This window comes from Prionailurus viverrinus, chromosome B2 (assembly GCF_022837055.1).
Source record: "Prionailurus viverrinus isolate Anna chromosome B2, UM_Priviv_1.0, whole genome shotgun sequence".
NCBI classification, from domain to species: domain Eukaryota; kingdom Metazoa; phylum Chordata; class Mammalia; order Carnivora; family Felidae; genus Prionailurus; species Prionailurus viverrinus.
In genome coordinates, this window is record NC_062565.1 from 107,920,003 (window position 1) to 108,208,360 (window position 288,358).

Sequence of the window (288,358 nt, forward strand, 5' to 3'; positions counted from 1 at the left end):
GGACAGAATGCCAAGGGCCCACTTCTGTTTTTAGAAATTTTATGGGTTGCAGTTCTCTGAGAGGTCGGCTGGTCCAGAAGAAAGAAAATCTTTAGGAAGTCAGGGTAATTGAAGTCATGTGTTGGGAAGCTGCATATCCCAGGTATGAGTTGAGCACAGAGCCAAAGACAGGGTAAGAATGTTGGCAGACAGAGGGTGTAGGTCACCATTAATATGCCCAAGTTCATAGCCAACCAGTAGTTCATTCTGCTACTCTGAGACTTTTTGTTTGAAAACAAACAACTCCCCTCCCACTTTTTCTGGAAGTCAATGACAGGCAGGATTAAAGTATACATGTATTAATTAATAGCATGAACTCTAAATAAATGATACACACACTTAACTGTAGCCCAAACACTGCGGTTTAAAAGAATATCACATGGCCAACAACCCTTGCCAATATATTTTTACAAGGCTGTTAAATACTGCCAACACTCTGCAATGTTGAGCCAAATTACCCTGGAATATTGTGGTACAGGCACAACACCATGTTTTTGTGAAAGACTGGAGATGCCAGGGGAACAATCCATATAGTTCATGAACGTGTCAGCAAGAGCCAGAATACATCGGTGGGAGCCAGCCTCTTAGTGCCGAGGGTTTCTCCTCTGTACCTCTGATGGCTCAGGGCATAGAGTTCGGTTGAGTGGGACATCGCATTTGGAGGCAGGAAAGCCCAGACCTGGGTTTGTCTTTCAAAACCCCAAGAATATATCTCCTAACTAGAGCTGGGAACTTCTCCCAGCCTAACTTTGCCTGAGTGCATGCTGCCCTGTAAAGTGCCAGTGATCTTTTCCAAGAGCCAATCTCAACACTGGCTGGAGCTCAGCTTTCAGGAGCCTGGAGCAGGTCTCCTTGAGATCATCAACCTTAAAACAGGCCCAGCATCCACCAGACGCTTCCTGCATCTGTGCCAGGCCAGGCTGCTACCTGCCTTAATTAATAGCTGTGCCCCCTGTCCCCTTCCGGAGCAGCACTGCTTCCCAGCCCTCCCGGTGTGGCTTCCTTCCTGCCTCACTGAGGCTCCTCTGAGTTCCCTGACATTTAGCCAAATTTCACGATTAGGCAGCTGTGGTTCAGGCTGCACTTCAGTACTAGGAGAGGCAGAGGCCCTGGAGTTTGGCTAAGGTTTGGCTGGTAACCAAACCAGATTAGAGCTGAGAGGCTGCCATGTGGGCAGGCGGGTTACTCACATCTGGCTTTTTCCTGAGGTTCTCCACACAGCTGGCTCTTGCCTCATGTAGCACACCATCTCCCACAGTGCAACCGGAGAGGTGTATGTGCTGCTGAGCGAAGGCATTGAGAGTTACTGGGGAGCAGCAGCTATGCAGACCATCAATGTAAGCATGTGCACTTGCCACGGAGCGTGGGCAAGTGTGCCATAACTGTTGACTGAATGAAGAGACCAAGGATTTCTGCCACAGGAAACACTGTGAGAGATGGAAAGAGGAACTGTTTTTTATACTAGAAGATGTAGATAACTAGTCCTTTTCCAGGCAGCCACCACGCTCCCCAGCCCAACCTCCACCCTCTGAAGGAAGGATGATCCAGAATATGTAATGAGGCTACATTTGCCTTTTCCTTTCCTCCCCTGCTGTTTTTCTGCTATTAAGACTAAGTTATGATGACTGAGTAGGGAAGGAAGAGGACTTGACCTATGGGAAGTCCTTGCCAGATGGAAAAAGGAGAGGCGACTGCTCCTTCCTTCATAGGTGGATATAAAAGTGGGAGGGGGCATGAAGTGGAAGGTCAGGGGTCAGCTGTGAATGTCCTGGTGACCATCTGCTGTGGCTAGGTGAGGTGTCGGCAACAGGCGGAAGGGTAGGTTCTGTTACACCGTCATGGACCCTGAAGCCTCTTCTCACTGTCCCCCTCTCCTCACCCACCCCAGCTCTCTGTCATGAAATGTTTCCCCGGCCACTGTGGTTGGAACCTGGAAATGCAAAATAAAAGAACAAAAATGGACGATGCCAAAACAGTGCAGTCTGCGCTTGCCATCTGCGAGTTTTCAGAGTGATTTTGCTTCCAACCGCCTCTCCAGAGGCGGCTGACATTATTTTCATATGCAGAGCTTTCCATATCCTGGCAGCCTTCTTTGGCTGCCAGAAATAGAGTATCAGGGTCGAGAAGCTTCCCCAGAGATCCGATCCATTCAAGAAGAACATCCTCTGTGGCTGCCCACTCCCTGGGACCTGAGCAGCACTTGCTCCTGGTGATGAATCGAGTGTGTGAATTGCGTCTGGAGGAGTCTCAGGCCTGGTGTGAAGCTGAGAGGGGCCGTGCAGCTGTGCTTCCGTCATCAACATCAGCCCAACACGGGAAACCTTCAGTGACCCTGTATTTCTTCCTGGAGAATTTGAAAGTTTTCCCCTTGCTTTCAACACCCTCCTTAGTCTGGCCCCACCCTGCTTATGCAACTTGTTTTTCACTTGCTTTTCAACATCCCCTCTTGAGTCTGGTTGCCTCGCTGGCCTTATTCTTAAATTTCTCATCTTCCAGGTCGCCTGGCTCTCTTCTCTAATCACTGGTGGTGCTTATCACACATTAATTCTCTCTCTCTCTCTCTCTCTCTCTCTCTCTCTCTCAAAGCTTCCCCTGGTCTCTCATGCCAATTTTGTCTCCCCCAACTCATCTAAAAATGCACTGAGGTCAGAGTCACTGCCTAATTCTTCCCGGAAGCCCTCTCGGTAAATACAGGCAAGGGTGGCACTTCCCTGGGGTTCAGGAATTGGGTCTCCTCCCTGGGACCCAACACTTTTAGCTGTGATGTGCTGTGGAACAGGGAGGGACCAGGCAGCTAGGTCCTGGAAGTGCAGGAGGAATGGGGAGCTGCTGGGTGACAGCCTGGATGAATAATTCCTGGAACTCATTTACATGCAAGTGGAATAGGTCCTGGGTTGGCCACTTGGGCTCCTGCCCCTTCTTGTCATTACTCATCTTCTCTTTTCCCTCTAGGCTGTAGGGGAGGGCTGGAGAGAAACCATTATGTATGGTCTGTGGGGAAGGAATCCATACCACCTCAGTGTGCTGGGCTCCTCCCTGCTTGGGGAGGTCTCTGTGAAGGAATGAGATCCTGCTTTTGGAAATCTGGTTGCAGCAGATGTCCATCTAAGCCTCTGCATCTCTGACGTAGGAAGGGGAGACTTCTCCCTTTTGATGTCAGCATTTGACTTCATCTCACTGGCCATAAAAGAGGTGAGAGAAGCCCCAGCCAGGGCAGTTGCAACTAGCTTCTCCTACCACCAAGGAATCCCAGAAAGGGGCAGCAACCCAGATTCCTTGGTGCTAAGCATTCCTCTCCAGGGAAGGCCGCTTCCTGCTCTCTGTCCCTTCTCCAGTGTGCCCCCTTCCTGTCCAAGAACCTGCTGGTCCACACGCACTTCACTCCTCACAGAAGTAAGTGTGGAGCTCTTAGTTATACCCAGTGGCATACAACCAGGGGGCTCACATGATACTGTACATCTGGATAAAACCCCACCACCCAGTTTAGAGCTTGGTCAAGCATGGGTGTGAGAACAGGGAGGGGATACAGGGAGGGAAAGGGAAACCCCTTGGGAGCAAGATTTCACCCTTGACCTTGGGTCTCTAGGGTGGTCCACTGTCCACCTGCTTCCAGGGGACTGTGGTGGCTGCAAGCTTGGACTGCTGGTTGAGGGTAGTGAGAAGGTTCAAATTTGTTAGAAAACCCCCCCTTCGAATATTTTAAAATACTTGCCCTCTGCTACTTTGATGTGGGGCATAGCTCCTGTTTTCCAGACCTAAGTTTGGGCTCATTTGTACAAGCTGTGCCATCGGAGGTGGAAGAGGTGGAAAGGAGAACTTCTGATGTTTGTGGAGGCTCACTTTGTACTACGTGGAACTTTATGCTTATTACCACATCCTCACCAGACCTCACAAAAAGCTTTGTGATATACATTGTGCCCACAAGGAAAGGAGGGCTGAGAAGAGGGGCTTGCCCCTGACAGTGGCATCAGTGCCACCCCTCCTTTTTTTTCTCACTCATGCCCTCAAGCACTTCACTCCTGTTCCTTCTCCTTGTCATTCCTTGACCTTCCATGCCCCATCCCCTTGTCCCATTAATGTCTTAAGTCCTTTGTTCTACCCAGCCCCTCTGTCTGGAGCACTCTTCCCCTGGATAACCCAAATAGCTCCTTGGCTAATTATTCATACCCATCATGCCTTTGTTCCAGTCTCTTGTTCTCAATGAAGTCCACCCTGACCACTTCATCTTCATTCTGCAACATGTGCAGCGGGTACTATCCCCACACTCCTGATTGTCTTACCCTGTTCTACTTTTAAATTTTCCTATAGTTCTCATCTCCTATTGTTTTTAAGGTTTCCTTATTTATGAAGTTTATTGTCTTCTGCTGAGATGTAAGCTGCTCAGGAACAGGAAGCTTTGTCTGTTTGTTCGATGTCTCCAAAGCACCTGGAATAATGACTGGCATATGGTAGGCTCTCAATCAACAGCTGAGCTCACTCAATCTAGCAAGAGGAGAGCTGGATTCGAGCTCCCAAGCTAACCTCAGAAACCATGGCCTGTTCTGGTGGAGAGCACGTTATTGGCCATTCAAGAGATGCCTGTTAATTAGATTTTTCCATCAGACTGCTCCCTAATGCAGGGATACCAAACATATCCATGAGCACAGTGCTTTGCTTTGTTTTTCCTGAGGAACAGGTTTGCTGGCATCCTGCATGTCCTGATGAGATGGCATGCTTCTGGTCACAGTGCACCAAGCTCTCTCCTCCTTGGCAGTGTCCTGAATGGGCTTTCTGGAGACAACACAAGCTGTTGGGCCCATGCTGAGTGCTCAAGAAACATGCCTGAGATCCCTCCAAGTCAGACACCTGTCAAATCCAGAATTGGCTCCTGGCCTTGCTTGAAGGATTTGCTCTCTAGGAAATGATGGAGGGAAACAGCTGGGGCTTATAAGGCATGAGCTGGAGGTGTCAGGGCAGGACAGAGCCTGAGAGGGCATGAGAAGGAGCCAGGGGAGCAGGGGTACCAGGCACTGTCTGGGTGGCTGTTCTCTGGGCAGAAATGCAGCTGAGCCCCTGAGGGTTGGGTTGCTGTGATGGTTTTCTCTTTTTTGCTTTTAATTGGCGTCTAGAATGGAGGTGTTTTACTGTGAAGAAACTGTAATGTGAAGGGAGAATTGGGCCAATGCTTCATCAGTTTCCTCAGAACAGATCTTCCCTGAACTCCCATTCACCTGATCCTTTGCTATTGTTATGCTGGTGGTTTTGGTTTCCGTTTTGTTTTTCTTGTTTTTGTTCCTGTTATTATTATGTTGGCATTAAGGACAATTTTCATCATAATCTCAATAGCTTGGTAATAGAAATTTAGGCATTGTATGGATTCTGAGTGAAAGGAAACGTTTATATTTATTGTCATATTTAGCGGCTCAGTGTTAGTGTTTCTAGGATAGCTCGGGAATTAATGTTTTAATGAACACCCCTACTGCTCAGGAATACCATTCTGGAACATATTAATCCAGTCAGAGAGCAGCCAGTTAGGCTGGTATTTGGTCAACAACAAGCATTTCTTTCCCACAAAAGAGAGTAATGGGATTAATTTAGCATTTCGTAGCTTGTAGCATCCATTTAAACATAAATCTCTATATAGAGATCGATTGCACATATAACCATAAAATGGAGTATTTGGGGAAATAATATGATGAGGAAAATTGGAACACAATCACAAATCAGGCCTTGGCTTATGACGTACAGGAAACCAATGCATGTTCTCAGGAACAGCACTTAGAAAATGGACTTAATGAAAATAAATCACTTCTATATAATTTCCCATTGCAAGAAGTTGACATCTGTAGATATCTCAGTATTTGGAATGGCCATGGCATTGTTGTAATTAATTCCAGATGATCCTGGCTGATTCAGTTTTGCTCCCACTGGATATACATTTTCTCCTTCTGAAAAATTTTGTAACAGACTCTTTTCAAAGTATGTCTCAGGATTCAGATGGTCTCTTTTTGATCACCTAACAAATGAATAAAACACATCTTTTAAACAGCACCTTGATGACTTGAGAGACTATACTTGCCTTCCCAAAGTGTATAGTTTATCAGGATGCACTTGCCCCTGGCCGAGCTTACCTGGTCTAGCAGAAAATACATAGGGTGTCACACACAGTAGCAACTTCCTTTTTCACCTGTGCATCTCTTCCTTGGTATTATCATAAAGGCTCCCAAATGGAAAAAAAGGGGCTCACATTCTTCATCATACATTAACTGGGATCATGGAATAAAAATGAGAAATTTTAGCAAAATTCTCTGGATACAAATAGTGCAAGGAACTTACATTTGGGGAGCTCCTGGGTTAACTCGACCACCTATATTTACTTGGTGACTGTAGCATCTGTTTATAAGAGTGCTTTCCAATATTTTTCATCTTCTTTCCCCTTTGAGAGTCTGATTAAAATTTTAGATCCTCATTCCTGAAAAATGCACACACACTCACAGGCCCCATCCATGGATCCCTACATCAACAACTGCTCACCTGACACCATACCAGGAATTTCTTGTGTTTATGTTACTTGTTGTGCACTTTCGAAATGTGCCAAAATGCATTGTTTACAGTGAAACATGTATACATACTACAGACATATATGAATGACATTTTCTCCATTAGAATGGTGAAATGAAATAATGTATGTGATGATATACCATAAAAAGCCAAATATGAGAATGTTGATAATATTATTTGCACTGGGCATTTAAAAATTCAGCACTAAAACTGTTGGTTGACATTACAATAAATAATTTATTTTGTTTGAACTGCTCTAAAATACGACCTTTTCATTCTCATAATCCAAATGTCTCTTTATTCTTATTTCCTTTTAGTGATTCATTAAAAAAAAAAAACCCACAGCATGCCTACCCTCCACCATTTATGGGATGGGTACATTTGAGTATATACCATATGGAAGGCCATTTGTGTTCTATAAAATGACCACTCCTCTGCAGTACTCTGATGGGCTGGTAACTTACTGTAAGTCCAAAAAAGGTCTTGCCAAAAGCAATTAAGTCCTGACATGAATTAATAATTTTATTAATTACATTTTAAGCAACCTAATTACTTGTTTGTTTAGCTGATTTCTTGTTATAAAATGATTATAGACCATTACTGTTTATTAATATACCACATTAGATTTTACATCTCCTGTACCATAAACTGGAAATAAAACCAGTCAACACTTTGCTAGGATTGATTATAAAGGATGTCTGTTGCAATCACCCTCTCATTCAGCCTTTGGAAGCAGATAACCACTCAGGAACAATTTATGAGATTGCTAATTCTTTTTTTCCCCCCTGTGCCTTTGGCGGTAATATACAACTCTGGTATGGAAAGCCCTCAAGAGTGTTGTCTAAATGAAATTCTTAGAGTTGGGCAGAACATAACTTATGAAAGGAATAACTTTGTTCCAGCATATGGTTTATGGATAGTGAGACTTTTGCTTAACATTTGGGGAGGAGGAGTAGGGAATGGAGAAGCTGGGAATTGGAGACACAGACTGTCTGAGGGAAGAGGAGGGAAAGAAGCATTGTTTATTCCCTATTTCTTAACTCAGTAGAATCACATTTGAACTAATGCATTCATGCAAAATCTTCGATAAAGAAAGACCTTCGAGCATACACACCTTTCAGTATACTGAAAGAATGAATGCCACTCATCCATATGGATTGAACTCAATAAAAAAGAACAAAAATTATATTCATACTGTTTCAGTACATTCAGGCTGCTATAACAAAATACCATAAACTGGGTGGCTTATAAACATTTATTTCTCACAGTTCTGGAGACTGGGAAGTCTGAGACCAGGGTGCCAGAACATTTGGTGTCGTGCGAGGGCCTAATTCCTGGTTCAGAGTATTTTTGCCATGTCCTCATGTAGTAGAAGGGGTGAGGGGACCCTGTGGGTTCTCTTCAATAAGGGCACCAGTCCCATTCACGAGGGATCCACTCTAATGACCTATCACCTCCCCAATGCTACATCTCCAAATACCATCACACCAAGAATTAGGTTTCAAAATGTGACTCTCAGAGGAATGCATTTAGGCTACAGCACACACTCATTTATTAGATACCTATTATATATTGTGAGCTAGCATCAAGGATGAATAGGCACCATTATAATATTCTTCTATAAAAAGGAAAACATTACTTACATATTGTCTTCCAGCCAATCAATTTTGGACTTTGAAGTTGTTCCAATTTGCCTCCGAATACTGCAAATTTGTTTCAACCAATCTCCTAAATTGGATAGTTTGGTTGTTTCAACTTTTACAAATAACACAGAGTAGCAACAACTAGCTGAAAATACAGAAGCAAAAATAAGAAAAGCTCCAGTCCCAATTCTGGAAAAAAAGAAAATGACAAAAAATTCTTAAATTCAGGACTCACAAAGCATTGCCAAACAACCCCATTCTGCAACCAAATGGTCAAACTTGGCAACGGGGACTGGGGGATTAATTTTTGACCAAATTGTAGTGCAAACTGGACTTATATTTGTCCAATTTGTAAAGTTAAATTGGTTTTGACAGGTTGTTTTGATCTAAATCACTACTAGAGAGAGTTAGACTGGCAACAAATACTTCCAATATAATATAATAAGTACACCCATTTAGGTTTGTACAAGGTGCTACCAGAACAAAACAGAGCAAGACAGAGAACGGTTCAGAGGTAACCATTTGAACTGGGCTTGGAAGAGAAAGCATTGCCATCTAAACCAAGTGAGGAATGAAGAGCAAAATGCTCCAAAATGTCTTTTCTCTAGGTAATTTTTTTTTTAAATCACAGGATTCTATGCTGGTGAGGACTATTAAACTAATAGAGTCAGTGTCTTAAAAAAAAATCTAAGTTCTCTCTCTTGCATGATCATTTAGCTTTCATCATTTTTATGCTCCACAAAGTAGGGTATAAAACTAGCCTGATGTATTTGGGTTGGCAGATAAAGGCTTAAAAAAGTGCTATCAGTCATATGAAAATTTGGACTTAAGATCAATTGCGATCTAAAGCAGGGTGGCCAAAGTTTAATCACTGACTTCTTAGACAATCATTTTGATGGTCATGCTTTCTGCAGGTTTTATTCTAAGCCAATCTGCCCTTCTATTCTCTGAGAACAAGTGCTTCATGGACTCACAGATTTCTTCCCCTGAGTCTATTCTTTGATTGAAAGCACTTGTTAATATTTTTTTGAACTTTCATGGATGGGCAGATGTGTCTTCTCAGTAGCAAGTTGACTACTGAGATATGAAGGATCAAAAGTATGTGCAATATTTTTGCTATGTAGCCCGGGAGTGTGCATTGATCATTGCAGTCAAAGCTCTCAAGCTATCAGTTTCTAGCAGCTTGCAGTCTTAGGGCTTGTTTTTTTGTTTTGTTTTGTTTTGTTTTGTTTTTGTTTTTTGTTTTTCTATGAAGAACCCTCAAGATAAGCAGAGATCCCAAATGGTGAGTCTACTTAGTCACTTTTGCCAGATATTTACCTGTTTTCTCTCATATCTATTTCCTGAACATCCTCAGCTTGGCTCTGCATTTTAGTGAACTACATTTCCCAGATTCCTTTGCCATGTTTTCCTGATAGTCTTGACCAATGGAAAGCATTGGTAAAGACTGGAAGGTAGGAGACAGAGAGAAGCAAAGGTGTTTCTTCCATTCATTGTGTTTTTAAGGGTGTCTCTGGCAGTGCTAAATCACCTTCATGATTCTAGCTCCTGTTGGGACGGTTGCTTCCCTCTGTAGTTTTGGTTCCCACCAGAAAGTCCTCTGTTGTAGATCTAGCTCATGCTTTGACCATTTCTCATCTTTGATGACGTTAATTCCACCTTGTTTCTTTCCATTTCCTGCCAAAGACAGTGGCACCCTGCCATTGCTAATTCCTGAATTGACATCAGAATTCACCATCCCATTTGGCTTCTCAGCGCTCTTATCACGTATGCAACAAATTCCTTGTGTTAAACTTCTTTTTGAGACAGAGTGGTTTCTGTTTCCTGGCTGATACACTACTTGTAATAATTACAAAGATAATGACCATGCAAGAACACTGGAAATCTCACTTTAAACTGATCTCTTGACAATGTCATGTCTACTCCTGAGGCCTCTGTCTAGGAATTTTGGTATTTTAACCATCAAAATCACAGGAAAAGGAGGGTCTCCCTGACTCCTTTTGAGGTGTGGGGTACATCAGTAGTTTAACCAAAGGTATTGGGGCAGTTCCTAATGCGTAGTAGGGAGTCACTCACCAAGTGACTTCTGCCCATTAGAGCAGTAACTGGCACTTGATCTTGGATTTTTCTTATTGTCAAATGGATTTTTCCTTCTGCTTCCAGCTTTTTATAGAAATATCATGGGAAAAAATGTAATGTAGCATATTTGCAGGGTGGGGGAGGGGTACATATGTCTCATTTTTTCCTTTACACCTTTTACTCCAAAATAGAATAAAACATTTATTTTAGAGAGTATCAAGATTCATTTTAAACAGAATATACTCTACAGTTAATCAATAGATAAAGACTCTGGAGAAGTCTTTGCTCCTGCCTGTATGTGCTGAAACTCCTATTTAAAGATTGAGCTGTGCACAGGAGCCAAGAATGCTTTTTGGTTTGGCAGTCTTTATCTGATCTTTGTGAGAGGTTAAAAGCCCAGATATACAATGTGGAAAATTTGAAACTTCTCCTTAATGCAATCATCATTGTATGAAGGAGACTAAAGGAAAAAAAACCAATCTATCCTATACTTTTTTTAAAGTGGCAAAATAAGTCCAAGTTCTTATTAAAATTCATTATATTTATTTACCTTTTAATCATGGTTTTGATGTATGGTTTTTATCCAGTGATTAAGAAAATCCTGTATATTGATTTATAATAGTGACAAAAGTCACTTTCAGATTTTCAGGGATCGATTAATCTCTGTAAGATTCTTTGTTTTTCTCCTTCTCTGTTATTTGTTCATTTATATGAACACTAGAAGTGAGACCCCTAGAAGCGAGAGACAAGATAAGGTTAATGAGGTGAAAATTCGAATCAGTTAGTCACCTGTTAGAATGGTTAAAGAAAGACAAGCTTGGGGAAAAGAAGCGGAACTTATTAGAAAAATATAATCATATAATTATTAACAGATTTACTTCAGACCTAGCTAGAATTCTTTGTCCTATTATTGGAGAGGACTACAAAAAGGCTGCAGACACTAGAGAAGGAGCTCTTTATCATTTATATCACAGATAGTGTCCCTTGAGTGTTTCACCGACCTGAGGAAGCCAGTCCCAGATGTGTGGGCATGCTGTTGAGAAGGCTTTATCTATGATGACTGAAATGACAACCCCATACTCCCAAAACAAAATAAACTAAACAAGCCAAACCCTAATGGCGTTGAAACTATGTGTTGGGTCTGTTCATCTTAATGACAGCGAGTATTCCAGAGCAATTAAAATGGAGGAACACAGCTTGGGCTCCTATGGGTTTTCCCTGAGACAATTGATATAATTTGAGCATACTGAAAGATGAGAAACCTGTCCTATTTTCGGTGAGTTTGCTTTTGCAAGTACAGTGATGCAAATTTTCTAATGACAGCTTATAATTAGGTATCTCACAGTTAAGATAAACACTAGATTATCCACTAAAAATAGAATCTACATTCAACTTTGAGTTAGTAGGGCCCAGCAGGAGCTGTGTTCTGTTGGAGGCAAACTTAAGATGAAAATTATGTTTATATATTTTGAACAGAAGTTTGAGACTTTTTATCCATTTCTTAACATTTTTTTTTCACTCTTTACCAAATGCTCTCTTAGTGTCTCCTATGTGCAGGATGGAAGGGCACAGTTGGGTTGGAAACAGATGTGACAGGTGCCATATTAAGTCCTGCATTTATATTAATGAACAAGCCCTGGAATCTTCCTTTTTAAGTTTTATTTATTTTATTTTTTTTGTGCATATTTGCCTTTTTCCTAGTCTTTAGCTCTATGAAAACAGGAAGCAATCTAACTTGCTGCTCCCTGGTGATTTCCTAGGACCTAGGACAGTGTCTGGAACATTCTTGGTGCTTATTATTTGTGGGAAGAAAGAAAGAAAGAAAGAAAGAAAGAAAGAAAGAAAGAAAATAATGACACCATAGTATGATGCATGTGAATAGAAATGTGGTGAGAGTGTGACAGGCCAGGAGAGGCAAGGGGAACTTTGAGCATTTTCTTAAGCAGAATCTGGAAGCAGAACCACGAGCCCCTTGTTAGAGGCTAACACTCTTATGTTCTTGTGGCGGAAAGTCTTTCCTTCTTCCTTCCTCCCTCTCTCTACTTTGTCTCCTTCCTTCCTTCCCTTCCTTTCTCCTTCCCCTCCCTCTTCTCCTCCTCTTCTTTTGCCACCTCCTCCTTCTCCCCCTCCTTCTTTTAGGTGGGCTGAGCAGACAAATCAATTCTCAATCAAAATAACTATGCACTTTTCTTTGGATGTGATTAGTTTTAAGTTACTATAAGTGATTTTCAAATATATAAGCTGATTTGGGGAGCAATACTGTTCTTTCAGAAGAGTTATCTCAGTAATCCTGCCTAATTCATAAAATTGAGTTCGTTGGTTTTCAAAGCTTCTCTGGGATGAAGACAAAACTAACAGTTCAGTTTAAAAGGAGTACTTAAGTTGTAGCCACTGTTTTATTTTCAAGGGATTAGTTGAATACATCAATGACACAACCGATATGGTGTTCTTACCAGTGCAACAATCATGCAGGGTGATCTCTATTTCTTTGTCTTCTCATGTCAGAAAATAAATGCTAAATTCTGACCTTGGAAGATAAGCAATAACATGTGTTTGACACAGCCTGATTGAAGAATGGCATCCAAAAAAAGCCTAGGGTAGCTGGAAACAGCAGGCAAAGTAATAGCAAATGTGTTGTCATAACAAAACAAGCAGGAGGCTTCTCGAGGTAGAGATGATTCTTTCATTGGATGTAAAAGCTGAAAATAGGGGCTGGAACTTATGGATTAAAGGTATCATCCAGCCAGGTATAGAGCCAAGAACTTGTACATATATTAGTTATTTTAATTCTCAGGAAGTAGGTACTGTTACTCCCATTTTATAGAAAACTAAGGTTTTGATGCTTGTTATCTGGGTGGAGAGGACTCTAGTCCATACACAGAAAGGTCCTGTTGTTTCCTGGTCCAGCATTCACAACAGACATCATTCAAGGCATAACTTAATTGCTACACATAGGCTAATTGCTCCTCTCACTTTACAGATGAGGGAACTGAGATGTGAAGACTTTGGTGCTTGTTCCAAATCAAACAGGAAGTTGGTAACAGAGCTAAGTTTAGAATTCAGTTGTCTTGATTCCTAGGGAAGTCAACTTCCCATTGGCCTAACTGCATTTACTTTCTACTATTCCTTCTATACTGTATCATATAAAGAAGAGAGACCAGAGGGACTTAATTTGTTATATGGCAGAACTTAAAATGTATATAATTTGGGGGTTCTGGTTAAGATTACGTAAGACACAAAGTTATCAGTTTGGCAATAGCAAGACAGAAGAGGAATATGAGTGGCAGTAAAATGTACTCAGGGTTATATACTCAGTAAGGTTAAAGTGTGTATTGTGATGAGATTTTGCACCCAGAAGGGAGAGTGTTTTTTGTCACTAAATAGAGGCTTGGGGTTACAATGAGCCAAAGTCATATCCATGAGATGGGACCAATAACACTGTGCCTACCTTAAGTTGATATGGTGGTCTCCCATCCCGCTTTTAAGCCACGTGCCTCTACTTTGTACAAAAAACTCCAAAGGAGTTGCAAAGTCAGGAACAAAGTTCCCAATGATTCTGTGAAGGAGGATCTTTCACTTGTTTCTCCTGGGAGAGTTAAAAAGCAAAAGAAAACAAAACTCTCAGGTGCCAGTAGTTTTGGAAAATGCTGTCTGAAAGCAGTACATTTATGGCCCTATTTGCAGAATTATGAATTAATGTGCGTTCATAGCCTAAGGCCAAAATACCCCAGTATGTGGAGAAGTTTTTTTCTTTTTTTGAAAAAAGCTATACACATTTATTACTGTTTTCCAAGGTTTCGTGGTAATTTGCATTCACTGGAGAATTAAATGGATCTGTGACACAAATTTACATTAATTTATTCAGTAAGTAATGGCATGTTTTAGGGGGTTCAAAGTGATCATCATAATGGTGAGCCAACAAATCTGACGATTAGCATTGCAATGAATGCAAAAACACAAGGCACAGGGGATAGAAATGAGAAATGAAGGTGCTCTTCAGAGGTTGTTTCCAAGAACATCTTATATATTTACATGGCACAGGGCAAAACTAGGAATTCTGTGTAGTTTGTGCAAGTGATAGTCGTGTTAAAACTCAGCAAGATCCAAAGATAAGATTTGAGAACTGCCTTTAGAAGCAGCTATTGGGAAAGAAAGCAAAGGAAACTGACTGAATAAAAAAAAAAGCAGTGATTGAAGTTAATACTTTTGAGAGTCCCTCAATAAGAAGAATTACATTTGAAAATCCAATGTGAATCTGTTTCCAAAACATTTAGGGGTATGGCTTTTTGCTCAGAAATGCTTTCTGTAAAAGGACAAATCTCTGTTTCCAAAACGATGCAAAATGCGTTTCAAGTTGTGCTTAAATCTCGGAGTAGAAACAAAATATGCTTGTCATGACTTGCTAACTTATTCATTATTTCTTCTGGGAGGGTTGGGACTTATAATTCCCAATTTATACAATTGTATAGCTTACAATTGTGGTTTCCAACTTTAGCATGCTCGGTAAGAATAAAAAGAGCTAGTGGCGGACTTCACCACAATTTTGACCTGCTAAGTTTAGGGAAAGTCTGTAAAATCTGCATTTCAATAGGACTTCCAAGAAACTCTGATATAGGTGAATAGTTCTATCTTGAAAAAGAGCCTTAGACCAGTTTTCAAGGGTGAGCTCTGAATTTACACCTTTATTTTGGAGTGGTTGGATGAATACAATATATTGTTTGTTTTTTTATTACCATAAATCTTACCGAATCCCTGTGTCTGGAAGCACAGGACAAAAACAGTTCCTGTCCTTGGGAAAATCCCCCAGTTTTCTCATATTTAAAATAAGAGTTAGACTAAAGGCTGTCTAGACTCTATGTAGTTCTGATCCTTTATATGCATACCTGATGCCTGGCAAATATTTCTTGAAGATTATGACTCATGTGTTGGCCAGTGTGGATAGAATGAGCCAGGAAAAAAACAGAAATCAGTCTTTGGGACATTAAATCAATTAAAAAGATTAAATAAGAACCCCACCCCCACCCCCCCATTTTAGTCCAACTGAGGGAGCTGGAATGGCAATTAGATATACAAACTCTATGCTCAAATGAGAAAAGATTTATCTATGTTTTCTTAAAATGTTTAGCAAGTGTCTATATATAATTATCAGAAATTAGATGTATTGAGTGCCAAGCTGCCATCTCTGTGGATGGTTGATGGTTAGTATAATAAGAATCATGTTTACAATATCCTTTAATAATTCTGTCAGCAATGAGCAGACAGAGCAGGCATTATGTGTGTTACAAATAACTCAGAAGGTTCCCATTTGAGTAGCTATATGTTAAGTGAAAAACCAATTCCTTTGCTTGATGCTGCAGAAATAGTTTTCTTATGAGACAGGGATTATGAGATTAAATCATAGAAATAGTAGGCTCTTCAAATAGTAACACTGAAAAAACTCTATATTAGAAAATCATGACTTACATTTTTCTGCTGTGTATTTTACAGAGGGCCACACATAAGTTTTTAAAAATTTGGTTGGTGGAGAGTTGATTCTAGCCACAAACACATATTTACTCCATATTTCCTTAAAACAACTACAGGTAGCAATAAAAAAATGGCCATCTTTATGATGATTTGTTTAAAACAACAGCATGTTATATAATACTGATACCTAATATTAAAAAAGAAGTTACTGCTTATTGGGGCACCTGGGTGGCCCAGGTGGTTGAGCGTCTGACTCTTGATTTTGGTTCAGGCCATGATCCTGGGGTCATGGGATTGAGCTGTGCTGAGCCTGGAGCCTGCTTGAGATTCTCTGTCCCCACCCCACCCCTCTCCCCTCTCAAAAATTGCTGCTTGTTAAAAACCATTTGAGGGGTGCCTGGGTGGCTCAGACGGTTAAGCGGCTGACTTCGGCTCAGGTCATGATCTCGCGGTCCGTGAGTTCGAGCCCCGCGTCGGGCTCTGTGCTGACAGCTCAGAGCCCGGAGCCTGTTTCGGATTCTGTGTCTCCCTCTGATCCTCCCCCGTTCATGCTCTGTCTCTCTCTGTCTCAAAAATAAATAAACGTTAAAAAAAATTAAAAAAAATACCATTTGAAAATAGCCATAGCAAAAGTTAGGAATATAAGGCTCATGCATTCATTCAGTCACGACATTCACTGTGTGCCACCAAGTGCTATGTGCTACTTAAGATGGGCCGCCTGGGGCGGAGGAAAGAAAGCCAAACAAAGTAACTTTCGGTTCTCATGGGGGTTAAATTTTAAGGGATTAGAGAGACAATAAGCAAATAAGTAAAGAAATATGTAACCCACACCTTGAGAAAAAGCCTTAGACTAATTTTCAAGTGTGAGCCCTTGAATGCTAAGGAGAAAATAAAATAGAGCAAGGAACAAAGAGTGATGGGGAATTTTATACGAATTTGTCAAGGAAGCTATTCTGATAAGGTGACAACTGAGCAGAGACCTGAGTGAAGTGAGGAATGTGCCAGAAAAACACTGGGGAAAGAGATGGACCTAGGGGTATTTGCTAAGTGAAATACATCAGAGAAAGGCAAACACCGTAAGATTTCACTTATGTGCAGAATCTAAAAAATAAAACAAATGAACAAACAAAGCAGGAACAGACCTATGAAAACAGAGAACTAACTTCTGGTTGCCAGAGGGGAGGGGGGTAAGAGGGATGATTGAAATGGGTGAAGGGGAGTGGGAGCTATAGGCTTCCAGTTTTGGAATAAGTCACGGGAATGACAGGTACAGCACAGGGAATACAGTCAGTCAGTGGTGTTGTAATAGCGTTGTACGGTGGCAGATGGTAGCTACAGTTGTGGAGAGCATAGCACAATGTGTAGACTTGTCCACTCACTATGTCACACACCTGAAACTAATGTAAGACTGTGTTAACTATACTTAAGTTAACAAAAATTAAAAACAAACAAACAAAAACATTGGGGAAAGATTTCTAGGCAGAGATAACAACAACCAGAATGTCTGATGAGACATTCTAAAAAGTCCAACATGAACTTGAAAAACCTAGGCTTTTTCATAAATATTGCAGGCTGTCCTGTAACTGAAGTTCTCCCTTTTCTACTAAGCTTCTTTGACGGCTCAAACCCTAGTGACCCCCTGCTCCTCTCCTCCCCCGACTTCTACAGAATTTAACTGGCGCCTAAATGCTGTTTTGTTTTGTTTTGGTGGTAGGGTGAATCTCATTTCCTCAACTGGATTGCAAACTTAAGAACAAGGATCGTACTTCATGCTATTTCTTCCACTAACTCCCCATCTCTACTCTATATGCCCGGTGTTGAACATATTTTGGAGTCTTAATATGATATTTGATTAATCAAAAATGTATATGCAAAATTTTTTGCAATTTTAAGTTTGTAATGAGAAATGTTTCCTTGTCCAGATTCTCTGGGTGTGGTATGGAATCACTATCAGGATTAATAATAATGACTATTATTTCAACTTGCAATTGTATGCACTCACCCCAACATATACAAAAGCTTACTTAAAAGGAGAAAAACAACAAATGAGGAGATATATTAAAAGGCTTTATTCACAATAGAGAAATTTTACAAATATAGTTTTTAAAAATTATGTGTCAATCTATTATGTTTCCCATAACATTAGAGATTTATATAAAGTTGGATATGGCAGAATAGACTTATGTACAAATTAAAAACAATCAATGAAAAGAATGGGTACTACATATGAAGGAGTCATGACAAACATCTTTGAGTTCTGTAAATTTCCATACAACTTATATGTGTAATATTAATTGTGCACAGTATACCAAAAACATATGCAGAAACACAAAATTAAGTGCTATTTTAATTATTCACCTTTCAGGATGTGAATACATATGTAAACTTAACTGCACAGTTTTGCTGAAAATGAGAGTGTCTACCTAAGGACTTAAATTGTTTAAAATAATTAACACAAAGTACAACTTTAAATTACATCACCATAATAATCATCTCTCATCTTGTTTACGTTTTTGGTGTTTTGGGGACTTACGTTAAAAAATCCAAGTTTTGGAATTGAAAAACTTTGTTCTTGCCACTGGCAGAGCAAAAGGTAGTACAATCATCTTGCCTATTTATATCAGGATACAAAAGGTACATTATAGTGCAGCGTGTACACATGACCTGATTTTAATATCCTCTCTGCTGCAGAAATGCAGATCACCTTTGTGCTCTTACAAATCAAACTGAAAATCAAAGAAAATAAATTAATTTAAGTTGCTAGTCCTAGGACATTCACGTGAGAATTATCATCTAAATACATATGGCCCAATTTTTGCAATAATCTTTCACACTTTGCTTTGAAGTCCTGGGAAGAAAGGACTCTCAGCTATCTATTCATTTCGTAAGGTGAGCTGAAGATATGAGTGGAAGGAATTATTCTGGGTCACAGGAACTCATTAACATGGCAATAATGATGTACTAAAGGATCTTTTTCATTTACTAACTTTATTAATTTATTCTTTGCCATAAACCAATGTACAGTACTGAAAAAAGAGCAGGTCACACAGGTGGTCCTTTCAGACAAAGGAAATCTTGAAACACTTTCAAAAGCTGAAACAGCTAAAACAATGGAGTCTACTGAGAGCCAATAAAATAATTAAAAAACAGTATGTTGAACCATGTGAAATTGCTGATATAGGATAGTTTTTAAACTACAAGTGCAGCAATTTCATATGGTTCAGCCTAATTCATGAGGTTGCACTGACCTATCTGACCCCTCCAGGTTGAAAATGCAGGTGCTCAGAGTCTCTGTTCCTCAGTAAATGCATCATCATTATTAGCCCTTTCATGGGAAATATGACATGGGGTGCCACCAAATTTATTCTTGGGAAAGCCACTCATATCTCCAAATAATGCTTGTTCTTAAAGAAGAATCATATCATTATTTTGAACTGCGATAGGACTGTGGGGAATTAGGAATGTCCATTCCTATATATTGCTTTTAAGCTGGGATCTCTATGTTGAATTTGACCACACAAAATGTACTATATTCTTATTTGGCCTAAAAGTTTATTAGATTTTCTTCAATTGACCAAGAATAGATAGATACATTAGCAGAGCTTCTTTCAGAGTTAAATTCTGCTTTCGTAAACTGAAATGAAATAACTTACTACATTTGAGAAAGGGTCTTTTTCAAATCTGAAAAATCTGAGCCAAATGTAATGCTTTTTTTTTTTGATAACAAGAAAAAAAAACCTTAAAGATGAAATACAAACTAAAAACCATGTGAAATACCCTTTTTTTAGAGAGACTCAATTTCTTCATATACTCAGTTAAAAGCAAAAACTAATGCACTAAAAGTTATATTGTTTCCTTTAAAAAAATATAATTCCGTAATAACAGAGCTCTGCAAAACCTGAACGATCAACCCATTGTGTGGTAGGGAATGGGAGAAATTAACCAGGGCATGATCCAGAAAAGACACCGGACATTTAAAGTAAAATTTGAGAACCAATTCACAAATTAGGAAACACTAATATAATTAACTAACAAAAATATACCATGGTTCCAATGAAATGAGGTCAACATGAGATGATCCTTTTGGGATGACATTCTAATTTGAATTACAATGTGAGTGAAGTATTTTAGAAGACATTCTATCAAATAATGATAGACCCGCATAAAGAAGCTGTCTGTCACAGTTATAAGATCTGTCTCTGGTGGATAGACAAACCAGATTAACATAAAATTGAAAAGGAAAAAGCTTTTTTAATATTTAATTTATTATTATGGCTTTTTGCAACATGGCAAAACATTACAGCTTAAAGCAGACATCATCTCCTCATAGAGGAGGAAAAAGTTTTGCAGTCAAATCAAAATTATAATTAAGAGGTCACTGGTATACCATTCTATTCAGTTTAATAAAAATGATACACCTTCATGAACTCCAGATTACTTAAAAAAATGTAAAAACCTATGATCCACTGACTGAATAATAAAGGATAGGATAAGGAATTTAGGTCCATCTATGCTTCTGATAATAAACCTAAAAGACTGCAAAACAATTTCAGAACTTAGAATAATCACAGACCTATTGATAAAAATTCATCATGTGCCTGAACACCAGAAAAGGAATCATTAAGGTATGCAGTGAAGGGAATGGAGCAGAGTAAAATATGAAATGTCTTTTTATTTTTCATTGACTTCAACTTCCTTTTTATTCGTAGAGAGTACAGGGAGAAGATGTGCCTCGGTATTGAAGATCCAGTGTTCCAGTGGAAGTAGATCGTCATCAGAAAATATTAAGTACAAATACCTGGAGGGAGAAACGTAAGCATATGAGACCCAAGAGACTGTGTCAGGCAGGGAAAGCAGAAACACACAGCAAAAACCACATCAATGTCTCCATTCATCTTACGGAGAATCACGGACAACAGTCAAGCACTGCAAAACCCTGAGGCAATGCCGTCACTAATGTGGAACAGAGAAGCTGCTTTGTGTTTGGGTAGTAGTGTGTGAAAACCCACAAAGCAATTCCAAGTCATCAAACTTAGGTGACGACTGGAGACACGCCTGCAATTATTGCCAGGCATGTAAGGATGGCATTCGGAAGCAGCCGTACTTGATATTATTTGAATGTGTCCATGATGAAGACATCGCCAAAGAAGATCTGACCAGGTACCTCTGCCACATACCTTTCGAACACATTTTACTTACTTTAGTGTCTCTGCCAGGAAGAAACTCTGTTGCACATCGTCATAACTCTCATGTCTGAGGTAAACATCTCTTAGGCCTGAATAGCCTCCATTCACTCTGCAGTGATTTTCCAGGGCCTACATTACAAGGAAGAGGGGAAAAAGATGGTCACATTTCAATAAATTGCCACCAATTTTTATTGTGAAATTGCCAAATTCAATAAAATAAGGATTCAAGTTGAATGATGCATTGGAAGAGTTTCAGGTGACAATTTAAAAGGCCACAAAATGTAAATGCATATAAAGTATGAAAAGTTAAAGGGCACATGGACAATACATCTCACCTAATTTGAAACACTTCTACATTTAACTTTGAGACAATTTTGAGTGATTTTTGTGAGTTTGGTTCCCGACCACTACAATAAGTGAATATTGCGATTAAGTGAATCAAGTGAATTTCTTGATTTCCCAGTGCATATATAAGTTATGTTTACCCAAAATCTATTAAGTGTGCAGTAGCATTATGTCTAAAAACAGCGTACGCACCTTAATTAAAAAAATACTCTGTTGCTAAAAAATGCTAAACCTCATCTGAGTGTTCAGTGGGTTGTACTGTTTTTGCTGGTGGAGGGTCTTGCCTTCATGTGGATGGCTGCTGACTGATCAGGCTGGTGGTTGGTGAAGGCTGGGGTGGCCGTGGCAAATGCTTAGAGTAAGACAACAATGAAGACTGCCGCATCACTTGACAGTTTCTTTCGCAAATGATTTCTCTGCAGCACGCAATGCTGTTTGACAGCATTTTACCCATAGCGGAACTTCTTTCAAAATTGGAGTCAGTCCCCTGCCACTGCTCTATCAAACATGTTTATGTCATATTCTAAATCCTTTGTGGTCATTTCAACAATCTTCACCAGGAGTAGATTCTATCTCAAGAAGCTACTTTCTTTGCACATCCATAAAGAGCAACTCCTCATCTGTTCAAGTTTTATCGTGAAATTTGGCAATTTGGTCACATCTTCAGGCTCCACTTTCAATTCCAGTTCTCTTGATATTTCTATCACAAGTGCAGTTAGTTCTTCCAATGAAGTCTTGAACTCCTCAAAGTCATCCATGAGGGCCGGAACCAACTTCTTTCAAATTCCTATTAATGTTGATATTTTGACCTCTTCCATAAATGACGAATGTTCTTAATGGCATCTAGAATGGTGAATCTGTTCCAGAAGGTTTTCAATTTAGTTTGCCCAGATCCAGAGTGATCACTGTCTATGGCAGCTATGAAATTATGAAATGTATTTCTTAAATGCTTAAAGTCAAAATGTTCCTTGATCCACGACCCGCAGAATGGATGCTGTGTTAGCAGGCATGAAAACATTAATCTCATTGTCTTCCTTTTAGCTCTTGGGCTACCAGGTACACTGTCAATAAGCAGTAATATTTTGATAGGAATCTTTTTTTTCTGAGCAGTAGGTCTCAACAATGGGCTTGAAATATTCAGTAGACCATTCTGTAAACAGATGAGCTATTATCCAGGCTTTGCTGTTCCATTTTAGAGCGGCAGAGTAGATTTAGCCTAATTCTTAAGGGCCCTAGGATTTTTGAAATGATAAGTGAGCACTGGCTTCAATTTCAAGTTACCAGTTGCATTAGCCCCTAACAAAAGAGTCAGCCTGTCCTTTGAAGTTTTGAAGCCAGGCTTCTTCTCCTCTCCAGCTATGAAAGTCTTAGTGGGCATCTTCTTTCAATAGAAGGCTGTTTCATCTACATTAAAAATCTGTTGTGTAGTGTAGTCACCTTCATTAATGATCTGGGCTGGATCTGCTGGAGAACTTGCTGCAGTTTCTACATCAGCACCCGCTGCCTCACCTTGTCCTTTGATGTTATGGAGATAGCTTCTTTCCTTAAATCTCATGAACCAACCTCTGCCAGCTCCCATCTCTTCTTCTGCAGATTCCTCACCTCTCTCAGCCTTCACATAATTGAGGAGAGTTAGGACCTTGCTCTGGATTAGGCTTTGGCTTAAGGGAATGTTGTGGCTGGTTTGATCTTCTATCCAGACCACTAAACTTTCTCCCTATTAGCATTGCACTGTCTTATCATCCATGTGTTCACTGAAGTAGCACTTTTAATTTCCTTCAAGAACTTTTCCTTTGCACTCACAATGTGGCTGTTTGGCATGAGAAGCCTTCCTCATTAAACCTAATCATTTCTAGCTTTTGATTTAAATCGAAAGATATGTGACTCTTCCTTTCATCTGAACACTTAGAGGCCTTTATAGGGCTATTAATTGGCCTAATTCCAGTATTGTCATATCTCAGGAAAGAGGGAGGCCCCAGGAGGGGGAGAGAGTTGGGGGACGGCTAGTTGGTGGAGCAATCAGAACACGTAACATTTATCGATAAAGTTCTGTCTTATAAAGGAGCAGTTTGTAGCATGCCAAAACAATTACAACAATAACATCAAAGATCACTGATTACACATTCACCATAATAAATGTAACAATGAAAAAGTTGTAAATATTGTGAGAATTACAAAAATGTGACACAGAGACATAAAGCAAGCAGCAAATATTGTTGGGAAAATGGCACCAATTAGACTTGGTTGACACAGGTAGCCACAAACCTTCAATTTGTAAAAAAACAAAAACAAAAACAAAAACACAATATCCACACAGCACAATAAAGCAATGCACAATAAAATGAGGTACGCTTTTAGTTGTACTTGGTCCCTATGCCTAATTTTCTCTGGCTCTTATAGAAAAAGTTTTCTGACCCCTGATCTAGAGAGACTGTTAATGTCAATTGGGATTATAAACCCAAAAACTTAGAACATATACTGGACCAAAAACAGCTGCTGCTACTACACTCAAAACATCTTATTTTATAAAAACTGATTGCGGAGTACTAATTAGTGACATTGGTAACAGATATAAAAGAAGAAAATGCAAAGCAGTGAAAAAATGTGGCTGATATTTACTTCTAAAAAAAGTGGGTTTTTGTTGTTGTTGTTGTTTTTGTTTTTGTTTTGCTCTGGGATGGAAGAAAATAGGATGAGTCCATTTCTTAACTGTCTAGAGAGAAATGATGCTACATTTCTGAAGTTCTCTGACTATAACGAGTATTTGGAAAAGAGATGGGTTGGGCAGTGTGGAAATGAAAATTTAGGTAACAACCTAACACAATTTGCAGGCTACATGAATAAAGAAAATACTTCATGATTTGGTACTTTTTAAAAGCCACTGGGAAAATAAGATCAACTTAAAAAAATGCTTTGATTATATTCTCTGTTGCAGACAAACAAACCAAGCAGGGAAAGCCTGTGGAAAGGAACTTTCAGGTCCTAATATTTTTTTCCTTCCTTCCTTTTTTGACAGAAGTTCTTTTTGATTAAAAAGTCAAATACCAGATACACTGGAGTAGACCAGAGATTATTTGTAAAAAAGAAAAAAAAAACAGGATTTGGAAGAAATGGAGAAGCTTGTTATGGAACATAATTAAACCCTACTTCCAGACATTTCCTAAAAAAGATTTTAACAATGAAACTTTTTTCCCCCCTTGAAGTTCTTTGGTGATAAGCTAATGAGAGGACCAGGCATGATCAACTGCCACTCCTCTCTCCCATGGAAATTTCTGTTAAGTTCCCTCTTTCATTATAGGAAAAGAGTCGTTCTGTGGGGTAGACAATGCCCAATCTTTTTTCTTCTTTTCAGTTCACCCCCATTCTTCTTCTCTCTCTGTCCTAATGTGGTGAGCCGTAGTGGTCCAGAACACATTCTAAAATCTTAGAAGAGGGGGCCAAATCCCAGCCCTAGACTCCCTGTGACCTCAGACGTTTCTGGACCTAGGCAGTGTCCCTTTGCTCAACATGGGGCTGTCATGAGAATAAAACAAGATGAAGACACGCTTACCATAGTGACAGGGACCTTTCAGAGGCTTTTGGCAAATTAAAGAGAAAAAAAAGGGAACTGCCACAGGCTTTTTTTTTTTTTTAACTTTCAAAAAATGAAAAACCTTTCTGTCAAGTCTAAACTTTGAAACTTTAGGAATATGGAGCCTCCTGGGCACCCATAACAGGCCCTGGTTTCACAGTAACTCAACAGTGGAAGTAGTCACGTATTTATGCTGCACAGTCTGATTAGAACATCATTTTACTACAATCTGTTCTTGGGACTCTCAGACTCTAGGCATAGGGGTCACCTCGATTTTATGTAAATGGTTACATTATTAGTGACCCTATGTGGCTGGGATGTGCTAATAGCAGAGAATAGAAAATAGGAAAATGTTTACAGTTACTGGAAGTCTAAACAAAGGATGAAGTACAACCCAGACACCAAGTAACTGTACCTTTTTAGGGGTAAGAAAGGTAAGAGAATAGGGAGCAGCATGAGTTAAAATCCTAAGTCAGAAAGATAAAGAAAAGCATTCTCTTATCTTTAGGTTAAACAGGTTAGATAAACAGCTGATCCATGGAGATTTCCTAGAGTGGATCCCAGGCAACAATGCTAATAATAAACCTGAATGGTTGAGTTTGGAACCTAGCAAAACAGACATATCAGAGAGTCTGGAAACAGGGTTCCAGCCTGAGAAGGGACAAGAAGGGACTGAGAAGACAATATGGAAAAGGTCTGACTTAGGAGACCAGAAAAAAATGTGCGTAAAAAGAAGAAATTTAAAATCCCCTATATAAGGCTTATCTGCTATGGGACCAGAGGAGACCTCAAATAATTTATACATACCTATAATTATAGATGTTGTCAAATCTATATTTACCAACACATATGTGAATGTATATGTATAATTTGTAGTAGACCTTTATCAGAATATTATACCAACTTAACTGGGAGGAATTTAATAAAGTTTTCATGACATTATTGAGAAAAAGCAAAAGAACTATCAGGTAAATGTTATTTCTGCTACGTAGATTCACAAATGCATGAATATCTGGTATTAATGGATTGTTGGTAATTTATGGAGAAGCTTCTAGTGCTGTATGCTGGATTATATAATCTCATATCTTGTTCGACATTATTATTGTGTTTGGCATTACCATTCAGGAATTTGGTTAAGACATGGAAAGCAGGTTTAATGAGTGTATCAGTGAAAGAAGGCTGGAAAGGGAGAATTTCATTAGAAGACAGCAGGGCTGACAAATACTTTACAAATAGCAAGTATGGGTGAAAACAGATATGGAACAAAAGAACCGTCACAACAGTGGCTATGTAGTAGCTAATACCATTTGACCACAATTTCAGTGTAAGCCAGGAATTTTACAATCTACTAAAAGAACAAGGTGGGCCATAGGCTGTGGGAGATGATACTCAGAAGAGAGGTTATTGATTCGCACAGCTCCAGCCCTGAAAGACCGCACATGTCATGAGGACGCAAATGGAGGGAAGTGTTGGGTGGGGAAGGAACAGGTGGCAGAACATGCTGTTTTCAGATAAATGAGGAGCTAAAATGTAGAAGAGAGAAGGGATTTTTCCTCAGGACCCCCAGAACACAAAACACTGTAAATTCTGCTTTCAAAAAGTAACTTTCTAACACTTTCAGACATTAAAAAATTGGAATGAATTACTTTATTAGTACCATATTCCTTTTGCTACAAAGTCCTTGGATTGATGAGGAATATCCATTTGGCAAAGACGAAGACACGTCCTTTCTTTGAGTGGAAGGCTAGATAGACTAGGTTATTTTGAAGGTATACTCCTATGTTTTAGTTTGGCTTCCCCTAAAAACAGAGCATGAGACAGGGTTGGATGCAAGAAGTTTTTAGGTGGTGAATGGGAAAAGTGAACGGAGCAAGGGAGAATAGCCAGTGAAATATGTTGACTAGGTTACAGCTGTGGGCTGCAAGGGCTCCGTCCCACTGGAAACCATCTGAGGAACCATGCAGAAGGAATCTCAGAGTTATTCTTCAAAGAGGGAAGACTGACATAGTTGTCCATCAACTCTGAAGCCTCACTGCTTCAGAGTTGTCCCTGGAGACTTTAACTCTCCCGCTTCCCAGACCACAGCCTGGGAGGAAGCCCAGAGTCAGAGCAGCTGAGAAACACCAGGGAGCCCACAGTGATACTGCCCACTGCAGCTGCAGCTGAAACAAAGGAGGGCTGGGGGGTGTGACACAAGGGAAAAAAGTACCGCCACACCATCTAAGTCTACGATTTGTGCTTTACAAAAGGCAAGTGTCCCAGCACTCCTCTGTCCCCACTACACCTCAAGTTCTAGCAGAAGCACTAGTGGCAAAAAACAAGGGTGGGGTTGGGGGTACATCTGTTTTGTGGCACAGGGAAGTGATCTTTATTTTTTTTATTAAAAACATTTTTTTAATGTTTACTTTTGAGAGAGAGAGAGAGAGAGAGAGAGAGAGAGAGCATGTGCGTGCGTGCAAGTTGGGGAGGGGCAGAGAGAGGAGACACAGAATCCCAAGCAGGCTCCAGGCTCTGAGCTGTCAGCACAGAGCCTGACGCGGGGCTTAAACCCACAAACCGTGAGATCATGACCTGAGCCGAAGCTGGACACTTAACCAACTGAACCACCCAGGAGTCCTGGCACAGGGAAACAATCTTACATCATACGCTATGCTAAAATTTGACAACAGACAAAAATCCTAACATCTGAAACCAATTTATTACCCCACAAACACACACACGCCCCTGAAGAACCAAGCAAACCAAAGCTCTTCGACCACATGACAATAGTGGTTTACTTATTTCTGTTTTTATATCAGTCCCTGGCCATATGCTTTTCACACTTTGCCATCTCTAAAATTGGCATGTCATAATTTAATTGGTAGTGTTATATTCTCTTAGTGGTACATAAAATCACACTGTTATCAAATACCCTTATCAATTAGGGTGTTTTACATTTAATGAGATATATCCATTTAAACTGATATTCACAAGGTGACTCTTAGCCTTAATTCTTTTGCTGGAGTGTTGAAAACCAAAATCATTTCCTATCACCAAAGTTTACACGAACCTCCATTTTTATACAGTTTTTCAGAGGGAAAACAACACACATTTAAAGAAACTGGAACTACTACTGGCTAAACATTAACGAGAAAACTTTGCAAGAAAAAAAAAGAAAAAAAGGGACCTAAAGAATCATTATTACTTAAAATGATTAATGACCAGTGATAAGACATATTCTACACGGAGTGGGTAAAAAGCAATATTCATCAATGGCTTCCTAAGATATTAGTTAACGATTTACACAAAGGCAATATATTCACTTTAGATTTCCTGAGAGAAGTTCTTTTATTTTTTTAAAGTCTGTTTGTTTGTTTGTTATATATAGAGAAAGAGAATGGGAGAGAGGCAGAGAGAGAGAGAGAGAATCCCAAGCAGGCACCCTGCTGTCAGCACAGAGCCCAACAGGGGGCTTGATCTCATAAACCGTGAGGTCATGACCTGAGTCAAAATCAAGAGTTAAGCACTTACCCGACTGAGCCACCCAGGTGCCCTGACAGAAGTTATTTCTGATGGTCAGTTTTTAAAGACAGCTAACTTTGTAACAGAGTGTTAAAGAGTAAGTGAGTGTAACTCAAGCTTTGGCTTGCTCTTATTGCCTGGGTGCCCCATCACAACTCCTTCCAGAATAACAGCTCTTAAAATTAGACACCATTTGATGCATGTTCTGGAGGCAACGTCCGTGGGCACCGGCACACAGTGTTCACCAGATTAGTTTAGGAAGATGATATGCCATATTCGGCAGGAGAGACCCAAGGGGTGACAAAGACAATTAAAATAGTGTATTGGACAGATGGAAAGTCTATATAAGCCTGAGATCAGTGAATGAATACTATTGCACAAAGTAGTTCTATAGGTTCTTTCTAAAAGTTAGATCTAAGTAGTTAATTTATTCTGTGAAAGAATTTCAATCTAAAATGGAACTGGAAGGTAGAAAATGGAAAATCTTATGCATGTGCCCTCGGGAAAACAAAACTTGAGGACAGAGAGACTGATTTCCTACATATGCTGGATTTATAGAAAACTGATAATATTGGAATGACAGGGAGTTGGTCAGGGGGTGCCTTATATCAACTTTGGGAAGTTTTACTTATGGTTTTCAGAGGAATGAACATGAAATGACACAGGCCTGGCTGGTCTCACAGAAGAGCTCCATTGAGCTGTATTTGTAGGACTGGACTGGTTTTGTCTGCTCAGGGAATTTTCAAAGCTGGTCTCCATTTGTTTTTTGCTTGAATAGACTCTAACTGAATTCTTTCTTCTTTACATTCCCTGTCCATAAATACAGCCTACTTCAAACCCTCAACTGACTCACCTGTAGCTTGCTACATTCTGTGTGTCCTGAATTGCAATTCCTCTGCTCTTCTGGAATCAACTTTTTTTTTTTTAATATAATTTTGAGTTTGCCTCAATTTACCTCTTTATTTAGGTTGGAACTCTAAGTACAAGCATATATTTTCATTTCAATGCCCAAAGACTAACAACAACAACAACAACAACAACAAACCACAGAGCGGCTTCTTTAAACAGACAACAGGCAGGGGTGATTTTCCCCAAGTTGTCAACAAGTCCTTGTGGAATTAAATGATCATCATTTCTATGGCTGTGGGAACTTAATTTCATAATATGCCTTTCTACATACTTCCTTCAATCTCACAATTCGTATATTAATATCATTGTCACATGAAGCAAAGCCAGGGATATAGGATGACAACTGACAACACTCATTCCTAAGTTGGGAAAAAGTCTGATTAAAGCTTTCAAAACCATAGGAAAGTTGATATGCTAGATTGACAGAAATCATTGAACATTTTTCCTGAGACATTTATGAACAAGAAATGTCAGCAGATTAAAATATCACCTCTACCGCTTCCCAGGCCCATTTCCTGTACTTTGGATCATGAGTCAGTCGCCACATGTACATGTAAGTCTCAACAACCTCTGGTCGCAGGATGTAGTATTTTTCATTTTGCCTTGTAGCAATGGCTTCAACACCACCATCGAATCTGAAAGCTTCTGGTCCCAGCTTCATAACTAAAGAGTATGCACGGTGACAAGGGTTATTGCCTTGGACACTGCTTAGTTCTATAACTTAAATGAAACTAGAAAGTACTTTACAACATTCAAGAGATATGCCAAAACAATCATTTTAAGAAATGGTTATACCATAAGAGACTCCTAAGGACTGAGAACAAATTAAGGGTAGGTGGGGGTAGGGGAGAGGGGAAAGTGGGTGATGGGCAGGAGGGAGGGCACTTATTGGGATGAGCACTAGGTGTTGTATGGAAACCAATTTGACAATAAATTATATTTAAAAAAAAGAAAAATAGAAATGGTTATAAACATCACATAATAAATAATGTTCAAAATAATAATGTCTCAACTTTGAGAATATAGTCATCTAAGAGTCCTTTTTAGAAAATGGCAATGATCTTTTATTTTCTTTCATTTAACCATCATTTACTGAGTGCCCCCCAGGTAAATACAAGGCACTATAACACCCTTATTAGTTAGCTGGAAAACTAATTCTAAGTCATTATGTCATAAATTATGTTAATCTTTGTGCTTCAAACTCCTATTTCATAAGAAGGGACCCAGACTCTATTTCATAGAGACACTGAGAAGATTAATAATGGTTTATAAAATACTAAATTTCTTTTGCACTTGGGATAGAGAGTCTTACCCAATGTAATTTGCTTAAAGCAGGGTCAATAAATGAGACTGGCTTAACCCTTTACGGCCTCCAATTTTGTTCCCTAGTAAACTAAGAGTAGATATTTTTATGTAGAAAGCAGTACTTCCTAAAGTAAAAAATATAAATTCCTTTAAAATATTAATCATGAGCTTCCTATTTCATGAGGCACAGTGGATATTCTTTTGATGGCAGCAATGTCAATGTTCCTTAGGAATGAAATAAAAGCATGTGGGAATAGATAGAAAATGAAGAGTAACATGTACTCACATGTGCGATTGTAAGATTCATAACAGGTCCGGGCAATTTCAGCCCCGAGTTGAAGGTAGTGTTGGGTCAGGCCTGTGGGAGCATCGTCCGCCCCGAGTGCAAACATGCCTCCAGCAAAGCAGGTCAGGTGGCCCATCTTGTGTTCCAGGAGGCCCCCTTTCCACTCCGCGATGTAAGTCAGTCCCCTACTAGACTTGCGGATCAAGTGAGTCTCAATTGCCTGAAAATAGTAATTATTTTCAACATTTTTAAATCTCCTCTCAAATTTATACTAAAAACACTCTCAAGACTAAGAGAGAAAAAGGATATAACCTCACTCACGGTTTGAGTTTGTTCTAAATCTGATTCAACCTGAAATTTTATGCTCTTGCTTTCTGTATCTTCTTCTAGTATATGCCTTATTAGTTTGGTTAGTTAGAATTATCACTGTTGGGCCAGTCCAGTTGGTTTTGCCTGAGTCCATGATCAAACACTTTTAGTCCTCATACAACAAAAATGGTCTGCTTCTCAATGATAGGCCACTGGTGTAGACGTAATGCTTAATGCATTTCCATTTTCACAATGAAGAAACAGCACAAAGCACAGGCCCTACTGTGGATGAAGAACAGAGCGTATCTGTATATAAAATCAGGCTGGTGGTATTACCCTTCCTTTTGCTTTCTTAGGCTCAGAGAGTGGCAAAACTGAGTGGGAAAGATGTGCTGTTCTTGAATCAGTTTGCTTGGCCTCAAAATTCCAGCTCTGACATTTACTATCTGTGAATTTTGTGGGTAATTTGCTTACTGTATCCCCAAATCTCAGTATCCTTATCCATAAAAGGAGAATAAGTAGTATTTACTGAGAAAATTCAGCAACATTTAGTTTATGAAGCAGTCAGTACTGTCTCTAGCACTTGATAAAGTTCATTTATCATCCTCATTCACATCTCCATTGTGGTAACATTTGAATTAAATTCCTCCCTAATAATTCTATTAAAAAAGCACATTCGTGTACAATGGAAAACAAAAAAGACACATGAAAAAATGCTCATCATCACTTACCATCAAGTAAATGCCAATGAAAACCATGATGAAATACCACCTCACACCTGTCAGAATGGCTAAGCTCAACAACACAAGAAACAACAGGTGTTGGTGAGGATGTGGAGAAAAAGGAACACTCACACACTGTTGGTGGGAATGCAAACTGGGGCAGCTGTGATGGAAAATAGTATGAGGTTTCTCAGGTAATAATGGAACTATCATACGATCCAGCAATCACACTACTAGGTATTTATCCAAAGAATACAAGAACATTGATTCAAAGGGATACATGCACCCCTATGTTTATAGAAGCATTATTTACAATAGCCAAGATATGGAAGCAGCCCAAGTGTCCATCGATTGGTGAATGGATAAAGAAGATGTGGCAATAATAAAATATTATTTAGCCACAAAAACAAATGAAATCTTGCCATTTGCAATGACATGGATGGAGCTAGAGAGTATAATGCTAAGCGAAATAAGTCAGTCAGGGAAAGACAAATACCAGAGGTGATATCACTCATATGTGGAATTTAAGAAACAAAATAAATACAGGGAAAAATAGACAAATCACGAAACAAAGTCTTAATTATAGAGAACAAACTGATGGTTACCAGAGGGGAGGGATGGTTACCAGAGGGGGGAGATGGGTGAAATAGGTGATGGGGATGGAGGGCACTTATTGTGAAGCGCACAAGGTGATATATGGAAGTGTTGAATTATTATAATGTACACCTGAAACAAATATAACACTGTGTGTTAACTAACTGGAATTAAAATAAAAACTTAAGAAAAGGAATAAAGATCTGTAAATTGGGGGGAAATGATGTTTACAAATATGATCTGTAAAATATCTCTTATTTCTGCTGCAGGATTGTTGATATTCTTTTCAAATAGATAAGCCTTTCAAATAAGCCTTATATTCTAAAAAGCAAAAATGAAATATAACTGTTTGAAATCACTAACTTCCAACTACTGTAACAGGAAATGTGTTTTTTTTTCCCCTTTCAATTACTTCATAGAAGAAAAAGAGCTAAGACTATGTCTATACCTGTTACACTATTATATAAAAAAAAAAAGAGAGTTTTTTTTTTTTAAATTTTTTCAACGTTTTTATTTATTTTTGGGACAGAGAGAGACAGAGCATGAACGGGGGAGGGGCAGAGAGAGAGGGAGACACAGAATCCGAAACAGGCTCCAGGCTCTGAGCCATCAGCCCAGAGCCTGACGCGGGGCTCGAACTCACGGACCGCGAGATCGTGACCTGGCTGAAGTCGGACGCTTAACCGACTGCGCCACCCAGGCGCCCCAAAGAGAGTTTTTTAGGAAGCACATTTGGGAACAGTACACACAGATGAAACTTGAGATTGATAAGAATGAATGAAAGTGAATATACAGACAGATAAAACCTTTCCTATTTTTATTGGAAATAAATACATGAAACCAAGATGGTAAGAAATAAATGAACATAGTACTGTGCTCATTAACTGTGGTTAGCTAGTTTTATTGATGGTCTAGTTATATTAACATTCATTCTTATTCATGCAACTGAACATCTTAACTATTTACACTTCTTATAGCACAAATTACAGTAAAGGTCTTAAAGCAGATATTTGTTCATCACCCAAGAAATTATTCTTTCTACATGGCAAAAGTTATAGCTTTGGATCATGGATTAGTGAAACATTATTACCCTGTTACAGATCCTGAATAAAGTACTATATTCTTTCTTTTGGCATGGTTCTGACCAAGCTGCTACCTCTTAAATAAACTACAATGAAGTTCCAAGACTTTTGAAGCAATGTTTGTGTGACAGTGGGTAAATGTAAATAAATATAAAAGAGGAAAAAACAGTCTTTAGTGGCTCTAAAAAAAAAGTGTCAAATCTACAGAGAATTGCTTAGGAAAAAAGAATATTACATATGTTGTGATTTCAGCCTTCCATATTTGAAAAGAATTAGTGTGATGAAACCTTTAGAAACTTAAATGTCTAACACATCATCAGCCCAGCTACCATTCATTCTAATGGACCTCTGGAAGAATGAACATCCACCACTGTGCATTCTTAGTGTGGTCTCTAGAGAAGAACTTAACAGCCAGCTGAAAGCACAAAGTATTTTGTTATTAAAACAACCAAAGAAAACAGACCATGCTGGGATTCAGTGCTTTCCAAAATCCACTTGAGGCTAAAATCGAAGAACTATATCTGCAGTAACTCAACTGTCCAGAACAATAACGTAAAGGACTCTCTCCTTAATAATAATGCTTTTTTAAACTACAGTTTAGCAGAAAGAAACTTTGCTATATGAGACATGGTTACTTCTCAAAATCAGAAATGTAATTGTTCTAGCTTTGCTTTCTATGTTGAAAATACAATGAATTGGAAATGTTTTTACTATTAAGAGAAACAGGAAACACTTTACTTCATTTGTTCTTAATGGATTTTCCTGTCCATGGTTTGTCTAAATACAATATATTAAAAACTGTGTGGGTATAGTCTAGAAACTCGGGGAAAATATTTCAAAGAACATTTTAAAGTTACCTTTCAAGATCTTAGGGGGCCTTTTTAAGATTAGAATAATTAAAATATCTGCCAGGATAACAAGAAAAAAAAATGACACACTGGAAACCATACGGTATGGAGAAGAATTCCCTAGCTTAAAACCTGAAACCTCATAGGAATGATGAGAAACAAACCTGGAAGAGGCCATGTGAACCATATCCTACTTTGCTTTTTATGTTCATCATGCCCCTTAATTAAAAGTGTGCTAAACAAAAGCCAATGTACTAAGGCATTCTGGTTCCTGTATGTTCAGGCAGTAAAGAGTCATATCTGCTGTACTTAGAGATGCTTCTTATTGATCTTGGGAGGGAACCACAGTAATATTGAATCTGGACAACCAGAGCAAAGTAAGTTACATTTATATTTCAATGAATAAATTGGACTATGTCTAAATTACCCAGACCTCCTTCTCAGGGAGACTAATTTTAGAACAGTGGCTACATTATTGGAATTATAAACTTCCACTTTTCTCCCCTATGAATTAATATTCTTGATTATAAAAAAGTTTCTGAGGAGTCAATAAAAAAGTCATTTTTCTGAGGATTTAGCCATAAGTTTATAACATTGAGATGACTTGATAATAATTAATATTAAGAAAATGGGTTACCACATAAAATACTTATCAATCACAAATGTACTGAGTTCTGCTAAAAAACTTTGTTCCTGAAAAGTTGGGTATGAGTTCAAGCATTTTATATAAAACAATATTCTTCTTTTAAAGCTTTTTATACTTTCAAATTTTATTTTCAGTTTTGACTGAAGCTTACATTTGCTTGAGGCTTCGTTCACTCTTACACTGGCTACCTCCTATAGACTTTGCAGAGCAGTTTCGAACTTAACTAACTTACTGCACATACTTAAATGTACTATGGAAATTCTTTTTCACAAATAAATCCATAGTGGTGAGGTAAAAAGAGACATGTGTTGACACAAATTTTAGTTTGACTTTTGGTTCCACAATCAACCTTTTCCAAGGTTCAGTTCTCTTATCTGTAAAACCAGGTAAATAATATCTAAACTACTGTGAGGAAACAAACAAATCCTTCATTTAAAGTATCTGCCTAGGGGCGCCTGGGTGGCTTGGTCGGTTAAGCGTCCGACTTCAGCTCAGGTCATGATCTCATGGTCCGTGAGTTCGAGCCCTGCGTCGGGCTCTGTGCTGACCGCTCAGAGCCTGGAGCCTGTTTCAGATTCTGTGTCTCCCTCTCTCTCTGCCCCTCCCCTGTTCATGCTCTGTCTCTCTCTGTCTCAAAAATAAATAAACGATAAAAAAAAATTTAAAGTATCTGCCTAACATACTACTTAGCACACAGTAGGCATTTCAACAAATATTTTTTCCCTCTCATTGCTCCTCCATTACAAGGATCATAGGAAACTATTAATTAGTTCGGATTTTTATATGAGAGTGCTCTGGAGATAAGTTTATTTGAAATGGAAGTAGCCATTAGGGATGTTGTAATCATGGGAAATTTTATTTTTTATTTCTTTTTTAATGTGTATTTATTTATTTTGATAAAGAGAGAGACAGAGACAGAGACAGAGACAGAGAGAATCCCAAACAGACTGCACTGCCAGCGTGGAGCCTGATGCAGGACTTGATCTCACGAGATCTGTACCCAAGCCCAAATCAAGAATTGGACACTTAACCGACTTAGCCACCCAGACACTCCTTGGGCAATTTTAACTTTGTCAATTTTCAGAATACAATTTAGGATTTATTCCTCCTCATGATTTTGTGACTCATGCAAAATAAAACACTTTCAACTGCCCCGTTAGAATGAAACCCAAGTGTGATTACTATTGTTATATTAGCAGACACTGAACTCAGCCTAACTGGAAATACTTTGTAATTCACTCATGTGGTATTCCATTTCCCATTAAATGCTGATTAATATGCAAGTTGTAAGTTATTTTAGTGGCAAAGATGATTTAAATATTGGGCTTACCTGAACAGCATCAAAATACATCTTCTTAGCTTCTAGATCTGTCTTGTCAGACATTAACCACGCCTTTAGCAAATATTCATAAAAGCTGTCTCCGAGTCCTCCAACTGATACATGATCTGCAAAGAGAGGAAAATGAATTTTAGAGTGATTCAGGCTTTAACTCAGATAATGCAGCAAAATCACATTAGTAACTAGGATGCAAAAGCCTACGTCAACTGCAACTTGATGTTACATTTAAATTCCAACAAATCTCTTGTTTTCAGAAAGATATTCTGAACCGAGCAGATGTGCTGTTAACTAATGTGATATACTCTAAATAATTACCAGGGTAGTTTTGTAAACATGAAGATAAAAAATACATAATCAACCTCAATTCCTAAAATCTGTTTTTCTAGTTAAAACTACCAAATTAAAATGTTTCACAGTATATATTCAAATAAATTTTTAATTGCTTTAGCTTTCACTAACATAACTAAAGTATGTCAAATACTATGAGTATTAACAAATCTTAAAAAGGACTGGCATGTGATAAAATGAAGCTCCTCAGACTCTTTGATGATGATGATGGTGATGATGATGATGATGATGAAAGTTTCTAGTGTTTTCAACCTATAAGGTCAAAATCCTTTGAGGGAGGCCAGTAACAAGACAGGGCAGGAGACGTTCTTCCTAACACTCCATTCCTACAATCCTTCCCTACTGCCACTTATTATGCCACATCTACTACATGTAGTACCACAATTTTGCAACTTATAGGGTAAGTATCCTCATTAAAAGTGAAAAAAATTAAGGCTTAGTGAGGCTAAATGAGATTGCATCACTGGTAAGTGCCATCTGACTCCACAGCCCATGCACGGTCTCGCACTTGGAACGTCTTGCTCTCTACCTTGTGACACTGAATGTATTCTTTTGCCTACTGCTTGAATTAATACTTTAATTTTTCAAGCATATCTACCAACAAAAACAGAGACATAATCTATTTGAAATATCATTTCTAGAATTCATAGAGAATTTGAGCACTAATAAAACAGCCTTATTTTGGAAATACGCATTTTAAGTTTCATAACTCACACCTAGTTTTACATAACTATTTAAAAAAATGTTTTTAAATGTTTATTTCTGAGTGAGAGAGAGAGAGAGAGAGAGAGAGACAGAGACAGACGAGAGTGGGGGAGGGGCAGAGAGAGAGGGAGACACAGAATCCGAAGCAGGCTCCAGGCTCCGAGCTATCAGTACAGAGCTCAGTGCAGGGCTTAAACTCACAAACCATAAGATCATGACCCGAGCCAAAGTTGGATGCTTAATCGACTGAGCCACTCAGGCACCCCAACATAACTATTTTTTAAAATAAGACTTTTGTGTTGACTTTGTCATATAAAAGTGAACCCGTTTTTACACAGCTAACAAGACAATTTTCTCCTAACACCTACCTGACAACTCCACTTGGAGGCTTATGTGGGGACAGGATTAAACAGGTTAAAACTGAATTTATTCTCTTGTCCTTCTCAACCTTACCTTCTGCTGTTGGTGCCTGTCTCACTAACATGGCACCATCATCCTCCCAACTGTGCAAGTTAGACATCAGAGAGTCATTCTTCACTTCTCTCTCTCTTCCCTATATCCAGTGAGCTACTGAACTCTACTAATTTCACCTCTTATATATTTCCTGAATCCATCCACTCCTCTGTCCTCACCAATATGATCCTGGATGAAGCTACCAATAGCCCCTGCTTCCAAGGCTTCAGTGCCCAATTATTTGGCCTTTTTTACTCCGATAGCATGCAGCTGTTTACATTTAAATTAATTAAAAGAAAATAAAATAATTCAGTTCCTCAGCCATACTCGTGCCCAACAGCTACATGTGGTCCTTGGTTACTGTACTGCACAGGAAAGATACAGAACATTTCCATCATCACACCGAGTTCTAATGGTAGTGCCACTCCAAACTATTCCCCCATCAATACCAGAATAACCCTTTTGACATGTGAACTGGATCATCCCTAATTGGAAGCTTTCAATGGCAAAGACTCAAATCCTGGGTCTTCGGAGACTGAGAGGCCCTGCGTGGTCTCCATCTTCCCCATATTACCATCAATTCTGCTCTGATTTCTTTCTATCCTCTTGCCATATGGCTCTTCTTTTGTTCCCTTGAAACCAGCAGGCTCTACTGCAGGAATTCTAAAGGCGTTGTTCTCTGGGCCTGATGTGCATTCCCTGACTCCTTTCCCTTTCAGTAGTAACTCTTACTCATATTTCATGTCTAGGATCAAATGTTGCTTCCTCAAAGATGCTTACTTTCCCTGACCCTCACTCATTGGGTTCCCTCACTATACACTTTTTGATAACACGTGTTTACTACACTTGGCAATTTCAAAAGATGGTGGAATTTCTTCTCTGTCTTCTCTACAAGATCATGATCCAGGAGGACAGGGACTAGATCTACCATGTTGCCTGGTCCATAATCAGCCCCTGAAAGTAGCTTGCATATAGCAGGTACTCAGTAAACAATTGAGGAACAAAGCAAAATTCTTGTAAGGACTATACCCAATCAGGGCTATATTTGTAAGTAGTGAAATATGTGATTTTTATTATTGTAAGAATGTCCAGATTTACAGTTTTAATTCTGATGTAAAATTAGTGTTTTTACAATTGTAAGGCAGATTCTTGAAACAGCAGTGTTTGAAGTGACCTTTGCAATTTCCTAAATAAATTACCACAGAAACCTCTGACATTTACAAACTAAATACACTAAGTACTATCTCATCAATAACAAGCCCTGTTGTTATAAACATGATTGCAGGAGACAAATGCAAGTGATGCATGGTAAAGAAAATCACTGTCTGGTTACTGTCAAAATAACAAGGTCTAGATGAAGTAATAGGAAATGATGGCCATGATCCAGACATGCCCTTCAGAGTTCAAGCACTGAGAGTTGAAAGCTAACAGCCAGAAGCAGCTTCATTTTCTTCCCCCTCGGGTTATGATTCTATAATGGACGGAAGAAGAAGTTTGGGCATTTGATGATTTTTAAAAAAGGAAAAAGGGTTACATAACAATATATTTGCTTTAATTAATTTTGGTAAACACCAGATAATTTTCTATATTTTTATTTCTTGCCTATAGGTTTTTCATATTTGGAAAGAATCAAAATAAAGGAACATAGAGGAGAAACAAGAGCAAGCTTTTTTGATAACTTAGAATATCACTCACTAAGTTTCCCCCAGTCTGGAGGACTGTTTGTGTTGGCAACAGAATTCTGTGTAAATATTTAGTGGGTGTGGGACAGAACATGCTCGATTTTATCAGCAGGAAGGGACCGCCCACTTCTAGAAAGAACATATATGGTATTTTTATTCCCAAATGTTCTAAACGTAATGTGTACTACGGTCACTCAAATATTATGCTCTTCTCTATGGAAGGCAATTTACTCTTTCCTTCCTGAGAGGAATAGGTCCCATAAAAGGATTCATAATACTTAAAGAGATAAAACGAGTAGCAAAAGAATCAAGACAAAAAGGATTAAATACTCAGTATCTTTAATGTTTAATAATTTGTACACATCATCTGAATCTGAACTTCTCAAAGCATTCCCCCAATGATGGAAGTGACACTATATGTATATTAATCAAGAGAGAACGATAATTTTCCGTCTATAGACACAGAGTCCCAACAGTTGCAAGATCTCTTTGTATTATCAGTGACCAGGACCTGATGCTGTCTCTCAGCCACAAGTGAGGAGCAGGGGCAACTGTTAAAGGAGAATAAATAGAACCATTATTAAAAGCAGAGACAGAAAGACAGACTGGATACACAGTTCATGAGGATTCACAAAATTCAAGTAAGCAAACACCTACTAGGTGCAAGATACAGTGTGGTGGGCTAACAAACATCACTAAGGCAAAGTCACTGGCCTCAAAAGTTCTGGGTCCCTAGGAACAGAGATGTATACAAATCATTTTGAAAAAGACAATGATAGGAAAGCACTCAAAGTGTTGGGGCAGGGGAAGAAGATGGCGAGTAGAAGGCAAGTGGGTGCTAACAAATAACAACCAGGGTCTTGAAGAAGAAGGTCCCCCAGAAGAAAGAGCAATTGAGCTGGATGTTGGCAAAGTCAGAAGAGAGGTAAAAGGGCCGAGGAAACAGCACAAACCAGGACCTGGATATGCCCAAGCAGGCCTTGATTAAAGAATGAAAAAAACAAATGGGTCTCCCTTGTGGCTGGAACACAGGATGGAAGTGCAGGAGGCGAAATGGACATGAGACTCATCAACCCTATTTGTCTGCCATCAGGAAATTGGCCCATAAGCAATCCAAATATAAAGGGCCCTTTGTACCAGGAAACATGGCCAAATACACAATATACTGGTAACGCAGAAAGTGAAGCTGGAATATTCCAGTACAACTGATACTTTTTGTCCCTCTTCACAGTGGCTTCTAAATCACAGGAAGAAAAGAGTCAATCAAAGATAATTTTTTTTTTCAATTTTTAAAATCATTCATGAGAAGGAAAATGCTAAAACTACCTGTCCTTTTAGAGAATCTTCTCGGTCCTTGTACTCAGAAAGCAACTCAAATTCTATTTTATTTCAAATACTCTACTGGTCCTCAAACTTTTAGTCTCAGCACCCTTTTACACTCTTAAAAATTAAGAAATACTCCAAATAACTTGTTTATGTAATATCTATAAATATCTACCATATTGGAAACTAGATTTAAAATATTTAAATTAAAAATATTTTATTCATTTAAAATAATACAACCATTATATTAACAAAGTTTTTTTCATAAACATGTTATATTTTACAAAAGAAAAAAATCAGTGAAAAGACTGACACTGATTTACATTTTTGAAAATCTTTTAAATTTTTGCTATACCAGAAGACAGTTGGATTTTCATATCTGCTGTATATTCAGTCCACTACTGTATGTCATTCTGGTGGAAATACACAAAGAAAGTTTAGCCTCACACAGTTACATAGTTGGAAAAGGGAAAGGTATTTAAAGAATCTTTCTAGATAAGTATGGATCTTTTTCTCTGATACTAAAATAAAACTTGACAAATCATTTTTTAAAGGTTAAAAATGTCAAAAAATTTTTTTAAAATCTTTATTTATTTTTGAGAGAGAGAGTGTGTAAGCAGGGAGGAGCAGAGAGAGTGGGAGATACAGAATCCGGAGCAGGCTCCAGGCCTCCAGCTGTCAGCACAGATCCTGATGTGGGGCTTGAACTCACAAACTGTGAGATCACGACCTGAGCCGAAGTTGGACGCTTAACTGAGCCACCCAGGTGCCCCAAAGGTTAAAAATGTTTTAAAGGTTGGTTGTAAGGTGGAATTAGAAATCACATCAATGAATTTTTGTACTGTTACATTAAAATCCATTGGTCTATCTTGCACTTTGAATGGATCTTCTTTCTGACATGATTTTGTAATTGCATGCATTAGTCATTTGGAAAATACTGGTTCACTGAATTATGTGGATCTTCTGAATGCTGACACAGTTCACTATACAGTATCCAAAAACTGTATTTATTAATATGAACACCAATCTCATCATAAATGTCTCTAAGTATTGGTTAAAGGCATCAAGGTCATGGCGGCATATACACATTTCCTGAAATTCTAATTTTCATTTAGAAACTCAAATTCTGTCATGGCACCGACACCATCAGTTTTCTTTGAAGTGACAGGCTCGTTTTTGAGAACATGTCTACGAGTTACCCAATTCTGAACAACCAAAGTGTGTCTTCAGTTGTTCTTTCAAGTAAAAATGGTACTGCACGGAGCAATCGATGGCTGGTTCAGCCTGCAACTCGAACAATCACACAAGTGCTTTTCTATGCGGCAAACACTATTTTCTATTATGCAGCAAAGAAGTGTACTCAATGGCTGAGATTTACCAGACTCAATAATTTTTTTTTGACTTGTGATTTTGGCTCAGGTCATGATCTCACGGTTCATGAGTTCAAGTCCCCCATGGGTTCTGTGCTGACAGTGAGGGGGCCTGCTTGGGATTCTCTGTCTCCCACTCTCTCTGCCCCTCCCCCACTTGCACTGTCTCCATCTCTTTCAAAATAAATAAATAAACTTAACAGGTAATTTTTTTCATTAAAACTATTCATAAGTGCCTCTGGCATATTTTTATTTCTTATTGTCGATGAGGAATACCATGATTAGTACTCTCTGGCTCCTCTACCATGGTTCTCTCTGTGGCTTCAGTGGTTTTACCCACCGTTGCTTTTGCAACAGAAGTGCAAATATCAGCACAGTGAAGGTGGCAGAAAGCCTTAGTATTAACATAAAAATAGCTCTGACCTTGTGGACCTCCTGAAAGGTCCAGTATATGTAGACCACACTTAGGTTAAGTGGCAACCATGATTATGGTCTTGTGGTCTCAACAGCATTGAGATGCCTATCTTCCATAGGCATTACAAACACAGACTTTAGCACATTTTTTCCCCTACTAAATTATTCTTTGAGAAAAGTACTTCTAAAGTAACAGTGAGGCATAATCATCTAAGAATATAATTTTCAATATAAAGAAAATACTCAAATTAGAATTAAATTGTAAGGCATTGCTAATATCCCCAGCACAGTTAGGCACCTCACTTAGTATTCTGCACTTGCTCTTAGTTGCCGCGTTAATCTACCAGGTTTTTTTCTCCAAATCAACTTAAGAACATTTCTTTCAACTACTCTGAGTCTTCGTAACACTGATCAAAGTCCTTAAGGGATCTGAAGTGAAGGCTTCTTGCATAATACTTTCTCCTAATCTGAAGATAATTCTACTGGGAAGAAACCTTTATCTGCTGGCTTAAAATTAAGTAGAGAAAACACCCTGTTTGCTCTTTCAATTTCCTAACCCTTAAAGATTCAGGTTCCTCTCTCATCTTGTAGCCAAAAAAGAAAAAAAGAAAACGCTACAAAGTAGAATGATCCAGCTACTCTTGTACAAAACGTTAATAGTTAATAGCGCAAAGGAACAATTTTTTCTTCTATCCACATGACCAGCTTGTTATAGGCTAACATCCCCACACAACCTGATCAGATCTTCCCTTCCTGATTAATAATTTAAATGTGCTTCAATGTCATCATGCTCACAGTTACCCAGGAAAAATAAGCCACCTAGTTCCCTGGTAACACAGTCTGTCTTACAACAGACTCATGAAAGGAACCATGCCCACTTTCCCCTTTTCGAAACATTCCTCAAAAAGATTTGTGCTTTTTTGTGCTCCTTCTCTCTGTTACTAGAACAGTGCTGGATACCATAAAGAGCTAAAACAAGTCTAATCTTTTGACTTACATTGACCCCACTGTCCACTACTGGGATTCAGATAGTTAGGATAAAGGCCTTGTGGTTTTTCCAGGTTGTTCAGCACTGTTCGAATATTCATTACCTACAACAGAAAATGAAATGTTACTATGAAAATCTAAAAAACAATTCTGGTGCCATTCTTCTCTTTCTTCATTACATTTTTCCATGTTAGGAAAGAATTTAGAATTAGCACAAAGTCGCCACTGGCTTACAAAAATAATCTCAGTAAGTGAATACAGTCACACTGATCTGCCAGACACTATAGAAGGAACTAGGGATATATCAGTGGATAAACAAAGTCATTACCCTCTTGGAATTTGCATTCTTGTGGGAGGAGACAGATAATAAACACATAAATATGTCAAGGTGGTGATAAAGGCTGTGAAAAAATTATAGAGAGTAGTGAGACAGACTGATGTGAGGTGGTGAGGCTGCACGCTGAGTCAGGGATGGCCGGGGAGGCTGACGTGAGGGGATTTGAGCAGGAACTTAAAGAATCAAATGAACAACCATGCGGGAAGTTGGAGGAAGAGCAACCTAGGCAGAGGGAGGTGCAAGTACAAATGCCCTGAGGAGAAAGTGGGTTTGGCAAGACCACTGAGGCTGGAGGTGAAGAAGCAAAGGGGAGAATGTCAGAAAGCAGAGGAGAAAGGTAACCAGGGCCACATGCAAGCCTTGTGGGCCAAAATGAGGGCTTATTTCGAGCGTGACGGGAAGCCATTTAAGTCTGGTGCTCTTGCAGGATGGGCGTGACTGAGGGTATGGCGGAGTTCAGGTGAGAGAAGACAGATCCCTGGAACAGGGTAGCAGCAGAGTCACAGAACAGGGCCAAAGCATTTCCTGATGGATTCGACCTAAGGTCTATCAAAAAGAGAGGAGCCTGAGCCTGGATGACCTCCGATTAGTGGTCTGAACCACTGGGTAAACGGAGGTGTTCATTTATTCAGATAGTGAAGACTGAGGTAGAAACAGGTCTGGGGGTTGAGTCTGAGGCATTTTTTAAGTAGTAGCTCTTTTTTAGATCTTTCAGTGGAAATGCTGGAGAGTCTGGGACATGTTGGGACTGGAATTACAAATTTGGAGTCAACAGCACATAGATAGCATGTAGACCCATGAGACTGGATGAAATAATGTAGAGAGTGAACATAAAAAGGCCCAGGCTTGAGTCCTGGGGCTTTCGGATATTTAGAGATTGGGGTGCTGAGGAAGATCCAACAAAGGAGGCTGAGAAGGAGCACTCCACTGAGGAAGGAGGCAAACCAGGATAACACCATAAGCTTGCAGCCCCATCAGTGTCTCATGGAGAAGTGAGCAAGTGCATCAGATGCTGAGAGGGTGATGAAATTGGGAGGTGAGAATAATTACCAGACCTGGTAATGTGGAGCTCACTGGTCACTGAGATGGGTGTGGCAGGGAGAAAAGCTGACTGGAAAGTGTTCAAGATAGTGGGACACAAGAAGAGGGGATAACAGAGACAACCCTCCCAAGGAATCTTGCTGTAAAGGGGAGTTGAGAGATGGGGTGAAAGCTTAGGGCAGAAGTGTTGGGCTGAATATAAATTTACCCAAATATCTATGGGTTTGTTTCTTGCAAATTAGAAATAGATTCAATTGCTACCTCAAATTTAATTTATATTTTGAGTTTAAAAAGTCACATACGTGGTTCATATAGTCCCACACAACACCTATATATTTTTAGATAAGGAAAAAATTCAGAGAGGTGAAGAGACTTGCTTGAGGTATAGAGAAGCAGACATGTATCACAGGCTGCCTCACACAGAGTTAGAAGATGCCATAAAAAGGCTGCAGGATTACTGTTTGGTAAAATGAAATGCCGCATGTAACAAAACATCATAAAGAACTATATTAAACTTGGTTGTTCTTTTCCACATCCAAAATTACTAAATCATCCAGGAGAGGATATTGTTTCTCACAAGTGCAGCTTTGCAATGCAAGGTGTATTGGAGGATCTCACCTTTTCGGCAAAGATGGGGTTTCCTGATAAGTGGCTCAAGTGTAGAAACTCCAAATGCAGAGTTCCGAATTCTGCCAAAATACTGCTGCCTCCTGAGGCCCAGGGCCAGTTCCTTCCAATCCCACTAAAGAAGAGAGGAGATTGAAGAGTTATGGGTCAGACTAATGCCAATTTTTGCAGCTCTAAATAACAGAAGTGAAAGAGACAGCTTTTGAATAATGGCATCTCAGCTGATAGTCCACTCTGGATATTTAAAAATATCCAGCATTGTTGGCTTTGGCTATTGGTTTCAGGCTTTGACTCTTACCTACAAATTGAAAATCAATGTAGACTTCAGTCAGAAAAAAGTTGCTATGTCCTTGCTGTTGATGAACAGACAAATATTTTGGAAGGAACAGGTGCCATATAGAGATACATACCCATTCCAAGTGGAATATAAACATATCCCAAATCCCACATAAAGCCTTCCAACATTTTAATTAATTTCAGCCTAAGATTCCATGGACTATTATAGACATTCACATTATATTTAAAGTTTTTCTTTGATATACATTTCATTGATTCATTGGTTATAAACTCACTGAATCTTTCCCCAAACCCTCCCTCCACTTACTACTTTCTTTTGTTTTCCCTTACACTATTTTACTTATTTTCTAAGTATATTTTCCAGAGCACTCACTTATTCTCTGACCCATTTAATCTGTGTTCAACACAATTATGAAATTCAAGTCTGAAAGAGGTCAAAAGGCATGAGCTCCCCAAATTATTGCCTCATGGCTCATCTGGGAGAAATGGTTTCTAAAAAGAGTTAATCCTAAATAAACATACATACAAATACACATAAAATAACTTTGGAGACATGGTCAGACTCTTGGGCACAGTGTATTTTTGCGGCACCATTTAAAACATCAAGACTTACATGATATTTGAAATAAAGAGTCAAGTCAAGGATTTTACCAATAAATCCCCTTGGATAAAGCTGAAAACCCACGTTTTGGTTGTTGTTCAAATGTGGATTTATTACATGCCTACCATTTGCCAGGGACTATGTATGGCATTGGGTTAAAGGATGATTATGATCAATCTTTCCTTAAAGACCTTATAGTATAATATGAAAGAATGACCTAGGCATAGATAATTCCAATTAAATATGGTAAGTGCCAGGATAGTTGTGTGAAAAGGTCTCTGAGACCTGAGAGCCAGGACATATAATCCTACATGGCAGAGGGGCATAGAAGACTTCTTAAGCAGGAGACTCCCCAGTCATTCTTGAAGAATGAATGAGATTTAGTGAGGAAGAATGGTGAGAGGGAGCATCCGCATATTGAGAGTACACAGAAGGGCTAGCCAGGAACTGGAAGAAGCTCCTGATACTGGTGAGTAGAGGGAAAGGAAGAGAAGGCTACGAAGTTCAATCTGGGCCAGGTCTTGGAGGCTTATGGATTTCTCACTTTCCTCCCTTTCCAAGTTGACTCCATCTGAATACTGCTCTTGGTGTCCCCTAGATTTCCTCCCTGCTCTGTTTCTTTTTAGAGCAAAACCTAGATTTTATCTTCTAACACAGGTTTATAGTAAACATAATAAAAAAGTAAACAGAAATAAAAGAGGTCTGAAAATCACACATTTATTTATTTTTTAAAATGCCTTACATTTATTAAGTTCTAGGAATGTAAATCAGTTTCTATTTTCATGGCTGGCTTAGACGAAAGCAATAGCCAATCATCCAAATAGGATGAACAACTACTTTCAAATTTTATTAACATATGGCAAGTGCACATAGTAATTGGTCATTAGTTTGTTGTCATATGTTTTTAAATTCCAACCATTCCATCACTGACCAGAGTCAATAAGCCTAATGAAGCAAAAGCAAAAGTTTCTATGTTCTATAGAAACTATTAAAATCAAAGCCACAATATCAAGGTAAGAGTGAATGAGGACTTTGTCCTAGAGGGGGAAAAAGACAATGTGCTAGGAATGCAGCCCAGTTTCCAGATCTTCAAAGACTGGTTCTTTTCAGTTCAGGGTATGAGGGTGTGGCAGCACTCTCACCTGGGAAACTCAAGTAGTATATATGTACTAATCTAAAATTCAAATTACTTTTGTTTCCATGTGTTTGTTCCCTGCTATTAATGTGGTTAAGAGAAAATCAGAGACACACTGAAAAAATTTCAATATGTTAAAAAAAGTTAAGATTTAAAAAGGATTATATATCTTCCCTCTTTCTCCTTTGCACATTCATATCAGAAGGAAATCAGCACACTTCTCTATCACTGTTTAATTATATAGGAAGCAAGAACAGTAAAAGCATTAGCAAAGGATATGTCACGCTAACAGGAAGAAAGCTGGGCTTAGAATACATGGTATGTTTATATGAAAGAATGGCTTTGATTACCATTCTTTCAACCTACAGAATTAATGTATTTCAGTAAAACTGTAAGATCAATAGTTGTGCTGGCTGTTGAATATAAGTGAGAGAGGGATTTCAGGAAGCCAGAGAGAGTATCGTTTTATCTAGGTATTTAATAAGGTCACTTACCTTTTCTTAGGCAAACCCGCAATGACTAGAGATTGGTCTGGGGAAGAGTGTGGGGCACACAACATAAGCCATAATGGCTAAAAAATGTGTGTACGGGGTACAGCTAAAAAACACAACAGCTAAAAAATGTGTGTACTGGCTGCCTGTTTGTACTGCAAATGTGTACTGAATCAGAACCAGTTTTGGACACTCATAGAACACTCCTGGACCGTGAGATTGTGACCTGGCTGAAGTCGGACACTTAACCGACTGCGCCACCCAGGCGCCCCTTTTTTCTTTTTTTTTTTTTAAATTTTTTTTTTTCAACGTTTATTTATTTTGGGACAGAGAGAGACAGAGCATGAACGGGGGAGGGTCAGAGAGAGAGGGAGACACAGAATCGGAAACAGGCTCCAGGCTCTGAGAGTTCTGCTCCTTTGATCTGGGGGTCAGGATACCCTGGGCATCCCATGATTCCAAACACTAAAGCTTTCTAGACCTCTGGGTCAAGATCAGTCTCATCTGAGAGAGTAGGGGATTTAAAATGTCTTTAATTTCAGTTCTGTTATCACAGTATTTTAAAGGCAGTCATGGTGTTCTTTATTTTATCTTTATCTATTTTCTAAACACTAATAATACTTTAGAAAAATATTTAAAAACAAAATAACAGTTTGTGTTCAGAAACTATTAGTTCCATCAGGTAAGCATAAAAGGGAAGAATATTTAAATATTCCCAATCTTGTTATAATGATTGCATTATAACCATTATAAGTCAAATGATGAGTCAGCATATGGAAATGTATACACAAAAAGGCAATTAACGTGATTTGGGAAGCTGCCAAGTATGTGGTTCAAAGAATCCTGGAACAGAACTTCAAACTTTTGTACTACTCTAATTTTACTTACTTCTGTTTCTTCCAAGCCCCAGTTCTTCTATTTTAAATTGGAGTATTATTTAATACATATCTTTCAATGTATTGAAAAAAATTCTTTTTAATTAAAATTTTCAGTATTCTACAAAGGTAATAATTCCTTAAAGATAAAACATCACAACAAAAAATAACTGATTTTGGCAATCACAACTAGAAACATGTCTTTAAAAGCTGAGTCACTATGATTCTTTTGAAAATGTGAAATACTATTCTGTTGTTTTAGAGAGTACAACTTGAGTGTAGTTTATTAAACAGTGTTAATATACTCCCACATCCTATTGCAATAAAAAACAAGAAGGTATAATTATTTACTGACCTCATAGCTCTCATAAGCAGTGGACATTATGCTTTTTTTCCCTCTCTCCTGGGAATGGCTAATATCCAGAGAAAGGAACTATCATTCTAATATTGCTAATCTATTCACACTTGAATCCCAGGGAGTGCTGCTGACTCCTCCTAGAGCTTGTAATGAATCAAGTAGCTGGAGGGTTGTTCTGGATTGATGGCATATCTCTTCAAAGTAATCTTAAATTGAGGTACCCAAAGTGATATGTTTGCCCGGATATAGTTTAGATCATTAAAAAAATACATTTGGCTATTTACTATAATCAAATGAAACAAATAAAGCATTTACAGAACTGAGATGATTCTAAAAAATTGCCAGATGAATATATAAACAAAGCATTACATAGTTATACAGTCTTGATTAGCTATGACTTTCAATCTACTCTTCCTTACTGCTTGCTGTTCTATGCACAATGGGAAATGGGCCAATAAACTATTGTCTTGAGGACTCTTGCCTGAATAATTTCTGATTAGCTGATCAGTAAACAAATGCCCTTCAAGTTCAAAGTCCAGAATATGTTTTATTCCTTTGGGCTATGGAGTTAGCAAGTTTTGGAAGAAAAAAAATTCCCCACATTCTGTATATTATGGTAAAGCGTTACTTATGCATGCAAATAGAGAGACACACAGGGATATTTAATTCAAAAGGGCAGATAATCCAATATTATTCCTTTTGGATTTTAGCACAAATTAGGAAAGAATAATTAGAAAAGTTCATGAACGATTGTTTCATTTAACTGTATTCCCAAAGCTAATTGATTTTGAGATTAAGCAATTTCAGCTTCACTTATTACAAATGCCTCCTTCCTGAACAGATTCACACAATGCTGATCTTTCAAGTTTGTCATCTAAGACCTCACTGAGAGTTGCACTAATAATCCCAGGGGACTGGCATTCTAGGACTAGGCAAGGTTCTACTATAGCTCATCCATACAAAATTCAGCTGGGGAGGACTACTTCCCTCAAGGCTACCCACAGGGAAATGATGGCTAATAAAGGGCAGCCATTTGATTGAATTAATTCACTATTCATGCTTTACTGCCTCTGAACAGCAGCATGTGGGTTAAATCTCCAAAGAATATGCACATTAAATTTCTTAACCAAAGACCAAAACAATGTTTTAAAATTAGTCACCTTGCTCCCTCTTATGGGTAGTTACTTTTGACAGAATTGAAACTAAATACTTATTATTTTAGTTTATTCTGACTGTCAATACTGCTGTCCTTGTATTTGACTATGTAGGATTGGAGCAGAGGTTGGGGTTTGCAAAAAATATAAATGGTGAGGGGCGCCTGGGTGGCTCAGTCGGTAGGGCATCTGACTTGGCTCAGGTCATGATCTCATGGTTCATGGGTTCGAGCCCTGTGGTGGGCTCTGTGCTGACAGCTCAGAGTCTGGAGCCTGCTTCGGATTCTGTGTCTCCCTCCCTCTCTGTGCCTCCCTTGCTAATTATCTCTCTCTCTCTCTCTCTCTCTCAAAAATAAATAAAACATTTAAAAAAATAAAAAAAATGTAAATGATGAGAAGGCCTCTCTAGTTCCATAAATAATCTGCTCCACATGTCCAAAGATGCTAAAATTCTGTTTTCCAGCTGTCCTTTCAGTAAGATCTCCTTGCTAAACATTATCAAGAGATTGCAAATAAGTTGAATGCAGTTTCTATCCACTTATTGGGTAAACTGGGGCAACCTATCATTAGGTTTGGGGAACACTCCTAAAAGGCTAGTAATACTGATTAGAAAGCATTGTAGTGCATTTAGGATGTGTGAGCATGCACATACATTTACTTTACTGTACTTAAAAAAATCATATTCTACATGTTCTTTTAAACATACATCACATTCTTCATGGACTTTTCCCATACCCATCAATGTACATTGTTTTTGAGTGAATAGTACCTGACTGAATGGACATATAGGTGAACCTCTAACAACACAGGGGTTAGGTTGACCTCCTGTTCAGTTGAAAATCCATGTATAACTTTTGACTCCTCTAAAATGTAACTACTAATAGCCTACTATTGACTGGAAGTCTTATTGATAATATAAGCAGTTAATTAACATATTTTGTATGTTATGTGTATTATACACTGTTTACTTGTGATAAAGTTAGCTAGAGACAAGAAAATGTTAAGAAAATCATAAGGAGAAAATACATTTACAATACTGTATTTATTGGAAAAAGATCCACATATACATAGACCCACGCAGGTCAAACCCATGTTGTTTGAGGGTCAGTTATACTCTAGTCTATTTAAACATACATTTATTGATAGACATTGAAACCACTTTATTTTCATTTTACTTTTGTCACTATAAATAATTTGGTGGTAGGTCTAGTTCTTTTTAAAGCTAACTAATTTTCACGCAAAAATGTCTACACAGATTCCAGCTGGAAGATGTTAATTTAATTGTTGAAACCGATAATGAAGATGGATTTGGGAATACGTATTGGAGGTATAAATGTCTACTGTTTACAGAGTTATTTCTTAAAAGTGTGGACCTATTATATCTTGCCACATTTGGTAGTCTCTAGAGCTCTTGGGATATCTTAAATTCATCTGCTGTAAATCATTATATCAAGTCCTTTAAAGCTGGGGATGGAAGAACCACAAATAAACATTTATAGCCAGATACCTTTCTAATAAACCTCAGGATGGAATAGGGGATACTATATTCCATCTTCAGAAATGGCAACGAATATTAGTTTGCCAGAGATTTAGAAACAACTGTTTCATTACTGTAGGAGTTTAACAGATATCATCATTCTAAGACATAATTTAAGATCCATTAAGATCTAATCCATAATACAGTGGATACAGTTTCATAATACAGTGAAATTTGGCTATGTTTATTTATTTGCCTTTCATTCTATGGGTCTATGGATCATCTCTGGATCAAGATAAATGAAATCAGTGCAGATTCCGGCTTTTAATTCTTCAAATTCTGTTCTTCAGTCTCTTTCTGTAACCAGGACGGCCAGGATTGTTCCCTTCTATATTCTAAGATGCTTTATTCATAAAGCACCCAAAGTCTAATTCCAAAGTCTAGGTCAGTGCCAAGAAACAAAGGTATTTAATATATGCTTCATTTAATGAAATTTAAAAAATAATGAAGGGTCTATGTCTTTGGCTCCTACCCCTAACTTGTAGCTAAATAATAAAATCCTATATTTAGAGTTACCACATACAAGCCCTTTTACAGACAATTTAAGAAAAAAAATATCCTTTCTAGTCTGGATACAAGTTTTCTACCACAAACTTGAAGTAATCTGAAGTTGTGATTTCTAAGAGCTGAGATATGGTGAAATGAGAAAAATAAGGACAGGGCAGTAAATTATTATGAAAGCTAAATTTTACTCAATTTAAATGATTGTCTTTTATTCCACTTTAATGTCCTTCTCACTTTTGTGATGCTAAGCTTTTCCTTTATCAATGAAATAATGATGATAATAGGCAGGGTTATGTTTTGGTATTTTTTTTTATGAAATAAAAACACTGGCAACCTAAAGCCAGCCTCTCAATTATTAGGGAAATTTCATGTGGCCCATGAAAGCTACAAGTCTGCCACCACTGATCTTAAGGTACAGCAGAAGCTATGGAGCAATTACTATTGGGAAAGAACAGTTCACTATCAATTATGCCAAAACTAACGTTAGTTTTTGGCAGAAATTCTGAAGTATAAGAGGATAATATTAAATGATTTTGCTCAACAGGTTAAAACATAAGTACTCTGGGGGTACATCTTGCCAAAGTCAAGTAAGAATGAGCCAGTAAGTCGACCATAATTTATTGAGAGCGTGGCACATGTACAACGTAAACATGAAACACTATAGGAAACATGCTAAGGTTTTCTGTTTTTTCAGATGACAAATATTTTATTGGTTCAATAAAGGAACCAGTAAGATAACAAAACAATCAAGGAGCATTTGAGAAACTGGTTGTTTTTAGGCAATGCTAGGAGAGCCCCTCTAGTCTACCCACAATGCTAGGTCATGTACAACAGCATCATAAACGGTAACTCTTGGATTATCTTTTCCACCAGACAAAATATTTGCATCTCTACAAAATCTATATTTCATCAAAATTCTACAATTGAACATGTAACTTCACTAACCCTAGGACCTTTAATCAATAGTATATAGTGCTTTGAATTCAATACCATCTTCTAGATAATCTTTTACCCTAACATGACATGATAGCATACCCACCTTTTTGCCTTATTTTCAAATTTCAGATAACTTTTCTCTGTAAGCACAGTATATATAAGCAAGAGTTTTGGGAATGATAATGATTTCATCTGGAATACAGGCTTAGAAAAGGATCATTGAAATAAAAATCCTCAATTTACTAAAGAACAACCTGACTTTGGAGTTGAAATACTTTTTTTCTTTTTCTTTCTTTTTTTGTTTTTAGATGGAGCAAGAGACTGTGAGAGGGGGAGAGAGAAAGAGGGAGAGAGAATCTCAAGCATCAAGCGCATGGAGTCTGACTCAGGGCTCGGCCCACAACCCTGGGATCATGACCTGAGCTGAAATCAAGAGTCAGACGCTCAACTGACTGAACCACCCAGGCTCCCCTGGAGTTGAACAAAATTAATGGGGTTTCTCAGTAAGCATGTATGGGAGGGTCTGGCTTTACTTGGAGATTGATTAGATTTACTTATCCTTCCAGCATCTTACTGGTCAAGATGGTTTGTTCTGAAATTTTGGAGGGCTGGGTTATCAGCTGCAACTCAATTAACTTTTTGTCCAGTTACCTGAGTAGAAGCAAAACAGTTTTTGGAGAACCATTCCGGTTTTCCTTTGGGCATTCTTCAGAGGTCTTTGGCAAAGAAATCAAGTGGGTCTAATTAAATTTTTATGAAAGAAAGTGAGCTTCCTCTGACTAGTATGGTATATAAAGCACATTGATATTTCATTACCAAGTTCAACAGATCCTCGCTGTATGTTTTTTCCAGATATTAAACTACTTGAGAGTAATTGGGAAAGATTCATTCTCTGATGCTTAATAAATTACTTATCACCATACTTCAGGGTGGGCAATAGATTCTTTTTAAAGGAAAATAAATAAAATAAATGCTAAGTTAAGGAGCCTGTATTGGCAAAATGTAGCTAAATACTACAAGTACTATTCAAATACCCAAATGATGAGTTAACAGTGAGAAAGTTCAAGAAAATAGGTGAGTCTAGGTGATCAGGGCCAAAAATTAATGTGTTCTTTTAAGAGGCATTATGTAAATTCAAATTACTTCTTTTAACATCGAATAGAACTCTAACCAACCAAAAGAAACTAGGTAGGCAATTAAACCACTTTATAATTTAAAATAGTAGTTTTTCTGGGTTTTGAACTTTTACATAAAGAATTATCACAAACAAGTATGCATAACTTGTGGTAAGAACAAACAGATTCAGAGATTACTCTGAACAGATGCTGGAGAATAAAACTATCAAACGACTTCATTCTCATTTCCCTGCCTTCTGCCTACAACTTATGGTTTAGAGGCTGTAGAATACTGTGTTACGAAACAGTTTGGCAACTCAGGTTTTAAGAACATAAAGATTAGGAAAAATTCTCTTGTCTTATGACAAGAGAACTAAGAGGTGAGTAAGAATAAGGAGGAAGAGTACAAGGTTGAGGAAGACTCAGCGATAAAGGCAGGTATCCTTCTCAACGGAACAGGAGCCACTGTGGTTGAAATCCGCGTCTGTTCTGTGTGGCCCTCAATGATATCCTTATATAAATGCAGTCAGTGCTAAAGGATCATCTGTGTATAATTAGCTATCTGCTGCCTTGTGACATCTTCTCTGTTATTTAACTTTTTACATGCTTTAGTTTATCTTCCTAACCGGAGAATAAGACCTAAAGACAATAAATCCAATTCTGTTTCTTTACTGCCTTCCTCCCACCACCCCTACAGATATTCACACAGGTACAATAATTTGATGATTGTTTTATTTATATATTTCAGCAGCAAGTCCATTTCTAACATTACTGTAATCAATATGTTCCTTACAAAATTCAGGAATTACTTTAAGCAAGGTTTATTATTCATAATTAAAATATTTTATATATATTGATAGATACTCTTATGTGTCACTTTAACTCACGTGTTCATATATATTCAAGCAATTAAGATTCTTTATGTTATAGGAAAAAGATACTGAAACATATAACAACACTAACTTTTACAAAGTGAGAATAATCAAAGTGGGTAGTTTACATAGTCTGAACTTTTGGTAGCCTCCTGATGCTAATATTGAAATTTAAGAATGTTTCAAAATATTGAGTAAATAGTTGGAGGAGCTTTGGTAGTAAAACTACCTATTATCTAGAAGAACTATTGAAGATATATGAGTGTTGGCAGATATATCTGTAGCTTTTAAAAATCTTTGTTTAATGTGCACTACCTATGTAAAATGCAAAAATGAAAACATCAGTCTAGCATCTTGAGGCCATACAATCATTCTTATTTTACCTTTAAGGAAATAAAGGAGTGCTGACACAAAAAACTGTAGCTTTTGGTAAATTCTTAGAGAACATTATAAAATGCTAAAATGAAAACATCAAAATAGTGCTTTGAAATTGAAAATGATAATCATCCATTTCACCTATAAGAAAAAGTTAGAGGGGCGCCTGGATTGCTCAGTTGGTTGAGTGTCCGACTTAGGCTCAGGTCATAATTTCATGGTTTGTGAATTCAAGCCCCACGTTGGCTCTGTGCTGACAGCTCAGAACCTGGAGCCTGCTTCAGGTTCTGTGTCTCCCTCTCTCTCTACCCCTCCCCCACTCATGCTCTGTCTCCCTCTGTCTCAAAAATAAATATAAATATTAAATTTTTTTAATTAAAAATTAAAGAAATAAAAATAAAAAAGAAAGGAAGAACGAAAAAGAGAGGAAAAAATACCTTCCTTTTTTACCTTATGGCTAATGGACTCTGAGCTTTACATTGCAGTAAGGGTACAGGGCTGGCCCAGAAAGTTCTGTGTAGTAATTAGGCCCCAAACACTAGTGTTCTTAAGTCACTGAGGATGGGGTTTGGTGATGTCATTAAAAGAATCTCTGAGAAATAGAGGAATCCTGAATGGAAGGAAAGAGGTGTCAATTAGGACAAATTCATCTAAGACTAAGTCAGACTAAGACCAGACTTTCCAGATAGATCTGGTCTGAAATGAACTGCTGTGAGATAAAGCAATGAACTAGAAGAAGCATTCCAAGGATTTATGGATTGAGGCTACTCTTGCTACAAAATAAATCTTACAGCTTTGATGAGTGCCTTCTTGTTTCTTGAATGCCAATTTAAGAACAATAACAATGTTTATGGGCTATCCCCATCTCTCCATTCAAAATGAAAATGTTCTCTTGTATCCCATGGGGAAAATGCACATTCTTGGAATTTAAGATTACCTACTTCAGTTAATAGCAGTCAGTGTGAAATGTCAGTGTGAAAAATGGCATGATTCTCCTGTAATGTTAAGCACTAAGAAGAAAATAAAACAGTACGATGTGACAGAGTCTGACACGGAAGCTTCTTTTGATGGGTTTATTGGAAAGACTATGTTGGAGAGAAGATTTTCAAGCTGAGACCAGTGAGATAAAAATGAACGTATCAGCAAAGACTGGGAAGTGGCTCCTGAAAGTACCCTAAGGTAGGCAGGATGCTGTAAAGTGTGCGAGAAAGAGGCTGGGTGTGTAGCTGAAGGATAATCAGTTAGGGGACTCTAGTGACAGGGACACTAGCAAGCTGATAAAGGCAACTGTAAGGCCAGAGCAAGCGTTTGGATTTATTCTAAGTGCAATGGAAAGTCACTAGGGTTTTACAAAGAAGGTGATGATCTCTCACTTGCATTTTTAGAGTTCATTCTTGATACTGTGGGAAGAATAGACTATACGAGAGCAAGACTGGAAGTAAGCAAGCAAACAGGTATTCAGGCAAAAAACAGATGGTGGTCTGGACTAGGTGCCAATAGATGGACAGATGTGGAGGGATTTGGGCTCTGTCTGGAGGGAAGAGTTGTCAGAAGTATTGGATTTGGAGAAGAGGGAAGACAGGAATCAAGGATGATTTCTAGTTGTTGCTGTTGTTGTTTGGCTTTAGCAGCTGGGTGGGTACGGATGCTATTTTTAAGAAGATGGCAAAGACTGAGGCAGAAGAGGGCAAGACAAAGAAAAACATGAGCTCTGTTTTTCTGATTTGTCTATAATAACCACACTGTTCACAATTACAAGGAAAAAGCCAGGTCTGATCATTTTAATTTTCCTTTTATTTTTTTAGTTTTTTATAAAGATCAATTTATTCAATGTGAGAAACTTTTCTTTTGCAATGGTAATCCTGAAATTATTTAAAATCATGAAAGTAACATGCATATAGCAAAAAAGTAAAAAAAAAAAAACAACAACAAAAGATTATGCAGTGGAAATGAATTTGTCTCTTCCTTCAGATCCTACTATTATCTCTGAATAAACATCAATCACCAATTTACTGGAATCTCTCCTAAAACTTCCTAGTAACATGGTCACTAGACAAACTTGTTAAAAATATAAATGGAAGTATACTATACATGTTACTATGTCCTGTGTTTCATGAAAAAGTGAAGTATTTAGTTGTTCTGCCTCATTCCAGTTGCACAGTACTCCAGTGTGTGGGTGTAGAGTAACTTATTTAATCATTTTTTTGGTCTCAAGTTTCGCTATTTCTAAACAATGGTGCACATTCATGAGTAGGTCTCCAGAATAAAATCCTACAAGTGGAATTTCCAGGTGATAAAGTATATATTTAAATTTAATAAACACCTCCCAATTATATTCTAAAAGGTTTGTCCCTATACATAGTCCCTCTGAGTACGCATGAGAATATCCTAGCTGCTAACTCTGGGCACTCATCAATTTTTTTAAATATTAGGGGTAGGAGGATGAGTGAAATAGATAAAGGGGATTAAAGAGATACATACTTCCCCTTACAATATAAGTAAGTCATGGAGGTGAAAAGTACAGCATAGGGAAAATAGTTAATAAGACTGTAAACATGTTTGGTGACAGATGAGGATCGGCACAGAAATGGTGAAACATTATATTATACACTTGAAACGAATACAAAATTGTATGTTAATTAGACTTCAATAAAAACATGAAACATATAAAGAAAAAATTAAGAACTTGATCAATCTTCTAGGTAAAAAAATAACATTTTAATGCTATTTTAATTTGCATTTCTCTTTTTGAGCTTCTGATGGTCAATGGCCAATGCGCAATCTTTTTCTAAGAAGTATATGTTTACAAACTTGTCTCATTTATGTATTGGTGTCACTGTCTCTGCCACTTCTATTATTTTTTATAAATTAAAAAAATACACAGTTAAAAATTATACAAATCTCAAAATGAAATTTTAAGAAATGTGTACTATTATGAGTGAAACAATGCAATGATGAATGGAGAAGAAGCTCATACTGTATTCCTACCCTCCTAGAATGTCTCCTGCCTGCCTAGTTAGCCAATGTTCTCATCTACATGCATACAAGCATATGGGTATGTGCAGGTATCGAGGATTTGTTCTTCTCAATAAAACGGGATTACATTATACACTTTACTTTGCAAGGTACTTGCCTCAATTAGTAGCTCATCACAGACACCTTTCTAGGATAATAATTTTTAACAGCTGCATAATAATATTTCATAAAAAGATAATCACATTTAATTAAACCAATCCTCTATTGACAAACAGGTAGACCTCTCTAATGTTTAAATACTATAATCATGCCACATTAGCCATCCTTAGTTATAGTAAAGCTCTTAGAATGAGGTTTTTATATATTAAGAAAACTTGCCTTTTATTCATCATGTGTTTTGCAATTTTTTCCCAAGGTGCTATTTGTCTTTTGACTTCAGTCATTTTTTTTTCTCCCTCTGCTAATATTTATTTGGTAAACATTTTGCATTCCCCCCCACCCCCATATATGTTCTGGTTTCTGTGCTCTGTTTAAAAAGTCTCCTCCCCTTATCCAAGATTATGTTTTAAAAATCATGAAAATCTTAGCAATATCTTCCTTAAATTGATTTAACAGTGAAAATCATAGTATTATTATATTTAAGTATATTATATTTTTTAACTATATTTTTGTTTCTCACATCATTTAACACTTTTTAAAAAGTTGTATTAGGCTCTTCTATTCAGTAGCTTAGCTCATTACAGCTAATGAATATTTAAGTAGCTTAAAGTTAAGTTCTCTTAGTATTTTTCTCTCTTTTTTTGAACTTACAGCAAAAGTTTACTGATTTATTTCTTTCCTATAGAGATTTAGTAGTTTCATCAGTATTTCCTAATTAAGAGATGGGGGAAAAAAGGTTGTATTTAATTAAAAATGGAGAACATTTTATCCAGAAGAACTTAGACAACAGAGAGGCTGTAGGTAAATGAGAGAATGGGCCAGATCATCTTTAAGCATTATTTATGCACTTAGAGAATTTTCAGGTGTGACCTTGGGCAAGTCCCTTAAACTCTGTAAGGCAGCAATTTCTTGATATTTAAAACAAAGTAATACCTGTGCAACCCACCTTGTAGGATTTGCACAGGATCAAATGGAATAATACACATGAATGTGCTTTGAAACTATAGAGAGTTTAGCCCAGAAAAGTATTTTTATCTCTTGCATTAAGCAACTGACATTTAGCTAACCAAAAGAAATCTGGTTTTGGGTTTTTCTCTTCAATTTTAGAGATGTCTACTCAATAAAAATAAATTCACCAAATGTTCACTTGGAGATAGAAATTATAACACAAGTAATAATGAAATAGCGTAAGGCATTCCCAGGAATTAAAAATGTAACAAATTGCTACTGTTAACAGCCAACTTTCTTACAGCAATTTAATTGCTGTTCAACTACCAAATATGTAGCACTTCAAGAAACCTCTTACATGTCTTACAAGTCTTCTAGAAAAAAGGTAATTTGAAAAATATTTCTAGTAGTAAGAGACAGCTGCACAGACCAATGTCATTTTATATGCATTAATTAGGAAGAGCACAAAATTCCTGTCCAGTGATTTTTTTCCTGTCCAAAGGCACAAAATCTTAATCTGTTTTGGACAGGTGCAGCATATCCCTTCTGTAAGGTAGCTAAACAATTAATTATGAGTCCCTAATGAATCATCATTTAAAAAAATCCATCTATGTATGAATATTCATATGCATAGGAAGTTAGCAAAGATTATTCTCTCAAATTATCTCCTGCCAAAAGGGGACTTTTGCCACAATATTAATTTTAGAATGATTTTTAAAAGCCTACCACAGAAATCTTTCTTGGCCCAGACTTGCTCATTATATCAACTACTTTACTATAGATAATATGTAATGCTCACAAAGGACATTGTGATTTCCATAGCTGCTGATCCAATCAACTGTGCAACAGTGGGTTAAACCCAATAGGAAGTTTAAAGAAACGGTAAAGATTTGATAACTCAAAAATTTATTTTACTTGGCAAGTTTGAAGAGACGTGCAAAATAATTTTCTTAAAAACTGATCTAAACTTTAAATTTAATTAAAATTATTTTCATATAATGTCTTGTTTGCAGGTAAAATTGTTTACATTTCATTCTTGTTAGAATTACCTGTACACAAATGAAGCAATGAAACCAATGTCAAAAATAACAGTTCTTGATAGACTTAACTAGTAAACCATACTTTAAACATAGATAGCCATTGGGTACCTCTTTTAAATGAGGGCATGACAGGTAGGAGATTGTTTATATAATTCAATTAACCTTTTTTCAATAACCATTTAGGTAGTATTATTATCTTACTGTTTACCAAAAAGAAACTGACACTTAGCAAGGTTAAGTGACTCATCCAGTTTTTAGTTAACTGACAGGGACAGGATGGGATTCCATATTAGGTTGACTATTTTTGCTATGTGTGGGCTACACTTTTCACATACTACATCATGTTATTTTTCATGTTCCTATATATGTTAGGGGTTAATCAGCTAATTTGCAGAGTCTAGGAGACTAGTAGAGCAAAGGGAATTTATTAGCAGTAAAACTGAGATTACGATTCAGTGTTTATTTGAAGCAATATGATAGTTTAAAGAAGAATAATATACACAGAATAGACTCCTAATAAACTTTTTTCTTGATAATAAAACTCCCTGGTGCAAATGTGCTATAAAGAGGTAAAAAGAAAAATAATTCTGATAAGTTGTGACTAAGTAAAACAGTTTTGGTTTTTAATGCCAGTGATGAACTCTAAATGTCTAGGTCAATAACAGTTACTACGTCCACAAGCCCAATATTTTATCAAAAGCTGAAAGCCTTTGGAACAAGAAAAAATTATTTTTCTATTTTTTAAGGGTCCAATTCTTAAAAATCATGCTCTCTCTTAATATATATTTTTATTAGATATAAAATATTTCAAATTAAAAGCACAAAAAGGTAAAATTTTACTTCTGATTCCTATCCCATCCACTGTTTGCATATTTTCTTTCTTTTTCACAGATGGTCACTATTATTTGTTTCTTGATTTTCATTCCAAAGAAAATTTTTTGTGTATACTAACCAATATGAATAAATATCATATATAGTCTTTTAACATAAACAATAGCAGACTAAACACTGTTAAAACCAATTCTTGTTTCATATGTAGAATGCTCACAGACTCATCTTTTAAAACTTTACTTTTAATCAAAACATTCAAACATGTAAAATAAGCAAAAGTTCAATAAGCATTTAGATTTACTCACATAGCTGCCACCTAGATTTAACCACTATTAATATTTACATTGCCATATTTGCTTCACCTATCGGGGGGAATTATTTTAAAGAAATCATAGACAACAAGCTATTAAATATTTCAGCATTCATCTCCAAAAAGCAGAAAATTTTTCCTATACAACCATGATATTATATTGTACCGAAGAACATTAATTTCTTCAAATGGTCTAATGCCTAGTCTTTACTCAAGTTTCAGCAACTAACCTCAGAACGTGAAGAATTATTACTTTTTTTTTTTTAAAGAGAAGAGATTTATTTTTTTTTTTAATTTTTTTTTCAACGTTTATTTATTTTGGGGACAGAGAGAGACAGAGCACGAACGGGGGAGGGGCAGAGAGAGAGGGAGACACAGAATCGGAAACAGGCTCCAGGCTCTGAGCCATCAGCCCAGAGCCCGACGCGGGGCTCAAACTCACGGAGCGCGAGATCGTGACCTGGCTGAAGTCGGACGCTTAACCGACTGCGCCACCCAGGCGCCCCAAGAATTATTACTTTTTACAGAGCTCCTTTGGCTGTAGTATTGCTAGCATAAGAGAAATATTATAGCCTTTAATATGAAAAGTTTACAATGTTTATTTTTAAATTTTGGTTGTTGTTGTCCTTTTATTTTTATTAGTGCCTTTCACCTCTATTCAAAAATAAAAACAATGACAACAAACACCAACCATCTGGACTCCATTTTGACATTTGCCTAGGAAACTTTCTTCATCATGACTAGTCTTCCACACTTTTACATGTATAAAATTGCCAGGATTCTATCCTCATCTTATTATTCAAAAGGAAAGGAAATCATGGTTGTGCATCTCTGTGAATATACTAAAACCACTGAGTTGTACACTTTAAGTGGGTGAACTGTATGGGATGTAAATTATATCTCAATAAAGCAGCTTTAAAAAAAAGGGGGGAGGTAATAAATAAAAACTCATTCTTAAGTAGTATCTGAATAAAGTTAGCTCCCTAAAGTAGAATTTAAAATGTTTCCAAGTATTCTTATTACTAAAATAAAAGCCTAATAATTAAACTAAATAAAGCTCCTACTATTCTACTATTTTGATTATGTGACCGTATTACAACTCTGACTTTTGTTAACATAAGCATAGCATGTGGAGACAGTTATTTTTAAAAAAAGGATAAATCAGAACTAACTCTCTTAGCAAAAAGAAAATCTCATAATATATTTAAAGTTATGTGACTTGAAAGGAAATAAATAATCTTGTTCCCTAGGTGGTACTGACAACTGGTACAAGCATTCTGTAGGGAAGTTTGGCAAAATGCATCAGAAGTATTAATAATATTGACACACACTAATTTAAAAATTTCAGCTCCAGAAATTTACCCTAAAGACATATTAATAATTTTGTCCCCAAGTATAAATATTTATATCCTCAAGTAAATCCATGGCCTGTTCATTCAAATACTATTTATACTAGTATAAGACTGAAAAGAACTTGGCTATCTAACAAGAGAAAGGTTGAAAACTTACAGACCATTTAAAAGATCCAATAGTATGTAGCCATTAAAGATCATGTTGTAAGACAGTGCTTAAAAACATGGAGAATTCTTTATAACATTATTGTAAAAGTGGAGGGACTTCCGGCTTCCAGTAATGATGAAGGGTATTGGCTGGCAAATACTCCAGTAAGTTACAATGTATAATCTGGCTGCTCCCTTCTCTTTGTGTGTGTGTGTGTGTGTGTGTGTGTGTGTGTGTGTGTGTATTTAATATATTATTTATATGTCATCTATCTATCTATCTATCTATCTATCTATCTATCTATCTATTTAATACAACTGTTTTAAAGGCACTAGAGAGTGACCCAAATCAAGCATAAACTAAAGGAGTATTAACCACTGAAAGACAGCAACTGCAATGAGTTAGAACTTGAGTGAGTGCTTTTTTTCCTGATCTCACAAAATTGCAGTCTTACTTTAGGCAGAGTTAAAGGTTGGCAGAGCAGCTGACAATTTACTGAGGGGAGGAAGGCAGGGTGGGGGTAGTCCTAGAAATCTGTGAGCATGGAAGGGGTAGGACCAAAAATCCGAGTATAATCTCTGCCCAAATCCCTGGAGGGCCATTTATTTAGTCGATCAACAGGAAAACAGCTGGCAGAAACCAGAAGGACCTTGTGAGTTCTACTGTGTTTTCTGACTCAGGTACTCCTGTATACATGTCTAACTAGGAGGCAGAAGGCGAAAGGCTTAATGATTTGACGTATCAGAGGACAGAGCTTGGTGATGGCTTACCACAAACTTTGCCCAAATCCTTGATCAAATGGTGAATTGCACAGATACAGAGAAGATCCCCAGGAGACCAAATTAAAAAAAACAAAAACAAAAAAAAAAACAGCTTGAAACTGAAAAACTGAACAGAAATTTCAGCTGTTGCACACTGCAGGGGAGACAGAGTTTATGGTTTGATTCTAAGAGAGTTAGCAGCTTGCTAAGCAACGACAACAAAATAATTTTCAGAAGAATGTAACACATCTGGTTTTGGTAAACATATCCACAATATCTAGTATTTAGCCAAAAATTACTGGACATGTAAAGAAACAGGAAAACGTGACCTATACTCCAGAAGACGGACAGTTAACAGAAACAGACTCTGAGTGGGTCTAGATGCTGGATTTATCATGACTTCAAAACAACTATTTAAATACATTCAAAGAATTAAAAGGCAATCCCTATCAAAACAACACTAGCATTCTTCACAGAACTAGAACAAACAATCCTAAAGTTTGTATGGAACCAGAAGAGACCCCAAATAGTCAAAGTAATGTTGAAAAAGAAAACCAAAGCTGGAGGCATCACAATTCTAGACTTCAAGCTATATTCCAAAGCTGTAATCATCAAGACAGTATGGTACTGGCACAAAAACAGCCACATAATCAATGGAATAGAATAGAGAACCCAGAAATGGACCCACAAACATGGGCCAACTAATCTTTGACAAAGCAGGAAAGAACATCCAATGGAAAAAAGACTATCTTCAGCAAATGGTGCTGGGAAATCTGGAAGAATGAACCTGGACCATTTTCTTATACCACACGCAAAAATAAACTCAAAATGGATGAAAGACCTAAACATAAGACATAAAACCATCAAGATCCTAGAGGAGAGAACAGGTAACCACCTTTTTGACCTTGGCCATAGCAACTTCTTACTTGACATGTCTCCAGAGGCAAGGGAAACAAAAGCAAAAATGAACCACTGGGACCTTATCAAGATAAAAAGCTTCTGCATAGTGAAGAAAAACTAAAAGGCAACGATGGAATGGGAGAAGATATTTGCAAATGACATTATCAGATAAAGGTTTCATATCCAAAATCTATAAAGAACTTATCAAACTCCACATCCAAAAACAAATAATCCAGTGAAGAAACGGGAAAAAGACATGAATAAATACTTTTCCAAAGAAGACATCCAGATGGCTAACAGACACATGAAAAGATGCTCAACATCACTCATAATCAGGGAAACACAAATCAAAACCACACAATGAGATACCACCTCACACCAGTCATAATGGCTAACATTAACAACCCAGGCAACAACAGATGTTGGGGAGGATGCAGAGAAAGGGGAACACTTTTTGTACTGCTGGTGAGAATGCAAACTAGTGCAGCCACTCTGGAAAACATGAGCTTGGAGATTCCTCAAAAAATTAAAAATAGAACTACCCTACAACCCAGAAACTGCACTACTAGGTATTTATCCAAAGGATACAAAAAGGCTGATTTGAAGGGGGCACAGGTACCCCAATGTTTATAGTAGCACTATCAACAATAGCCAAAGTTATGGAAAGGGCCCAAATGTCCATTGATTGATGAATGGATAAAGAAGATGTACATACAATGAAATATTACTCAGTGATCAAAAAGAATGAAATCTCGGGGTGCCTGGGTGGCTCGGTTAAGTGTCTGACCGACTTTGGCTTGGATCATGATCTAGCAGCTGGTGGGTTCGAGCCCTGCATTGGGCTCTGTGCTGACAGCTCAGAGCCTGGAACCTGCTTCAGAATATGTGCCTCCCTCTTTCTCTGCCCCTCTCTGCTCACTCTCTGTCTCTCTGTCTCTGTCTCTCTCTCTCTCAAAAAAAAAAAAAAAAAAACACGTTAAAAAAAAAAAGGATGAAATCTTGCCATTTGCAACAACATAGATGGAACTAGAGTGTATTATGCTAAGTGAAATGTCAGTCACAGAAAGACAAATATCATATGATTTCACTCATGTGGAATTTAAGAAACAAAACAGATGAACATAGGGGAAAGGAAGCAAAAATAAGATCAAAACAGAGAGGGAAGCAAACCACAAGAGACTCTTAAATATAGAGAACAAACTCGGGGTTGATAGACGGGAGGTGAGTGGGGGGATGGGCTAAATGGGTGATGGACATTAAGGAGGGCACTTGTTGGGATGAGCACAGGGTGTTATATATAAGTGATTAATCACTTAATTCTATTCCTGAAATCATTTTTATACTATATATTAACTAACCTGGATTAAAAAAAAAACAAACACACACAAAAAAACAAAACAGAATCGAAACTTAACTTGAAAAAAAAATTAAAGGGAAACTTGCCAACAGGATGGGCAGAAGGAACAGCAAACTTGAAGATATCAATAAAATTATCATATCTGAAGAACAGAGCAAAAATAGGATAAATATAAATGAACAGAGCTTTGGAGTCCTGTAGACTAACATTTAGAAGTCCAACAGAATGTAACTATAGTCCTAGAAAGAGAGAAAGAAGAAAAGAAAAAAATATCTGAAGAAACAACAGCTGAAAACTTCCCAAATTTTGTGAAAAGCATGGAGGTATTAATCTTAAAAACTCAGTAAACTCCAGGATAAATACGAAGAAAACTGTTCCTTGTTAGGTACATCAGAGTCAAATTTCTGCTGGCTAAAGATAATGAAAACATTTTGAAAGCAGGCAGAAAATGAACAAATCATTTACACAGAAACAGCAATAACACAACGACTGCCTTCTTACAGAAACAATCTAGGCCATAACATAGAAGAATTACATAGTCAAAACGTTAGTAAAAAAAGCTGAAAACTAAAAATTCCATATCTGATGAAACCTTACTCCAAAGAGGAAAGGGAAATAGGTATTTTCAGATAAGCAAAAGACTGAGTTCATTTGTTGCCAGCTGAACTGCAGTAAAAGAAATACTAGAAGAATCTACTCAGGCTGAAGGGAATGATTGTGAATGGAAACTGAGATCTAGAAGAAGGAATTAAGGGCATTGGAAATGGCAAATTATGGAGGTAAATGTAAGGTCAGTCAGTCTATCTATATATCTATCTATCTATGTCTGTCTATATCTATCTGCATTTTTTCAAAAAGAATGATACTGTTTAAAAATTTCTGTATTTTACCTGAAATGCAATATAAATTCTAAGTAGATTACAATCCTTAGAGCAAATCTATATATCTATATACATACCTAAATCTATTACATATATATGCATATATACCTATATATATGCACATATATGTAACACTACATTGTACATCTGAAACTAATACTGTATGCTACCTAGACCAAAATAAAAAGAAAATTTAAAAATATATATAGTAATACAGACAAGGAGAAAAAAAGGAAGAGCAGGCAGCATGAGCTCCATATTTGCATCAGTTCCTCTTGTCCCCTTTCACACAGGGACGAGGAATGGTGGCCTGGGTAGACACTGCACATGCAGTTGGTTTGCATTACAGTCTAGGAAACCTTAACCTTTTAAAGGAACTGCTGACAAACGTGCCCAACTTTTGATCCAGAAGGGGATATTATCTTTATTAACTTGGATGGCAACAAAACAAAATAATACAAACCCACACTGTCCACTTCCCTAGAAGAAAACATGTTAGACACTTTATCTTCTGAGGCTGTATAAAACACCCTTGGAAAGACTGGAAAAAAGTTGATGAGACTCAACAATTCTACTTGTAAGTACTTACCTCAGAGAAATTAATACATAAAATGCTCACATAAAGACTTGCTCATGAACTTTCAAATTAATACATAAAATGTTCACATAAAGACTTGCTCGTGAACTTTCAAAAGCAGCTTTGTTCATGATCACCAAAAATTGGAAATAACACAAATGTCCATAAACAGGAGAATGGAAAAACTATGGTATATCCATACAATGAAATACTACTCAGTGGTATGAAAGAAACCAGGCAGAAAAAAGCAAATACGATATGATTCCCTTTGTATAAAATTCTAGCAAGGGCCAAACCTATTTATAGTGACAGCAACATGTCAGTGATTGCCTGGGAGTCAGGTCAGGGGTGAGTGAATGACTGCAAGTGTCACATGGAAAGTCTTGTGGGTGATGATGTGTTATACATCTTGATTGTAGTGCTGGATACATGGGTGTATGTTTGTCAAAATTCATTGAAATTTACCTTCAAAATTTATGCATTTTTGCATGTAAATTATGCCTCAATAAATTTGATGAAAGAAAAAGATAGCACAAAAATTTATTTCATTGTTGTCTCTTTAAAAATGAGAATTGTTTATACTGGATTAAAATTCTACAATCAGAAAAAACTAACATTTACTGAAAGTATTTAAGAAAGATTAATTTATTTATTGGAATTATAAGAAAACTTGTCATTATTGAGATATACACCCACAGGATTCATTGCTCTACACTTTTAAATCCTTAGCAAACCAAAGCTTTTCTAGATATGTGAAAATAACTATTGGAGTGAAAAAGGAGACTAGAAAAACATGCTCGATTTTCTAGCTTTTAGTTTAACATATTCAGTGGAAAGTTGAACAACGTTGGAATATTAAATTTATCAGACTTGTGAAAGTGACCTAGTTTGGAGAGACTCCTGTCATGCAGCTTTGTGGTAATTATTTATTGATTCTTCTCCAGCATACTTATTCCTTGATAACTTAATCGAAGACAGTTTTACCTTTAGTGCAAGAGCAAAGAATCTGATTAACTTCATTCTAACCCTACAGGTGTTTCATGTGTTTACAATGAATCCAAAGCTTTGGTAAAAAAAAGTCACACTAATAATATCATGATATTGTGATATTGACTTAGGGTTTTCTTTAATATACAGCTGACCCTTGAACAACATGGGGGTTAGGAGCACTGACCTCCACAACACAGTTGAAAATCCTCATATAACTTTTGACTCCTCAAAAACTTAACCTGCTGTTGACTAGAAGCTTCACCGATAACATAAGCAATTGGTTAACACATATTTTGCATGTTACATGTACTATATACTGTACTCTCACAATAAACCAAGCTAGAGAAAATGTTTCTAAGAAAATCATGAGGAAGAGAATCTGTATATGTTTGTCTGCTGTCTGCTGAATAAATGAACAGGTTCCTTTAATAAATGGGCAGGTTTCCTTTAGCCGTTGCAATCAGAACACTGGTCTAATTCACCCAACTACTTTCCCTGAGCAGTTTCTCTGTCCAGTGCTCACCCCAGTTTTATATAACTGTAACTACAGTTATATATAAAATATAAAACTGGATCTCAGGTAATAATGGCAAGAATGTATCTTGGACCACAGGGTCTTTCTGCTGATTATACCATTCTATGTTGTTCTATACGTGAGCATGCTGCTTTCTTGTCTTGCCAAAGCATTACTGAAACTTATTTTACCCTGTCATTAACCCTTGAAACCGCTTATCAAAATGTTGGAGAAGTAGACTATGACTGGGTAAAGTTCCCTGAGTGTTAGAACTATCTTCCTGAGTCTAGAAAGATTTTCACACGAAGGGATCTACCTAGAGTTTAAAAGGCAAAGACAAGAGAACTGAATTTCTGGATCACTGTCTGGGCAGCAGGTCAGTGATTAATGGGGAATATTTGCCGCAGTGCACTGTGATATTCCACATTTATCATTCCAGACTCACTGGACTAAAGATCTCATGCATACATTCTTAATAGGACTTATTTTCCACTTCATCCTCTAATTACAATGCTTTCATACTACAAAATTGTGAAGCATGTTGTTACAAAGTGGTATCTCCACTTTGAAAATAAGCCTACCTGAACAAAACATCCTCTTTCATTCCATTCTTCTTCCACTCCTTAAAGTATCCAGATATAATTTAAATCTTTTTTTAAAATTTCTTTAGTTTAAGAGAGAGCAAGCATGGAGGTGGCAGTGAGAGAAGGAGGGAGAGAGAATCCCAAGCAGACTTTGCACCATCAGCGTGGAGCCTGATGTGGGGCTCGAACTCACAAACTGTGAGACATGATGACTTGAGCCAAAGACTGATGCTTAACCACTGAGCAACCTAGGTGCCTCTAATTTAAATCTTTCTTATGATTCATATATTTGGAAGTCTTGGTTTTTTTTTATCATGCCAGAAGAAAAGAATCTAAACAGTATTTAGATAAATAATGGGACTTGGTATACCAGTTTTTAAGGTTGAGATAATGGGAAAGCCTTAATCTCTTATCTAGCTATGTAAAACAGAAAAACAGCAAATGGTGAAATACCAATTTGTAAAAGCATGCCTCATTATTTTCACTAAATAATTAATGCCTTATTTACAGAATAGAGATTTACCAAAAAGATACTATTTCCACTTGTACCTGAATGCATTGTTTTTTGTTGTAGTGGAAAAATAATTGATACTATTTTTTTAATTCACCCAGAAGCTTTCATCTCCATGCATTCAACACAGTTATGCAGAATTTTTTGAAGTCCCACAACTCAATGAAATAGCTTTTATCTGCAATAGGAAACAGTGTTAAGAGAACAAGAAAAGGAAAGTCATTAAACTTGCCCAGGGTGGGGAAGGGACAAGGCAGAGAGAAAGAAATTGAAGAAATCTTTGAGAACAGGTGACACAAGTGGACCTTTGAAGATAGCAGAATTTTTTGGTGGTTAAAGGGTCTGCTTAGGACAAGGGCTATATATGCATGAATGTGGGGGTTTGAGAGCACAGTGCCTGTTTGAAGAAAAGCACTACAGCTTTGGGGAAGCTATTAAAGATTCTAGATTAAGGGAGAATGTGTGAAGAGCAGAAGGATAATATATTTTGAGGAGATGACTCTAGTTGTAATAGATATATATCTATCTCACCTATTTGTGATATATATCATATATGTATCACATATATATCACATATATATCTCACATATATATCACATATTCATACATCTATGAATACAGTCAAGTTGGAAGAGAAATTGTCTGCAGGGAGGCTTTTTCCAAAGCTACTGTTCTATCTCAGAATGGAACCATTGGGGGCCTAGAACTGGGTGATGAAGAGAATGGGAAAGAAACTTGGTTGTAAGAGGTGTCAATAATACTATGGAAATGAAGTAAACATGATCTGATGACAGACTAGCCATCAGGGATAAGTATTTAAAGACTTCAGGATGTTTGGAATGAGTTTATTGGTAGAACAAGAGGTCTGGAAGGGGAACTCCTTTGGGGATTAAAATACTGCAGACAACTTTTGACAGATTAGCTGAGGAACTATCTGGCACTCAGTAGGATATAGGGATTAAATTCTGTAGTGAAGGCTGGGCTACAGATCTGGATTAAGGGGTGGCTACTGCCTTTTAAAATCTAGGGGGACTCTGGACGTATCTGCATGCAAAGGGTTTGAAAAAGGCAACAGAGTTAGCCTCAATTGTTGATCCACTCATATATACCTACACCTACCTCCGTGCAGACAGTGAAGACTAGAAGGCAGAGACGAAAACAGCTACTCTGTGAACTGTCTGTGTCATGTAGTCAGGCTCACACCAAACTGTGTGTCTCTAGCACCCTTGTTTTGCTTATAGCTGCACTCTTTACTGCTTGCCTAAAGGTAATTATGTTTCCCAGCATCTTTTGGAACTCTTCATCTGTGCCCTGAAGAAGAACCTGGACACTTGCCACTCACCTGTCACCACAAGAGCATTTCCAGCCTGGGATGACAGAGACAAGTAAGGCTATTCCATCAGGGCAGCGTGGGGTGCTGGGCAACACTAGGACAGTCCCACAGATGCAGGGAGAAATGAGGAAAGCTTCCTGCAAGTGGTGCTGTCCCTGCCATGTCTTAAAGGGGAAGGGACAAAGGGAAACTTGTTCCAGACAGAGATAATGTAAATACACAGAGGAAAGAATAGTCATGACACAGTTGAGAAATTCTACAGCTTGTACAACAGAAATATAGATCATAGAGCATCTTTTTGGCTAATTTTGATTTTATACTTAAGGTAATAACCACTAAAGAAGAAGACACAAGGAAGTGACATGATAACATTTCCATTTTATTTATTTATTTATTTATTTATTTATTTATTTATTTATTTAACGTTTATTTATTTTTGAGACAGAGAGAGACAGAGCATGAATGGGGGAGGGTCAGAAAGAGGGAGACACAGAATCTGAAACAGGCTCCAGGCTCTGAGCGGTCAGCACAGAGCCCAACGCAGGGCTCGAACTCATGGACTGCGAAATCATGACCTGAGCTGAAGTCAGCCGCTTAACCAACTGAGTCACCCAGGCGTCCCTAAAATTTCCATTTTAAAAACATTCCAACAGTGTGGAACTTTGGAAGATGTCTTGGGAAACTGGTGGCAAGACAATGTTAAAAGTTATTGCAATGGTTGAAATAAGTGATGGTTTGGGCCCGAGTGGAAGAAGGAAGAGAAGGACCAGAAATAAATAAAGAAGGGAAACATTATGGATGAAGTATCAGCAAAAAAGTAAAAGGATGGAAGGGCCGGAGAGGGGAAGGGGCCCAGGAAAGAAGGTCCTGGGAGAAGGACAAGGGGGTACATTCAAGAATACAAGTGCTACCACTGAAGACTCTTTTAAAAAAAATTTTTTTTTAATGTTCATTTATTTTTCAGAGACAGAGACGGAGCATGAGTGAGGGAGAGGCAGAGAGAGAGGGAAACACAGAATGCAAAGCAGGCTCCAGGCTCTGAGCTGTCAGCACAGAGCCCGATGTGGGGCTGGAACTCAGAAGTCATGAGATCATGACCTGAGCCGAAGTGGGATATTTAACCAACCGAGCCACCCAGGCGCCCCTGAAGACTCTTTTTTTGAGGAAAGGGGAAAGAATGGGATTCCAATGATTCAGGTACAAATTTAGGACTTAATAACAGAATACCGAGATGTTTTTATGTCAGAGCATAAAAGTTTTCTTTAGTTCAAATAGCTCCAAATGATTTCAAAAGGAAATTTAAATTACAGAATTGGATATTTATATCTGTGCCAGACTAGATTAAATCAAATTAACAAAACTTAAAAAAAATTTTTTTTCAACGTTTATTTATTTTTGGGACAGAGAGAGACAGAGCATGAACGGGGGAGGGGCAGAGAGAGAGGGAGACACAGAATCGGAAACAGGCTCCAGGCTCTGAGCCATCAGCCCAGAGCCTGACGCGGGGTTCGAACTCACGGACCGCGAGATCGTGACCTGGCTGAAGTTGGACGCTTAACCGACTGCGCCACCCAGGCGCCCCAACAAAACTTTAAAACATACCTATATTTGGAATTCCTCTGTAGACTATAGAGAATGGCAGAAGCATAAGGCATTGATATTTGCTTGTCTGTTTACCTACAGCTTGTACACGCATAATTCTTCTTGCTTCCCATTTCCTCCCCTTTACACTCTTTTCCTCAGGATGAACACAATAATAAATATATTTTGTAGCACCTTTTATTTAAGAGACCTAGGTTTTACTGTTTTCAGAAAAACTCAAAACACAAATTTATTATTTTTATAGATTATTCTATATAGAGCTTATACTTACCCTACAAATCCCAGTTTTTGAAACTTCTTTTTCAACTATAAATATGAAATCATTACTCTCTTGGTCATGGGCCTCAGAAACTCAAATTAGCAAATTCTGTAATCTGAAACCTTTTGAATCTAACAAAAGTTTTGGATATTAGCACCAAATATGCCATCCATTTAAAAATATGACTCTTCCAGTGCAGACTGGTACCGTCAGCCATTTTATTGCTTACTCAATCAATATTAAATATTAATGTCTTCAAGCACTTTCTGACCTATTTCATATTAAGACCAATAACTCACCTTAGAAAAGTTCTTGATATAATTAACAATCTTTTCAGGCACACTTCCACAGCTGACCCACTTTAAAGTGGAGAAAATTAATACAAATAAAGGAGAATGTGCCACAGGATTATTTACCCTTATAATATTTAGAGCTGGTTAAAAGTAATTTAGAACTTCCCTTGAAACCAATTTAAAAAATATTCTCAAGAGTAACCTACACAGGATCAAAGTCCACTTAATATAATGAGACAATATGCCCATTATAAACTGCCAAACGATAAGACACTGGTCTGGGCTTGACAAAGGTAAATGACATTCAGATATTTATTGTTTATGGCAGCAGCCTTTGAAGCAGAATGCAAGACTCTTAATTAGAGTGCAGGAAGAAACTATCAAAGCTGCTATTTCTAAATTTTTTATCTGAAAGGAAAAAAAAAAGCTTTATCAAATTAAATATTCAGATATTCACTGCTCCCCTCCCTTGGTGCTTCTTGTAAAAAGCTCCATACAAGATAGCCCCGTGATGATTCTGCAGAGACTACACAGTGAGAAGAGGTCAGCAGGGTACCTCACTTGTTTTACAGCAGTCAGTGACTTCTGATGTATTATGGTTTATGAGCTATAGAATGTCACTGATGCAGTTAATTTTAACATCCAAGACCTTACACAGCAGAGTAATTCTATTACAATACTTCGTAAAGAGATGGGGAGTGACCACGAAAATATTTTGCAACAAACAGAGATTTTATGATTATCTTGAAGCAAAGAATTTAATCAAGAGTTGACCTTTCAGAAAAAGAAAATGGTCTTTATTTGCTGATGTTTACTGGGACATACTACCTGTCAGTAGTATGCTACCTATGAGATGATTTAAAGAAGCCAAGGAGGAGAAGGAGGAGGAGCAGGAGAAAGAAGAACTACAAGAAAAAGAAGAAGAAACAGGAAGAAAACAACACACTTATTCTACAACTTGAAAATAAAAGTAACAAGTTAACATGGATCAACTCTGAATTTGAAAAGAACTCTAAGGAAAGATTATTTTGAAATTGGACATTCCTGAAAATATTTCTGAAAGTGGCTCACCTCACAACTCATATTTGTATCGAACTTAAGAATGGAAGTTTCTATTCTGCTTTAAAATCTTCTAAAGGAAGAGTTCCAGAGGTTTTCGTTTCTTTTACTTTGCAAGAACAAAGGATGATATCAGGAAAGACTGATATTTCCTGGCACAATTACAAGAATATTCTTTGCATAACCAAAGGATGGGATTTAATGCAAACATCATGTTTTAGGAAAGTCAGCCAGTGCCACACTTCTCTCACCAATACAACTTTGCTACCTTTTCCTTCTGGACAGAGTTAAAACCAAATTTTGAAATAAGGAAAACAGAATGGGACCTTTGAAACACTCACTGTATCATAAGCCTTAAACTGAAATGAAAAATAAAATCACATGACACTGTCTAAAATGATCATTCATGTACTCCTTTTTAAAAAAATGTTTATTTATATTTGAGGCAGGGTACGCATGTGTGAGTGCACCAATGAGTGTGAGCAGGCGAGGGATAGACAGAGGGAGACAGGGAATCCCCAGCAGGCTTCAAGCTGTCAGTGTATAGCCTAATGGAGGTAGTGTGGTGAGGCTTGAACTCATGAATCCGTGAGATCACGACCTGAGCCAAAATCAAGAGTCGAATGCTTAACTGACTGAGCCACCCAGGTGCCCCAACACTCATTTCTTACTAAAATACTTTATTTCTTCATCTATTTCTTATCCTTTACAATTCTACTTTTTGAGTGTTTGCAAATGTATAGGACATATTAATACAGCGGTCCATATATACATAATTTACAAATAAGAGTACATGTTCTGGGTGAGTGCTCAAAAATATCTCATTGATAAGAGGGCAAAAAAGCTTAAAAACCATGGGCTTATGGTGCTGATATAATAGTGGGCTGCAAATTCCATCATGTGATTAGCTACAGTAATTGCATGTAAACAAATGGTTAAAAGTGCTGCATTTATACGATGTTAACATGAATTTTTTCCTATTAAGTTCCGGAACCACTATTTTAATGCCTCACAATTAATGAAATCATCGCAATTTTAGTCTTTACTGCAATCCTTATTTTAGGTTATTACAATAATTTAAAAACAATCCTTCTTCAGCCATGTAGTTAAATTGGGTACTTGACTTCCCTTTGTTGTTCCAGATAATGACAATTACTATGAGGTCTCTCCTTGTTTGAGGAAGACCATGAGTTACAAACTGAACACGAGAGTCATGTTAGAATTACAAATGTGTGTATACCTATTATACACACACGCACGTATGCACACCCTTCTTTACATGAAAGTCCATTCTTCTGTGCTAAGGTCTAACTTAAACACAGGTAGTATGGATGGGTGGTATGGATGTCTACCATGATGATTTCAGGATCCTGAAATTCCATAGTGATCCACACTTATGGATCTAAAAGATGCCTGATTTCTTGAATTTCTGCATTCTGTCATAAACATCATCTCAGGAAAACTGATACAATTTATTAATTCTACTTTAACAAATGAGAAAATCAAAGCTTGGAGAAAGAAGATATGTGATCATGTTATTTTTTAATAGAGTCATATTCAGTAAAATGCAGCATTTTAAACACATAGTTTGGTGCTCTTGGAGAAATATTTATATTTGTCATACTATTCTTAAATTAGTGGAAGCAGGACTTCTATTCCCGTTCTTTCTGATGCCATTTTCTTAAATGCAATCAGCAAAGTCATAGAAATTGGCACTGTCAGATATTAAAAAATTATGGCAAATCTGTAATTCATAATTCATTTATTTCCCAAAGTCCATTTGCAGAGTGCCAAGTAGGTATAAAAAGGCACTATGCTGACAGCTCTTAGGGACTGAGATTAGGACAGGACATTCTATGGCTCTCCAAGGAGAGAGGGCACCAACCCCAAGGGCACAGGCATAGAAAACTAAAGATGGGAGAACCCAAGAGCATGTAATCATTTTGTTCAAGGCATACAGAAGATCTCTTATAAAATCATATGCTTTAAGGGTTTAGCAAGCAGATTCACTGGCCTCTGCAATAAATGCAGTCATATTTAAAAAGGAAGTGACACAACACTACACTGTACTCACACACAGCTATTAGAAATGATATCCACCTTAAAATGGTTTATGTAACTTGTATTGTACTTCCAGGGGGTAGGATAGATTTACGCTTAAGTTTTGGAAAACTGCTCACTGACAGAACCATTATAGTAATTGCACTGGGTCTGTTTATTAATTTGTCACAATTAAGTCAATAAGAGCTTTACTAATGTCCTATTACTTGATTAGTTTTGAAAGTGATTATCTTAAGAACTTAACTTAATTGGAAGCCTCTCAATTTACAAGGTACATTAAACCCTCAGTAGCATCTTAAGATTATTCAACATATGCAGGTCAATTACCAGTAATCACTGTTTTGTACAAATGTTCCATAAAAACTATAGCATGACATGACAAAGAGGGAAAGTGAGACCTAATTAATAATGCTAAACTCCAACCGACATTTCCAGGATAAAAGGGCAATATGAGCCCTCATATAAGGTCTTCCTAAAACTAGGTCTGTTACTAAAAATCAAATAAAGAAATGCTAGCAACTCTCCACCTTACAGATGAAGATAATTTGTCATGATTGCTAAATCACCAAATTGCATTGCTTGTACTCATGCCCAGCTGCACATTAATTTCCAGATTAGTAAATTACAATTAATTCTTATTATTGCTCCATCACTTTTCTTTTTCTAGTTAATAAAAGAGACAGCAATCAATTCCTGTTCATCCCACTTTTTAGAACAGATCAACTACAACCACTACTGCATGAGCAGAAAACATGGAGTGGTTAATATACCCACTGAGAGTGTAAGACTTTTAAAAATTATTGGCTGTAGTATAAATATTTTATATTGACCTTCCAATTCCCAAAGATTCAATATAGTTAGTTGAATATTTACAATGATTAACAATAATAAGGGCTGAGAAATTGCTTTGATACCTAGGCTGATTTCCAAACATATAATCAAATGATTTCATAAACTTTTAAATTAAACTTTATTAATTAGATATTTGAAAGGTTTGCCCCACACTAAAAACATGAGCCTGGTCTTGAGATTAATCACAGGAAAATTGATTGCTGCTTCATTAAAAATCTGGGATAGCAGGCTCCTTGAAAAGATTATTCCACTGCTGACCTGTAAAGGCACTGTATGAATTATGTGTTCTGACTTGTTCCTAATTTAAGTCCTGTACACAGAATACATTTCCAATTGCCAAGTCTGATTTGCCACCAATTGTGTGAATACAGTGAACAAAGCTGAATCCCTAAAATACTAGTTCTGAGCATTTGAAAAACTTGAGATGAAAGCCACTTTGAGTTTGTTGCATTCAAATAACTATAATTGTCCTTAAAATTGTCCTGGGGAGTTAACTGCTTCAACAGTGGGATGCGGTGGGGGAAAGTAGTGGTCATATTTAACAACTCAGTTCCATGCATTTTGTACCAAGGATCTATCTGCCAAGAACTGAATAGTGAGGAAGGCCTCTTACCAGCCTTCCCACATACCACAAGCCATTTTTTAAGGGATTTAAGCAGCCCTCTTGGGGTAGATTGTCTCTCAATTGCCTACACATCACCTTTGATAAACTTTTGCACTTTAATTACTCATATGCTGTAATTTAGCTTTAAGTGTGGGCACTTTAGGAAATACAGAAAAAAAAAAACCCACACATTTTTTCAGCATCTAATCCATGGTTGAATAAAACATCAGCCAGTTTACTCCATTCACATGTCAACTTTCTGCCACTGCCCCACCGAAGCGCAGCAGAAGTGGTCTGTGGCAGACGGGAATTCATGAAGCAAGAGGGTGGGGTGGTGTAGAGAAGTAATGAGGACTGTTAGAGGCTGTGTGCAAAGACAGATATGGTCTGCTCCTTCCTCCAGGGAATAAAAGACACTGAAAACCTCATTTACCTGGGTATTAACTTCCATTATGGCCAGAGGAGTGGGAAGAAATGGAACAGTTCAGACACCATTAGGTTCTTGAAATTCTTACTGCCTCACAACGCATGACTAAGGAATAGCAAAGCATCCTTTATTCAGAATTTCTTGTCCCTTATGTCCCAATAAAGGAGGATATACACAAAGTACCTTTAAATTAAGTGTTGCTATCCTTATTTTCCACTTGCAATAAATAAATGCCTTTAGTTTGGTCAAGCTATGGAGTGCTTGGCACAGATATAGTGATCTGACGCTTGGCGAGAGAATTAAATGATCCAGAAGAAGCCTGGGTTCCCTCCTCCTCTTCTGATGGGAGGATGATCATAGCTTCTTGGGCTCTGGAATGCCCTCAGGTATAGGACCAGTCACCAGCTGCTTAAAATAAAGTTGCTTTGCCTAAGCCATAGGAATGGCTTTTACACAAATGACTCTCCTTTCTATGTTACCCCAAAGTCCTTCATTGAAAATGTTTTTTTGTTCCCCTCTATGCTAAAATGGACCAACATTTACTTTCTAGTCTTACTGAATTAAAAAAAAATAATAGTGCAAGGGAAAAAACATGTAAACTTTTTTTGGGGGGTAATTAATGTCTAGAATCAATGCTTTCCAGAAGAGGCAATAAACTGCTTAGAATTAATTGAAAGAGTTGGGTAATTATTAACAAAATAAACTAGTCATAGAAACAGAATCCTCCCTCCCCTCTCCTCCGCCACTCCTCACCCCTCAAGGATGTTTGGAGTTGGGGGCTTCACTGAGCAGCTCTGAGATTTAAGAAACTAACTAGCTCTTATGGCTCATTTCTTATATTACGATGGTTCTCAAAGTATGGTCCTTGAGCATCAGCAGCATTGGTAGCATCAGCCTCTGCGTCAGCTGGATCTGGGTAGAAATGCAAATTATTGAGACTTACCAAAAACCTGTCCAGTCAGAAACTCTTAGGGGGCAGCCAACAATATTTGTTTTTCACAAACTCTCCATGCAATTCTTATACACTCTAAAATTTGAGAACTACTATTCTATTAAAGCTGGGTATTTTCATACCAATTTTCTAATATTTCTATATTTCAAAAGTTAAACTGACCATCAGTTGGGCAGGGAAATGTTTTCAAAGGTAATTGAGAAGAGAAATGAAGCTATTCTCAGCATATAAACACTAGACTTAATGCAGTGATTTTCAACCCCAGGTGAACATTGGAATAGCTGAGGAGATTTGAAAAATGCCAAGACCATACTCCAAGCCAAATGAAACAGACCTGGGGACAGGGAGGCAGCAAAAAATATGTATTTTTAAATGCCCTAGTTATTCTAAAGCACTGGAAAGGTTGAGAATCACTGACAGAAAGTAACCATAGCAGTCAGACCCTCAGTAGAAGCGAGACAGCCTAAGAACTAGGAAGGAGGGCTCTACAGATATTTACAGCAAGAGTGCACATACCTTCTTATGGCCCAGGTTTATGCCATATTAATTAAACACTATCTAATATGTGGGACATGGGAAAAGACCATTGCCTTTTATTGCCTCACACACTTCTTAAATCTTATGGATGGAGCAGTTCTTATTTCTAGAGGAGACAATTCACCAATAAATATAATTTTAAAGAGGAAACTGAGATTGGAACCTATAGGCTAATTCCAAAATATTCTAAAAAATAACAAATATTTGAGTATGGAACCAGCACAATCCTACATGTACTACATGGAGACATTCTCTCTATATTTCCAGCTGGTTCTACAAATACCATCTCTCTTCCTGACCTCAAAAATGAAACTTGAGAATGGGTTATAAGCACTGAGTAGCTTAAAAACTTAAAAACTGCTATAAAAGAAGTATCAAGACCAAATTAGTTTTAGTTATGTGCTATTTTCTATAATATAAAATACTATACACGCCACATAATTTTATAATGAAAATTGAGAAGAACAAAAATTAATAATAATTTCAATTTACATTTATTTCACACCACTTCAAAATGATATTTTATAATTAAACCATTAGATTTCCACAAAAAACTTTATGAGGTCATCAGGATAAGTAAAATTACTATTATTATTTTACTTTATGAGAAGGTAACTCAGTTTAGTGACTTATTCAAGGCCAAGAGCTATACTGACAATGTTCATAAACAGCAGCTTTAACTATGGTACTGATATTCTAATGTCTGACATTGATAACTTTGTGCATGTCAGTATGAAAACCTTAAAATATAGTTATTATTAAAACATTCAATCAGGAAAAATAAAAACAGAGTAGGTTAGCTTAAGATGCTTGGAAAAAGTGGAACTTCCTTCTTTTCTAGGGTTGCTTGAACTTTGAATTTTTAGCAGATCCACAAAATATATAAATAAAAGATAAAGATAAGACACAACACTGATTTTACACTCAGGTTTTATCACTGCTACAGAACCTTTTTCAGCATTTTGCATCAGAATATTAGAGAATCATTAAATAAGTCTGATCTGTTCATGTTCAAAAAATTTGTTTCTTGATTTTTAAAATATTATTCTTGTGACTTAAAGTCTAAGATTGTATTTGCTTCATCTTAAAATTTAATAAGTTTAATAATATGAACATTTATATTTCAACTCTCAAATAAAACACAGGGAGATATATGGAAAATATTTTTAAAAATATTTAGCTTAATTAGATGGTCTTTCATAGTTTGTGTCTACTGAAACCAGCTACAATAATACTTAAGCATTTACACCCCAAAGTAAAACCCAATAAGGGGGCTACTGCCTTTTGTTACTATAGTACATGCTTCACACAGGATAATCTTTCACTATTAGAAAACCTTAAGCTATGTAGTATTCTTAATTAAGGTCCCATTTCAGTTAAAGTAAAGCAATTTGCAATTTAATTATAATAATAATACAAATTGCAACGTAACTAATGATACAATATGCTGTTGTGTTGCATAATTAGAGCAGTCAGTAAATAAGGTTTTACAAAGCAGGAAATAAGAATAGGTGAAGGAGTTGTGCTCATTCATCACCTTGCTGACTAACGAGAGCTGGAAGGGAGATCAGTCACTTCCCAGCACATCCCTTGATATGCGCCACAAAAGCACACGCTATAGACAGTTCCACTAACCTAATATAACCACCAGGCAAGTGTCAGTTTGGAAAAATCCACAAAGAGAAACAAGTGATAAAATAGTATATAGCTAAAACTAACTCATTTATCAAGAAAGACAGAATAATTATTAGGAATGCCCAGATTGTAGGCCCTGTGATAGAAATGAGTAAGGGGAACATTAACTATATTATTTTAAATTAAGAACACACTGGAGAAAACTCCAAATCTAGTAAGTTTACTCTATCTAGGCTTGAATGACACCTAGAAATATGGAAATAGTCAAATGCTTGATTTTACAAACCACAGAGGTGATTTTTCTTCTGTAGGGTGGAGAAAAAGAATGCATAGGGCCTCCTGTTCACAGTAATAAGATCAGACATCAAATTTTGACATTTGCACATTAGAGAAATTGAGTTCTACCAAAAATCTAATCTACTAAAAAGGCCATGCTTTCCTTTTAGCAGAGGTGTTATATAATACACACATCTTCATTCTGCTATTGTATTGGTGAAGCTGGTATGTTAGTCGAATCAGGTCCTGTGTATGACACCCAGGTATCTGTTCAAATTACTGCTTGCTATTAAATCACAATTCCGATTAACTTACAAGATAATATAGCAGCTCTTGAATTAAGAATTATTACAGATGTAGCAAAAGAGATAATTATATATCTATTTTTTCTGAACAGATTTTTGGGACAGAATTCCTAATGTGGAACATGAGTAAATTATTTAGATTCTCTGCTATTCTCAGTTTGCACAAATGCTGAAAACCAATTTGGCTTATTGGTGTTTTGGCTCCAAATGCATAAACCTCCTCAATTCAAACTACTGCTTGCTTTAAATTCAACTCGGTGAGTACTTATTATCTCTCCTTGGCACAGACCAGTTTACATTCATCAGTTACTTGAGTGAGTGTATAATATAGTAACATATAAAAAATATATTATGCTTTACCAACCAGGCCGTGAATACCCTGAGGGAAAGATCATGTCGGTTGTCTTTTTAACTAAAGTGAAGAGAAACAGAAAATCTTCCCAGGACCCAGTACAGAAACTTTATCATAGCAGGTACTAAAATAAATGCTTATTTCTTACAACAGAAAGGTAAAGAAACCAATTATCTTCAGGCAATAATCTGAATACTAGAGGGATGTGAATAGATAACACCAATAAGTTCACATTTTTTGTTAGCATATAGGTGTTGGCAAAGAGCAGCATCCCTATTTTTAAAATTGAGAAGCAAGAGAACTATGATATTACAGACAGAATATTCTATACCTCTCCCATCGTAATTATTGCCAAAATTTTCAAAGCCAGTCAACAGTGAGTATGTAGCTACTGTATTCTAAAAAGCACCCTCAAGCACTTTTTTTCTTGTGGGAATCATTCCACAGACACTCCCTTATTCTGAGAAGATAATTAAGAAAATATGTTTTTGCCAGACATATTTTTCCCCTCTCCTTTGAAAATTTTACTGGTGACAGCCGTCAAAAAACTAGAAAAGAAGCTCCATGCCAGCTGTCCCTTATCCTCTGGCACATACTGTAAAAATACAGATACTCAGAGGAAACAGCACATATACACAGGTTGACATGAACCGCACATCCTGAAAGGCACTTATTACAGATAAATATGAAACTCTGGCTTCTTTTCCTAGAGGATATTCTTTAAGGTAATAAACAAGCCTCACAGCTGGACGGAGAATGAATTCTATGAGTATACTTGATTACGCAAAGGGATATGAGGAATTTCAGTGGATTGATATCACTATTAATTCTGCCATGGCTTATTTTGTGAATTTGGGCAAGTCAGTGCTATTTAGTAAATGGGATTGAGAATGGAAAAAATGTATAATAAAAAATTTCATACAAATTGCCCAGGAAGAAATTAAAAGTGTTCCCATCAGCTCTTGAGTGGTCACCTAATTTCCTCTAGTTTTACAGGAAAACATTAGAGAATACAATAAAATGACACATTAGTTTTTAACATATATAATTTTCCTGTAATCTTTGAAATTAAAAAATTCTAATGTAAAATACTATACATTCAAAATAAGCTTTTATAAAAAACTCCATGCCCCAGTTGATGAATTTTCAAGAGGTATAGACAACAGAGGATAATAGAGGATTCCTCAGTGTTTAAGTTTTTAGAAGTATTCCTTTGTGTACTGAAAACTACCTCCACTATACACGAAGGATAGTTTTAACTAAGGAAAAAGCCTCTTGGCTGTTGGAAGCAAACACTAAGTAAAATTAAATATGCTTGAAAAGAATCTAATTTCTTATGCTTATTTTGAGAGAGGCTAGAACTAACTGAATGATACGTGCACCTTACAATAATTGACTGAACTTGGGCAATGATGGAGGTGCACACCTCTCTCTGCTAGTTTCAGCAGGGCCTTATTTAATTACCTTCCAGGAAACAATGCAAATTAGTTCCGCAGAATCTTAGAGTAGAAGTTGGAGAGATCATTCACATCAGTATTTTAAACTTAGGGTTCTTAGGTTCTAGGTGGGCTCCGATGGTGCTGTTAGCTTTTGGAAATTGTGTAAAAATATGTGTAGTCAGGAATGTGCATTTTATGAGGAGAGGGCCATGTTCCATCAGAATTTCCAAATGGCCTATAAACCTGAAAAGGTGCACGAAGCAACTACTGAAGTGGCCTAACTTCCAGTTTACAAATAATCCTGGGGAGCTGAAATGATTGCTCGAAAGACGCTCAGAGTGGCTGTAAAATACCTGGAACCAGGTCTCCTGATAACCACTTAACTCAGTGTATTATTATGCTTATACCATTTTTTTCTCAGAGGGTAAGTAGGAAAAAAAAAGTGTTAAATGTGCAAAGTGTTTTCATAACCAGGTCTTATTTCAGGTGGCAGAGTCGTTTCTAGGTCAGAGTATTTTCTATAAATACAAAGTCCAAAGATATAGAAGCCTATTATAGGTGATCTACATGAGCCAAATAAAAAACTCACAGACCTCCAAACAAACACCATACTGCCTCCAGGCCAAGCACACACCCACTCTTGCTTTGAGTCCCTGCAGTGTATGCTATGACCTTCAAGGTGGCAGAGAGAGCTGTCGGACCTCTAAAGGGAAAAGCGGATCCTGAGATATCACATCATACAATAGAGAACTCAAGTTAACATGGCCTACTTTGGTGGACTCTCCCTTTCCCTGCCTTACTGACTTAACATCCCCGCCTCAAACACACACACACACACACACACACACACACACACACACACACACACACACAATTATAAACAGGTACAGTGTGATGTCAGGTATCGATATATAACATACAAATGAAAACAAAGCATCACATTTAACTGATTTATTAACCAAATAATTAATTTCACTGACTATTTAAGATTAATTTCAGGAAAGAAAGTCACTAAAATAAGTAATTTAGAATAAATGTGCATTAATCCTGCCAAATCACCCTGCACATCCTCTTGGCATTTCTAAAAACAAGAAAACTTTTTAATGTATTGATGTGTGTATAAATGTCTAAGTACATATTCTATCTCTACCATTTATATACAAATGATGTTAGGCAAATTACTTAATTTCTCTGCGGTGCAAGTCCCACTAGTAAAATGGAGATAACAACGGTATTGACCTTTTTGGGTCACTGTGGGATTGAATATGGTGATACACTCAAAGACCCTAGAACAAAGCTTGACATTTTATGATAATAAAATAGCTATCATCATCACCACCACCACCACCACCACAAGGAGGTACGTATGTAACTAATTACTTATGGGGGAGAAGGGGTTAAGAAGGCAGCTTAAGATAAGACTGTTTATTGGCAAACTATTCAACTATCATAAAAATTCAAACTACTCCCTGGGAAAATACCAGAAAGTCTGTTTAGCCCAGGTTTTCTTGGAGCCAAATTCCCATGGACTTGGCATAACAAGATTCTCCACCCAAATGGGATGAGAAGGTTGGGCTGATCTGGGTCAGTGGAGCAGTTCCATTCCCTCCTTACAACTGTGGGCAGGCCAGCCCCAAGTGCTCCCCACCTGTCACACCAGTTCCTTACATGGGAGATCTGATTGGTCCAAGGTTCTGGCTCTGCAGTATCTCTGCCAGCAGCCTAATTGAAGTAAGTGCTCTTAGGACTTGGATTCTTTGGAAGTGAAATGCTTTGACAATGATTTTAAAGATAATGGGATGTTCTTGGTATCTACAGGGAGACAATATTCAACATCACCATGAATAGTTAAAACCTCAAATCACGTTTGGCTTGGATGATTCTGTTGGGGTCACACCATCCCATGATAGGGACCCATCTAAGGCTTGGAAAACTGCTAGCTTCCAACACTAGGACAGATGCCAAGACTCCCAGTGGTATCAGTCACTGACATCATACAAGAAATTATCCACCCAGTTAAACCACAATTGAATATTCCAACTTAAAATATGTTGTGAAAATGAAGAATTTTACCTTTTTATATTCAGCAATGCCCAAGGTATTCCAGAGGGAGTATGAAACGCAGGTAGCAATTTTACCCCAAGTTCCACTGCTTTCTTTCGAAATATCTGAAAAGTTAAACAGTTACGTAAGCTACTATTGTAAGCAAAACAAAAAAGTGTTATATTATCGTCTCACATTTAGTACTTTCTACTTTAAATTTTTCTTTATATGAAAAAATAAGTTTCTCAAATTAATAGAATTACCTAGTCAAGCAAGAATGGTCCAGGGGCCACCGTGCTGTGGGGAATCTATTACTAATCTTGGTTGCACATTAGCATCATGTTGGGAGATCTGAATAATATGGATGTCTGGGTCGCACTCTCAAGATTCTAAATTCTATGGTTTGAGGCTCCTGGAACACAATTTTTTTTAAGCACCACAGGTGACATCAGATGATTCCAACATGCAAACCAGAGGCAGAACCAGGGCTGCTGGAGGGTAAGTCCTGGACTGAAAATCAAGAGATCTGGTCCTGTCCCATCTTTACTGATTCAGTAGAGCACAGAGAAAGGAGAAGTTTTAAAAACGTATTATTACAAGTAACCTATATGTCCTCTCAGTTCTTTGCAGTTTTAACTTCCTCTGATGTTAAGTGTAGGTGAAATGGAAGACACAAAGTTAAATTAGGTACAAGTTATGCCCAGAATTTATAAGGAATATGATATATGCACATAAATATCTAGAACACAGATAGAACGACAACTGGAGATAAAATCATCTGGGAGTTCAGATGCACTCTGTAATGCTCTATGGTGAAGACAGCATTTAGATGAGGGCTGTACTCAGCATGTAGTGGGACTAGGAATACTAGAAATTAAGGCAGGAAGTGGAAGCGGTATCCCTGGGGGCCGTCAGTGTAATAAACACAGACACAGGCAAGTGGGGACCTGCAGCAGAAATGGAATAGGTCAGCTTGCCTAACTAAAAAAGAGGGAATACTGGTAAACAAGGTCAGATGTATACAACATGGGCCCAAACTGTGGAGTGTCATAAACGTAAGTCTAAGAATTCTATTCTGTTAAAATGGGAAAATATCAAAAGTTTTTAAGCAGCCAGTTCACTTGAGCACATTGTGCCTTAGGAAGGGTAATGAGATGACATCCATTCAGTCTCACTGAAGGAAGGCATGCTACAGCTTTCCCTGTGACAGTTGAAGCAGCAAGCAGGTGCCTCGCCCCTTCTCCTTCCTATACTGTATAGGACTGAGCATGGTGGGATGGGAACTTAACTATTTCCCTTTGCCTCTTGTTCAAACAACGGAGATGTGAGAAAGGCTGGGGAAACCCTGAAAAGCATGGAAAAAATGGAAACAAAGTCCTCTCCCAGACAGTGGAAAAGCATTCTTTAAACCCCCTGTCAAAGAGGTCTTGTGTAGCATCTCCAGAGGGAACGGTTCCAGTCCATAATTCCTGCTGTAAGTCCTGAGCCCCCCCACAGAGAAATCCTGGCATACACTTGGGCTCCCAGAATGAATGTACTCCAGTAATACCAATGTTGATGCTATTTTGAAAACCCTACTCTTTTGCAGACTCTCATTAAGTAACGAAAATTAAGGAAGTAATGAGTTTTACTGTAAAGTTTTGGTTGACAATCAGTTTAGATAAACTAACATTCCTGGTATAGAAATGAGGACACAGACATTTGTAATACATAGAAAGCACTAGAAAACAGAGGGTTTTTTTCCCCCACAAATTACTATAACTCTCTTTAAAGTGGACAATTTCCCATTTCAATCACTAACAGTATATCGAAGGAGAGGAGAAAAAAAAAACAAACAAAAACAACAGACCCAAAGATATATTCTTCTCTTTCTCTGCCTTACTCTACAGAATTCTACATTCTTTTCTGCTGAAAGGGATTATCCAATCACCGCCCAGCCATCTGTTGACTTCCTAGTTTCACTTTTTAAACTGTTAGTTAATTAACTCCTTTTTCAAGAAACTTACATAAGATGGAAGTCAAACGATGCAATTAAAATACCATCATGGATATTATAACCATATGGCGTGGGAGGTTAAGGATGCAGGCTTTGAAAACACAATGCCTATACTTGAATATTAGTTTCAACTTCTTCAAATTGGGTATTCTTGGACAAATTGCTTAATCCCTCTATGCTAAGCTTCCACATCTATAAAGTGGGGATAACAATAGTATTTACTGGTGTGCCTGGGTGATTCAGTCAAACATCCAACTCTTGATTTAATCTCTGGTCATGATCTCACAGTCTTGAGATCAAGCCCTGCATCAAGCCCTGCTTTGGGCTACACGCTGAGCATGGAGCCTCCTTAGGATTCTTTGTCTCCCTCTTCTTCTGCCTCACCCCCCCTCTCAAAAAAAAAAAAAGCCCACAGTTGCATTTACTATTTTAAAGATTGTGGAAAGAAATGACTGTTTCTATATTGAAGGATCTTAGGACACACAGCAATCACATTAAAAGGTTAGCTGTATCATTATGGTGATAGTGATAATGGTATTTCCCTAAGAACTTTCCCTAGAAGGAAATGCTTAAAATTCTTTCTTGTCTTGGCTTTTATCCCACTGCTGTTTTGGTACCTTCTCCTCAGGTTGTGTGTGTGTGTGCTATGACCCCATTACACATACTCTTATTATCAGCATTCATTCTCAAGAGCTAAGCCCTCAGTTCTCATCACCTGTTTGCATTTTCTAATTCAACCTTCCATGTCAGCTCTAGTGCTATACTTCTACTTGTGTACTCACATCACAATTTGGGTATCTTGTTGTCTTCTGAAACAACATGTCCAAGATGAAATAATCACTTAATATTCCAGGCAAACTTCCCCAGTTCCATCACTGACACTGTTCAACCAGTCCGTGGGTCCCAAGAGAGGAAGCATTTTGACTATTGATTTATCACTCTTTAGTCAAATGTCAATGTAATGTTCATTTCCCCGAAATGTCTCATATCCAATTCATTCCCTTTCTGTGATATGAGCATAGTCCTCATTTTCATCACCAGGTACAATGAAATGGCATGATAAAAAAAAAGAAGGCCCTCTTGGGGCGCCTAGGTGACTCAGTCAGTTAGGCGTCTAAATTTGGCTCAGGTCATGATCTTGTGGTTTGTAAGTTTGAGTCCTGTATCAGGTTCTGTGCTAACAGTTCAGAGCCTAGAGCCTGCTTCAGATTCTGTGTCTCCCTCTCTCTATGTCCCTCAGTGAGCGCGCTCTCTCCTTCTCTCTCTCTCTCAAAAATAAACATTAAAAAAAAAAAAAAAGGAAGTCTCCCATTCTCCAGGATTTTCCTTCCTGTTTCCATTAGTCTGTATCTGTATTACCGAATCTTTTTACTATACGACTTTCTTCTTCAAGAAACAATAATGATTCCCTCTTGTCTAAAACATCAGGTTAAAACTGATCTGCTGACTTTTCAATGACCTCTATGAATGAGACCAATTTATTGTCTTCCTTCTCTCTAAGACCACTCTGGCTCCAGCTTGAGTCTTCACGGTCTTAGTCACTCATTCAAGGTCCATCCACTTTAGTATCTTTTTTTTTTTCTTAAGTGATTTTCCTCCCAACTTTACTGAGATACAATTGGCATGTAAAATTGTATATACCATGATGATCTGATGCATGCATACACTGTGAAATGATTACTACAATAAGCTTAGTTAACATCTCTATATTTTTGCATAATTCCTTTTTTTTTGGGGGGGGGTGGTGCAACCTTTGTATACTTATTTGTAGAGTCTCTCACCTTGAAACACCCTTTTCTGCCTCCTGGTGACCAATCCAAATTCATCCATTGCTCAAGGCCCAGTCTAAATCTCAACTCCAGACCAAGATCTTTGCCTTATGTGAACTCCTACACTGACAACTGGCATCACATAATGTAGCATTTGATTACAGAAATCAAGATATAGATCTCTAATGCTTTCTTGTGTGACTCTCTTGTACCCCCAAGTAACTTTCTTTTCTTTCTACAAGTAGAGAAAAACACCTCCATTTCTCCTCACTGCCTATTATACATATCCAACTCAGATTAAGTCATTTTGTGTTTATTTAAGATTTTTAAATGTTTATTTTTGAGAGAGAGAGAGAGAGCGAGCATGAGTAGGAGAGGGGCAGAGAAACAGAGAGGGAGATGAATCCAAACCAGGCTCCAGGCTCTGAGCTGCCAGCACAGAGCCCAACATGGAGCTCACACCCATGAACCCTGAGATCATGACCTGAGCCGAAGTCCGATGCTTAATCAACTGAGCCACCCAGGTGCCCCAGGTCATTTTGTGTTTAAATTTATTGATATCACCACAATATTCCTATGAGTAGTGGGTGGGAGAATATTTGTATTCTCAGTTAACAGAGAGAAAATCACAACCCTGTGTCTTGAGATTCCCTAGTCCACCTTTGCTGGCTCCCTAGCTCTCTGCATGCCTAGTTCATGCTTAGCTTTAGGAATCCACTTTCATGACCCTTTTGGAGGTCTTTCTTAACAACACCATGTAAAGTTAGCCATTCCATTTACTGTTCATCATATCATCTTGTTTATTTCTGTCCCACCATTTATCACGTCCTTAATTAATGTATTGTTTATTGTTTGACAATCCCAGCAGGCATAAGCTTCACAAGGGCATGGACTGTTTTCTTTGTTGAGGTATACATACATCTAGTATCCTATAATGTAGCTGGTACTCAGTAAATGTTCATTTAATAAATGAATTAATCCAATATTAATAAATATACCTTGGGCTCTGTAATCAGAAACCATTGATATTCTAGTGTTTGTGAAGTGCTCTATCCTATTCTACTAGTTTCTGCTGTTGGAAAATAATGAATTATGTCAAATATTGTGGAGTCTCAACCCTTGGGCACAATTACAAAATAGTTTTGGGTAAAAACATTAATTAACATATTCATGCTTTAAATGAAATCATATATGAGCCTGAGTCAATTCTAATTCTTAATGTTTGATTTGTTATCTCCTCCTGAGATATTAAGATAAGTTACTTGGAGGAGGAATCCAGATTCTCAAAGATAATGTCTTTCTCCTTAAAATAGTGACTATGCAATAAAATTTGAAACTAGTTTGTTAAGTTAATGCTGTTATAAGAATGAAGGAAAAATGTCACAAATCATTCTAAAGAACAGTTAAGTTTTAACTAGCACATGCTGGACAATGTGCTGAAAGGCAAATGATCACAAAGAGCACACTTAAATGGTGCTTCTGTGCTCTTTCAAATGGGGCAAGCAGGATGAAGGTTGCACTGGACTAGCCAGCACTTGCATCCTAGGACTGGCTCTACCATGACTTCAAGAGGCACCTGGGTGCATCACTTAACTTTTCTGGTTCTTGGTTTCCCCAGTTAAATGGGCTTATAGAAAAGCAAGTACTCTAAAGTCATAAAGCTAGTACTAAAATGGGACTCGCAAAAAAGCAAACCTATTATCATTTTTATAAAGATAGGAAGTGTTAATTTGCCATCAAATTCTTAGTCAACCTTGGTTTCCAGGATTTACTGGTACTTATGTTTGGTAGGGAGGATTTTATAAAGATAGCAAAAAGAAAAATGACAGTTAATAAAATGCAATCCATGCTGATAATAGAAGATATTTTCTTTTTTTTTTTAAATGACCATTAAAATCAAATAGTTTTTGTACAACATGTACCAATCAATTTGAGATGGGCAGACACTTACGACCCACAAGGAAACTTCAAAAAGATCCTGCATCATAGAGATTCTGGTGATATCCATAGCAAAAAATTAAAACTAATGTAATCTGCTGAAAGAAGGGTAGTAAAATATGATGAAATAGCTTCTAAAATAATCTTTCAAGCATGTATCTAACAAATAGGTTTAAATAAAAACTTTTATGGTCTCAAGTTAAGAATTTCAAAATAACTGCACCAAACCTGTATCTTTTCATTACTTTTAAGGAACATCATCATAGTCTTACTGCTGTTTTTGATCAGTGTTTTAAAAACTTCAGATTGTAGAATGTATCAAATAAAAACATTTATCTTTTTACTTTTCCCTTACAGATAGGATTAGACAAGGCTGTAAACAAGATGTATGGCTTTTTTTGCCTTTCTAGTTTGCAGATCCCCGAAGAACTGTACAGGAATATTTACACGCCAGAGCAAAGAGTAAGGAAAGAGGAAATGAATAAGAACAGAAGGCTCTGGCACTGGAAAGAACCAGTTTCAGTTCAGACATGCTTCAGTTTGAAGTGCGCAATCAATATCAAAGCCTTTCTTCAAATGCTTAATGCTGAGCTGAAAACTTCACTGTTAAAAGATCAAACACTAATTCCCCATTAGTATAAGCAGTGTTTACCTATTACTCATTTTTGCTACATAAAGCTTTCAGCACAAGATGCCATAGATATGATAAATATCTTTGGCTGAAAACAACTAAAATAACCTATATATCGTTAGCTGAGTTGATTAACACACATGACACGGCCAAATTTAATCATTCAACCAATAAGTAGTTATTGAGCTACTGTGGCTTTATAATTTAGAGTAGAATTGCTAAAGGTTTAAGTATTTAAATAAAGATATATAAAAATAGTTAATCCAGAAGAAATTTAGAGCTGGAAGGGATGTCAGAGGTCATCTAGTTCTATAATCTTAGTGTACAGATGAAACTGATGCTCAGAGAGGCCCTATTCCCCCAATTAAATGCTCTGATGTGGGACAGTTCAATAGTAGCTGTGGTCAAGTGAATGCCAGCTTCATTCTACCCCAGATACAAGTAATTCTTCTGACTCACAGAAACTCCCCTGTGAGTTCTATGTATGTATGTGTGCACACATCTTACACTGCCTTTTTCAAATTTTGCATTCTCTCTGTAATTCATTAAACCCCAAAACTGACATTTTTCTAAATAAGAACTATTTGTTGTATTTGTCAAGTTGCATTATGAACTTCATTTTTTATGAATTTATAAATTTGATTAGATGAATTCTTTTGTCAATTGTTTTGTTTTTCTTCTCTATGATTCAGTATAATTCGATTTTTAGTCTTTAGGCAATTAGATGAAGCAAGTGTCCTTCCTTTCCCTGCAAAAGTAAAGCACTAAGATCCCCCTGAACTTGATTATTCAGAATAAAAAGAATATGCATGTTAATCTGCCAGTAACCATGAGTCATAACCAAGAAGAGTCAATGTAACTGTGCCTTAGACTATTTTTTTCCAATGTATGAAAACCACAAAGTTTAAGTGAAAGGAAAAAACTTCTGATAGGTATAATTTTAAAATCTGGATATAGAATACCCTAGAGAATAGGCATTTTTGACTTAGCTAGCTTTTTAAAAATATTTCTCATGAAAAAATTAACAGTGAAAAGTTTTTTTTAAAGTTTGCTTTTATAGTATCTCCTAGTCAAAACGAATAAATGTTGATAAATGAATTAATAAAATTGCATCTTGGTACTGATTCTTCCTTGAGGGTTCCAATTCTATTCCCTAGCTTCTTAGTTTTTTTCCTGGGGGCTCTAATTTCATTCCCTAGCTCCTGAACAGGGAAGATCTTATAAAATTAAGCGAGCAGGATGAAAAATGGGGAGAAATACTAGATAGAATTTCAGGCTGTTTAGGGTCAACATCACCAGTATCCATGTGGGCAGAAACCATGGCCATCTCCTCCTGGAACTGGTCCTACGATTTCCCTGAGCATAGATAAGCCAGAGTCAAGGTGGCCTAGTAATAGGTACACTGAACAGGCAGTCAAGAGACCTGGGTTCTAGTTCAGGGTCTGCTACTTTTCAGTTCTGTCACAATGAAGATGGCCTTCATTTTCATCTAGTGCCTTCATGAAGGGCACTAGACAAGACACTTTCTGAGTACTTTTCTGCTCTATACGATCTGGTTTTAAGACTTAGGAAGCACTTACTGCATGTTTCTCAATGTGATAAGGACTATAAGAGAGATCCGTGAGAAAACAAAGATCCCTGATCTCAAGGAGCTTACAACCAGGAAGGCAAGTCAGGCATATAGAACTATATAAACATAAAATATACACCATAAAACAATAGTAGCACATAAATAGAGACTAAATTGTGCAATATAGGCTGTAACTATGGGAATAAAACGAAGAAAGAGATTGAGTTAGGTCCTGGGGGTGAGGTAAGATTGGAGAGGTGGCACTTATGTGGGTGTAGGTGGGTGTTTATTTGGGGGTAGGTATGTACCTGTTTGTGCACACTCTGCATTAATGTGGTGGAGGACAGGAGATCAAACAGAAGGGGAGAGGAAGGAGCCGGACAGAGAGCAGAGTAGAGAGGTAGATTTATAGGGCCCAAATGAAATAAGACAAGTTCATTAACCTTCAATATCAGGGAGAGAAGTTAAAGGGTTGGTTAAAAGAGCATATCATGGGTCAAGCAAGTCCCAACACTTACCACCTTAGTGCCTCCCATTCACAACAAATGTAGGAATTTCTGAATCAGGACTCTGAGGAATGGGGCAGAAGAAAGGCAGGAGTTCTCATTGGTTATGCAACTTTTCTTAGTTGTAAGGGGCAAAGGTACATAAATGACAATGCCAAGAAATATTACAATGGTTTTGTGATAGAGAAAAGATCCTGAGAAATAATTAGGGTCCTTTAAAAAACTTTCTCAAGGGGAAAGTATGTGTTTATTGTAGAGCTAAATGGGGCAGTGCGGGGTTTAGAGAAGGTAAATAGTATGATGACAGAAAGCTATGTGTCCCTCTTCTAATATACATTTAATATGGAAGTTCTAACATATATCCAAAATGCACAAAAAAGTGAACAGAATCAATGGTTATGTAGCTCTTGCACTGAGAATTATCCTTAGGTGTACCATACACTGTGTTACCTTAGATGTTCTAAAAAACACTGGCCAAAAGAACAATAAATAACAGCATAATAGTCCAAGCCATTATACAGTGCTCAGAGATGGGCTGTTGAGCTGCTCATTCTGTCTCAATTTTGGTCTTAAAACATGGGCAATTCACCAACATGAGGTTTGAAAAATATGCAGTATATTGCTAACGATACTTAATATTACTTAAGTATGCCAGATAGTGCCTGAACACACATTTCACATAAAAAAGAAAACACCTTTTTAAAGAAAACATAGTCCCTGCTAAAGAGACAGGAAATTATGAAACTCTGTACCCTATCTATGATTTTTAATAGAATTTGTGGAATCCACCACATAAAGCTTGCTAATATGTGCTATCGCAGTGTTAAAACAGGGACTGTTCTGTTTATTATTACATTTACAGGTAAATATCACAAATCATTTGAAATACACAGAATCCAGGCTTGGAAACCTTTGTCCAATAGAAAGATAAGAATAAAATGACAGCATCATCTATCCAAGTATATTATGATTCCTTGGCATTTTTGAGTTTTAAGACATTCTATGCTAGGGATTTTTCCAGATGCCGAACCTCATCTCTAAAGCACATCAAAATATCTGTAGTTTAACCTTGTTATTCGTATTGGTTTTAGAAACATGTTTATCTGTTCTTTCGATCTAGTGAAATGTACAGCTATCCCGTCTTGCTGACTCAGCATCTGTATCACATGCAGACACTGGCTTGGGACTAAGAGATCTAGCTCCTTGCCATCTGCTAATGGAGCTGTAAGATCTTGAGCACTCACTTAACCCCCTCTGTGCCTCAGTTTTTAAATATGTGAACAGGGAATCATTTTCCCCACAAGATGATTAAATGTTATTAAATGTCCATGTGCTTTGTAAAGAGCCATAATAGTTACCATCCTCATTGTTCTTTGCTATAAGATCACGGTTCCCTCAGGAATAATTGGAGGATATTAGGCTTTTTGTCCATACACCAAATGGTCCAAAAACTGCTGAGCTTTTATGTCTGTTTTCTGTAGTTGTAATGTTTCTTTTGGTTATTAGCTATCAGTTCATTATAGTGAAGATTTCTTACTGTTGTAGTATATTTGCTCTCCTTCTAAATTGCTGACTAATTTTGTAAACAGTCGTCTGTACCAGAGCCTGAGGATGTCAAATGTCTCTTGCATGTTTGTCTTCTGTTGAAGGTCATGAGCTTCAGGAAATGTGCCCTAATTTTGTGTCAGGTGACTGAATATGAAGTATTAACTCTACATGAATGAAACAGCAGTGAATTAGTATGGTATTTAGCAATAGTAGCTTGCAAATTTGCAAAGTCAACTAAATACCTACATCTACACAGGTTCTGTTTGCTTTTTCTAAAAAAATGCAAAATGTAAGCGACTCCTTTTTCAGTCTAAGCAAATGTAAACCCATCTGATTCTACATCTAATCCCATTAATTTGGTGGTTTTGATTTCTGCATAACCCTCTTTTATCAGATAAAGGACACCTCTAAATTGCCCCTGGGCACAGAGTTCATAATTAACCAAGTCAACTGATGGATGAACATTTTAAGTTATCAAATGGTGATGTTGCTGGACAAAAAAAATTGGCACAGTGCTATTTTTCTTTTATGTTTATGCCTCCCTCAGCAAGTTGATTAACCTCCCTTAGCCTCTGCCTCATTTACAAAACGGACAACTATACCTTTGCACCTGAGAACTCACAAGTTCCTTCTCATCCCCCATTCTTTTTACCTAACACCAAAAGTAAATTTTTAATTTTTCCTATCTTACAATGAATATATTCTCATTATTGAAAAATCACAAAATTATACAGACAAAAAAATAGGGTCCCGTTAATCCTATCCATCTAGATACAAACTATTGTTAACATCTTAAGTGCCTATTCTTCTAAATGGTATTGATTGCATTTTTTTTTTTTTTTGAAAAATGGCAGTCTTCCATATGTAATGTTTTAAATCCATCCCCAGCAACTCAATCTACATCAAAAACAACACTGCATACCAGAGGTCAGCAAACATTTTCTGTAAAGGGTCAGATGGTAAGTGCCAGTTACATACTCTCTATCTCTCATGGGTTTTTTTTTTTTTTTTTTCTTTTATAATCCTTTAAAATGTAAAAGCCATTCTTAGCTCTGGTAGTAAAAAACAGGTCTCAGGATGAATCTGGCCAGAGTGCTGTAGTTTGCTGACCTGTTTTACATTAATGCATACATTTATGTAGTATCTCTCTTAAAAAAGTTATATAATATACCAATGTATGCCAGATGTGCCAGAACTTAGCCAGATTCCTATTACTTGACACTGAGGTTTCCACTGTCTTGATATTACAAAGAGCAGTGGGATGGACATTGCTGTACACACTTATTTATATATATGACTATTTCCTCAGGGTAAATGGTTGGAAGTAGAATTTTTGGTCATAGGGCATTTCTTCATCCATTCACTCACTAACCGGAGATGTAGAATCAGAGCATAGACAAAATGTAAATGAATGGGTGTGTCTGTAGCCTGCCACCCCGTATTATGTTAACTTTCCTGAGAGCACCTTAAATATTTTTTATTTACAGTAAGAGGTTTAAAAATTTTTTCATATATCCTATTCATGACAACACTACATGTTTTTAATAGACCAGTGTTCTATTCTTGCACTAAATAATTCAATGCCTTGTATTAATAATTGTCATCAGAATATCAAAATGTTATATAACTCAATGCTTTTCTATTAGTAGAGCTTCAAAAATACCAAACTGAAATATTCTGGGGGTACCTGGGTGGCTCAGTTGGTAAAGTTTCTAAGTTTGGTTTCGGCTAAGGTCATGATCTCATGATTCATGAGTTCGAGTCTTCTGTTGGGCTCTATTCTGACAGTGTGGAGCCTGCTTGAGATTCTCTCTCTCTCCCTTTTCCTCTGCCCCTCCCCTGATGATGCTCTTTTTCTCAAAATAAATAAAGTTAAAAAAAATAAATTTAGAGTTATCACTTGGAAAAAAAAAGAATGAATATGGGAGGCATTTCCTCTAAAATATAAATATATAATAACAGAAAATATGATTTACCTTGTACATTGTGGCTACTCTTGCACTATCTGAATGCTTTGTAAAGCTATTACATAAACACACACATGCACACACACACTTCAACATAGCTGAAACTTTCTAAATTACAAACTTTCAGAAAGAGACCTCTTCTATAATTCTGACCTTTAAAAATGTCAATTCATTTATTCAACAAATATTTATTGAGTGCCTATGTACTACATGCCAAGTTGCAAAAGGCACTTGGAATACATAAGTAAATAAGACAGCTGTGGTCAATGACTCATAGTAACACTTGTTTTTGAAGTGTCACTCTAGAAAAATGTCCACAGAGTAAGTAGTATTTGATGATGCACAGGAAAGGATCAAGTAATAACTTCTATTTCTTCTCCAAAAAGAAAGTGAAGAAGAAAATTATATTTTTGTGACTACTGCACAAAGTATTAGACAAATCCTTGCCATCAGACAGACCATCTAAAATCAGCAAAAGTATCAGAGATATATAGAAAGACAACTGTATAAAACTATAGAGAAAGTTATCATTTAGATTTTTAAAGATCTTAAACTCAGTTTTACACAAAGTAGACTTCCCCCAGCATGATCTATGTACACTATATATACGTCTTTTATTCAGTGACTGGTCAACGTCTTGAAGGTTATTCCGATGGGAATCACCCTAAATAGCTAAAAAACTGATTAGATCTGTTCAGAAGGGCTAACTCTAATAGAAAGAATGGGATAGTAGCACTGTGTGTTTAAAAAAGTAAAAGTCACAAAGAAAGACAAATACTATATGCTATCATTATATATAGAATCTATAAAGGCCGAACTCATAGAAACAGACAGCAGAATGGTGGTTGCCCAGGGGCTAAGGGGGAAAAGGGGTTGGGAAAATGGGGAGATGCTGGTCAAAGGGGACATACATACTTCCAGTTATAAGATGAAGAAGTTCTGGCTATCTAATATACTACATGGTGACTGCAGTTGACAATGGTGTATTATATACTTAAAAGCTGCTAAAAGAATAGACCTCAAATTTTCTCCACAATTATGTGAGGTGATGGAGGTATTAACTAATGCTACTGTGGTAATCATATCACAATATATAAGGGCACCAAATCATCATGTTGTAAATTTTACTTACACAATGCTGTAAGTCAGTTATGTCTCAATGAAGCTGGCAAGGGGGGAAGTATGACTCAAAGTTCTGAGATAATGCATGGTGGAGAAAACATGGCATTCAAGGATAAAAGAGGAGTAAAAGAGAGGTGATAGAAGACGCCTGGTAGTCCTAAGGCCAGTCTAAGCCCAGGCAGCAGACCTATAGGTCAAGATGACATAGAAACAGAGTCAAGTTCTTCTAACATAAAACAAGGAGCAATGCACAGGATAAAAACTTGATATGAATGCTGAAAATCTCACCTTTTAAAAAATAGAGTAAGAGTGGAGTACTGTAACTTTGGCCCTAATTTTAGTCACTACAGGGCAGTATTGTTGAAGATAACTGACTGAGAACCATGGGAAATAGCAAGTATCTTTTTTTTTAGGGGTTGTGATAGAAAAATAAACACAAAAATTCTGGCAAATTCCAGCATGGATCTTGGACTTTGAAGGAAATAAGATTTTAAAACACTTAAAAAATCTCCATTAAATATTAGAACAATGACAAAAATTTGTGCCACATATTCTTCTGGGATAATGAGATGGCTCTTCTATTTACTTTATTTACTAGAGCTTCCCTTCATATAAATGAAACCCCAAATAATGTATGCTCCATTTGATACAATGTTTATTAGGTTTTAGGAAAGGAATCATCATGGTTCCCAATAGAGGAAATGTTTCCCTCAATTTTTCTGATGTAGTAAATTAGGACAGGGTTTCCTAAACAATGGTAACAGCCAAGTCTAGATGTCTATTTTTTTAGTTCATTTTTTTTTTAAAGGAATCCTATTGGTTGCAAGAGGAGAGTTTATGGCATTAAGTCAGTGGTTCTCAAAGTGTGGACGGCTTTCAGGCTAGTGGCATCAGCGTCACATGGGGACTTGTAAGAAGTGCGAATTATCAGACTCCCATCCACATCTACAGAATCAGAAACTCTGAGGGGGGCCCATAAATCGGTGTTTAATAAGCCTTTGCTGGGTTTTGGATATACACTAGTTTGAGAAGCACTGAATGTGAGTGGACTCAGATAATTCGATAAGAATGAGAAATAAATTGATTGGAAACAATACTTTCATCCAAATATTTATATAACACCATGAGTATTACATGGTTTCTGCGGTGAACCAAGCAAAAATCTTTAATAATCTTTAAGTTTAGCAAATTGCACAAGAGGTATTAAGCCACATGACCCTGAATTCACCGTTTAATAGCCAACTCTCCATTTGCTGTTCGCCTGATATATAAGAGCAAATGGGACAGCCAATTCCTAAATGAATGGCAGTCATCACTGCATAATTTCAGTCTTATGTGCTTGCCACTGTGGTTTAGGGGCTTATTTTACTGTTAGTCATGTCTCTAAGTCACTTAATAGCATTAGAATGGAAAGATACGGTCAAATTTATGAGGCTGAGAACAAACCTCCTGTGAGTACTTTATACCACATTGAGAATCTAATTACTGGTTGGCAACACAGCATTTATTAGTTTTTTCTCCCTTCACACAGACTCTGTAGCAAATCAGCACACAATAGTATTCAGTTTTGAAGGGACATTTGTATGTAAAGTAGCTCTTGTATCTAATTGTGGTAGTTGACAGGTAAAATAACCCTGTTTCAGCATAGGACTGATAATACAAAGTTAAAAACAATAACAACAACAATTATTTTCAACAGTGAGAGCTATGCCAATATTATAGACCAGGAATAATGTAATTGAGAAACATTTGTAAAATTAGGCATGTCTCATATTAATAGTAGGAAGAAGATTTATGTACAACTTTCTTAAGAGATATTTTGGGCTTCTTTTCATTAAAGTTCTTAACAAGGAAATCAGCAGGAAAGAAATGGAAACTAGCGAATATATGTAAATATTTCTTGAGGTCTAGATCCCTCAGGAAATTTGGAAAATCTAAATACATAAACATTTAAAAAAGTTTCCTGAGGCCTTTCCAAACTCTTATCGGCTAAACTTCATTTATCAATGACTGATTAGAATCCAAAACTGTGGGGGAGGGGGGGCAGGGATCAACATACTGATTTTGTGCTGGTTGAATAAATTTCTACATTTAAAAAATTCATAATAAAGATTTTACAGTAAGGAATGCAAATGTATTTAAATAAAGTAATCACACAACTAATTATAATGACAGACCACATGCATTTCAGTAACGTGGACCACAAATCAAATATTTTGAGGCAAATCCTTTTCTCCCCATGAGTTTCTTTCTTTCATTTCTTTCTTTCTTTCTTTCTTTCTTTCATTTCTTTCCTTCTTTCATTTCTTGCCTTCCTTCTTTTATTACTGTCCACACTAGGATGACAAACTCTGTGAAAACACAATCATTTAGTGGGAATGCCCAAGTTCAGGGATGCCAGGAATGAGGATATTTAAGTAGGTTTTCAGCCATATAACTTCCCAAAGACTGAACTGCATAAATGATTTTGGCCAAGTAATAATAATAATAGCTGATGCTTATATAGCATTCAGTACACTCCCGTGACTTTTCTGCGTGTCTACATCTAAGTCGCTTAAGCCTTTAAAGAAGCTTCAGAGGGTGGGAAAGGTTAACATCCCTCATTATGTTCACACAAAGCTATGAAAAGGTAGATCTGTGATTTGAATGCCCAAGTCTGATGCTCGAGTCTAGGATTGACCATTACTCCATGCTACTGAAACCAAGTTTCAGAGTTAACTCTGAACAAAATTCAACATGTGTTGTAAGACAAGACTGAATTAATGAAAGGATTGCTTATTGTTCTCCATATAATAAATGTTAATCACCATATATGCTATTAAGTATACAGCTGTTTATAACTTGAGAATTTACTACCACACCTAGGTGGTAAATAAACTGTTTCAAGTTATTTGGATGATCTATTTTATAAAGTAAAAAGATGAATGCCATTTACCAAAATACCTCTTCAGCCAGCACTTTAAGACATGTAGAATATTTATATATATACTGTATATTTGAATTATGCTTGCTTTATATCTGATATATAATCTATAATTTGTATGTATCAAGTTAACTCAAATACATTAAACATTCCTTTAGAGAGAAGATCCCAAGATCCAAAATAGATCCCAAGATCCAAAATTGATTCCACCCAAGCTTGAATCCCCTTCTGGGAAATTTTTTTGCTGTTAATTTATTTTAAAACTTAAATTCTTTTTTTTTTTTTGTTTTAATTTTTTTTTTCAACGTTTATTTATTTTTGGGACAGAGAGAGACAGAGCATGAACGGGGGAGGGGCAGAGAGAGAGGGAGACACAGAATCGGAAACAGGCTCCAGGCTCTGAGCCATCAGCCCAGAGCCTGACGCTGGGCTCGAACTCACGGACCGCGAGATCGTGACCTGGCTGAAGTCGAACGCTTAACCGACTGCGCCACCCAGGCGCCCCTTAAAACTTAAATTCTAAAGATGCACAGAGATACAGACACCCCCTCCCCCAACACACACATATACAACATGTACTGCCTAGTGTAGTATCATAAGGCACATATCCTAGTAATTACCATCCAGGTCAAGAAACCAGTTTTTGCCAGCCCCATCAGAGGCCCCTGTGTGTCCCAGCTGAGACAGCTCCTTCCTTCTCTCCAACTAACCATATCCTGGCACTTATTCCCTTCTATTAATCAACCAACTGTTCACCCTTACACTTAAAAAACAAACTACAACTTTTGGGGCACCTGGGTGGTTCAGTCGGTTAAACCTCTGGCTCTGGCTCAGGTCATGATCTCATGGTTCATTGGTTCAAGCCCCATGTCTGGCTCTGTGCTGACAGCTCAGAGCCTGGAGCCTGCTTCAGATCCTGTGTCTCCCTCTCTCTCTCTCTCTCTCTACACTCCTCCCCCACTTATGCTTTCTCTCTCTCAAAAATAAAATAAACATTAAAAAACAAAAAACAAAATGCTACCACTTTTATGCCTGTTTTAAACCACAATTCTCCCTTTTCCCCTTTCTTTTCCTTATAATTTACCAGGACAAATTTGAATTATTTGAACAACAGCAGCCACATTATGCACATGCATGTGTAGTGTAGTTCAACACATTTTTTCCTATGTATTTTTGACAGATTGGAAGCTGGATTCAGAGACTTGATCCCTTTGGCAAGAATCAAGGTGATATGTTCTTTTATCAGGAGGCACATACGTAGTTTGCTCTCCTTTTGAGAAATTAGCAGCTGTTGATGATCATGGCCTAGATTCATTAATTCCTCAGGGTTTGTAAAAATGGGTGATTTTCTACTTTGATCATTTTAGATTCATTTATTAACAGAAATAATTTTATTAAGAGACACTTGGCTTATCTACTACTTGGTTACCAGTGATACAGTTCATATAGAGAGGGCAAGATAAATGCTTTCTTTTTCTCTATTGATTTTCAAGGTCTAAATTGCCTCATCACTGCTTTGCAGGTGATCAATTCTTTTTGTTTTTTAATATCATTATGAACTCATCTATTTAAACATACCTAATGGGTTTTAATGTTACATTTCTTAGTTTTACTAAAACAAAATTCTCATATTTGTCAATCAGGGGAAGCCTTTTTAAGTTGGCTCTTAAGTTCTTCTGACATTACATTACATTAGTAGTCTTTGTTATCCGGTTTAATGAGATGTTTCAGACTAGTCTTGTACATTTTGTATTTCAGCCATTTCTGCAGGAAGCCCTGATTAGTAAGAAACAGGAATTCAAAACTGAATCTGGGTGTTGGAGATGCTCGTGACCACTGAAGTCATCATTGTTTTTAGACTTCTTCAGGCCTAAAAATGTGTGTGTGTGTGTATGTGTTATCCAAATACACATATACCCACATTAATGAATATTAATATTTTAAGATAAAATATCTCATAAATTAATACTAGTATTTCCAATTAAAACTCAGAACTACAATGTTTTTCCTTTTAACACTTTTATCATATAATTCACCCACATAAGTGTACGTTTCAGTGGTTTTAGTATAGTCACACTAAATTGATTCACCACAATAAATTTTAGAACATTTTTATCACATCTAATAAAGAAACACCAAATCCATTAGCAGTCACTGCCCATTTCCCCCCAACCTCTAATCTACTTTCTTTCTGTCTCTACAGATTTGCTTCTTTAGGACATTTCATAAAAATGGAATCATACTATGCAGGATTTTGGTTGATTCAAGCTTGTTCTATGCTAGATTCACCAGGAAGGGCTCCTGGAAAAGATATTCTCTAATTTCCTACATGGTGATAATAATTTGCCGGCATCCTCTGCAGCTGCCAGAATTTCCCCTGAGTTTATCATTAAAATGGGAGATCTATTTATAATGGAAAATTTGCATTCAAGTTTTGGATAAGGAAGGAGTTAAGACTGTAACTTATTCCATAAGAAAAGAATCAGCGCATGGTCCTAATCCTCTCTGTGTCCATAGCAGTTTGTTTTCTTTGCAGTTCTTCTCTCTGCTTCTTAACATTTCTCTTCCATGGAGCACAAGATTTTTCCAGGGTGTAAAGATGACCAACTTTCCTACCTCTTTTTCAATGCCAGGGATTTACATATCTGTACTGCCTAAGCATTGTACAGCAAGAAGCATAAATCCACATTACACCAGAAGCAGTCAGTGTGTTTACACCCGAAAATGAGTTAGGAAGATCTGAGTTATAGGAAGAAAATTTCTCCCACCACACCCCTCCTCCAGTTTACAACATTCTGTAAACTTGAAAATCAGTGTATCGTTGTTCTAGAACACTGGATTTAGATGATACTTTGAAGACATTTATTCCACATTTATTTTAAATCAATGAAAAAATCTGAAAGTGATGAAAGGGCTTGCTCAAGGTAAAGTCAACATCGAAACAGGATCCCAGATTCTAAAAACAATCTTCTTTCCACTCCCTAAGAGCTACTTAAGTTTATTAGGTGGACAACTCCAATACAATGAATATGTCAAGTAGCCCATTTACAAATTGTTTATCTATAGGCTCAAAATCTGGCGATTTCCCTCAGAAATACAATTTTAAGTCATGAGAGGCTCAGGATCACTACACAAAAATCTATTTCCATTACAGGATCTCAGACAAGTAAATATCTCATAGCTGGAAGGCAAGGCAGAGTTTTCAGGCGAGGAGAAAATGAAGTGAAAAAAGACATTGTTGGCTTTTTATTGCATCTGTAGATATGCCCTCAAACATTTTTAAAAATTATATTTCATAAATATAGAAATTTCCAGTACCTGAACACCCATAACTAAGCTCTATCAATTTGTATCACAGTCATATAGTCATAATTGTTTTGGATTAAAAAAAAGATAAAGCAAAATAGTACAAGTTTTAAAAATACAGTTTCTAGTTACCTTGGGTTTGCATCATAAAGTGAATCTAGATTTTGATTTGAGAAGCCTCAGAGTGTCTGGAAGATTATATGCTTCCCTCTTTATAGTCACGTCCTTTTTCTCTCAGACAAGGTTTTCTTTTTTCCCTGGCTCATTACTGAACAGCCTTTTGCTTTCTTCTTCCTCAAATAAGCATGCATTGCTTTTGAAGTTTCTTAAGGGATATTTACTGCTGTAACAACCGGAGAAAGGCTCTCTGCTATGTCCTCCCTAATACCTTCTTTCAATTAGATCTTGTAGAGAAAAACAAAGACACAGATTGTACCCAGTGCTTCAGTGTTCCTAGATTTCTATGTTAGCAATGAACATAAACTTTATTAATGAATCTATACATTTAACAAAAATAATTCTACTCTTTTGCCTTTCAAGTGGTTGACGATGGAAAATGCAGAGAGATTTCCCATTCACATGTTTTTAGATATGGAATACTCAATAATTTTGTATCCTACATCAAGTTGTTTTGTATATGTGCGTAACAAAAAAATCTCATTACTATAATTAGCCCTTGTCTTTTTAAACTGATTTTGGTAATACAAAGACTAAGGAGTTGATCTGAGACGATGCAAGAGTTTATGACCAATCTGTTTACTTAAGCTTTGTGTCACCTCTATTTCCATGTGAACTGAGGATAATATTAACATCGAAAAGATGGTGTTTTAAATAAACCACCATCTGAAATGGAAATCTATAAATTGACTATAAAGAGGGAAATTCAATTATCACTGAGTAAAGTCATTCTCTTTATGAAACAGATGTCAGAAAGGGAAAAAGGTGACTTTCAAGACTCTACAGGCTGGATTCTTGTAAGAAAAGTCAAAAAAAATTTTAAATCTGAAGAGAGGCTAGAACAACTGAATCCTGAGTAAGTCTAGGGACAAAAGTTTGGTAATCATTTTTCCCCAAGTCTATTGTAATTTTCCTTTAATATTTTTCTGATCATAAGATTATTACTAACTAGCTCATCACTGAAACTTTGATAAGTACCAAAAAAAAAAAACCCAAAAAGGTAGAGGCAAATATTATTTATATTTAAGAAGTTTCTTATGTAATTATTCTATTTTCCATAGCTGAAATCGTTATACAGGAAATTTTGTATCTTGTTTTATTATATCAATAATTATCCATGCCATTAAATACATGAATAAGAATAAATTTTAATGGTCGCACAGTAAACCACTGTATGGGAATTTCATGATCTGTTCCATCATTCTCTTATTGTTGGATATTTGAGATGTGTCCTCCTAATAATGAGTACATAAAATATATTCATTAGCTGCTTTAGGCATAATATGATTACATTTTGGATTATTTTCTTTGGATAGATTCCCCAACGTAGAATAACAGAAGCTAAGTAAATATCTTTATTAAGGATCTTCTTATATGCATATACTTAATAGCTTTTCAGAGCAATCACATCAAATTACATTCCCTTCAGCAATGCCTGAGTGAACTTTTGCCCTACTCTCACCCAACTGGGTATTAACATAGTTTTTAGTCTTTGCTAGTTTGATGGCAAAAAGGGGAGGGGGCAGAGGAGTTGAAGTGTTGGTATTTTACTTTGAGTATGTGTAAATTATTATTCTGCATCTGTCTGAACACAGAGGAAAAGCACTGAAGTAAAACTCATGGAAAATGCAACAACAGGCACTGGTGAGATGAGACTGGCACTACTTGGAAGTGTGAGAACTGCTCATTTATCTACAGACTAATCAAACTCTATTATTTGGGGTGGTACCTTGGAATTCCACAATGTATGGACCCCTAGGAAAAAACTCCTGGCAGAATTCCAGGTCACTGGATGTAATCTTAGTTAAACATTAGGCGTCCCAGTTTTGAGTCTTGTCTTTTGACAACAGCATAATTAAGGGAAAACATTCTATTAAATGCTGCCTCACTGCAAATCTTTAATAAGTATATTTTTAATCATTTTTTGCAGTGACTTTTATGACGTATGACGATAAATCTGAGTTTTCCAACCTCTCTTTGTTGAGTGAATATGATAGAAAAAGCAAATAGGCAACAGGATTTCAAATTTTTATTCATAGTCAGGAGGAATTTATTAAAGTGCTGTTGACATATGGTAGATTTATGAGCTATTTCTAAATCCTTTTTGGAATTCTCTAATTATATAAAAGCATTCCAATTGTATTGGTAAACCTTCACAATTTATGTCTGTTAATAAAGCCAAAATATTTTAGTGTCATTTGAAATGATAAGGTACTACTTTTTTCCTTCATATTTCTTTATCAGAAAATATGATTCAAAATTGAAAATACTATTCTTTTCTAAATTATGTACACTTACATCATTCTGTGCTCTCAATTGCTGCCATCTTCAATATGTGCCTTACTTATAAAAAAGTTGAATATATACCTTAATCATTACAGTGTCACACTTAAATGTACAGAGATTTTATTAACATTTTGAACTGTATCTGATACAGATAAAAAGAAAGATTGATGCTAAAATCACATAGATGTGTTAGACACATTGCAAGGTTTTTGCTACATGTATTCACTGGACAATGAGAATCATTTTATTCTACTGATGAAGAAGGTGAGGGAATGAAGAATAAAAAAATGGAGAAGGAAAATAAGAATGCAACTAAAAAATTATCTGAAAAGAAATTCAAGAACTTTGTCTCTGTTTTGGAAAATGACATGAATGCAGTGAATAAATAATTTCAAATACAACTTGAGTACAAATCTGTTATAATGTCACAAGTGTTATGCATGTATCACACAATTTAGTTTTCATACCTCAATTATTTTTTGCTGTTCAGGAAGTGTAAGATTTCACAGGTTATGGAAGATTGCTGCTAGCTCATTATATGAAGTTGAGAAATTGGAAAGATGAGCAAGCAAAGAAGAAAAAAGATTGTGGTACTAACCCTGGTATCTCTGGCTTTGGGAATACTGTGTGGGCAGCCCTAACACCTCCTGTGTGAATCAGGAATCAGGTGCACAGGTTTCAGTGTATCTGCAACATGGAGATTATGCAATTTCTCCAGTGTGGACTATGACACCCAAGAAACCCTCAAAAAATCATCTTAATACCACCATTATCATCACCACCACCATCCTCCTCCTCTTCATCTTCATTCCAAAGTTAAGAGAAAAATCTGTCATAAACTCAACTCCCAAGTTCCTCTGGAATGTTCTTTTCTCCAAATCCTCAGTGGTGTCATTTTGGTCCTGGCTCCAATTCGACCTAAAGTAGACCTCATCTTCCTACTCCTCTATCACATTTTATCACACGATTGTCTTGTATTTTCTTCACAGCACTTATTGCTGTCTGAAATTATCCTGTGAACTTATTTATCATACTATTTCATTGCATGTACATTTCCTGAAACTGGGAGTTTGTCAAATTTGCTCCTTGCTGAATCTTCCAGAGATAAGAACATAGACTGGCACATAATAGATGCTCAAAGTAATCACAGATGGCCCATAATATTTTCTGAATAAAGGTGTGAATCATAAGTGGTTAAACGTGTTGACAGTTGCATGCCTGACAAGATGATAGAGCTTTAAGGTCCTCTACAACTAAATCTTCAGAGTTAAATGAGTTAGTATTATTCTAACCCCAGTCATAAAGCATTAGATAGTCATAAAGATTGGACAGTGGAAGCTCAACATAAATGCTATAGTCGTTTTCCAAAATTAGTGGTTAAGTCTAAATTGAGTAGTAAGTGTACCTTCTACCTGACCAGAGGAAGTCTGTGAGAGAAGACTAAAGTAAGAAGCCCCTTTTTAATAATTATATACTATGTTAGCCATAAGAATTGAAACACAAAAATTAACAGTGATTTATAAATTAGAAAAACAGTGTCTATTATTATATCAAGAACTTAAAATAATCTATTAAAACAAGATTAAACAAGTAAATGCATCAACCACATGGAACTTAAATGTGACAATCTATTCTGCTTATCTGGTCTAACTCTAAACTTCTACCTAATGGCAAGAATAAAATAGAACAAAAGTGCTTAGAATAATGTGCTATGAAAAAAATTCTTGTATTCTATGCCTATACCATTAAAGCTCTTCGACTTCCTCATTTTGCAGGACCCTGGAATCAATCGCTATTTGTACTGCTTTAGAGGAATTGGAAAACTCAAATTAAAATAAAGATCAATTATTAAGTTAAAAATAAACATTACCCTCAAGACTTACATTTATTTTATCATCATTGTAAAAGAATTTTCAGTTAAGTTATAAGATGAACTGTTTGCTTACGAGCATACAATTAATGGTAGCATATTCAGATATAGCAGATCTCTCTTAGAAACAATTTGTAATGTAGTAGAAATGGATTCAGTTACTACAATGGCTAACCCTAAGACTTGCCAATGAACTATTTTCAAAAATGTCTTAAAGAAAAAACTGAAAAAAATACATAATCTATAAACCTATATCATAAAAAGGTAACACAAGAAAGCTTTACAAATGAAGTCTTCAGAGGAGTTATTGAAAAGGCACCTACTACAAACTGAATGTTTGTGTCCTCCCAAAATTCATTTGTGAAGTCCTAATACCCAATGTGATGGTGTTTAGAAGTAGGGACTTGGGAGGTGGTTAGGTCTTGAGGATAGAGTCCCCATGAATGGAATTAGTGACCTTCTAAAAGAGACCCCCAAAAGCTTTTTCATCCCTTTTGCCATGTGAGGACACATGGAAAAGAACCTGAAAATTGGTTCTCACCAGACAGTAAATCTTCCAGGACCTTGACCTTGGACTTCTGAGTCTCCAGAACTTGGAGAAATAAATGTTTGTTGTTTGTAAGCTATGTGTCTATGGTATTCTGTTGCAGCAGCCCAAATGGACTAGGATAATACCTAAATCCCAAACCACAAAATTTTTGCCAAAGCAAATTTTTGTAAATAAAATAGTTTCATATACTAGGTAAGATGTAATTTTAAAATTTTTTTTTTCCAACGTTTATTTTTTATTTTTGGGACAGAGAGAGACAGAGCATGAACGAGGGAGGGGCAGAGAGAGAGGGAGACACAGAATCGGAAACAGGCTCCAGGCTCTGAGCCATCAGCCCAGAGCCTGACACGGGGCTCGAACTCCCGGACCGCGAGATCGTGACCTGGCTGAAGTCTGACGCTTAGCCGACTGCGCCACCCAGGCGCCCCGGTAAGATGTAATTTTTAAAGAAAACCCAAAACAAATTCACATCACACAATCAAATTTACTGTGTTTATCACAGGTAAAATTTCATCTAGTTGTAGCTTAAAAGAAACAGCTCTGCATAGGTATACAGATGCATTAAACCCAAGTAATTAGCTAATATGTGTTGTTTACATATCTACTGCCAAATCTAATCATCTGTACTAACTTCTTAAGGCTCTAGAGTCATGAATATTTGTCCAACAATCTTATATTTAAATTTCAGACTGTGTGAATACTTCCCTCATTTTTTGTTTAAACAGTGACCTTTGCTCAGTGCATATTTTCATACACATTTATGAATATCATGTAAACAGTGTTTACACTTTATCAAATTTAAAAATAAATTCACTGATGCTTGGCAGTTTTTTTTAAAGACCGATTTTTACATTATACTTTTTCAGTCAAAATGTATTGCATAGTCAGGCATGCAGATAGACTCTGGCAAATCCCACCTTAACCACTTAGTCTCGTGATATTATCCTAGATCATGACATCACTCAAAACCCCTTCATTTTTAAAATCCCTTATTCACCCATCCCACTATATAGCCTTTACTTTCAGACCGTTCAGTCACCTGTAAATTACTGCTACTCCTGTTCTACTGTAACTAAACTTTGGGCAATTCATCCAGTCCATTTTCTAACCATCACTCACCTGCTTTTTTTCATACTGTCTTATACTCGTTTTGGACAGTGTAGTCTGTAATTTCAATAATATTTTTGCCAATAGCACAGAACCCATGCATTTCTTTTTCTCTGTCACTTCTGCCTGGTAAAACCCAACTAAAACCAACCACCTACCTTCTCCTCCTTGTATATGAGCTACTGAGCAATATATACCTGGGAACCTAGGAAGACTGATGCCATCGTGAATTCATGGTCACCAACCTAGACACTCTACCATGTTTCTAGTCAACTGTCTCTAGAATGACAATTCTATATTATATACACTCAACATACGTTCTCTCTTCAAGTCTAGGCAGATGTCCTTGTCTTCTACTTCTTCGTATAGTTAACAGGGGCCATCAGATGGCCCATCAAATCTACATAGTCACTGATATGTTTTCTCCACTACTCTCAGACTGCAATGGAGGAAGGACCCCTTCCTAAGGTCATCTGTCCTCTGAATCCTATCTTCCTCCACCTTCTTAAAGACTGTCTCCTCTTAAATGAAAGATAATTTCGATTCTATGCTATTACTCTATCAAAATACTCTCAGTAAAGTCACCTATGACCTCTGTATTGCTATGTAACAAAGATACTTTTCAGTCCTTGTAACAATTTGCCCTAGCAGCAGCCTTTGACACAGCTGAAGACTTATTTTTTCAAAATACTATTTTGTCTTGGCTAATCACATTGTACTGGTTTTCCTCCTACTTCTGGGCCCACCGCATCTCAGTCTCCTTCTCTAGTCCTTCTCACTAATGCTTAAATGTTAAGGCCTCCTTTTCTCAACCTATTATATGCTATGGGCAACCCCTTCCCCTTCTATTCCTTCTATGGTCATTTAGCTGTTGATGACTCATCTGTTCAGGCTATAGCCTACTACATCTATCTTGTATGTTTGAGATCCCTAATGTCTTGCTGTTACTTGGTATCTTGTAGCCAGAATGTCTGAGTTTGAAGCCCAGCTCTGCCACTTGGCATGCTTTTGAGCAAGTTACTTAACAGCCTATGCTCTGTTTCTTCCTTCATAAAATGAGAATAAAAACAATACCTATTCTTATTTTATAGGGTTGTGAAATCTAAATGATTAATATTTGTCAACAGAGACTGTCTTTCCCTTGTTTGTTGTTTCTGCAGCACCAAGTGCAGTGCCTCAAAGCAGGTATTCCATATGCATCTGCTGATTCAGTAAATAAGTGAACTTACCAGATGGCAAATTACTACAATTCTGAGGAATTTTCTACTAGCCCTATTAAATTTTAAATTCCTTGCTACAGCTACCTCTTGGTACCCTTCTAAAGGACACCACAATTTCAAAGAGAAAGAATACAAAGGATATCCTGGAAAAATACAACTTCTGTTCAAACACACACACACACACACACACACACACACACACACACACACCCTGGTACTAGAAATCCGGGTTGATGTGATTCATACAGTAAAAATGACTTGGAATACTGGTTTTAACAGACATTGTGAATTATGAAATGATTCAACATAAATATCAATATATTACCTCATCTCTTTTATTAGACTTTTGTAAAACCAGAAACGACTGGCCTGGGAACACTTAAGTCAAAGAGAAAGCAGTTGAAGGAAGAGCACCAGGTCCTCGACGTCTGGTCAACACAATAGGGTGCTGCCAAAAAGCAACGATTCACTCTCACATCAGACAACGACAATAGTGGTGACAGACATTCCTTTTTGATAGAGTACTTTATGTCTGTTTGTCAACTTTATTTTTAAAATCTGGAAAGTTAGGCGAGAGGTCTACAATAGAAGATACTTCTTGGAGAAGCAGATCTTTGTAGACTAATGCTAACAGGTAGCCTTTTACTTGAAAAGTTCCTGAAGATGAGAATTCCTATCCCAAGGCACAACCCTCCACTTACTACCTTGATGCCACAGGGGGGAAGTTTCTTCCTAGCAGTACAGATGGATTATGGTTTGGGGATCCTTGGAAAAGTTCCTCTCTTCTCACAAATCCCTGTCTTCTGCTACTCCTGGTGGTCAGGAAGGCTATACATTTTAACTCAAGTCAGTGGCCACTGTGGCAGTCATTAACACTGTTCACTAAATTTTCCTCCTGGGGATACAGTGATACTATGCATCCCCTCCCCCAACCTTTTAAGTTACAGTGGCCATGTGACTTGCTCTGGCCAATGAGATGTGGGCTGAAATAACAGGTGTCTTTCCAATAGATGCATTACAAGCCAGTGTGCATTTTCTAGATTCTCTTTTGCCAACTCCACCCTCCAACTTCCTGACTCCTATCTTGGCAAATGGAAATGATTAGATGGCAGTTGCTCCATCAGTCTGGGCTCTGGAGGGTGGATGATGAGACACAACTTCCTGACTCCCATCTTGGCAAATGGAAATGATTAGATGGCAGTTGCTCCATCAGTCTGGGCTCTGGGGGGGGTGGGGGGGTGGATGATGAGACACAGAGTCATGGGCACAGCATATAGCATGGGAAGAACAGTGGAACATACAGAGCATACTGTCTTAAATCACTGAGATTTTGAGGCTGTCACTACATCAGAGCCTGGGTCTACACTCACTGATGTGAATTTGCAGTTTTCTTACTGTGTGCAAAGTACTGACCTAAACTAAAAGGGATACAGATATTTCATTAAGAAATAAGTTAGGGGTGCCTGACTGGCTCAGATGGTAGGGAGTGCACCTCGATCTTGAGGTCATGAGTTTGAGCCCCTCCTTCGGGGTAGAGTTTACTTAAAACACAAAAAAGAAACAAGTTACTTTTCTGACTTTCCCTTTTCTTTGGGTGCCAACCTTTCTTGTTTGGTTTACAATCAGAGAAATCAGACCAGCTTCTGCCACTTATACATTAGTATGAATAAGTTTTAGAGCTGGAATTATTAGCAAACTTAGAACTACTTTCAGGAATTGTAGAGAGAAAGTGCTTACTGATAAAATTTCTGTGCTTTTGCAAACCACTATAAACATAGGATAGATTTTTATACAGAGATAAACACATATAGCAAACCTGAGTTAAGGAGTATATATGATTTCAGCAATTCATTCTAGGACAAAAAAATGTAGTCACTTCATTTAACTAAAATGTATATTGTTTATAATCAATTCCATATACTCCTAGCTGTTTTATAATTTTTTTAACGTTTATTCATTTTTTGCAAGACAGAGAGAGACAGAGCATGAATGGGGGAGGGGCAGAGAGAGAGGGAGATAAGAATCCCAAGCAGGCTCCAGAGCTCCAGGCTCTCTCTGACAGCATAGACCCTGACGCGGGGCTCTAACTCACAGACTGTGAGATCATGACCTGAGCCAAAGTCGGATGTTTAACTGAGCCACCCAGGCGCCCCACTCCTAGCTCTTTTAAAGTACATATTAAAGTTCCAATCATAATAAAATACTCAATGAGAGATGATTATAACTCATTAACCATGGAAATCTAATTAACAAATAAGTGAAATTACTATACTCTAATGTCACATTGAAACTTTTTAAGTGAAAACTGATGTTCACTATATCATATTCCTTTCTTTTGTAAAAAATTCAATAATAAATGCTAAACAGTAAATTTAATACCTAAAGTATATGTAAATATCAACCTAAGCTAAGAAGCATAAGGTTAAATACATCAGTACAAAATAACATAAGGAAACAATCAATAGCCTTTAGTAAACATGATTAAAATTGTTCTTTTTCAGAAAAGTAGCATAAGTGTACCATTAAATGGCTAAGAAAGTTTTAGCTGGATCGTTTCCTCAAACTAAAGCAAGTATACATTGCACAATTCCTTTCCCATTTACCTTTTATAATTTCTTCTTTATGTTTACAATTTCACAAAATGTTCTAATGTCTATTCTGTTTTAAAGGTCCACCACAAATGACCAACGATACTTAGTAATTAATTAAATTTCGATGTAGTCTCTAGCTCACTGGTTTTCAAAACTTTCTCCTTCACAGAACCAGGAATTACAAAACAGACTTAAAAAAAAAAAAAAGCAAGCTGTTCTGCCAGGATCAGTGGGAGAGGTTGAGGTGGGGAGTGGGGTACAGCTGTGGGGGCTTACACAGGGGATCAGAGATTGTGCATATTTTCAGCCACCTTGTTATATATTCTTTCTGTCTCAACACACTGTCTCAATCTTCCAGGCCATTTGCTTATTTACATTATCAATGCACAGATTTTGCTTTAAAATTAGAAGAATTTTCTGTTGGGTTTAAAAAAAATAAAAGTCACAGAAGGCCTGATAAAGGTTTAGTCAGAAACATTTACTAAATATTTTCTAGTGCTAGACACACAGTGTTCAGCAAAGGGATATAAAAACAGCAGAAACTTAATCCTTATTTTTGAGTTACACAGATTCTACTGGGGAAAGGGACGGTGGAGGAGTAAGAGGACCAGGAACAACAAGTGGTAACAGCATGTGCAGTGGATGCAGGAAGGGAGTCTTGGACTCCTCCTTGTAGGAGTAGAAGTGGTACCAGCAGTCGGGTCAGGGAGGGCCTCACTGAAGGGCCATATCTAGGTTGGGGGAGGTGGGAGAGCCATTCTGGGGATAGCAAGTGTGGATATAAAAAGTGCACAGATGTGCTTGGAGTATTTTAGGAAGGAAAAAAAAAAAGCACATTGTAGTTACAGAGGAAGGTGTGTGAGGGGCACAATGAACAGAACTAGAAAAGATAAGCTGAGGCCAGATTATTAAAGGCTCTGTAGGCGGAATCAAAAAGACTCAACTTACAAAGTCACAAGGACCAGTGGAGGTTTGCCGGAAGGGCTGTGTGGCATGGTTACATCCTTATATGGTGTGAAAGTGCAAGACTGACGGAAAGGCTAAGAAGCTGGAGCTATGGTCGGGTCATGTGGATATCCTTAAGTCTGTTTTCTGCCTTGTTATCCTATCATTGCAAAAACAAAACTAACAAACCAAAAACACAAACCTTTCTTCTTACAGGTCTGTTCAAGTGTCACTGTTTTGGTTTAGAAGAGCTACATTTCCTCGCCAGAAGATAAAATCCACAGGGCAGGGATTTGAGGTGCTTTTATTCTCAGGTATGTCTCAAGGCAAGGAACAGTGTGCAGTGCCTGGCAGGAATGCAACCAGCATCACTGAAGAGATAACACGACTTCTCTCATGTTGTGACTCCCCGCTTTATCTGCATCGCCGTCCAATCCCACACCACTTCAGGGTGCAGCTCTACTCAAACACACACCCACGAGAGCTCTCCTGCTGGCACCCTAACTCATCTAACAATCCAACACTTCCCTGTTAGCCTCCCTGACTCCTCCTCCTCCAACATGGGTCTTTCTGTTACCAAGTTCTTCCCCCAAACCTTTTTCTCAGAATATTGATGAAAAGGAGTTTTGGAAATCCAACCCTTTTCTCATCTTACAATGTATTTAGTATTCTTACTTTTGCTATTTCCCTTTCTTTTCTGCTAACTAATATAGACTTAGTTAACCATGCAGTATTTTTTTTCATACTATAGACATTTAAAATGAGGTGTTTTTCTAAGAACAACCTTGGTTACTTTCCACCGAATTTAAAGGGATGCTTATACTTTAGTTGTTTGTTGAGTAGTCTATTTTAATATTATAGATTCATTCCCTGATCCAGTTAAGAGATTTAAAAATTTTCAAGCGGTTTCACCATTTTAAATATGTGTATCATTTATGCTCAATCTTATATATTTTTTAAAAGTTTTATTGATTTTGAGACAGAAAGAGAACCAGCAGGGGAAGGATAGAGAGGAAGGTAGAGGATCCAAAGCAGGCTCTGTGCTGTCAGCAGGGAGACCCACGTGGGACTTGAACTCTCAAATCATGAGAGCATGACCTGAGCTGAAGTTGGACACTTAACCGACTGAGTCACCCAGGTGCCCCCCAGTGTTACAGTTTGACTGTGGCATTACACATATATCTTACTAAAAAAATTTTATGGTCTGTAACATAATAAATATTCTTCAAGAATTCAATTACTTAATTTTTCTATTTCATTATGCCATTATTTCAGGTCTCCTTTTAAACTGTACTGCTCACATCTGTTATTTATTAATTGCATAGGCTTAATATATTTTGATCTTATAGTTTTATGACTTTTTTTCAATCCTTTTTGTGTGTGTGTTTTTGCAATTATGCCTTCTATTGATATTTCTGCTTTCTGGATTCAAATCAACTTTATTAGAGACCATAATTAAATTACTATCCAGAGAGGAGGATATAAATCTAAACCCAATTTTTACAATTTAGGCAGGACTTGGGGAGATGGGTATTAATGTGTTTCTGCTGGATTTTTTTTCCTGTTTATACCAGATAGTTCTACATTTTATGGAAAATTTAGTATGTATAAGGTGACATGTGGGTTATTTTATATTATCCAATTTGTAGTGTTTATAAAAAAGCGGTAAGAGAGAGAGAGATACAAAAAAGAACTCTTAATTATAGAGAACAATGTGATAGTTAGCAGAGGGGAGGGGTGGGGGATGGGTGAAATAGATGATAGGAATTAAGAACAGCACTTATCATGATGAGCACTGGGTGATGTATGGAAGTGTTGAATTACTACATTGTACACCTGAAACTAATATAACATTGTATGTTAACTAACTGGAATGGAAATAAAAACATTAATTAAAAAAATATTCTGACTTCATTCTCTGTTTTCAACAGCTCTGTGTGTATTATGCACATTTACTGTAAGTCACTTTAATTTCTTTGCAGAATAAGGCAGGAAACGGGTGAATGGTCTGGAAGACGATTTTATTCTCATAGATGGTGGCAGATATTGAGTTTGAAAGGGAACCCCATCAATGCATCCTGAGTTTCCAAGGGATTTCTAAACATTTTTATAATTATTAGTCACTAATCAAACTCTATAAAATTAATGGCTAGAACCCTAGTACCCCAAATGTCTGAATCCTATTATGAGAAAAGAGTGAATCTTTCTACCACTAAACTCATATTCTCAATCTTATTTCTCTCTTCTCCACTCCATAATCCTATCAGTTTCCTAGTTTTTCCCCTTGACATTCCTAAACTTAGTGGCATTAGCTACTTCTCTTCTCAGGAAGTCCTTCAGCAATCTTCTGTAGTGGTGTATGGAGCAGTTGATTTCTTTTGGTGAATTTGGGTAACAATACTTTTGCCACCTTTGAAATGAAGGGTATCTTGGCGGAGTAAACTGATTTAATATAAGGATCCATTATGTGTGTTTCCCCTGTGTTAGATCAGATGTCTTTGTGACCTTTATTCATTGACAGCTAGTTCTTCAATGGTTTTAGCACCCAGGAGTTGTTTTTTTGTTTTTCTAGTTCACATACATAAAACATACTAGTCAAATGTTTCCTCTGATCTTGGTAGTTCTAAATGTTCTCTCTTAATTTAAGGAATAAAGTAGTTTTGCAAATCAGGAAAAGTTTTTTCAAGCGTATCATTAAATTTATCAGTTTCTATGTGGTTTGTCTATTTCCTGTGACACCTTTACTCATCATAGTGACGTTGTGTCTTTTTTTTTTTTTTTTTTTTGCGGGGGGGGGCTTCAAAATATCTACTCTTTCCACTCTTTGAATAGGGCCTCAGTTTCCTCTTCAGGAATGATCTTTACTCAGTCTTCAAGGGATACTGAATTCAAACCCTATGGAAGATTTTTTTCTGTCATATCCTCTCTTTCATTCCCCAAGATCCCTAAGGGGCCACATACCAACTGATGTCATTCTCCTGGGCCTTTGTGTCTTAACAAAGGTAGAAAAAATAGGGCATGTTTATTAATTCTAAGATGTCCCAGAGTGATTATCCAGCCACAGAGATTCTCTGTGGCAACTTGAGACTTACTTCCAACTTGTTTTCAGCCCTCACTATGAGTCTGTGGCATTACTATATCCTGTTAAATTCTCTTTCTGCTCAAGAAAGCCATTGGTTGCTCCTGTAAAACAAATAATATGTGATATATTTATGCATGCTACTTCCCACATGTATCTTCTTCTCTTGTACTATCTTTTTTTTTGCATTTTCCAACTTTCAATATCATTTTTGCTTAGGTTACTCTTACTCTACAGTGAGATTTCCTAAAATTTGTTCTGGGAAACATTATTTGTAACTCAGCAAATGTTACACTAGGAAAAAAGGAGAGAGGTTATAGTTAAGTATGGAAAACACAGGGATAAATAAAAATCAATTAGTTTCTTTTTCTGTACATTGTGAATTTCTAAGACAGAATATAAGATGTAGCTTTTTCTGAACTTATTTTTAGTATGTATACAGATACAAACTTATCCTGACATGTCTAAAAAAGAAACTAGTGCTCTGTAGAACACATTTTGGGTAATGATATTCTAGATACTGCTATTTACTATATCCAATGAGGATTTTAGTTTCCCTTGAGCTTATAATGGAGCAATACTATCTATGTTATTTATATTTAATACTACTCATTCCTATTTACTATTCATCTTATCTCTAGCCTGTTTGTAATTCTTGTGATTATTTGCATTTCGTATATAGACTGAAAATCTTGTGGCTTGACTTTTTTTTTTTAAGTTTTTCAATATTTATTTATTTTTGAGAAAGAGAGAGACAGAGACAGAGAGAGAGAGCAAGTGGGTGAGGGGCAGAGAGAGAGGGAGACACAGAATCTGAAGCAGGCTCCAGGCCTGAGCTGTCAGCACAGAGCCCAACATGGCCTGGAACCCACAAACCATGAGATCACAAGCTGAGCTGAAGTCAGCCACTTAACCGACTGAGCCACCCAGGCGCCCCATGGTTTGACTTTTTTTTTTTTTTTTTTGAATTTTTTTTTTCAACGTTTATTTATTTTTGGGACAGAGAGAGACAGAGCATGAATGGCGGAGGGGAAGAGAGAGAGGGAGACACAGAATCGGAAACAGGCTCCAGGCTCTGAACCATCAGCCCAGAGCCTGACGCGGGGCTCGAACTCACGGACTGCGAGATCATGACCTGGCTGAAGTCGGACGGTTAACCGACTGTGCCACCCAGGCGCCCCTGGCTTGACTGTTTTTAATGGCACTACAAAATATTTTAAATGAGCTGGGGTGTTTTAAAAGTTTTGAATATGTCCCTACAATCCAACTATTTATCAACAGGTATGTCATATTCCCGTTGTAATTTTGGTAGGGTTTAGAATTCCATTGGCATTCTTGATTACTATTTAGTGTTTCTAATTGTAATTTTCCTGAAGCATGTAACACAAACAATTGGTTCTTCCTCTTCTGTTTTTGCAATATAAGTTTAAGAATCTTGTGTTTATACCAATGTGGAGCTATATACTTCTGATGGTGATTTATAAGATGTTCTCAAAATACTGCTGAGCCTCAGCAATGAAATGGGAATGTTAAATTATTATGACTTAGAACCCCTCTATGAGATGATTTAGGAAGATGAATTTTCCTAGACAAGATAAGTAAATACCTTAGTTTACATAAAAAATACAGTATAGAACATTATCAACAATCTGAAACTAATTCATAATTTGGCCATATTGATGTTCTTTCTATTAATGAATGCTCAATTTTTTTTTTTGTTTTGTTTTGATATGGAGACAAATAGCTTAAGCACAGATTTGAAGTAAAGTAATTTTTCTTGACCACATTCCTGATAGCCTATTCCCTGAGTGTTTGGGGTAAAATAATTTTTCTTGACCACATTCCTGATGGACAACTCCCCTGAGTGCATTGGTCAAATGAAATTGTCAGTGATGAGGTAACTGAGAGGAAAAAAGAGGAGATGGTGTTACAAAAGTCTAGTATTTATCACTTCTCACCAATAAATCCCACTTTAGAGAATAAATATTTATTAGCTACATTATCCAAAATACAGGAATACTAGAAAAAAACCAATTATCCAACATTTAGAGACTGGTTATGCAAAAACTATGCTGAGAAGATGAATCCTTATGTACTAAAAGTATATTCTATAGAAACAGAAATGTATGTAGGAAAGAAAATACCTTAAGTAATTTTTATAAAATTAAAATGTAGACAATCTAGATGTAATGAAAACAATGTTTTGCATGGGGATAAGCATAAAACAAATACACTAAAAGAATTATTTTCAATGGAGGTGTTCTTTGTAGTCTTTAGTTTACTAAAGTTATCTAAGTATGGAATAAAAAAGTACCTTTACAAGATCTGTGGCAAATGATTTTATCTATAGGAAAAATATCTGTGGGTATTATAGTTATATAAAGTACATAAATATACGTCTATAATAAGCACACACGCATATGAAATATATATGTATATAAACTTGTCACTGTTACAGGTGAAAAAAAATCCCAATTAAATATGATGCAAATTTAAAAGAAATGTTACTTGTTTCTCTTTATATGCTCAATTATCCTATTTGAGCCCAGATATATGCTAGCATGCCATTCTTACTTCCTCCAAATTGTCTCACCTCCACATAAATGATGAACAAAGTTAAAACCAAGTTCAGTGTAAGTATGTCATGTCAAAAACAATGAGAATACCAGGCACTGGACACTCAAAGACAAATATTCTAAAAGCAGATACTTGCTAACTAAAATAACATTAATTTTCAGTATGTCTTTTTAAAAATATGGATTCTCTGGCTTAATGCTTAGAACATCTTAAACTAAACTGAACACATGAAGTTATGTGGGACTGGAAAAAAGGAAGAAGAGGCATGATGTGCCAGAAAGTCTCTTTACCCTGGCTGAGAAGGCGACAGAATCTATAACGAAGAAAAGAATTTAACACTTCAACAGGACAGATATAGGGGAATATAGAAGCCATTTATATACTTTAAAAATATCTACGGTAGAATAAAATCTAAAGACGGAGAGAACGTTAAGATTGCGCAGGCTGCTTTGTTATGGCTAGGAAAGTACCCGAGAGACAGGAACAAAGTCAAGCAGCTTTTCTCATTAAACATTTATTGCTCTGCTTAAATCTGTTTGAAGGAGCATAGAAATACATGAAATACTACACTAGGTAAGATCCACTCTAGCCAGAATGCTGAGGCTCACACAAATCTGACTGACATGAAATTGAAATATCTGACTGTTTTGCCTTGACGTCAGCTTTTAATACTGTCAACATTAAAGACGAAGTCCACTCCAACAACTTAGTGGAAACTTAAGATATTCATAAAGTTGTCCAAAACCTTTCAAGAAAATAGCATTCATCCTCTATACAAGCATGATACAAAAATCCTTTCTTAATCTGTCAATAAAAGGCAGCTAAATGAAAAATTCCTGCTTTCCTCGGAACGGATAATTAATTGAGCTTTGCTCTAGGAAGAGCTCCAAAGCACTTTACACAGGGACACACTGGCCTACAGGGCTTCTCACTGCAAGGCTGAGTATCTCACTCACCCCCTCAATTTCTTAAACACTGTAATTTTTATATCTTACCTGTCAAAATGTCTCTACCTTAAAAAAGGTTTTTATTAAGCTAACATTATGCTAACATTAAAATAATTTTTAAGGAAAATACAATCATTCACAGGCCTGCCATTGCACTAAGCCTCTTTAATTGGTCAACAGGCATATGCGATTTATGGTTGTAACCACACCACACCTAACGGAATGGAGGCAGGCTTTTTTAAAGGCATTGTTTAACATTTCCTTACAACTTGTGCCCAAATCTCCCAGTGTGCTGGTCTAATTAGTATATATTATATGACAATTCATTGTATGCTTGAGGCCCATCAAAATATGAAAATAGGTACCATAGAAAGCACATTTTACTCCAAAAAATGTAATTTTATTGTTTCATCTTACCTCTTCTCCAGACAGATAGTAGGCTGAGAGTAGTCCACCAACGAAGCGTATATTTACTTCAAAAACAGAAACTTCAGCATTCTGTGGAAATAGAATAAAGAAGGTTCATACATAAATGATAGCACACAATTGAGAAAAATGCCATCATGATAAAATGTGCCACATATTTAAATTTTACTCCATCTTATGTTTGCCCAGAGCAATTTATATACAAGAGAAAATGTTCCTCTCTTTTAACAATGTCAAAACATATGTAAACAAAAATAATTTTGACTCTTAACAATTATAAAATATTTCTAAAATTAAGTTATGCGCCCTCTGCTCAACAACAGATACGGTACTTAGATGGTATTCTCTATTTGTTCAGATGCCACAGGGCCAGGACATTTTATTTTTCTGTTCTGTTGTGTTCCCCTTTATCTTATTCATCTGCCTGCTTTTTCTTCCTGAAAGGCCATTCAGACTCTGTACTTTGGCTGGTGGTTGAACATTATTCTAGCGTTCTTCTCCCACCATGTTAAAGTAGCAGAGCTAGAATGCAAATAGAATTTGAAGTTGGGGGGACCTGGGTTCCCAGTGCTTGTTCCCAAATTCCTGCCTGGGGCCTAGGATGGACATCTTCCTGGGAAGAAATTTTATCTGCATAAAGGAGCCTGCTTTTATTATCCACAGTGTGCCAGATCCTGTGCTAGTCTCTTTACCTGAACTACATCCTTTAATACTCACACCAGCCCTGTGAAATAATTACTAGTCTTATGTCTATTTTACAAATGGAGACACTGAGATGTAGAGTGGTTATTGTGACATTTTTAAGGTCGGACAACAAATAAGTGGTTGAATCAGAATTTGACTGGAGTACTCCGATTCCTGGCCCATGGCTCTGCGCTGTCCTGACTCCTATTATCACCTCCATGATAATGCACCAAGTCCCTTTATTAATGGTCATACCGTTGTGGCATATAATTAGTAATTATCACCAATACTTGTATTATTTTACAAGACTTGACTACTAAATAGACCTGTCCTACATGCTGTTACTAGAAAATTTCACACAGCTAACCTACAATAGGGGTAAGATCCTCTTTAATCTTTGGTTGCTTCCCTTCATGTTCATTGGCCTACTCAGTAGTTGTTCCCTTTTACATAAGGTCCAACCATTCACTGATAATCACAGGGGCTAACAGCAAACTATATTATATGGAGTCAATGTCTTGCAGATGAGCTTAGTTAAAATCATCCAAGACATTATTTCTTTTAACAAATATTTATCGAGCAACTACTATGTGCCAGGCACTGTCATAAGCCCTAGGGTCAAGGTAATGAAGACTGACAAGGTCCTCAGACTCATGGAATCTACACTTTAGTGGGAGGAAACAATTCCAGAAAAGACAAATACACATAGATTTTCATTTAATTGCCCCATGCTCTTGCTAAAAAGTTATAAGGATCTAACAATGAAAGCTAGCCAACTACTTATGGTTAAAAATTTTTCAAAAAATTTCCTGTAAAGGATGAAAACAACTTATGAGAATTAGTGGGCCAGAGGTAGGCAAAAGCATCATAAGACTCTTTAGTGGGCTCGTTTAACAGTATTTCATAATCTGCAACATGCACCTGATATGATTTGACTCTATAGGGGTGCAATTTATCATTGAGGTGCATCATTCAGAATGAGCATTGTTGGCATATTGGTAAAAGCTTCTTTATTCCACAAAATCACTGATAAGGAAAAAGGAAGGGAGTTCACTAATTTACTTTGGTTCACATGCTATATTTCTTATGTCTAAAGGTAACAGTGTCTTATAGTAAAATCAAAGGAATTTAAACTCTTGTATTTTACTTGTGTTTTTCAGTTTTTAAGTCTGAGAGCAGTCCTCTGCATTTCTACCTACTAAAATCTGTGAAAGTGATTTTTATATTCTTATTCTGGCTATGGGTTTATTAGATATGCATTCTCTTCCTCCTATGAAAATTTTGGTTATGAGGACTTTGATATAGACAACTGATAAAAATTACTGCAAGGTAGAAGACTGAGCCATGTCAAATATCATCAGAATATATCTTCAGCTAGACATCAATCACTTATTGGGTACAGCTGTTCAACCAGATATTGATCCAGCAATGTATTCTAGAACCTAAATTCTGTTGATCTTGCTCTATAAAATATTGAGAAATGACCTTGCAAAATACCATGCTCAAAGTCAGTTGCTTTGCCTTTTGAATTTCATGGATCTAACAGTCTAGTGAGCCTGTCCAAGAAGCAAATCTGGCTTGTTAGTGAACCCATGCAGCTTTCCAGTGACTGCTGTGTCCTTGTCTTTAAAAGCCTTGTTCAGGAATGTCACATCACCATTAGGACTACTCAAGAATCATCATATTTTCCCCCTTTTGAAAACTGGAATGACATTAGAACTCCAAACATTATTTTTTCTACTTCTTTTTATCATAGTTAAATCTAAATTATTTATAAAGCTTAATTTGAGAGATCTTTCAACATTCTGGGCTGTATTATGTGATTAGGTCAAAAGACTGAGATTTAGATACTTTTGTTCACTTTACAGATCCTTAGATGAAAAGGACGAAGAAAATAAAAATTCTCCCACCATAGCAAACTGGTTTTCTATATTGGAAACAACAGACCATAAAAAGACTACCTTAGAGTCAGAAAGACCTGGGCTTGAAGGCTGAGGGTGAGATCCCGGGCAAGTCAGTTACTCTCTTTGAGTCTCTGTTTTCTTGTTTGTAAAAAGGGACAACGCATTCCTTACAAGGCACTAGGAGTCTGTGAATGTAAAGCACTGTGTATGGTGCCTGGCATAATGCACTCAGCAGAGAACGGCTGCCATTACCCACAGCACAGTAACTCAGGCGACATAAACCAAGGCCTATCTTAGTTTATTTCTTCAGGGGTTACTGGAATATCAGAAACTCCAGAATCCTAATATCCTAAATTCTAGAATGCAAACTGACACATCTTCTCTGACCCTCATGGGAGTCCTCTTTCTCAATGTCTAAAAAATCCTCTTTTGAAATACTGTATTTTGACCAAACTTCCTTTTGGGTTTGATATACTTCATATAAGGTATCGGGATTTTTCAAAAGGGAATTTCTACAATCAGGGTTGTAGGCTATCTTTATTAATTTCTGATGATGATTTCCATTAAAAAATATTATTAAATTAAAGTGAATATATTCATCCCACCAATATTCATGCAGTATCTTTTAAGATGTTCTAAAACTTTTCCAGTGACTTACTCTAATGACAGAGAGGGATTAGAACAGGGAGAAGATAGTATGTGGAGGAGGGGAGTCGCAAAGAGCCCGTAACACTAAAATCTGGTGTGATTTATTTATTTTGCAATCTCCTTGATCTGTGTTTGTTTTAAAATAAAGTTACCTTCCTTAAATCTTTAAGTAAGATTACATCGCAGGGATATGCTCCAATATTCTACGGCTTCTAGTGCACTGTCATATGTGGTTGCCAGGTTGAGAAGTTGATCCAGTCTTCTGGCTAAATTGCATGCACCTATTAGTTAATATCACAATTGATAAACAAGTGGAAGTGGACATTTTTGACTGAAAGCCTAACCATCAAAAAATGTGGCTTGGAGAAATGCCTCCTTCATTTTGACTTTCCTCTACCAACGGTCTTTGAATTGAAGGGCACACTTAACCACATTCATATATAGATTAAGTAAAATATATTGTATAACTAAGGCCACACCTAGAATCAAGAGGTGAGTATGACAAATTATGGAAAAATTAGGCCACAGTACTAATCTTTTATACTGGTTGTCTTAGACTTATAATTTCTGTAAGTTTATCCCTTAACATTTCTGTCATCTAGTTCACTATACATTTATGTGAATTACGAAATAAACTGATAAAGAATGCTAAAATGGATAAAAGAGTTTAATTCAACATACCATTTTGCATGTCTCCCTCTCCTAATTCTTAATACTATGCTCCATATTTCTACTGACTCCCTCCCTTCAAGTCAACAGATTTGATTTATGAGCACAAAGAACCTAACTCCATCTGGGCAAGAGGAAAAGTGAACACTTCAAAATCCTTGTTTCAGAATTAATGTCTGAAGGATTAACTTTCTCCCACTAGGCAAGATAGAATTTTAAACAAGTAAGAAAACTTTATTAGGGATTTATTTGATATTTTTATAAGCAATTTATTCACCAAAATTTTCTGTAAAATGATAGATTTTAATTAATCTCAGTGAATGAAATGGGCTTCACCATTAGAATAACAAATTTAGTTTATAGCACAGATTTAGCCACAGTTTTCTTTTGATTGAGGAACTATAGAGGCACAGCCTTTCCCTAAAGAACAGACATAGACTCAAACTTATACTAAAGGAATTCTTAATTCTTATGATTCTACATGGCATGACAGATCTGATTAATTGTATTTAATTGAAAAAGGCCTCTTGGGAAGAGGAATTTTATTTTCAAAATTTTAAAAAATATTTTAATAATATTCTGAGTATTTGGTCCAAATTCTTAGGCTTCTTTTTTTTTAATTTAATTTTTTATTTTTAAAAATTTACTTCCAAATTAGTTAGCATATAGTGAAACCATGATTTCAAGAGTAGATTCCATAATGCCCCTTGCCCATTTAGCCCATCCCCCCTCCCACAACCCCTCCAGCAACTCTCAGTTTGTTCTCCATATTTATGAGTCTCTTATGTTTTGTCCCCCTCCCTATTTTTACATAACTTGTTTCCTTTCCCTTATGTTCATCTGTTTTGTCTCTTAAAGTCTTCATATGAGTGAAGTCATATGATTTTTGTCTTTCTCTGACTAATTTCACGTAGCATAATACCCTCCAGTTCCATCCACGTAGTTGTAAATGGGAAGATTTCATTCTTTTTGATTGCTGAGTAATACTCCATTGTATATATACCACATCTTCTTTATCCATTCATCCATCGATGGACATTTGGGCTCTTTCCATACTTTGGCTATTGTTGATAGTGCTGCTATAAACATGGGGGTGCATGTGTCTCTTCGAAACAGCACACCTGTATCCCGTGGATAAATGTTTAGGCTTCTTTTTTTAAGGGTAATTCTCTGAGCCCTCAAATCAGAGACTACTTCTTTGCTAGCTATTCCTCCAAACTCCCCACCAGCTTTCTACTCAATGAACTGTAAGTGAAGAGCAAGCATTAATAACTGCCCTACCACAATCCAATGCAGTAACTATGTTTAATAATAACTGCTCCACTCCTAACATATATGATAACTATGCTTTGCCTTACTGAAAAGTACGTTGGAAACAAGATGAGACTTTTCAAAGACATTGATTAAAGAGTGGTAACTGCCCATACACCTTGCCTATGTTTAAGCTTAGCAGACACCTTGGATTATAAGTAGTATTTCAAAGTGTGTTTTGTATTATTATTTCGAGGATTAAAAGTATAAAACTCCTTTTAACAGATTAAATTGAAATATTAAACAATGTAACTTAGTGTAACATATGTCCTAGCAGCTTTTAGTTTCATGTTTAAGTAACATGATAAGCCTCTTAAGAGGAACAAAGCGTTAGGCCACAAAGGTAGACCATCTTCTCTATGTGAATAGATTTTACTATGCAGACCCAGAAGGACCCTCAACTAGTAGTCCAATCTATCACTAATTATTGACAGAACATCTCAGTATCCTTTTAAAGCCAAAACTTAAATCATCACACTTGGCAGGCACTGATTTGCATTCAGATAAAAATACTGAATAACTCCATTCAACAGATAATTAACTTATTTGCCTCCATAGAGACATAATGCTATTCTAAAATAGACTAAGGCAAATACTAAAGCAGAAGTCACTTCTTTCATGGTCTATGGCATAGAACTCTGGACCTATGTCAAGTACGCATTCAGGTATTTGAGATGATCCAAAAATTGCTTTGTGAGGTTAACTTATTTACGTCCTTCCAACAGGGAACCTTATAGCTTATTTTCTTGAAAAGTAGGGTAAAATAACAGTCTGGATTATTAAACTGTTGGTGGGAATAAAATTGGTGCAGCCACTGTGGAAAACAGTATGGAGGTTCCTCAAAAAATTAAAAATAAAATACCATATTGAAGCGCCTGAGTGGCTCAGTTGGTTGAACATCTGACTTCGGCTCAGGCCACGATCTCGGGGTTTGTGGGTTCGGGCCTCACGTCAGGCTCTGTGCTGACAACTCAGAGCCCAGAGCCCGCTTCAGATTCTGCCTCCCTCTCTCTGCCCCTCACCCACTCACACTGTGTCTCTTTCTGTCTCTCAAGAATGAATAAACGTTAAAAAAGTAAAAAAAAAATACCATATGATCCAGTAATTCCACTTTTGAGTATTTAATGAAAGAAAATGAAAACACTAATTCAAAAAGATATATGCATGCCCGTGCGCACACACATAAATATTACTCAGCCATGAAAAAGGATAAGTCATTTGAGATAATATGGATAGACCAAAGGGGTATTAGCCTAAGTGAAAGAAGTCAGATGAATACCATAAAACTTTACAAATATCATATATGATGTCATTTATATGTGGAATCTAAAAGACAAAACAAAGGAACAAACAAAACAGAAATAGCTTCATAAATACAGAGAACAAACTTTTGGTTGCCAGAGCCGAAGGGGTGGGGGAAACCGGCAGAGGGGATTGAGAAGTGCAAACTTCCAGTTATGAAATAAATAAATCACAGGAATTAAAGTACAGCATAGGGAATACAGTCAATAATATTGTAGTAACACTGTATGGTGACAGAGGGCAACCACACTTAATGTCGTAAGCATTGCATAATGTAGAGAATTGTGAAATCAGTATATTGTACACTTGAAACTTAAATAACATTGCATGTCAACATTGTACTTTAACTTAAAAAAAAAAGGGAAGAGATTAAGTTCGCCTGTTATCTTAAACATACAGTACTCGTTAGGATAAAAAGTACAATTCATGCAAATCAAGACTACAGTGAGATACCACTTCACATCTGCTACTGATGGCTACTGTAAAAAACAAAATCAGAAAATAACAGTGTTGGTGAGAATGTGGAGAAACTGGAACACTTGCACACTATTGGTGGGAAGGTAAAACAATGCAGCAACTGTGGAAAGCAGCAAGGTGGTTCCTCCAAAAATTGTAAATAGAATTGCCATACAATCCAGCAATCCCACATCTGGGTGTATACAAAAAACAATTGTATCTCAATTGTAGGATCTCAAAGAGACATTTGGATACCTGTGTTCCTAGAAACATTCACAATAGCTAAGACATGGAAGTAATCCAACTGCCACTGACAGCTGAGTAAAAAAGCAAAACGTGGAATATACATCTGATGAAAATATTACTCAACCTTAAAAAGGCAGGAAATTCTGACATATGCTCTGATATGAATGAACCTTGAAGACATTATGCTAAGTGAAATAAGGCAGTCACAAAATGACAAATACCTTATGAATCCCCTTTATAGGAGGTGCTAGAGTAGTCATAATCATACAGACAGAAAGTAGAATGGTGGTTGTCAGGGGCTGGACGGATAAAGGTTGGGAACTTAGTGTTTAATGGGAACTGAGTTTCAGTTTTGCAAGATTAAAAGAATTGGATATGGATGGTGGTGATGGTTGCACAGAAATATGATACTATTAATATTATAGTACTTAATACTACTGAATTGTACCCTTAAAAATGGTTATGATGGTACCAGTTTATGGTACCAGTGTATTTTACTGCAATAAGAAAAATTAAAGAAAAAAAGTACAACCCATGTGCTTGCCAAAGACCACCATCTTAGTGTGTTGCTAGGTAAGTGTCTGGAATAGGCTAATCATCTATCCTTTGTCATTCTCAAAGCTCCCCCTGTCATAGAGATACCACTTTACCTCAATGAAGAAAAATGCTTTTTAATAGTTAATATAACTTTGGCATTTACTGAGGTTTTATATAAAATTATTATCTGGAGAAAAGTTCTACATATTCTATAATATTAATACTGAACACAGTTTTCAATATTTCTCCTGCAAGGATCTAGGTAATCAATACTTCTTTGAGGTGACAGTAAAGAATAGGCAGCACTCAGAACTGAACTTAGAAATGCCTAAATATGAAACTCTTGATCATTTGTTCTTATGTTAAAGACTTTCCAGTAGCAGGAGTCACTGCAAATCTCTTCTGGAAGTAGGCTAGATAAAAAACAAGTAGATCAACTGCACTTGAAGTCCAGATCATCTCTAACTATTTCAAAATATGACACAGTACAGTTATCCTTGAGCCCTGTCATCTTGTTCTCTGAGTCTAGCATAGTCTGTTGAGAAGTAGGACAAGATAACTTCTTGTTCATTTAATTAGAATTTATTGAATACCTGTGGAACAATACCCTTTAATGTGTGCTGTGATATGAAGATTACATGCCTAACCTGGGAGGATTCAAATTCTCTGGCTGCCTATATGTATTTCACAACTCTCTGCACTTCCTCTCTAATAAAAACAGGGTCGCTGCGTTAGGCAGATCTTGTTCACCCACAGCTTTTACTTGCTGTGTGATTTGGAAATTAGTTAATCACCTCTTCATCTATAAAAACAGGGACAATACCACTTACCCTGTAAGGTTGTCACAAACACTAAATGAGATAACCTATGGAAAAAAATCACCTAGCATAATACTTGGCATGTCTCTGTACTCTTTAAATGGTGGTTTCCTCTTTCCTTTCTTCCTCCCTCAAGAGAACTTGGCCCCAGCTAAGTACTCTATTTTTCCTGCTAGACTATAAGCTCCAGGAGGGTAACTGACCTTAAAACGTGTTTAGTAAATAACATATGAATGAAATAAATAATGAGTAACCAAGGATGTGTTTCAGATTCTTGGTTTTAGGATTACTTTGAATTAAAACCAGAAAACTCATGCATTGGAATCTACCTTTAGAGGTCTGCCCAGATCTGTGTTCCTCTACAGATGCTTGAATGGAATACAAAGCTCCACCTGGGAAGCCCTTGCTCCTATATATTATCTCAGTGATTTATTTTAAGCCCGTTATTAGAGCCACTTGAACTCTGTGCTACCAAGTATGCAAATGGAATCAACTTGCTATGCCTTAATTAAAAGAAAATGAGTTTTAGTTAATGATAGTATAAACCAATAAAAAAACATTTACTTTACACCTGTAAGTGATGCAAATTGAATATTTCACATACAAACACATTTATTCTTGATGCTCAAGAGGACCACAGGATAAACCAACCCTCAACAGTAGTGTTTGTTTCAGTTTCATTCTGATTTTTCCCTTGCAATAAATTTGGATGCATTAACTTTTCTGCAATACCCTGACACCGTCAATTATAATTAATACTTTATCAGGAAAAAAAGTTAAGTTAAAAGCAAGCAATAATTTATCCAAGCTGGAATCATATTACATGTTACCCATAAAAACAAAACAAATTTTCTCTCTTTGTTTAATAAGCTTCTCCAATGTCTCCATCCTTCAGATAAACGGAAAAAGTTTGCATTTTCAAAAAGAAAGCTGTGTAATTATTGATATAATCACCCGAGCCTCTGGGTAAATTGAACAAATATAAAATGAATTCTCATATAAGACATATTAAAACCAACCAGAAAATTGGAAGCTGAAGAATTTTATAAAACAATGATTAGTAGAGTAAAACAATACAGCTTTCCTGAATTTTATTTACTAATTTTAAGATGAGAAGTACTATCACTTGGATGTTACTGATAAATCCTTTTTTAAGGGAAAATATGGCAACACCCAGAGAGAACTATAACAAATATGTTTCAAGATCTCTCACATTAGGAATAGTATTATAAGAAACAGAAATTTGAGACCTGTGGCTGTGACTTTAAAGTATATTTTGAAAGACATAGGCCAAGATTATCAATAACAGTTCTAAAATGGTATTTAACACAAGTCTGTCAATTATTTGGATAAAATCTTGTTAAAAAACAAAAATATAGCTTTAAATAAACAACGTTAAAGGTCAGCATTTAAGCAACCACTCAAGAACAGTCCGACTGCTTTATCCTGCAAGTAAGGAAGCACAAAAATTGGCTCTTCTCCACAGCCTAATATCCCCTATTAGATTCCCTCTGCTTCCTCACAGGTCCCCACCACCCACGGAACACATTCATGTCACCTGGTAGTGGTCTGAGGTCAGCCAACCACCTTCTGTTACCTTGTCTGTTAGCTTGAGAGGCCTTTACGCTTCGTTCTTTTAAATAAATGATTCCACAGTTTCTCAGACTACTGCTGGGTCATGAAAGCAAAGAATTGTTGCAGGATTTGGGGAGTTTTGGGGAGCAATTTTGTAATTAAAAGACAAGGGACCTGGGCGCCTGGGTGGCGCAGTCAGTTAAGCATCAGACTTCAGCCAGGTCACGATCTCGCGGTCCGTGAGTTCGAGCCCCGCGTCAGGCTCTGGGCTGATGGCTCAGAGCCTGGAGCTTGTTTCCGATTCTGTGTCTCCCTCTCTCTCTGCCCCTCCCCCGTTCATGCTCTGTCTCTCTCTGTCCCCAAAATAAATAAATGTTGGAAAAAAAAAAAAAAAAGACAAGGGACCTGGATACTATTCAGGTCTAGCATCATTGACATCTACTTTCCTGTCTTCAATCATTCGATCTTCGATAAATGAATATGGTAAAACTGCAAAATTAATTACAGAAATATGTTGCATTTAATTTCTTTTCTTTACATTTATTTATTTTTGAGAGACAGAGAGAGACACAGCACAAGTGGGGAGGGGCAGAGAGAGAATGAGACACAGAATGAAAAGCAGGCTCCAGGCTCTGAGCTGTTAGCACAGAGCCTGACTTGGGGCTCAAACTCAAAAACCGTGAGATCATGACCTGAGCCGAAGCTGGACATCCAACCGACTGAGCCACCCAAGTGCCCCATATCTCTATACACTAACAATGAAGCAGCAGAAAGAGAAATTAAGAAAACAATCCCATTTACAACTATACCAAAAATAATAAAATATCTGGGAATAAACACCACCAAAGAGGAGTACTCTAAGAACTAAAACCCTGATGAAAGAAATTGAAGAAGTCACAAATAAATGGAAGGATATTCCATGCTCATGGATTAGAAAAGCTAATATTGCTAAAATGTCCATACCATCAAAGTAATATACAGATTGAATGAAATCCCTATAAGAATATTAACATTTTTCACAGAACTAGCACAATAATCCTAAAATATGTATGGAACCACAAAAGCCCCCAAACAGCCAAAGCAATCTTGAAAAAGAACAAAGTTGGTGGTATCAACAACCCCAGATTTCAAGATACACTACAAAGCTGTAGTAATCAAAACAGTATGTTACTTGCACAAAAACAGACACAGAGATCAAGAAAACATAATAGAGTCCAGAAATACACATTTATTTGGTCAATTAATGTATGACTAGTCAAGAACATACAATGGAGAAAAGATAGTCTCTTCATCAAATGGTGCCGGGCAAACTGGACAGCTACATGCAAAAGAATGAAACTGGACCACTTATACCATACACAAAAATAAATTCAAAATGGATTAAAGACCTAAATGTGAGATCTGAAATCATAAAATTCCTAGAAGAAAGGATAGGCAGTAATGTCTTTGACATTGGCTGTAGAAACATTTTTCTCGATATATCTCCTCAGACGGGGAAACAAAAGCAAAGTTAAACTATTAGGACCACACCAAAATAAAAAGCTTTTACACAGCAAAGCAAACCATCAACAAAACAAAAAGGCAACCTACTGAATGGGAGAAGATGTTTGCAAATGATATATCTGATAAGGGGTTAATATCTAAAATATATAAAGACCTTATACAATTTTAGACCAAAAAACCCCAATCTAATTAAAATATGGGCAGAAGACCTGAATAGACATTTTTCCAAAGACATACAACTGGCCAACAAATATATGAAAAGATGCTTAACATCACTAATCATCAAGGAAATGCAAATTAAAATCACACAAGATATCACTTTACACCTGTCAGAATGGCACAATACATAAGAAATAACAGGTGTTGGTGAGGATATGGAGAAAAAAAACCTTTGAGCACTGTCAGTGGGAATGCAAATTGGTGCAGCCACTGTGGAAAACAGTACAAAGGTTCCTCTAAAATTGAAAAATATAAATATCCTCTTAACAAAGGGGAAGGGGAGGTGAAATAGATAAAGGGAATTAGGAATATATTTATCTTGTTGAACACTGAGAAATATATAGAATTGCTGAATCACTATATTATATGTCCAAAACGAATATAACATTATGTTAATTATACTTGAATTAAAGAAACAAGAAAGAAAAAACACTGGATAACAGGAGGAAAAAAAAATCATTTGATTTTGACGGAATCCAGTTCCTATTCTCCCAACCTTTCTTGAGAGGGGTTGGGGGAGGGAATACATTAACCATTTTCTCTCCCATAGATAGCTGATGACAAGCCCTATTTAAAGGTAGGTATTTTAATTTAACTTATAAATAACAAGATGGGACAGAGATATTAGTAAGAGACGACAAACCCTCAAGAAGAAACAATTTTTTTTCACTGCTTTGATTTTTCATTCTCAGTTCTATTGATAATATTAGAGCTATCACAAGTCATTCCAATCAAATGGCTGTAGAACCTTGAGCAAATCACCAGCTCCCTGGGTCTGTTTTCTCATTTAAAAAAAAATTTTTTTTTACATTTATTTATTTTTTGAGAGACATAAAAAGACAGAGCACAAGTTGGGGAGGGGCAGAGAGAGGAGGAGACACAGAATGCGAAGCAGGCTCCGGGCTCCGAGCTGTCAGCACAGAGCCCGACGCAGGGCTGGAACTCACAAACCGTGACATCATGACCTGAGTCAAAGTCAGACGCTTAACTGACTGAGCCACCCGGGCGCCCCCTGTTTTCTCATTTTTAAAATGAAAGAGCCGAACACATTGATCTCCAAGGTCCTTTTATGTTGGAATATGTCTCCTTTATATTCCAAATTCAATTATAAGGCAGATTAAACACAGACTTATCTAAATGTCCTTTAAGGCAGTGATCTCCAAAATGGGGCATACAAGGCAATTAATAAGAAGGCTGGAACAAAATATTCATTCTTTAAAAAAAAAAAAAAAAAAAAAATATATATATATATATATATATATATATATATATATATATTTTAGAGAAAGGGAGAGAGTACAGATGGAGGGAGAGAATCTTAAGCTCAGCATGCAGCCTTGAAACAAAATATTCAAACTTTTAATTTATATAGGTTTTTAATGCAAAGAGTTAGGAAAAAGATTTAGTTTTATTGATCTTTAATATTCTGACACTGTTGTCCTCACTGGGTCTGTGAGAGAACAAGAGCTCCACAAAGTGGAGGTGTTGAGAGGGAACATACAGCATGTTGCTTGTGCCTGGTTATGGAGATTTACAGATACTATCGAATGCTTACCAGATAGACAAGAAGCTTATAAGGCTTTCTGTGAAACAATCTCTGATTAAAAATACTAATAATGCAAACATAAATGAATGACTAGAACACAGCTGGGCCAACAGTCTTCTGCTTTTTTTTTTTTTTATGTTTTTAATTAAAAAAAATTTTTTTTAATGTTTACTTATTTTTGAGACAGAGAGAGACAGAGCATGAATGGGGGAGGGTCAGAGAGAGAGGGAGACACAGAATCAGAAACAGGCTCCAGGATCTGAGTGGTCAGCACAGAGCCCGACGCGGGGCTCGAACTCACGGACCGCGAGATCATGACCTGAGCTGAAGTCAGACACTTAACCGACTGAGCCACCCAGGCGCCCCTCTTCTGCTTTTTTAAAACAAGTTTTTTGCCAATCTCATCATGAGGCAAAATACTGATTATGGAATTAGAGGAGCTCTGACAAGATGCTGTCCTCCCAAATCAAAATTATCAAGAAGTTCTGAAGTGTCCGCTCTCCTTAATTCTGAACCTTTTCCTTGGTATACAATAGATTTTGATGTATTTGTTAAGAATGATAGTACATGCGCAAAGATTTTTAAAGGCTTCAAATACATATTGACAACATTTTATGCAGACAAGGGTATAGAACAAATTTTGAAGCCTTATTTATGTGACAGTGGATGCATATTGAGAGTTTAGTGGAGGTCTCCTTGGTATTGCAGCCTTGGCAGCCACATAGCCTGTGGGGGGCCTTAAGCCCACGCAGTCACAAGCAAATCCAAGTTCCTGGCATGACTCCCCCAATCGCCCTTGTGATCAATCGTCTCCCTAGCCCCTCAGGGCCTTCCCCTTGTGCACACCTTAGAAAAGACTCCTGTGGACCTTACCAAAACGTAGCTCTTTCCAGTACAAATTGACCAATTTGACTCCAAAGCACTATACCCACCCTACTAAAGGCATGTGCCCCAGGTTCTGTCTATACTCTGTCTGACCTCCCTGTGTGGCCCCTGGAGGCCTGCTGCGTACCTCCTCAGGACCCGTGAGTAATAAGCTTCTCTACTGGAGTTTCTCTTGTGGTCTTTGTTGGACTGCAGCTCACCACCTGGTACCCTGTACTCCAATTAACAAAAGTTAATTTAATAAAATGAAAACAATGTGCCATGGCCCACGGTGCAAAAGCATGAGCATGGAGCCACACAGATTTCTGCTAGACTCACAGCTCTGACACACAACTAGCTGTGTGATCTGGATAAGCCTCTGAGGCTCCAATTTATAGGCTGTACAAGTGTGAAAATAATGGCCATCTCATAGGGTGGTTATGGGACTTGAACACCAACACTTGGCACATGTTGGCCTTGACAGATTTTAATTTCTTTTTCCTTACTCCTAATTTGCTAAAAAACAAAAACATGTACTTCCACAGTAACGGGGGCAAGAATATAGTATGGTACTATTTAAACATGCATTCTTTGTTTCTGCTATGGTATATAGCACAATAATTGGCCCCACAACAGAATTTGTCCATGTTAAACTGAGATTTAAAAACTGAATTGGCAATTTTTGTTTAACTCACCACATTAAAATCTAGATTTTCTTCAACCCATGATTTTGCCTCTTCAAATTCATCTTTCATTTCCATTATAAAAAGTGTATCCAGGGCATCTACTATTGTTGCTCCTTTAATACTACCTGAAAATATCAGAAAAACATTTATTGATTAAAATATCTGACACACATACAAGCAAATTGACCATCCTTGGAAAAGGAGAATACAGAATTTATTAATAATAGTAATAATGAACACAGTCTAAACTTCTTTCAGTAAAAGAGAGTGTAAAAGCTGCATCAAAACCAAGCTAACAATAATCACAGGCTATGAATTGATACACTAATCTTTAAAGTTTCTTCTGAACTTGTAGAAAATAATCTCTTAGACATTTCATTTGTGACTGAATTCTCCAGCAACAAAAAGTAGATCTGAAACAAAGGAGCAACACACATATTAATTTGAATGTAATCACATCAAAGTGCACCTGTGCAAAATTTTTAAATATAGTTAGATCTAAAATTATGATAGCTCTAAGAAGCCATTATTCTAAAATGGAATTCACTCTCTTTGAAGGCCTGACTGATCCTAACCTCCCCTTCCACCCACCCACCCCATCTTGACTTTATGATTCATTTCCTTCGAACTCCCTTGACATGAAGACTTTACACTGGTCTTGCGTTCATCACTTTCTGCCTTCCATTATAATTACTTATGTGAGTATCTCTTTTAGCCTATATGCATCTCTTTTAGCCTATAAACTTCCTCAGAATGGAAAAGACCTGTCTTCTTCATATGCACATTCCATACTAAGAGACTTAGTATGTTTCGATGCTTAAGAATAATTTAAAAAATCATCAACATGTTAACAAAGAACAAAATAATCTCTCTGACAAAGATTTTGACAAATTTACACAAAACTGGGTTATTAATTATACAAGCAACTTTTATAGGGATAAAAGCAAAAACAGAATTAGATTTTAAAAAGTTATAGGAAACAATGAAAAAACAAAGGCCTCTGAGTCTGACTGAAGCTTCTAAATTTGTCTTCAATTCCTAACTCTCAACACCCATGTTAACTGGTCACTGTGTCCTGAAAACACTACTTTATAAAAACATCTGAAAGCACTTCTGTCACTACTCCAGGTTTGGGCTCTCTTCCAGGTCTGCATCACTGTGATGGACCAACCAGTCTTTCTTCTACTCTGCCAGCTCTCCCTAACTGTTCTTACAATTCTCTTCTCCCCACCTGGAATCAACTTCATATGAATATCTGAACTTCAGATGAATATCTACTGACCCTTCTAATGCTCTGACAACTCACTGTTTACACACAGCTCTTCTGCCCAAGGCCATGAACTCTGCAAAGATTTGTATTGTGTTAACACCAGTACTGGAAGGAGAGCCAAATACATGGAAGATCCTGAATAAATGGAAAAGAGGATCACAGACTCTGACCTTAGACACACCTGGGTTCTGCCCTAGCTCAGCCTGTTAGTAGGTGGCTCACATGGGCAAGGTATGCTCTGAGCTGCATCTTTCTCATCTATAAAATGTGTATAATAATGAGGTTAAGGGAGATGACACACAAATGGTGCTTAATGCATAATAAATATCAGTTGATTCTGTTGTTTGCTATATGATTTGATACTATTTAACACCTTCAGTTAAAGTATAAAAAGTCACATTTTCTATGCGGAATTAAGAAGTGTTGGAATAAGACTCTATCCCCTTCATCCTATTACTTATAGGCAAAATTGTGCAGGATAAAAAAGAATCAAGTGTGAGGAGAATGGCAATGGTAGCTCTGTGACCCAAGGAATCCACCTAACACTTCTGTTCCCTAGCTTCCTCACGTCACAATGGGATTGCTATTAATACCCACAGTACCAAACATGAAGGGATGCCGTGAGGACAAAATGCAATGAAGCATGCCAACGCAGATAAATGGACATTCAAATAACTGACCATCCATTCTCACTTTCTCTTCCACAGCACAAACAGGAGAAACCCAGAGCTAAAGTTGAGAGTCACCAAGATACAGTGAAGATCACCATGGCAGGCTGGTGATCAATAAAGCTTATCGATAAAGACACAACTTTTACCTGACAAGAAGCAGTTAATGCAGCCGACCAAACGCTCCTCTGCTGGGTATCACCCCAGGAGCTAAAAAATCTTGATGCTGCACCCATAGCCATTAAATGATAATCTTTGGGACTGTTCCCCAGGCATCAGTATTTTTTTTAAAGGTACTCAAGTGATTCCAATGTAGAGTGCTCTGTCTGAAGGACACACTATGCCCAGTCCTTGCAGATAATTGCAGCAGGTATGCAAGTTTCCTAGCAACATGGCCTGGAGGGGCACACAAACTTTACCACCCACAAGTTCCATCAATCGGAGAAAAGTTACTGTCACTAAGAAACCAAAGCACATTCTACTCACCAAACAAACTGCTCGAATGGCCTTCTTTTGATATAGGTTTCAGTTCATTTAATCCCCAGGCATAACGTTTATAATTATTCCAAGCATGTTTCATCATCTGAGAAAAAGAAATGAAAATAGGATTATAATTTGAATTTAAGATGTTTTTGCTATGAAATAGATCATTCACTGAGGACCTAAAGGTTAAAGCCTTAAAACTTATCGTTTAGTTAAAAAGATGATGATTAATTAAAAGGGTGACAATGGTATGAATAAACTAGAATACACACACACACACACACACACACACACACACACACACACACACATTGTCCCTTTATATTTACAAACGGATATTTCTTTTTTGAATCCACAGATATCATTTTCAAAAGTCATTTCCCAGTAACAAAATTTAACTTACCCTTAAAGGATGAACCATTCTTACATTTATCTATTTTATTCTCATGAAAGATTAAATCTGCAAAGACTATATTTAAGATTCTGATTCTTGCACAAGGTTCTTTGTACTTTGTCAACCTCATAGTATATAGACAAATATCCAAGGTTATCACTTTAAACACTTTGATGTATGTTGACCAAGTTAATGTGGAGAAGTCTACAGGAAATAAATGAAACTCTATGGTTATATTTAAATCTGGGGAAACTTCAGCTTGTTTTAATATAATCAATCTTGAATTGTATAGATGTCTGTGTACCTATATAATAAAGACGGATTCTGTATATTCCCAATCTAGATTCCTTGTACCAGGAGTATTTTTAAAGCCAAACTTCTCTGTCATACGTTATATAAATTATTTTTTATTAATTGTAACAAAATTAATTTATCTACATATAATGAAAACCAAATTAATTTCTCCTGGCTTACAGATAAAGTTCTGACCTATTGTGCTAGACATTAATTTTAGTAGAAAGTGAATGATTTTTAAGGAGAGAAATTGTTCTAAGAGCCTGTCAAAATAGTTGTATAACCACTGTATAACAGCTGTAGAATTTTTTTTAATGACTCAAAGAATATATATAATTAGTTTTGTATGCATTTCTTAAAGAGGGCTGGGAACTCTTCACCTGTCAGAATTTATTCATGCCATTATTCCCAATCCATTAGCAAAATAATTAAAATACGGACATAACCTAAAAATGTTCTATTCTGGTTCCATATTTTAAAATATCTTAAAAAAGCATCACCTAAAGTTGACAAATACTTTATGCGGGCTGTTTATCACCAACATCTTCAGTGAGATCAATACAATTTTATTAATAAAAAAAATTCTTCATAAGTCCCTGAACACAATAAATATCTTTTGTTAGCCAATTCGTATACTATCTTCTTATCCCACCACTATCTCTATGAATAATAACTACTAAGAATCTGTACAATTTGCTGGGTGCTCTGATAAATACTCTATGTTCAGTGTTGTACTCGATTCTCATTACAACCTTATGAAATGTTGCATTACTATTGTTTGGTAAAGAAATTGAGGCTTGCAAGTTAAAATCCAAACAACTTTATTCAAAGTCATGACATTTCTCCACAGCTGAAGAGCCAGGGTTCATCCCCATGTTGGCCTGACTCCAAAGTCATGGCATTAACCAATATCATCTTCCTTTAATGAGTCAGCAACAGAATCTTCCTTTGATGAATCAGATTGTTGATCCTGCAACAATCAATAGAATGTGGACAAGGAAGTATTTTCAAGACTTTTCTCCTTATAATTTTATTGGAAGGTATAATCGATTTAAGGATAAAATAACATGATTTATGATTCCTATAATACCACTGATTAGTCACATAATCATGGATGAGTCATAGTTTTTACAAGACTTTCTTTGAAGTAATAGGATCATATTCCTCACGGGGTATATGTAAGGATTACATGAGCACAGCCCATGATTGCACCTAGTGTATGGCTTTGCACATGGTGGGTAATCACCTGTTTATTGAATTTAAACTTATACTGGAACCAATTAAATTCACATCACAGAAAAAGAAACCAATGCCCCTCTGAAAAGACTAGGAATATGAAGTCCACAAAAACACTTTGAGATTACATCTGAGTTTGATTTGGTTTTCCCATTAAATGTACATTTGGTCAACTTCATTCCTGTAAATTTCCAGACATTTTATAAATTCAAAAGCTTTTGAAATATACCTGATACAAGAACAACAAAAAACTCTACGATGATTTGTTTCAGCTCTGAGTGGAAACCAGTGTCATATATTATTAATGACTCAAAGATGGCATAAATCTCTCCCAGAGAAGATAGATTGTTGCTTTATCAAAAGTTATCATTTATACAATGTACCACTAGTATAGAACTTCCTTGAGTTACCTCTGTAGTGTGTGTGTGTGTGTATGTATATATATAAAATATATATATATGTGTGTGTGTATGTGTGTATGTGTGTATGTATGTGTATATGTGTGTGTGTGTGTGTGTGTATATGTGTATATATATATGTATATATATGTGTGTGTGTGTGTGTGTGTGTATGTATATATATACATACACACACACACACATATATATGTGTGTGTGTATATATATATACATACACACACATATATATATATATATATATATATATATATATATATATATATAAAAAATCTTTTATCCCCAAGGGAAAATCTGACACTAATTGCTTGGCTTTCTATTTTTCAAAAGTTGCTGTGACATATTTCTCAGAATGGGTTCCTCATCCCATGGGATTTTGAGGAGTTAAAGAGAGAGGGAAAAAAAGAAAACTCTATGGTCAAAATGCCTTGAATGGAGCATAAAGAGTAGCTTCTCCAGGAACTTATGAAATGAAGAGGAAACACCATATTGTTAAATGATCCCAGTGTTTGATCGCCTCTGGAAATGATTTACCAAGTTAAAGCCAAACAGAAGACAACGCGCGTGTGTGCGTGTGTGTGTGTGTGTGTGTATAATAGTGAGACTGAATTCACAAGTCATATATAAAGTCAACTTTGTAACTAAGGCTATGACTTATACAAATATCTGGAAACATCAAAATGCCATAGCTTCTAATTTTATAGTATTAAGCCATTAGTCAGCTGAGGGATCTTGGGGATGAAGGCATTTAATCTCTCTAGACTCAGTGAGCTTGTGAGCTGACAGGACAGAAGGTCACTTCCAAAATTCAACTATTAACAAAGAAGTCCATGGACAGGATTAATCTCCATCTTCACATGTTCCTTAATTTTGTTTTGTAGTCTTTCATCAATTTAATTAGAGTTCTACAGCTTGACATCCCAAGTAGAAGGATTAAAATAGGCCTAAACTAGAAGTTGATTAGGACTTCAAACACAGTACTGAAGCCCTCATGAAAAAAAAATGAAAGCATACCAAAGATTTATATTTTCCCGAATGTTTATATTTGCATTAGTGAGAGGCACAGCTAACACATGGTGTGAATGGGAACAAACAGAAGAGAACGATACAAAATTCCATTACAGCAATTTATTATCTTGACCCAGAGAAACTGGAATTAAGACATAAAATATCCATAAAAGTAGCTTTATTTCTCCTCAACTCTACTCTTATGGAAGATTCTTCCACTAGCACTTTCTTTTCAATTGGCAACAGAGTTAAGTAATTAGGCAATGTCATTTATTGAGTGTCTGCTCAATAAATGAGTAATAAGATGCTAAAGCACTAGAAGGGGAAGTGTCCATGACTCTATCATGCTTATAATCTAATAGATAATGTATGGAACCTTAACATTATCCATTTGTACATACTCATAGATGTTTATAAATGTATCAGAAGAAGAGAACTAACATTGTATGTAACTCTGCTATCACAACCAATGATCTGTTTTCCATTTTATGTCCTGACCTAATCAGTGACATGAGAAGCCACAAATAAACAAAAATATGCTTGAATTTCCCCAGGTAAATATAGATTTCACAGCTTACATTTTTGTTGCTAGGAACTACCCTCGAAAATGTTTTTATTTGCTGATGCTTTCACCATATAATCTTAGGTTGTTCAAAATAGATATATTAAAAATCTTTTTCAATATCTCACTGTTTTTGCCAGACAGATCTTATGAAGACTTGGGCTTTTGCTGCCTCCTTTCAAAAGTCTGCAAGCTCAAGTCTCACTTGTAGCTTTGTCCTGTGTGGTCTTACACAAAATTTCCATCATTTGTACAGTGTGATTGAAGTAAGTCTCTGGTCTCAGCTGACTGATCCAGGGCCTGGTGCCTGACCCAAAGGCAGACAACTAAGGGCTGGCCATGAGCCCTGGAGGTGAGGTGTCCAGATATGAAGCTCTCTGTAATGGCTGGACCAACCCAATCATCTACTCTACCTATGAAAGTGTAACAGAAATATTCACAGAGAATCCAGAGGCCAGAGTGAGGGAGAAACAGAGAAGTACAAAAATACAAAGAAGAAAAGCCATGAAAAAAGGAGCTCTGAGGCAGATGAAACCATGAGGGAGATGGAAGGTGAGGAGAGAAAAGCAAGAAGAGGCTGGGAGGCAGACAGGATGCCCCAGGGGAATTAGGTTAGGTCCTGGAACCACTGCAGAACTACAAACAGTGCTGTTGAATCCTGAATGTTGATGAATTGTTTTCCTCCACTCCATGAGGTGTGGCTCTGCCCACCGAGGCTGTTTACTTACTTTCCCATGTGTCCTTATAGAAAACCCTCTCACTTACTGAAGACATATGTAAGAGAGCGGGCCACAGGTGTAGGCATCTGACAAACTGGGTTCATATCCAATGGCAGCATCATTAATGTGACTCTAAATGAGGCAACTAATCTCTCTGAACCCACTTTCCACACCCATAAAATGTAAAGAAATACAAGTACTAGCCTCACTGGTTACTCTCATGATTAAGTAAAATAATGCATGGAAAGAGCTTAATATATTGCCTGACACACAGTAAGTACATGATAAATTGTAGGCACTATACTTATTTTTATTAAAAACCTAAGTATGTCTCTGATCATTGTAATCTGAAAAAGCATCATACTTTTTCCTAGCAACATACAAATAGGAGGGGGCAAATATACATAAAGCCAGGCAAATTTATTTAGTACACAAACTATAAATATACACACTTAAAAATATATACAACTATTTGATATCCAAAAGGTAGAAGAGATAATGAGAACCTTTTCTACAAAGGGTCTTTTCCAGATGTAGGCAGTATGGGTCAATTTTAGTTCTGAAGGTTCTTGTGCCTGGTTTCTTGAAATGTTAGTTGTGCCAGGTCTGCTTGTGTAGGGGGTTTTCTTGAGGGATGTGGGGGCTAATCTAGGGCATTGATATGCCCACAATAAACAGTAATGCACAATAAGCTTTCCTGCGTGCTGCCTGGACTGGGCTCATGGAAGATGGAAGTCCCTGACAGCAAGAGACTGTCCAGAGGCTTAAGGAAAAGAGGCCAGCCTCCTGAAAGGAAGGACGGCAAGGGAACTCCCAGGAGAAAGGGAGCTTACGTGCTAAGTGACTTCACTCAGAAGCATGGGAGGAAGTCTGTGGGTGAAAGAACTCCAGAAGGCAGTAGCAGCCTGGGGTATTAAAACCACAAGGCCCTCTCTTATCAATGGTCAACAGATGCTGGGTAAGGTTTCATAGAGTATATAAAGCAGGCAGGCTCTAAATGGCTAAAACTCTGCTTGTTTGTTTTAAATAATAGCATGTGTAAAAACCTGAATTTAGTGTCAGTGGGCTATTGAGCTAACAATATTTCAGACTACAGTGGACACATGAACAACTCAGAGGCCATCTCTGGCTCATTTATGTGACAGCTTGCCATGTGGTACTTAAGGGAAGAAACTGTAATCCAGTGACACTCACATTCCCCCTGTTCTAGAGGACACGGAGGGCTATGTTTGGTTGAGGTGAGGTCTAGGGTGTGAGGTCAATCAACCTCACTGATTGTTAGCTCTTAAGATTATACTTACAGTTGATGTTTTGAAAAACATGGATTTTAAAGCTGGACAGTAGATTCCACCAAACTTTGCCTGAAATAACTTGATTGTCCCATGAAAGTAACTTCTGGAACTTTCAGATAAAATCTCAACACAGAAAATTTTGGGGATCACTTTATCCACCTTCCTTCTTTTAATCTTTGTGGACTGGAAAGTGGAAGGAGGAAAAGATAAAAAGTAACTTCAGGGAATTAAGTCATAGCTTCTCGAAAACCCATTCTTATCCACTGGAGAAGAATCTCTAGATGTGGGAACACGAGACAACAATCTACCCACACCTTCCTCTTATCTAAAGCTACACCTGCCTACATTTCCCTGTGAGAATGAAGGCTGAAAGGACCAGAAGGAGCACCAGACCAGGGAGAGACTTGGTGCTGAGGCAGCTGTGGAAGCAAAGCAGGCAGGCTTCCACCGGCAAAGACAGAGCCCTGCTACCTGACTCTGACCTCACAAACCCTGTTTTCTCATCTTTAAATAACAATAGTCAGTTGTAACAAAGGTACCACTGTGGTACAGGACGTTAATAGTAGGGTATGTTGGGGCACGGATAAATGGGAACTCTCTATATTTTCCACTCTATTTTGCTCTGAAAAAAAAACTGCTCTAAAAAATAAAGCATATATTTAAGAAAAGAATAACGTTACCTTCCTTACAGCATGGTCAAGAGATCAAATTGGATAATGCACCTGTCTGATAGGAGACGTCCAATGAATATTGCTGGCCTCTAGCCACACTACCTCCTCATTGCCCTCCCAGGCCACAAGAATTAGAGATAAGGGAGATCAGCCTGAAAAAAGAGGAAACTCAGCTACACTCGGAGTAGGCAAGGCAACTGAGGGAGAAGTGAATTAACAGGATAGAAAAGGAAAGAGGCCAATGTCACCTAGAGGTGACAGAATGCAGAGCTTGGTATGTATGACAGGATTCACAGAGACTGAAGGCCAATTACAGTGTTTAGCATCCTCTCACTAACAGGCATCAAGATGCACTGAAGACAGTCCTAGGAATGATGCTCCTCCTGACACAGTTCTTCACTGAGCAAGGCCCGAGTCCAGTAACCTTCTATCTGTCATTGCCCAGCATGAAGAAAAGCCCTCCTAGCTATGACAGTTTCCAATTTTACCCCATATCAAATTAAAACATTCACTCATGAGCCTTGCTCAATTTATCTCTTTCAAATGCTGAAATATATTAGTTCTCTCTCCCTTTCTCCAAGGCTGCTAAGGTGTTCTGTTTCTAAGATTCCTCTTCCAAATGTTACAATGACAATTACTACTTACAGAGTACTTTTGGTGCCATGATGTGAATTATAAGTGAGGATAGAGTAGGACGCCAGATTTAGGAAATAAGAAGATTCCATGCGACATACTTACATAAAATATATATACTTAGGTTTACCTGACATGCAAATTTAACAGAGTCCTGTATTTCATCCAGAAACCCTGAGATAGAGGGAGAGAACCATTCAATGGCTGCTTCTGTGTCCAGGGCCAGGTCCCTGGCTTGTGTCCTGCCTTGCCTTGGCCCTGAAAGAGGGACTAAAAACTCATGGGCCAGATAGAAACAGAATGGCCATGTCTAGAGCAACTGGAAATGACAGGGAATGTGGTAAAACAAGAGTGAAGGCCCTGACTAAAGCCATTTATAAAAATTACTCTAAAAAAAAAAAAAAAACTAAGCTTGCTTTTAAGGTTTTGAGCCAGGTTTTCCAGAGCTCTAGAAAAAAAAAAATAGTATGCTAGCTAAGGGAAAAAAAATCTGTGAGGCACAGATAGCCCACAGACAGCAGTTTGCAACGAAGTCCCTGGTTTGTAGGCACATGTCTAAACACCGCTCTGTGTTTAGGTCTGTGGGCATGTTGTTTACCCACATGCCCTCAATGGGCAGCTCCATGGCACAGGCTGCCCTCACTGCCTGCTCTTGGACTGTCCTGACCTCACCTTCCCTGCCGACTCTTTGCCAAGAATTAGTGGAATTAGCGAGGTCTTGAGACCTGAGATGTGTAAACCATAATGCATACACTTCTCAGCAATTCTCTTCTGCCGGATTTCACATTTTAGAAAGCATTTAGAATTCTAAATGCTCAGTTTTACAAATGAAACTGCAGGAGCTGCAAAGGAGAAAGTGGCTTAACTTTGTCAATCATCTACCACAAGGCACCTTGAGGGGAACTTGATAACAATTTACCTCACAATGTCCCTCTGGGGTACGAGTACCCCATTTTACAGATGAGAAAGCTGAGGCCAAGCACAGCGCAGAGGAGCAGCAAGGCTACAAACTCTCAAGTTCTCATTCTTGCCACTACAACATTTAAGAGAGCCTCAACTTTTTTTTTTTTTTTTTTTCCTGCTTGTCAACCTTAAGACAACTCTCCCACTGCTCCAGGCACACAGGGCAGCCCTATCTGGGGTCTAAGGAGACAAGGCCAGGCCTGGCACCAAATGGCATTCACCAAATCAAACCGGGTTTGTGAGTCAGCTCAAGGAAAGAAGCTTAAAGCACTGCCTCTCCCCACCTGCCTTGCATCCTTCATGACCTTCCTTCCCCTCCATATCAGGGCTCCCTCCACCTTATCCCTGCTCTTGTCCTCCTAGTGCTGGGGGCTACCCGCGCTGAGAAGATGGCCGCCATGCTTGTCACTGAATTTAGGGAGAACTGTGGATCCCTCTCCTTCACACCAAGCTGCAGGCTGTACCTTCACCTGCTCCCTTCAGCTCCACTAGTTCCTGAGCTTTATCACCACCACTTGGGCTACTGTGGCCAGTTTTTCTTCGCTCCTTTTCTTTCTTGTCTCTGTGTGAACAATTTGCTTGTTACAGATACTTGAAGCTGCCTCTTAACCACCGAGTGGATATATATGTGTGCATATTTTCTTCACAGTTAGATGTCCTGAGTTCTCCCACAGCCAATTTTAGTATACTTATTTTTTTAAGACAGCAGGAGATACATAAAGGAGGAGTAATTATTTAATGCTATTGTATGAACCCCAGTGGGCCACTGAGCATTAATTCCCCAGTGAACTGAAAGAGTGGTTAGCAGTAGCAATCTCTTTAGAAAGAGTCAGAATGCCTGATAAAGCCAGTTTTAAAAAATGAGAATTCAAGTTAATCGCTACTTGTGAGGACGGATTGTCCTTTTTCTAAGAAGTATCCCATTCCCTAAGAAAGAGCCAGTTTTTCTAGATCCAGCTCAGGGAACTCGATCATATGCTTTTTAATGGTTCTCTTTCTTTGTGACCAAAATTCTACATTATTTTATAAAACTTCTGTGCAGTTATCGAGTGGAAGAGGGTACAGGGCAAACAAAGAAACAAAAACCCTCAAGCCAAAAAAAAGAACCCCCAAACTTGACTAAAAGTTCAATACATGTCTCTAAAATATTCTAAGGGATAGTATGTTAGCATCTCAAAAGTTAGAGGTTAGGGGGTGCCTGGGTGGGTCATTTGGTTGAGCATCTGACTTTGGCTCAGGTCAGGTTCTTGGGTTCAAGCCACACCTCAGGCTCTGTGCAGACAGCTCAGAGCCTGGAGCCTGCTTTGGATTCTGTGTCTCCCTCTCTCTGCCCTTCCCCTGATCTTGCTCCATCTCTGTCTCTCAAAAATAAATAAATGGAAAAAAAAACTTATAAAAAAAAGTTGGAGGCTAAGAAAAGGTTTGTTGATATGTGAATATCTAGCACCTTCCTTTTCTGGAAAGAAGCACTATTACTGAGATTACTGAGAAGGTTTTCTACATCAATGAGCTCTGCATCAGCCCAGGGCCTATCACTTGCAGTTATTTCCTCATCAAAAATATCTGTCTTGTGGTTAATGTCTATGGTCTCTTAACACGGAAGTTGTCACTCAAGTTCAAAGGTTCAACCTCAGGGTTTTGGGTCTGTCTGATTGGTTTTTAATTGACCTAAAATTGCATTCATTAGATTACCCCTGCTAAGACCTCTGTGGTCAATGGGACACCAGCCGATCTTCCCTGCATGGTCCCCAGGCAAAGAGTTGGTAAGGGTTTTCCAAACTGGGAAGCATCAGCAGCTACAGAACTTTGCTAGCCATCAAGACAAACTGGTATCCCCTGCTGGGATATCACGAAGCTCTCTTTATTCTAAGATGGAGATCTGAAATATTATTCCATAGAAAACAAATACTATTCTCATGGAGTGTCTCATCTCAAAAGATTTTTTAAGGTTTCAATATTTGTTTTTTTTTTTTTAATTTTTTTAACGTTTATTTATTTTTGAGACAGAGACAGACAAAGCATGAACAGGGGAGGGTCAGAGAGAGAGGGAGACACAGAATCTGAAACAGGCTCCAGGCTCTGAGCTGTCAGCACAGAGCCCGACGCGGGGCTTGAACTCATGGACCGCGAGATCATGACCTGAGCCGAAGTCGGACGCTCAACCGACTGAGCCACCCAGGCGCCCCAAAATTTCAATATTTGTAATAAAAAAGCAAGTCCAAACATCTTTTTAACTCATGCATGTCATTCTACAGTTTCAAATTTTCACTGCATTTACCTTTTTGCATTAGTGACACAATGATTTTTTCAAACTGACATACACTCTCTTCAAGGGATTTGTTTATGGGTTTGTCAAGTTCATAAAGACAGATAACCTTTTATTTGTTATTTAATATTCCTTTTTTAAACTTTACAAATACCATGAGTTAGAACATAATTAATGATAAATGAAAAAAATTAGCTTTAATTTTATATAAAAATGGGCAAAAATCAGATATTTATTTTTTTAGTATATTATTTTCTTATTATTTTTTAAGTAAACAAACTAGCCCTAGATGGCAAACCCTGTTCTGCTTCAGCTAGCAAGAGGGTTACAGGGCACAGGTGTTTCCTTTTTTTTCTTTTGTGTGTATATTCTTTAAAGAGACTTTATCTCTAAAAATTTTTTTAATGTTTATTTATTTTTGAGTGACAGAGAGAGAGAGAGAGAGAGAGACAAACAGACAGACAGACACAGAGCACGAGCAGGGGAAGGGCAGAGAGAGAGGGAGATACAGAATCTGGAGCAGGCTCCAGGCTCTGAGCAAGTGGTCAGCACAGAGCCAGACGCAGGGCTCGAACCCACAGACTGCGATATCCTGACCCGAGATGAAGTTGGACACCTAGCCAACTGAGCCAGCCAGGAGCCTTGAGAGTTTATTTTTTAGAGCAGTTTTAGATTCACGGTGAGATTGAGCAGAAAGTACAGAGATTTTCCATATACCTCCCTTGCCTGAACACCATACAACCACACCCACTATCAACATCACGTGCCAGCATGGGACATCTGCTGTATCAATGAACCTACAAGACATATCATAATTACCCAAAGTCCACAGTTTACATTAGGGTTCATTGTTGTTGTACATTCCATGGGTTTTGACAAATGCATAATGACTTGTATCCCCTGCTCTAGTGTCATACAGAAGAGTTTCACTGCCGTTAAATCCTCTGTGCTGCCGCCATTCATCCCTACCCTCCACCCAACTCCTGAAAACCACTTATCGTTTTACTGTCTCCCCAGTTTTTCCTTGTCCAAAATTTCACATAGTTGGAATTATATAGTATAAGCCTTTTCAGATTGGCCTCTTTCACTTGGTAAATATATATTTAAGGTTCTTCCATATCTGAATTTTCATGGCTTCATAGCTTATTTCATTTTAGACTGAATAATATTCCATTGTCTAGATGTACCATAGTTTATTTATCCATTCACCTTCTGAAGGATATCTTGATTGCTTCCAAGTTTTGGCAATTACAAATAAAGTTGCCATCAAAAAGAAAGTGGCAGGGCACAGTTGTTTTCAAATTAAAACCAGCTAAAGCATTACAAACTGTAATTTTGTAAGTTACTATTATTTGAAGGTAGAATTCATAAAAAATGTATTAGTTATAAGTGTCACATGGTATAAGAAAATAATTTTTAAAACTTCTGAAATGATTATCCTTAAAATTTGACCATTGTTAATACTTGGGATGCCCATTACCATTCCAGAATCCATGATTTCATATGATTCTGAAAGTAATCCTTCTATATTCTGGAGGTAACAGTTTTAGACACTACTATCTGGGCACAGCAATAATAAAAATGTTGTATTAAAAGGTATTATAAGTTACTTGTGAAAAGTAATATTTATATATACTAAATATCAGAAGTGCTGGTTCCTAATATACTCTTGGGGTAGCAACTAGTGATTCTATAAGACATTATCCATAATTGGTGTGTCACGTAAGGCACTTTGTTATCATCCTTAATAATAGAACCAGCATTTACTGAACACTTCTATGTCAGGAAATATGTGAAGCACCTACATACTCTCTCAGTGCCTCATAACAACCCTGCAAGAAGATAGTCAGTCTCCTGACTGAGATTCTCATTGCACAGATGAAGAAATCAATAGGTTATGTAATTTTTGCAGGGTCAGGCCTCTGATGAGTGGTAGAGGTTGGCTCTCAATTTGGGCTGACTCTGAAGCCTATGACATACTGACTTGTACACTGTCCTGAGGTAAACATATGACCCATGCAATCTGGGGACTTTGCCTTCCAAATAAACTTCCAAAAAACTATTAACTCATGCGTCACTGATAGACATCTTTGTATGTTTTCTATTACCTATTTAATTACTCTAGAGAAATTAAACTTTTTAATAAAGATTTTCAGAAACATGACATGCAAAACCACCTTTTAATTTTTCTATTTTTGAAAACCTTGCTGGTATAGAGGAGAAACATTAAATATATTGGTAGATTAAGGAATTGAAATGAAAATGAGACTACCTCTTGCTTCTAGTGCCCTGTAGGATAAAGATGTCTTACGTACAATGAAAAAGAATTTTGCTTTACATTAATTTTAACATCTAAAATTTCCTTCCTTTGAAAAATGTTAGTTTGTGTTTATTTGGACACCCTATAGTGTTAGCTCATTTTGTTCTTGGTTTCACAGTAGATGACATTTTATCACCAACCGAACACCCTAATAATTTTGTTTTGTGGCTACTGAAAAAAGACATCTTGCTCAAAATGTATTTAAATGTCAGTTGCACTCTATAAATTGCTCCTAAATTGGCAGCATCAGAGTTCTCACTAAACACCTTCATTAAAAAAAAAAAGTAAAGAGATACTGATTATTTTTCAATGCTCTTTCTACTAGCTTCTTTTAGAGTTTTACTATTACTGAAGATGGAAAACAATTATCTTGGACTGTAAGTGATATGATTTTTAAAGTAAGCATTAACATCTCATACGCTTGTATTATCACCAGTCTATAAACTATGATTCTCTATGGGCAGAAGATCATCTGAAATGTTTTGTAAGTGATGGCAAGTATTTCCTGGGCTTGAAAATGCATACTCTAACCATTCTGTGAAAGCTTGAAAATCTGACAAAGCCTGGGTTTGGTTTTTTTTTTTTTTCCCCCCGAATGGTAGAAAAAGATAATAATCATTCTTTCTGTTGCAGGATGGCAAGTGCCCAGAATTAAATATATGCCAAATTCAGTGACCTGTTAAAGTAGACTGCATTGCTTAGTATTAGCTTTGGGTACAAATGACTTCCAATTTTCTTCAGCTGTTTTACAGCTTAAAAAGCAGGCAAAGACCTTTATAAATCTAAGAAGAAGGGAAAAAAAGATGCCAAGTTTATTAGCAGAAGTCAAATTATTTTACTGTTTAAAAAGATGACACAAAGATGAAAAACAATAATAAAAATGGGGAAAAATGAATATATATTCTACATATTGCAGATAACATAGGTTGGTTTAACCACACCCAAGTCTCCTTCTCTCTTGCTTGTCTCTAGAACATAAGATATGAAAGCCAAATGTGTGCTTTCCTAGCCTCTCCACAGCTAGAGGTGGCTATGCGACAAAGTTCTGACAAGTGAGATATTCGCCGACGTCTGTTGGTAGTTCTGCTTTACCTCTTCTTTCTGCCCTAAATTAAGGCAAGATGTGGGTAGATGAGCTGTCAGAGTGGCCATTCTGCTACCATAAATGAGTGTGAACTCAGAAGCACCGCAGAGGCATCATTCTGATGGAATGGACAACCATGGCCTGCCCCTCAGCTATAAGTTGAAACTAAGGTTATTGCTACTTAACTCATAGACCAAACACCACTAATGAATTTGACATTTGAGTAGCTCTCCTTTGGTTGTTTTTTGAGTAATCAGATCAGAACTGGACTTACGCCATACCTCCAATTAGGGGAAACAGGAAGTTTTTCTTTGCATTATTTACTTTCACAATATTGTTTGCTAGCTGAAACTACTCCAAAGGTTTGATCCAAATAGTTGCAAAATAATAAATAATACAATTTATCAAAGAAATTATGGTACCGGAGTCCTCTGTCCAAGCTTTAAATGGATGGTGTGTTGCAGGGTTTATGGGGAGAGCCATAAGTGGTTAAAAAAATAATAGGTATGTAATCAGGGTTTCTGGATTCACCTAGAAAACAGTAACTTTATTGAAGAATGTGAGTTTTTTTCCTCCACCTTGCTCGAAAAAAGGAAAATATTTCTTCTAAGTGGAATAAATTATTCAAGTAAGTAGTGCCATTAAAGATAACTATGTTATATTTTTGAATGAAAATCTCAAATATTAGTTAAGGTATCTTCTATAATAGAATTTATCCACAGTGCTGGTAAAAACTGAATTACTCTAATATTTGCATCCCGTTATCGTTAACTATATTACATAGCTTAAGCTATCTGAAAAGGCCTCTGGTTAAAAAAAAAAAAAAAAACATGTAAAAGGTATTTTTACTTAATACTATGCTTCCTGTTAGTAAAACCAGTCACACTAGTTGAAATATTTGTTGTCTACTTTTATAGAGTTACACAGCTGAGTTACAATTTCTTTTTCTCAATGTAAAATTGCTCTTCCTCAAATATGTATATATATTTATATGTACAAGAATACAATTTTTCCTATGTTTTATTATAACGACACCAAATCTGGTTTAAAAAGGTCCGTATACTTGTGATCTTCAACTATCAATTTCCATATAAACTGACTCTCTTCTACCATGTATTTTCTTCTCATTGTTTGTACAATATTAGAATTCCATATCCTTCGTTTCTGGAAACGAGACTGTTGTTCCAAATAGAGAAGTATGACCTTCTACAGTTGACAGAAAATACCTTCCAAGCACTGAATATAAAATACTGTCCTTGGCTTAGGACTCTTTAACTTGATTTAAAATATCCTTGTTTAAAATGTTCCTCAGAACTAGCAGAATATTTTGCCTTCTCCCAGGATGCTCTGTCAGTATTTAAGAGGAATCTGTCCACCCTACCTGCTTCCTTAGCCCTGTCTTAGAAGATGGATGCCCTTCCAGCAACTAATTACTCACCTTTGAATTCACCGACAAAGATCCAAGGTCCTGATCTAATGGATCAAATGCATGGCCTGTAAATGTTTACCTTTGTTTGCCCAGGAAAGAAGCTGGGCAAAGGTGAGGGTGTCAGAGTGGCCTCGGGTGCGACTGCCTGCCTGTTCCAGTACTGGACTTTACAGACTCCAATTCCAACTCCATTCCCACCTGTTGCTCTGTGCCCAGCTGAACTGTTCATTCCTTCCACAAACATCTGAGCACCTACAGCTACGTGGTCAACACTACATTCCATTCCTATCCACCAGTGGCTAAACTTTACACAGCTGTATGTCCATGACTCTTATCGGTGTTACTAAGCGCTTCAATTCTGATTCCATTTCTGCTTTTTCTCCTTTCTCTGACTTGGATCTTTGGGTACTGGGCTCTGTTCCACTCAGATCCATGACTAACACAACATACTTTGCTGATATTCTTTGCAACCCAGACTCATGCCTCAACTCCATTCTCAGGATTATTGGTAACCATCCTTTGTAAAGGAACTGCCTTCCTAGCATGCATGGTCTCTAGTCTGTGGGCCCCATTAGCCATTGGCCTGGTCCACCAAATAAAATGCCACGATACATGTACAGTTCCACAAGACTAGAAGCACAATGCTGTGATGGTTGCCACTGAGATAATCCAATTTACAAGTTTTTTCTATAGAGTAACATATTTAAATGCTGATTCATTATAATTCAAGGTATCCTCCCCTAATTCAAGTCATTCCTGATAGAGAAACTTAGGCATCCCTCCACATTTCACTAGTAAAGCTAATAGTTTTGCTATAATGAAGTAGCAAAGTAAAGCTAAGAGTTTTTCCAAAATGTCTTCAGCACAAGACTTTAAATAATGAAGTGGCAAAATAAGATTTGGGTGACAGTCATTTCAAAATTGAAGGGGGGCTTTAACTAGTTTTCAACTATTATGTAGCTTGATTTTTAACACGGTGCTCAAGGGTGTAACCAAGTCTACAGTGAGGTAGCTGCTGACAGATAAGGGTCTCTATTCTAACAGCCTGAGATCATAGGAAACAAGCTGGACTTTGTCCAAACCCTTGAAAGATGCCAATTATACTTAAATCGAATTCCTCTTAATCATGAAGTCTGTGAAGAAGTAGTTATCACTGTTCCACCACTTCTAGAAAGTGCCACAAAAATGAACCTGTGAAGTTTAACAAAAGACCACATTAAAAAACGTAATTCTGTTGTTATCTGTTTTTCCCAGTTTCTAGCCCTGACGACAAAGTACGGCCGATATGGTTTGTACGGAAAATGTTTTGTTTGCTCCTTTTAAATGAAGTGCCTGGGTGTTTCTCTTTGTACCTGTAGATTCAAAGTTGTAATATAATGACCCAAAAAGGATGGAGTAGATGTCATCCTCACTTCAGCAAACACTTCCTTTTTGCTGACATTTGTAAAAACCAAGAATTTGTTAGCTACAAGAAAAATATATTTCCATTATAACATGATCGCAATCATGTATTTTACCAATACTTAGGAACTGTCTCATGTAACATGAAATCCATTATTAAGTATTTTTGAGTACCTAATTGGTGCTCAGCATGTCAGTTTCCTTCTGCTTTAGCCACAACAATTCAGATCTGCAAGCTATTGCTGTGTTTGTGTCTTCTGGTTATGTTTCTCCACGTACAAAACACAGTGGAAGATATGGGAATGTACCCAGATTCTTTTCTTTCCCTCCCAGGATGTCAGGCTAATCAGCTCTCTGTACCCAGTGGTAATTCAGGTATTGATGACTAACTGACCCAAACATCAGAAGGACAAATTCTGAGACAAATGGATAATGAGAAAGACAACTCAATTAGCTAAACTTGAGACCGAGGTGACAGGGGAGAGGGATGATAGCGAGAAAAAAGTAATTGGAGAATATTCTAAATCATTACTTATGTATAAGAAGGGAATGGGAGGGAATGAAAACAGCAAATACACAAGCCTTATATAATAGAAATAAAAATGACACTGGTAAAATCATTTCAGGGTTTCCAAACAATACACTACAATAAAGGTAAATTCAAAATAGGTAACTACAATGGGTACTTATCTTGCCTATTACTGAGTTTCAATGTAAATTGCAACAGCAAATCCCCAAACTCAAATAATTTCCTTCCTAAGATCTCCAGAAGAAAGCTTACTGGAAAATTAGGAAATGAAGAAAATTAAAAATTTCACCCAATTTTTCACAGGAACCGAGTATTTCTAACCCCTAATTGTGTATTGTAGGGGTTAAGCACACCCTTGTAGAATCTGTTACATATAAAAATAGATACACAAAGGTTTGTCTTTTTAACACCAGAAAATGTTTTCTCTATTTTACTGTAAACCCAGAGCCCCATGTCTGTCAGGCATGAGTATCTTCAGTGTTAAAAGTCACTAATTAAACGAGATTATCTTATTTGCAAATGAAGTTGCTACTAAAACCATAAAAGGGCACTGGTTTAAAACATGGTTTCTTGACCTCAGCACTGTTGACATTTTGGGTAGATAATTCTTTGCTGTAGGAGTTGTCCTGTGCTCTGCTGGAAGTTTATCAGTATCCCTAGTCTCTACGCATCAGATGCTCTGTAGCACATACCCCCAGATGCGATAGCCAATATCTCCAGACATTGCCAACTGTCTCCTAGCAAAGGCTGCGGGAGGGCAAAATAGCCCCAGTTGAGAAACAATGGTTGAAACAAATGGTTAAATTAAAATAATCATCCTAATACTTTTTTAGCACTATGAACTAGGCACAATTCAACTTAATCCTCAATAACAATTCTTCTGAGGTAGAGCCTATTTTAACCCCTATTTTGCAGATGAGGAAACTGAAGTACAGAAAGGTGAAGTCACTGCCCCAGGTCACTGGACACATAAGTGGCAGAGAGGGAAGTCAAATCTAAGGAATCTGGCTCCTAATTTCCACATGATAGCTGCGATGACATAGGGAGAACAAACACAACTTACAATTATTTCTCATTCAAGATTTTTAGTAGTCTTATAATATCAGATACCTTACATACCCCTAGTGAGTTCAGAATAGTGATTGGTAAAACAGGAACAATAATGAGATAAAATAAGATAATTTATCAAAAGCAGTTAGGAAAGCCTCAAAAAAAAAGTTCTAAGAATAATGAATAGAATATTCTTATTTATTCATACTCTTTACATGTGGATGTGTCTTTGGTGTCTCTTCCCTGTTTATATGCATATAGCAATTAGAATCGGTTACACAGAGAAACTACTATAAAATGCTGCTTCTGCTTTGGGTTATCCCTACCAGTAATCTGAAGCACGAAGTACCTCCTGGGTAACAGCCTGATTGGTTGATCATAAACCATAGCAACAGGCCACATGATTCGCCAGTGGCTGTTGAGTAGCTCTTGTATATGGGCTGCACCAGGCTTCCCAGACCGCACACACATAGTATCCACAAGTAGTAGGTAGAAATCCCCCCAAAGATGTCCGCTCCCTAATCTAGGTACCTGTGAAATGTAATTTTACAAGGCAAAAGGAGTTTGCAGATGTAACGAAAGTTACACCTAATTATCCAAGGACAGGTAAGGTAACCTTAAGACACAGAGAGAAGCCTGGATTATCAAGGTGGAGCCAATCTACTCACCTGAGGCCTTGAAAACAGACAAAGTTCTTTAACTGGAGGCAGAAGAGAGGCAGCAGAAGGGAGACTGAGAGATTTAGCTGAGCAGCACTCAGTGAGGTGTTGTTGGTTTGAAAATGGGAGAGGCACTGTGAACATGAATACAGGCAGCCTTGAAGAGCTGAGAGGCTCCCAGCTAACAGCCAGTAAGGGCACTGGGACCTCAGCCCTGCTGTTGCAAGGAACTGAATTTTGCCAACAAGCTGAATGAACCTCTAAGTGGATTCTCAACCAGAGCCTCCAGGTAAGAGACCAGGCCACCCAGTGCAGAGACATCAAAGAAGCCCACTCACTCTGACCTAAGGAACTGTGAGACATTAATGTTATATAGTTTTCAGCTTCTAAGTTTGTGTAATTTGTTACAGCAACTACAGAAAACTAACAGAGCATGCAACATGCCTGAACAAGGAAGAACAGTAACTTACCCACTGCCACAGCATAAATTATCAAGTGGCAGACAAAGATTTAGAAACCCAGTCTTTCAACCCCCAAACTATTTCTTTAAATAATAAATATCTGCACCATCCTGGAAGCAAATGGTTTTGCATCCATTTACTCGCAGGCTCCTCACAACAGCCATGAAAGCATTTTACAGATGAGAAAGGCTCAAAGACATTGTGTACTTACACAGGGTTAGACTGTTAATAAGTGACAAAGCCATGAGATCTTTTATCTCTTTGCCTTTGCATGTGCTGCCTTTAACAGTGAATGTGTAGTAAATACAAAGGATTAAACAAAGCAAGCCATAAAAGCGCTGAAAGACAAACGATTTTCTGCTGAAGGGAAACAGGTAAGAATTTGTGGAACTAATAAGATTTAAGTTGGGTCTGGATGGACAGGTAGAATTTCCAAAGAATGCTAAGACCTGATATTTTTTTTAGAAACATGGAATCAAATTCGTGTGTGTGTGTGTGTGTGTGTGTGTGTGTGTGTGTGTGTGTGTGAATTGGCCACCATTAAGGTTAAAATATTTGAACTTTATCCCATTATGAAGCAGCACTATGAGAGGCTGTTAAATAGAGAACATCTCTGGGCAGGTATGTTTGATTCATGAACTAGTGTTTTGCAGGCATGTTTGTATCATAGTTAGTGGAACAACAACATGAAAATGCTGGTAAACTGTCATTTCAAGGAGGCAGAATTTTCTGTAGTGAATATATATAGCAGAACCCCAGACAATCCGCCTCTAACAAGTAGTCCCATGACAAAGGAACCTCCAATAAAAGAAAAGCAGCTGGATGCAGCAGAGATGGAGGGAGACCTCTGTGTATCCAGGCAACCCTGTCTTCTCCAACACTCAAGGGGCTCCGTGTCACGGCTATATTGGTATTAAAAATCAATACTCTACCACTTGGCCATAGTGGATTAGACACCTAACTACAGCTGGGTCAGATTCTCCATTCTGGTAATTTAGAATTTAGTCTCTGAGACACTTTTTGGAATATTAGTACTTTAACTCATTGGCCGTGGAAACTAAAGAAACCATTTGTTTGCAGAGGAAAGAATAAAACAGATATGTCTACAGACAAAAGATCAAGTAACCCAGGATAAGAAACTAGAGGCATAGCAGTCTTGGTTCCAGATCCCTTGATAGTTCTAGGCCCTGTAGCATCTTGCTGCACTTCTTGACTTGAATCCATGACATAATCTCTCTTATCTTGCAATAAATATCCCTACCCACTTTCTTTAACCTAAACTGAGTGGATTTATATTCTTACAAAAAAAATGATCCTTGCATCAAATTCTCAAACAAAACAAAACAAAACAAAACAAAATAAAACAAAACAAACAAAACTTGGGAAAACCCCAAGACTACGTCAATCTACTTGTCTGCCTTCTTCAACTATGTCAGAGTGGCTGAATCCTGCTAAAGAAGAACCAAACAAGTGAGCAGATGGAGCCATCACAAATCCACGGCCGCCAGCCCCAAATGTGTGCTTGGCAGTGCCCAGCAAGCTGTTTCTGTACTTAATGTTTGCACTGCCCCTACTCATCTTGCAGCTACCATCCCACCCCTCCAGTTCCAACCACTTTGGCCTTCTTGGAAGAAAGGTCTCTGTACTTCCTTCCCTCCCCTGCACTACGGATTCCACTCCAAATACACCACTGAATATGTTCTAGTAGGGATCTATTTCTGCCTGCCTGTTACCATATCTGCAGGCCAATTCTTAGTCCTTATCTTGTTTCTCAGCATCATTTGACACTGCTGACACTCACTACTTAAAATGTTAAATATCCAAAAATGACCCAGGGTGCCATATTCTGCTAGTTTTCTTTCTGTGCTTCTGATGGCTCCTTCCCTGGTGTCTCTTACCCTGTGCATCCCTTAAATGTTGATGTTCCTCGGGCCTTAGGTCTTGAACTCTCGTAGTAGGATACTGTGTCCCTGAGAGAGCTTATCTACTTCTGCAGCTTGATGGTCTTAAGATTGGTATCTCTAGTTCAGTCCTGTCTTTGCAGTGCTTGCTCTTTATTTCCACTTGCCTGTGAGAGACCTTCCACACTTGGACATCTTTCTCATTTAATGCAAAGCACGCCAAACCAAATCCATCATGCCTCTCCATTCCTCTGCTTTGCCTAGGTCCCCACCATTACCCCATGCACAAAAACCAGGAACCCAAGCACTGTCTTTGATTCTACTTCCTTCATCTGTCTCCGTGTAAGTGTTCACAAAGTTCTGTAAATGTTATCTTTTAAATATCTCAACAATCTGTCCACTTTGGCTATCCCCACTGCCCCCATGTTAAACAAGCCATCATCACCTCTCACCTGGATTACTGCAAAGCCCAACACGTGCCTGACTCCAACCTTATCCCAAAATACAAATTTGAGATTACTTCCTCAATTTAAAACCCTTTCATTGCTCCCAGAGATCTCAAGATAAAGTCCACACACCTTGTGAGATCCCTTCTCTGCTTTACTTCTCTGGCTTATTTATTAGCACTGGCTTCTCAATTGCTGGTTCATTGCTCAGTTAGCTGGTTCAGTTTTTGGCTTACCCTCAGGGCCTTTACACAGGCCTCTCCCTATTCTGTGCCCCCCTTCCTCCTGTTCTTCAAGTGGCTAATCTCTACTCACCTCTAATGCTCTACTACTTTTAGAAAGTATTCCTGAAACTCCTAAACCTGAGCTACTGGTCCCTATCACACTCCCCCACTGCACCCCAAACTTCCCCTACTGGAACACTTATCACACTTCTCCTCCCTAGCCTTGTGGATTCCAGATTGGCACTGGTCTCATATACCTTGCTTACTGTTGTCTTTCCAGTGCTCTGTACAAGGAAGTACTCCTAAATATTTCTGGAAAGAGCACTGTTGGAAATGTTTCTTCATTTGGCTTATTTTAGAAAATTAATATCAAAGTTGTTTTTTAAAAACATTTGGATATGAATGATTACTGTACTGCTCCACCTGAATATACTTTAGAAGGAGTTATACTGTCCAATGTATCATCATCGAGGACCAATTAAACATGCTTTGTTGTTACTTCTATGTAAAATCTGAGCGTCAAGTCAGTAACGATGCTTACTTTGACTCAAATCTTTTTTGGCAATATACCTCGTCATGAATTTTAAAATTAATATTTCACTTGTGTTACTATGGTCATACTTTATGAAATGTCTCCCTTAAAAATTAAATAATTGCAAGATTATTCATTCTAAAATTTAGGAGTCATAGTTGCCCCAAGACTAAGGGGAGAAAAGGAAGCAACTTTTTTTTTAAATTTACTTTGAGAAAGAGAGAGAGAGCGAGAGAGCGAGAGTGTGTGTGTGTGTGTGTGTGTGTGTGTGTGCAGGGGAGGGACAGAGAGATAGGGAGAGAGACAATCCCAAGCAGTCTGCACACTGACGATGTGGAGCCTAATGTGGGGCTCAAATTCATGAACTGTGACATCACGACCCGAGCTGAAATCTACAGTCCAATGAACCCAGGTGCCCCAGAAAGGAAACAAATTTAGACTTTTTTCAGAGACTGTCCTCTTTTTCTCCATTTTGACTTAAACAACTTTCCAGGACTTCCAATTATTTTCATTAATGCTTAACGTATAATTTGAGATAATTATATACATACACATAATCATGTATACATTATGTATAAACATATCATTAAGGTGTATATGCTTACATTAATATACACTAATAAACATGTGCTTAATGTGGACCACAATATCATTAAGAGAAGCCTTTGCAAACAAACTGATCGTGGGTTTTACTTTCAGAATTAAGTGTAAAAACAAGACACAACAGCACAAACTGAAAACTAAAATGAAAACAAACAAAAACAAAAACCCAGCAGGTTGTTTGCCACAAGCTGAGATGGAATATCAACCCTCATGCTCCTGTTTCCCCCTTACTTCTCAGGCAAAGGAGTGACTCCAGTGACTCCCAGTTCCTTAGTCAAAACAGGTAAGATCCTCAAGGACGCCAAGGCAAGGGGAGGGAGGTGCATTCACCAGGAGTGAATGCAGTCTTGGGAAGATTTGTGCCAGGGCCAGATAGAGCCAATGTCAAATCCCAGGTGAACCACCCAGAAGCTCTGTAACCCCAGGCAGTTTTCACCACCCTTCTTGACCCCAATTTCTCATGTGTAAAATGGGGAAAATAAGACTGAAGCCACAGGGCTGTTCTGAGAATTAAGCAAGTTTATGTATGTAAAGTGGTTAGCACAGTGCCTAATAAGAAGTAAACACTCAACAATGGTATGCTATAATTACTTTCATATTTTTCATCCCTCTAGAATTAAAATTACAGATAAAAGAGACAAAATCCATACAAAGATGAGACTGCAAAAATCTAGTTATTCGTTGTTTTAATTATCTATAGATCAAGCTACAGAGAAAATCACTTAAAGGGGCTATTCTCAGAACAAGAAGAATAACATGCATTCTATTGGGAGAAAGAAGGAAGCATGTTATAGAGTGTAACTGAGAAAGTATATTTTTTTATTAAATGTGTGGTCCTAACTGCTACCACCGTTTTAAACCTAGAGAAAAAGAGAAAATTAATGGCTATCGTTGTTGTTGTTCATAAATTAAATATATCTGCAAATTAATAGCTGAAGTTTAAGAGTCATTTAAGGAATAAATGCATTATCTCAAATATGCAGGCAAAATTCTGTTTAAGAAAGAAACAGCTAATGGGGGGCTTCTTATATAATGATGGAAAACTCTAGAATGCATTATATACAGACATTCTCTTTTATGATCACTAATGTGTTCTGTGCCTCTGGGGTTTGTGAAGAGCAGGTACTCCAGAGTGAAGTACAAGAGCAGTGGTCTCACCTAGAGATGGAAGAGGGATTTCCCTCCTTACCAGTTTAGTTTACCACCTTCAGATCAGCTCTTGAAAGTGCTGACTGCAAAAATCCCCCAGTGCTTTGGAAAGCCCTAACAACCCTATGGTGATGATGCCTGAGATTTTGACTCAGTCAAAGGCATTCCTTCCTGAGACAGCCTTCCAGCAATTCCACTGAGAGCCAAAGGCCCACAGATACACCAACCAATCATGTAACTAGACAGCTTTCTCCATAAGGAATTCTAAAACCTTGCAGCAAGTGCCCCACAGGTCAGGAAAAAGGTGATCTACCAGTGCTAACGTCTGGAATTCACCTCTTAAACTTCCAGGAAAGCAAGAGTCCCCGCTGATAACATAGTCCCTTCTTGATGATTAAGGTGACTAGTTAACATCCCACTTCTGCTACTGTTATCTACCTTTGTGTCATTAGCACCACCTCTCTGTGAGAGAAAACACAAAAGGATCAAAGATGACTAATAGCATGGGTTAAAAAGTATGAAAAAAAAAGGGGTGCCTGGGTGGCTCAGTTGGTTAAGCGTATGACTTCGCCTCAGGTCATGATCTCATGGTTCATGGGTTCGAGCCCTACATGGGGCTCTGTGCTGACAGCCCCAAGCTTGGAGCCTGTTTAGGATTCTGTGTCTCCCTCTCTCTCTGCCCCTCCCTCACTCGTGCTATCTCTCTTTCTCTCTCTCTCAAAACTAAATGAACACTAAAAAAGTATGAAAGAAAAAATATGGCTAAATTAAGCTAAACTAATTCAGCTAAAATTAATAGTTAATTATCTACGGCATATTCAGCTCTAAAATTCTAAACCTCTATTACAACATCAAAGACAAGTTAGAGGAATTAGGTCAGAGCTTTTACTTATCAAGAATACATATGTTTTCCTAATGAGAAATCCATAGTCAGTTAACTCAAACCTGGTAATATAGTTTGTTAAAACTTCTAGTCCCCAAAGAAGTCCCTTCAAAATGCCTAAATTCTAGTGCCTTTACTTTATGAAAACCTAGAGTGTAATTCTACAGATCACAGGTGGGTGGAGAACTACAACCACAGAAGCAACTATACTGAATCCCAGATTTACAGGCATATTCTAATGGAACTACATTAAAGAAGCATCAAGAAAGAAATATATGCACAGCATCTCCCCCAAGGGCAACTTTTTGTGTTTTAGTTCATCACACTATGCTATATCTTGGAATAGGACTCTCTCCTATTTATAAAATTATTGTCTATTCAATTTCAATCAACTTTAGAAACACTGTCAAGGCATAGGAAATGCAAGATTCTTTTGAATTTAGCTTTTCCTATTTCCTTACCACCAATGTCAGTCAAGTAGATTTAAAATTCTAAGACTGAAACAAATAGATTGGGAGCGGGGCGTTAAACAAACAAACAAACAAACAAACAAAAAACAGCTAGAAAAAAAGGAGACTAAAACATACGGTCAGCAAAGAATACCTTTAGCTCTCTACACTAATCAGTTTTAATCAAATGAATCCTACTTTGAAATCTAACGTGACATGACTTAAAAATTAAAATAATACCATAAGTCAAAAGCCTTCTATTATTTTAGGTTGAATCATAAGAACTTATGTCTTGTTTCTTAGGTTAAGATTAAATTCAGTTAAAATGTTCTTCAGAAAGCCTTGAAGAATATAATGTTCCAATAAAAGGAAGTAAACTTTTAGAACATTAGTGATGTTCTGTTTCCAAATCTAATCCTCCAGGCATAAGCTACAAAGTTAATAAAGAGCAGATTAAAACCAACCAAGAACAAATTATTAGTTCCGTTTTCCATTTCACTCTTCAATTCTTGTTTTAAATGCACTAGGAATCTCAGCCGCAGACGTGGTTAAAGCTGCAGCGGCTCTAATAATCAGCGGATCTTATCACAAAGGGTGTAGATACTTCCTAAATGAAAGCGCCATATGCCTAATTATTGAGCTAAATTTATACATGTAGCTATCTCTGAATGAAACATTTTCAGCCTTGCAGCTCACAAAATATTTCTTTTCATGCCTTTAAGGTATTTCTCCAGATTTCATTCTCCCCTGCTTTTTTTCTCCTCCCTCAGTTTGAGCATTATGTGACATACCAGGCCAGGAAGCTAGAGGTAACTGGACACTGATAAATAGTCACCCCCTCTATGGTCTTCCCAAGGATGAACATCACTTCTGTGAGATAACAATTGAAACAAGGCAAAACAATGCTTACTTTCCTGCCACAGGAAGCAGGAATTTTGGCAACAACAACAAAGTACAGAGGTAACAGCAGAAAATACAAGCGACTAGCATTGGTTAGTTCAACAATACTGCGGCCAAAGCTTCCCCTTCTTTCCTGGAAATGACTTCTCGAATCCACTTACTTACCAACAATCCCTTTCTTAACAAAAGTCCAAGCTTACTACTCCAACCAATCCCTAGTTACTGACAAATAAATACTATAAATACTAATAATGAATGCTATGTGTCAGGTATTACACAGAGAGATTCACATACATTTTCTACTTTAATTCTCACAAGGACTCTGCACAAGAGAAATGTTAGCCCCATTTCACGGGTGTAGAAAGGGAGGCTCAGAAGGGATTCTGCTCTGCCACAGTGCTTCACTGTCTGACTAGAATTTTGGTGATAGACTTGAATTGTTTCTCAATTTGGTTACATTTAAGACAAATTTCTTTCCATTGTTAATTCTGGACCACGAACCGATGGAATAGAAAAAGGTCTCTTCATACTCAGGGGTCTAACATCTAGTTAGATAACATGTATGCTCATGAATTAGCAACCCACAGGGCAACGACAGAGATAACAAATGCCATGGGAATTTGGAGAAGGGAAGAGCAGCGAAGGCTGGGAATGTGAGAAAGGGCTTCATGGGGAACATGGGGCAAGTAAGAGGACATGCCAACTGAGAGGAATAAACTAAACAAGGCAAAACAAGTGTTTTGGAGACAGTAACTATGCAAGTTTAGCTAAGGCAGTTTAGTTTAGTTTAACTAAAGCTAAAGTCTCTCCCAATTTCAGAGCTATGTATGATTCAAGAAGCAGAGCCCGATTTATAGAAGACTATGAATGCCAGCCCAAGGAATGGAGACTGCCTCCTAGAGCAATATTTTTCACACTCTAGTCACTTGGCCAGTGGTATCAGCATCAACCAGGAGCATGCTAAAAATGCAAATTCTAGGGCCTACTCAGATCTACTGAATCAGAAATTCTGGGGGCAGAGCCCAGCAATCTGTGTTAATTTGCCCTCCAAAGGATTCTGAGGCTGGCTAAAGTTTGAATTGCTACTCCACAGGAAATGGAGACCCACTAAAACCTCTGAGATAGGTGACTTAAGTGATGTTTTAGGAAAATTCATCTAATAGTGAGCTGCAGAATGAATTAGAAAAGGGACCATTTGCAAATTCATAAAGTTCACAGAGCTTCTACCGTGCAATTATTTATATGAGACGGCCCTTTTCAGGAGCTACAAAATATTAAATTGGAAAACAGGAGACCAAGGTTCTTTTGCAAAATATCACACCTTCTTACAGAGAAATTTTTATTAAATTCTAATTTCTCTAGTGGAAAATAACCCCTAACCTATTACTTTTCATTTCAGGGTGGTACTGTAAACATTACTTATAAAAACATCATTGTCTCAAAAATATTTGCTGGCAGGAGCAGCAGGAAGGGGGACACCCAAACCAACTTTAATTAGGTGTCTCATGTATAAAATTGAAATCTAAGAAAAATGACAACTCTTCATAAATGTAGTCCACAACTCTAGATAATAATGAATAGAAATGAATGAGGACCCTACCTAATTTAAAAGTCACATACCTGAAAAATAAAATACTGAATGTGAACATAAAGCAGACTAACTTTTAAACAAACACAAACTTTTAATTAAGTGTTGACTTCCAAAAATATCTCACAAGTATCTACATTGATTTCAGCACTGTTACATCCGGTCAAAAGATTTTTTATGAAAAATCTTCACAGCCAGTTTATGAATCATATAAGAAAATGAATACAGGTTTTCGTTTTATAAATGATTGTGAAAAAAACTTTAAAATGGTTAAAGGTATTTCCTACATTGATTAATTTCTATTCACTAGATCTGATTATGAATGACTTTTGACTGTTAAAAAGTATCAAGCTTTCCCTCAAAAGACAATGGCTTGTAGCCTATGATGATTCATAGAAGGGGCTTCAAAGATGAGTGGACACCATTTTTGGATTATGTGATTATATAAAGTGGGGGTAGGGGCGCCTGGGTGGCTCAGTCAGTAAAGCATCCGACTTCGGCTCAGGTCGTGATCTCACAGTTTCTGAGTTCAAGCCCAGAGCCTGGAGCCTGCTTCGGATCCTGTGTCTCCTTCTCCCTCTGCCCCTCCCCCACTTGTGCTCTGTCTCTCAAAAATAAATAAATGTAAAAAAAAAAAAAATTAAAGTGGGGGTAGGTGTGTCACACTTGAGTAACTCCTCTTGGTATGTTTGCTTAAATAAGCACATTCATTCAACAAATATTTATGGAGTCCTATTATGGGCAAGGCCCAGAGTTAGCTGACCCATTAGGTACATAAGGGGGAAGCTCTGTCCCGCTCTCAACATGTTAGTCCTGGAACCAATTCACAACAATGAAGAGCCAACATCACAGTTCTCTTGGAGTAAGAGAAAGTACTTCTAACCTATGCTATGGCTTTATCTTATTATTGATAGACCACTTACTAAATCATAATTTTTATTCACCCTAACTGCTAAAACAGCTTAAAGCAGTAGTTAATAAATCATCTTCATTTTTTATGCTCCTCAAATTGCCCACCCCACCCAGCTTCCTTTTTGTTGTTTTTTTAAGCTAATAAGTTCTTCATCACATATCCAAAGTTAAGTAATCCCTAGGAGGATTAAATAATGAAGACTAACCAAAATGCTTAATATGAGTAAATATACACAATGTATTAAATACACGCCAATTACTAAGTAGAGGTCCTTTTATACTTAATAAGAATGCCTTATAAAATTGCTGACTCGGGCTAATAACTCCTGAGGACACAGTATGGACTGTTGAAACATTTCTAATTATGAGATGAAAACCTGTAGTTGACTAGATACATCATAACATTCAACACTGCTAGTTGACTACAAAAATAACATGTCTCAGAGAACAGCATCCTAAACATTCTAAAATTACTATCATCTTAAACCACAATTTATAAAAATAATATAGTACATTTATGTCAATCGTTATTCACCATGTTAACGCAGTCTCAGAGCCAAATTGAAACAGTTCTGGCGTTTGGCAGACTTTTATGAATTAACCAAGGTCAGAGTAAAAATACATCTTGAAATGTGCAGCTCCTCACTATCTTAAAAACGCATGACTAAAAGCACGTTATTTGAAGGAGTAGCAAAAAACAAAAAGCCCAAATTTCATAAGCATATCATGCTTTTCTTGCACTCTCAAAATACCTTACGCAAAATGCATATTTATCATATTTAAAACATTAAATACCTGTAAAATAAATAGCATAATTTTTCTTCTGTAAGAAATCAGCTTTGTTAAGACTTGCCATTTTCTGGCATCACTAAAATCACTTCTGAAATTCTATTTGGACTATTTTTGATCTTCAACTATAATCTTAAAATATTAAGAAACCATCCTGATGATTCTAGAAGAAGGATGTCTCCCTCCTTCCCCAGATCTTTAAAGAGGCCAATACTTTCCTCAAATATCTGATGCAAAAGCCCAACTAGAACTTAACAATGAAGATGAGCTGATGGAAGCTGGCTGGGTCTTAGCTGCGGAAAAGCAGACTGTTCCAAGGTTCTTGGTAAGTACCCCTATCGATAAAGAATACTTTTTTATTCTAAGGGTCCAACTCAGGGAGGGAGCAAATATTATTGTAAGTTTTTTGTATGTTTTGTTTTTTGTTTTTTTTAAATAAAATGCTGTCTATCACCTTATAGGACCTTGCCTCCTTTGGGAGCCCATGTCTAACCAGCCAGCTTGTTAGATCCACCTTCTCTGATGGATACCCCACTCCTTGGGCTTCCAGGCTTTGCCTTTTCCCTAAATCCTGCCCTTTAATAACTTCCTTGTTCTATCCAACTCACAATGAGGAAATGCAACTAGTCAACCAATACAGAAGAAATTGTTGTTCAAAGGAACGCAAATTAAATATAAAAGATACTGTTTCATCACCTATGAAATTTACAAAGATTCAGTAGACTACAGTCACTATATTACAAGTGGAAGCATAAATTCTTTTCGGAAAATAGCCCTCAAAATGTACTATGATCCCTTGATCCATTCATTTCCTCTTCTAGGAATTCAAGGGGAAATCCTACTTATGGGGGGTTAGAGCAATAAAAAATGATATGGAAACTTAGTGGACAAAGGTGTTTATCTCGGCATTTTTTGTATGAAAATAAAAACTGGAAATAATCTAAATGTTCAGATCCAAGGGAATGGTTAAACAAACTATGATACTTCAATTACATATATTATATTATCATAAAATGACACAGTTATAACTGTGGGGGAAAAAAACCCCTATATATTGGGGTGAAGTAGTGTTGATATTACCTGTGACTAAATGATAGGATTGTGAAGGATATTTTTTTTTCCTTTTTCTATTCCTGTGTACTTCTAAATGTTCTCCCCACTACCACCCACCCCTGGCCAGCATTAGTTTGTAATGAAATAAGACAATGAAAGATATTTCCTTCTTCTACAAACCTGTTCTCGCCCTTGCTAAGACAAATCTCAAAGTATAATAATTTCTGCTGGGCAACTTGAGTGATATACTTTTAACAGCGGCCTCTAAGAAGCAATACATCTATGAAAGGGAGGCACTGATGGCAAAATTTCAGGCAGCTGGGAATGAGATTTCGAGACTGGGAACACACCCCTGCGCTTCCTTAATCATTCCACAGGGCTGTCCTTTAGCCTTATGCCCTGACAGAGAGTCAGTGAGGAAACACACACTTTACACAGTTCCAGCACATACTGTTGTGAAAGGGGAACTAGGGTCAGACAGTCATGCCCAAACATCAGCTCAGGGAATTTGGACATGGCTACCCCCAGCAGGGATCATGAGCCCTGGCCCCCTGTCTCTGGACCTTCTGGACCCTTAGAAAAATCAAGTGCTCCTCATAGGACTTTGAAAAGACCATTCAGTGAGAAAGGACTTAGTAGATAGATTCCAGCAATAGCTCATGGACTTTGCATGGCTTAAGTTCCCTCTGCATCAGTTCACAGCCTGTTTACATGCCTCTTGGCCACACCCTTCCTCATAAACCCACACCCTCGGCAAACAGGTATCCCTGCTAGTCTGTAGCAAAGAGGGTGTCAGCATATGGCATGCTGTTATTAGACCCCCCCGGAGGAAGCTGGTGTGCTTCTTCATGTCTTCATCCCTCTCTTCCATGCCTCCTCTCACACCAAGTGCCCTCACCGAACTAAGGACTGGGGACAGGACAACCCAGTGGGGGACCCACATACCAAAGTGTGAAGAAGTGCAAAGGAAAGTTAGTATAGTATGGCCTGTCACTAAATGAACAGATGCAGAGCAAGAGTGATGGGAAAGCAGTGAGGCAAATCAGGAACCGGGCCTTTGATAAGCTTAGGAACCGGGACACAAATGGACTGGAAAAAAAAGGACTTGATGGAGGCAGGCATTCTAGTTACAAAAGACAAGTGACTACAAAGGATAGCGGGCCTTTTAATTTTATTATCTCTGTTCTGGATTATCTGCTCCACTCCTGGGCATTAATGTACCTAAAGCAACTGCCAGAGTATTCAAGATGGAAAGGAGGGCTGCGCCTTTTAAATGCTCTTAAGCCTTAATCTCATCTGGTTTTCTTTCAAGTACCTAATGATCACAGAAGTCTGTGTCAGGACCCAGTGGGAGTAGGGCAGTGCTGCCCCCTTCTTTGGAGCAAAGGAATTAGTCAGCATTGCTTTCTCAGGCAATACCTTACCAAGCAAAGATGTTCCTGTCCTTCTCAGATGGTCTCAGTGGGGCTTCTCACTGCTGGTCTGCCATTCAGGGATGAGGAGGAGGGAGGGCCAGGCCAGCCAGCCTCCAAAACATATGATCTCATTAGAGTCAAGAAATCACAGGCGGAGTGGGGCCTTCAGGCTAAGACGCAGTTCCCAGCTCTGACTTTAGTGCATTGGGGGGAATTTCAGGAAGTCACAGCTCGCTGGGCCCTGTGTCTCATGGAAAATGAGTACTGGGCTTCAGGATCTCAGAGGTCTTTCTGGGCCAGAAACCCTAATAAATCTCAATTCATGGCTTTCAAAGAAGGGCAAAACCTTTGAGTTATAAAGTATAAATGCTTTATGTGAATTTTGATTGTTAGGGGATAGACTGAGCTATGATTATAGCATTGATCATGATGAAGTAAATTTCTGTCAAGTCTAAAATAATTTTCTTCTCATTTCTTAAAAACATTCCTCCAAAGGTAAAACTGGTTAAAACACACTTAACTCAATCTATTTCAGGGAACAGTTTCAATGCCTAAGAGGTAACTCAAGGACTGTGATGGCTCTGAGAAGATGGTAGTTCAGCAATAAGCACATTTGACTATGAGAAAGAAACTAATTCTTTAACAAATACTTGAAGTACAGAAGCTGAATAAGTCTATCATTTTAAAGATACCTGAAGTTTTTTTGGAATTCGGAAGGAATCTGAGAAAATCAGAGTTGACAGTAACACAGTAAAATCATAGCTGTCTGGAAAGATCATCTTGATGAGCTGGAAATGTATCCTTTTAAGCACTAAACTTAATTTGAACTGTTTTTGGTAACTTTTTGAAACTTCATTATCCACTTCCTGATTTACTAAACAGTATGAAACAATGTAATCTTAGATTGATAGCTTTAGGTAGCGACTAATAATAATAATAGCAAGTGGCATTTATCATACACACACCTGGCACGCTGAATATCATTCGAAGTGTTCAGTGTGGATGATCTCATTTGAGACCTCTGATCCAACAAAATGGGTGCCATTATTATCTTCATTTTACAAATGAGAAAAGTGAAGCTCAGAAAGATTAAACTGTAACTCCTTTAAGGTCAAAGAGCTGGAAATGGAAGAGATTCAGGTTCAGGTCATCTGCCTCCAGACCAGCCCTTCTCACCACCACAGCACTGCAAGTGGTTAGAGCAGGAACAGGCAAGGGCATCTGGAGACTCTTCAGGACCTACTTGGGTAAAGAGAACTGTGCTCCCACAATATAGAACCCATAGTGGTGTAATGTTTACATGTATGTCTACTTTTTGAAAAATACAGTCCTGCAGGCCAGCTATCAATTCTTCTGTTACACATGATGCAATGTCAAAAGAATATGCACATTTATAGTTTGAAAGCACTCCCCCACACAGTCACACTTCTTTTCTCTAAGCTGTCTCTCTTCTCTTTTGCTTCCCCACCTCTCTTTGTAAAGAATGTCCAACTGAATGATTACAAATGCCTCGGCTTCCCACAGATCTTTACAAAGAGAAAAAAATGTCGCATCAAACTTTTCCCGAGTGGCTTTAAAAAGAAGAGGTCTTCTAAATCATGCCGCTAATAAGATAAAAAAAACAATGACTACAGTTCATGTAACTTAACTAATATAAACTCAGATTTATAATACTGCAGAATTGTGTTTTGTACTCATCCTACATTAAGGCCCTCAAATAATGAATATGGCCAGTCCATTTATACACTTCAGTGGCATTTGATTTAGGAGGCAAACCATGGTAAGACAGTGAGCATGTTGAGATAGGGCTTCTTCCATCCTCAACTCTAATGTGATTTCCAGAAGAATCTTTGCGTCTCAGTTTCATCTACTGTAAAATGAATAAGCTGAGCTATCTTTAAGGATTCATACAGATGAATGAACACTTTATGGCTCAGAGAATATATTTACTTTTAAAAATCAGAGAGTTATCATTTTTACGGCATATTGTTAGTAACAGAAAAAAAAATTTGCATAGTTTGCGTAAACGATCTTTAAACAGGTTTGGGAGTGGGGGTAAAGGGGTGGGGGCGTGGTTAGCTAGAGGTAGTTCAATTACTTAACACTAAACAAGACAGTAGGCTAAGAACTGAGGGAAAAGTCATGACTTAGTTTCCCCAAAGAAAGAATCTCTTCCTTAAACTACCAAATGCTGGTTTCTCCTTTACCATGTAGATCTGCTTAGGGTCAAGCATTTCATACTATCTCTGGAGTCCACCAGGTAGATGCTCCTATTTGACCATTCAAAACTCATCTTTGACAAACACATACATTTTTATGGTTTTGTAGAACCATAAAGAACTTAAAAGGCCACAGGATCTCTATTGGGCCAGAGGGTATAATCAGGTTCCAATGTAGTGTTGATCTACCCATGTATATTTATCCCTCATCACTCATACTGGTCTGTGGGTATTCCTCTTCTCTGACATTGAGACACATGCTTTAAACTCTCCTTAATGAAGAATTTGTACTACCATAGTTTATGGAATAATTCAATACAAATATGTAAGCTCTCCACTGAAATCCAAAAATTCAGATGTCATACAAAGGCATATGTGAAATACTAAGATATATTTCTTAGGATGGTTTATTTTACCAGCTCACCGAAGACATACAGAAGCATTGACTTGAAAATGCACTTTTTAACCACTTTTCATACCGTTAACTAGGTTCCCAGGCCTAGTTTAAAGAGGAAGACAGAATACTCCTCTCAAATTATCAACAGCTTCCAGAAAATTAAGCTGAACGTAATTGATTATCCATTCACAGTCTTTTCTTGCTCTCATGTATTAATATTCAACAGTCAGCATCTACTCTAGTACTTAGACCATTGAAATTTGAATTTATTCATCTATTCATTATTTAAAGAGAAAAAAAGATTTTATTAACATTCTATGACCTACCTGCTCTGGGGAAAGACCTAAGAGTGGGGGAATCTGGCATTTGCCCATTGTTTATACCAAGTGTGTTTCAGACCAGGATGAGCAGGATAGGTGAGGTAACCTGAGAGTATTTCAGTTCCTCTGGAGTCAGGTCTTCAAATTGTGACTTTTAGTATTATGCAAATATTATTTTCCACATCAGAACTACCCATACAAATAAACTGTAAAGCTGAGTTTCAAAATAAAAGTATTAGTCTGTCAAGGTACATTATTCCTACATCTGATCTTTAATAAAAAGGGGTTGATCGTCAATAGCTGACTTATAGACTCAAGAACAGTGTAAGACTAGACTAAGGCATAAAAATATGTATTTAACCATTAGCTATCAATATGAACATTTTCTTTAAACTTACAATCATATAAACAGGTCTGGAATAAAAAACTAAAGACTGCTTTGAGAAGCCTAGAGACAACTGTGACCCATGGCTAACCAGTCCTAAAGCCTTACCTGATAGACCCAAAGTTGACTGTCAGCCCCTTCATCCCTACCCCTTTTAGGTTGGTGGAGATTCCAGCTGGAGATTCCAGTCTGAGAAAGGAGGAATCCCTCTGACAACTTAACTGTCTTCAGCCCCTATTACTCAAGGACTCTCCATAATTCCAATAGATGAAAAATGAAATTATTCATCCTCTAAATTAGGAATACGGCTCTAATCCTAAAGGACAGTGCAACTTCTTTGTATAGACTCAACAAAACAAAACAAAACAAAACAGGAAAAGAGCTTCCCGATTAAAAAAAAAAAAGGGTCAAGGTAGAAGAGAAACTATTCTTCTAAAAATTCCATGGTGCTATTTTAACTTCTGTACTTCATTATTTTAACACTGCTTTTTACATTAAGCACAACCTGAGTACAATTTTAAAAAGATCAAACTCATGAAAATATGTATTATGTATTATAAAATTCAGGGAAATTCCAGAGTTGGTTTACAAAGTTGTTTTGGGGGGGGTATCTTGGTTTCAATTTTAAGTTTTACGTCAAAGATTTACCATCAGTCAAATTAGTATTGAACAGCATATAATGCCTTTTTGTAAAGGGTGCTAGGCAATATCCTATTTGAAATTATGGCTGTCTGCACGTGGCACAAATTTGTTAAAAATTTACCAAAGTGCCAGTAACAATTGTGTTGGCAGTATAAAAACAGTATTCGCTGCCTTTAAACCAAATTTACAAAATAAATGTTTGGCTCAGAAATTATAGTCTACGCTCTCAACATATTAGACTTGCCTATACCTTCTAAATTTTAGCTATAAAACTGTTAGTACATTCAGGTGTGATAGAGAACCTAAGTATATAAAGAAAACTAGAAAATACAGGAACAACAAAGATCAAAACCAAGGCAAAGATCCACTGGTCCATGACAAATGTCCACGGTGGTGCCAGAAACAGACTCTAAAAGTGTGAAGTTAAAGTGCAGGGTACTCACTCTATTCACAACGGATAACCACTCTTTCCCCTCTAAACCTGAACATTTTCAGCACAGTTTCAGAATGGCATGAGTTACTTTTTTGGGGGGGCAGGGGGGAGTGGTTTACAAAGGAGCACATCTGCCTGAACTAATCTGATGAAAAACCATAATCCATTTCTTCCCATTAGTTTTGACTAAACACTGAAGCTAATTATGTCAGCTTTTTTGGGTTTTCACGGCAACATGGAATTTTAAAGAACACATTTAGTTTCACCACTTTATGCAAGACTGGGCAGTTTCAAAACATCTAACTGCTAAGATGTTAGCACCACACAGACACAGAAGGCTACATAAATTTTCCTTATAAGGCTAATTAAGACCTTTTGATTTAGAGAGACAGATAACATGGATCTAATACGGGCAGATACCCATACTGTTAATATGCTGTCCTGAATTCCCACTGCTTCTGCTCTAAATGCACTTTTAATCGCTATTGGTCAGTACCATCGCTTTTTAACTTCCATGCATCTTTAGTATTTGAAATAATTTCTTTGGACAACTGTGATCTGCACTAAGTGGCAGCTCATAGGAATTTAAAGGCGTGAAACATGTGAATTACACTGTTTTAAACCTAAGGGAAACGTAAACATACAGATTTGGGGTTAATTTACATACAGGTTTCATTTGGAGATTTTTGAGGAGGATGGGAGATGAAGAGGAGAGGGAGACTGGTGAGAAGTAGAGCTTTTTCCCCCATTTTCCTGCTTTGGTAGCCCTGACAGGATTGAAGGGCTTCCCAGAGAAGGGAATCTGCATGACAGAAGTTGTCCAGGTACATAAAATCCTTTCCCTCAAGTCTGGGGTTCTATGCCTAAGGAAGAGTCCCAAAGTAGAAACGCTGATGGGCTGTTGAAGGAAGCTACCTGCACAAAAGGAAGAAGGCACCCTCCTCGTGCCTAGGGTAAACTGAAAGGGATTCAAATCCACTTTAACTTGCTCAATTACAGCTTAACCAAATTCACCTGGTCTTATAGTTAAGGTCGTAAATCCTGTGACAATCCAGCTGCCTCTGTTCTGTAGTCACTCACGCTAAATACCTCTTCACCAACTCGAACATTCTGTTTATTCTCTGAAAGTGGGGGAATGAGGATGCTTCCTTTCCTGATTACCCACACAATATCAAAACACAAAATTTATTTTCAGAGACTGTGAAAATTTTTAAATAACAATATTACTTCCTCTCATAATGCATTTTAGAATGATTTGGGATGAAATGCTTTTAATATGGTTCCTACAGCTCTTGGATTGTGTAAGAATCCAGGCAGGCACAGTTTTACACAGGGGAGTAGCCGTGGAAGGAAGCATGTCCACAAAGAGCCTGCTGACTGGTGACAGTGACGGGGCTTCAAGTCCTGACTTGGTCACTAACTGGTTCTGGGGCTTTTGGGCTTCTCAACTTTCATCTTTAAATTGACAGCCCTAAATGACTTTTAAGGTCCCCTTCAGCTTTAAGCCAGTGAAGTAACCATACGTTACAAGTACGAGAAAGAAATTATGAAAGACTTATCAAAGTCCATGTTTGTCCTGGATTAACTTTGTCATCTCTGTGCTACTGTGGAGGCAAACCTGTTGCATCACATAAAATACTCTTTTTCTGGCTACATTAAAAATGGAAGAAGAGACAATAGGCTGGCTCTTTAAATGTTTCATTTTTTAAAGTGTAAACAACAGCATGTCCCCTGTTATAGGGAGTTCTCAAGTTTCACCTTTATAGTCTGTAAGTATACACAGGATGCCACCTGGCAGAATAAGGCCACACCAGGGTGTGCTGGCTTGCTGTTAGAACTCTGTTATCCTGCGCGATTGATGCTTTGCATTTATTTCAAGCCATGTCCGAGCCTTATTTTGGGGCTGTTTGGGACCTTCGCTGTCAGTTCGCAGGGACGATTAACCGTGTAGTGGCCAGTAAAAGACGACGTTTGCACACCACCTGCCCATGTATGTAATACGTACCTCTCGTGGCTTATGCTTACCAGAGCATGCAAGTTAAAAGCAACGGGATTCAACCTCATATCGTAACTGGCTACATGTACTACGATCACGAAAAAAGGAAAACGAAAGAGCCTTTGACATTGCACCTGGTGGAAGCGAAAAACCTCTATGTCCCCTTACACTGTAATGTTACAGTCTTAAGAGTTTCAAAGGTTTGTCTTTTCTCCCAGAAAAACGCTGCCAGGCAGGAGGGGTTCCCAGTACGGTGCACTCACCTCTTTGATCTTTGCCCTCTTCTCGCGGATGGCTGCGTCGGCCGGCTCCCGGCCAACCGCCCCGATCGGGGGCACGAAGTCCACCGGGGGCAGCCTCCTGAACACCGCCTTGTCACGCAGCTGGTCCTGGGCCACCTTCTCCTTCTCCAGCAGGATGTCTCTTTGGATCTCCTCGGGCAGCTTTTGCAGGGTCTCCTTGGCTTCCCTGAGAGCCCGCTCGTGGTTTTCGCGGATCCTGGCCAAGTTGTCCTCCAGGGCGGCCGCCGGGTCCCCGGGCGCGCCCTCCTCGCCGCGCCTGGCTCGCCCATCTGCCGCGTCCTCGGCGCGCGCCCCAGGCCCGGACTTGTGGTCGGCGGCCGGCTGCAGGGCGGGGCTGGAGTGGAACAGGACCCCGCTGAGCAGCTTGGAGGAGTCGGGCAGGAAGAAGATCGCCCCGAAGCAGAGCGTGATGAAGGCGCTGAACACCAGCAGCAGCACGAACTTCTCCGTCAGGCGGAAGGCGGCGGGGCCGGATGCCTTCCTGCCGCCGCTGCCGCCGCCGCCGAGCCCCCCGCCCAGGCCGCCGCCCAGGCCGCCGCCCGCCGGGCTGCTGAAGAGCGGCAACAGGCCCCCCACCGGCATCCCTCCAGCCGCCGCGGCCGCCGGGGTGCCCGCTGTCCAGTGGCCCTGCGCCGCGCCGCTCAGCAGCCAAACTTCGCCGCCGCCCGGCGTCAGCGGCTGCGGGGCTGGGTCCTGAGCATCCAGGCCGCCCGAGCCCCTGGGCTGGGCTGCAGGTATGCGCTGGGGAAGCAACTCTTCCGTGGGTCTTCTCCCAGGGGCAGCTCCTTTGGCAAACAAGCACGCGCGACAGACCGCTGGCTGCAGCCCCTGCGGGGAGAGAAACAGTAAAATGTGGTAATTACGATGATGGTGATAAAGTTTCCAGAGGGTCTCCGCCCTCCGACGGCCGTGCGAGCCGCCGGGACAGCTCCCCCAGCGCGGAGTGGGGAGTCCGGCTCCGGGCACCGCCCTCAGAGCTCCCTCTTTGGACTTGGGGGGAAGTTTTCGGGTCCCGGGGGGCGGGGTGTCCTGCGCACACCTGGAGCAGGGCCGCGTGCGGGCACCTCCTGGAGAGGGCAGCGCGCCTCTGGGCAGGAGGGACGCAGCGCGGGTCGGGGGGCTCGTCAACTTCGCCAGCTCCCCATCTCGGAGCTGGGACGAGCTGCCTCTGCTTCCCCGGCGGCGGCTGAGCGCGCAGCCCGGCCACTCCGCAGCCCCGGTCGCGGCTCGGCAGGGCTAGCGCGCCGACCCGCGGGCGAGTAGGAGCGAGCAGGGCTGCACGACGCCCTCCACCTCGGCCCCGCGAGCACTAATACCACTGCCGGTCTCCGGGCTTTCGGAAACGAGGGCGGTGACGCGTCCGGAGAGTGATGGCGCGGCCGGGCCAATCACGCACCGCTCAGGGTCCCGCGGGGGCGGGGCCGAGGCGGGGAGGGGGCCGCGCGGGGCGGGGAGTTTACGGGAAGCACAGCCTCGCGGGGGCCCGGCCGGGGGCGGGGAGGTCGCGGGTCTGGGAGGCGCGAGGCTGGCGGGAGTTGCGGCTGGCTGGCCGTCCAGACCCGCGCCGGAGGCCCGGGGCGCAGGGAAGCGGGTGGGGAGAGAGGGGTTTCGGGGTCGGGGAGTGTATCCCGCGCGGTCCTCGGGCCCGGGTCGCAGGGGCTCCGTGGCCTCGAGTGGCCGGGGAGGCGCCCGGACTGACGCAGGACCTCCCTGCCGGCCCTCGGACCCGCCCCCCCGGGCCACGCCAGGCCCGCTCCGAGGGGTCCCGGGAAGGCCACGTCTCGCGGAGAATCGTCCGACGCCGGGTTGTTCAGAACGTGTCTTTTCTCCAGTTCCCTCTTTTTACCCAAGGCGGGGATTCCCCCGGTGCCCGGTGGCAGTCAAACCAAAAGTCCCTCGCCGAGGAGCTGTGATCCGAGAGCATTTGAGCTCTGTGGTCCAACATCCTTTAGCGTCCTAAGAGACTCATCGTTTTGTGGTTGCTCAGGATGCTTCGTCTGCATCCTTCCCCCTCCCACTTAAAGAAAAAAAGTTGTGTACCTCCTCCACCCACTCCCACTTTCAAAATTCATTTACCTCATAGAAGTTAGTCAAATTTTCCATTTAAAGAAGACAGTTTTATGCCATAGCTTCAAGTAATAAATTTCAACACTGTGTTGAAATTAAGTCTTGGCTGTGACTACTTCCAGGGAAGTAAGGACTTGGTCCAATAGAGATGGTTTTCAAGACAGCGTTATTTTCCAAAATGTGTTTGTAATTTCCCCGTTACTCTGCAAACGAAGGGTTATCAGAGAGGAAAAAGTTGACTACTGACTTCTCATTTCTGAATGCTAGTTTGAAGCAGCCTTATCCTATGCCTCGCCCTTTTCTGGAAGCGTGACTAGCTCTGTTTCTGCTTGCCTAAAAACAAAGGAAACAGCTGGCAATTTACAGGAAGGTGCCCACAGTACCGTTGTTTCAGGTGTTAGACTGCATAAGAAAATATAAAAAGTCTCATTACAGTTTTCATCTAACTGTTCATTTTAACCGTCACTATTTGTTGTGTCTTTATTTTGAGTAAAATGAGTGACATGCCCACTGTTTCTGTTGATGGGAGGTTGTTGTTTGATAAAGCCGACCTATGGCTTTAGTTATTCTGATAACTGCTGTGAAATTCTATGCCCAGAAGAGTGCAGCATATCCAAGCAGGGTAACAAAGTTTAGAAGGACTGAAAAAGAAAACAACGATGTTTTAAAAATTAAGTGATGGAATAGTAATTTTTGTTTCAAACTACATTTGCTAGTTGTGGATAGACTGAAGAGTTGGAATCAGTGTGAAATAATATTGCTTATTTTCAACAGCTTTAAAGTTCAGTACCTCATGGATAGATAGATAATAATTAGGGTTAGTACCCTAAACGCCAATCCCTTTGTGATCATCTTTTCCGGAATGACTTATTATTTTAATTATTATGTTTTAGGAATGGAATTATTTCTTATAGCCACAAAAATATTTAGAAACTTTAATTTAAAATTAGTATTATTAAATATTCCAGAAAGGTAATAAAAACTACTTTTCAGTGCATGTTTAAAATAAATGGTACTGGAAGGGGGTTACAGACTTAATTCTACTTTTGGCGTTCTTCAATTTCAACACCAAACAATTTGGGCAACTAACCCATTGAAATTGTGGAACTATTCAAAATTTAGCATATGGTCTTAAAGATTATTTTTTTCCTAAAAATTTTAAATTTGATTTATCTATATTGTGTTTGAAGTGACTGCTCTGTTTATTTGTTTCCCTTTATGAAGGTTACTTTAAGATTACTTTATTAATACCTGTATTTCTTATAAAACAGAGATTTATTATGAGTGAAGCCTGGCTTTAATGATTTGTTAAATAAGAAAGTAGCATAAGTGGTTGATTATAGGATATGTTTTAAATGGGGCCAGTCTGTGTTAGGTAGGATGAGAAATATGTGGGAGTGCTCATATTTGGGCTACAGCAGGTTAAAAAAAAAATCAGACAGTATTTAAAGAGACATACCAATTTAAATAGAAACTAACCTAGTAAAACCCTTTAAAATAACCACACAAAGTCCTGTGTATTCATGGTAAAGGAGGAATGCAGGATGGTCAATAAATTAGAAATTGCATTTTGTTGAAGCAAAATCTGACACTTTGCTCTGATTTCAATACCATAAACACTTCTCATTGTACAGGTGGAAAACAATGTTTTATATGTTGGGATAAGGCAAAAAGTAAAAATACAGGTTATGGTTCTGGTCCCCAGATAATATAACCTTGACTGTGTCCAATAAATCCATACTCGCCCACCTCATCTACCTGAAGATATGTCATGATCTTTGTGAGTACAATGATTGTGATAAAGTTGCTGTTTTTTGTTGTTGTTGTTATGAGTAGTCTAATGGGAACTTAGCAACCTTAGTGATTCTGTGTGGTTTCTCTGTTTAAATTCTTGCTGTGTTTTCCAATTTGACGAGCTAGTACTGAAGTATGTGTCCCTTGTACTTTTTTCAGGTTTGCCTGCAAACCTAATTCTTACTTTTTCCTTTTTCAATGCTTACATCTCTGTATATTTTTTTGTAAATTGTAAATTTTTGTGTGTCAAGATAAAATCTTTACAATTAATTTTTTAAAACCTGGTTTTGGTTAGAGATATCCCCCCAAGGTGCAAAGAAATCCCCAATTTATTTGGCTGCTTGGATTTGTCTGTTTTTAAAATAATATTTAACAAGGGGTACATTTAACTCTTATATTAACGTGCCTAAAATTATATGTAGTAATAATTATAAACAGGGCTATAGGGGGGAAAAGTGATAATATTTTTATTAAAACTGTGGTGAATGAATATTTTTTTAAAGTTTCAAATCCCAGAAAATTAAAGTGCAAAAGTATTTCTTAGTAGGGAGTTTCCAGAAGGTACTATGTAGAAGTTTATGGAAGAATCCTTTTGAAATTTTTTTCTTTGATTTAAAAATAAAAGGTAATATGACAAAAGAAATGCACTTCATATATACGGGTAGCATTTAACTACTGAAATTGTCCAACATGTTAGATTTCTGATACAATCTTGTTGCTGATTTTCTAATTATCTTCAAATTTCATGTCACAATAGGTTTTGGCCTTTATTTCTAAAAAAACAAAATGTAACATGTAAAAAAAAATAGTTCATTGTTAATATTAATCTTTAATTTTCAATACTTCATTGGGCAGCTCTGAATTTTACATGAAGTTTATTAAGATAGGAACTAACCAAAGTTTTAAAGTAAAGTGTCAGTAACATTTGTGGTCATGTGAAGGGCTACAGTTATACCCTGGTTCTTTTTCTCCCACTCCTCAATTTACTTTGGAGTATAATAGATTATTATTAAATAGTAGATTATATATTATATCTGTATAATAGATTATTTTTATAGGACTCCAATCACCTTTGTGTATGTGTGGGAGGGGGCAGTAAGAGGCTAAATCAATGAGACCCCTCTGTCCCTGCATGTTCCTGTTGAAACATCTGTTTTTGTTTTGAACACTCATTTCATAAATATTAGCAGTCCCCAACTTAAAAACATTGTGTTCCACCAAGTATTTGTGCATTAGCTCTTTGGAACTTTCAAAGCGCTTCTCTCCATAGAAACAAAGTTGTAAATGGTGCTTTGGGTTGCTAGTCTACTCTACAAAGATCTAAGACCCTAGGGAAGAATAAAATGTTGGAAAAGTCTTGTGGCAATGCTAGTAATCAAAGCAGCATTAAATTAGAAAGTGTTTTATTTATCTTGAATGTTGGAGCCTGAGGACAAACATTTATTTGGAAGAAGAGGAGATAGAATGATTATTTCAGAAAGATTCTAAGCCTACTTTCAAGGTCACAAAGGTTGATGGAAGATCTTAAGTAGAGTTTTCCTTCATTACATACATATAGCTTTCTTTTGGTTTCAAGTGTATCACTAGAATTACCTTTATGATGTTTTTGTTTTTGTTTTGTTTTGACCTGATTAACAAAAGGACTGAAAGAGATAAGTACAGGGAGAAATTTTTCTGAGTTAAGTTGGCAAAAGTTTGAATGAGAGAATAATTTATTATACAGGACATGCATGTCCTTGGTTGTATGACCATGGGTGATAAGTTACCTATCTCCTACATCTCTCATTCTTCATCTGTAACATTGCTGTGGCTCTTAGATTAAATGGTATAACTAATGTGTCTGGCACAATAGGTATTTGAGAAATTTAATTCAATTTTTCTCCTTCCCTAAAAAGGGAATTAATGTTCAAGATAGTCAAAGAACAGTGTCTAGAGGATGCTTAAAAGGAAGAAACCAGAAAAGCATGGCAAGCAAGAAATTTAGGATTATGTGGTTCTTCACATGGTTGTCACTTTTTAACTTCCGTCTTCTATTTAAATAATACTCATTAGAGGAACTGGGGGAACAGTCTCAGGTTTGGTAGGCAGCGGGTCCTACAATGTGTCTCCACTCTCTATATAAATAGGACCAAAAAGTTTGCCAACTAACTAACTTTATAGTTCTTTAAAGCCTTTAGAAAATGTGAATGATGGCAAAGTCTCCAAGTGAGGAGAATATTACCGCTTAGTGCTCAAAGAATCAGGAAACCAAAGATTCAGGGCAAAAAGGCTATGCAGAGAAGGCCAACAATAACCCTTAGAAGTCCTTGTATATAAAATGTTTGAATTTTATGACTTGAAGAGCATATACTATTTCAACTGAGTGAAATGAAAGGAAAAAGTTTCTTTCTATGGAGAGAGAAAATACAAAATGTTTCCTTAGTTTTGAATTCATTAGGTACATTTTTAAAAGGAGTCACTTATTCTTCAAAAATTTTTTCCTCTTCATTCTCTGTCCCATAAAAGATCATACACTTTTCCAGAAAAGCCAAATAAACTTAGAAAAGTTATAATACATTATTCTGCCCAATTGAAAATTTTTTTCATGAAATTAAATGAAATGAAACCACATGTGCTTGTTCCTGTTTTGGAGAAATGATCTACAACTATGACACGACAGCACTTTGCTCCCCAATTTCATTGCAAAATAATTGTGCTGTTTGCACTATGTGTTCAGTTTTTCATTTTATCTTTCAAGGCAGAATTTTGTCTTAGCCCTGGGTTTCTGTAAACAGATAGGAATTCACTTACAGTTCTTTGTCCACTGAACTTATTTTTCAAGTTCACTTGGAGCATTCTTCTGCAATTAATAGATTCATGAGGGGCTAAGGTAAAAGCAGATCTTTGTTGCAGATTGTATCTGAACAAATTGCTTCTACTGAAAGCACAACAGGTAGTCTATTTGTTTAGCACAATTAATGCTGGTCCTGCCTGTGGGAATGAGAGGGACATATTGAAATTAACATAGGAAAAATGAAGGGAAGAATTCCAAATCAGTGACCCATATATCTGTTAGACTTAATGGTCTGGAACTGGCAGATAGGGTTTCTACAAATTACTAAACTTAAAATGTGTTGAGTTTGAGATACTTAATCTGGCTCTTAGATTATAGTTATTGAACATCCACTGAGATTGTTAGGTTTTCCAGTTTCTCTCAAATATTAAATGTGTATAATGAATTCCACTATTATGATGCTATTGTCGCTTGAACAGTAATGAACAAGAAATTAAAATATCAAGTGCCTAAACTTGCCATCCATTCTTTTTTTTTTCAGTTTCAACAAATATCAATTTATAGGTAATCTGTTTCATTTAGAACTCCATCTAATGCCCTCCCCAATTCCACTTCAAATATTTCAAAGCAAACTATAGTTGACCATTTCACTCATATTTCTTAAAAACTTAACCATTATCATCAAATCAAAGATCAATTCGTTAAAATAAACAATCTAGTTGGTTCACTTTAAATTGAGATCCTCAGTAAGATCTATATATTACAAGTGGTTGCTGTTTTTCTTAATTTTTTAAATGTTTATTTATTTATTTAAATGTTTATTAAAAATTTTAATGTTGATTTATTTTGAGAGAGAAAGAGACAGAGACAGAGCATGACCAGTAGAGTGGCAGAGAGAGGGAGACACAGAATCTGAAGAAGGCTCAGGCTCCAACAGCACAGAGCCTTATTATGCCGGGCTCAAACTCATGAAACATGAGATCACGACCTGAGCCGAAGTGGGAAGTGTAACCGACCAAACCACCGACGCACCCCTTTTTCTTAAATTTCTTTAAATCTTTAAACATACCTTATTTTGAAAACAGAATGTGCACTTTTCTGATGGATTGAATGTGTAGTGTTGTATTTTGCCTGAGAAATCAGAGAGTTAGGGTTTCCATCGAGTGAGATGCGGAAGACTGCAGGAATTGGGTGGGGGGGGGCAACCCTGCTAAATTAAAAATAGTCTATCATGGTAACATATTTAAAGTGTGGCACACAGTGGGGCGCCTGGGTGGCTCAGTCGGTTAAGCATCTGACTTTGGCTCAGGTCATGATCTCATGGTTGGTGGGTCCGAGCCCCACATCAAGCTCAGTGCTGATAGCTCAGAGCCTGGAGCCTGCCTAGGATTTTGTGTCTTCCTCTCTCTCTCCCCCTCCCCCACTTGCACTCTGTCTCTCTCTCTCTCAAAAACAAATAAACATAAAAAAAATGTTTTCTTACATGAAAACTTTATGAAAAAATAAAGTGTGGCACATGGAATTAAGCAATTATGAAGGGTTATCAATTTCTAAAAATATCAAGGACTAGCGTATGGGAATAAATAGCTGAGGTAAAGTAGAGAGTAAGAGGATTTTGGACACAACAACCACATTTATCATGAACACAAATTACCCTTACTAAGGCCTATCACTTTGTTCCACTCCTCAACTGATTTTTCACAAAAAATTACTGGTATGCAGACAAGTGACTCAAGCACACCTACCTCACAAATACTCAAATTCATGCCTCTGCAAAATTAGATGCCTTCAGGATCTCCCCCAAAAGTTCTATATCCAGCGATGAACAGCCATGTGGTGTTGAGTGTCATGGGTACCATATTCCTCTTGCTTGAAATACTCCTAATATTCCTTCAAAAATCACATTCAAACCACTTATCCCATGAAGTTTTACTGGAAAAAAATTCCTGTACTATTCCTTCTGTTACTGTTCTTAGCACACTACAATTTACTTCTGAATGGTTTGCTTGCCAAATAGTTGTAAAGAATATTGGGTTTAAGAAAAAGCCTCAAATTAATACAGCTTTTATTGCATCTTTAACATATCACAAATAAGTCTGAAAAATCATCTGGACAACTCAGATCTTATTCATGAGCATTTTGGACTGTTCCTTTTTTTAGAAACAGAGACACCATCCCAAAATTTTCTGATATCCTTGCTTGTAACTGTTGTGGCTTGCTGTGTCAAAGCAGCTGAGTTTGATACAAGTTTGATGTCATTTCCTTCAAGAATTAACTCATCTTTCTGGGCCTCAGATACTGAATAAGCAACACCTGGCCTCATCCGAACCCTGCTGATATATTTTTCATCCCAGGAAATTTCGAATTTCAACGAGAACCATTCTCCTGAATTACAACATTGATGGGGAAGTGAGCATACACAGACTTCATCTTGTAGTGAAGCCCAGTTTAACACCCTTGATCATGTTCTGTGCATGACTACGGATAGTGCAAACAGTAGCCAGTTCTTTCCTATTTCCCCACCATTTGTCAACTTGGAGCCTCTTCTTTTTCTTTCTAAGGAGACTGAGTTCTACATTGATGTAGTTGACATCCCTTAGCAGGTTTCCTCTGGGGCCTTCACAATAACAGTGTGTCCCTTCAGCACGATGTCAACATTTTCTGGAATATCAACAGTCTGATTGCTGAGAATGTTCTTCATTCTTGCAGTAGACGGGGCAGAGGGCCCATTTTATATTCTTAATATCGAAAACCACATATATCTCTATCAAAAAATTAATTGCGGGGCGCCTGGGTGGCTTAGTTGGTTAAATGCCCAACTCTTGATTTCAGCTCAAGTCATGATCTCATTGTTCATGAGTCTGAGCTCCTCATCAGGCTCTGTGCTGACATTGCAGAGCCTGCTTGGGATTCTCTCTCTCCCTCTCTCTCTGCCCCTTCCCTGCTCATGCTTGTGCTCTGTCTGTCTCTCTCTCAAAAATAAATAAGTTAAAAAAATTAATTTCAATATTCTTAAAAGTAGGTAGCCATTAGGGGCGCCTGGATGATTCAGTCAGTTAAGCATCTGACTCTTGATTTCGGCTCAGGTCCTGATCTCAGAGTAGTGAGATTGAGCCCCGAGTCGGGCTCCACGTTGGTTGTGGTGCCTTCTTAAGATTCTCTCTCTCTGTCTTTCTCTTTCACCCCCCACTCTTCCAGTGCCCCTCCCCTGCTCATATTCTCTCTACCTTTCCTTCTTAAAAAAAAAAAGTAGCCATTATAAGGAATTCAGTTTTCTCAAGTAAATTTCTTTTATTCCATAGGTATTTATAGGGTAGAATAAATTACTGAAAGAAGAAAGTTAGGAAAGGTAAATTTGTGAAACTTCAATTAACTAATAGGCTATATATAATGTTCCATTAAGTACATTTTATTAAGTGTATATAGCATCATCATTTCCCTCTCCTTGCAAAAGTATTTTGAATTCACATACCTGGCTAGTGAGAAAGTAAAATGGTGCACTTGCTTTGGAAAGTAGTCTGGCAGTTTTTTAAAAGGGTAAATATAGAGTTACCAAATGAACCAGCAATTCTAGCACTAAAGTCTATACCCAAGAGAAACGAAAGTATCTGTGTACATAAAAGTCTGTCCATAACTGTTCATAACAGCACTATTCATAATACACAGCAACATTACATTATTTATAATAGCCAAAGGTATAAACAATATAAATGTCCATAAATTGATAGAATACAGTGTATCTATCTATACAATGAAATATGATTTAGCAATAAAAAGGAACGAAGTACTGACATATACTACAACATGGATGAAACCTGAAAACTTTATGCTAAGTTAAAGATTGCATTCACAAAAGACCACATATGGTATGGTTGCGTTTACAGAAATGTCTAGAACATGTAAATCTATAGGGACAGAAAGTAAATTGGTGATTGTCTTGAACTGGGGTCCTGGAGGAATGGAAGGTCACCACTAAAGGGTATTAGATTTCTTTTGGGGGGTAATAAAAAGGTTCTAAAGTCAATTGTCATGACAGTTGCTTGACTCTGAATACGTTAAAAAATATTGAATTGGGGCGCCTGGGTGGTTCAGTTGGTTAAGCGTCCAAGTCTTGATTTCAGCTCAGGTGATGATCTTACAGTAGTGAGATCAAGCCCCAAGGAGAGCTGTATGCTGGCCGTGGAGGCTGTTTAGGATTCTCTCACCCTCTCCCTCTGCCCCTCCCCAGCTCATGCTCCCCCTCTCTCTCTGTCTCAAAAAATTTTGGATTGTACACTCTAAATGGGTGATTTTTGTGATATATGAATTATATGTGAATAAAGCTATTACAAAAAGAATGTATTCCTTTCAGAACTAGCTTATAAAAAAATATTTCTCAAGAACCATGAAATACCTTAAGCAAAAAATAAAAATAAAAATAGCAAGATGAAGTGACATGGTACTAAATAGTATTATTAAATATTTAAGTTTGAAAAGTAGTAAGTAGAGAATATAATGTCAAGAAACATTTTCAAGTCCACAGAGGAAAATACTACAATTTCTCATCTTGAGAAATACATATTTTTATTGAGTAGTCAAACCAAGGGAATGTTTTTGAGTTATGAATCACTTGTATACACTCTTTCCTATTAAGTAAAACATAGACAAGTAATATCATTCATATTTTGACATATGGAAAATTACTATTAAGTTAAATGTACCTCACAGCACTGTAGTGACCAAAACGTTTCTGGGAGAAGTTAACTTGCTCCAAGTAGACAGCTTAAACTAGGCAAAATGATGCAGGGGCAGAGGATTTGGATTAAGAATCAGAAGACCTATTTTTAAAACTAGCTCTGATTTCTGTGGATTATTTAAACACTTAGCCTCAATTTCTTCTGTAAAATCATGGCGACTCCTAATTGAAAGAGATGTTGTGAGGATCAAATTATATATCATATGCATATAAGAGAATACTCTACCACTGTAAGGTATAACAACTATTAATAATCAATAATATTAATTATGTCATATTATTTAAATGTTAGTTATGATTAATCCAATATTACATTATATTACATTAATTAAATTCAATACAAGATTAAGTACAGTCATTACAATAAGTATTAATATAGTATTATTTATTAATATTAGTTTATTATTATTAAGCACTTGGGGAACCTGGTATCAGAATTCCAATACAGTAATCACCGGGAAGACCAAAGAGATAGAATTTGTATCTGTCTATTCTACCTATCCACCTACCTATCATCTCCAATATCTTTAACTGAAAAAGTTGAAATATTTTGAAGAACTGACTATTCTATTTTGTAAAGAAATTATGGGTATTTAATAGGACATATTATCAAGTTTATAGCAGAATCCATGTATGACTCCTTTATGTTCACTTAATCCTACCAAAATAAAAACCATTATGCTCCACGCCTTCAAGAAATAATAAAAAGCAGGACATAGTAAGAAATTTTCTGTTTTTCCGCTTTCTTACAGTATTCATACTCCCATTAAACTTACTTTTTTCCCTCTTAAATTGATTTTTGCTTTTTGTATTTTTATAATTTTACATTCTTAGCACAAATATAATACATGCTACAGAAAATATAGAAGATGTGGACCAATAAAAAAAAAGAAAACTGAAAATTCTTCCAATAACAGCCTGTTTGTACCTATCTCATACAGCAGCATAGTTGTGCTCTCTTTCATATGTTCAAATAAACATTTTTTTCCTGGTTTTTCTCCCTTCTCTGTCTTGCCTTTAAAAACTTTATTTGTAGTGTAGTGAGTAATATCTCTCTTTCCTACTTGACCTTGAAGGCAGATGTGTAATGCTTTTGTTAAACCTCTAAATTTTCTCATTTAAAAACATGGAAACAAATGAAAAATGGAAGAGGTTTTATCATTGATTTTCTCTTTCTAATCACTATCATTTTCTGTTTATGTGGACCACCTGTTTCTCTACTTTCTTTTGATACCAAATCATTAAAATGTAATAATTTTATTTTAGTACAGAGACATGTTTTTGTAAAAATTTGAAAAAAAAAGAAAAAATATTAAGGAAAATAAGAAATCATTCTTCCTTCCTCATAGACAGTCAAATTTAATATATTCTGTATCTTTCCTTGTCATTAAAAAAACACACATAAAGGCACAAATTTCTAAACACCTAGATGTAGGGGCGCCTGGGTGGCTTGGTCGGTTAAGCGGCTCAGGTCATAATCTTGCAGTGCTGAGTTCCAGCCCCTCCTTGGGCTCTGTGCTGACAGCTCAGAGCCTGGAGCCTGCTTCAGATTCTGTCTCCCTCTCTCTCTGCCCCTCCCCCACTTGCGTTCTGTCTCTGTCTCTGTCTCTCTCAAAAATAAATAAACATAAAAAATGTAAACACGTAAATGTAAAACAGGTGCAATTTCTGGCATGTAGAGAGAATACATGCTACAGAAAACTGGCATGTAGACAGAATTATCTGCACTAATCAAAGAGGACTTTTCTTAGCTGAGGTCTGTTCTGCCATGCCGCTTCTGCTTTTTTTTTTTTTTTTTTTTTTTAGTAGATCCAAATGATCCAAACCCTGTTTGGTTGACTAAAAGATGTAGCTACATTTCAGTTTTGGTTATGATTTGCTTTCCTCTTTGTTTGAAAGTTTTTAGTTCAATTCAAAATAGGTTATTGTTATTTGGCTGTTGTTGTTTTGTTTTGCTTTGCTTTACCCCTCACAGGCTATATCCAGTTAAAAGAAACTGGCTCATTGGTTCTTCCCACCTCTCAAAATAGACTTTGCCGTTGTTCATTTCTCCCTTCAGTGTTACCGAGCTTTCTAGAAAATAAAGATTTAATTCTGGGCACTGCTCTACAACAGCTTTTCAAGACATTTTCGTGACCAATCTTTAAGTAAAAACAGAGTCCTTAGTCATTTCATAAGTGCCTCACTGTTTGAACATTACCTGTAACAAAACAAGGGATTTGGAAACTTGAAATGCAAATGTAAAATTGCAACAGTTTTCAGATCTAGTTCAGGAGAAACTGAAAAGAGAAACAATATGTTGAAATTGGGATACAAAGTAAATGGAACTCATGATGATGAGGATGATGATGGTGATGGTGATAATTTAGGTTTATTTATTTATTTTGAGGAGGAGAGAGGCAGAGAGAGAGTGAGACAGAGAAGAATCCCAAGCCGACTCCACATGGTCAGCACAGATCCCCACTCAGGGTTCGAACCTAAACCGTGAGATTGTGACCAGAGCCAAAACCAAGAGTCAGAGGTTTAACTGACTGAGCCAACCAGGCACCCCCAGAACTCATATTATTTTCTATTTATTCTCATTTCCTTCATTTAGTACATGAAGAAGCGATGATGTAAAGCTGTTTTTGAAAAAAATGTGTGTGTGTGTGTGTGTGTGTGTGTGTGTGTGTCTGTGCATCTTAAAGATGTTTAGGTCAAAACTTCATTTCTAGCTCCTAAACTTATTACAACATTCTTCTTTAAGAAGAGAATTTTTTTCATCTGCCCTTTTCCCCACGACCTGCTTAGATTCTGCGGTTCATAATTTCAATAAATATCCTACCAATATTCTAAACCTTTTGTCCTTCTGTCTTTTTGTAACATTTCTCTGGCAAAAACCTCAATCCCCGGGGAACACAAACATCTACTTTTTCAGTGCCTGTGCCCCAGCTGCCAGTCCTTGGTAGAAAAACTCCAGTATGACAGACTGGTTGCACCAGGATCCATATCCAACTTCCAGTGGGCCTCCCAACTGCCCTTCGAGCCTCTCTGGTCTGTTTGGTCAATTTACTTTCCCACCCTACACAACACTTTCAGACCTTCTCCATCTTCTTCTACTTTCGTTAGCTCGGTAACTCCCAATCCTTTTGCCCAGGTCCCCAGTCCCTAGGGGACATTTGACAGCGTCTGAAGACAGTTTTGATTGTCACAGCTGGAAGGGCAGGGCTGGGGTAGTGCCGCTCAACATCCTATAATTCACAGGAAAAGTCCACGTAATATGGAATTGTCTGGTCCCAAATGTCAATAATACTGAGGTTGAAAAACTCGACTCTAGCACCTTCGTGTTCAGCAGATGCTATTCTTCGTTTACAGAGAAAACAGCAGCCAACTGTTAAGATCTCCCTCAGCTTGTCTATTTCGAACACAAAATATACACTTGTGCACAGGGTCTCATGTCATTACAACAGAGGGACTCTCTCCTCCTGCCAGAGACTAACCCACCACCTGTGTTTTGGACTTTAAAGCCTCTCACTTTCTCCATAACATTATACTACTTATTATTTGTTTTCTTTTGTGTATTTTGATCTTGCCTTCTATATACTTCCTTTTGATTTTAAACGCGATAAAGTTTCTTCAACTAAAGAGACCAAACTAACAAAAAACACAAAAAAAAGAAAGAAAAAACAAAACAAAAAACAAAAACCCACAAAACAAAAAATAAGACAAGACAAAAAAACAAAAACCAAAACAAAACCAACCAAACAAAGAAACAAACAAAAAACCCAAACCCAAAACTTAAAACCCTCTCTCCCTCCAGGTTCCAGGTACTACCCTGTCCTTCTCTCTCTTTGCAGCCACATTTCCTCAATAGTTGTTAATGACACCAGCTGTCCACAATTCCTCACCTCCCACTCATTGCTCAACCTACTCCAGTCTGGCTTCTAGCCTTGTCACTCCATGAAAACAAGCTCTAATGAAGGTGTCCAATGTCCTCCATATCATAAATTCCTGAGATAATTTCAAATTTTCATTTGACTTCATCTCTCAGTCGCATTCAACAATGTTTATCACTCCCTGCTTTTGGAAACATTCTTCCCTTGATTTCTGTGACACAACAATCTCTTGGTTTTCAACACCTCTGACCAATTCTTCTATTTTGTTTCTTGCTTATTCAGCCTCGTCTTGACCTTTAAATGTAGGCATTTCTTTAAGGCTCAGTTCTGGAACTTCCTATCTTCTTAATTTCACTCTCTTCCTGACTAATGTCATTCAGGATCACTGCTTCATTTAACATACATATGCAAAAAATGTTCAAATTAATACTTCTGGTCCAGGCCTCTCAGAGTTTTAGATCTGTGTATCCAGATCTTCTTTTATCGTATGTCTCAAAACGTGTCAATCTCAACATATCTCTAATTTCATCTGCCTCTTTTCTTAGACCCTGCTCCTTCCAACATTGCCTTTCCAATCTAGGGGAGACTCCTCAGTCCCAAGAGGGGGAAATTCTCAACTCTCTACTACTGAATCTAGAAGAGCCTGTTTTTCATTCTCTCCAATGTCAAGGCAGCCAGTTCATAGCACATGATCAAGTCTTTTCTTATTCCTTCCTTGCCTCTCAAGTAACTGATTAAAACACAAAAATGTCTTTAGCATTTATTCCAAGCTTAGATGGCAATAATGGTATTCTAATGCAGTGGTTTTAGTCTTTGGGCCAGATTATTCCTCCTAAAAGATGTTTACGGTCCTTCGTGGTTCTAGGACCTCCAGAAGGATCTCCGTTCCTGTTGATTTCCCAAGCCTGTTTTTGAGGACAAGGGTACTTATTTGGAAGGGGTCCCTCCCTCTGCTCTCATCCAAATTCTTTTGGTACCACTTGTTTGCAATCTTATTTCCATGTGAGAACTAGCTAACTGGACATTAAACCATGACAAACCCCCAAAAAATCCATGCCAGGGGTGATGAAAATCTGATTTGGGATTAGGTTTTGCTAGAGATGAAAGTTTCTTTTAGTCAGAACTGGAATAGTCACTTCCAGAACAGTCACTAGATGTTCCCAGGTTTTAGTTCATACTGTGAGCCAAACATTTAGGTATTTGAATTTAATTCTCTCTCTCTCTCTCTCTCTCTCTCTCTCTCTCTCTCTCTCTTTAAAGGTAGTCTCCACACCCAGTGTAGAACCAACATGGGGTTGAACTCATGACCCTGAAATCAAGATGTGAGCTGATATCAAGAGTAGGATGCTTAACTGACTGGGTAACCTAGGCGCCCCTGATGATCTCTTTTTTTAAAGATTTCTAATGCTATTAAAAACACTAACACTAACATAGTCACTGAATTGGTCAAATCATTTACTGGTGGTGGCAACAATGTCCCCCCAGATTGTTATAGCAGTTGGGTACTGGAGTGCAGGTGACCAAAGATGATAATTTAATTACCTTTCAGTTATTGTATACCATGAACTTCTAGATTATCTTCCTGTAACACCAAGGAGGCTTTCATGATTTTCTGTAACTCCCTACTTCCTGGTTCTAAATTCTTTGATTTTAGAAGATGCTTTTGATTGCAAACAACAGAAAGCATTACTGGTCTCCTTCAGCCAACAATAAAAGGAAGAACGGGATTTATTAGAAAGATAAATAGGGTTTATGGAAACAACATGTGACTCTTATTCCCTTATATAAAGTGGTTATGTTGCTAGAGGGAACTGGAATTATTTGCAGACTTGTATTCACAGTTAGAATACCAAGAGCTCCAGGACACCAATTATAAAAATGAAATCTGGGAGTGTCTGGGTGGCTCAGACAGTTAAGCATCTGACTCCTGGTTTCAGCTCAGGCCATGATCTCATCATGGTTCATGAGTTTGAGCCCCACAAAGGGCTCTGTGCTGACAGTGTGGAGCCTCCTTGGGATTCTCTCTCCCTTTATCTCTGCCCCTTCCCCCCACTCTCACACTCACACACACATTCACACACACACACACACACACACACACACACACACACACTGTTTTTCTCTCTCTCTCTCTCAAAAATAAACATTAAAAAATCTTAAAAATTTGGAGAACACATAATTTTAGTGTATATGGCCAAAGATGGAGGAACAGTTTTAGATTAGGCTGAATATAATTATTGATATGAGTTCACCTATTGGAGATTCCTAATTCCTGATACCATGTGATGGAAAGAAGATGGGCTGAGTAACACTAAGCTAGACTTACAGATGAACTTGACACGTCAGAAATGTCTTAGAATAACATAGAGAAAATAACTCAAATGATAGGGAGACTGGAATACTGGATTTGATTTATCATAGGTGTCCTGGTCCTGTTCACCCATCCAATGAATACATTTCTCAAGCAGTCCTAGAAGACATTCCATTTTCTAGGGCTCTGAGACATACATTGTGATTGAAGCTCTGGCATATTACAAAAGAGGAGTAGTGGTTGTTCTTTAGAGGCTGTGGGAGAAGCTGAAATGGAAATGGGTTTTCTGATTTCAGTAGGAACAGTGAGTCTGTAAGGTGGTAGAAGCCAGATAGGTCACTCATCTCTGGAGGAATGGTGGGCCTATTAGTATAATGGCAGCAGCATACGAAATGGGGGTGACTATAGGGATCTTTGCCAGTGACTAATTGATCACAGAATCTTTGGGGTTCAAATATAAGATTAGTCCCTTAAGATCACATTTTTTTTTCTGCAACCAAAAACTACTGGCCTGGTGAAGAGTTCTTTTCTCTATACTCTATACTAGAGTATAATATATATGGCTTATCAGTGATGGTTAATTCTAAAATTTAGTCTTCAGGGTAAATAATATGTATCACAATGAAACTAGAAGAGTGAGGAACATTTCCTGGAGTTCAGGCTTGTAACTTGATAGAGTGATGAAAGAGTTGGGATTAATTTCATTTGGAAAAGAAGTGTGTTTTTGTGGTATGAGTAAAATATACATTATGTTAGGAGGAACTGTCTTTTGGGAAGTACAATTTAGGAAGAAGGATATGAGTGAATATTGGTCTGCCAAAGGTGTGCACCATTGTGTATGTATTTTCATTTCATTTCTGACTCTCTAGCATTTTACCACATTGCTATTTGGGGCAGTCCCCAACGAATATAGTCTTGGAAAGGATAAGTGCCCCACCTCCCACTAATGACATTGAAGACGTCAGCTCCTCTCTTACCTGCTCTTGGAAGACAAAGCTTAGGCATATGACCTAGTGAATTAGATACTGCTCCCTTGGATTGTAAATTTGAAAATGGACCACATAAATGAAGATAGGATGAAGATTCATGTTAGGTTATAGTGGCATGATTCTTGCAGTGTCAGGGGTATTCTGGCCAGATGATTCTTGTCAAAAGACACTTCTTATTACTGCTGATTCTTGGACTTCTGGACTTGCTTGGATTCCTGCCTCGTTTCCAGGTCCTGTGCTCTAGCATCCTTCGATTTGGTGGATTCATGATGCATTTCCTCTCCATTTCCTTGCACTCAGATAGCCAGAATTCACTTATATAACTTGCATATGTTACTTGTATCTTAATAGACACAGAACTTAAATGCTCAGTGAACAACAACATCATTTATCCAGTTAAACAAGTCAAAAGTCCAGAGTATATCCTTGACAATCCCTCCCTACTATCCAACATCTAATCTACCAATAAATTGTATTGATTTTCTTTCCTAAGTATCCCTTGAGTCTATCTACTTCTCTCCAGCTTTATCACCATCAACATCAACACCCTAGCCTAAGCCACCATTATATCTCACCAGGACTACAACATTTTTGGTCTACCTTTACTTTTCCTTTCTTCTAACCCACTGTTTCCTAAATGTAAAATCTGATCATGTTATATAATACTCCACTACCCAGCTAATTCCTCTTTCTTTTAGTCCCCTGGGAATGTGTCTTGCTGCTTCTTACCACTAGGTCTCTGCACATGCTGTTCCCTTTCCCTGGAACTCTCTTCTTCTCCTATTGACTTTCCATAGTTAACTCCTACTCATCTTTCACATCTTGTCACATCTCCTTTCTTGGTGATTGCTATCTTAGGCTGCTAGGACATAATTCCATAGCCTGGGTAGCTTAAGCATAGACAGGTATTATCTCTCACAATTCTGGAAACTGAGAAGTCCAAGATCAAGGTGTTGGCTGATTCAGTTCCTGGTGAGGGCCTCCTTCCTAGTTTTCAGACAGCTGAATTTTCATCATGTCCTTAAGTGGTTTTTCTTTGATGTACATACATCGGGTTCTCTTCATCTGATCACAAGTCCTATCAGATTAGGGCCCCATTATTAAGACCTCATTTAATCTTAAGTACCTCTGAAAGACCCTATCTCCAAATATAGTCACATTGGCTGACTTCAACAAACGAATTTGGGGGACACAATTCAGTCTGTAGCATTCTTTCCCTGCACCCCAAAATTCATGTCCTTATTGCTTTCAAAACACATTTATTCCATACCAACAGCCCCCAAAATCTTAACTCATTCCAGCATCATTTCCAAAGTCTAAAGTCTGAAGTCTCACGTAAATATCATCTAAATCAGATATGGGTGAGACACGAGGTATGACTCATCCTGAGGCAGAATTCCTCTCCCGCTGTGAACCTGTGAAACCAGAGAAGTTATGTCCTTCCAAAGTACCGTCAGGACAGGCAAAGGATAGACATTCTCATTCCAAAAGGAGAAAAAGAAGGGAGGGATGATGAATCCCAAGCAATTCCAAAACCTCATAGGGCAAATTCCATTAGATCTTAAAGCTCGAGGGTAATCCTCTCTGGTTTGATTCCCTGCCTTCTGGACCCTAATCAGGGGTCACATCCTCATGTCAGGCAGAGGCGATCTGACTTGTTGAAACTGTGTTAGCGACCCTGATGATCCCTGAATCACCTTTAGGACAATTTTCCCCCTTTTTTGAAGGATAAAGCATGATTGCAGTCAAATGCCTCTATGGTGCCATCCTATAGAATCCAAGAAATCTGACAGCCTTCCGTCATTCTGTTCCACTTTCTCTGCCCCCTTTGGTCCAAACTGACAGCATCTCTGCTCATACAATCCTATCTCCATTCCTGGTTTCTGCTGAGATGACTGATGAGATCCACAAGCCACATCTATGATCTCTTTATCAAGTGGTTGCTCAGTCATACCCTTAGTGTTCTCTTCAGAACAAACTTTTTCACTTTTTTGCAATATGAGTAGGCTTACAATGTGCCAAATCTCCAAGTTCTGGTTCCGTTATACCTAACAATGCCTTCTTCAATTCATCTCTCTCCTCTTGAATTTTACTAAAGCAGTAAGGAGGACCCAAGATGCACCTTCAATACTTTGCTCAGAAATAGCCTGCACTGATGTCCAATTTTACTGCTCACAAAACACTAGAACATAATTCAGCTAAGTTCTTTGCCACTATATAAGGACCGCCTTTCTTTCAGTTTCCAGAAACCTATTTTCCTCATTTCCCTCTCAGACCTCAGCAGTCTGGGTAGAGAAGGTTTGAGAATTTGCATTTCTAACTTTGAGAATCACTACTATAAGCTATGAAAGTGCATCTCAAACTTTAAGGTGCATGCAAATCCCAGGTCATCTTGCTAAATGTAGAGTCTGATTCTATAGGTCTGGGTGAGGCTGGGGAGTTTGCAGTTCTAACAAACTACCAGGTAAGTAGCAAACTGCTTCCAGGTGAGTTCAATTTGTATTATCTGGAAGCTTGTTAAGAAAATCCCCATTTTGGGAATGCCAGCTGGTGCAGCCACTCTGGAAAACAGTATGGATGTTGCTCAAAAAACTAAAAATAGAACTACCCTACAACCCAGCAATTGCACTACTAGGCATTTATCCACGGGATACAGGTGTGCTGTTTCCAAGGGACACATGCACCCCCATGTTTATAGCAGCACTAACAATAATAGCCAAAGTATGGAAAGAGCCCAAATGTCCATTGATGGATGAATGGATAAAGAAGATGTGGTATATATATACAATGGAGTATAACTCAGCAGTCAAAAAGAATGAAATCTTGCCATTTGCAACTACATGGATGTAACTGGAGGGTATTATGCTAAGTGAAATTAGTTGGAGAAAGACAAAAATCATATGAATTCACTCATATGAGGACTTTAAGAGACAAAACAGATGAACATAAGGGAAGGGAATCAAAAATAATATAAAAACAGGGAGGGGGACAAAACATAAGAGATTCACAAATATGGAGAACAAACTGAGGGTTATGGGAGGGGTTGTGGGAGGGGGGATGGGCTAAATGGGCAATGGGCACTAAGGAATCTACTCCTGAAATCATTGTTGCACTATACGCTAATTTGGATGTAAATTAAAAATATATATATATAAAAATAAATAATCAAATTAAAAAAAAACATTGAAAAAAATTTTAAAAAAAGAAAAGAAAATCTCCATTTGATCCCCAGCCCTCCAAATCTGAATCTGCATTTCACAATGCATGTTAACATGATTTGTATCAAAATTGAGAAGCACTGTTTTAGGTGCTTGTATCACAAGGGAATTTAGGGAAACTGGAGTATATACTAGGCTGGAGTCACAGAAAACTATTTTCCTATTTCCATTTTATGGCTGAGAAACTAAAAATTAGTGTAGGTAAATCACTTATTTAAGGTTACACAGCTAGTGTAAGTATTAGTACTTTGCCCCAAGTACAGTGCTATTTTCCATTAAGTCACATTTTCAGGCCTTTCTAACTATTAAAAAATATGGATTTAGAAACTGTATTACCTAAGAGGGAATCATTTCAATCAAATCATTTCACGTAATTTGTCAGCTTGCCCCTTCAAATTCTCCAAAAAACAGCTTTCACCCTATCATCAACATGCTCTTCTAAGATGTTCTTTTCTGTATGCTTTACTTTTTTTTGACATTTGAAACATGGCTAGAAGTCAAAATAAAGAAAGATCTGCATAACCAAGGTGGGAAAAAGATCAAAATGCCAACGTTTATACAACTTACTCATAGATCAATAGTCTCTTACCTAGAAAAGCTCCTAGAGCTCTCCCTGAGAGTTGGAACACTCTGGAACAGGTCCTAGAAATATGGAAGTTTCTTTCATTCATTCATCTCTCCCCAAATCTAAAGCATATAAAAAGGAGCATTTGATAGGGGAATAGTTCCTGTCACAGGCAAATAAAATGACAGAGGTGAAAAAATTCTTGGGCCTTTCTTAATAGAAAGGAGACCATAGCCATAAAAGAAGAAAGAAGAAGAAGTGGGGGGTGGGGAGGAGGAGGAGGAAGGAGGAAGGGAAGTAGGGGGTAGGGGTCAGGGAGGAGGAGGAGAAGGGGAAGAAGGAGAAAGAACTCCAGAGTCTCAGCAACACAGTCCTCTGCACCACAGCAGATCACAGTTACCATTGCTTTATGCTGGAGTGGAATTTCATTTAAAAATAATGATGATTGAACATCATTTAAGAAAAAGTAAAGTTATATTTAGAGTACTTTGTTGCAGAAAGCTATAAGATATGCAATGTTATTCAGAAAGATTTCTAGAAAGAGATTTAAGTGAGTAAATCTTCAACATTTCAGGGAGACACATCCTCTAAGGGGTGCTGATAGATTTCATTACATTTTCTTTCCTTTATCTCTCTATTGTAGTGTTTTAGAGTATGGAAAAGACGTATCCACTTGCATTTCACTTACCTGGATTCAACTATATGTATCCAGGCCAAAGGAAGAGAAAAAGAGAAAGGAAAGAAAAGAAAAAGAAGAAAAAAATCTTGGTGGGTTTTCTACCAGCCATTCATTCAGTGAGCACATATTTTGGCAGCAGCAGGGGAGGGAAGACAGGCTTATGTTGCTACTTCAAACTCAGATACTCTCAGAGCTCTTACTATGCCAGTATCTTGCTTTGTGATTGTAGTGTCCAGAGGCATGTATCTTTTATGCCCCATTACTGACAAAATATTTTAGCTGTTGAACAACTGAGAAAATATTAAACTCTGAGAGATACTGTATTGGTGTCCAGTGAGTAGTGTCAAATAAAAAACAAATCTGGATTAGTAAGGACTTAATTTGAAAGGATTATTGTGAAATGGAGAAGGCAAGCATCTCAAGAGGGAGGCAGAAAGGATCCGTTTATTTTATAGAGAGGAATAAGCAAGGCTGGAAAGAATTAGGTAAGGGAGAAGTGGATGAGGGGCATGACCTGATGGTGGTTCAGAGAAAGTTTTACTCTGAGACCAGCCTGTTTGAGGTGGGTTGTGTGCTGGCTCAGGATGAGAGTGAGTTCAGGAACCTTGGGGAAGAAGAGGAAATGGAAGGGTAAAGAAGGAGTCTTCCCCATGAGACTTAAATTCTTATTTAAGTCTTACAGATGGCCTCCCAGTTACCTAAAGTGAGTCCAATGTCCCTCCAAATTCCCACTCTTTGCTTCATAAATGATCAGCAGAACTGCTCCTCTCCACTGATCAATGTGAACAAAATGCTTCTTAACCAAGCTTTGTCTATGTTCTAGCACCTGGTCTATATTAGATGCTCAGTATGTTCTTGTTGGGTGAATGAAAGATGTTTCTATTATTCTCTCACTATAGAATAATACTGTTATAATATAATATAATAATTATTATTGTACCTAAAAGAGTTACTTTATCCTATTGTCCTCCTTTGCATATTGTATATTGTTTTGATCAGCCATTCCTTGTAATTTAGGTTTGTGAAAACTGAAAGAAGTGTCTTGAGAATCATTTTACAATATTCTGCATAAGATAAATCTATGTACATGGAATACCATCACTTATTAGTCAATAATACCTAATATTTATTAATGCTTATTATATTTAAATTCATTATATACATTATTTTTTGTCTTCAAAATAATCTCATGAGTAAACTGTGATTGTATAGGAATAGTTTTAGACAATTTCTGTATAAACAAAGGATAGGGTAGTCAAAATATGTAACTTCTATTGTAATCATGAATATTCCTGTAGCATAGGAAAAAAAATAGATTCCAATGTAAAACTGCTATCTTTATGTCTTGCAGTAATTTTTGCATAATACTTCTGAAATATATAAATTATGAAAACATGGTATGGTAAAAGGAATTTGGGAGATAATTCTTGCTTATGGAGGCCTACCCCAAATTTACTACCATTGTAGTATATAATGGTTTTTCCTCTAGTTTTAAGTATAGATATTTTTGTGGGTAAAAAGAAAAACATAAAATAGGAAGTTATTTGCATTAGACACAATTTATACAGCATAAACTCATCTCTATAAATCATAGAAAATGACGACAGAGAATGGTGTAAGCCAAAAATATTAAGCATGAATTAGGGACTTATCAGATAACTCTACATTAAGATCACTTTGTCTTAGCAGCAGACCCAGAGCACAGAATAGATGGGTATAGATGCCTCATACAGAGGATGTTGGTGCTGGGTCCTTTGGCTGGGTCATCACTTAATTCATAGTTAGTTGAGTGGATAAAATAATTGAACAAGCCTCTCAAATATGGAGCAGCTTCACAGACTTTAACCACTTCCCAAATTCTTGGACTCAAATCTGTTGGGAGCTGTTGGATTATGATGGTAGGAGTAGGGGTGGGTTGGCAACTCCTTCCTCCTTCCAAGGAAGTTTGGCGCTTCATCCTCCTCTCCCTTCCCTCCTTCCTAATGCCTTTGTGTACTCAATAAATGGGCAGGGTTTGGGGAGGATGAGGGGCAATTAAGAAGAAAAAGGCTCTCTTATCCTTTGTTCTTTACCCTCTATTGCCCTGAGGTGGAACCTTAATTATAGCTTTGAAATTAAAAGCTAGCTTGTTTAGATTAATAGAAAAGGAACTGTACTTTCAAGACTGCCAAACTTGTGTGTTATTCTTGAATTCTTTCCAGAATCCAGCCTACTCTAAATCTTCTTTTTCAGAATTTTTTTGATATGAGGTAGTAACGGTTATCAGAATTAATCCAGGCAGTTGTTGAAGGGCAATTTTTTCTTAAGCCAGTTCTATGTGTCAGCCGCCACTGTTCAAGGCACTGAAGATGTGTGGGTGAACAAAGTTCTTATCTTCATGGAGCCTAATTCTAATGATGGAGATTAAGAGATAATCAACGAAAGCATATTATGATTTCAAGTAGCACTATGTGCTCTGAAAAGAAATAAAGTAATATAAAACATAAGAAATGAAATGTGTGTGTGTGTGTCCTTTCTGATGAGGTGATACTGGAGGAGAGGTTTCCATGAAATGAGAGAGCACGACAAGTGATAAATTGCAGAAAGAGCTGCCCAGGTAAAGTGTAGAGCAACTTTCAAGGCTTTGAGAAACATGTACTTGACAGGGGACCAGTGTGATTGAAGAAGACTTAAGGTATGAGTGAGGGAAAAAAATGAAATCTGAAGGGTGGCCTGGGAGCAGATGATGTAGAATCCAGCAGGTTATGGGTTAGAAATTTGGGCTTTACATTAAGTGTGATTGGAATCCTTTGAAGAGTTTTTGTGAAAAGAGTGATGTGATCAGATTTACACTAGTAAAAGAAGTCCTTCTGGCAGAAGAAAAATTACACCAGGTAGAAACTTAGATCTATGTAAAGAAACAAAGAGCACTGGAAATGATAACTAGGTGGCTGCATATAAAAAAAACTTCATTTTCTTTACATTTAAGAATTTGAAAAAATTGCTTAAAGCAAAAATAACTTTGGAGTTTATAATAAACATATAAGAAAAATATGCATAAACAATAGCACAAAAACAGGGATAGGAAAAATGAAAGTGTGCTACTATAAGATTATTATATTATATGTGAAGTGGTAAAATGGTAATTGAATGTAAACTGATTATTTAAAAATGTATACTATTAGCCATAAACAACCACTAAAATAACAAAACAAAAAGTTATAGCTAATAAGTAACAAATGAGATAAAATGGAACCACAAAAAACCTAATTAATTCAGAAGAGAAATGGAACAATCTTGTAAATGTGAAAGACAGATAACAAATAGCAATATTGTAGATTAAACCCAACACATCAATAATCATTAAATGTAAATGGTCTAATTATTCCAATTTAAAGGCAGAGGTTACTGGGTAAAAAGGCAAGACCCAGTTACACATGGCTTATAAAAAACCCACTGTAAATATAAAGACACAAATAGGTTGAACATAAAAGGATGGAAAAAGATAAATCATGCTAAGGCTAATCAAAAGAAAGTTAGACTGACTATATTATTTCAGATAGATTTCAGAGCCAGAAGTATTATGAAGAACAAAGAAGTGTTAATTCATCAAGAGGACATAACAATCCTCAATGTTTATGTATCTAGTTACAAAACTTCAAAATACGTAAAACAAAAACTGATAGTACTGCAATGCAAAATGGACAAATCCACAATTATATTCAGAGATATTTTAACTCCTCTTTCATTAGCTAATAGAAAGAAATAGAGAATTAGAAAATATGTAGAAGACCAGAACAGCACTATCAACTTGCCTAACTGACATGTGCATGTGTATAACATTCCAGTAGACAATGGCACATACATTCTTTTCAAGTGTACAGAGAATATTTACTAAGATTGGTCATATTCTGTGTGATGAAACAACTGAATTCAATAAATTTAAAAGAATTCTAATTATACAGAGTATGTTTTCTGACCACAGTAGAGCTAAGTAAGAAGCAAAAACAGAAAGATACTGTGAAAATCCCTAAATATTCGGAAAGAAAGTAATACTCTTCTACATAAACTATGGATCAAAGAAGAAATAAAAAAAAGAAAATAGAAAGTATTTTGAATTGAATGAAAATTAAAATATCAAGTAAAAATTGTGGAATGTATCTAATCTAGTAATTAGGGGAAGATTTCTAGTATAAAACATTTATATTAGACAAAAGAAAGGTCTTGAATCAATGACGTCAGCTAACAGTAAATGAAACACTAAGTAGAAGAAAGAAAATAATACAGATTAGAGTGGAAATCAATGAATTAGAAAATAGAGAATCAATAGAGAAGATCAATGGTATTGAAGTTACTTTTTGAGATAAAAAAAATTGATAAACCTCCCGCTAGACTGATTAAGGTAATAATAGAAGATCTAAACTCCAGTAGTATGAGAACTGATACCACCATAGATTCTATATATAAAACTTTATAAAAATACATTTCGATGAAATGTTTAAATTCCCTGAAAGACACAAACTACCAAAGTTCACTGAAGAAAAAAGAGACAACCTCAATATTCCTAAATTTGCTTTCAAAATGAATTTGTAGTTTAAAATTTCCCTTAAGGAAAATTACTGGCCCAGATGTCTTTACTGATGAATTATATACTTGAGGAAGGAATAATGTAAATTCCACACAAATTGTTTTAGAAAACTGGAGGGGAAGGAATAGTTCCTAAATTATTCAATGAGGCTAATATTATTCTGGAACCAAGAGCAAAGATATTACAAGATAAGAAAACTATAGATTAATATCCATCATGAACAAAGATGAAAATATTCTTAGGAAAATTTTAGCCAATTTGATCATACAAATATATAAAAATTAAAATACATTATGGCCAAGTGGTGTTCATTCCTTAACATTTGAAAACTAATGAATGCATTTCAACATATTAATAGACTGTTTTAGTTGGCTTATGCTGCTATAACAAAATACCATAGACTGCATGGCTTACACAACAGAAATTTATTTCTCACAGTTCAAGAGGATAGGAAGTTCAAGATCAAGGTGCCAGTCAATTCAGTTTCCGGTAAGGACCTTCTTCCTGGGTTGGGGATAATGTCTTCTCTCTGTGTCCTTATGTGGCAAAAAGAGAGAGGTCTGTTATCTGTTATCTCTTCCTTTTATAAGGGCACCAGTCCTACCAAATTAGGGCCCCACTCTTATGACCTCATTTAACCTTCATGATCTCTTTACAGGCTCTACCTCCAACTACAGTCATGTTGTGATGGGGGAAGGGCTTCAACATATAAATTTTGAGGGGACACAAACATCCAGTTCATAACACAGATGAAAAAGGAAAAAAGTATATGATCATCCCAACTGATGCGGAAAAGCATTTCACAAAATTCAACATCCATTCCTGGTTAAAAAAAGAAAAAAAATCTCAGCAAAATGATGCAAGGCTGCTTGCATTCCCCCCAAAACTCAAGGATTTTTGCTTTTACCACTCATTTCTATTCAACATTCTACTAGAGGTTCTAACCAGACAATAAGGCAAGAAAAACAAAAGTTATCCAGATTGGAAAGGAAGAATAACTCTCTTTATTCACAGATAACATGATCATCATGTAAAAAAATCTCATGAAATCTACAAAAAAAGATACTGAGAGTAATAAGTGAGCTTAGCAAAATTACAGAACATGAGATTGATATAAAAATCAATGTACTTCTATACATTAGGAGATAATAATCAGAAATTGACATTAGATAATACCATTGATAATAGCATCAAAAATATGAATTACTTAGGGATAAATCTGGCAAGATGAAGGAATTACAAAAGGGACAAAGATAAAGAAACTTTTGGGAGAAATGGTTATGTTCATTACCTTTATTGTGATGATATTTTGAGTGCATACGTGTGTTAAAACTTATCACATTGTTCATTTTAACTAATACAGTTTATTGTATGCCAATTGTGCTTCAATATAGGGATTAAAATATACTTTATCTTATTATTAAAGTTTTTAATGTTTATTTATTTCTGAGAGAGAAAGAGAGAGAGAGAGAGAGAGAGAGAGAGAGAGAGGCAGAGAAAGAGGGAGACAGAGAATCCTAGGCAGGCTCTGCACTGTCATCGCAGAGCCTGAACCTGATACAGGGCTCGAACCCACAGACTGTGAGATCCTGACCTGAGCCGAAATTGAGTCTGATGCTCAACTGACTGAGCCACCCAGGTACCCCTAAAATATATTTTAATAAAGCTCTGATACATGTACTTTTGTTCCTTCTGGGTAAAGTAAGTTGTTCTACCTGAATGTTAAATAGGAGGCAGAGTTATATTTTTAACAATTTTTTCACTGAAACGTTAAACTTGATCTATTACTTCATTTTACATCTATCATGACCATTTTGTTGTATGTGCTTCTCCTATTTGAAAAGATGATTTCACTTTCAATTTTGGTTTTAAATAATCTAATATATCAATTGAATAAATATGATACATTTACTCTGTTATATCACACAATTCTTTTTTTTTTGTAATATCATATAATTCTTAAAAAAGAATTAATTAGGGCTATAATTATAGACCTGGAAGAATATCTATACTATAATCTTGCAAAAAAAGAAAATTTGAGGGTGATATAATAGAATCCTATTTTCTATAGCAACAAACAACAAACCCTTATGCATAATAAATTACTGTATATGTGATCATAGAGAAGGGTGTGGAAAGATTCATATCAACTGTCAGCATACGTTGTTGTTGATGGGAATGAAAAAGTATAATTTTTTCATCATTTCACTGCTTACAATGAATATTGCTTCTATAAGAATAATAAGTTACAAAAGCAAAAAAACAATTTGATAATTTTTCTGTCATGGAACCTATTGATTTTTAGGTAAATCGGCTTGAATTATTACTTAAAAACATTTTAATTATGAATACCATGATTCAATTCAGTACCTAATAACATAAGTTAAAAATATTTTAATGTTTATTTATTATTTTTGAGAGAGAGAGAGAGAGCGAGAGAGAGCAGGGGAAGGGCAGAGAGAGAGAGGGAGACACAGAATTCAAAGCAGACTCCAGGCTCTGAGCTGTCAGGCCAGAGCCTGACACGGGGCTTGAACCCACGAGCTGCAAGATCATGACCTGAGTCAAAGTCAGATGCTTAACCGACTGAGCCACCCAGGCGCCCCACCTAATAACATAAATTTTTAAATATTTATCTTAGTAATATATTCCTCTTGTCCTACCCATACACATAAGCTACAGACATGATTTTAGACATGTTGAATTTCCTCCTAAGCTTATTTTTGAAAATTAAATGAAATATAATCCATACTAAATCCATACTTAGAACACGGACTGATACTTAGTCAATATATAGTAAGTGTCAGTTATTACTAAATGATACAACTGTTTTTTGTTTTACAAGACTTAGTATCAAGTTGCTACAGATTATGTTTTCCAAAGATGCCTTAAATAATATTTCCTAATGCATATGCTTTTCTCTATTGCTACATCCAGAAGTAGAGTCTATTTCTCTGTCCCCTTGAATCTGAATTGGCCTTGTAATTGCAGGTTAAAGTGGAAGTAAGATGATGCACCAGTTCTGGGCAGAACGTTAATTAATCTGCAGCTTCCATTTTTTGTCTTTGGAATGCTTGTTTTTGGGACACCTTCTTGGAAATTAGCTGCCATTATGTGAGAAGCTGAAGGCATGGAGAAGACCACATGAAGACAATCCCATTGACAGCTCCCCCTGCGTTCCCAGTTGGCATCCACCCATCATGGCTAACTGGGTTGAACCTTCAGCTGCCTCTAGACCCAGTTACCAACTGAGTGCAATTACATAAAATACTTCAAGTGAGAATCATTCACCTGAGCCCAGGTAACCCCTGGAACTATGAGAGATAATGATAAATTGTTTTAAACCATTTAACATCGATCGTAGTAAAATTTTATCACATATTACTAAATATACCTTTGCATTTTTAATACAGTGTACAGTTTTAAAATGCTTAAAATCATGACAGTGAAGCCTGTGAAATATTTATTTAAAAGTTAAATTATTGCAATCTTTAAAGGTGCTGTCTCATGGACCAGTTTTGAACTAACTATTCAACTTGGCCTAGGCTGGTGTTATTTTAAATTAGCATAATGTCTGTAAGAGAACAGACCTTTTTCCTTTTACATATGCTCATTTCTCAGTTTACAAATATGTACAACTTTTATCTTTTTAGTACAACTTGTGGATCCACTAGGAATTATGTTACCTTCAAATACACTTTCTGAAAGTCACCAGCTACTAGGAGGTTTTTAATAAAAGTAATTTGAGACTGAGTGTGTTGAAGTCATCCTTCAACTTCTCTTTAATGTAGTTGATTTGTGAATTTATAATTCTTACTTTAAGAAGACAGATTTCATTTTATAAATGTGTGCGTATCATAGATCTTGTAGCTCAAAGGGAATATAGTTATTATCTAAGGCTTAAGAAGTGAGGGGCGCCTGGGTGGCGCAGTCGGTTAAGCGTCCGGCTTCAGCCAGGTCACGATCTTGCGGTCCGCGAGTTCGAGCCCCGCGAGTTCGAGCCCCGCGAGTTCGAGCCCCGCGAGTTCGAGCCCCGCGAGTTCGAGCCCCGCGAGTTCGAGCCCCGCGTCAGGCTCTGGGCTGATGGCTCGGAGCCTGGAGCCTGTTTCCGATTCTGTGTCTCCCTCTCTCTCTGCCCCTCGCCCGTTCATGCTCTGTCTCTCTCTGTCCCAAAAATAAATAAAAAAACGTTGGAAAAAAAAATACAAAAAAAAAAAAAGAAGGTAGCACGAGTGTGTGCAACAGGGCCCTGGACTAGCACTCAGAAAAACTGGCTTCTTTTCCAGTTGGACTAGATTTGGTCATTTCACCTCATTTTCTTCCTTTTTATTCAGATATTGGCTCCTCTTTATCTTTTTTAAATTTTTTCTTTAATTTTTTTTTTCAACGTTTATTTATTTTTGGGACAGAGAGAGACAGAGCATGAACGGGGGAGGGGCAGAGAGAGAGGGAGACAAAGAATCGTCTTTTTTAAATTTTTTAAAATCTTTATTTTTGAGAGAGATAGAGACAGAGTGGGAGAGAGAGAGAGAGAGAGAGAGAGAGGAGAAAGAACCCAAAACAGGCTCCAGGCTCTGAGCTGTCAGCACAGAGCCTGACACGGGGCTCAAACTCACGAAAGCAAGTTCATGACCTGAGCCAAAGTCTGATGCTTAACGGACTGAGCCACCCAGGTGCCCCCATTAGCTCTTCTTTAAAGTTCTTTCCAGTGGAATTGGTGGCAAAGTAAGGCATTTTGCCTCCCAGATGTGTCCTCTTTGCCTGCAATGGTCTCTTCTGGCCCAAGATTTTGAGAAGAGGCCAAGCTCTGTTGGAGCGAAATGATCTTTAGCTTGGCTCCCAAAGTGAGCCAGGCACCTTCCGATGCTAATCATATGTGACTTTGAGAGGCTGGTTGTAAAGTTAGAAATGCACAGGCTCAGGAGGACAGTTACTGATTAATTCTGTTTTGTGTGTATATATATGTATATATATACCAATTTATACAATATAATCCAGGATTCTTCCCATATGATAATTTTCTTGATAATATAGTTACATACAGAAGAATTGACACAGAATAAGAATAAGATGTCTAAAAAAAAAAAGATGTTTGCACATTCAATTACTTTGTTTTCTGTAATTGTTGTATGCACAGCCTTTAGTTTTAGCCAACCATGAGAAACAAGGTGAGAATGTCACCCATCCATTCACAGAGTTGTGACAAAAATAGTTCAGGACAATGCTGTCACCCATAGTACATTGTGCTTAGGAGTGAAGAGGTAGGATGGATATAGAAATTGAACTTTAATAGACAGTTTTGCACAAATCATTTTAATTCAGCTTGCTCTTACTCAATATGTTTACAAGAAAAAATAACATTAAAAAGCAGATCTCACTGATAACTTAAAAAAAGACATTAATAGACAAATCCATAAAGACAAAAGAAGAAATGAGACATATAGAAAGATGTTCACCTTTTTTGAATAATTGAAGAAAAGCCAATGTATCATGAGATATGTATCAAAAGTCTTTAAAATGTTCATATCTTTTTATGCTGTTTGTTGCTTATGTTTTATGACAGATTCCCTTTTTGCATTATTTATGGTGGTAAATAATGGAAACCAATGCCCAACAGTAGAATAATGATATGTAAACTATAATACATTTGTTCTGTGTAAGCTAAATTCTTTATAAACAATATTTACAAAGGCTGGGACATAACATGGGAAAAGGCTCTTCAAGTCATAGTAAGTATATGAGTAAATGAAAACTTAACACTCAATAACTTCACTGACATTCCAAAAAATACTGGATTATCTATATATTTTTAAATCTTTGAAAAATATCCATAAGCTAGAAAGTAAGTAAAATAAGATCAGGAACCCAGAAAGTAAGCAAAGAATTGAAGCTGGGGTATTTTTAATTTGGTGAACTTGGACTTTAATCTGCATTTGGAGTAGTAATCTTGGACTGTGGCTCTGGGACCAGGAAACAGGGCCTAGGACCTATCTACGATGTGGGGTTAAATAGAAAGCATCTCTCATTACACAGGAACAATATAGGTTGTACCTTCTGTGTGGGGGTGCAAGAAGGACATTTTAGATAACACAAACTGAAAAAGTTTACATCCACCAGAGCCTAACTAAAGGAAATCTGAAAAGTTTTACTCCAGGCATAAAACAAACAAGGAAGATTTGAGATGCAAGAAAAAAAATAAAGGCAGACAAAGTGGTAAATATGAGTAAATCTAAGCCTGTAAAGCCATATTTGTACCAATAAAAAACCTACCGTGTTGAGAAAACACACAAAAAAAGAAAAAAATAAAATGTTTGATAATAGCATATAAATTAGGAGGGGATTAAATGGAATTAAGCATTCTAAGACCCTTTTATTTTTCAGATGGAAAGCAAAGATTGATTAACTTTAAACATTGCTAAAATTTCTAGAATGTATATGTAATTTTCAAGTTAGTAGTATGATAAAACATTCTGCAATCTAAAATAAGATGAAAAAAGAGAAAAAAAACCAGAAAAGACAGGATACATTTTAAAATTTGGGGGTAGAAAGAAATTCAAGTATATGAACCTGTTAAAAAATCAAAGATAATTAGGCTAGACTATAAACAAAACCAAGTAAAAGTGAGATATAGGCTGCTTACAAGATACACACTGAAAGCTAAAAAAAAAAAAAAAAAAAAAAGGCTCAAAAGTGAAACCTATTTCAGGCAAAACCTAATCAAAAGAAACCTGATGTAGCTTTATTATTTTTATCATACAAAACAGATTTTAAGTCAAAAAGCATAAAAATAAATAAAAAGGGTCAACTATTTTCAGATATTTTTATATACCTGTCTCAGTAACTGACAAATATGGCAAAAAAAGTAATATATAGAAGAGTTGACTAACAGATTTACAATAAAATGATCAAAGTGTCTCACAACTGAATCGTCAACTTAAAAAAAATTTTTTTTAACATTTGTTCCTTTTTTGAGAGACAGGGACAATGTGAGAGGGAGAAGGATAGAGAGAGAGGACAGAGAGACTGTTAGCACACAGCCTGGTGTGGGGCTTGAACTCATGAACTGTGAGATCATGACCTGAGCCGAAGTCGGATGCTTAAATGACTGAGCCACCCAGGCTCTCCAATCATCAACTTTTTTTTTTTTAATTTTTTTTTCAACGTTTATTTATTTTTGGGACAGAGAGAGACAGAGCATGAACGGGCGAGGGGCAGAGAGAGAGGGAGACACAGAATCGGAAACAGGCTCCAGGCTCTGAGCCATCAGCCCAGAGCCCGACGCGGGGCTCAAACTCACGGACTGCAAGATCGTGACCTGGCTGAAGTCGGACCCTTAACCGACTGCGCCACCCAGGCGCCCCCAACTTTTTTTTTAAACACACGTGAAACATTTAAAAAACTTACTACATACTAGGCTTTAAAGTAAGTTTGAGAAACTTGCTAAAGATTGGCATTTTGCAGACCATATTCTGGGACCACAATAAAATTAATCTAGGAAATTCTAATTAAAAGATTATCTGAAAAATAAAAAAAAAATCCTGTAGATAGGAAATGAAGAAACCTATTTCTATTTTATTTATTTATTTATTTATTTATTTATTTATTTATTAATGTATATTTACTTTGGGGGAGGGAGGGGCAGAGAGAGAAGGAGACACAGAATCCGAGGCAGGCTCAAGGCTCTGAGCTGTCAGCTTAGAGCCTGACGTGGGGCTCCAACTCACAAGTCATGAGAGACTGAGCTACCCAGGCGCCCCAAGAAACTCATTTTTAAATAAATCATATGCCAAAGAAGAAATCATAAATAAAATTAGAAAATTTGTAAAACTGAATGATAGTAAAACAAAATGGTAACAAAATCACTGTCTATAAAAACTTACGGGAAATGGCTAAAGCATTATTAAAGGAAAATATATAGCCTAAAGGACTTCTTTAGAAAGACTGGAAGTTATGGAGTTATGCATTTATATCAAGATGAAGTTAGAAAAGAGAGAGCTGGGGCACCTGGGTGGCTTAGTCAGTTAAGCGTCTAACTCTTGATATTGGCTCAGGTCATTATCTCACCGTTCATGAGACCAAGCTCCATGTCTGGTTCTGTGCTGACAACTTGGAACTTGCTTGGGATTCTCTCTCTCCCTCTCTCTCTGCCCCTCCCCAACTTGTGTGCACTCTCTCTCTCTCCAAATAAATAAATAAACATTAAAAAAAAAGAGAGAGCGCTGAGTAAACCCAAGAAAGAAGGAAATGCATAATGAAAGTAATAGTAGAAATTAGTGAAGTACCAAACAAACATTACTTAGAAAGGACCAACAAAGACAAAAATTGGATCTTTGTTAGATCAATACAGTTGATAAACTTATGGCACCAAGATCAGAAAAAAAATGGGCAAAAGGCAAATAAACGATATTAGAGATGGAAAGGGGGACATAACTTCAGTGTGCAGGAATTAAAATAAGAGGATGTTATGAACAATTTTATTCAAATATATTGAAAAATCTTTTTAAATGAACACATTTCCAGGAAAATGACACCTATCAAGTTGACTCAAGGGGATATAGAAAACCTGGCTATCCATGTCCAGTAGAGCTGAGGCTGGTAAACTATGGTACCTGGGCTAAACCTAGCCTGAGGTAAGTTTTGCATAGTCTGTCTGATGGTTTTTACATTTTTAAAGGCTGTAAAAAAGGGGGGGGGGAGGAAAAAACAGAAGCCATAAAAGAATACAGGAAATATGATTTCATTAAATAGAGTTCAAAATCGAGGCAAAATTGAGCAATATTATGTTTAGTGATACATTACCATGGGGCAAAACTATAAAGAACAGCAAGGAATGAGGAATATCATAGTTGAGGAGAAAGGTGGAGGGACTTCTAACAAATGGTAAGAGTGCAAGATTGTTAGCATGGCATGTTGCCACTTTGATTTTATTTTACTTTATTTAAAAAATTTTTTTTAAGTTTATTTATTTATCTTGGGAGAGACAGAGACAGCACCAGTGGGGGAGGGGCAGAGAGAGAGGGCGTGAGAGAGAATTCCAAGCAGGGGATGCAGGGCTGGAACCCACGAAGCTGCGAGATCACTACCCTAGCCGAAACCAAGAAACCAAGAGTGGGTCCCTCAACTGACTGAGCCACCCAGGCGCCCCTTTGCCACTTTGATTTTAAAAACAGAGAAGGCTAGAAAGACTTATACCAAAATGTTACCAATTGTATTTGGAGGGTGACTTCAGTCTGATTTCTGTTGATTTGAATGTGAAGTGCAGGAAACCAGCAAGGACAGGATCAGTGACTTTATTTCTTGTTTTAGTCAATTAACCTAATTTTGATCACAAACATTTCCTCATGCTTTATAATTTTTGATAATCTAGAAAGACTAAGGATGTCTTTCTCTGACTTTATTTATTTATTTATTTATTTGGTATATTTGAACTTAGAGTATGTTGTATTTATAAGATAAACTTTAAAAATAAACTATAATTTCCCCCTTTTTTTCAAAAGGCAAAACAAGCTATTGAAAAGACTTTCAGGACATCCTGATTTGTTATTATAAGCTAGAAAAAAATCACTTTCTCTGTTGCAAGCATGACAGCAACATCATCCTTTAAATCCCACAGCCTAGCAGGCAGATCTGACTGGGTGTGTGCCCAGGTCAGAGGCCAGCTCAGCATATGGACAAGGCAGGTGAGCACCGGGACAGCTGTTGGCACCTGCACCAGCAGGAAGACCTTGGCTTACATGTGATTTTAATGCCTACGTTTCTGGGAATCCCTACCAGTCTTGTTTTCTGCCAATGGTGCCTCTGTGACAGGGAAATACGATCTGGGAGCCCAGGAAGCCGAGAAGAAATGCAGTCTCTTCGATACTCAGAAGTAGTACACAGGACGTGATGAGAATGGAATGGTGCCTGCTGTCCTGTGTCGTGGGAATCTGCAAATCTTGTGAGTTTCTGAAAATGAACTGGAAGGAGAGATGTCCCTACACACGTGCCTGTAACGAGCTTACTTCTTGTCCTGTCTAAAGAGAAGAATGGATGTGGAAAACTATGTAGATTTTTCACTAGATAGCTGAAATATGTTAATTTTACTCTACATTCTTATTACTCTTCTAATAATGGATTTGTTTCTCATCTATAGTAAACTTGGTCCACAGGATAGAGGAACAATTTGCAAATTTCCTATTTTATAGGGAAAAAAATAAAGATGATGAGTTGATGGTTTTAGTGAATTTAAGTGATTCAAATTTTCAAATAAAAAATAACATGAAGGGGTGTCTGGGTGGCTCAGTCAGTTCAATGTCTGACTTCAGGTCCTGATCTCACGGTTCATTGGTTCGAGCCCCACCTTGGGCTCTGTGCTGACAGCTCAGAGCCTGGAGCCTGCTTCAGATTCTGTCTCTCCCTCTCTCACTGCCCCTGCCCTGCTCACTCTCTCTCTCTTTCTCTCTCCCAAAATAATTAAATAAACAAAAAAATTAAAAACAATAACATGAAATTTTTTTTTTATCTTTTACAACACATTTGATAAACCTATTTGCTTTGCTTTATCTAGTTTGTCTTCCCTGAAAGCTGGGTAAAATTTTTAGTTGGGCCAGCTGGTTGTTTGGTAAGCTTGTTAAAGACTTGAGCAGTTACATTTTCCTGACTTATTTGTTCTTACATAAGACAACCAAAGAGACCAGGCCTGCTACTTTTTCCTGGTAGACAGGACAAATGCACTAGAAAGAAGACAGTTTCTCAAATAAACTACTTGCACAAGAAGATTTCTCAAACACATAAACAAAACACAAAACCTGAGCCATAATTTTTGTTGGGGTGCATAAATTTGAAGCTGGGGTGGAAAAAAAAATCTCCTGTTTCCCAAGCCAGGTTTTAAAGAAGTTTCTTCTTTTGAGCTGACTTGCTAGTGGTGACCTTTGTTCTCTGAGCCTGTATCACTTAAAGGGACAGAACAAAAACCGTTTTCATGCTCTAAGCCATCTATAGTTGTAAGGTCAGGGATTAGAAATGAAAAAATATGGTAACTACGATGGAGAATATAACAGATGTCTGAATATCCTCAAATTCTCCCCCTTCCTTTCTGCCACGTGGCCTTGGCTAGGTCATCCCGGGGCTTTCTTGTAGAATTGGGACAACAGGTAATTGTCTTAGGTCGCAGATAGAAGTGACCTAGATTTTGGATAGAGCCGAAAATTTCTTCAGGATAAAAAAAAAAAAGACTAGATCTGGGAAAGGAAGGAGAAAGAAGAAATCAACAAGGACTGGTTTTGAGGGAAAATATTTTGGGGAGTTTGGGAGTAGGGGAAGTAGGAGAGTAGGAAGAAAAAGGCTCTTCATGCTATCTGAAGCATTGGAGAAGGATGGAGTGAGGGGTAATTTAAGTTTTGCCCTCTATTATAAATGTCATGACTATTCGCCATCTTTGAAAGACTGCAGTAAAGGTTTTAATTACTTTTCATCTATGTTTGGAGGGCAGATAGGTGAATCTTCTGAATGGGACACGGTATAGAAACTATCCTTAAAGGGGGTGGGCTGAAGATGCACCTCTGATAATCCCTAAATTTAAGGGCACTGAGGTGAGAGTATGAGTGTAAGAAGGACAGAAAGGTAGAAGACAGAAGGAGCCTTTTGTCTTCGATCTCCCTTTGCACTGTCAGCTATGTCTTTATTATGTCCTCGATTCCTGAGCACAGCAAAAAGGGAAGTAATTATTATGTTTTCTTCTAATTAATGCATGACCGATGAGATGTTTCTAACATCAGAGAAATAGATTCAGCTATGAAGAGCAATAGCATTTTAAGCTGCAGGAAGTGAGAAGCCGACTCAGACTCTTGCCTTCTGTCTTTACCTTCATTTGACTCCGAGGTTGTCTGGGAGTAAAGATGAAAATGGAGAGATCATAATGTCTAGGAGGCTGACCTTACACAGTGAGCCGTGTTCTGGGATGTTGGAATCAAGCATTCCTATTTCACATCCCCTTCCCTAGGATTGCTCTCCTCCTCCCCACTTTTCCCTGGGTCTATCTCTTCATTTCTTTGCTCACATTTTCTGCTGGTGTTTTTATTCTTTGACTTCCATATCCTTGCACACACATACTTTCTCTTTTCTCCTTCTTCATCACTTTCTCTTGTTCACATTCTCCTGTCCCCTGAAGCCCACCCACACCATTGTTTTTGCCTCCTGCTATTTATCAAGATTGATATTTATCAAGATCTGGTATGTGCTATTTGAAAATGGTGACAACAGAGTGGCTGATTCCATCACTGACCCTTCACTTTATACTTTTGGCACAGCTAAGAATCGACACTCTGCTCCTTACTGAGCTAAGAGCTTACCCATTCAAAGGACAGGACTGAAGGCTCTGAGTGCCTGCCCAATGATTAGCATTCTGAGGAATGCTATTACAGGTGATTTCTCATGATTTGCTCAACAGCTGATTGGACAAAGGACTGATCTGAAGGCACCATCCATAGCATGTCAGTGACCTTGAGTGAGCCTGGCAAGAGAACTCTGTTCAGCAAGAATATTCTTTCTGGATCGTGTCTGAGTAACCCATACAATATCTCTCTCTGGAGAGAGTTTGAATGTAGGTTACCAGGATAGGTAGAAGTAGTTTAGAACACATGTGTACCCAGAAAAGAAAAAGCAGAAGTCGTGAGATAGTAGAGGCTATTAGGAAAAGACAGAAAGTCACAGATCAGAGGGAAAAATGCTGTGGAGGCAGAGACAGAGAGAGATGCTAGTAGAGTGACTAGAGATGCTGGAGGAAGGAGCAGGGGAACTCACTTTTGAGAGTCAGCTGCCTCCCTCTCCAGGAGGCCTAGCACTATAGCTGATGAGAGTGAAGCTACCAGAATATGCACGCTTTTCCCTTGCTACTTGAAATAACTTAATGCACATATTACTTAATTTAATCCAACAATTCCAAAAGGTTTTTCCCATTTTATTGGTGAGACAGCAATTAAGAAAAATTACATGACTTGATTGTGATCTTGTGAAAACCCCCAAATGCCTCATTCTAACGAAACGCTTCCTTCTAATGAAGTAGTAAGGTAGAGTTTTTGAAGCCTATGAGCAAGTAGAAAAACATGAGATTTTTTTCTATTGCAAATTCTTTTTTCTGTCCACATTCCAATGTAACTCCAATGCTTTATTCTCTCCTTTCTTCTGTCTGCCACTCCCTCTCTTTTTGTCTCATTAACTTGTACCACATATAGGCTACTTCATCCAGGCACTACTTGATGTCAATATCTAAAAGGCTTGCTTTGATAAAACCAAATTGGGATGTTTTATTTTGACACAATTTAGAGAACAAAATAATCTGGAAATGTTCAGTCAGGACCACACCTGGTTTGAGTTAATTAAGAGTGTAGCAGGGATTAATTTGTGACCTGGAAAATTTAATTCCCCAATTAGGAGCTGAGAGCATGATATAGTCTGTGGGGTTCATTTTGGTTTAATATGTTCATATACAATGCTTAAGGCTCTCTGTCTTTTAAACTCAGGGTATTAGAAAACAAAGAAATTATTTGAGAACTCATTGTAGTAGGTATAACAAAGAAGGCCTTATTTAATTACTATTCCCTTCTCAAGATAATGTGGATTTTCTATCATCTATCTATCTATCTATCATCTATCTATCTATCTATCTATCTATCTAATATCTATCTCCATTCTTCCCTTCCCCTTCCTCATCCTAGGACTAAAGGCCAGTTCTGAATACTAGACAGGGTCTCTTTGTTTTCCTTTGGTCCTCACATGCTTTTCACCGTTGACAGAGAATTTCAGTTTTCCTGTGGGCCATTTTCCTTCCTGATTGGTTTAGTATGATGACTTGCTACCTTGCCTCAAATAAACTGTCTGCTGTTTAAACAACTTGCTGTTGCTTTCTGCTCTGAGCTCTTGGGCTCTGTGTTGCAAGCCCTTTGCTGGGCTTGGGTTTCCCTCATGCTTGTTTTGTGCTGAGCTATGTAACCTAAGTGTACACATTCTCTTTAGCTTCCTGAGCTCAGAAAGAAGGTCTGAGGCCTCCTTGATTTAGTTGCCAGGCACTACCATTTTAGCTCAGACTATTCTGTGGTGTTCTACTGTGAACTGTGTCCAGTGATTCACATGGACTCCCCTTTACCATAAAGGGAGGGGCTGTTCTCCTGTGCCTGAGTTTTGGGTGGGGAGGAAATGCCTCTGGACAGACAGTATTTGAGGAAACACGGGCATCCTTGTCCATAGTCTTTTTCTTTCTCCATGTTTCCACATGTGGCCCATTAAAACCATGCTGAGGCTCATGGCCAGTGCTGTGAACAGCTGGAGAAAAGCTTCATGCCATGTTGTATTTTTCAGTCCTTCATCTCTGTTTATACTGCAAAATGGTCTCATTGATGAGACAGGATTATAGAAGAGTTATTAAAGAAAATAATGAAAATAAACAGATTTGCCCCCAAATTGGGATATAACAGTTGAATCTTACCTAAATTTCCTCCAAAACTGGGTTTTAAAAGGTATCCTTTCATTCTAGATGGTCCTAAGTTATCATCTCTCAAAGATTTCTGAGAAAGAGAAACCATTTTGGGCTGTCTCTTCTGGTGAAGACCTGGTTTAGGTGTAGTGGGGGTAGTTTCTGTTTCAGTCTCAAAGTACTCTGGAGACATCGAGTTCTGGTTTAAATGTTATCTGGAGTAGTGTTTATAAACTCCTGAGCAGGGCCGGCTTCATGGGCATGCAGCCCACGTAGTTACACAGGGCCCATACTTAGAAAGGCCTTGCTCTTGGTCTAACACTCTGCTGTTGCCATCTTGAAATTTCTAATTATTTGTGAACAAGGAGCTTACATTTTCATTTTGCCCTGGGCTCCACAAATTCTGTAGCTGGACCTCCTCCCTAGACCATTTGCCTCAGAATCACCTGGTATATGTATTATAAATCAGATTCCTACTGTATGAGACCCAGTAGGGCTAAGACCTCTGAATCAGCATTTTTAAAAACATCCAATTAATTCTTTCACAAAGTTTGCAAAGCCAAGGAACCACTGGGAGAGAGAGTCAAGACATCAGGTTCTTGGGCAGCTTTGCTTGTTGAAAGATTTAAAACAGAATTCTTGGCTTTTATTTCAATGGGGGTAGGGTGGGGAAAATGCATTCATAATTAAAAATGTTTTATGTAAAATATATTAGGCAGTTTTGTCTTATTTCCAAGTTAATTATTTGGAAATATGCCTAAATTGTGGATTTAAGAATTCTCACTTTCTTTGTTCATTCTGGCATTATTTATTTATGTTTATTTTTATTCATCTCTCATTAAGTCGAGGCAATGCACCCCCTATCTGTTAACTAATTAGACCCACTAAGAGGAGTAATATTGCCCTCATAATTTCAAACATTTCCTCCAATCCTGTCAACATCCTGGCAAATCAGAAAAGATGGAATCCTCATCCATGACTTATAGGTTTTTGAGAAGTGCTAGCTGACAGTCCTGTAGGCATATATATTTAGTTTATATGCCAAACCTCAAGACAGGAAACTGCTTCAGTTTCCCAGACAGTTTTACCAACACATGGTAATCTGGTTGTGGAAGGAAAGGCCCTGGATCGAGGGTGACAGGACTGTTGTCTTCTTGAGGATCTTGTTGGGACTGGGAACATGAAGATAATTAGTGTTAGTTGTGCTAAGATTGTAGCATTAAATATTTAATCGAGGCTAATTCACCATAGAGCCATTAGAAAGAAACAGCTTTTCATGACTGCACAGAACACAATTTCAGCCAGCACTCCACTGATGAAAAGTCTACCTGACACCTGAAAGCCCCTGGCTCACCTGACTGCAGTGCTTTTTGAGGTCAAGCCTTGAAATTCCACTCTTTCTGACCATATCAAGCTCAAACTATGAATATGAAGCATTTTCCTGATCCATATTCTTAGACACTTGCTGATCAATGGACTGTTTGGCCTGATTCCCTGTGTATTTTAAAAGTAATATTTATTACATTTTTTCCTTCACAGGAAAATAAGAGGATTTCATGGCAGAAAATTTAGAGGAAAAAAAACCTATGTATTTTTGGACAAATTTTCTGATGCCTTTTGAAATTTAATTTTGGTGAATCCATTTTACTTAATATTTAGAGCTATTGTAATATATAGCATTCATCTTTGATTCAAACATATGAATAAGAATTTTTGGAAGTTAATTACCAAGATGATTAATTTAGACATTTTACCATTACTGATTTTCTCTCATTGTATGAGGTTATTTAAAATTAAAATCTTTAAAAAAAATTTTTTTTAACGTTTATTTATTTTTGAGACAGAGAGAGAGACAGAGTATGAACGGGGGAGGGTCAGAGAGAGAGGGAGACACAGAATCTGAAACAGGCTCCAGGCTCTGAGCCTGGGGCTCGAACTCACTGGCCGTGAGATCATGACCTGAGCCGAAGTTGGACGCTCAACCAACTGAGCCACTCAGGTGCCCCTAAAATTAAAATCTTTTAGGATGGAGTTCATTCTTTTTAAGAATAAATTATTTTAACCCTGAACTTCCTACTGTCTTTTGATAAGTTAAAAACATTTTTTAAAGTTTATTTATTTATTTTGAGAGAGAGAGTATAGGAGGGGCAGACAGAGAGGGAGAGAGAGAATCCCAAGCAGGCTTTGCACCATAAGCACAAAGCCTGATGTGGGCCTTATACTCATGAACCATGAGATCATGACCTGAGCTGAGACTGAGTTGGTCACTTAACCAACTGAGCCACCCAGGCACCCCATTGATAAGTAAGTTTTTAAATGAGTAATGAGAAAATAAGTCATATCCCTGTAAATTGGACCCCAAAGATAAATGTTATGAATGAGTTTTTGGGAACCTCACGTTTCTGTTTCCCTCCTGATTCATTTGCCTCCAAAGCAGGGTGGTGGGCAGCCTCTCCATCCTGCTGCTCATAACCACCCTTATCCTTAATGCAAGCCTCGTCCAAACCTCTCCCAGAATGGCATTCAGGCATCTGCTCCATCAGGACACGGGCCAGAGAAACAAACTGAACTGTACTAATTATCTTGATTGCTAAAGTGAGTCAAACAACTGGACAAGAGCCTAAAAGATATAAACAAACAAAACTTCACAGATCTCTGAGATGTACTTTTTGTTTTTAATGTTATTGCCCAGTTAAACGGTGAAGATGGTTTATGTATGTGGTTATTCACAATTCTGTTTGGGCCCTTTCCCTATAAAAGATCTGTCTGATTATTAAAGAATAAATACAAAGTTCTATTATAGACTACAGATTTTATGTAGTCTACAGTTATTTGGTTAAAAAAAGGTAAACACTAGCATGATCTGGGAGAGAGATTTGTGTACGCAGGATCATTGTAGTATTATTTACAATAGCCAAGAGGTAGAAGCAACCCAAACGTCCACCAAGGGATGAAAGATAAAGAGAACATGGTACATGCATTAAATCTAGTACGAGTAAGTCTTAAAAAAGACAGAAGTCAGGTCTCATGTTATATAATGGTCGAACATGAAGGACAGTATACTAAGTGAAATAAGCCAGTGACAAAAAGACAGATAATGTATGATTCCCATCTACATGAGATATCTAGTCAAACTCATAGAAACGGAGTGGAGTTGTGGTTGCCAGTAGCTGGGATGAGGGAGAGGTGCATGAAAGAGGTATTCAATGGGTAGAGTTTCAGTTTGCAAAAAGAAAAAGTCCTAGAGATCTGTTGCCCAATAATGTGAACACACTTAACACTGCTGAACTGTACACTTAAAAATGGTCAAAATGGTAAAATTTTAATGTTTTTTTAATCACAATTAAATTTTAAAATCTTAAAGTAAAAACTATAGAATGGCTGATTAGCTCAATTAGTTAGAGCAGGCAATAAAGTTAACCCTGGCCTTAAACTTAATTTTAATCCCAAACTTAGCAGTTATTGTCTTTCTCTGAGCCAGTTAGCTTTCCTTCTGTTATATGTTTTTTTTTAATTTTTAAAATTTTTATTTATTATTTAAAAAAATTTTTTTTAACTCACACCCAAATTAGTTAGCATATAGTGCAGCAATGATTTCAGGAGTAGATTCCTTAATGCCCCTTATCCATTTAGCCCATACCCCTCCCACAACCCTTCTAGTAACCCTCAGTTTGTTCTCCATATTTAAGAGTCTCTTATGTTTTGTCCCCCTCCCTGTTTTTATATTATTTTTGTTTCCCTTCCCTTATGTTCATCTATTTTGTCTATTATATGTTTTAATACTACATGGGTTAGCTTGGACACCTATTTTCTGGATGTTTGCCCAATGTTTCAAGGCATTGCTATCAGGCTGAATATTTAAATGGTGTACCTTTATGACAACTTTATAAACCTAAAGGATAGGTCATTTGTGCCAAAAGCACAACTATTTAATTTTCTTAAGTTTAAAGGTTGAGAAGAGAAAACACACAACAAAACTCCCCATTCTCCTTTCATTTCTGCTTTCAAAAATTTCAAGTAATTGTTCTGACATTTAAAAAAGTATCTTGACATTTATAAATAATAAAAGCTAGGGAATTAAAAAGGTGGGGAGCCCGGGTGGCTAGTCAGTTGAGCATTGAGCATCTCACTCTTGGTTTCGGCTCAGGTCATGATCTCGTGAGCTCTGTGATGAGTGCACAGCCTGGTTAGGATTCTCTCTCTCTCTCTCTCTCTCTCTTCCCTGCTCCCACACCCTCTCTCTCTCTCTAAATAAATAAACATTTTTAAAAAGAGGAATTTTAGTTGAAATTAACCATTTTGCTTAAACTATGCATTAGTATTTATTAGGTAAAGTTAATCAACAGATTGCCCATGTTAAATTACAAATTCTATTCTATCACCAGACATTGAATTATAATTAGGGGATTGTTTGTGTAGGGCTTTCTGTTCACCAATGTAGTGCAATTCTTGTCAACACTAGAAAGAGGCATGGGGTTAGATGTTTAAAATTTTTTTGCCAATGACTAATCCTTGACTGTTGTAAAATGAAAATGGTTTGAATTCAAGTTAATATAGTCCAGTTACAGAAGTGCTTCGGAAGGGTATCACCGAATTGAATCTATCTAACAGCAAGCTTACTTGGCACACACATATCACTTTGTATCAGTATTACTCCGATTGAGTGATCTTTTGTCATTTTCAGTAGCCATTTGTCTTTTATAGGAATGAAACAGATTTTAAAAAATGTATTGAACCAATTTATTACTTAGAGAAATGTCCAGCTCAATCTTTGTAGGTGATACTAATTTACAGTTCATTGCATTTACATTCCCAATGAATTATTGGGAGACTTCCACCAAAGTTTTTGCTCAGATTTAGATCATTACTTTTGGCTTAAGAATGTGAGTCTGTAGGAATTCAACTATTAACCACATATGAAATACAGGTTGTTGTTGTTTTCTTTCCTTGAAATCTCACTCATGTAGCATATTTCAATTACCTCAGTTATATATCACTGAACTGCAATTCAAGCTAAACTAGTGCTGTGTCTAAATCACTGTGTCATTTATTGTATTCTTCCCTTTCAGATAATCAAAATGCAATGAAAGTGGAATTAAAACAAAATGACAGGATAAGAAAAAAATTACAAGTAGAAGTGTATTATAATGTAGCTCTGTGTTAAGGATTTAGGTATACTGTGATTACACTGTATTCCCTTCCTGAAAAAAACGAATTTACAGTTTTCCTATTACCATAGACTTAGACTTGTCTCCTACCACTACCGTTACAAAAGAATTCCACTGTCTTGGAAAAGAATGGAATTTACAGTAAATGTAAACACAAGGTAAATATATTAGGACAAGATTTTTTAAAAATATTTGTTCCAATAGCGTTGCAATTTGCCTAATAGAAAGCATATTGCTGAATGTGTAGAATATTCTTACAGTGGTGGTGCCACTTACTGGCAGGGAATAAGGACCCAAATGGAATTCAGAAATAAGAGTTAGGGAGTGAAAATATTCACAAGAATATTTTTTTAACTCATTTTGACAAATGTTTTTATTTGTGAAATTGTTGTTTTTGTTGTTTTCCCAGCAAGCTATTTACAACAAGCAAACAAGCACATCCATAATATGTTCAGCTATTTCAGACCTTTAACATTCTTACCTGGACCAGATTCCATGGCTTCCCCATTGCTCCTAGCAGGTGATTTTCTTACCTCCTGAATCACAGAGCATCTATCTGAAGGCAACTTCCTCAACTTCCCATTTCTTTCTTCACCCCCTTCTACTAACATAGCTCTGTCTAGACCAGGATATAATTTATTCCCTCCACTTTAGAGGAATTGATTTTAAAAATTTTGCCACAAATTTATTCTCCATTTGTTCTGTTGGTCCTATTCCTCTTTGCACTGCTGATTCTCTCTTCTCTCCTGTGTTTTGTCTTCTAAAGATCCCCTCCTCAGTCTATAAAGACACTAAAGTCTGTATCACATAAAAACAAAGGGAAAAATTCACCCCCCTTCAGGTCCCCCATTACCTCTACAGCGCCCTCTATCTACTAGCTTATTTTTCTAATTCATTTATAACTGAAAATTTCCCAAGAAGATAACACTGGTTTCCAATTCTTTTTTTTTTTTTTGTACCTGAATCCATTGCAGATTCCACTCCCATTATTTAACTAAAAATTTTATTTACAAGTCATCAGGGTCCTCACTGCTAAATTTGAGACATTTCTATCTGTTTCTTACTGCATCACTCTTCAATGTTTAGCATTATTGTCCATTTTGTCTATGAAACGTTTTCACCTTGTTTTCCATTATAATAAGCTTTCATGGTTTTCAGGATATCTTTTTGGCACCTTTCTTTGTTTATCTTTCCCCTAAACACTGGTATTTCCTCATAGTCTATGCACAGACCTCTTTGCTTCTGAATCTACACATGTTCTATGAAAAGCCTTCTCTACTTTGCTGGCTTTAGCTGTGTCCTACATGCTGATGAATCTCAGACACATCACATCTTAGATTTCTCTTCTGGATTTTTGTCCTTGATCATGTCACAGGCACCTCGAACATAATGTGGTCAAAAGTGGAGTCTCCTCACTGAATCTGGTTCCCTTCTGTGTGTTTTCTTGTTTACTGGACCAGCAGATATCTAGTTACCCAAGATAAACTGGGACCCTCTATGTTTTCCCTTCTCCTTTCAAGTCATGGCCAGTTAGTGGAAGAGCCTTGTTAAACTTATGCTTTTAATATCTTCTGAATTCACCCCCCTCTCTGCTCACTGGTTGAATTTTGCTCACTGGTTGAATTTTTCTCACTGGTTGAATTTTGACCATTTTCATCCTTAGGTAGAGACAGTCACCCTACTAATCTTTCTAAATCCAGTCCTGATGTCATAAAATCCATTCTTTATCTTAAAAAATAACCATTTTTCTAACATATGAATCAGATCTTGTCATTCTCACTTTAACACTTTTAATAGTTCTTTAATGCCTTTAGAAAAAAAATCCTGACTGATTAGCACAGTAAAGAAATTCCTTTATTTGGATCCTAACTGACTCTCCAAATCCACCTCTTAACACACTCTGCCATTTATTTCTTGCATGCTTCACTCATATCATGGTAAGTCTCCTGTTTGTGGAATGGCCAAGTGTCTTCCCACCTTTGTATCTTTGTGAATCCTTTTACTGCTGTTTGGTACATCTTTCCTGTCCCTTTTACACCCATGTATCCTTCAAAACCCAGCCTGATCATCGATTCCTCAGAGAAATTTTCCAGCAGTTTAGTTGTCTGTCTTGTGAGCTCATATTAAGTCCTGTGCTTAGCTCATAGCACTTTTTCATTTATATTGAAATTATTTTCCTCTTCAAACTCCTAGAGGTCAGGGACCTATATCTCTGATATCTCAGTGGCTGGAAACACAGTAAGTGATAGAGTTGGTGCTCAATAAATGGAAAAAGAATGAATGAAGATAGAAAGAAAATCAGCTGTTTTGTTAGAGCCAAATAAAGAACTCAGATCCTGGTCTAGTTTATATTGAGATTTGAGAGAGCCACTCAATTTTATTATCTAGGAGATAGAATCTACTGTTATGATGATTTCCAGTTTTCCTTCTGAAAGGTTTTGACAATAGAATTTCCTAAGTATAGAATTTTGGAACCAGAATGTGCCTTAAAAATTCAGGTGGTGTCTACTAGCCACACATATTTTAGATCTTATAACGTCCAGTAAATATACGAGTATATAAGCATTGTTAAAAGACAAAATGCAAAATCTTCTGACAATTACTCTTGAAACCATTCTTGCTTATTAAAGCATGTTCAGTGTTGTGAAGTACGTAAAAGCAAGCAAGACAATCTTTTAACTATATAGTTTCAAAATCCAAAGGAAGAAAATTCTCCCTTTTTACTTTCAGTTTTCTGAAATTCCTTAAGTTTATCAACCACAGACAAGTTTCCACTGCCATTGTAAGGTCTCTACCTTGACAAATGTAATGGTTAAAAAGGAAACAAAATAAGTCACTCAAATGTTTGGTCTACTTAACTTGAGACAATGGGTTTGATGTTTGCCTGTGTTACCTGGAATCATGAGTAAATCAGCCAGTAATTTTGATATCCTATCATTTTTAGGGGATAAAAACATGTTGTTAGGTGTTGCAGTTGTATGCACTCATGTGTCTATTCTTTGGACATTATTGCATCTCTGTGGAATGGTTAAAAAATTCTTATAATTCAAAGTAAATCTGAAAAATACTTTAATAAACTGATAGGCCTAATGATTCTTTGATCTAAAAAGTCAAAAGTAAACAACTAACGAAAAGATAAGCAACTACCACAAAACCCACAAATCCTTCTGAAATCCACCACCCAAACATTTCTCTTGCCTTTGAGAATTTCCATCAATAACCATATCCTACCTGCTTATGTAGGACTCTAGTCTCTTATATATTCCCTTTCTCAGGGTAGCACTAGGTGTTATATGCAAGTGATGAATCACTAAATTCTATTCCTGAAACCAATATTCCACCACATGTTAAGTAACTAGAATTTAAATAAAAACTTAAAAAAATAAATTCCATTTCCCCAAGAATTTCTGGAAGTCCTGACCTATATACACACATACTCATCAGTTACCGAGTAGCCCCACCTTCACTCTTCTACCTTCCAAAGTTTGTCTTCTTTAAGCCAGTTTGAGGAGACATCCTTTCTTTATTTTGATGTAATATTCTGTTAGAAAGTTGCCAATTACCACTGCCTGTGTCCAGTGTTTAATGAGGCTTTTAAGGCAACCAACTCTTAGACCATGGGAGATGGGGTTAGAAAAAAAATCCATCTTGCCTGTCATCCTTGCTATATGGGTTATCACTCAAAATGCAAGCCTCTCCAAGTATCACTAAACTCTTGTACAGAGGACCTACATCCTACTTGGGGGTTGGGTTATATGGGTTATATAGGTAGTGTTTAAGGCAAAATCAGGATTACTCTTGAAAATCCTTTAAATTACCCACACAGGATAGTGCATTTGGTTTTGAGGATATAGTTCTATACAGCAATTCTTTGAGAACCACTGAGGTAAACAAAAGGAAGGAACAAAGGGGAAATACATAGGTCTTGTCTCCTTCATGGTAATCATTATATCCTTGGTGGTAAACAGGTGGAGGTTTCTGAAGTGTGCCAGTTTATCTGCTGACTAATCTGCAATGTTTCAATATTAAACCTTTACAGTCTTCACACACATACTGTTTGATTTGTGGTGGTATAAGGATTAAGAGAGATAATATACATGAATGTACCTAGCTCAGGTTCTGGCATACAGTACATGCTCAAAAAAATGTTTGTTGGACTCAAGGCTAAATTTTGTTTGATCAGATTAATGTATACACTCTTCTTTGGAAACAGGCCACCTGTTTCCTGTTTTTCCTAGTTGCTTTTCCTCTCTGAACAGGTGTCACTTTCATGGGTATTGGTCTTATGACCCTTAAGTGGAATCACAACTTCCTCAAGGATTAAGATCTAGGCAGCCTGAGATAAGTGTGTGCGTATGATGAGTCCCCACCGAATTCTTAGCTCCACCACCCTCCTCTGTGTTTTTCTCTTCCCAGCTCAGCTCAACCCATCTTGTTACCCCCACCCTTGCTCCCTGCTTTAAAACTCCTCTTTTATGAATAGCAAACTCTTCAATATTTGTAGTTTTTTCTCTCTTTTTTTCCAGTTCCTTTCCTTGCCTGACTCCCAGCTGGGCACTCTGAGCCAGGACTTTTATTGTATTGGACCGGATTGTATTGTGTTTTCTAAATTGGAGTACAATTAACATATGATGATATATTAGTTTTAGGTGTGCAATATATTGATTCAACAATTCTGTACATCACTTACAGAGAATTTCCAACTTTGATGTTGTGTTTTGTTTGTTTGCCTCATGCTCTGTGTTCTTCAAGGCCAGAAGTTGGGCCAGTGTCCTTTTTGCTTCTGAATGTTGCTCGTAGACCTCCTTCTCATTAAAACCCTACTCTTTTGAGGCTAACCTTTTTCCTCCTATCTAACCCTCTCGGTTAACATTTACTGAACATTTCCACTGAGCCAGGGAGTGTGCTAATCATTTGCCTAGGTCATTTCACTGAAAACTCACAATAATACCATTTAGGTAGAATCTATCATTATCAAACCATCATGAGGTTTATAGAGGCCAAGGAACTTGTTCTCATTTTATGATACGAGAATGCCTAACTCATTGGGTTGCTGTGAGGTATCTCTATTTGTAAGGTGCTCAGTAAATACCTTGCAAGTGCTTTCTGTTATTTTGTTGCCCGAGGGAACTCTGTGAGAAAGTGAGGGAACTGGAATTCAGACCCTGGCAGTCTGACTCTGGAACACACATCAGTGATCATTATGCATGGCAAGGTGACATTCTACTGACCATTCCTCATTTGATAGTTATATCCTTGGGACACAGCCTTTAAAGCCAGTTCTGCTTCAGTTGTCCTAGGCTTTTTCATAGTGCAAGGGCTGGCTCACTCCACCCTTGCTCCTATTTCCTTTGTCTCCTCTGCTGCAGCTCGTAGCAGGGAATCAGATCCAGAACACATTTAGAATCTGTCTTTACCAAGAAGAGAGGCATTTCCTTTTTATTAAGAGGGAAAAAAAGGGGCTAAATGCAGAGGTGGTTTTATGGGTCTGACAATGGGAAGTTGAAGGAGTTTCCATCTTGTTATCTCTATTTTCTTAACAAAGTAGGAAATGAGGTCATCAGTGAGAGTGAATGTGGAAATCTGCACTGATGACACTTTGCTCTGTCATTCTGCCCCAAAGTACCCCAGTGTCACAGGGACACTCCTAGTTTTCACCATCAGTATGCTTCACCAAGTCACCACAATAGCTTAGTGGCTAGATGCAAGAACTCAAGTCTGAAGATAACTTTGACTCAAATAGTCAGGATTTCAGAAGACTACAAACAAGATCTCTAGCATCTAATTCTTCACATTACCTCAGCCACCCACTGCCACAACACATCCTGCAACTCACTTCTTCTGAAATCACTACTAGTGTATTTCACTATCTCACCACCACCCCACACACAGTGAATCTTCACTGAGACACCTACCCCATAAATGCTACCACACTTCTATTATCCATCAACGATCCTTCACTTCTTCTTTTGCCCAGTTTAGTTTTCATGGCTCAAATCATAACCATGTCCTTGGGGAGACGCTCAACTCCTTATTTACCTCTCTGCCTCTCGCACTCACTTGGCAGAACTTAGGCACTTGTTGAGCACGATTATTTTCCTTCTTTGTTCCTACATCTGAGCAATTGCGTATGACTAGAGAAAAATAAATAACTAGGCTGCCTGATTTTGACAATAAATGAATTCATCATCATATCTAAGTGCACTGCACGATGGTGTAGTGTTTCCCTAGTAAACTGAACCACCGTCGAGGTAAGTATTATACACTTTCCCCCCCTTCACTTCTTGCACACCTCCTCTCACTCTCACTGATGACCTTATTTCTTACTTCATTAAGAAAACAGAGATAACAAGATGGAAACTCCTTCAACTTCCTATTGTCAGACCCATAAAACCACCCCTGCATTAGTCCTTTTCTTCCCCCTCCCTATTAATACAAAGGAAATGTCACCTTTATTGTTAGAGGCCAGCCAGATCCGATTTCCTACTCCTCCTGCTCTTTTCTGCATGTCGAAAGCCCTCTCAGCAATGTTCCAGGATGAAACCCTCCTACAGCTGCACACACCCTTCCAATTCCTGGAAACTTAGATCTGAAGTGGACTGCTGTCTGCAATCTTTATCTCTGCTTCCCTATCTCACATTCACTGTATCCTCACCTTATCAGCCTGCTCCCACCTGGCACTTACACCACTTCTCTGAAACTTTTTCTAAGGTCACCAATGAGTTCCATGCTGTCAAACCCAATGAATGCTATCCATTCTTTAGTTTACTCACTCACAGGATGGCTTTTTTTTTTTTTTCATTCAAATTGCATCTTTTTAGAGAGATCTGCTCTGATGACTCAAGCTGAAATAGTTCCTCCCTTCCCCCATAATGGTGCCATGACATCACTCTGCTTTATTGTCTTCATAGCATTTATTATCTGAATTTATAGTGTTCATTTATTTGTTCACTTGTTGACTGTGCATCTCATGTCCTCACCTAGAACAGTGCCTGGCACATCACAGATGCTCAATGAGTATTTGTTGAGTGATCGACACAATGCTGTATTTAGAATCTTCTCTGCCCTCCAACAACTAAGCTATTATTAACTGGATGAAGTTTGTCTGCCTAACTCTCTCTAATATTGGTGTAACCATCTAGTCCCTCAAAAGAGTTCCTGGTGGGTTCCTTCCTTCTTGGACAGGTCTGAATCCATGTAGGACCAGCTTTATTTTGGGCATGTGTTTCCCATCTTTCTCCTCCTCTTTTTCTTCCCACCCATCTGTACCATTCTGGCCACACATTTCTAGTCTCTTCTTTTCTTTTTCAATAGGATCCCCAGTTTTAGAAACTTATTCTTCCCAAAATAACTTCACAACACAGGTGGCTGTGTTGGTGGTGATTGGTGGGCATCTCTGAGCCAGTTTGGGAGTGTCACAGCCCTATACTTGCTCTATAAATCTGGAAAACTTCCCTGTTTGGGGCCAGCTGGCTAAGTTCCAGATCTTGTCTCTAGTCTTCTGAAATCCTAAGTGTCTGGGTCAAAGTTAGTTGCAGACTTGAGTTTTTTTCATCCAGCTACTAAGCTATTGTGATCACCTGGTAGAGCACATTGATAGTGAAAACTAGAAGCAATGTCTAACCTAGAGGTTTTTGTAGGGTGAGTTTGCCCAGTCCTACAGTGCAAAAAAGAATACGAAATTTAAAAAGTCACCACCTTCCAGGCACACAATGTTATTCTCCATTCTCCTATTGTTAAACAAACATGAAAGCAAAACAACACCCAAAAGGGTATTACTGAGAAACATTTTGAATTCTAATTTTAAAAGTTTTCTTCAAGTGGTCATAAATTCCTTTGAATCATAATTTAATGATGATAAAAATATTGTCATATACACACAGGTATAATCATCTCCCTGATACCTGGACTCAGCATAGATGCATTTTAGAAACCTAAGGACCACGAGGCCAATTAAGTGTCATTGGCTATTCAACTTCAGCTCCTACTTTGATCATACCCAATAAAGGATCCATATCCAAGGTAATAATTTAATTTACCACCCTAACTGGAATACTATTGATAATTATTCTGGAATAACAGGAACAAATCAGGGCTGTCCTGAGAAAATGGGAACAGATAGTCATTCCAACCATAAGCTCTTATGATGACTGTAGACCAGTCCAGTCTCCTGCAAGCCAAATGGAGGCTCTGTCTGCAGCTGCAACTCATTGCTGCCCTTGGTCCACAGGTTTAAAGGTGTACAGGCACTGTTAGTCATGAACTAGGGACTTACTTAGCTGTTACAAATGCATTTAAATAATCTCCTAAGTTTGTGATCACACTGACAATATCCTTTTTGGTGTTTCTTACGCTACCTCTCAAAAAATAAAGCAGGCCCTCAATACACGCCTTTGAGAAAGAAGGAACTGAGAGAGAGGCTTCTATGAACTAACTTCCCTTTCCCCAGCCCAACCACTGTTTAATTCAACACATAGTCTGCTATGGTAAATAAAATTGAGTCATTTTCAGACAGCATCTTACCCTCAATGCATTTGCAATTTCTAACAGAAGCAAAATGTGTGTGTGACGGATACACACATACATACATACATACATCTCTATCTCTATCTCTATCCCTATATATATGAAACACATGAAAAAAACCATGAATTTCTTAGAGAAAGGTTATTATATACATGCCAAAACCAAACCAATAATTTGTTAATGTTTATATTCCAATAAAATTTTTAAAAGGTGGGGACACTGAAACACTCTCCCTCCTTCAGAGTGACTCCTGTCAGCTGATCCTGGTTATTCTCCTGTAACTGAAGCCCTAAGGCTGGCCCTGAGCAAGGGCACCAGCACTGTTCTCCGTACTGGCTTTATGTTGTGAGCAGTCAACCATGAGAAAAAGCTATGAATACTGAGACTATAAGACATGTTTGGAATTAAAGAAACTCTTTTCCTTGGCGGCTCACAGAATTTATCTCATTTCACATATGCCTTCTATGTGTATGAAGTTCCAGACTCCATAGATGGGCTTTTCTTTGAAAGTCATCAACACCCACCTCCCTTTGAGTGTCAGCCTCGTGCTGAGCTGAGCTTGAACATGTCCAGACAACAAACTCATTGACTCCCATTGGACAGTTCTGTTAAAAGGTATCTTCCTTTCATTGAATCTGTCATCCCAAGTGACCAACTGTTATTGTTTGCCCACAAATGTCTTGGTTTTAACTGAAAATTCTGCATCCTGGAGGACCCCTCAGTCCTGGGCAAACAGAGACAGTTGGTCACTCCATCTTCAGTTGCCATATGTTGGCCCTCTGCTCCATCTTTGGCTGTGCAAAAAAGTGCTATTATTTCCTTCAGATGATGTCCATTCCGACACATTTCAGGTATATTTCTCTTGTTCCAAAAATCTCAGCTGGCATAGCTCTAGATACTGCATTTTCCACATGGTCTCCTCAGAATGTATGGTCCTCTGTTGAGGGAGGAACTTCCCATTTCTATCCATGTGTTTCATAGAGGAGATGAATTTTACTTCTCTCTCCATGCAGGGGAAGGGCAGGTGGGGAGAAGGTAAGTAGGAACACTTTTGTTGTTTCTCTACCCACTTTTCCTCCTATTCCACTGAGAGGAAGAGTCACAGCTCATCTGATTGTTGAGAACCATAACTTTTGGGACAAGGTTCTCAAAATGGCCAGGATTCCTTTACCTCATAGGTGATAAACAGGTTCTGTCTCTTTCACTGCCAGTCTCAGACTCACAGATCACAGAAGACCTGACTTTCCCCTTCTTGCTTCCAGGCAGTGAGCACACTGAAGCAGAAACCAACCCTGTCTTGTAGAGGCAGCTAAAAATTCCTTGATATTGCTTTAATTTCTAATTTCCCTGCTTTCTGGGTGAGTAGGTCAGGTCACCCATGCCCTGTAAAACATGGCTGTTTTTAATTTAGAGTGAGTGAGAGTGAGGAGGCCTCACCACTTTCTCCTATTTTTCTAAAGAGCCCAATACTTGTTATAACAATTAATTAGTCTAATTCTTTGGTTTTTCCTTTGGCTTAATTCCTCACATCTTGTCTTCATCCTTTGCAACAGTGATGAAAAAGAGGAGCAAATCCTTGAACTTAAAGCCCCATTAAGCTAGAATTTATGGCACAGTGCCCAGAAATGAGTATAATAAACTACATGTGAGAACTTTTCTATTCTAGGCATAACACTTCCTTAATCCAGCCTATGATCGCAACAGTTATTTTATTGACTTCATTCTAGATTCCTAGTTTTCTTAATGATGACTGAAATCCCTGATAAGGAACATGTTTGTCCTCAAACTTCTGTACTGGCTGTTTGTACCAAAGTCCAAAGGTTTGACAACCTCTATACCTACCATTCACTTTGAACTCACTGCTCTGAGCCTCTTGTCCCCCAGGGCTCTAAAGCAAGTGCTGTCATTAAGGTTATTGATGATTTTCTAATAGACAATGATCTTTGTCTCTGACCTGCCTTATCACTATTCATTTACCCTGGGTGACTTCCTTCAACCCACTGGCCTTTATCTGTCACCTAGATGTTGATGATTCCCAAACCTATACCCACAGCCCAGACCTCTCTCCCAAACTCCATATTCATGTAACCCAGTTGCTTATAAGACAGCTTTACCTGGATGTCATTTCTGCACTTCAAATTCAACATACCAGTAGCCAGACTATTATCTTGGTGTAAGATTCTCAGTTTTCTCCAGTATTCCCCATGTCAGAGACTGGCACAACTATTCGCATAACCTCCCAAGCCAGAAACCTGAATACTGGTCTTAATTCCACTCTTTCTACGTTTTTATTTTCAATTTATGCTGTTAATCCTACTTCCCAAATACTGTTGTACATCCCTCTCTTGCTCTCTGGTCTTATCGTCACTAGCTTTCTTGTTGGAATTCCTTTAATACCTTCAGAATTACCCTCTCTGCCTCTGGTCCTACCTGCCCTAATTCTCCACACTGTTGCCAGAGTAACCTTTCTACAAGGCAAATCGTATCAAGTCATGTGCCTGCTTTTAAAATCCTTGAATTCATTCCCATATACTTCAGAATAAGGATCAAACTGTAAAAACAGTTTAACACAGAATGTCCTTCATGGTTTGTCTCCTGACCATACATTAGCCTCATTTCATGCTACCCTCCCCACCTCTGGCCCTCATTCCTGCTCAGCAACATGCAAGTTCTTGAGTACATTATGCTGCCCCACGCTGCAGAGCTGTTTCCACACACTACTCCCTCTACCTGGAATGCCATTCCTCCCCTTCCTCCATCAAGCCCCAGCCTACTTGTCCTTCAGGATCATATCAAGGGTCATACTCTCTAGAAATCTTTCTTGACCCCATTTTCCTCCATTGTCAGCCAGTTTCATTTTTGATGCTCCTGTTGTGATCTAACTAAAACTCACGCCTCGATGAATGGTCATTTCAATATTCCACTGAAATGGCTCAGAAGAAGATATATGGGTGGAACGTACAATTTTCTATAGAAAGTTCCTCTATATACACCATTCTATCTGAACCATTAACAAAAACAAATGAATGATCAATTCCCCAAAGCTCTACACTATAGAATGCGGTGGGTATAATATATCCTGGAATATTATCAAAGGAGGAGCTGCAAATAGCCTGTCACAATCAGAGAGAGCTCTTAGTAGTTTGCTCAAGAAACATTTGGTTTGGCAAAACTGAGCAAGAGAGATTCCCAGTGAAACTGCCAAGGTCCTAAGTAACCACATGAATTATTTGTTTCATGGAATTATTGAATATAAACTAATTGAACCAGGGAGTAGCTGCCAAAAATAGTGATTTTTACCTTCAGAATTATTGGTCATAACCCATCCTTTCTAACAATCATTAGACAGCTGAACCAATTAATTGTCTATTGCTGCTATTAGTTCATGACAATAAAACTATGTCATTAGCATATAGGAGGGATATTTTTCTCTCTGTAGTGAAGAATGTGCTTCAGATCATCCTAAATAGGTTTTATTTTATTAAAGTATAAGTTTAAAAGAAATTTGGATTATGATTTGGTCATATAGGAAGTTTTCTACAGACCCCAAGTCTCATGGTGGTGGTAAAAAGAAGATTTACCAGCTTGGGGATATACAGCTTAACCTGTAACTGCTTTTGTTCTGCAGAATTAAAGGCCAAAGACAGTCAACAATCTTTCATTTGTACCGGAATGACTGCTCACGTGGCCAGTAGTGCATTGTACTTTTGTCTTGACAAATGTTTTCACAAGATGATTAGAGCTTAATGGGTTCTACAGGAGAGAGGGGATGCTGTAGACCATCAGCTCTGCTTATGCTCTTGTAGCCTAAAAGTTAGAATAGCCATAAGAGTTATATGGAGGGTTTAATAACAAATGTGGCTGTAGCTGTGGAGAAGTAAAGAATTTTTTCTTTTCCCAAGTGAGATGGTAATATCTCACACCTAGCTAGCTAATATCATGCCTAAAATTAATAAAGCCCAATACACAAGTTTGCAAGAATTGGAAACCATCAGTGAGAACACACAAATCCATTTCTTAAACATGGATTATAAAACAGAGAAAAATAATTCTCCTGGGTGTTCAATGGGAGCTAGACTTCTGCAGGCTTTATCAGATCTACACCACCGATGAATTCGTCCCCAAGTTACATCTAAATGTTTAATGTCTAATTAAATTAATAGATGTCGAAAAAGTTGTGTCAGAGAATAATTACAGGGGCACCTGGGTGGCTCAGTCAGTTGGCCGTCCGGCTTCAGCTGAGGTCATGATCTTAAAGTCCGTGAGTTCAAGCCCTGCGTCGGGCTCTGTGCCAACAGCTCGGAGCCTAAAGCCTGCATCAGATTGTGTCTCCCTCTCTCTCTGCCCCTTCCCCACTTGCACTCTCTCTCTCTCTCAAAATAAAATAAAAGCATAAAAAAATTAAAAAAAAGAGTAATTACAAAAACTCTTACCAAAGAAAATTTAATGAGAGCATAAAATGTTTAAGTGAAAAGTTTAACAGAAGTCTATATAGTATGATCTTAATAAAAAAAATTCATAGATGTACCTATAAAAACACTGGAGGAATATTCACAAATTTTTTTTTTTATTTTGAAGAAATTAAAGTGAGGGAAAATGTTTAAAACCATCTTACTACCTTTCAAAACCCATCCTAAGGAGTATGGTAAGCAATTTATGAGCGAACTATGCTATAGAACTCCAAGGATGAGTATATGCATGGCATTTCCTCAAGTCTTTTCAGGTGCAATATCAGTTTCTGTTTCTGACTATTTTTAATGAGGAGTTCTCTGTGAGTTGGAACAGCTGATCCTAGAAGAATGGCAGAGGGGAGACAGCTCCCCTCCGCCACACTGATCCTGGTAGAGCGTGGTACACTGTGGATAATCAGCCTGCACAGAGCAGTTTTCAACTGTACTGTGATTGTTTATATGCATTCTCCACTGTACAGTTGTGCTCATTATTTTGAGACGAGCATGTGTCTGGAGAAGCACAGAGTTTCTGGCTCCTACACAGGAGGCCCCATGTAGAAATGTGTGCCATACCTACTGAACAAGGACACCAGGATTGATTTGGGGAGGTGAAGTAATGTTTATTTCCTTGTTGCCCTCTCTGTCACATGGTGAGTGGACATATGGAAGAAAAGGTGGCCACCCCTGATGTCACTGCATGTGTGCACATGAGCATGTGCACCTGCATGTGTTTGTGCCTTGTGGGTACACTCACGGTATGAAAAGGATGAAAGTAGTTCAGTCTATAGGATCAAAGGGCTTGAGCAGTGTGGGTGAATCTTGCCCACCAGGATCTCATTTCATAGGGATAGAAAAAGAGAGGCTTTTTTGTTTCTGATGGCTTTTTTGATCAGATGATAAGCTCACTTGAGCCTCTTTGTGCTTCTAGAAAACAGGCAGCATAGGTAGCAGAACTGGCCCAGGGTGAAGTCCTGATAATCCTGAGTGAGCAAAGGAATGGGGTGGAGTGTGTGTGTGCCTGTGTTTGTGGCTGTGTGTGTTTCCAGATTCTACTGTGGGAATCCCTCGCTAACAAGCCTTAAATACGAAATCTACTAGGGATTCTAGTCCAGTGTCCTTTTTAGATATGCATGAGAAGAAAAAGTTGGGAAACACACATTCAGCTGGCAGAAAGTTCCTTTCCTTTCCCATTCAGACATGGCTGAGAGGCCATTTCTCCAGTACAGTACTTATGGTACTCTAGGCTGCAGCTTTGAAGCTTTGCCTCATTTCAGCTATTCATAGAGGAGCTGATTTTTATAAGAACAGAAAATGTATTCTTGAAACCAAGCTTTTCTTTTTCTTGTTTAAGATTTCTTGAAAAGACTGTAAGATGGTTAAACAGTTACTATGTGGCCATACAGTGAAAGCCATGACACTGTTTAGAGTAAATAAGGGAGTCTTTATGAAAACACCATCATGCATATACAGTGGTTTCTGCATGAAATCAAATTGTCTGCTTTCAAAACATAATTGATATTCTTAGGTGGGATGGTGGCTTGGTCCCATCAGAATACTGAATGTACTGGTGCCAGCTTGGAAGGGATCATTAAGTAAAAAGAAATGACACCAACAGAGGGGTACAAATAATCCACATTAAAATACCAACAGAAAGTTGAGTTTGGGAATTATTTATAACCTTGAAATTCAAAAGGATTGCTAGGGTACACATACAAGTACATACAGAAGATTTATCTCAGCATCTATTGGAAACTTTGCTTTTCACTGGTTTTGGAAAACAGCAATTCTTAGGTGGAATTGTGTATCTCTGGTAGGAAAATTATGATAATTTGCCTGGTCTTGGAAATAGTAGGAATAAAAAAGAGCACAATTCATAAATGGAGGCCCTATTTTTCCCCTTTCATTTTTTCTTAGCATATATTTTTTAAAAGTAACTATTTCAGAAAATAAAATAGATACAATTTATTGCAGGAGAATCCTTCTTTTTGAGTTTACAGTCCCTATGGGAAGAAATGCAAAATTCTTTTAGCTATTGGAAAGCATTGGAGTGTGATGGCAGAGTTTAAATAATATCCAGCATTCAGTCAGGGAGGGGGCTCGCTGTGTCCCTTGTGAGCCACGGCAAGAACAAATACACAAATACTTACATGACATTGGGCTGTCTTCCTCTAAATGTTTTTGTTCTGTCAGTCGTGTGAAAGAAAAAAAAAAGAACCCTGTAACTCATAAAAATCACATTTCTCCATTTCATTTCAAGTACAAGTTTTGTTCCAGAGACATATTCAAAGTGGAGAATAGGACAAAATATGTTTTATGTTCCCATTCATCTTTAAAATAGCCTCTCGACACTGTTAACTTGCTACTGGACAATTACTTGGCACATAACCCATGCAGACACCAACCTTGACAGAATTAGAGGAAATCCTACTTCAAGGATGAAGCGTTCTTGAACAATTCATTGGAAGCATGAGGCACAGACACACTCTTTAACTACAGCTCATGCATGCCAACCTTCTTGCTCGCTCATTTTCATGTGCTATAAATGGTTTTGTTTCAAGTTTCCTGTTCTATTTCCCCAATCATCCCTTCCCCATGACAGACCAGTTAAGCAGATAGGGAGGCATTCCACATACGTGTAATTCAGGTCTCCTCGAGAACTTTTCTTGTGCTTCTAGAGGGTGCTTACATGGCATTAACAATAACCTGCATCATTCTTCAAGTGTTGTAAGCTCTTTAGAAAAAAAAGCCTTTATTTAGCTCACTTGTCTCTCCTTGCTGAACAAAATAAATCCTCTGAGCATGGATTATTGGTAAGAAGAACAGCACTTATTCTAGCCCAATTCTGGGCCTTACTTTATGCTCAATGTGACTTGCTACCTAGGGAGACTGTTGGGTGCCATTGTGATCCTTAAGGAAGCAGGTAGAAACACACTTCTCAACACACACACACACACACACACACACACACACACACACACACTTTATATGCTTAATATAAACATGTAAACATGTAAACACTTTATATGCTTAATATAAACATGTAAAGAACTGGGAATACAATACTGAACATGTCCTGACTAGCATGATACCCTTCTCTTTCCCAACCACCTGCCTGAGAAAACATGAATGCAGATTCTCACACCCTGTCCTGTAGCATTGTATGCAGGACATTTGGGGGCTCAGTCTCCTAAACTCACCCTCTTGGTCTTGCCTGTTCTCATTCTTTTAGACTTCGACTTCAGATTCCATTTTGCTGTTTGGCTTTAGCCTTGATGTTTTCGATGTTCCCTTGCTTTCCAGAATGTCCATATGTGATACTGTGAGTTATAATAAATATACATTCGGTCTTTATCCCTGTTTCCGGCACAGAGATCCGAAAACCCTTGGAATTTCTTAATTCCAAGAGCCTGATAGATAGTGTCAGAACTGAGTTGAATTATAGGAAACCCAGCTGGTGCCCAAGAATTGCTTGATGGTGTGGGAAAAACCCGCATACAGTAGAACTGGTCAGAATTGTATCGTATCTAGGATGCTTGCTCCTCTTTGCTCATACGTCTTGCCTTCATGGGAAACCTACACATTTACTTGGCATCAGTGTTTACTTTTCTTTGTTCCTCATCCAGCAGCCAGCTGCCTACTCCTATAACCAGCCATGGCCCCAAGACTGCGACTAGGGTCAGATCTGAGGGAAGGGGTATCAGTGGAGAAAATAAAACATTTTTCTCTTCTTTCTTTTGTTCCAGTCATGGCCGTGGGTATCTGTGAGCATTCTGTGGATATCCCAGAGGGAAAGAGATTTAGAGAAAGGAGCTTTCTTATCCATTTACCTAGGACTCATTTCAAGTCCTCTTTCCTTTCATTCTATAAAGTAGAACATTCCACATATCTTGTGTTTATCTTTTATTATCACCCACTCAAATGTAGCCTCTGTGTATACGATTTGAGAAACATTGAACAAAGGTGCTGCTCTCCATTTGCCTTCCTTGGCCTTTCCTTGTGTTCAGCTTTCTCAACAACAAGGACACGGCCACCAAATTACCATCCCGAAGGGAAGTGAAAATCAGAAGAGGAACTTGGGAGAGCCCATCCATCTGTGGCAACCATGTTCTTGAGTGCTCTCCCTTTGCCACATGTTCTGGAGATTTACATGGTGCCTGTTATGCTCCCCTGAGAGGCACAGAAAGCTGGAGGTCAGGATCAGGCAAACCAGCACAGAAAGCGCTCAGCATCCTTACAAAGTGGGGCTCAAAGATCCACAATATTTTAATTTTTTTAATGTTTATTTATTTTTGAGAGAGACAGAGACAGAATGTGAGTGGGTTGGGGCAGAGAGAGAGGGAGACACAGAATCCGAAGCAGGCTCCAGGCTCTGAGCTGTCAGCACAGAACCCGACCCGGGGCTCGAATTCACAAGCCGTGAGATCATGACCTGAGCCGAAGTCGGTCGCTCAACCGACTAAGCCACCCAGGCGCCCCAGATTCAGAACATTTTAAAGTTGCAAAGAGTTAGATATTGAGATTCTATTGCCACAAAGATTACCAAATGGAAGTGTCTTGCTCTGCAGTGTTATAATAAGCAGAAATCTTTTGAATGTACTGGGCAGACTTCAACATAAATGATGAGAGTGGGGTCACTGCTCTGAAAGAAATCTTAGCTTGGAATCTGAGAATTGTTAAATTATTATACAGTTCAGATAGGTATTGAATCCATTCATTTTTGCAGTACAAAACCAAGAAAAACAAAACAAAAAGCCCATTAATGCCTTCCTAAAGACTCCCACTACTAACAGTTTTAACCAAGGTGAAAATATATTTAATTTTGTGATCTAAGGCTTCGGACTAATTTTTCTGAGGGAAGACCTTTCAAAAGAGTAATTGTTTGTTTGAAGCTTTTAGGTAATTCAAAATGTATTTTATTATAATTTCAAAGGGGTTGTCTATTTTTTTTTTTAACCTTACCTGTGGCACAGAAGACATTAGCATTCCCGTGCAGCCTAAGTAATGCTAGGTTTTTCATGTGAGAAGCAAACTTATACATAATGCAGTTCTTTCTCTCATCTCTAGTAGTAGGGATTGCTTAGTGTATTGAAACCGCAGGAGAATTATGAACTGATGTAACTCTGACAGAGGATAGACTGTGGCCAAATGGGTTGACTCAGTGCTGTAGCATAATCTTCACTTTGGCAGTTGCCCTTTAAATCACTTCTAATCACCGTGTACACACCCATGCTGGTCCATTTAAGAAAACAAACAAAAATAGTTGAAAACATGGATGTTTGATTGATGCACTATTAATTTCTTGAGCACTCACTATATGCCAGAGGCTGTCCTAGGCACCAGGGACACAGTAGTAAAATTAAACAGATGAGTTTCTGAGCTCATGAACTTGTAAAACAACACAACTAGATGAATCAAAGCCAGGATCAAAATAAACCATAGGGGGGCGACTGGGTGGCGCAGTCGGTTAAGCGTCCGACTTCAGCCAGGTCACGATCTCGCGGTCCGTGAGTTCGAGCCCCGCGTCAGGCTCTGGGCTGATGGCTCAGAGCCTGGAGCCTGTTTCCGATTCTGTGTCTCCCTCTCTCTCTGCCCCTCCCCCGTTCATGCTCTGTCTCTCTCTGTCCCCCCCCAAAAAAATAAATAAAATAAAATAAACCATAGGTTTGCTTCAAGTGTTTTTGTATTTGGCTTTTTTTTTTAAATGAACTCTTGGCTCTACACCAAAATGTGGGCTCTGACCATTTGTCATTTGGGCAACACACCATGTTTGATGCTTTTTACACTCCCTTCCAGGCGTTTGGCATCTTGGCACACCTCATATTCTCCAGTTTTGCTCTTCCCTTTGACTTATGCTTTCCCCATTGCTTCAAGCTGGGACTTAGTGCTGGTGACCTTAGTCCTAAGAAACCTGTCCACTTCTACCTCTTTGTGCCCTGGCAGTCTTAGAGGCCAAGAAATCTTGTCGTGCTGCCTGCCTGAATGGTGATGGTTTCTGTGATAACAGAGACTGATTGGAAGTGATGTGGGTTGTTTCTTTTTCTACCATCTCAGGTGAGGAATTATGTGGAAACATTTTTGGGGATTGTAGCTGAAACCTCATCATGACAGATTTTCAAATATGATCAGACAATGATAACAAATTCGGAGAACAACATCTGAGGATACTGGAATCGCCCTCCTGACCGTTTCATTTCTTAGAAGTGGAAAGGGGAACTGTTGCTCTGAACCAATTTCTGATGAATAAGGAAAAATGAACTGCTGAGGTGCAAGTGACCATGTTGTCATCTATGTAATATATGATATATTCAATATGTAATATCCTCCGGAGAGGAGAGAACCCTAATTTCTAGGGAAAGGCAGATTTTCAAAAAGCATAATCCCCCAATCCAAGACTCTGGAAGAGCCCAAGAAGCACAAGTGACTATCAAAAAAAAAAATTCTGACAGTCCTGTGAGAAATGATTCTTACAAGGGATAAATTTTAGTTATCCAAAGAAATAAGGAGCTATCAGGTGAGTGCGTATTTCAGAAGGATGTGCTCCAAGCATCAGAACCTGTAGAACATCAATCCCATTTTTAGAATCTGAAGTGGATATAAATAATGAGTTACATTCCCTACTCACTTTGCTCTGTTTCCCATGTTTGCTTTTTAATGTTTCTTCCATCTTTTGATTTCCTTCTGCCTGTGAATTCACCTTGTCTTTAAATTTCTCTCTCTCTCTCTCTCATTCCTGTAATTTCTTCTTGTGGTTTCTCTTCTTGGATTTCAACCTACACTTACGTGTGTCCTCTTTCTCCCTTACAGTCCTGGGGTGCTCCTGGTCTGATACTTTCTTCTCCCTGCTTTCTTTTTCCCTTCCTTAGTCCACTCTCCCAGTTACAATGGCCAGAGAGGATTCATTAAAAGACTGTACCTCCAGTTGGGGTTGGGGCTAAAAAGCCCAAAAGCTTTCTATAGTGATGCTTCCTTCCCTTCAACTCCCCTCATTCCCAGCCCATTTTTTTTGACATTAATAGCAGAATGCTTACTTGAAAACTGGAAGATAAATTTAAGAGTGGATTCATTCCCTTAACAAAGTACAGAGGGATCAGAGTCCCTTTAAGTAGCATCTTTTCAAGTGTTTGTTTACAGATCATTAAATACTTAACTTAGTGAGAAACTAAAAGCTGAAGTGTTCCAAACCACTGCTGATTAAATAGCAATCTGGAATTAAGATAAGGCAAATCTAAAATTAAAATAACAACAAATTTGAAATGTTCATGTTTTCAGATAAGAAGCTAAAATACTTGAGTATTTGGTTCAACAGGAGACAATGTGGCCAGCCCAGACCTTGTTTTTTCTGGTTACTGAGATCCGATGTCAGTTTTTGTATCTTTCTGTCACCTGTGCTGCTTGTATTACTGGGATCTCCCCAGGGCAGGGGGCAACTGCTCCATTCTCAGCCCAGCTCCCTATCCTCTTCCATTGGTACTCTGGTCTCCCTTGGCCAGAACACAAAAGATTGAAGGAGGAGCTCATTGCCAAAAGTGAATATTCCTATAGTGACTAAAAATGTAAGAATAAAATCAGCAAGTCTAAAACTTATCATGATAAAAATGCTAAAGATAATAGCAAAGGACAGTCAAAACCATATTTCTAACTAAATAATTGGGTTAGGATAAAGGCTTGATGGAATGGGGATGGATGGCATAAGGTTAAATGATTGAAAGGATATGCCTACTAAACTTTGATTTCACCTCTGTCTTTTTTACCTGGAGAATGATCTTCAAACTAAAAAGAGCAGAACAAACATAGTTAAAAAGGAACAGAAACCTGAGATAAGGGAAGGAATAGTGAGAAAACACTTAGATCCCTTAAAGGTGCTCAAGCCCCTGGGCAAACTGCATTCTAGCAGAATTAAAGTGCTTACTTGTGTGATTATGAAAATACTCTTGGTGATTTTGGAGGATTTATGAAGAGAAGCATGCAAAGTCCAGATTGGATAAATATTATTAATTATTAATAAGGACAGAAAGTGGATTTCAGACATGAAAGACTAATTTAAAGGTGAATTTGAAATCACGATAGAGAAGGGAGGTGATGACTCCTACCAGCAGTGTGGATTTAGGAAATAATTCATTTTCTTTTTCTTGTGTGAGTATTTAATCTATTTTTATGAAAGTTACTCGACCATGTGACATAATTCACTTTGTTGATTCATGCATTCAATACACTAATACATTATTAAGTGTTTGCCTGGCTCTGAGGTCAGGTATGGGAGGTCAGAGATAATTAGGCCTCAACTCTGACCTTAAGAACTCATAGTCTATCTGGGAACTAAAGGAATCCAGAAGGAGGAATAGATTTGGAAGAGCACAGTGAGTTTGGTCTTTGGGTTGTGTTGACTTTGGGATGTCTAGTTGCCCTTTGGAGATGTCTGGAGGTCCAGGGAGATCTTGTCTGGAAAGGTAGTTAAGTGGTGAGTAAAGCTGTGGTCTTGAGTGAGAACAAATGAAGGTGAATTATGCAGGACACTTGAAAGGCAGGTAGTGGCACGGAGGGACCAGTTAAAGAGACAGAGACAGAACTAGCAGGAAGGTAAAAGGAACATCATGAAAGGGGGGGTATGTGGAAGCCAAGTCACAAGAGAGCCAAAAGAGAAATGTCCCTAAAGAAAGAATACAGAGACTAGAACAATGAGACAGAGTCCACTACTTTTGGAATTTAGTCGTTGATGATCTTAGCAAGGCCACAATAGTGGAGTGTGGGGACAGAAGCCAATTGCAGCAATCTCAAGACTGATGAGATGTGAGAAAATGGAGACAGGCAATGGAGACTTTCCTGGGCTTGGCTGTAAAGGTGAGAGTGGGACAAGGGAGGGACTTCTCTTCCAGCTTCCATTTATTTAAATACAGCTTCCATTTATTGAATATTTAGGCATGGTAAGGAGAGCTTTACTTATATTATCTCATTTAATCTTCATTACCATCCACAGAGGCAGGTATTATCATTCCCAGTTTATAGATTAAAATATTGAGGCTTAGGGATGGTAAGTCATGTGACCAAGAAGGGACAAGAAGGGACAAGTTGTGTGCCCAAGAAGGGACACAACAGGGATCAAACTCAAATTTCCTTGGCTATAAAGCCCTGTTGTTACTCAAAATGCCGACCAATGGTTTTGAGATGTTAGTGTGTGTGTGTGTGTGTGTGTGTGTGTGTGTGTGTGTGTAATAGACTGCTTGGCCCTAGCCTCCAAATCTCTGATTCAGTAGGTCTGGAGTGGGGCCTGAGAATGTGCATGTCTAACTGTTCCCAGGTGGTGCTGATGCTGCTGGTCCAAGGAATGCATTAGGACCACTGGAATTTAGAAATGCAAAATCTTGGGCCCCTGAAACCTGTGATTTAACAAGACTTCCAGGAGATTCTGATGCCTGCTAAACTTTGAGAACCACTGTGCCAGGCTAAGGAAGAGGTGGTACAAAGGAGCAGGTGGGAAACAGAGAGAGGAAAAATGATGCATTAAGAGGCACACAGGAGATTGGAAGTGCTGGGATTCCTCATGGCCCAGGTGGTGGCTTCTGTGGCAGAAGGAGTAGCTGTAACTTCGAGGTGGGAGGAGGAGGTGAGCATGCGTGTACAGGTAGCTGACTGCATGACTGGGGAGTGGAGAGTGGAAAACCTAGGGCAGAGCTATGACTGCCAGCATTGTGAGCTTTTAGCAAGACAGCTGACAGTACCTTTTTGGATGCTTTTGTAGAAAGGCGAAGAAATGGGGGCTTGCTGAGAGTGTCTTCAGTGTTTTTGAAGTTGGCTATCCCCTAGAGGGAGACTTTAGGGGTGTGTCACAGGGTTCAGTCAAACTTATAACAAACCGGCGGCAGAGCATGGGAAGCTCACTCATCAAATCTGAGGATGGCATGAAGCTGGGAGCAGCAACTAATTACTTGGATGACAGAGTCAAGACTCAGAAAGATACTGACAGGCCGGACTGGTGGGCCAAAAGAAACAAGATGAAATTTAACAGGTATAAATATAACGTCCTGCACTTAAGTTTAAAAGCTTATCAACCTCGCCAGTAGAGGGGAAATTTCCAGAACCTGAGTCCCATAGCTCAGGCAGCTCAGCACCATAACTGGTTTCAATAACAAAATTGTTGGCCTTGTTTCTTATGCCCAATTCTTTTCTTGTAACCTGCCTCTGGTAACATGCCATTTTCTCTTGTTTTTTGCTGCTGTGGGCACACCCCAAAACCTGCAGGAATTAAGTAACTGTAGAGACTTTTAATGATGTTTCCTTTTGAAGGAGTGAGAGATTTAGTTTCGATTTACGTACAATTGCTCACAAAAATAAAATTCTGTGCTCATATTGCATTCTAAAATGTATGAAGTACTTTCATGTACTTTTTTTTTTCATTTAAATGCGATCATAATCCTGTAGATAGGTATTGCCATGTTCATTTCACAGCTGAGGAAATTGAAGCTCAAGACGGTGAAATGACTTGCCTAAAGCCACACAGCTTCTAATTGGCAGGAATGAGATCAAAACTCAGGCCTTCTTATGCCAGCCACCCACCCCCCACAACAGCTGCACCTGTTCATCAACTTGTAATGAAAACTTGAGTTGTCTACCAAGTATTAGCTTTTCCTAAATATATATTTTGGGAAAGTGTCAAATAGATAATGACTCCAGCACATGAAACGAAAAGGACCGCAAGGATCAAGAAGGCAATTTTCAGTGCAATTTATCAGGGTCGTTTTCATTATTAAAGGCACCAGCAACTACTTCACCACTTAAGCCAAGTAACTTAAACAGGTTAAGTGTCCTAAGGAAACACAAGAAAGGTAGCTAAGTCCAGTGTTGAGATGTCATTCCCATTTCTATCGTCCCTGTCTAAGCTCTCACTAGTTCATGCTTGGATTTCTGTACCCATCATTGGCTGGTACCTCTGGTTCCATTCTCTTTTTAGCTGTAGTCTATCCAGACCACACTGCAGGGGAGAACCTTTCTGAAATGTTGCCTTTACCATTGTTATACCTCTAGCCAAAGGCTTTCATTGGCTTGTACTTGTCTGAAACATCAAATTTAAACTATTTTCATGGCCTTCTGTGCCCTTCCTAAACTGACCATATCCTGCCTGGCAAAGCTCTCCTCATACAGACCAGTCTCCTCCGTCTGTTTTATCCATGCTACTTGCTTCTCATGCTTCCTGAACTCTTCATATTGAATTCACCTCTTCACTCACTTTTGATTTGTTTTTTAATGTTTATTTATTTTTGAGAGAGACAGATTCAGAGTGACAGCAGGGGCGGGGCAGAGAGGGAGGGAGATACAGAATTGGAAGCAAGCTCCAGGCTCCGGGTTGTCAGCACAGAGCCTGACACGGGGCTTGATCTCACAAACTGTGAGATCATGACCTGAGCAGAAGTTGGATGCTTAACTGACTGAGCCACCCAGTCACCCCTTCACTCACTTTTAGTATCTCCATTGGGTAGTGCCCTGTGTGCAGCCCTGCATAATTGAGAGAATAATATTATGGAACCTGGCTTAGCTAGGGAAAGCATTTGGTGTATAAAACAAGGAACCACAGTGGAAAGCGAGGTTCTCAAGCATGATCTGAAAACATTTCCTTGGAAAGGAGATTCACAGATTGGGAAATTAAAAGCAACTCAAATAAAGAAATCTGACAAAGAAAAGATATTCTTTGAAATTTATGAAAATGGTGATTTTATAGAGATCATGGAGTCTCTTTTAGATTTGCAAGGGATACAAAAAGTCAATTATCTTAAATGAGAAATATAGTGTGGTAAAAAGAACATGGGACTTGGTATTAAAATCTCACTTCTAACATTTATCAACTTGTTAACTTGGGTCAATTATTTGCCCTCCCCAAGCCTCATTTTCCTTATCTCTACAGTAGAAATGATGATTCTTATGTGTATACATATTGTAGTCGAGAGGATTAATGAGTGAAGTGGATTACATAAGCGTGTCCAAAATTTAGCTGCTGCCAGCTCAGAGCCTAGAGCCTGCTTTGGATTCTGTGTCTCCTTCTCCTTCTGCCCCTCCCCAGCTCACACTCTGTCTCTCTCTCTCTCTCTCAAAAATAAATAAATAAATGTTAAAAAAGTTTTTTCAAAATTTACTACATAGTGTGCAGCTTAATAAAGTGTAGACACACTTTTAGCCTTTGCTTTTCTTGTCCACAGGCCCCGAGGGCACCATCACCTCTTCTCAGCCCTTCCTCCCTATCTTGTCCCATCCACTTCCTAGGCAAGCTGCCCCAGCATCTGGCCCAGTGCCTCGGAGAGACTCAGAGCAGGTCAGCCAGAAGAGGAGGGTGCTGGGTGGGGTGTCAGGACTGCCGTGTGTACTTTGAGGTGTGGATACAATTGAATTTGATGAACTTTCTTTAGGGGAAGTGGGGGATGTCTAGTTGATGCTTATTTTCAGGAGATATGCTGAATGAAACCTCCCCTTGAACCACTGGAGGGAGTGTGGCCCTGCTGACATCTTGATTAAGGACTTCTGACTTCCAGGACTAGGAAAGAATACACCTCTGTTGTTTTAAGCCACCAGGTTTGTGTTCACTCATCCATCTTTTTGTTTCATATATTCATCTATCAATTATGTATTGATCACAGACTACGGACATTCTTCTAGGTACTACAGGCATGACAAAACATATCTTTTCCTTATATTTTAGCGTGTGTGTGTGTGTGTGTGTGTGTGTGTGTGTGTTGGGAGGGAATGGCAGGAGTAAGAGAAAACACAGAACACAACCACAAACATGATGTTTAAAATGTTATGAAGAGGCATCTAAGCCTGAAGCATAGTTGCCTACAGAGTAGGTAGTCAGATCATAGTTTATTAATATTTATTGATTTAAGCTCTCTCTTTCTACCCCCAAATCCTGAGGAAACTCCAAGGTCCTTTGTAACTCTAGGAAGCTATATTCTCCAGCTCCAGGCTCCTAGCAACATTTCCTTCATGCATGGCTGTGGTTTCTCAAGAATGATCTCCTTTAAAGCAATATTTATATTACATCTTAAAAATGTAGTACTGGCATTTTAAAGTTCAAAGACAGATGTAGTCTCCTTGGACCTACCCATTATATCAACAATGATCAAATTCTCAATGTGGAAACCATGCCACACACATGCTTGAAAATACAGTGTTCTTAACAAGATTGCACATTAATTAGCAACATTCTGAATCATGTGTTCCTAGGCACTGCACTTAATTTTAAGTTTATTTTATAGTGGTTAAATATCCTCTCACATATTATGGTTTATATCTTAGTCATTCTTAAACTTTAGTTATGCTTCAAGTTTCTTGCTAAGTGAATACACATTATTCCCGATTTTTTTTTTTTTTTAATTTTTGAGAGAGAGACACAGTGTGAGCTGGGGAAGGGGCAGAGAGAGGGAGACACAGAATCTAAAGCAGGCTCCAGGCTCTGAGCTGTCAGCACAGAGCCCGACACGGGGCTTGAACCCACAAGCCACAAAATCATGACCTGAGCCAAAGTCAGACGCTTAACCGACTGAGCCACCCAGGCACCCCTATTCCAGCTTTCTTAACACCACTTGCAATAAAATTATCTGTTAATCTACTTATACTTGCACACTTCACATTTTTTTATACCAGAGTTACATTAGTATACCTAATAGCATTTTGAAAGAATTTCAGCTTAATTCACTAAAAGGCCATTAAAATTACTTGGACAAGGAACTGATTATATTTCCTTTAAAAGATTTTTTTTAATGTTTATTTATTTTTGAGAGAGAGAAACAGGCAGAGTGCGAGCGGGGGAGGGGCAAAGGGAGAGGGAGACACAGAAACTGAAGCAGGCTTCTGGCTCTGAGCTGTGGCTCTGAGCTGTCAGCACAGAGACTGTCACGGAGCTCCAACTCACAAAATGGGAGATCACGACTTGAGCCAAAGTTGGATGCTTAATTGACTGAGCCACCCAGATGCCACAAGCTGATTATATTTCTTATGTGTACAAATCATGGGACACCAGAAATGCTAGAGACACCAGGCTGGAGACACATGAATTTATTCTTTAATTTTTTTTTATTTTAGAGAGAGAGAGTGCGAGTGGGGGAGAGGGGATTCTTTATCTTAATGCAGCAGATACATTTTTTTCCGTGTCCACCACCTACCTACCCTCAGTAGGTAGGGAAAAAAAATCAGGAAAATTTCACGAATTAACCTCGTATTTCTTAACTGCTTTCAAAGCAAGAGTGTCAAAAGCAGTAAAGTTTACTGGTTACCGTCCTACCTGGTGATTTCGTTCCTCTATATCTTTCAGTGCCTCTGCAGGAGTCACTCCCAGCATGTTAGTGGGCTAGGATTAAGATAAATATTGCTAGTAGTTATTTATTATACATAATTTGCCAGGCACTGTATTGTTTTATCTGATTTATCACATTTAAGCATTATGGCAAACAAAAGGGGGGAGCATTATTGCTTTGAGCACTTTACAGAAGAAACACAGTTTAGAGAGTATGTGCGACTTGCCCAAGATCATATAATTAAAAATTAGCAATGGATGGTCTTCAGCCCACTCGGGCCACTGCAGTTCATGTTCCTATTTGCGGAGTATCCCACAGATGAAGACAGTTGGGATCTCCCAAATTTTCTCCAAAAATTATCAGTCAGGAGCTGATTGCGGTTATTAGATACCCAGGGTTAGCTGTGAATACACTTCGGATTATTGTCTCCATTTCACTCAGTGTGGCTAAATGCTTTTCCTTGTAAGAGAGAAAATGAGATGGATGAGTGCCCAAGGAGTATTGGATTCAAATACCTTAATTTTTTGGTGTGTGATTAAATACATTCTTATCACAGAAGGAAGATAGAGTGAGTACGTGAAGTTTGGGAATATAGAACAGAGCTAGTATGTGGAAAGTAGCCTTAAATCTCTTTAAGGGCGGCATTTCTGCTGCCTCTTCCTCTCCCCATCCAGGAGGACTGGCTCTTTGGAGGAAGAGGAAAGATAGGAACCAGGTGGGCTTTATGCTTGGGGCTGAAACAGGGCCAGCGGCAATACCATCACAGCAGGAAAGTCATAGAAAAACAATCCTAAGGCTGGTCAAGAAAGAGCAGCTTGTGGCAGATGAGTACTTCCAATGAAAATGGCTCAGAAAGCTGGAGGAAATATAAAAATCTTCAGCATGGTCTAGGAAATGAAAATAGTACTAATTGATATTAGGTTCTTTTAACTCAAAATGCATGTTATAATCTCAGGGATAAAAGAAAGTATATATAAGAAGCTAACAGAGGACAATAAGTGGAATTATAAAACAAATACTGGATATATCCAAAGAAAAACAAAAAATGAAAGGGAAGAAAAACAGATGGAATAAATAAAAAAAGAACAAATGGTTATATGAAAGTTATAAATTTAAGTATATAAGTAATAAATGAAAGGCATCTAAACTCTCCAATTAAAAGACAAAAATTTTTAAAAAGGCAAAAAATTGTCAGATGTGTAAGAAGATAAAAACCAACAAAGACCATTATTTGCAAGAGACATAACTTAAGTATAAGTATACACAAAGCCTGGAAGTAAAAGAAGGCAAAAAGATGAGTGTATTAGTTTGCTATTGCTGCTGTAGCAAATTACCAAAAACATGGTATCAAACAGCATAAATTTATTATCTTACAGTTTTGGAGGCAAGAAGTCTGAAATGGATCTTATGAGGCTAAAATCAAAGCATCAGCAGGGCTGATGGCAGTTCCTTCTGGAGGCTCGAGGGGAGAATCTGTTCCTTGTCATTTGTAGCTTCTAGAGGCCACCTGCATTCCCTGGCTGTGGCACATTCCAGCAATCACATCTCTCTAACTTCTCTGCTTCTATGATCACATTTCTTTCTTTGACATTCCTATCAGCATATATGAAGCGCTGCCTTCAACAATGTAACTGCACACATTATTTCAAGTGTATATGGAACATTTATCAAAACTGATCATATATTGTGTCATAAAATAAATCTCCACACGTTTGAAGGAATTGAAATCATTGAGTATGATATATGATCACCCTATAATTAAGTTTGAAATCAATATTAAAAATATAAATGAAAAATCCCCAAATGTTTGAAAATAATACATGGGTAAAAAAGGACATAACGAGGGCAATTAGAAATATTTTGAATTGAATGATTCAAAAAAATATTTTGAACTGAAAATATGGCATCTTAAAACTTGTGGGATATGGCTAAACCCCATCCTAAGAGGTGAATTTATAGTTATCCATGCTTTATTATAAAAGAAAGCTAAAAATCAATTATCTAAGTATCCATCACAAATGTTAGAAGAAAAAAATAAAATTAAACCCAAAGAAAGTAGAAAGATTAAAATAATAAAGATGAAACTAGACATTAATAAAATAAAATAGAGCAAATCACTAAAAATTGGTTCTTTGAAAGATTAATAAAATTAATAGACCCAAGTAAGATTGATCAAGAAAAAAAAGTACAAATTCCCAGAAGCAGGTGTGAAAGAGAAGACATAACTACATTTCCTATAGGTATTTTAAATATAGTTAAAAGATAGTAAAACAATAATATATTATTACTATATTTGATATACATGTGAAATGGACAAATCCATTGAAATCCAGAATTTATCAAAACTATACAAAAAGATATAAAATTATAAATAGTTCTATGTCTATTTGTAAATAAATGAGTTCCCCCCCCAAACTATCCATGTCCAGAGGCTTCATCAATGAAAGTATTGAAACATTTAAAGAGGAAATAACATCAATCTTAACAATCTCTTTCAGAGAACAGAATGAGAAGGAACACTTTCTAGCTTATGAATGAAGCTAGCATAACTTTAATAACCAAAATGCAACAAAGATATTACCAGAATAGAGGTCAATCTCTCTCAAGAATATAGATACAAAAAAAAATTTAAAAAAAATATTAGCAATTTGAATCAGTAATGTAAATAAAAGGGTAAGACATTTCGGTAAATTGGGTTTATTCCAGGAATGCAAGGTGGTTTCACACTATAATAACCAGTGTATAAACCACATTAATAGAACAATGAAAAAAAAAATCACACGATCATCTCAATAGATGCAGAAAAGTATATGATTAAATCCAATGATTCATGATTACGAACAAAACTCTTAGGAAACTAGGACTAAAGGGGAACTACTTTAATCTGATAAGTGATGTCTGTCAAATACATATAGTACATTTCCCACTGTATGGTGAAATACTGAAGATTCCCTTGAGATTGAAATTATGGAAAAATTATGTTATTGCCTCTTCCCTTTAGCATTGTACTAGACATTTTTAGTCAGAGCAATAGAGCAAGAAAAGTTTATCAGTATTAGAAAGGATGAAATAGAACTATTTTTTCAGATGACAACGAAATCCAAAAATTATAGAAAATACAAAAGAATCTACAATCAAACAACTTAGATGAAAAAGTAAATTTAACTAAGTCTCTAGATAAAAAGTGAATATACACATTCAATTGTATTTCTCTACACAAGCAACACAAAAATTTGAAATAAAATAATATATGATTTATTTACATCAATACCAAAAAAATCAGAAGCCTAGAATTAAATCCAACAAAAAATGCACACAAACTTTATATAGAAACATACAACACTGAGAGAAATGAAAGCATACTTAAAGAAATGAAAGATTATTCAAAGTTTGTGGATTAGAAGACTCAATATTATAGAGAAATAAGTTCTCTACAATTGATCTATAGATTCAATGAAAGCATAATCAAAATCCCAGGAAGATATTTTTTCTAAAAATTAAAAAATTGAATCTTAATTACGTATAGAAATGCAGAGGATCAAGAATAGTTATGGGAATAGGGAAGAAGAAGCTGGGAGACTTGCACTAGCAAATTTTAATATTTACTATGAGGTCACAGTAATTAAGACAATATTGTATTCTCTGGGGCATAAACAAGTAGATCAAATAGTAGAAAGTCTAGAAATAGACCTATCAATATATGATGACCTGATATATGACATTGACATAGTAGCGAAGGGTGAAAAGAATGGTAGTTTTAATAAATGTAATGGTTCAATTGTATATCCACTTGGAAAAAAGTGAATCTTACTCTTACCTAATTTCACACACACAAATAAAATCCAGATGGGTTGTACATCTAAGTGTAAAAGATAAAACAGTAAAGCTCACAGGAGATAGCAAAGGAGAATATATTTAAGACTTTGGACTAGGGTAGAAAATTCTTTTTTTTTTTTTAAACGTTTTTTAAATTTATTTTTGAGAGAGAGAGAGAGAGACACAGAGTCTGAGCAGGGGAGGGGCAGAGAGAGAGGGAGACAGAATGCGAAGCAGGCTCATGGGGCTCGAACTCACGGAGTGTGAGATCGTCAACTGAGCCGAAATCGGTCGCTTAACCGACTAAGCCACCTAGGCACCCCGGGTAGGAAGTTCTTAAAAAGGACACAAGGGGCACCTGGGTGGCTCAGTTGGTTAAGCATCCAACTTCAGTTCAGGTCATGATCTCATGGTTTGTGAGTTCAAGCCCCCCCGTCAGGCTCTGTGCTGACAGCTCAGAGCCTGGAGCCTGCTTCGCATTCTGTGTCTCCCTCTCTCTCTGCCCCTCCCCTGCCCATGCTCTCTCTCTCTCTCAAAAATAAATAAACATTAAAAAAAAAAAAAAAGACACAAAACGCACGAGCCATAAAGGGAAAGACTGGAATTCATTAAAATAAATAGCTCCTCAGAAAAACACAGTTAAGAGAATGAAAGGCCAGACATTGTGAGAGCATATATTTGGAATATATATATTTAACAAAGATCTTATGTTCTCTGTATAAAAACAACTCATAAATTAATAAGAAAATGATGGGCAAACTCATTTAAACATGTGCATAGACTTAACATATATTTGAAAACAGAGGCTATCCAAATGGCCAATCAACAATGGGCAAATAAATTGTAGACTATTAATAAAATGTAACAGTATACAAAAGATGAGAATACAGGAATTACTACCATATATACAATATTGATGTATTTCATAAGCAGACAAAATAAAGTGTGAACTGTATGAGTCCATTTATATAAAATTTAAAACCAGGCAAAAATCACTAATGGTAACTTATGTCAGAGTGGTGGTTACCTTTGGAGAGGCACACTGGTGGTGGTGGGGAACACAAGGTAGGATTCTGAGATGTTGCTAATATTTTATTTCTTGATCTGTTACACATATGTTTTCACTTTGTGAAAATTGAGCTGGGCGTTTGTAATTTGTTTCTTTCTTCTATTCATGTTATATTACAATAAAAAGAAAATTAAAAAAAAATAGGGATGTCTGGGTGGCTCAGTCAGTTGAGTGTCTGACTATGGCTCAGGTCATGATCTCGCAGCTCATGAGTTCGAGCCCCACATCAGGCTCTGCTGACAGCTCAGAGCCTGGAGCCTGCTTCAGATTCTGCGTCTTTCTCTCTCTCTCCCCTTCCTTCACTCACACTCTGTGTGTGTGTCTCTCTCTCTCAAAAATAAATAAGCATTCATGTCTTCTGCCCATTTCTTCAATGAATTAACAGCTCAGGAAACAACAGATGCTGGTGAGGATGTGGAGAAATGGGAACCCTCTCGCACTGTTGGTGGGAATGCAAACTAGTGCAGCCATTCCGGAAAACAGTGTGGAGGTTCCTCAAAAAATTAAAAATAGAACGACCCAGCAATAGCACTACTGGAAATTTATCCAAAGGATACAGGAGTGCTGATTCATAGGGGCACACGTACCCCAATGTTTATAGCATCACTTTCAACAATAGCCAAACTATGGAAAGAGCTTAAATGTCCATCAACTGATGATTGGATAAAGAAGATGTGGCTTATATATACAATGGAATAGTACTTGGCCAATGAGAAAGAATGAAATCATGTCATTTGCAGCAGCGTGGATAGAACTGGAAGGTATTATGCTGAGTGAAATAAGTCAGGCAGATAAAGACAGATACCGTATACTTTCACTCATATGTGCATCTTGAGAAACTTAACAGAAGATCATAGGGGAAGGGAAGGGGAAAAAAAGTTACAGAGAGGGAGGGAGGCAAACCCTAAGAGACCCTTAAATACAAAGAACAAACTAAGGGTTGATGGGGGTGTGGGGGAGAGGGGAAAATGGGTGATGGGCATTGAGGAAGGCACTTGTTGGGATGAGCATTGGGTGTTGTATGTAAGCGATGAACAATGGGAATCTATTCCCCAAACCAAGAGCACACTTTACACACTATATGTTAGTCAATTTGACAATAAATTATATTAAAAAAATAAATAAACATTAAAAAAATAAAATAAAATGAAGTGATATAATACCTGAGTGCAAAGTTGAACTTAGACTAGATCTTGATTATATGTTTTTGGACAATATAAGTAATTTGAATATTATTTAGATATTAGATGAAATTAAAATGTTTCTTCATTTTTTGAGGTATGATGGTATTGGAGGCTTTAAGGAGAACATTTTAATTTCTATTAGAGGTTAAGCTGAAGTAATTACGAATAAAGGGCCAGGATGTTGGCAACATGCTTTCAGTTTCAAACGGTTCAGTACATACATATATGTACATACATACGTACATACGTAGATATATCAGTACACACACTGATAAAGCAAATATTTGAGTTTTAACATATTCTAATATTCGAATGTTAACAAAAATATTAACTGTTGAATTTAGGCAGTGACAATACTTATGATCAATGTACCAGTGTTTCAACTTTTTTGTATGTTTAAAAATATTTAGGGGCACCGGGGTGGCTCAATGGGTTAAATGTCTTGGCTTTGGCTCACGGTTCCTGAGTTCAAGCCCCATGTCAGGCTCTGCACTGACAACGTTGGACCTGCTTGGGATTCTCTCTCCCTCTCTCTTTTCCCTATCCCCTTTCCCCCATTCACAGTCTCTTTCTCTCAAAAATAAAATAAACTTAAAAAAATTGTATCATAATAAATTTTGGGGAAAAATTCTAAAGCATTAATGTTCAGCTATATGTGGCTTGTGGGCTAGGAGTCCTGTGCAATGGCCATCCTGGGCCAGAATGATGTGTAATGTTGATTTTTGTGTCTTCCCAATCTTTCTAGCTCATTTTGCATTCTCTGGCCTCAGGAGGCAAGGCCCAGGCCAGCTGCTGCCTTGCTCGGTCACTCACACTACCAGATGTCAGGTGTCCCTTCCTGGCTTCATGCTCAGCAACCTCTCCTTTTTCTTGTCCTTCTCTCCTTGGACACTGCCTTCCTTCCCTCTAATCCCTGCTCATGGCATCATACAGTCCAATTCCATAGTTTTGGAACCAGGAAAAGAGAAACAAAAAAATCAAACAAATGTATCATCTCAATACACTGGAGGACACTCTAACAGCGAATCAAAACAATTTCCTCTTTAGCCAGCACCACAGCAAAAGCTGTGCTCTCACCACATGTGAAACACTCTGCATGTAAATATTTTCAAATTGCCTTGTTAAAGAAAAGAGGAAACCCAGGCAGAGTCATACATTGTCCAGATGTATTAGATCAGAAGAATGAAAGTGGGAAAGGTCAGATACTCTTTCTGTAAAGGAGAGAATATCCGTATTACTTATAAAGGGCAGAATGAAGATTATATGGACAGGGAGACAGATACTAGCAGGCTGTCCCTGGAAAATTAATGGAGCACTGCAAGGTGCAAGCAGACAAAACCCCAGCCACCTGTGAAAGCAGGATGGAAAAAGGAAGAAAGGCTTCTGAACTGCTATTCTGTAACATGTGGGCTAGAGGCCCTCCCTGCAAGTACACGATTGTTTATTAGTCCTAATGTCCCTTATGTACACTACTGAGAAACACCAATAAACAAAGTTTGTCTGACAAAAACATTTTGATGTCTGTGCTTCACTCAGTTTAAAAAATTCAGGAATGCTAGACTTGTAACTTAGGCTCCTCTGCTTGCTTATTAATGATGTGACCTTAGGCAAGTCACTGCCCCTGTGTGTCTCCATTTTCTTATTTATAAAATGGGGGTATTACAGTATGTACTTCATGAGCTGCTTTTAGTGTTAAATTAGTTAATACGTGTAAAATGCTTAGAACGCTTCCTAGAACAGACTGAGTGCCATCACTTGTAGACTATGATGATGGTGATGGTGTTGAGGAGGAGGAGGACAAGGAGAAAGAAGGAAGAGAAGAAAGAGCAGTTGGAGGCAGAGGACTTCACAGGCATTATCTTCCCTTTAGTCATCTTTTTTTTTTTTACCTGTTTCTATTTCTGAAACCATCATTTCAACCTCTAAACCCCAAATCTGGGAGTCACTGTTGACTTATTTTCTCCCCCACGTCCTGGAGTCACTATTGACATTTTCTCTAAGATTTCCAGAACTCAATTAATTGGTTGACATGTTCTTTGACAGAAAGAGAGACACAGAGAGAGAGACCATGTGAACATCAGCAAGGGATGGGCAGAGAGAGAGAGAGAGAGAGAGAGAGAGAGAGAGAGAGAATCCCAAGCAGGCTTCTTGCTGTCAGCCTGGCGCCTGAAGTGAGGCTCTATCTCACAAACTGCAAGATCATGATCTGAGCTGAAATCAAGAGTCAGTTGGATGCTTAATCGACTGCACCCCAAGGGAGAGAGAGTCCTAAGCAGGCTCCAGAGCCTGACGCAGAGCTGGAACCCACAAACCATGAGATCATGACCTGAGCCAAAACCAAGAGTTGGACGCTTACTGGACTGAGTCACCAGGCACACCTGATTTGACCTTATGTTTATCATAGGCCTTTACTCTAAGTTTGCTTCTAACCTGAGAAATTGGCAATGACTTCTTGGTCTAATAGTCCCCCCAGTTCCCTCCACTCCATTATGTCTCTACAATGCCATCAACTTGGGTAATGCCAAAACCTGTTCAAAACCGTTCAGTGGCTGCCTGCTGTCTGGCAACAAAGTCTTTAAACTAGAATTTGGGATCTTGGAAACTTGAGCTGTATTTCTAGACTTATTATTATTATTATTATTATTATTATTATAGTTTATAGATATGCACTAAAAGCTCTGTTCAAACTAGATTCTAACAGTCTGCTGAACGGTTTTCAGTTTTAGATTGCACTACTTTTAGCTATCTGTCCTGGGCAATTAACCACTGTTTCAGTTTCCTCTTTCGTAAAATGGAGATAATAATAGACTCTGCAGTGTGGTTGTGAAGATTACAGGAGTTAACACATGTAAAGAACTTAGCACAGTGCCCTACATGAAAGGAGTACTCAATACATGCCAGTCTGATGATGATGATGATGATGAATGCAATTGTTTATGCTGTCCTTTTACAGAAACTTTCCTCACCTGTTTCCTTCTGAAAAAAGCAGTAGCTATCCTCCAAGTCTTGTCTTTTCTCAAATCTGCCCATTTATAAGGTGCTTTTTTATTCCAAGCAACCAGATACCTTTTTTCCCTCCTCTGAACTCTCATGTGCTTACCTTTCTTTTGGAATGAAACCTTTTTCCTACAGCCACCCCAAGCCACCCTAACTCAAGAACCGTAACATAAATTCCCAGACAACCCCTGAAGGTCAAGGCTGATGCTTTACTTATCTTTGTGTCTCCTGCAGTATCTACCACGATCACACGCAAGATCCTCAAATGACCCTTTAATTGATAATTTAAGTAAAATTGATTAATTAATAAACTTAATTGATAAACTCAATTTGCTGGATTACCTCTCATAACTCCTGCATTTGGATTTGACAGCCATAGAATTAGGTGTTAACTATTTCCTAAAGCCCCTAGCTCCCACAGGGCACTACTTAATAGGAAAGCCCATCCTTAGGACAACTGTAAAACTGTGTTATCCAATACTCTTTGGAAAAAGCTTCATATTTTATATTTCCCTGTTCAGAGATAAAGATCAAAATAATCAAGATGAATAATCAGAACTTTGTTGATACTGCTTTACACATACTGGGCTGGTGGAAGGATCGTATTATAATTTTTTTTAGTGTTTAAGCTGTAAATCTCTCAGTCTGATCTTACTGTTTTCCTCTTTTCTGCATAAGGAACTTTGCTCAACCTTACCTTTTTCTTTCTTATTTTAAAGTTTACTTATTTATTTTGAGAGACAGAGAAAGTGGGTAGAGGAGGGGCAGAATGAGAGGTAGAGAATCTCAAGCAGGCTGGCATTGTCAATGTGGAGCGGGACAGTCGGGGTCCACCCCGCAAACAATAAGATCTTGACCTGAACTGAAACCAAGAGTCCCATACTTAACTGAGCCACGGAGGCACTCCTGAAGCTTACCTTTCTCTTCTCTTTATTCTTCTGCACCCCCTGTTTTTCACTGGGGTGTGGGTGGTGGTGGAAAGGTTGGTTCACAACCTTAGGGATTTCCTGGCGTGGTCTGAAACTGGCTCCCGTAGAAAGAGGGCGAGGAGAGGTGGAAGAAAGAAACAGCCACTCCAGATTGGTGGTGGCAGGTTTAACAGGCCAGAGAGCTACCACGCGAGGCTCACCCTAAGCAGCGGCACCTCTGGTTGGTCTTGCACCTGCCTGTGCCGGAATCTTACAGGTTTAAGTAGAGGCCTTCGCCGGGTTCAGTCACGTGTGCCCGACGCGGGCGCGGAGGGAAACTTTCTCTCTAATTGTAACAGCCTCTCATGAGGGGGCGGTGTGTTGCAGGAGGTTATCGAGAGGGCGTCGCCGCCTACGGCCTGGAGAGCTGGATCCCGGCCTTCCGGGGCTCCTCGCGCCCTCCCCTGACCTTGGAATGTATGTTCTGCCGACCACTCCCGTGGTGGGAGCCATTTTCATGAACACAGTCTTGGCAGAGTATGGTGTTGCCGAGACCATCTATCTGTACGGTGTATACATACACTCGGAAGATTCTGGCGGGCGGGTGCGGAGATGTACTGGAGTTGCTGCGGCGCAGGGCATGCCTGGTTCGGAAGCTCCCTCGCTTAACCTGCCACCTACCCCTCTGTAGTGGCTGCGTCTTTCTTCGGTCTCTCCTTGCCCTCTGTGTGTGTGGGGGGTCAGTTTGCGAACCAAAAGGGACTGTAAGGAATGAAGAGGGAGTCCTTCATTCCCGTCTCATGGGAAGACCCTGAATTACATTCCCTTCTCTGCACCCTGAAAAGTTTCAGCTGCAGATAGCTGCTGATTCCAGGCTTCAGATGAAAAGCCGCAGCTTTCCTCAAGCCAGAGCAGGAACTGTTTTTCTCAGTGGGCTGCTAAGCCTGAACACTGGATTCCCCGGAGCTCCCTTAAACAGACCAGACCACACCACTTGGGCAAGGTTTTGAAAAACCAAAAAGGTAAGATAATGGAGGACATAATTTGTTTTCAGATTTATGTTTTTGAGGATATTCTTCTATAGATTGTAAAAATAAGAATCCATGCCCGATAAACTGGATAAGTGAGGACAAATCTGGCTTAGCCTAAGGAAATTATTACAGATTCATGGCCTGGTGATTAGAAGCTCTTCATGTTAGGATCAACAGATTGCTTATGTACTATCTACTGCAAAAAGGCCGGGTCACAGCATGTCTTACCTGGAGCTACTACACATTCACGCTTAAAAACTGCTGACTTACACAGGTAATAGAATCTCTTTTAAAGACATCTTTCTAATGTATTTACTTTCCAGACAGCCAAATACCAGGCTGCTAACAGATGAGTTGTTTGTACTTTAAAAGTTTACTGTTCCAGTTTAGAACATTCTTGATGGCATTTTATATTCTCTTTGCAGTGCAGTCAGCTGATTCATGCTGTATTCTGAAGGTTATGAGTCTCCATGTGATGTTAAGAACTATACGTCTGAACCATTAAAGAAGTGTATAAAATGCAGTGTTGCTCAGTGGAAGTATATGAACCAGAAGTATTTCATTTTATGCCATGGCTCTAGCTATATTTGTAGCTTTTGAGCACTGACAGTTCTTCAACTTTCTTGTACTTTTGGAGTTATAGCTGTCTTCCATGTTGAAAAACATAGACCAAGGTTGTTACCAGATGAGCTCTTTATATTTATTATACGTGTTTTCAGTTCGACTTACAAATGCCACGATTTGCTGAGTTATTGGTATATGTAAGTTTTTCTGCTAGATCTGCCAAGAGGGCTACCTACCAGGATGACTCAGGTAGAGTCCCTGCTCTTTGGGAACTTAAAGTCACCCATAACTGAAATGCGTGCTAGAATGTGTTAGAGATTATTAGAAAAATATAAAGCATTAGAAAGATTCAAAAAAGGGAGAGGACATATTTGTTTGGGAGAGCTGAAAGAAAACTGCGTAAAATGTCTTTTAAGATGGGCACTGAAAGATAAACAGGTGGAGCTTGTTTGGGGTAAAGGAGATCCAGGAAAATCATGGATTAGGCCATACATTCTGGGAAAGGGTGGAGTGCCTTTAAAGAACAGTGGGTGTCATAGGGGGATCATACAGAAGCAGGGGGGCTATTTCCACCTAAGATTCTTGCTCCCATCTCCAGTGTATTGTTCCTAGAGAGTGACTACCTGACCAAAGGCTAAAGTTTCCGGATTCTCTTGGGATACAGGCAGACATGATGGGCTATTTCCTGACCTTATGTGCCAGTTAGCTCTTGATTCTGAAGGTGACATTGAAAGCCTCATGCAGCAGTTGGTATAGCCTCTGAATGGGTAGAGCAGCCTCTGACTGGGTAGAGCAGCACGCTCCTTCCCTTCCCTTTCCTACCCCAAGTGGGAACACTCAGGTGTAGTTAGCTGAGCAAGAAAAAGAATTCTTCAATGTGTTTAGGTGTTTGGGGTTTTCTTAAGGAAGCTGGAGTTTACCTTCTCTATTGTGGTAGTTAAACGGGAAAGGTAGTCCTGACCCATGTTTTTGAGAGACAGCATGATATAGTGGAAACAGCTCTAGGCTAAAAACATGGGTTTCATTTATTCATTTATTCACTTATTCATTAATTCATTTCATATTTACTGAGACTTTTATAGCCTGTCAAATCTTGAACTAAATTCTGGGAATGCTATGATTAATAATGCAGAGTTCATGGCCTTATGAAGCTTACAGTGGAGTGCAGGAGAATTTAAAAAAAAACACAAAACACCCACTGGGCTGTAATGATCTAGAATGCCTTAGACCAGTAGTATCAGCATCACTCAGAAGCTTGTTAGAAATGCAGAATCTCAGGGGGCGCCTGGGTGGCGCAGTCGGTTAAGCGTCCGACTTCAGCCAGGTCACGATCTCGCGGTCCGTGAGTTCGAGCCCCGCGTCAGGCTCTGGGCTGATGGCTCAGAGTCTGGAGCCTGTTTCCGATTCTGTGTCTCCCTCTCTCTCTGCCCCTCCCCCGTTCATGCTCTGTCTCTCTCTGTCCCAAAAATAAATAAACGTTGAGAAATGCAGAATCTCAGGCCCCACTCCAAATCAATGGAATCAAAATCTGCATTAACAAGATTCTCAGGTGATTTGCATGCACATTAAGGTTTTCCAAACACTGGAAAAATGTTTAGTAGGAACATGCATGGGGGCAGTGGGAACCCAGAGGAAGCATAATTAGTCCAAACTTTTATCAAGACTTTTCAGAAGGCTTCTTAGACTAGGTGATGGCCAAACGACTTTGGAGCAGCATGTTTTAGTCATAATAGTTGTGTGAAGTTTTGGTTTCCTTCTCTGCAAAAATAAGTATAATATTCCACGGTGGTTTCGAGTCTCAGGACTTTCCAAGGTTGTTTGGAGGCTCAAATAAACAATATGTAAAAGTGCTTTGAGTACTCTAAAGCTGTATTAAAAAACAGAAAATGTTTACTTTCTTCACTTGCACTTGGAAATATAGGAAAACATTGTATTCTTTGGTAAAGACAGTATTTAGTAAGAAAAAAAAATATCCTTTATGGATTCTTTGTTTGGAGTATATGCAGAACTGAAAGATAATTTTTTTCCTCCTATTTAGAGTGGAACAGTATAACATCTGAAAAATAGGTCAAGTACGTTGGTCAAATAGGATATCTCATGGGGTTGAAAAGTGCATTTCCTTGGGCCTTGTGGGGTCTGGACTTTAACCATTTGTTCCCTTGCATAGAGTTTACCCAAAACATAGAGACAGTGGGGAGGGACTTTCTTTTGACTAAGACCAACATTAATTTTGGCACAAACAGAAAAATCGAATTGAGTGAATTTATTCAGAATTAATAGGACTGTAGAAGGTTAATTAAAAATAAAGAAAGAACAAGAATTAATTAATGATGTTAGCGATCCAGTAATGCAGTCTTCACACAGAACTTCCTCACCACCACCAAGTATTTTTAGTGTTCATCAGGTGTCAGGCAAGGTTCCATCCAGTCATGTGTGACCCAGCCACACAAAGTGACCTATTCATTTATGCTTCTATCCTTTTGCATGTGTTTTTTTCTTTGCCTGGGATATTCTTCCTTTTCTGGGTCACCTGGTCTACCTGGGCCATTTGGTGATTTTTCTAAAAACTCTATTTAGACATCATGTCCTGACAGTATGAAGCTTTTATTGACCAATGTAGGCCAGTTAGACTCACCTTCTTCTATAGTCTCATGAAAAGTATATTGAGTCACACTGTGATCATTACTCCATGTGTCTTACTTACTTCCTATCCTTAGTATTTGGCACAATGCCCAGCACATAATAGGTCCTAAATAAATGTTTGTTGAATGAATTGAGAAAGGCTAGCAAGTTTAAGAGTGAATGCATAAGCAGAAACCATACTAATACTGATGGAAATTTGGTTACTTGTTTGTTGATGTCACTTACAGAGGGATTCTGTCAAATAATAGTCTAAGTACTTGTAAAAAGAGATGGTTATTCACAGATCTTAGATATTCTATCTAAATCATGGTTAGATATTAATATATATGTAATGTCACAAATTCTAACTCAGAAATTCCACTTTTAGAAATTTATCCTAAGGAAATTAAGAATGTGTACAAAGATTTAGCTACAGAGATGCTAATTTTATTCAGTTCATAATGACAAAAAACTGTAGATGAGCTAAATGGCCAATAATTGCGAATTCGTTAAATAAATTGGGACACAAAATTAAAAGTGAAAATGTAAAATGTATTTATTAATTTGGAAAGGTGTTCATATTATTTCAAATGTACAAAGCTGGTGATGAAGTAGTATATTTTCTCAGTTGGCATTTTATTAAAAGGAAAATTTGCATGTTTGGACAGGGAAGTTTGGGGAAAAAATGTTCATTAAGATGTTAACAGACATTTTCTGTAGTTGGTAAAATTAAGGGTCATTTTGATTTTTGTTCTCTTCACCTATAATTGTTTAACATGCTCACACTAACATAGATGAATTGGATAATCAGTGTTTAAATTATAAAAGAATCAAACATTTTTGGAACAAACCATCCCCCTGAAGGCTTCTTGAGACCCTCACATCTTTTAACATTCCCTACATTCTATTCTTGCACAAGTCTTCCTCCTCCTCCAGTGGGTTCCCAGATCATTACAGGCTGGTGAAGGGAGAGGATGGAATTAAGGAACAGGAGGAAGAGGAGTCTAATCCGTTCTTTCCATATTGCCCAAGCTTCTCTGGGGAGTTCAATCACCAGAAGTCAGTTTTGGGGCAGGCTGGGTTGTTCATTTGGGTCGCCGATAGCAGGACTTGGGGTGGAGAATAAGATGTGAACCAGGTGCTAACGATGTTGACAAGTGAGGGTGTGTGAAATGCAGTTCTTAGATCTAATCAGGATGAAACGGAGAGGACTGAACTGAAGAAACTCGTGTTCTTCAAAAGAACATGGCTTTTTTTTTCCCCCAGGAAAGTGAGAGAATATAGTTCTGGAAGTAGCAATGAGGAATAAGACAGATAACAACCATGTCTACAGACCCTGAGGAACATGAGGTGTGAGAATAAACAGGTAACCCCTTCAGGGGGTCACAGAGGATATGGAGTCCTGGGAGAGTCAGGTTTCACTTAAGGGAGGGATACTGTTGTTGGTCAGACCCAGTATATTTGCATCACAATCTCAAGGGCAGTGGGTGTCCCAGAGGTTGCTCAAAAAGGATAACACATGGTTCCTGGCTCTAGGTAACTTGTTCTAGGAAGCCACACTGAACATACACAAAACACCTGGAAAACATTTTGATGCTGAGCTGTAGCAATGGGCTGTCAGCTTTAGTTTTTAAAAACAGCCCTTGGGCTGATGGCTCAGAGCCTGGAGCCTGTTTCTGATTCTGTGTCTCCCTCTCTCTCTGCCCCTCCCCCGTTCATGCTCTGTCTCTCTCTGTCCCAAAAATAAATAAACGTTGAAAAAAAAAAAAAAAAAAAAAAAAAAAAAAAAACTTTAAAAACAGCCCAGCCTTGGTTTTTAAAACCATTTGTAAGGTTTTGAATTTGTCATCCTTTGAACACAATCCCTGCCTCTAAGTCCTTCTCCTCTCTTGGCTGCTATTTCACCCAGCAAGGTCAAATTCCATGTCATGAAGAAGGAGTTAGACTGACTCTCAGTGAAGCAAGGATTCAGAGAAGACAGATCAGAGTGGCAGGAAAGAACTAGAATGGGGGTGATGCATGAGACTGACTTACCAGTTCTTAAAAGATGGATAAGGTTTAATTTCTAGACACTGGAAACAACACAAGCAAAGATGCCACAATGGGAATGAGCGTGATAGGAACATTGTAATATTTTTGCACGATAAAGTTGTTTCTATTTTTCTTAGCCCATATTTTAAAATTAAGCTTATTGGGGTATGATTCATATACAATGAAATTCATTCTTTATAGTGTACAGTTTAAGAGGTTTGTCAATGTAAACAGTCATGTCCCTAATATCACAATCAAGATAGAGTAGCATTGTCCAATAGAAATATAATATAAATTACGTATGTAACTTTACATTCCTAGTAGCCACATTAAAAAGGTAAGAAGGAACAGGTGAAATTTATTTTAATAATATATTTTGTTTAAATATGTAAAATATATCACGTTTCAACATGTAATCAATATAAAACTTATTGACAGATTTTACATTATTTTTCATAGAAAGTTACTGAAATCTGATGTGTCTTTTATACTCACAGCACATCTCTGTTCAGACTATTCACACTTTAGGTGCTAATAGCCACGTGTGTCAAGTGGCTACTGTGTTCAACTGTGTAGATAGATTATTCCCCTCATACCAAAAAGTTCTCCTGTGCCCTTTTGGAGTCCATTTGTTCCTCCCTAATTCTGGCCCCTGACAACTACTAATCTGTTTCCTATCCCTACAGCATTAGTTAGGGTTCTCAAGAGAAACAAAACCAAAGGGCTATATCTACATCGTCTATCTCTCACTATCTCTATATATCTAGAGAGATTTATTTTAAGGACTTGGCTCACATGATTGTGGGGTTGGCAAGTCTAAAGTCTACAGGGCAACCCTAAGGCTGGAGACCTAGAGTTGATGTTGTAGCTCAGATCTGAAGGCAGTCTGAAGGCAGAATTCCTTACTCTCCTGGGGACCTCAGTCTTTTCTTTTAAGGTCTTCAACTGATTGGATGAGGCCCACCCACATTATGGAGGATAATCTGCTTTAGTCAAAGTCTGCTGATGTAAATGTTAATCACATCTAAAAAATAACTCACACCCCGCAATTCAGCAATTCCACTTCTGAGTATATATCCAAATAATTGAAAGCATGATCTTGAAGAGATACTTGTACACTTAATAGCATCATTTAGTAGCATCATTATTCACAACAGCCAAAAAGGTGGAAACAACCCAAGTGTCCATCAACAGATGAATGGATAAACAAAAGATGATATTTGCATACAAAGGAACATTATTTAGCCATAAAAAGGAAATCCTGACACATGCTACAACATGGATAAACCTTAAAGATACGCTAAGTGAAAAAAGCCAGCCACAAAAAGACAAATACTATATGATTTAACTTATATGAGGTACTGAGAATAGTCAAATTAATACAGACAGAAAGTAGAAGTGTGGTTGCTAGGGGCTGGGGAGAGAGTGAAAAGGGGAGTTATTATTTAATGGGTATAGAGTTTCAGTTTTTCAAGGTGAAAAGAGTTCTGGATATAGGTTGTGCAACAATGTGAACATACTTAACACTTCTTAACTGTAAAACTAAAAATGTTTAAAATGGTAAATTTTATGTTGTATGTATTTTACTACAAAAAAAATATACCTTCACAGCAACGTCTTCACAGCAATATTGGTTACCAGCAACTGGGTACTGTGGCCTAGCCAAGCTGACATGTAAAATTAACCATCATGGTATAGTTCTCCCTTTTCTAGAATATCAGATAAATTGAACCATACAATATGTAGTCTTCTGGGGATGCTTCTTTCACTTGACATCCTGCTTTTGAGATATATACATATTGTTGGATATGTCAGGAGTTTCTTCCTTTTTATTACTGAATAGTATTCCATTAAGTGGATATACTATAATTTTCCTAACCGTGTACCAGTTGATGGGTGTTCGGGTGTTTTCATGTTTTTGTTTTTATTATTAGGGCTGCTATGAACATTCGCTTACAGGTCTTTGTTTCTAGTTCCTTTTGAGCAAACATTTAAATCAATACATCATATAGAGTGCTTGTGGCTGCAAATTACAGAAAGTTGCCTCTTAAAATATAGAAATTTATTACCTCATTAATAAAAGTCTAAAAGAAGAATGCCTCTTAGGTTGGATAATTCAGTTGATCAACAACATCATCAAAGACCCAGGCTCTTCCTCTCTTTCCTCTTTTTCCTGTTCCTCCAGTCTGTCCAAATAGTTCCTGATGCTACAGCTGGGGGCCCGCCTTCTGGCCCGCCTTCTCTCCTGTCTACCCCTGAAAATCCTATGAGCTGCCCTCACTCCTGGTCACAAGATAGCTGTGACAGCACCAAACATTATACCCAGATACAGCAATGTCCAGAGGTAGAAGATGGAGCTGCCTTTTCCTCATGTTTTTTTTTTTTTTCTGAAGGTCAAAGAATCTTGCCCGGAAGTGCCCTGGTGAACTATCACTTTTCATTGGGTTGGGTTCCATCAAATATCCAGAATTGCATCAAATGATTAAAGCAACTGATGGCAAAGACAGTGGGGCCCCTTTAGTTATCTTAGAGCATTCAGAACCCAATACAATACTTTGAGATGAGGCTCATATAATTTCCCCTAAGGCACATACCTGTGCAGAGGAGAGTAGACACCTGAACAAGGCCAGAGTTTGCCAGCAGGAAGAGTAAATCAATGTTGGATAGACCGGGTCCATGCCATTAAGTCTGTCCCATGCCACTTTCATACTGGTTTACTGTTGCTAACTTGTGACGCACTTCCTGACATACTTTCACATCTATTTTTCTATTTTTCCTAAAAGCTTAACAGTAACAAAAAGAAGCCCCACTCCCATCCTTTAGAATAGATAACTGAAAATTGTGCTTGTTCCTCCTTCAAGACTCAGTTTTAAATTACTTCAATCATTTATTCAACAATAATCTGCTGAACTCTTATTTGATGGAAGGCTTTGCAAGGCAAATAAGGAAGGATAAAATTAAGATTCCTGCTTTTATCACTTTACAGTTTAGAAGACAAATTAAAATTGATAAGTTAAATAATTGCAGAGAAGATATAAACAGTGGTTCTACATAACTGTGCAGAGTTGGTGCAGGCAGGTGGATGATTAATGGTTAAATGACAGTAAGTACCATGGCAGTTCAGAGGAGGACAGGATACCTGTGGGATGGAACAGGCTGAGAAAGCTTGCCAGCAGAGGAGGGATTATAGCTGGGTCTTGACAGATAGGATTTACAGAGGTAGACAGGAGAGAGGGCGGGCTCCCAGCTGTAGCATCAGGAACTATTTGGACAGACGGGAGGAACAGTATGATATTTGCTTACATCCAAGATATAGAGCGGACTCTCCAAATAAATTTTTTTACTCATTCATTAGATAAATCTGTTTTATGTGCTGCTTATGTCCCAGGCTCTGTTTTCGGCAGAAAGGATATTGCTGGAAAGCAAACAGACACAAATCTGGGTCCTCAGAGAGGATGTATTCAAGGAAAGGAATGTAGACAACCATACAATAAGAAAAAAAATATCTCGCATTAAATATAATAGAGAAAACTCAGGGAAAAGGAGGGACAGGATGAGGGGGAGGATGTTATGGTTTCACGGATGAGTCTAGACCTAGAGGTCTGAGCTGGCTTCTCTCCCATATGTGCACAGGGATACAGGGAGAATGAATGACCTCAAAGGTTTGGAGGCAGATGGTGGCAAGGCTGTGAGTGTGGCGGGGGAGGAAGGGTGGAGGTCTTGCCAACATCATGCAGGGATGAGGGCTCCCTCTTTATTCCTGCTAATGGTGAGGGGGAGGCTGGGGAAGACTCAGAATTACCCAGAGCTCATAGGGCTCCTGGCCTCTTCCTTACTTCTGCCATTGGAGAGGGGAAGTTGGGAGGGATAGCCTTATTCTTTACAAATAGTAGGAGTTAAAGTTGGAAAAGTAGGTTGGAGCCAGGTTGTCGAGGACCTTGAAAACCAGGGTAATGATCAAGTGTAGTCTTGGTGAGCTAGGGGATGGTTGCTTGAATACCTGTTTGTCAACATGATGAAAGCAAAGTATAGAATGGACCCTCTCAAGTACCCCTTAAGTCAAGTTGTTCTTAAAGTTTTTGAAGTTCTTGAAGTGTAACCAAACAGAAGAAAATCCAAAATACGTTGGCAAAAATTGTGGTCTATTTAAATTGTTTAAATTTAATACATTAATGTTTTATCAGACAGTAACACCATGTGATATAATTGTGCTTCCCATAAGGTACTACAAGATTTATTAAAGAATAGTTCAAAATGCCTTAGTGGGTTTGGTCATGGGACTGTTATTTAAAGTCATATGATAAATGCCTTCTTTCAGTCCTGTCAGTTTACCTCTGCATCTGTGTGTGCAACCTCATTTGGGTTTAATAACCCTCTACTTTGGGCTGAACTTCAAATTTAGCTGATTTCCCATTTGCTCATTGTTGGATCTTTTGTCACTCTCCGTCCTCTGCTGTCAGTGTCCTTTTGACTTTTATTTGTTTAATGACTTTTGACCAACCCTGTTACTGTTGTGACCCTCATGTTTTGTCTGTATCCTGGTTTCCTGATCTGGCTCCTTGCCTGGATCCCTTAACCTGCTGCCATTCACAGCCTGGCATGACAGATGGCCATAGGCTAATGGCAAGGGCACCCCATCAGAGCTTTGGCACTGCATTCATTTAAGATGTGAGACAGGCAGCAGAGAAGAAAACATGAATAGGTAGCTTGATGCTTTTCATGTTTTCTATATAGTGCCAGTTCTTGGCTGGACTGCTTGTTGTCCACCTAAATGAATCATTGCCAATGAGACTTTGGGTAGACAGAATCTCTCTGGGTCATATTGCAAATTATTTTAATTCAGTGCATGCTTATTATAGGTTGGTCCTGAACAGAGATGTGCTGGATACTGAGGGGGATACAAAGATGACAAAATACTATTGCTGCCCTCAAGGAGCTTACAGGCCAGGAAGGGAGATGCCCACGTAACTAGCAAATGTTAACATATATTAAAATGGGGAAGTCCTGGGGTGCCTGGGTGGCTCAGTTGGTTAAGCCTCTGACTTTGGCTCAGGTCATGGTCTTGTGGTCCAGGAGTTCGAGCCCCACATCAGGCTCTGTGCTGACAGCTCGGAGCCTGGAGCCTGCTTCAGATTCTGTGTCTCCGTCTCTCTCTGCCCCTCCCCTGCTTGCGCTCTCTCTCTCAAAAATAAATAAACATAAAAAAATTTTTTTTTAATGGGAAAGTCCTGTGGCAGAGATCCAAACCAAGCTGCTGGGAGCACACAGACAAAGCCATTAACTTGACAAGGTGAAGGATTTGCTGATGGATTTGGGTGGTAGTTCCAGTTGTGATATGTGTGCTTCTGGGTCTTGAGAACCACACACACATCAGTTTCTGCTAATTGTTTTGAACACTGCATCAGACTCATTATTTGAAGAGTCAAAGGAGTGTTTAGATACAATCATCGCAGTAAGGCAGATAAGATTCAAAAGTGTGTCATATTTATGGAAGAGGAAGTGACAATGAAAAAAAGGCAGAGAAGAAATGGCTCCTTACAGTAAAACCATGGCCTATGTTAATCAATACATTTTAATGTTTAAGGTCAAACAGTATGTAGAATATTTTGGTCTTTTCATTATCATAGGCCTGCTGTGTCAACTTTAATAGTCATTTAACCATTTTCAGGTGCTCACCTGAACGCAAAAATGTCTGTCCTCTACTTGTTATATGTGGTCACAGTTTTTTAGGAAAAACCCTTGAAAATGCATAGAAGTTACAGTAAAAGATTTTTCTCTTTGGAGAAATAACACCGTATCAACTCCTTTAAATGTTCTAACGTATATCCCTAACATTTATTCACAAATGACTGTACTAATATAAAAGGACTATCTTTTTGGTAAAAATAAATAAGTGATGACGGTTTTAATCCCACAGGAGAATGTACAGAAAGGCTTTTCTTTTGTAAAGTATAGGTTTTAAACAGTAACTGGCTCTGTATTTACTGCCAATATTTGCTTAGAGAAATGTGTGTACATGAATTTGTGAAGATAGGCCTATGCATGTATATAGAAAAAACAAATTGCTATCATCCTGCTTCACATTATTAGCCTCCATATATACAGATTAAGGTGTGCAGGACATAGAACTTTACTTTTCTAAAACTGTAGTTTCTATTTCAACCTTCTATATTTTTGAGATGGTACAAATTTAAATTTATCAATCTGAGGGTTCTTCCCATATTCCACCCCCAGGGTCATGACTAAGGTCTGGCGGTCTCCACTCTATCAAGGTATTGGAAGGTGGTTTGTCTAGTAGTATACTCAATGATATCTGTCCATCCATAGAGATATCAGAAAAGATGTCCTTTAGGGGCCCTGGGTGGCTCAGTCGGTTAAGCACCCGACTTCAGCTCAGGCAATGATCTCTCAGTCAGTGAGTTTGAGTCCCGCATCGGGTTCTGTGCTGACAGCTCAGAGCCTGGAGCCTGCTTCAGACTCTGTGTCTCCCTCTCTCTCTCTGCTCCTCCCCCACTCACGCTCTGTCTCTCTCTGTCTCTCAAAGATGAATAAATGTTAAAAAAAAAAGTTAGAAAAGATGTCCTTTATTCCTGTCCTAATTATCCTAAAGAAAAAACCCAATTTAGATCTTAAATTATCCCAAAACATTAAATAATTTACTGTTTTACTGAAGTTCATTCTTTTATGCATCTCATTAAGCATTCATCCAGATGGTCTGTACATATATGATATCTTCATGAAACAAAATGAAACTGTGGTAAATACAATCTGAGTTTTAATTTATTTTTAGATATGCCTGATGGAGACATTTAAAATCCTCTTTGGAAGTAGACATGGATATAAATAAATAAAAATTGCCATATGATTGATGAATTTGTAAACTTAATTATTTATAATCTTATTTTCTCCAGAATGGATTTCGGGAAGCTAACAGAAATGAATGCAGTAATATATCATGATAAAATAAATAGATAAAAATAAATCATACAATGAGTGTATAGAAAATTGCTAGAACTGGATTACACATTTAATTCTGAGAGTTTGGAGGCCAAAGTAAAGAGGAGATCACAGTTTATGGAAGGATTCATGTGTCAGTACAATACTGTTCAGGAGTTACCCTAATCCTGGGGCCTTAGAGAGGGATCTCTCGTAGATCTTCATGCATGGAACCTTCTGATGTCCTGGGCATTGTCCTCAGTGCCATCCCTAAAACCAATCTAAGACTGTCCAAGGCAGTCCATGAACAGTTACTGCATAAGTCACCAAAGCAATGTTGTTTAAGTACTGAGTTCTCTGCTGTGGCTTCAAGGGAGCAATATTTGAAAAATCCAGAGAGATAGAAGTAAAGTTGGTATTTAGCTCAACCAAACACTTGTCTGTGATTGAATGGAGGCTGCGGTTATACATCCAACAAAAATACACTGAAGCATAGTTTTGGTGTTTAGAGTTTTCCTGTCCCTTATTAGTTGAAACCCAATTGTTGACACACTTTGTTTCTAGTGAAAATCATTTACTGTGTGACCTTAGGATTCAAAGCAGAGCAGTTTTGAGGCCCAGGACAAGCAGGATGAAAAGCAAACTCGTCACCTGTGTGGTTTGTGATGTGGCTTTCAGACAGTGCTATTATCAGCAAGTGCCATCTGGTCGCTGCCTATTTTTGTTAGTTAGTTTTGCAGCTCGGTGCAGAACTCACTTGTTTTTGAGCTATGGAAAGGGGGTGCATATGGTAAACATGTAAATGTCACATATTTTAAAAGGAACAAATTTAAAGATATTTATTATTATTATTATTATTATTATTATTATTTTCTTCCTGTAAATTTTGATGGTCCAAGACAAAGGCCCAGAAGCATGGTGTCACATTCCAAAGGAAGATCATTAGGGCTTTAAGAATGTCCCCTGCTTCAGATCCAATATCTTGTATCCCAGACTCACTGGTATCTCAGGAATCTGAGAAACGAAGTCTTTGCTGGTATAATGATATTTGTGAATTGCAAACATTTATCTACTTGTCTGACTCTGCATTATTTTGGAAGCTCCCTGTGAGCAGTATTTATTTGGCTTGGATATAATTTGTAAAAAAAAAATTAACTTTAAAATATTTGTAAGATAATTTGGAGAATAATTCTTGGCCATATATCCATCAATCAGCGTTAACAAAGGGTGACATTCTGTCATATTTTCTTAGTCTTTTTTGTTGGCAAGGCAGAGTGTTGAGGTATAATTTGTATACAGTAAGGTGCCTAGATCTTCAGTGTGCAGTATGAAAGATTTTGACAATTGTGCATACTCATTTGATAACCACCCAAAGCAAGATATATGACATTCTCAGGAGTGCAAAAAATTCCCTGAAGCCACTCTCCCATCCACTGCCTGTCACAAAGGGGCAACCTTTCTGATTTTCTATCTGATTTTCCATCAGCTTATGTTAATTTTGTCTGTTTTTGGACACCATATAAATTAAATCACACAGTATACACTCCTTTGTGTCTGGTTTATTTCAGCTCACATAATGTTTTCTAAATTCACATGTGTCAGTATGTATTACAATAATTTGTTTCTTTTTTATTGATGAATAGTATTTCATTGCATTTGTTCATTCCGCCTATTGATGTATCATATTTGGGTCATTTCCAGTTAAGGCTACTGTGAGTATTCTTGTAAAAATCTTCTTGTGAACATATGTTGTCATATATATATATATATATATATTTTTTTTTTTTTTTTTTTTTTTTTGAGGGGGTAATTATTTAGGAATGGGAATGCTGAGTCAGAGGGTAGGTGTGTGTTTAACTTGACAAGAAAATGCCAAATTGCTTCCCAAAGTGGCTGTAGCATTTTACACTCCTACTAGCATCATGCAGGAGGTCTGGTTGATTCACATCCTCCTCAACAGTAGATGTTGTCAGTTTTCAATTTTAGTCATTCTGGTGGTTTTATTTTACATTTTCCTGCTGAGAAAGATGTTGAATACCTTTTCATGTGCTTCTTGGACATTTGTGTATCTTTTCTCTTGAAGTGTCTCTTCGGGTCTTTTGTGCCTTTCTGTTTTTTTCTTTTGTTTGTTTATCTTTTATTCTTTTGTTATGGAAGTTCTTTATATCCCAGATACAAGTCCGTTGTCAGATATGTATTGCGGATATGTTTTTCCAGTCTGTGACTTCCCTTTTAATTTTTTTTGCCTATCCCAATTTGTAAAGATAGCTTCCAGTGTTTTCTTTTAGAAGCTTTAAAGTTTTAATTTTTTTTGTAGGTCTAAAATTCATCTTGAATTAATGTTTTGTGTATGGTTTCAGAGAGGATGGGGTTTTTCTTTTTTCTCTCTCACTCTCTCTCTCATATGGATATCTAGGTACCAGAGAGCCATTTATTGAGAAGATTTTCTTTGCCCATTAACTTGCTTTGTGCCTTTGTTGAAAATCAATGGACCGTATAAACTGTGTGGTTTATTTCTGAATTCTCTATTCTGTTGCATTGATCTACTTGTCTGTCCTTACATCAGTGCCACTCTGCCTTGATTCCTGTAGCTTTCGATCAGGACTTGAGGTTACCTAGTCTAAGTCCTCCAGTTTTATTTTTCGTTTTCAAGATTGTTTTGGCAATCGAGGTACATTATATTTCCAATTAAATTTTATGATTGACTTGTAAAGTTCTCTAAGGAAGTATGTTGGGATTATGATTAAGGTTGTGTTGAATATATACATTAATTTAGGGAGAATTGACATAATAATATTGATTCTTTTAGTCTACTACTATGGTATGTCTCTTCACTTACTTAGATCTTTTAAATTTTCTCTGAACAATTTTTTTTTGTCATTTCAGTGTAGAGGTTGTTTTTGACACCATTGTAAATGGACTTGGTATTTAAATATACCTCATAGCCAGGAAGTAACAAAATTCTGATTGGGTGGTGAATTCTGTAACAGGGAATTTAGTGCAAAATTATTTGAATAAGTGAATTACAAGTAGATTCAGGAATGACTAGTTATTATTCAGAAGTGCCAGTCTATTTCTAAGGGCACCTTGTCATTGCCTAATTGTGGAGATTTAAAAGTTCTATAAATTACAAGTCATTGAGATAATTGTTTTATTTGGTTCATTAAAACGATAAGTCAATATGAAAATTTTGATCATTGCAGAAGATGTTCCCTCATATCACAGCAGTGATGAGGAAGGCCTTTTCATTCCCACACAAAAAATTACAAAATATGAATTTTGCATACAACTTGTAAACATAATTGTACATTAAAATTTATAATTGATTTAATCAATTACTGTATAAGGTGATATTTTCTCTAAGTAAATTTAGATTTGTTATAGAAACAATAAGACCATAAAATGATAAATTGAAACAGTTTTACCAATATATAATTCATAAAACAAATCTCTTTGATGAGAAGAAAATACTGATAAAATACTGAAAGCTCATTAATTTGATTTAATTTATATGTCTACCCATCCAATTCCTTATCTATCACTGTTAATATTTAAAATAAAATTAATTAATATTAGTAGAAACCAAGATTCCACTTTTAGGTACAATTAATTTTATTTTTTAAAAATTAGAGAGGGGCGCTTGGGTGGCTTGGTCGGTTAAGCGTCCAACTTCGGCTCAGGTCATGATCTCACGGTCTGTGAGTTCGAGCCCTGTGTCGGGCTCTGGGCTGATGGCTCAGAGCCTGGAGCCTGTTTCAGATTCTGTGTCTCCCTCTCTCTGACCCTCCCCCGTTCATGCTCTGTCTCTCTCTGTCTCAAAAATAAATAAATGTTAAAAAAAAATTTAAAAAAAAGAAAAAAAATTAGAGAGTGACAGTAAATTTGCGACAAAAGAAAACCTCATTCTACATCTTAATATTTGTAATAATGTTCAGTTTTCAATATATATTGATGATCTTAACTGTGCTAGGATCTATTGAACCTGCATATAGCACATAATGTCTAGACAAAGATTTTCATCATTGCTGTTATATTTAAAATTATCTGTGGTGCTTCTAATATCTGGATGTCCTTCCCTGTGTGACTTATGATACTTGCCCAGATCAATCTTTCCCCATCGTTGTCACTGTCACCTGCTGTATTAGTGTGCTATTGCTGCATAACAAGTTTTCACTAATTTAGTGCTTAAAATAAGCACCCATATGTTAGCTCACAATTCTGTAGGTTGTAGTCCAGATAAACTTGATTGGGTTTTCTGCTCAGGGTCTCACAAAGCCAAAAACAAAGTATTGGCTTAGCTGGGCTCTTCTTTAGAAGCTCTGGGAAAAGACATTCTTCCAGATTCATTCTTATTGTTAGCAGAATTCAGTTCTTTGTGGTTGTGGGGCTGAGGCTCTGTTTCTGTGCTGGCTTTTGGAAGGGGGTTGATCTCACCTTTGAGAGGCTTTTCTGTGGCTCCCTCCTTCTTCAAGCCAGCAATGGAGAGCTTCTCATATACAGAGTCCCCTTTACGCTGCAATTATCTGACTTTTCCTTCTGAAACTGGCTGGAGAAAAGTATGTTTTTAAAGGGCTCATATGATTAGGTTTGATTTCTCTGAATAATCCCCTTATTTTAAGGTCACCTGATTAGTATACTTAAATACATCTGCAAATCTTTTATGCTGTGTAATGCAGCACAATCAGGGGAGTAACACCAGGGAGTAGAGATTATGAAGCTATTTTAGAATGGGGGCTCAGCATTTGTGCAGAGACCCTTGTTACACATTTACCCCTAAGTTCCTTGGCTCTATACAAATGGTATTCAACTCCAGGCCTTATTATCATTCACAAATACTGTACATCTGAAATCTGAAACCTGTTCTTCACTCTTAGATAGTAATGTTCTTCTAATTTTTAAAAATATATCGCATATTGATTTTACCAGGAGATATAGTGGGAAAGAAAGGGGAGGATGCTAGCAATGGTTAGGGCCAGGGATGGGGGGACTGACTTTGTAAGAGGGCTCAAGGGGTTTAGGTCAGCAGAGAAGTAGTAGGTCATTCACAGTGATCAAGGAGGCAGGACGTGATGGTGATATTGAAGAACTCTTACTGAGTGGTTGGGGCTGGAGTTTTGAGCTTTTGTGATACTGAAATCAGTGAGGTGGTCATGTTTTGGCAGCAGAGGTCAATATGGATTTAGGCTGGATCCCAAGCCAGCACGTTATAGCACACCAAGTCAGTCCCATGTTGGGTGAGAGAGGGCTGTGAGGGATTCGGTATGCTGTTGGCACTACAGGCAATCATTTGGCATCAGGCAGAACTCTAATCCCAGTTGGAAATCTGCTGAGGAGCCAGGAATTGGAGCATTAAACTGGATAGTTGTGGAGGGAGTTGGGGGGAAGGCCATGGCTGAGGCCAATATGGAAGCTAGGCTTTAGATAGCAAGATTATTTTATATGCCACATTGTAGAGAGATGATGCTTCTAATAGTCTTGTATGGTTGTAGGCTGGATTGAGACTGCATCAGGCTAGGCTAAACTTCCATTTCCTGCAAGGGAACGGATGGGTCTAGGAAAGCAGGACCAACATCTTCGGGCTTTCTTGGTCTCACTGAACTTCTCCCTCTGAAGTCACCTGCCCAGGCTTTTCCTCACATGGGAACTGGAGAAGAGTCTCCTCTTCTGGTTGATCCCATAGGGACTCAGTAGGGTGTGAGATCCTGAGGCACTCTATCCTATGGCCTCACAAGTTAGGAGGTCAGTGGGAGGGTGACATGTCAGGTACTGGATGGACAGTGCTAAAGTGAAACACAGAAAGTGAATCGAAACCCAGGTGCCTCTCAGGAGGGGCCAGCAGAGCAGCAATAGCAGGAGCACAAGGTAGAGGTAAGGGGCTTAAGGACCAGGAAAGTTAGGGCAGCAGGGGAATGGGAGGCAGACTGGATGAAATGCAGACCTGCAGCCCAATTCTTTTCCTTTACATTCCCTCCTCCCCCCCTCCTCCAATCCCTTCCCCTCCCCTCCCATCCCTTCCTGTCCCTTCCATCCTTTCCTCCATCATTCCTTCTTTTTAATATTCTCTGCACATTTTAGCGTGAGCCAGCCAGAATGGGAGAATACATCTTTCCATTTTACTCTAGTCTAAAGCACTCTGCATATATGTAACTTTCACATCACTGTATTCTCTAGTGCTCAGAACAGTTTTTTGGGGGGTACTGAACAATAACATTAAATAAAAAGGAAACATAATAAAAGAGGGAAAAAGATCTTGTTCACAACTAGGGCAGAAACACTGGCTTAGCCTTGTGTGACTAGAATTTTACCAATATCTTATTGACAAATGATTGGCAGTTAGGTGTTTATGTATATTTTGCTTTGTGAAGTTATAGTTCAGTTAACCATTGTCAAAATGTATGGTTTGTTTATTCTGTTTCAAGGCTGAAATTTGTTTCAGCCCATCCTGTTCTTGTTCTTACATAGCTTCAGAGACTCCTCAGTACTGTTACAGAGTAGCATTTGAAAAGCAGGTGCTGCATTGATTGTTTCAGTGGCTCTGCTAATGTCCAGATCAGAACATCCTCTTCCTTTAGAGATGGGATTCTGGAGGTGCCCATGAGGAGTCGCAGGAGTGCTGTACGCCCTTCAGAACGCAGGGAATGAAGTACAGTTACATCACAATAATATCTGTAATGCCATGTCCTATGGCACACACAACGTTCCAGTGAGGGTATTAGAAAGTTTTCAGAGCTGCCTAGGTTAGGCTGGTTGATTAAAATTCATTGAGGGCTTTACTGTTTTCTCTGTGCAAGAATATTGGAAAATACAGAGACTCACAGGTGACTCTGGACCTACAGCATCAGTGCCCATCTCTGCCGGAAATTTGCTTCAAGATCACTTCCTGTCTGTCACTGGGCCAGAGCAGGTGGGTGGGTGTGAGAGCACAGCCCTCACTCCTGCCTGGCATTCGGCAGCACTGTCAGAAACATTTGTGTATCATCAATCCCCTAGTCATTTCTGAGACACTGAGGCATTTCTGTAAAAAGCCTGATTTACATGGTATGACTACAGATTTAAAAGATGGATTTTGTTCTGGCTTGTTGAAATCATTTTTTAGAGACAATGTTTGAAACAAAATTTATCAAATGGTCTGTGGTCTACTTACTCCCAGATATTAATCTCTGCCTGCAGTGCTGGGAGTCTCTTTTCCTCCCGAAAAAATTCCATTCTTGTGAATTTGGTCCATTCATGTGGAGTCAACCTTATAGGACTATTATTGACTTCTTTTTTAGAGGGAATAGAATAAAAAAAGAAAAGGCATTGACAACCAGTTGTGTGGACTGGTTCATAGAAAGACAAATGATTTTTTTTTATTCTTTAAAAATATACAAAGCTCTGCTAAAATAGAACTTCATATTACAGGTTGCAGTTATTAACTTAGGAGGTAATGGAGTTTCTACGTTCTTATGATAAAAGCTTCCCATGTTAACACCACCTACTGAATAATGTCTTGGCACGATGTGCAGAATTTTCTTTGTTATATAGTTAGTGAATGGCAACTTTTCCCTCATGAGTTCCAATTTTAGGCAAAGATAACTCCATGAATTCTAAGAACGAGAGCTTGTGTTCTCCTTAGAAATAGTGAGCAAGGCAGTAAAACATACTATTTTTGGATTGCTTGTTAATCTTGTTTTATTATATACCACACATATATTATTCAGAAAACTTCCCTAAAACGTGGACATGAATAAACATTATAATTTTTTACTATCAACCTTAATATTTCCAGAAAACTGTATGGTTAAAAAAAGAGGTTTGGCAGAAAGCTCCTTTGCCTTTATTCTTAATCTTCTTGGCTCTTTACCCAGCTTCTACAAACCTATAATGCTATCTCCATCTGAACCTTGTAGAAGCAGGAAGATGGAAGAAATGTATGGGACTGAGGAGTCTCACACTTGTGGAGATTTCCAAAGCTTCCGTAATGGGGGAGGGAAGCGTGTGCTGAGGTATAGGGATTTGTCTCTAACATAGGAATTGATTTGAATTATAGATGTGGGACAGAGGGGACTCCTCAAAACCTTTCTTCTAGCAATCTTAGTTATTATGGAGGATGGGTTCTCCTTCCACCTCGTGATACAAATTCTTCCCATCGTCCCTGGAATTGTGGTCTATCTGCATTACTATTAAGGGGATGTTTATTGACTGGTAGGGCAAATTCTTTTCTTTTCCTTTTTTAATGTTTATTTATTTTTGAGAGAGAGAGAGGGGCACAGAAAGAGAAGGGGACAGATGATCCCAAACAGGTCCAAGCTGACCGCAGAGAGTCCATTGTAGGGCTTGAACTCGTAAGATCATGACCTGAGCCGAAGTAGGATGCTTAACTGACTGAGCCACCCGGGCCGACTGGTAGGACAAATTATTTTCAACCAAAGTGATCCAGATCCCCATTTTGATTTGTAACTAGAAGGAGGATGGAGGGGCTCTTAGATTTCTATAAGAATTTGAGCATTTTAAGTAGTGAAAGGAGTGTTTTTTAGTTTTTAAAATGTTCACATTTACATTGCAAATTAGTATAGACTTAGGGAAATATTGATGTGCTAACTTAGAAAAGCATAAAGTGTAGTTCTCAATGCCTTTTGTGGAGAACATTAGATCCCGGAGGTCCAGAAACTGTAGAATAATAAACTCCTATTTTCCCTTTTAAAATATGGGATGCATACTTCACTCTGCTTGTTATATAGAGTAAATGGAAGGAGAAAACACTGAGAATACTATGAAGTCTTATGTTTCTGATTTAGGCTACTGTTTAGAATGCTGATTGTCATTCACATTTTATGTGTATGAAACAATATGAGTTTTATAAAATTACTAAGTTTATGGGAGGATTAAGCAGGTTTTACTTTTATAGTCATAACGTGTTCAAATGCATTTGCATCAAATGGGAGATATAATTTCTCTTTGTAATTGAAATTTAAATCCCAGCATAAATACGGTGCTTAGAAAACTATTTTATAGGCCTTTCTTTTATAAGGATCCTGCATGGAAAGAAGGTTACACAGCTGGAGATTGTTTAGAGACAATTAAACTTATTGGCTTTTCAGCTGGTGATAAAAGCAGGGCTCTGAGACTCTCTGCATCTTGAAATTGTTACCCAGGTGAATTTCCTTTACAACACTTAAGCTCTTTAGTATTCTTAAAAAATTATTTAGTACCAGAGACTTAAGGGGATGATCTATTGGAGTTTAAGCCCATGATGAACGCCAAGCATACATTTGTCTTTAACTTGATTCATGCGGGGTGAACCTGAGACCCCAGCGATCTTTTCAAGACTATTACTCACTTCTTTTCCTGAGGAAATTGAGGTGTGTGGTTAGTTTGAGCACTCGCTACCTTCTGTTTCTAGTGCCTCTGAAGCAGTATCCTACTCCCTTCAGATTTTAACATCTGTCTCCTGTTCTCTCCTCCAGACTCGGGAAGAGGCTGCCTGGTCCAGCAACCCTGATAAGTAAGTGATTTAAAAATACTACTGATAGGGACAAGGATTTTATGGATGAGTCTTATTAATGAGGAACTTTCAGAATCCATTGGTAAACTATACACACACACACACACACACATATGTCTTTTTTTTATCTTAGCAATATTTCTTTCTGGTGGCTCACAAATCAGATCACGTAGGGGATGCTTACTTTATGTCAGTTGTTTAACAAAAACCCTAGAGGATATAAACTTTTATAGTTAAACACTTTAAGTTGACAGCTGGCTTGATCCACCTTTTAATCAAACCCCAAGTGGCCACGACACTCAGAATAATCTGAAGCCATCAATGTTTTGAGTTTCTTTATTGAAGTAACCGGTCAGAAATTTGACTTGTCTTACTCTCATAAGTGTGACTCTTGGTATCATACAGGTAAGGATGAACCTGTTTCGGAAGTTTGATTTCCGAACTGAGATTTTTACCCTTATTTGACTGAAATCTCTCCACATCTAAATGTGACAGAATTTATTTCTTGATACATAGCAAAGGCAGATTGAATATTAAATTAATTTAATTTGTCCTATTACACTAGTACTATGTGTCTATTAACTTCGGTGGGAACATTGAACTTGTCTTTGGTTTGCTGTTTCACGTAGGGACATGAGATGGTGTCACAGTGCTTCCATCTCTGTACTTTGCTTCTGCTTGACACGGTTTTATTTTCTTTGACAGACATTCAGTGGTAAAAAGTAGTGTAATTATTAATTTCCCACTTGACATTGTGAACATTTCAATGCTAAGTTAGCAGGTAAAAATGTCATTTCTATTATATGTACCCACAGAACTTCAAAGGGCTCCTAGCAATCGGTTCTTGAGCTGGAAAGAAGGCTGTGACATGCCGATACCAACTAAAATTAACTTTGTTAACAGTACTTGACCTTTCTATAAAATACTCAATTTTGTCAGATACTTTCCTCATGATGATAGTGTGAAAAAAATTAACATTCATCATCTTATATGGCTTGTGTTAGATGGAAAGAGATTGTTTTAGCAACCGACCTGTGTTAGTCTCTCACATATTGAGCAAATGCTACTCCCTGGGGCTATAATAACTGCCAAG

General features: G+C 37.8%; 1 protein-coding gene and 1 pseudogene across 1 annotated transcript; both read right to left on the minus strand.

The window, feature by feature from the left end:
• Positions 1-17,813: 17,813 nt before the first annotated feature.
• On the minus strand, positions 17,814-181,482 carry MAN1A1 (mannosidase alpha class 1A member 1). Its single transcript, XM_047857814.1, has 13 exons — positions 181,220-181,482; positions 180,142-181,008; positions 141,259-141,355; positions 138,844-138,959; positions 123,858-123,938; positions 86,846-86,940; positions 45,689-45,812; positions 43,703-43,796; positions 36,402-36,517; positions 30,871-31,090; positions 29,770-29,942; positions 20,967-21,082; positions 17,814-20,565 (listed from the first exon to the last, which is right to left on the minus strand). Exons 2-13 carry the CDS (start codon positions 180,760-180,762, stop codon positions 20,439-20,441), a joined length of 1,980 nt encoding a protein of 659 aa, XP_047713770.1. The 5' UTR covers positions 180,763-181,008; positions 181,220-181,482; the 3' UTR covers positions 17,814-20,438.
• A 7,164-nt stretch (positions 181,483-188,646) lies between these two features.
• On the minus strand, positions 188,647-189,515 carry LOC125165901 (60S ribosomal protein L9-like; annotated as a pseudogene).
• Between the last annotated feature and the right edge of the window lie 98,843 nt (positions 189,516-288,358).

What these genes read in the sequence shown, in the direction of transcription:
- MAN1A1 (XM_047857814.1), bottom strand. Translation starts at nt 180,762, where the DNA reads ATGCCGGTGGGGGGCCTGTTGCCGCTCTTCAGCAGCCCGGCGGGCGGC. An exon ending in CCATTCGAGCAGTTTGTTTG is followed by an intron (nt 138,960 to 141,258) that starts GTGAGTAGAATG and finishes TGATATTTTCAG; the next exon opens with GTAGTATTAAAGGAGCAACA. An exon ending in AAAATCTAGATTTTAATGTG is followed by an intron (nt 123,939 to 138,843) that starts GTGAGTTAAACA and finishes CTATTTCCACAG; the next exon opens with AATGCTGAAGTTTCTGTTTT.